This window comes from Rhinolophus sinicus, chromosome 17 (assembly GCF_057876585.1).
Source record: "Rhinolophus sinicus isolate RSI-liver-muscle chromosome 17, RSI-T2T, whole genome shotgun sequence".
Taxonomy (NCBI): domain Eukaryota; kingdom Metazoa; phylum Chordata; class Mammalia; order Chiroptera; family Rhinolophidae; genus Rhinolophus; species Rhinolophus sinicus.
Window position 1 is genome coordinate 23,486,791 of NC_142517.1, and position 243,793 is coordinate 23,730,583.

General features: G+C 35.9%; 3 protein-coding genes and 1 non-coding gene across 30 annotated transcripts; 2 read left to right on the plus strand and 2 right to left on the minus strand.

The window, feature by feature from the left end:
* Positions 1 to 4,282: 4,282 nt before the first annotated feature.
* On the minus strand, positions 4,283 to 4,390 carry LOC141568052 (U6 spliceosomal RNA). The gene has a single exon (XR_012491069.2). It is a non-coding gene; the product is annotated as a U6 spliceosomal RNA (small nuclear RNA).
* Positions 4,391 to 42,051: 37,661 nt separating this feature from the next.
* On the plus strand, positions 42,052 to 42,521 carry LOC148754744 (protein S100-P). Its single transcript, XM_088793999.1, has one exon. It carries the CDS (start codon positions 42,113 to 42,115, stop codon positions 42,389 to 42,391), a length of 279 nt encoding a protein of 92 aa, XP_088650125.1. The 5' UTR covers positions 42,052 to 42,112; the 3' UTR covers positions 42,392 to 42,521.
* A 5,027-nt stretch (positions 42,522 to 47,548) lies between these two features.
* MBNL1 (muscleblind like splicing regulator 1) lies at positions 47,549 to 242,437 on the plus strand. 27 transcript variants are annotated; one of them, XM_019732015.3, is made up of 13 exons: positions 47,616 to 47,693; positions 132,908 to 133,027; positions 135,870 to 136,428; positions 201,486 to 201,656; positions 202,707 to 202,817; positions 211,652 to 211,852; positions 221,887 to 222,144; positions 223,317 to 223,370; positions 224,286 to 224,439; positions 232,300 to 232,335; positions 233,024 to 233,118; positions 236,134 to 236,208; positions 239,009 to 242,437. In XM_019732015.3, exons 4-12 carry the CDS (start codon positions 201,588 to 201,590, stop codon positions 236,188 to 236,190), a joined length of 1,035 nt encoding a protein of 344 aa, XP_019587574.1. In that variant the 5' UTR covers positions 47,616 to 47,693; positions 132,908 to 133,027; positions 135,870 to 136,428; positions 201,486 to 201,587; the 3' UTR covers positions 236,191 to 236,208; positions 239,009 to 242,437. The 27 variants fall into 27 exon arrangements, 25 of the variants coding, with proteins under 25 accessions (XP_019587557.1, XP_074182823.1, XP_019587577.1 ...); XR_012494390.2 differs by lacking the exons at positions 47,616 to 47,693; positions 132,908 to 133,027; positions 135,870 to 136,428 and adding exons at positions 69,307 to 69,446; positions 99,303 to 100,295; positions 234,973 to 235,036; XM_019732013.3 differs by lacking the exon at positions 47,616 to 47,693 and adding an exon at positions 69,307 to 69,446.
* On the minus strand, positions 69,070 to 69,960 carry LOC148754745 (uncharacterized). The gene is made up of 2 exons (XM_088794187.1): positions 69,819 to 69,960; positions 69,070 to 69,726 (listed from the first exon to the last, which is right to left on the minus strand). Exon 2 carries the CDS (start codon positions 69,493 to 69,495, stop codon positions 69,070 to 69,072), a length of 426 nt encoding a protein of 141 aa, XP_088650313.1. The 5' UTR covers positions 69,496 to 69,726; positions 69,819 to 69,960.
* Positions 242,438 to 243,793: the final 1,356 nt, after the last annotated feature.

A 243,793-nucleotide genomic window follows, 5' to 3' on the forward strand; every position in this document is an offset into this window, starting at 1 on the left:
TGAAACTGCACTGACAGATCTTCTGTGTTTTTAATAAAAGCCACAAGTCTTAATTTTTATGTGAATGCTCCCAAATTGTAAATGCTTATTTAAATGATTCAGTTTAAATAATATACTGCAGTTCAGCCCAATGGCCACCATTTTTCAACTTCTGTCTTGGACTTAATTCCGTAAAAGCACTTGCGATCACATGCTTCCACTTTCTGCCCTGCCTGAAGGCTAGGGGTCAGCCTGGCTGCCTATTTCTTAATGTTTCATGACCAAGGGGTTCAGTGGAAATGTTTGCTTGTATAGCCTCTGATTTACCATTTGGTGATTATAACTTACTACACAATACTTTGTGCTTCTGGATTTTTCGGGTACTAAAGCATATGCACAACAATAACAAATCAATTATATCAAATAGTAGGCTTGCATGAGTTCTTAATTTTAAAAAGTATAAATGAAACAAAGTAAAACTATACTTTATAATGATGACATTAGTTTTATTATCAAAGTTATAAAAATGGAGCACTGCCCCAGAGCTATTTCTAAATGATTCCAGTGGTTCAGCAGTTAGTCACAAATTTCAGTGGCTTCTAGGTCAGATTGGATACCACGTACCAACATTTTGAAGGCGCTAACTCAGTGGTTTTTATGGGGTAGTAGGGATCCTATTTCCTCTGAGATGGTACCAGAGATGAGTGAGTTCTCTGGTTATCCAGATGACTTGGAGTAAGGCGTTAACGTATCCAGTGTGTTTAGGGACAAAATTACCAAATTAAAGTTGAGACCTGGGATTCAGGAGAGGGAGATGCTGACAGAGTTCACATATACAGCTAAGAAAGACATAGTATAGTGTTAACAGGGAATTGTTTTCTTAGGTGCTGTAGACTGGCAAAAATAGCTCTCCAGAAAATCCACCAAAAGAATGGTTTATTCAGGAAAAGAGAAAAAAAAACAACAACAAAAAAAATGAGGTCACCCCAGTAGTGTGCAGATGCACACTTCTGACTGGCACTCCAACCGGCCGCCCACATGAAGAAGAAAAACCCAAATCCAAAATGGCTATTCTATTTATTAGCATCCCAGCCCCAGCAGTTACCACAAAGTTTAACAGGAAGTCAGGACTGCAGAATTAACAAAGGGCGCAGCTCCACCCATTGTCCTCCCAGCTCTACAGTTAACTATCTTAAGATGCCAGCTTACTTTTATCAGTGAAAATATAAAATAAGACAACAAAATGCAGTATATTGCCTTTAAGACAGTAGGTGCTCAACAAATGTTTACTAACAGGAAAGAAAAGCCTTCTGATATCAGGTGGAACTGGAGAACATGTTTGGCATGCTGGTTTATTCCTTGTAGAGATGCTATAACTCCAACACTGTGGGGAATATGTTAATAAAAGGAGAGACTCTAGAGGCTGAGATACCAATGCATGATGTGCATCAAAAGTCCTGGCAAGAGCACATAGGTGAAGTTGGAATCTGGATCTGGAGGATGGGAGGCATGGAAAACCAAGTTGCAAGAGATGATGGAGAGTGAAACGGACAGGATTTGGTACCAAAGATATAAACAGTGATTTGGGAAGGGCAAACTAGACATGGCTGTCTAAATTTCAAAGACTGAATGGTTAGGGGCATGAAGTTACCCTTCAACAAAACTTTGGTAAATGAAGAGCTAGTTTCAGGAGATCTATACTGTGCTTTATTTTGGACAAATCCCATTAAGAAGCTCTACATCTTACTAGCCTCCATTGCCTCCCTAGTACCAATGGGACAGGTTTTAACCTCTTCTACTTGGTCTAAAAAGTCCTTTGACAAATGACCTCAAACTACCTCTCTAGTCCCCATATAGCACACTAAATGCTTGATATTCTACATCTACTCAAACACCCTGTTTCTTTCTCTCTTTTTTTTTTTTTGCTATTTCCAAAACATGCTAGGCAAGTGCCCCCGGCATGTTGACTCTGTCTGCCATGCCCACCTTCCTCTTCTCTACCTAGCAGGCAAGCCCTAGTATCGAAGATGCCACATTGATGAAGGTGTTCCCAGCTCTTCCTGTCTCTGCTGGAATAACTCTCATTCATAACTTCATGGGCTTCGTAAGGAGCATGTATTAGTTATCTTTGTATTGCATGTGCTGTATATCGTAGCAGTTTAAATGTTTGTTAATAAGATGATTTAAATATTTGAGAAGGAGAGTGGTCTATGGCGTTAGATTTAAAGTTAAGAGTAGTTTAGGGAAAGACACTGGATATGGGGATTTGTGTGGTTATCTGGGAGAAAACTGTTCCAGTGGACCAGTGAAGGGAAGTCTGGACTCTGAGTTGCTGAAAGGAGAGAATGCCAGGGAAGAAAGATGGAGCAGAAAGATCAGACGACCTTTTAAAGAAGTCTGGTTATGAAGTAAAAGAAAAAGAGGATGGCTTTTTAAGTTGAAAGCAATAATAAGAAAAGCCTTTTTAGCTTGGTGACAATTTGGGCCTTCTTTTAGGAAGGAGAAAAGAGGGATTAACTGAAAAAAAAAGTGAGGGGGGGAAATTAAAGGAACTGGAAGACAGTGGGTTCCTGAGATGGGAAGACTTGGGCTCAAAAACTAGGTAGTAAGATTTAGAAGGAAAAATGGAGAGATCTCTTTCCTTTTAAAACAAGAGAAGGAAAGAAAAGGGTAATTTGGGTGAGACTATTTGATGTAATAGGAGAGAAGTAGAGAATTCATATTAGATGGCCTAAATCTTCTCAATGAAAGGAATGTAAAAGTCACCCACTGAAAATGAAACAGTCAGAAGTAAGTTTCAGGCAGATCACAAGCAATAGTGAAGTCAATAAGAAATAGGACAGCATTACTGAGCAACACTGAAAACCCAGCTGAGCTCGGAGAGCATACATCAATAGTCCCTGCAATACACAGCACTATGTGACATCCTTGAGCAATGTGTACCCATTGAATAGGAGTGGAGGAAATAGACTGTGTCCAGGATTGTGGACTAACGTGAGGGTCTAGTGAAAGGAGAGTTTAAGTGGTTGACCATGGGATTTTTAACTGGGTAATGAGGCCAACGAGGCAGTGGGGTTTCTCATACCTCAGGATAGGACAAAGGGGTTAGAAATCAACAGTCATGACAGGGACAAAGCAACAGATTCCATAGGAGTCTGGGAGCTCATGATGTAAGGAGGACATTGAAGACTAGGAGGCCAGTTTCAGAATTTGATATCTTGAAGGACCAGTTCTGGGTAATGACCAGGGTGTCCCAGCTAGAGGTGAACCATTGGGCTGAAAGTGTTGGAAGGATGCCAAGAGAAGAGATAACGTTCAATCCAAGGGTTGAAGTTGTAGAGACTGCGTCTCCTGGAGGTCAGTAAAAGGAAGCTGTAAGGAAAGCAGTAATGACATAAGGGTTTCAGAGGACAAGTGTTTCTTGATGATATGGTTGTGGAACCATGAGCCTAAATGAGAGGGGGCAGCAAGAATGACACCTTGCCCCGGTTCTGCTTTGGGGGAGCAGGACAAGTAGAGATGTCCTTTTGAGAAGGCAGAAGGGAAGAGGTATTGTGAAGGGAGACCAGTAAACGAAATAAAAAAGAAGGAGTGTCCTAGGCAAAGTTTATGTATGTGAATGAATTTGTTCACAATTGACAGATGTTAACTATGCACTAAGGTAAATATAACACACACACACAAAATTCCCATTAAGAGTTACCAGTTTAAGTCACAAAATGTTTAGCAAAAAACAGGATTATAGCTAAATGTACTGCTGCTATTCATGGGATACTTTGAAAATAAGCTCACATCTCCACGTGTCCTGTAGCCATAGGCCCTAGCTTAGAATTAATTTGATTATTGGTTTATGCTTTATTTTAGATTATAATTTTTGGATGTTTAAAATTTCCTAGATTTTGTCCAACACAAAGTATAAAATTTTGACAGATAATTCATAGTGGTTCACTAATTTAGTAGTTTACTAAATTTTACTGAGTATAAAATATATACAAGCTACTATGCTGTGGACTGAAAATGCTGAGAAGGGTCATGAGGGAATATTTCCTCTTTTAGGAATGCTGAGGTTTCAAACTGTTTTTAATTCAGTGTAAATATGCAAATAATATTTTAATATAATCAGAAAATTTGATAGTATTAAAAAATAGATTATTTTGAACTTTAACCTTATTTTAATAGATCAATGTAAATGCTTCAAACATAAAAAAAAAGTATTAAAAGATTATAGCAATATAATATTAAAATATAGTAAAACTAGGTTGTTTTTGAATTCTCACACATGAAAGTCTTGAATTCAAAGAATTGAATCTTTGAACGCTTCATGAATTTATGTGTCATCTTTGTGGAGGGGCCATACTAATCTTCTCTGTATTCCAATGTTTTTTAGTGTATTTGGGGCCAAAGTGAGCACCAAAGAACTGCATCTTGAATGTAAGTATTTATGCTCTGAGAAGATTTGGAAAATGTAGGTTTGTTTTGTCATATTTGTAATTATTACTGTTCTATAAACTAAATAAATATTCAGAAATTAGATTCTTCAGGTAGAAAATAGAGCAAACCTCTAATGTCTCATGTGAAACTTCTAAAACTTTTGTGGTTTTCATATTATCTGTAGATTTAATATATTTTCAGTTTCCAGGATAGTGTAAGTTAAAAGACAAAGCCATTGAACCATCAAAGGAAAACAGTTTTAAAATGTACTCCTTTATTGTGGTGAATATGGAAAGCAATCTTTTCTTATCATATAATTGTAAAAGCAGGGAAACTGTTTCGTGATTAAATAGTGACCAAACAGCTCATTTACCCTTTTCTGCCTTTTGGGAAAGTCAAAGGTATACGGTTGCCAAATCACAGAGAGCCAAAAAAAAAGTTACAGGACCAGTGGTGAAGAAGTGCGAACACTGTTAAGGAAGCTGTTTTCCTGATTATGCTGGTCGCTGGCTCCCTTAACTGGGTCACTATAAATTAAATCCACCATTATTACAAATTCTGTTGTATAAAGCAATATTTCTGCATATATTTAGAAAATTGCTAAACTAGAATGCTAGTTTTTCATTTTCAATGATGATTTTAGCACCAAAGCTCCTCTGGTTCCAGATATTCATTATTAAATTGACATAATGAGTCTATTCATCTCGGTTTCCATGTGCCTAAAACACTGTCAGTTTTAGCTCTCGCCTATGCTTCCCCCATCCAGGCCCTTTGATGACAACTTGAGGTAATGAACAGAATTATTGTCATTTAATAAGATGTCTTTTTTTTAAGCTGATAATGTAATTCAGGGAAAATGAAAACTCTCTACCATTTTTACTAGTTGAGTGGCCTTGAACAAGTGGCTAAACCGCTCTTAAAAAAAAAAAGAAGATTGGGATTGTTATTGCAAGCATTAAATGAGAACATGTTTGCACAGTAGATACCCAACAAATATTAGATTCTAATTAACTAATTGACTATTTGGCCAAAAGGAAATAAAGGCCGCAAAAGTGCAGGGACTGGGAAAGGTAATTGAAGCGCAGAAGAAAAATAAGAAAAAGGCATGTTGGTGCTTGTCTCTGCCTTTTGCTCAGAGAGTTAAATAGGCTCTTCCCAGAATATTTAAATTATATATTTGTTAATTTAGCAAGTGCTAAGTTTATATTAATTTAATAAAATCCTACTTCAATGGGATAATTTGGAAAGCCCTCTGGATGCGTTATAAAAGATTTGAGTCTTATATTCAATTGTCTTTGAAATCTTTAAAATAAGTACCTTTCCTTGTCAAAAATCACACCTAATGCTGTATTTTTGCATAAAGTAATCATCTTATTTCTGACAACAGAGAGGTGGGAAAGGTGGTGGGGTTTGGGGTACAATAAACATGATTGAAGAAATGCCTTATGTTTCCATGTTTCCCAAAAGATTTCTCAAGGTGAACTATGAATGAGAACCATTGTTTTTCCCCATAGCAATGAGCTGGGTTTTGAGAGAACAGGAAGGAATCAGCTTGACCAGGAAAATGAGCCCTATATTTCTGATGCCCTGGAAGGAAGGAAAGGAGGAAAGGAAGGAAGGAAGGAGGGAGGGAGGAAAGAGACAGGTTATATCTCCCTTTGTCAGCATTTTCAGCCATAATTCCTGCCCACCTGTTTTTTCTTTCTTTCTTTCTTTCTTTCTTTCTTTCTTTCTTTCTTTCTTTCTTTCTTTCTTTCTTTCTTTCTTTCTTTCTTTCTTTCTCTCTTTCTCTCTTTCTCTCTTTCTCTCTTTCTCTCTTTCTCTCTTTCTCTCTCTCTCTCTCTCTCTCTCTCTCTCTCTCTCTCTCTCTCTCTCTCTCTCTCTCTCTCTCTCTCTCTCCCTTCCTTCCTTCCTTCCTTCCTTCCTTCCTTCCTTCCTTTCTTTTTCTTCCTTCCTTCCTTCCTTCCTTCCTTCCTTCCTTCCTTCCTTCCTTCCTTCCTTCCTTCTTTCCTTCCTCCCTTCCTTCCTTTCTTTCCTTTATTTAAATTAAAGTTTATTGTGGTGACAGTTGTTAGTAAAGTTACATAGGTTTCAAGTATACAATTCTGTAATACATCATCTATATGTCACATTGTGTGTTCACCACCCAGAGTCACTTCTCTTTCTATCACCATATATTTGATCCCCTTTACCCTCATCTCCCACCCCCCTACCCACTTACCCTCTGGTAACCACTAAACTATTGTCTGTGTCTATGAATTTTTGTTTCTTCATTTGTTTGTCTTATTCTTTCGTTGTTTTCAGTTTTATATACCACATATCAGTGAAATCATATGGTTCTCAACTTTTTCTGTCTGACTTATTTCACTCAGCATAATAATCTCAAGATCCATCCATGTTGTCGCATAACTACGTGTTTCTTGTCCTCCAGCTTAGTTCTCTAGCTGACCTGACTCTTTATTGCTAGATGCATCTTGGTTCTCACTATACCTCCGGCTTTAAAGTTGGCTAAATCCTGTCCTATTCTATTCTTTTTTCCCCTGAAGATATTACGTGCTCACTTCCAGCCAATGTCTGTCTTGTGTCCAAGGTCATCCACTATCTTTTCAAGCTTCCCCAGGTCAACTCTGTCTGGAGAATCTATTCACAAATTATCCCACATATTCCTTTATCATTACCGTGCAACCCTTTATTCTTTCCACAAAACTGGATACTCAAAAGTGTATCTTTAGGAAAGATTGTTGATGGCTATGGAAAGTTCGGAGATATATATCCCTCTACCTCAAGGCAGGAGTTAATTTAAATAATCTCACACCGACTACCTCTCTTTCCCTTTCTAGCTTTCTCCCCGCCCTACACTCCTAAAAAAATAATGTCTAAAATTGATTTGTGATTCAGCTCTTGCAGTAAGGTGGGCGCTTGTCACAAGATAGAGGGTTTAATCAGTTAAGTCTTTGTGGAAAAAAACCTTGGGATGAGGATGTGCTTATTTACCCTGACAAACAAGTTAAGGCAAAGTTCTTCACAGGATCTGTCAGGAGGAGGCATATTACAGTGGAAGTTGCTAATGAAGGCAGTTAATTTGTTCCTGCCCTTCTCTTGTCTTTTCATATCTCAGAAAGGTTCAGAGAAAAAAAGGCACACAGGTGGGTCACTGTAATTCATTCCAGAGACTCTCCTATCTCATGGCTAGGAAGCTTAGTTCTTTTAAACGTTCACATCTCCTTTCTTTCTATAGCCATTTATGCCCTCTTACCTTCTTGCTGAATTCATGGCAACTGTTCAGTCTCCCAGAGTTCCTGTCTAATGGCCCCATACAGTGTGGGGAGTGTTCGTGATGTCCAGCTAATATCAACACTGTCCCTTCTGCCTGCCTTCATTAGGCGCAGTCTCAAAATGGTCATCATTGTTCAGTTTTCAAGACCTTCATCGTGATCATCTTGTCTGTACCTGTGTCTGTATCAATGAAGGCTTTAGCCTGCATATATTAACACAAGCTTTCAAAAAAGATATGGATATATTTCTCATATAATAAGAAATCTGGTGATAGTTGCATCAACTCAAAAATGTTAGGACTTAGATCTCTTTGATCCTCTTGACATTTGTGACCACAAGCTTTATGCTTTAGCTTCAGTCACCAGGACCAAATTCCAGGCAAGACATAAAAGGACAAGGAAAAGGCCAGGAGGCCACATCTCAGCGGAATCAGCTAGCTCATGCCTTTAAAGAGCTTTCCCAAAACTGCACCCAAAAACCTCTACATAGATTTCACTGGCCAAAAATAACTCTTGGGAAAACCAGAAAGTTTAATGTTTTAGGTAGGCTCATTGGCCTGCACACAAAAATGTATGCTTTGTTGGGGAGGGAAACAGCAGAATGGGTATTAGGTAAGCCATAAGCAAATACTACACAGCCTTTTCTGCTCTAGTGGATCCTAGACGCTTATTCATAACAGAAAGAGAATAGGATTTTGGGTTAAGAACACTGAATGTTAGGGTAAATTTATTTTGTCAACTTGGCTAGGCCACAATACCCAGAGATGTGCTCAAACACCCATCTGGATGTCATTGTGAAGGTACTTTTGAGATGTAATTGACATTTAAATCAGTAGTACACTTTGAGTAAAGCAGATTACTCTCTATAATGTGGGTAGGTCTCAACCAATCAGTTGAAGGCCTTAATAGGAAAGGACTGATGTCCCTCAAGGAAGAGGGGACTCTGCCTCCAGGCTGCCTTTAGACTTCAGCCACAAAATCAATCCTACCCTAGTTCTCTAACCTACCATCGTGCCTTGCAGATTTCAGACTCACCAGTCCCTCCAATCATGTGAGTCAATTCCTTTAAGTAAATTGTCCTCTCTCTCTCTCTCTCTCTCTCTCTCTCTCTCTCTCTATATATATATATATATATATATATATATATATATATATATATATACACACATCCTGTTGATTTTGTTTCTCTGGAGAACTCTTACTAATCTACTGGATTTGAGTTTTGTGTCTCAGGCTCACTAGTTGGGTGACTCTGGATCAGTTACCTGCGACTCAGGATTAGTTGGAATAAATCAGGAATGTTAAGACTGTGCTCTGAAGACCTTGTATACATGTGTTTATGATGGATGTGGATTGATGGGGAGGAATCTTGGAACTTCTCATTTCTGTACTTTTGTTTTAACCTCAACTTCATTTCTATTTAGTTCTTTAAAATTGAGCTTCCCCCATTAAATTCCACTTGAAGAAGTATATCTACTGATTAAAATATCACATGAAGTGATATTTAAGTTTCACTCCAGTTCTAACAAAAAAGTGTCGTAATTAAATGTTCAGCTCAGGGATCTCCAACTGGTGGGACCAGTTGAGACTGTGGCTAAGAACTCATCCCGAAAGTAGATGAGTTCCCCCAAAATATCCAGTGACCCAAATGACAAGGTCCTAAAAGGAGTTGCTAACCAAAATTAGGTTAGTGTAAATACACAGGGGGTTCAGCCTAATGTATAGAGAACAGCAGTAAGAGTTCCAGACAGTGGTGATAGTTGAAATCAGGTGGGTTATGGTGTCGTGGGTTAAAGCCATTGTTTATTTTGGTCTGAGGTTGCACAAGGAATTCTCTACCTCTGCACCTGAGGTGGGAATGATGCTCCTGATATACTGATCAAATTGCTTCAGAAACAGAGGGGTTTAATCTTGTCATGCAAGTCTCTTTTATCACGTGAGTCAGGCTAAGGCAGTAAGGTCTGAAACTAGACCACATAACCTTCTTATTGTCAGAAACCCTTTGTCTATAGGAGATACTCAATAAAAATATGATCAATAAATCCTCTGTACCACTATAGCTCCAAATATGAGCCCAAAGTGCAGCACAGAACTGAATGTAAAAATGTCATCTCCATGTTTTTAAGAAGATGTTCTCATTAAAGTTTAGAAGATTATCACCCACCCACCCATCCCCACCCCCAAGCAAATCCTTGTTTTTCCAGTTGTAAGAACATTTCTGCAGAACGATTTTAACAGGAAAATTGGTATATGGTGTTTTAGACCATCTTGCCATGCTACATTAAAAGATTTCTACAAGGGGAAAAAAAAACATTTTCATCATAATATGGTGAAATGTAATACAAGTAGAGTTTATTATTGGAACTGACTCTGTTACCTTGTTTCCCCGAAAATAAGACCCAGCCAGACAATCAACTCTAATGCATCTTTTGGAGCAAAAATTAATATTATGTTATATCATATCATATCATATCATATCACATCACATCACATCTCATCTCATCTCATCTCATCTCATCTCATCTCATCTCATCTCATCTCATCATATCATATCATATCATATCATATCATATTATATTATATTATATTATATTATAGACCTGCTCTTATATTATAGTAAAATAAGACTGGGTCTTATATTAATTTTTGCTCCAAAAGTCGCATTAGAGCTGATGGTCCGGCTAGGTCTTATTTTCGGGAAAACACAGTATTGATCTAAACTAATTCTCTGTGAAATTTGACCAGTCTGCTTTGTGCATTTCATTCAACTTATTCTATAATAACTTTAGAAGAACTGGTTTTGGCCAAAAGTGTTTTAGATATAGCTTAAAATTAATAATTTAAAATCTACAGCAGTATAAATGATTGAGAGTTCTTTTTTTCTCTTTTTTGTTAGTAACATCTAGTTTTGAAGTCCTGAGTCTGAATACTTACTAGCTGTGTGAACTTGGGCAAAATGCTTAACCTCTATAAGTCTCAATTCCCTCACTTGTTAAGCAAGAGTAATAATAATAGTGTTTATTTCCTGATAAGTACTAATTTTGGACATTATATGAGGAAGTTCATACTAAGGTCTGACATTCAGTTCACAAACTCATCTTAGAAAAAGTACTACATACTTCAATCTTGAATATCACTATGGTCACCTTCGAAGTACTATCCTTGGGAAGCTATGCAATGATGCCAGTGCCTAGTCCACCCTTCAAAGTAATTTTGGAACTCTCTTTCTGGAATGGCCATCAGAGCTGTCGTTATATTACCCTTGATGTCCTGAATGTCATCAAAATATATTTCTTTCAATATTTCCTTTATCTTTGGGTAAAGAAAGAAGTCGTTGGGGGTCAGATCTGGTGAATAGGGAGGGTGTTCCAATACAGTTATTTGTTTGCTGGCTAAAAACTCCCTCACAGACAGTGCCACGTGAGCTGGTGCATTGTTGTGATGCAAGATCCATGAATTGTTGGAGAAAAGTTCAGGTTGTCTAACGTTTTCACGCAGCCTTTTCAGCCCTTCCAAGTGGTAAACTTGGTTAATTGTCCAGTTGGTAGAAATTCATAATGAATAATCCCTTTGATATCAAAAAAGGTTAGCAACATTGTTGCAACAAGTTCGTGAACTTAATTGTCAGACCTTGTATAAAATACTTAGCTAAGTACCTGGCATATAATGAAAATTTGATGTGTTAGTTATAATTTTTCCATTTTGAAAGAAAATGATGGCTACATTTAATAGATATAAATCACCTTTATTTTCTAAATAGAAGTGAAATCTTATTAGTGGGTAGGATTACAATGCTCTTTTTACAAGATTTCTTATTGGTACATTAAAAACATAATCTTGATAGAATCATGGTCTAAAATGGCTCTGCTCATTCTTATTTTGGAAAAAATACTTTCATGAAATGAAAAGTCATACTTCAGATCAATAAATACAGGAGCAGAGAGGAGATGAGGTCAGGAAGATCAGTATGAAGGATGAGGAGAGGGGAGGGAGGGACGGGTGGGCGAAAGAGGGAGGTAAGGAGGTAGAAATGAAGGAGGGGAGGGAGAGGGAGAGGAAAAAGGAAAGAGAAAGGGAAGAGGAAACTTTGTGAACAGTTTAGGACTACTGGTTTCTGGGTTATTGGAACTGAGCCCTCAGCACTGGGGCTGGTTAACAATTGTACCTCTGCTCCCCTCTCCCCAGGGACCACCTCCTCTAGGCAATACTGTTATTCAGGCTCTTTTCTTCCTGGTGGTACCCTCAGGGTTGTCTCAAGGTGATATACACGTGACCTACTTTCAAAATACCTGGAGGTTAATAAATTGCAGCTATTGTTATTTTGCTACTTATATTTAGGAATCAATCCCTGCAGGATCACAATTAAGGAAGAAATGGGAGGAGTGAAAGTTCTGGAAGATATTAAGCTTACTTGAGACACACCCACCAAAGTGAAAATTTAGCTCAATGGCCTAAGGATAAGTTTTGAATTGCTAAGTACTGTGCGATGGCAACCAGTTTTGCACAGTAAGTACTGAGGCAACTAGTTTTCAACCAGAATCACAGTTTTGCACAGTAAGTACTGAGGCAACTAGTTTTCAACCAGAGTCAAAGGGCTTAAATCTAGGACTGAAATGAGAAAGACTGCCAACCTGGCAGAGTAGGGAAAAACAGGCCTGACCAAAGGTACTTGGTTTTATTAGTAAAGACGCAGTAGGTCTCTCAAGGAGAGTCACATTGCTGGCGTTCATCCAAGCCATGAGGCAAGCTGGGGCACAAGCTGGAAATACGAACCTTTCACGTACTTCAAGAGCAGCTTGATCAATACCTCAAATCCATTCTGCTGTGATAGGAGCTCCATTTCTGTCTGGTTATTTAGCTTTAATCACTACTCAGCAACACCGGAGTTGCTCACAGATCTATATTTAACATTTGCTGTGTATTTTTTCTCCTTATTCTACTATCAGAAACAGCACAAGTTGTAAGTTCCACTCTGTAACTAAGGCTGCAACATTTCTGTTATTCAGTTTTTGCCTTTTGTTTTCACTTTTTCTGGTGTAAGGTCTTCATCTCAGCCAGGAAGAGTGAAATGCTTAGTAATTGAGGAAAGCGGTTTTCAGTCTAAAGTCAGTGTGTGTGTTTTTCTTGGGAAATCCTAAAGCAAGGATGTTTATAATGGACATGAAAAGTCTCAAACATTAAAAGCTTCTTGTGTGAAGAATTCATACCTATGCTATTGTTACTGTTATTTTCCTTGTTTCCACTCTGAGTGATAATATGATGACCCGGAAAGAACTTTAACTCTTGAACCACACAGACCAGGTTTGAATCCTGACTCTCCCACTTACTCTACCTATAACCTTGAGCAAATGACCTCACCTCTTAGAATATTAATTTTCTCTTCTATAAAAGTGAGATGCTGAAACTAATAAAAAAAAAAAAAAAAGTGAGATGCTACCCATTCTGGAGAACTATTAGAATGAGATGAGAAAATATATGGAAAGATCTAGCACATGATAAGCAGTCAATAAATTATTGTTGTTTTGTTATTCTAGTTATCACTAATCAGATTTTCCCACATTGTCAAGTCACTCTAAAACATTAGTGATTTTGCATATGCCTTATGTAATTATCATAATTTATATACTTTACTAATTAGCGAACACTTGTCATTGGACAAAGCGCTTGAAAAGATAGTACTTTTAAAGCGTAGACTTTATAAAATGTATGGGATGGTGATGGTACTGGTGGTGGTTATTGTAACTTTCAGGAATCTTGGTACTGAATCCTTTCTTTAAAAATGTGGTCATTTAATAAATGCAAAGTAAGACAATTCCTACTTTCAAGAAAAATAAACCTAGTGTATAATATGGACAAAACACAGGGAAGAAAAATCCAATAGGTGCTATAAACATGATACAAAGTAGAGAGAAATTTGGGTAGATGGATCAGAAAGATTTTGATGGACCTGGAAAGATTTAACAAGAGACATGGGAGACAGGATGAAGACGAGGGAATTTCCGGTAGAGGAACAAGCATTACAGTAGACACAGAAATCTGTGGCATGTTTCGTGATAAAACTGTAGACATGTTGTAGAGCAACTTTCCCCAAACTCGTTTAGTAAATTGAAATTTTTTCCAAATAAAATTTTATGTGGAACCTTAGTATGTAAACTATTTCAAAATAAGAATTATTCTATAAGTTTAATTTTAGCCTAGTTACTCCTGTCACTGCAGGGTAATAGGCAATAGTTGCAGTCTTGGCATTCATTGCACTTGGACTAAAACTTCATGGGACTCCTGAAGCCCCTCTTTGGGTCATTAATGTTCCAGAGAACTCATTTGAAAAACCACTGGGATACAAGAATTTGAAGTACAGCCTAACAGGTTTGTCTTCACTCAATTAAAAAGGGGAGCCTTTGAAGGTTTCTTAGTATGGGGATGATATAGAATAGCATTGCTAAAGGGAGATTAATCTTATAAAAGGAAGATTTATCTTATAAATCTTATAAAGGGAGATTAATCTTATAAACTGGAAGATATAAAGGTTAGGGACAAGGAAATCTTTTAATTAGCAGGCTGTTGAAATAGTGCAAAAGGGGCTGAACAAAGGTTCAAAATCAGGGTGGAGTGGGAATGAGTTATTCATTAACATCCTAGTTTAAATTGGAGCTCTATTTTCCAGTAAGAGAACCCTGTTTTAATTTCACAGTCTTAATGGTACTATTGCTATTATGACTTCTACATTATAGGCACACATACTTTTTGTTGGTTTTTAATTTTCACTTCTTTGAAAATTAACTGTTACATAAGAACTGGAATCTTTTGTAATTATTTCAGAGGGTAGACTTTTAGAATTGTGTTTGATTGGAAATACTGATCTGAAGATTTCCTTTATCTTTTTTCTTTAAGGTTTTAGTTCTTTAACTCTTGGTCCATAAAAACTCTTAGATCTCTCTTTCCAGCACAAGAGAAATTAGATGTAAATCACATTTCATTCTTTAAATAATCACTTAGTTTAAATGAGTCCAGAGCATTCTACTTCTATGTTTTGTTATGTGAACTTAACATAAGACAGGATTTTAATTTTCCTTAAAATCTTCCCTAAAGAGTAGGCTTTTTATCTGACATACAAACCAGAGTTTAGAGAGAAAAGATTATAATAGCTTGGTTGCACGTTTTTACAAATCAGAAGCAAATATTTTGAAGACCTAAATACTTGTGTCTAAAGATTTTTTAATAACATCTCATTTATTAATCACCACCGATAAAAGTAATAATGCATAGAAGTGAAAATTCCAAATAGTGTAAACGTATCACTTTAGATGTCTCTTTTTCCATTTTAATGACTTTGAAGGAAGTCTTAAAATGCATTCTGTCACCTTGGTATTGGAACAACAGTATCATCAACAAAATCTTCTTTGTACTGTTTTTCAAAATTCAGATTCCTTCCTGGCTGTTAACTGGCCACTACTATTTTCAAAGTGCCTGATTTCTTCTGATTTCTCACTTGCTACCACAAGTCAGTCTTAAAGGAATATCAAAACAAACAAACAAACAAAAGTTATTACAGTTGCATATAAAGTAAAAAGCAAGTGATGATCTCATTTTGTGATAGCCATGTAACAAAGAGAAGTATTTTATTGGTATCTTCATAACAAAAGGGTAAGATTATCGAACAATGATTACTGATTAAGTGGAATGTTACTGTCATTTTCTGGGACAGTCATAGCTTGAATACTTAAATTTGATTCTAGGTGATTTATGTTAAAAGATATAATAGGAAGGACATAGGGAAACTATTCCAATACATTAAATAAATTAACCATGGTTCTGAGAGGCATAGCTGCATGGAAAAACATCAGCTCAGTGCTGGAGGTTTTACTAGCAATTACAGGGGAGGTCTATTTTTCTGAGCCGCTACCTCTGTGCTCCCATTGCACCCTACGCTGCCCTATATTGTGGCTCATGTCATGTTTCATTTTTGTAAAATTTTTGTTTAAAATCTTTCTGACCCTCTAACCTACAATAAATAAATAAATAAATAAATAAATAAATAAATAAATAAATAAATAAATAGAATTTAAAAATCCTAGAGGGAAGAAAATGATTGTTTTATAACACAAATTGGTAACCAATATACACTTATTTTCTGGTTGTCATTGAAAAGCATAATTAAGGTCAGTATAAAACCAGACAGATGCCAGAAATTGAGACAATGAGGAATTATCATTCTTTCTGATTCCAGTCCTTGAAGGAATCTGCTAGATTAAAAAAAAAAAACAAAAACAAATAAAGCAGCTTCTGCCAAGTCCTACATGTTATCTCTATTGTAACTTTCCAATCTACTTTTCCAACACTTCTGGATAATGATTTAATGATTCTCTGCTCCAGGCAAGCCAGTTCTTGGTGGTCATTACATGGTGGAAATTCTCTTCTAGACTTTCTTTGAAGTCTTCAGGAGTCAGTACTGTCCCACTTATTCTCAAATACTTTAAGCAGAGAGAAAAGAATATAGTCATCATTTTTATTTTGAAGCCAAAGGTTTATAAACCTTAACAGTGACCAAGTGACAGTGAGTAATCCCAAAAGTAACTCCGTTTTATCACTCCCAACACGTGCTTCCTACAGAAGGAGACTTTGTGTATACATCCTTTATTGTGCTGATAAGTTACTTTCAGGTCCATTTTAAGGGCAGAAAATCGAAGTTCACACAGGTTAAGTGATATGCCCAAGGGCACAGAGAGAAAGTTATAGTTCCAGGATCAAAGCCAGGTATATTTTATCCCCTAGTGCTACAAAAAGCATCCTCGTATTTCCCGGTCTCACCTTTAGTTGCAAGGAAGTCTCCATTTTCAGAAGCAACCTGGCATTTTCATGAAAGCTCCCCTTGACAAACTCTGTCCTCCCTAGTTGCAAAAGCCCTTTTCCTTCCAGGTTCTGTAAGCCTAGGAGGATAAACCTGTTAGGTTACAAATAGCTACATATGGAAAAAAGATTCATACACTGCAGCCAGGAATTTGCATTTTAGTAACAAACTTTGGGGGAAAAAATATTTTTCAAAAACATGCTGGGATTTCAGGAACTGTGACCAGATCCATGGAAGATATTTTAGGGCAAGAATGTTTACCGGAGATCCATCAAAGGCAGAAAGCTTTTTCCTGAAGTTTGTATGATCCAATCTTTTCTCGTCACAGAACGACAATTTATAGCCAATATTAATGGTAGTAGAAGAGTTGTTTTATTTGGCAGGTACAAGGGTATGGATGGAAATGGTTGATGTCTTGTGTTTAACATGCAGATTGAACAGGAAGTAATGAACCATTAGAAGTATAAGGCAGACAGGAAGATATGACAATTGAAAGAAATGTCAGTAGGCAACAAATGCACTAGATGTTCTTTTCAGAATAACAATTTCCCTACCATGACAAGGGACAGAAGGAAAGTAAGATTTCATGCCTATAGATGACAAGTAATTTCCTTCAATTTACAGTATTTCTCTAGTGCAGTGATATCCAATATAATTTCTGTAACGATGGATATTTTTTATATTTCAGCTATCAAATAGAGTACCCACTAGTCATATGGGGCTATTGAGCACTTAAAATGTACCTAACCATTCTGAAGAACTGATGTAAAAAAAAGCTTTGTTTTAAATTTAAATAGCGTCTTGTGGCCAGTGGCTACCATATTGAACAGTGCAAGAGGCAAAATAGATGTTGAAACCATTTCTCCATCTTTAGTCAAATTAGATGAGTTTATTTTGTCTAAATATCATGAAAGACTTGAGGTTATATTGCTGGTGATATAACTTAGCTTTTACCAGTGAGAAATCTACAGCAAGTAAGATAGATCAGATTTCCAAGCGTAGATACATAATTTAAGCTATCACAAACAGTGTTATTAAAATAAAAATAATTCCACAAATACACAATAATAATGTCTGTCTACAGACAGAGCATGAAAGTCATTTACATAAAGTAGCACAGAATATTAATGAGTTAAAGTAAAAACTATTTAAGGTGATGGTTCCCTTTGTGCCATGGAAGAATGGGCGGTCTAAAAACAAAAAAATCAGCTAGTGACACAAACCTCCTTTCTTGGTGGTTGTACACTGAGAAGAAAAGAGGAACCAGCAAAAAGAAAGGTGAAGATATAATGCAGGCTTTGCTAACTCAAGTGTCTACAAGTCCTGGGCAAATAGTGTAAAATCATGTTCAGTGTGAAGCAGAGAGTACTGCCTACCTTCCCCTCCCCCACCATCCTCACCATCAAGGGTATTTTACTGCTGGGATATTATGTGTGTGGGGTGGGGAAGGGAGACCTGCTCAGCCAATCTGTCCCCACCACTGCCACCACTCCCCCAATCCACCTGAGGCTACCACCTAGCCTCCTTCAAGCAAGTTTGAACACCACTGTGCTAAATGATTTCTAAGGTTCCCTTTAGTTCTTGCATCTTTTATTTCTAGGATTATCAGTCTAATATCTTTGGTGAGGAAAAACGTGAGTCTTGTTTTAATCAAAATACTATATCTTGGAGTTTTTATTTACTACATAAATATTACAAGTATTTATGGGGTGGGAATTTGAAGTTTATTATATGCAAAACTTTTTCCTATGTATAGTACTATTCACTGCTTATTTGCACACCAGCTCAGTGCTTCTAAATGAGGGAGCTGCCATGAGTATAACCTAACCAGCAGTATGTGTGCTTATATATTTTGCGTAATACCACCATATATCCACTCACCACCAACAAGAAACATAACAGGTGCTCAGTGAAAGTTTAGTAAATAAATGGGGCAGAAATACCTATAAATAAATATAATCAAACTTTTGCACAGTAGGAATAATTATCTGTTTCCGTGCTAAAAAACTTCTAAATCCTTTGCTGTGACAATGTCTAACATCGAAACACTCATTTCATTTTGTGATTTTCCATATAGTTTATGGTTCCTTAGTCAATGGCTTGATGGCCTCTTTTACAATAAGTTACTTGGGTTCCTATTTGAATGCTTTAAAATAAAAGTTAAAAAAAAAAGTGATATCTTTAAAGTTTAAAACTTAAAAATCTTCATGAACCAGGAAAACATGTTCAGTAATTTAAAGAAATGTCTCTTTAGTGGTCCACAATTAACAAATTTCACCAGGGACTGTTTGTTGTGTATGAAGGAGTGGTAGGGAGTGGACATCTTTTTAAAAATAAATATTCCTGGTGAATCATACTATTCATAATTAGTCTAATACCGTAGAATGACTGAGTTTATTGGATGCTTTTCTCTAAAAGGAGAGAGAAATGGACAAAATGGGTTATTTTATAAATGTAAATTCACGGAAGAAACTGAAAATAAATTGCAAGTGGGGTGGGAGTTAGGGAGAAGCCACTGACAATTTTCTCAACTTCTAGTTTTCCCAGGGCTCATGCCACTTGTACGCCAAGAAGAAATCGGGATAAAAAAGAAATTAGAGGTGTGTGAATAATAAAATGGGACAAACTAGGGCCAGATTCTGTATGTTTCTCATACAATCTTCACAAATACCTTACCATTAGTATTTATGAAAATACATCCAGAAGAGTGAGTGGTTGATTTACTTCTAAATTCCAGGTAATTTCTGCTGATGGTTGCGTGTTACCTTAAATACAAGTACATTTGGTCATTGATGTTTCATTTTAATACAGTGACAAGAATTCTGAGGCAGTGGAGAAGGGCATAGGATTTTAGATAAAGAGTCCAAAAAAGTAAGTGATAAGTAAACAACTCTAATTTCGTTCATTCTTAAATAGTATCTTTTGAAAGTTTTGAAACGACCTTGGAAATATGATTTTCTACATTTGTGAAATTAGTTGACATTTTATAAACATTTGAAAAATAATAGAGCTGACACAGATCTTAGATATAATTAGTCCCTACGTTTCATAAGTGGAAGAACTAAGCCTCTGTGGTTTGAAGTTGACATGGCTCTTTCCACTCCATCTGACTCCTCAGCCACAATTAATACTCCAGTGGGTCTCATCAGAGTCTGAAATGAAAAGGCTCAATATACTCATGTGGATGAGACCAGATACTGGACACCTGGGAGCATGTGAATTCCTGAGCTCTTTTCCTTCACATCACATGATCTTTCCAAGTTCCTATACAGAAGTATTTCCTCTTCTAAATGCACTGTCAGTTCCCACCTGTCTGTCTCGTTAGAAAATATGCCTTACCCCCTACCAAGAAGTAAAAATCTCATCTCCTGCCAAGTTTGAACCAGCTGAAAATACTATATAAAAATAGCAGAAATTTTACATATATATATGTGTGTATAAATATATATATGTATCAGTAGTATATATTCTAAAATGAGTATTTAAAACTTTTTCTGTATTTCTCTCCTTTCTTTAAATCAAGTTACACAAAATATTTTAGATAAAATAGTTTTCCATAACTAGTTCAAATGTATGGTTAATTTTAATTATCTCAAAATGATATTTTATCAAAGATGTGTTGATCCACATAAAACTTGTAGAACATGAGTCATTTCAAACATTATTTTACTTATCCAATTAAAATGTTTTGAGGGCCAACTATGTAGAAACAGTCAACTTCCTCTTTTTCTTTGAATACACCTCGTTCCTGGGGTGCTGCTGCTAAGTCCCGCTAAGTCCGTGGATAGGGAACTGCTAGTCTTTTCTGGTGATGTTGCTGGGTCTTCTGGCTCTCTCTTGTTGCCATAAGCTCCTCTTCCCCATTCCTTAATGCAGTAGACCCTCTAATTCTCTGCCACCTCCACATTCATCCCTAGCCTATCTGTTCACTGTGACAGTGCATTCCTACCTCAGCTTTCACTGATGTCCTCATGGCCAGTATCCAATTACCCCAAAGAGAATGAAAGAACCTGGGTATTCATGCCTGACACTTGTCACTGAGGGAAGCTTGACAACTGCACTCAAGGTGTCTCTGCTCAGCTGCACCACAGTCCCACAAAATGCCAGCACCTAAGTAGACCAAGATATCCTTTGGATGGCCTGTAGCCTCTCTGAAAAGCTCTGGGGGATTACGCCACAGGCCCTTATTCCATGAGATCTTTCCAACTATGCATACATTTTAGGGGCCCAGCAAATGTCTGGACCCTTAGGTTCTCCTCTTCGTTTCTCTCTCTGACTCTTTTATGCCCCCTAGAAGATCTGTTAGTTGTCCTTCCTGTTGGGTGGAATTTCATATCTTCCCTTTCTTTTTTTCCAACATCATTCCATTTCCTTAATAAAAAAGAGATAAAGGGAGAGAAAGTGGAGGATAGAATTTAACAAGATAGCTAAGTGAGAAGCCCTGAATACGAATGTAATTCTAAAACAAAAAAACAAACAAACAAAAAAAACCCCACATAGCATTATTCTCCATATTCAAGAAAGACTTTCCTGACAAGGGAGCTAAAATTACAGTAAGTGACAAAGAATCCATAGCTCTCCTCCATCTCATTCTTTGTCCTCATCCACCCACACCCATATATCTTCAATAAATATCTTTGGCTATGTATATTGTATAGATTTTTTCTCAACTGTAGGTTAAGTATCCTCAATCTTGTTCATTTTTAATGTGAGACTAAAAAAATATTTCAATAATTAAAGTCAAGTTTAAGAATTGATACCTGATTTAAAAAGGTAATTATGTGAGGTGATAATGTGTTCACTTGGCTTATTGTGGTAGTCACTTTGCACTATATACATGTATCAAATCGTCATACTGTACATCTTAAACTTACAAAATGTTATATGTCAATCATATCTCAACAAAGCTGGAGAAAAAGAATGTATATCCACTTCTGTGAATTCTGAGAGTGGCCAATGGAATGCTTCAGTTATCTGGGGCTTATCTCAGTCATAACTTTAACTCCATCTCCTTCTCTATCTCTGTAATCCTCTCCATTCTCAAAACAACAATTTTCAACAATATATTTATGTTATGTGCTGGGCTAGTTTTTTCTGTGTTTATTTTGATTAGGGATCATGAGCTTCAAGGATCTGAAGTTTACAGAATTCAACTAATGTGGGAACTTCACTCATTATTTCTGTCCCCTGCTTTCCCTGCTTTCATTCGGGGTCTCTAACTACCTCTAAACAAGACTCTTCAGTGTTTTCCCTCATATCACTGAACTTTTGTTTATGTTTTTCTAATTTGTTTTTCTTATTTCATTTCAGAAAGCTTATTTTGCTATGTCTTCACATATACTGGCATTTTTTTCTGAAATGAATATCATGTTGTTAATTTTATCCAGCAAATTTCTCATTTCAGATATTTAAATTTTCACTTCTAGGAGTTCCATTTGTTTCTCTTCTATATCCTCTATTTGTGTCCTCATTATATTCATGTTTTCCTTTATATCCTTGAAGATATGAACCATACTTACAATACATATTCTGAAGTCCTTGTCACTAATTTTATCATCTCTTTCATTTCTGGGGTTGTTTTTCTGGATTATGGGTCAAACTTTTATCCTTCTTTATATTTTTAGTAATTTTTTTCTTAGGTGCCAAACATCATGAATTTTAGGTTGTTGAGTGCTAGATTTGGTTGTATTCCTTTAAAGACTGTTAGACTTGATCCACATTTTAGAACTTTGATCTTTTGAGGCTACTTTTTAAGTCATTTTAGGGAAAGTCTAGAATAAAACTTACTCTGGGCTACTGGAGGTCCTCATTTAGACTCTTCTGAATGTTTTATGTATTCAACAAGGCTTCTCCACTCTAGCTGATGGAAATTCAAATAACTCCCAACTGTGTGGGAGTTTTGGGAATTGTTCATCTTACAGCTGCAACATAATTTTTCTTTCCCTGGAATATGTTCCTTGTCTGGATTCACAGGCTTCACATTCCTCATGTGTATTTGCTATTAAGCCAACAAATAGGGATCCCCAGTCAGATTGTTGTATCCCTTTCTCTATACAGTTTCCTAATCTCAGATACTTTGTCCTGCAAATTCTAACTGCTACTGCCTTCTCATATTGGTATATCTATCTCCCCAACTCAGTGAGATCACTAGGCTTGTTTTGGTTTCCCCATTCCTGTACTGCAGCCCAGAAATTACCTCTAAGCAAGAAGCTCTATTCATTCATTTGTTTCCTTGGGGACCATTAATGGCACTGGTTATGGTCCAGTTCTGAAAATAGATGTTTTCTATATTTTGCCCAATTTTCTAGTTGTTTATGGATGAAGGCTAATTCTAGACTCCTTTATTCCCTCATGGTTAAAAGCAGAAATATCCTGCTTTTCAAGCATCACTTGTTTTTGTACTTGTGATTTTACTTTTTTTTTTTTTTTTTAACGCATAAGATCCTCTCTCACCACTGTGTTTATTACATATGTTTAAAATAAAGCATCTCTGAATGATTATTTTTTCTCTTCAGTTGTTGCTTTTTTCTCTTCTCAGGAGATTCTATATTTTTTGATATAGATTTTTGACTGGGTATATGAAACCACTTTTGGCACAAGAGGCATTTGTGCTCTAGTTGGAGAATCAGGTGGAGATGGATGGGAATGCAGAACTGGATTCTGTTCACTCTGAGTTCTGGTCACCAGTGCTGGTACTTGAACTTGCAGGCTGCCACAAGAATAAATTTTTAACATCAGTGAAAATACAAGAATGACATTATCTAGATTTTTATTATAATTAATTAATTATAAGATAACTGAAAGAGTAAATTTTCCCTTGGTGGTTGAATTTTGTTTCCTGTTCTAGATGTATATGCATCTTTAGGTTCTCAGTGAAACTTAAGGTGATGTGATAGAAAGTTTTTGTATGAAAAATTGTTGAAACCTAGTTTTAAATGTAACTATGAAGTCAGGCAATTACTATTCATTAAAAACCAGGAAACCAGGAAGAGGAAGTAGGTACAGATCTAGTTAGGTAGACATTATCACATTTTTTTACCCTAGAAGATGAGAAATATAGAATTATTGTCAAAATGTATCTTAATATAATCATCATAAAGCATTAATAAACATATAATTTAATAACTTAGTTCCATTGAATTAAAAAGTTTGCAGGTTTATGGGCTGCAAATGTTGCAAAAATTATATTCTTATTTTTATATTGTTATTCATCTCTCTATAATACAATTCAATTGGGAAGAAAATGAGTTTTAGGTACAGAATTAAGATATGCTATGGGCCTTAGACAGAGAAGAATATTCAAATAATTTTTGGTATTGACATAAACCTTTATAATGTTGTATAGTTTAAATCTTGTAAATACATTGAATTACATTTTTTAACAAATGCTCATCTATACATAAAAGTTATCCTAAGAAAAATTACTTTTAGATAAACAGCGAAGACCTTTTTCTTAAACATATGTCAGAGTACATTAACACTGTTATATTTTAAACTTCAAACATTCAGTAGCACAAACAGTGATAAGTTTGCCTTAGATAATTTGGAAAGTTGCCTGGAAAGAGTCAGGGTATACAAATTATTTTATCCAACATGAGATCTGTGAGTTGGAAAGCTGGAAAGCCTGAGCACATAGGTACCACCACATTCCCGCTCCCTTAGAATAAGTTATAGGAGTTCCTTGTAACAATATTCATTTCAAAAATAACTATTGTAATGGATGGTAGTTCATTAATTCAGTCACATTTCTGGTCTTTTGTAGTACAGTTCAAGATTTTATTGTTTTCTTGACCAAGCTAAAATAAAACAGATGCAAGTAAATCAGACAAAGATGTGAATTTGGCCTACAAGTAGACAGAGGGTAGAATTAATGTTTCTTTCTTGTTTAGTTAAGCGATGTTAAACATATTCTGTTATGGTGAACAAGGAGTAATGTGTTAGAAGTAAAAACTGTTTAGTTTTGCCAATTCTGAAATTTGTAATAAGTTAAACATTAGGAAAAACTAAGAGATAAAGAAGCAGAAACATGATATCGAAATGTGGGAAATCTAAACATTAGGAAGACCTACTGGTCTCAACTTAAAGTGCTACTACTCATATTAATTTTTAAAAGAATGATTTATTATGTGGGAGCCTTATTTCTCAGCCTGGAGCACTGACTAAGCTACCAGGATACTTTGTTCATTGAATCACTCTTTCAAATATCTATTGAATTTGTGTGTGGTGTAAATATATACATAATTATAAATAATGTGCTGAGTGATGTGGGGAACGCAAAATTACATTTGATCAAAATGCAGCCATCTTAATATTCACTGGGATGTGAGAGGAAGACATTTTCAGTATATGACAAAGCAAAACTTATTTTTAACTCTCAAAGACTTACATTTGTGTCTTACAAGAAAAAAAGAATAATTTTTAAATGTACCAATATGACCAACATTTACAAAATTAAGACATCCATAAATTTAGGTATTTTCAAGGAAAACAAAGCACAGTTTTACTTACACAAAGACAAAACAACATTCATGCTTCAGTCCATGAACTGTGATATTCTTGCTTGGCAAGAAAATCTAAATATAGTATGAAGTATGCTGGAAAGATGCTCTTAGTTATCAAGAATCTGTAAGAATTTAAATGGAAAGCAAATACCATTTTCATTCTAAAAATGGTCTTTCTCTGTTTTTTAAATACGTTTTGTCAAATCTTTCAATACGGATAATTTATCCAAACTTTACCAGGATATAGCATATACTATTATATCAATACTGCTTATAGTTTTAACTAGACATTACTTTCTATGGAATAAATTAGAATATAAAAAAATCTGATCTATAATTTTCTCATTTTTTTTCCTTTCAGCACAATTTTAAGTAGAAAATTATAGATTTGGATGCATGATAATTTTTAATAAAATACTCCAATAAAAATTAACCAATAAGGAAAGACAGGATCTCAAAAATTATTCATATAAATTGATTAATATTTACAATATAGGCAGGGAATCATTTAAGAAATATTTCTTTATCTGTTCAAAGTTTTCTTTCTAACTGAAGGAAGAAGTTCTTTCTTGTTATCTTTCCAAATAATATTTTATGTCACCATGAAGAAAGAATATGATTCATCAACATTAAGTAAGTTTTATTCAGGCTCTTTGTGTAACATTTTTTGGAATTTTCAATTAAAACAGCTAAAATTCTTGCAATTAGAGGATACTTTAAATATTTGTATCCTTCAATCTTGTTAACTATAGTAAACATAAATTTACAAAGTATAAATTTTGAAGGGGATGGAAAAGATACTCCTTTATTTTCAAGTAACACTAAATGGAATCTAACAATTGTTTTTCAATTATGAGCACGAGCCACATGTCATGGTGGAATTAGCAATACTGTGACTTTGCCACTAATCTATTTCCTTTTTTTTATTGAGGGGGTGTGTTTAATTAAATTTATTGGGGTGACAATGGTTAGTAAAATTATATAGGTTTCAGGTGTACAATTCTGTAATACATAATCTATATATCACATTGTGTGTTCACTACCCAGACTCAGTTCTCCTTCCATCATCATTTGTTTGACCTCCTTTACCCTCTTCTACCATCTTCCCTGTACCCTTACCCGCTGGTAACCACTAAACTGTTGTCTATGTCTATGAGTTTTTGTTTCTTTATTTGTTTGTCTGTTCCTTTGTTGCTTTCAGTTTTATATCCCACATATAAGTTAAGTCATATAGTTCTTTACTTTTTCTGTCTGAATTATTTTGCTTAGCATAACATAATTTTTAATTAATGCCTACCAAATGAGAAGTGTTAATTTTTCCAATTTACTGTATGCTAAAGAACCCAGGAATTTAGTCTGTTGAATTAAAGATTAAAATTTTTCCTTAAGAACTAATAGGAGACAATAACCTGTATATTACTTGAATAATATATATGTACAAGTTTTCTATAGTTTTTGAAAATTGTCCACAATATTTGACAGGGAGTCACTGATGAATTTTTTTCTCAAAAAATATTCTATGGATAGCAAATAAATATATATCTTTATATATATCAACCATGTAACTATTATTCTCAAGTGGAAATAAATGGGCTTTCTATTATATCTAAAATTTTGAAAAAATCAAAGTGTTTTAGTGTAATTCCATCAACAACCCCAAAAGCAAAACTAATTACATGCAAAGCAGTAGACTACATGTTATGTACAATTTAAAAAAAAAAAAATTAACTGCTCATGTCATCAGCATGACATGTCTTATCCTTCTAATCTGTTTAATTAAATTCTTGAATAATTCGGCTCTTGCCTTGTACTCTGTTCCAGTTTACATATAATCAAAGAACAGTCAAAAATTTAGACAATTTATTCTAAACCTCTTCATTCTACAGATGCAGAAACTAAAGTCAAGAAAGGTTGTGTCATTTTTTTCCTTTATATTTGAAAGTTTAAATCTATAGAAAAGTTGAAAAGCATAGTACAAAAACCACATACGAGGTCTGACAATTAAGATCGTGAACTTGTTGCAATGATGTTGCTAAACTTTTGTGATATCAGAGGGATTATTCATTATGAATTTGTACCAACTGGACAAACAGTTAATCAAGTTTACTATTTGAAAGTGCTGAAAAGGCTGTGTAAAAATGTTAGCTGACCTGAACTTTTTGCCAATGATTCATGGCTCTTGCATCATGACAATGCACCAGCTCCTATGGCACTGTCTGTGAGGGAGTTGTTAGCCAGTAAACAAATAACTATATTGGAACACCCTCCCTACTCACCTGATCTGGCCCCCAATGACTTCTTTCTTTACCTGAAGATAAAAGAAGTATTGAAAGGGAGACATTTTGATGACATTCAGGACATCAAGGATAATATGACAACAGCTCTGACGGCCATTCCAGAAAAGAATTCCAAAATTTCTTTGAAGGGTTGACTAGGCGCTGGTGTTGGTGCATAGCTTCCCAAGGGGAGTACTTCGAAGGTGACCATAGTGATATTAATAGTACTTTTTCTAGGTTGAGTTTGCAAACTCACTTTTCAGACCTCATATATAATCACCAATTGTTAACAGTTGACAAATGTGTTTATTCTCTCTTTACACACACAGATGTGTGTGTGTGTATACACACACATATATTTTATATATATATATATATATATATATATATATATATATATATATATGTTGGACATCATGATATTTCATCTCTAACTATTGAGAACACATCTCATGATTTGAACATTTGCCTACGAAAGCACAATACTGTTAATAACCTCTGGATTATGTACAGTAACTCACTTATAGCATCTAATGTAGCATCTATATTCAAATTTTTGTCTCCAACAGGTCTGTTATAACTTTTTTTTTCTTCAAACCTGTATCCAATCAAAGTTCATTTATTAAATTTGGTTAAGTCTCATTGGAGTCTTTTAATCTAAAATAATCCTTATGCTTTTTATTTTTTGTTTTTAATGACATTGAATTGTATGAGTGTCCAGGTCAGTTGTCTAGTAAAATGCCCCACGTTTTAGATTTGGGTAATTATTTTTTATGATCATATTCAACTTAAATATTTCGGGCAAAAGTATTACATACATGATAGTACATAACTCTCGTTGCGTTAATCAGAAGTCCCATAAAGTTACACCATCTTGCTATTGCTGACCTCACATTAGATCACTCAGTTAAGGTGGTAATCAGAAGTTCTTTCCATTATAAACGTCCATTTTCCCTTTGTGATTTAAAAAAGCTATCTGTAGGATGATATTTTAAAACTCTGAATATTCTGTTCTCCAATAAACTTTTACTAAGTTTGTCTCTGATACCCTTGCCTAAAATTCACATTACATGGGGAATTACATAATGATGATTTGCTAATTCTATCATTCCCTCTATATTTATTGCTAATATTCTTCTGAATGAAAGACGATTCCTTTTTTTCAAACCTCCTATTTCCTTACCCTTTCTAACCATTGTAAGGGATCACTTGATCACAAATGTCCCTTTGACCAGAGAGCTCTGTCTCACACATATTCCTCACCTTCAGCATGGCAAATGCTCTAGTCCTCTTCCATGCACAAACACCTACCATCTGGGCCATCCCAGATATGCCTTGGATCCACTCAGTCCCAGTTTCCTTCATGGCTCTAAAGTACTGAAGAATGACTGGACAAGGGATCCCAAAGAAAGGAAGGATCCAGGCTATGAGTTTACACTCAACAAAATTACAGTTCAATGACACCAAACTTTGGGTCTTAGGATTAAGGCTGAGGGATATGTTTGTTTAAAGTTTTAGTGGGTATTTCCAAACACAATAGAAGCAGAAAGAATGGTAAAATAAACGCCTAGCTATCCTCATTGCATTTCAACGACTCTTACTATCTTGCCAATTTTATTGCATCTATTCCTCACTCTATTTTTTTGTTCAGTTATTTCAATTATTTGTTCGATTATGTCATTTCATCCTTATGAATGTCAACATGTATCACTATCTGATAGGGTTTGTGGTAGATAGAATTCTAAGGTGTCCCTCCTAGGTTTTTGGACCCTGATGTATGCACATCTTCTCTCAGTTATTTAATAAAACACTAACCTAGGCCCTGCTCTGAAAGTTTTTGTGAAAGTAATTAAGATCCTAAATAGTCGACCTTGAAATGGGAACATTTTTCTGGGTGGGCCTGGCCTAATCAGATGAGCCCTTTAAATCTAGGTCTAGAGGTTGGAATCAGAGGAGGTCAGAGATTCGCCACATGAAAGGGATTTGACACTCAAGATATTCTCCATTACAAGCTTAGAAATAACGTGGGGCAGGTGACAAAGAATATGGTCTCTAACAGCAGAGAGCTGCCCTGGTCAACAGCAAGTAAGAAAATGAGGACCTGAGTCCTCTAACAACAGGAAACTAGACTCTGTCCACAATCTGTATGAGCTTGGACCCTAGTCCTCAAATGAGAATAGCAACACTGAATGTTACCTTGATTTCAGCAGTTTGAGACCCTGATCAGTGCATGATTCCTGATCCAAGGAAACTGAGATAATAAAGATTATTGTTTTAAGCTGCTAACTTTGTGGTAACTCATTACTCAGGCATATAAATTAAATTTTTTTCTAAATATGACCACTATACTATTATCACATGTAGCAATCACTGTTTACTATATATGATGTATGAGGGCTCGTAAAGGAACTGGTTTCTGGGCGACCATATTATGTATTACGTAGACTTTATGAACCAATCAAGAATGTTAACAACAAAATATAACATTATAACTATGGGTGAGCAAATTCAAACAACTAAGATATAAATAAACGTTTGGATCACATCCCAATAAAACTTGGAGTCTGTCCATATTTCTGAAATTAACCAGTTAAAGAGTTGTAATCAAATGACTGTGGAGACCAAATTACTTAGAGCATGTTAAATCATATCAAATCAGTTAACCTCCCCTCTGTGATGAGTCTCTGCAATTTTAAATAATCCCAATGAGTCATTTTTCTAAGAGTTTTCTGAGTGTGTGTCTCATTTCCATTACATGTGAGTTATTTCTCCCTAAAGTGCTTTTCCCTTTCTTGTCTTTTTCATAATTTCCAAACACTTTACTCAACCACTCCTTATACTTCAAGGTTTGGTTTTTAAATGAGCTACATAAAGAAGAAAATACCTAACAAAGAAATACCCAGACATTAATACTTTTTTTCATTCTGATACTGGGTACACAGGTGTTCATATTTTCTGAACTTACTGTTATTTAGAATTTTGTTTCCGAATTAAAAAGAAATTGGTCACTTTCTAAATGCCACTTCTGCTGCTTCTGACATAAATTGCTTTGTGAATTTTGATCTCTCGATCATCCTCAGTACAATACTCACTGGATAGTTCTTTTTGTTTTTGACTATATATCTCCATAAAACCTTAATTTACCCAACTAACTTCCTTAAATATGATGTTGGACAATTAAGCTCACGAACTCATCCTAGACAAAGTGCTACATACCTCATTGCTGAATATCACTATGGTCACCTTCGAAGTACTCCCCTTGGGAAGCTATGCACCGACACCAGCGCCTAGTCCATCCTTCAAAACAATTTTGGAACTCTTTTCCTGGAGTGGCCATCAGAACTGTCATCATATTACCCTTGATGTCCTGAATGTCATCAAAATGTCTTCCTTTCAACATTTCTTTTATCTTCAGGTAAAGGAAGAAGTCATTGGGGGCCTGATCAGGTGAATAGGGAGGGTGTTCCGATACAGTTATTTGTTTACTGGCTAAAAACTCCCTCACAGACAGTGCTGTGTGAGCTGGTGCATTGTCGTAATGTAAGAGCCATGAATTGTTGGTGAAAAGTTCAGGTTGTCTAACTTTTTCATGCAGCCTTCTCATTACTTCCAAACAGTAAATTTGATTAACTGTTTGTCGAGTTGGTACAAATTCATAATAAATAATCCCTTTGATAGCAAAAAGATTAGCAACATCGTTGCAACAAGTTCGTGAACTTAATTGTCAGACCTCGTATTATAGTTCCTTCTTTAAAAACCTCCTCCAGATCTTGCCTTGTCTCTTTTTAGAGGTCTTCCCAGGTTTTGTGGAAAGATATTATTGATACATCTTAATCACCTTTAACACAAGAATCACTAATACTTAATTCCTGAAGTCACATAATTACGTTATCAGGCATGCTGATTCCTAAGCCTGTCTCTGGCAAGTTGAGGCTTATCTTGCATTGTGGCAAATAGTCCATGCATGTTTGTTGATAACAGCCGAAGCTATTTCATTTGAAATTGCTTTGAATGTAGAGCAATCAACATAGTCACACAAGCTTGGTTTGTTTTAAAAGGTTTCAATCAGTGGTTTTAAATGTGCGGGACATATTTTTTACAAAAGTTCTGTAAATCATACATCTGCAGGTATTTCGTAGCCTTGATATATATGTTCTGTAAGGATATATGCTACTATTGTTCAAGTGTATGTAGGTAATGTTGTGAATTAGAATTATTAAATTAATAGTAGCTTTGTCATTCTGTATTTTCCCAATCTGTGAATAAAAAAAATAGAAAAACAGTTGTATAGGATTCTGCTATGTATGAATATGAATCTGGAAGGCTGTATATGAAAATTCAATAGTAATAATCCTCAGCTGATTGAAACAAAGAGTAATCTTTATTGTCTTCCTTATAGTTTTATGATGAAGCCATATTGCTTCTATAACTCCCATATAACAAAAAATATTTACATGCAGAGTGTGTATACACAAGTACACACAGATATATATATATATATATATATATATATATATATATATATATATATTTTTTTTTTTTTTTCTTTTTTTTTTCTTTTTTCAGTAAGCAAAAGTGCATCATGTCCTGACACTCAGAAAATCTTCAAACCAGTGATTTAGTTGAGAACACAGAATAAGGGCTTAGTTTCCCCAGTGTGTGCCAAGGATTTGAGCTTTGATAGTTTTGTTAATTTTTAAGCACTTGAACATGTTCAAATGAAACATAAGTGACTTCATTTGAAACCTTCTAAAAGCTGTGTAACTGTTGGTAATTGGCTTTTGGAAAGAACAGAATGCATTAAGGCTCATGTAAATGTTATAACAAAATAGCACATTGTAAAGCTTTTCAATATGACCATCAAGAGCTCAGTCTGTAGTAGCCAAATGATATTCATACTTCCCATCAATTGTCAGAAGTGGTCTTCAAAAGTCAAAAATAGTTAACTATTGACAAAGACAGCTGCTTCCAAAAAGCAGACATTAAATCCCCCTTAAGAAATACCAGTTCTTTTTTTGATGTTCACAGTCCCATAAATTGAACCCCAGCTTTCTCAAATATTTTTCTCATCATTGCTCCAAACAAACAAAAAGCAAATAAATGAAACCAATGTATCATTTTATGAGCGCCTCCCATATTACACAACACTTTTTTTCTCTGGAAATCTCATTATAAATTCATTCACAGCTCTCTCACGGGGCTGTGATCTGCTGTGGCCATCACCAATGGTCATTGCATTGTCTGCTATAGGTTTAGGTGTGGCCAGTTCCCAGCAGTTTTCCTTTGGGGACTTTTTTCCTGATCTGTCCCCCATTTTGAAACAGGTTCTTCTGCTATAGTAGTTGTGTGCTGTTAAAGGAGAACATATCCTTTCTTTGTTTCACCATAGAAATAACAAATATAGCCCTCTCCTAGTTGGCAGAAGCAAAGTGTTTCATTAACCACCAAACATGTCTCTGCTCAGAAATTTGAAATATTCTTACAGAAAAAGGGTGTTACTTACAAAAAAAATTTTCTGTCAATGTAATTCATTTGCTAGGACTTAAAGATTCTTAGAATTTATATACTCATTTGATTAAATTGTAATGAATGGGGGGAATCCAAGATTACAGAGTAGATAAATGCTATGCTTGCTTCCTCCTGTGACTATATTGAAATTACAACTAAATTATAAAACAATCAACCTGGAGAACCATCGAAAGTCCAGCTAAACATAAGTCCTGTAACTAAGCATATAAAGAAGAAGCCACATTGAGACTGGTAAGAGAAGCAGAGATGTGGAATGGACCAGCCCCATACCTGCGTGTAGTAGTTGAAAATTGGAAGGGACATCTTTTGTGTGGAGGGCCTCCCCTGGAGAAAAAAGGGACCCTAGCTCCACACCAGCTCTCCAGCCTGGAGTACCAGTACCAGGAAGACGAGCCCCCAGAATATCTGGTTGTAAAAAACGGTGGAGATTCTAATGGTCTGGGTGAAAGCAAGGCTGTGGGAAACCTAGACATCTTCTAAAAGGGCCATGCACAGACTCACTCATTCACAGGCATTCACCCTGGGCTTTGGTGGAGGGACAGTGTCTCAGGGCATGTCAGAGACTCAGCTGTGTGGCATCAGAGTGAGAAATGGAAGGACAGACATTGTTTTCCCTCTGTCGAATCTTTCTCCTGTGTGGCCAGGAGGTGGGCTCCACCTTTCCTATGTAGAGTCCTCCCCCACACAGCCAAATCTAATTCTGCATTGGCCTGGTGAACTCCGCTTACTCCACCGTGGTGACTCCCTGGGACCCTGCCACACCCAAGTTGTGAAATGCCAGAGACACTTTCTAGACCAGCAGCCAGTCCCACCCATGTTTCACCCTTTCCTGGACAACTCTCAGGGATCTGTGGGCCCCAGGTGGGTGGCAGCTGACCTTGGTGTTCTTTGAGACTTGTGCTGAGTAGCTCTAGGCTCAGCACTGGCACCAAACCAAAATCTAAATTAATCTGGTAAATAGCACTTGTCCCACCTTGGTGATTTCCTGAGGCCCTGCCTCACCCAATTTGAATACCTCATGGGGCTCTATCAGCAGCTGAGCCTTATGGGAACTGGCAGGTGGCAACAGGACTCTGGGTGCCCCAGGCTTTTTGTGAGCCTACCCTAAGCCCAGTACTTGTGGCAGCCATCCTCTGTTTGCAGCGCAGACTCTCCCACATGCTTCCATGTTGAGCACAGGCAGTGAACAACCACGGATTGCTTGGTAGCTCATACCAGGTAGTCACAGGCTTGTCACAGGTAGTGGCTGACTTGAGCCTGCACCAGAGGCCCTCCCAAGAGGCCCGAGAACCAAAATGCCTCGAGGTCAGCTTCAGACCACAGCAGAGCACCACACAATTAGCCCCACAAGTGACGTACCCAGAGGGTGGTCTCAGCAGTCACCACAGCCCACTGGGGTGAATCCTGCTCTGTGTGTTAAGCCCCCAGCACAGCAGCCCAAAAGCTTCAACATGTCAAAACCCCACAGCCAGTGATCCTGAGGGTTGATCCGATCCACTGACATTCTAGCAGCAATCAATGCTCAACTATAAGAGGAGGACACATACAACCCACATAAGGGACAGTCCTGGAGCATCCAGCACAGGTGACAAGGGAGACTGTGCCATGGGACTCCACAGACACCTACTACATCAAGCCACCTGGCCAAGACTAGGCAACAAAGGAGATCTACCTAATACATAGAAACAAGCACAGACAGGCAGGTAAAATGAGGAAACAAAGAAATATGTCCCAAATGAAAGAACAGGAGGACACTCAAGAAAAAAACTAAATGAAATGGAGGCAAGCAACCTACCAGATGCAGAATTCAAAACACTGGTTATAAGGATGCTCAAGGAACTTAGTGAGAACTTCAATAAAGAGATCACAAGCATAAAAAAGAACTAGTCGGAAATGAAGAATACAATAACTGAATTGAAGAACGCACTATGAGCAATCATTAGCAGACTAGCTGAAGCACAGGATCGAATCTGCAATTTGGAAGACAAGGTGCAGGAAACACCCAATCAGAACAAGAGAAAAAAAAAAGGACAGTTTAAGGATCCTCTGGAAAAACATCAAGCATAACAACATCTGCAACATAGGGATACTGGAAGTAGAAGAAATAAAGCAAGAGATTGAGAACCTCTTTGAAGAAATAATGACTGAAAACTTTGCTAATCTGGCAAAGGAAATAGACATACAAGTCCAGGATGAGCAGAGAGTTCCAAACAAGATGAACCCAAAGAGGCCCACACCAGGACACATTATAATTAAAATGGCAAAGATTAAAGGCAAAGAGAGATTTCTAAAAGCAGTAAGAGGAAGGCAACTAATAACTTACAAGGGAGCTTCCATAAGATTAACGGGAACTTTGCAGGTCACAAGGGATTGGCACAAAATATTTAATGTGGTGAAAAGCAAGGATCTACAATTGAGACTACTCTACACAGCAAGGGTATCATTTAAAATCAAAAGACAGATAAAGAGTTTCCCAGATAAGAAAAAGCTAAAGGAGTTCATCACCACCAAACTAGTATTACAAGAAATGTTAAAGGGACTACTTTAATAAGAAAAAAGGGGAAAGAATGTAAAGATGAATAATAAAATGGCAATAACTACGTATCTATCAATAATCTCATTAAATTTAAATAGATAAAATGCTCCAGTCAAAAGACTTAGAGTAGTTGAATGGATAAGAAAACAAGACCTATACATTTGTTGTCTATTAGAGACCCATTTCAAATTGAAAAATACATACAGACTAAAAGTAAAGGATTGAAAAGGTATTTTATGAGGATAGAAAAAAATAAATCCTGGGGTAGAAATATTTATATCAGACAAAAAAGAATTCTAAAAAAATGTTGTAATAAGAGACAAGAAAGGGCATTTTATAATGACTAATGGACCAATCAAATAATCAAATATAATTTGTGAGCATCTACACACCCAACAGAGAAACACCTAAATATATAAAGCAAATGTTGACCAGCATACTTAAAGGGAGAGATCTACAGAAACGCAATCATAATAGGGGACTTTAACACCTCACTGACACCAATGGACAGATCTTCCAGACAGAAAATCAAAAAGGAAATAGCAGCCTTAAATGACACACTAGACCAGATCTATTTAATTGATATTTGTATAGCATTTTGCCCCGAAGCAGCAGAATATGAATTATTTTCAAGTGCACATGGAACAGTTTCCAAGATACTCCACATGTCAGGCCACAAAAAAATTGTCAAATTTATGAAGGTTGAAATCATATCTGTTGTGTTATGAAACTAGGAATAAATTACAAAAAAACAACTGAAAAACACACAAAAACATGGAGACTAAATAACATGCTACTAAATAATGAATGGGTCAACAACGAGAGCAAAGAAGAAATCAAAAGATAACTTGAGACAAATCAAAATGAAAGCACAATAAGTCAAAATATATGTGACACAGTAAAAGCAGTCCTAATAGGGAAATTCATAGCAATACGGGACTACATCAAGACACAAGAAAAATCTCAAATAATCTAACCTTGCACTTGAAGGAACTAGAAAAAGAACAGCAAACAAAGCCCAAAGTGAGTAGAAGAAAGCAAATAAGAAAGATCAGAGCCAAAATAAATGAAATAGACTCAAAAACAAAAAACAATACAATATAATAGATCAATGAAACCAAGTGCTGGTTCTTTGAAAAGATAAAGAAAACTGATAACACTTTAGCAGAGGACCCAAATAAATAAAATAGGAAATGAAAGAGACATGACAACTGACACCACAGAAATACAGAGGATTATAAGAAATATTATGAATGGTTATATGCCAACAAATTGAACAATCTGGAAGAAATCAATAAATTTCTAGAAACATACAATCTTCCAAGATTGAATAAAAAAGAAACAAAATATGAACTAACCAATTACTACTAATGAAATTGAATCTGTAATAAAAAACAATTTAAAAAACTCCCAGCAACGAAAGTCTAGACCAATAGCTTCACAGGTGAGTTTTACCAAACATTTAAAAAAGAATTAACACCTATTCTTCTCAAACTATTCCAAAATGTTCAACAGGAGGGAGAGCTCCCAAGCTCATTTTACAAGATCACCATTACCCTAAATCCAAAACCAGACAGATATTACAAAAAGAAACAGAAATTTATAGGCCAATATCCCTGATGAACTTAGATGCACAAGTCCTCAATAAAATATTAGCAAATCGAATTCAGCAATATATGAAAAAGGTCATACCCCACAATCAAGTGGGATTCATTCCTGGTATTCAAGTTTGGTTTAATATCTGCCAATCAATTAATTGTGATACACCACATAAACAAAACAAAAGATAAAATCTTTTAGATGCAGAAAAAGCATTTGACAAAATCCAGCATCCATTTATGATAAAAACTCTCAGCAAAGTGGGAATAGAGGAAATATAACTCAATGTAATAAAGGCCATATATAATAAGCCCACTGCTAACATCATACTCAACAGGGAAAAAGCTAAAAGCGTTCACCTTAAGATCGGGAATAAAACAAGGATGCCCCCTTTCATCACTTTTATTTAAAATAGTATATGAAGTCCTAGCCACAGCAATCAGAGAAGAAAAAGAAATAAAAGTCATCTAAATTGGAAAGGAAGAAGTGCAACTGTCATTATTTGCAGATGACATCATACTATATATAGAGAACCCTAAAGATTCCATCAAAAACTGATGAATATAGATAAATTAATTCAGTAAAGTAGCAGTTTGCAAAATTAATATTCAGAAATCGGTTGCATTTTTATACATCAATAATGAACAGTCAGTGAGAAATTTTAAAAAAATCTCATTTACAATTGCATCAAAATAAAATACAATAAAATACCTTGAGATAAATTAACCAAGGAGGTAATAGACCTGTACTTATACGACACTGAAGAAAGAAACTGAAGAAGATACAAATAAATGGAAGCATATAACATGCTCATGGATATTGGAAAGATTAACATTGTTAAAATGTCCATACTACCCAAAGCAATCTATAGATTCAATACAATCCCTACCAAAACACCGACGGCATTTTTCATAGAACTAGAACAAATAATCTCAAAATTTATATGGAACCACAAAAGATCCAAATAGCCACAGCAATCTTGAGAAAGGAGAACAAAATTGGAAGTATCATGCTACCTGATATCAAACTATACTACAAGGATGTAGTAATCAAAACAGCATGGTACTGGCATAAAAACAGACACATAGGTCAAAGGAGCAGAATAGAGAGCCCAGAGATAAACCCACACCTATATGGTCATTTAATTTATGATGAAGGAGGCAAGAATATACAGTGGGGTAAAGACAGTCTATTCAATAAATGGTGTTGGGAAAACTGGACCATCATCTTACAGCATATACAAGGAGAAACTCAAAATGGATTGAAGACTTAAATTTAAGACTCAAAACCATAAAACTCCTAGAAGAAAACATAGGCAGTAAATTCTCTGACATTGCTCTTACTAATATTTTTTCTGATCTATCCCCTTGGGCAAGGGAAACAAAAGAAAAACAAAGGCACTACATCAAACTAAAAAGTTTTACACAGCAAAGGAAACCACTGAGAAAACAAAACAAGACAACTTACTGAATAGAAGCTATTCACCAATGAATACATCTGATAAGGGGTTAATAGCCAAAATTTATTTAAAAAACTCTTATAGCTCAACACCAAAAAAACAGGTAATCCAGTTTAAAAATGGGTAGAGGGCCTATAAAAATGAATAGACATTTCTCCAAAGAGGACATACAGACGGCCAATAGACATATAAAAAATGATCAACATCACTAAGCATTAGAGAAATGCAAATTAAACCATAATGAGCTATCACCTCACACCTATCAGAATGGCCATCATCCATAAATCAACAAGCAATAAATATTGGCAAGGATGTGGAGAAAGGGAACCCTAGTGGATTGGTGGGATCGCAAATTGGTGCAGCCACTATGGAAAATGGTTTGCGGGTTCCTCAAAAAATTAAAAATAGAGCTAGCTTATAACCCAGCAATTTCACTTCTGGATATTTATCAGAAGAAATCCAAAACACTAATTCAAAAAGATATATGCACCCCTATGTTCACTGCAGCACTATTTACAATAGCCAAGATATGGAAGCAACCCAAGTGCCCATCAATAGATGATTGGACAAAGAAATCTTATCATTTGTGACAACATGGATGAACCTGGTGGGTAATACGCTAAGTGAAATAAGTCAGACTAAAAAAGACAAATACCATATGATCTCACTTATAGGTGGAATCTAAAGAACATAATAAACAAACAAAACAGACACAGACTCATAGATCCAGAGAACAAACTGATCGTTGCCAGAGGAGTAGGGGGTTGGCTGAAGAAGGGTGAAGAGGTGAAGAAATACAAACTGGTAGTTACAAAGTAGTCACGGAATGTAAAGCACAGCATAGAGCATATAGTGAATAACGTTGCAACTACTACATATAATGCCAGGTGGGTACTAGAAAAACTGGTGGGAATCACTGAATAAATTACATAAATGTCTAACCACTATGCTGTTCACCTGAAACTAATATAAAATAATATTGAATGCCACTTGTAACTGAAAAAAAAAAAAAGTTTTTTAAATTGTAATGAATGTTTCAGGCATGAAAAGTATTATATCTTTAAATTATTTTATATTTATGACAAATAGAATGAAAAAAGAATATTGGTTAGAAAAATTTAATCAATAAGTTATTCAAATACGTTAAATAGATTAAAAATTGAAAAATGTTTTTAAAATGCTCTGGTTTTTTTGATATTAGTTGTCCATGAAAAATAGAACGAATTATTTGTAGTTTATAATTCACTGGTTCCATTAAATGAATACAGTTTTTTTTGAAAACCTACTATGGGCAAGAAACTGTGATGGGACAAGAACAAAGTAAAGCATATTTCCCCACCTTTGGAGCTGACAGTATACTGTATATTTTCTTGACTCTAAGAGTCTTATTGTTTCCCTATAGTTAATACATACATTAGGGGGGAAAAAAGTTTTAAGCCATTTCTGCATCTAACATTTGATTCCATCATTCCATTGCACTTGATAGTCTAGAAGCAGGAATAAGATTTTGGCACACTAATTAATGCCATAGAAATGTTCCACATCTCATTAGTGACAAAAGAATTTATAGACAAAAAGTCAGCAAAATATTTGTAAATTATTTTACAATAAACTTATAATAAGAAAAAAAGAATGCACAGACAAGGTCTTAAGAGAATCCTGCTCAACAGCAGATTATTTTTTGGACTGCCTTATTCTAAATGGGTAAGTGTTTCTGCCCCCAGAGACTCTGGCATGTGTCCTTATGACTCCATGCAAGAGGATTACAGAGAAAGGCATCATTAATTTTACTGGGAAATAAGGAAAGCTTTAAGGATGCTGTAGCTGCCAGATTATTTTTGTTGAGGCATTGTTTCACTTGTGTCATTTCCCTGCTCAAAAATATTAAGTAGCTTCTGATTCTAAGGCCTTAATGTTTGACAACAGGCTCTGCTTCAACTGGACTTCTGTTGACTCTTCCTAGACTCTCAGGTCTAGTCTAGGGCTGTGCTGTCTAATGCTATTAAGTACTTGCAATGTGACTAGTGTGACGGAGGATTCAATTTTTAATTGTATTTAACATTAGTTAATTTATGTTTAAATTTAAAAAAGAAACAGGATGCAATTTTCTATGTTGATTATACATTGAAGTGGCAATATTTCTATACATCAATTTAAATAAAATACTTTATTAAAATTTATTTCACCTGCTTCTCTTTAATATTCTATTAGAAATTTTTCAGTGATATATGTGGCTTGTATTTTATTTCTTTTGGAGAGTGCTGGTGTAGGGATAACGAAAGAGCTTGCTTTTCTGGGTCGCATGCTTACACCAACATTAGAGTATGAGGAAAATCAATACTGTTTAACTGATATGAGCTGATACCAAGGATGGGCCTGGCCTGTTCCTCAAAGAAAAATTATGAAACTTGGTACCAGAAGAAGGAGAATCAGTAATGGGTAAGAAAAAGCACAGATACCCAACAGACCTGGTTGCCCATTATAAATGCTTTGTTTTTTTTTGTTTTTTTTGGCTTCTTTTGTGGTCATATTTCAAGACACCATTCCTTACTATCTGTTGCCTCCTCTCTGGCTTCATCTGCTCCTACACCACCCCTTTCACAACCCTCCCAGCTTATGCCTCCCAAACAGAATACCACATGCAGCGCCGCGAATTGATGTCCTTTCTCTGACACTCATGCCTGTTCCAATCCCCTCTCCTTCTAAATAACCATGAAGTCCTACTCATCCTTCAAGTCTCAGCTCAATTCTCTCTCCCTCTGAGCTGTGATTCTTGATTCTCCCAGCCTAGGACACCTATAACTTTCCACTTTGTGTTTCCTCTTTAACTGTATATCTTATCGTATGTCACTTTCAAAGTAACATGCATAATTTGATTGCATAACAGGACTAATGTGGATGTTGAGAGTAAGGTATGCCTGAGATGGTGCATTTAAAAGGTCCATTTCAGGTAATTTCAACGAAGGATTATTGAGAAGTGTTGAAAAGACTAGGAGTCAATCAGTTACGGTAAAGAATTCAAAGGTTAACAACGATAGAGAGCTGTTACCACCTCTAGGCCTGAAAAGCAGGGAGGAGCCATGTTAATGGCACATGGTCAGAGCTATAGATGAGGAAAAGGAGCAGCCAGAGAAGAGGTGGCTGTTAGGACAGGAATGCAGCCCCTTCCCAAACCATGCCCTGAGAGGATGAAGGGATAGACAAATACTCTACTTCTCTCTTCTCTGTCTCATGTTGATGCACCCATTGGCTGATGTTAACTAGAGGAGGAGAATGTGTAGAGACCAGCTTCTAGGCAAAAGAGAAGAGCAGGGAGGGGTGAGACAAACAGAGAATATTACTCCCTGTTCCTGGAAAAACTCTTTACATGTAGCGGATAATAAATATTGAATGGATGGATGAATGAATGACTCTCTGTGAATCTCTGTATTCCTGATGTTTTAAATTCATTTTTCTTAACAAACACAATGAATGTAATATAAACATAGAATTAGATGTGATTTAATTTACAAACCTTTCATAATATTTTCAAATAAATAAATAAATTCACAAATTAGAAGAAAGTTTTGTCTGATTTTGTGTCCTCAAGTTAGATTTAAAAATTACCAGCATCGAGCGCAGCCTGCAGGAGGAACGTGCAGAGAAGAGACCTGACGTGACGTGGGTCCGACACGGCACCATGACAGAACTGGAGACCGCTATGGGCATGATCATTGATGTCTTCGCCCGGTACTCGGGGGCCGAGGGGAACAAGCAGAGCCTGACTAAGGGGGAGCTGAAGGTGCTCATGGAGAAGGAGCTCCCGGGCTTCCTGCAGAGTGGAAGGGACAAAAATACCGTGGACAAACTGCTCAAGGACCTGGACGCCAATGGAGACGCCGAGGTGGACTTCAACGAGTTTATAGTGTTTGTGGCTGCACTCACGTCTGCCTGTCACAAGTACTTCCAGCAGCCATGACCTGACTGATACTCTGCAGCCCCGGATTCCCGAAGGGGGCACAGGGAGAGGGCCCCTGGCTTCCAGAAAGCCCTGGGAGGCAGTTATTTCTCTGGGCTGAGCCAGCGGATGGCCCTCTAATAAATAAAATGCTCCTGAAATGAAAAAAAAAAAAAAAAAAAAAAATTACCAGCATCGTACTTATCAGGAAACGTATTCTGCTTGGCTTTTTACCTATAATATACAATTAATCCTCAAAGAACCCCTGTGAAGTTAGCATTCTCATTCCCTTTTACACATGAGGAACTGAGGGTCAAAGGTATTTGAAAATGATCAGACTATGCTTTCCTCTTCAATTCTCCAACTGCACAAATACAAAACAAAACAAAAAAAAAGATATGAATGCTTAATATTAAAGCCAATTCTTTAATAAGTTGAAAAATAATATCAATGAACAAGGAATATGTCTCTCACCACTGAACTATGCAGATAATAATTGAAATATTGCTACTACAGGAGCTTTAAAGTAGTTATGAAATGTGTCTTGGGAACAAATGATGTCTTGGGAAAAAATATGAATACTTGTTTTATTTTAATTGAAATCTGTTTCCAGGGTCATATGCACAGATGCTTTCTTACTTTTAAGAGACAAGTGCATAATAGCAAAAAAAAAAATGAAGGAAATAGACTGAGAATCATGATATATATGGATGAAAATAGTGAAAAATATGAAAACTGTTGTAATATTTTTTCAATCTAATGATTCTTTAAAATTCTTTGGAGGGATATTTTGAAATTTCTAAATGCAAGATATAACAATTACTATGTTACTGCTTTTCTTTGTCAAAATACACTCTCACAAGAAAATAGTGTCCAATTTTTATTCAAAAGAAGATATTTTCTCATATCAGAAAATTACTGTTAAGTTATTTTAATGCAAAATATGATATAATATTAATGCATATTATAAGCTCCTAATACATGTTTCAATACACATTGCGGGTATTGCTTGGCGTATAGGAAGAGCTAAAATTTTATTGGCTAACTGCTAATGCTTGTAATAACCCGGTTTGTTCCTAATGTTAGTGGTAACCCGACAGCAATAAGCACCACTGAAGTCTAAATTGTGGTCTCAAAAAGTTCTGTCCCACTGACAGGAATCCAGGGCCTTTACAGAAATGGCTAGATTTAGGTCTTGGACAGAAAATACACAAAATGAGCATGAGCCATCTTGTTGTACCAAAAAGCAAAGACATTATCAAAGAATTGGGGGATTATATAAAGAAGTGAGAGTAGCCAGTGACAGGAACAAGTAAGAAAAAGAATAGATGCCAAAAGACCTGATTGCCCACACCGAAAGTATTTTTTTGTATCTTCAGGGGTCGTATTTCAAGACATTATTTCTTACTTGTCCCTCACCATCTTCTGATGTCTCCTCACTGAAGCACCTGTTATGTTCCTTCACCACACCCTTTCCTTTAAACAAGAGGAATGATGACAATACATTGAAACAGAAAGCAAATTTAACCCTACAAATGAATAAGAAGTTGACAATTATCCAATAAACACTTGTCTGGAATAAATGAACAGGCAATTTAAAAACAAGTCATTTAAAGTGGGATATAAACATTAAAATATGTTCAATATCCATAGTAATTAAGGAAATACAAATTTAAAAAGTACTAAGACACCATTTTCTTGCCCATCAGATTGGCAAATCTTTAAAAGTTTGATTATATCAAATACTGGCAATGGAGCATTAAAACAGGAAATGTTGGAAGTTCAAACTGTTAAAGGTTTTTTAGATCGGCAATTAGACAGTAAAAATTAACATTTTAAAAGTATATACCCTCTTGCTCAACAATTCTACTTTCCTGTATTTTTCTTAAAGAAATACTTGCACGTAACTTTTAAAGAGGCATTTATAATGAAGTGGACTGGCTACACTGTTTATAAGTGTGAAGATGAAGTAACACAAATTTCATCAATGGGAGATTTAGATATATATATGAATCAGCTCAAAAGAATAACTTGGGGGTATCTTCAATCAATATTGTTAAGGTTTTAAAAAGTCACAGTGAAAAACATACAGTGCGACATTATGTACATTTAAAAACCCACAAAATTATTTAATTTCATATGTGTCATATGTGTATATAGGAAATAGGTCTGCAAAGGTACATAAACTGATAGCATTGGTTACTTCTGGAGAGGAGACTCAGAAGGAAATAGAATAAACTTAGCTTTATCTGCATTTTTATACTGTAAATACAATAGAGTATTTCAGTAGCCTTTATTTTACATTTTTTGAATGTTAAGAAAATAATCTTCCAATAACCCCTATGATAGTCGTCTAAGGCCCCATTTCATACATCAGGAAACAGGGCTCAGAAATAAAGACTGACCTCCCCAAGGCTAAATAATAATAAAGGTGAAAATTTATTCAGGATGATTTTAGGACCTCTACACAGACTCTTTTTCTCTAGGTCACAAATAAAAACGATCTCGTATTTTGCACCGGTCAAAACTTCTCTAAGGCAATATCTGGGTTGAAGACAGAGATTTGGGAATAAAAAGTATTTGCCAATAGAAATCATGGAAGCATATTGAGGAGACTGCGGTTAAGAAGAGGAGCTGGGCCAGAACAGAATCCTGAGAAGTGGTAATCTTTAATGAATGAACACAATTGAGGAACCTGATAAGAAAGTTAAAGAAGAAATTTCTACATAATCAAGAGGGGATGAAATGAAGAACCCAAGCACAGAAAGTGCTTCCAGAGGGAGGAAGTGGTCACCAGTGGCATATCCTGCAAACAGGCCAAGTAAGAGAGCTTGGAGGATTCATTTGGATTTGGTAACAGGGTCACTTGGTGACTTTGGCAAGAGAATCTTGGTGAATAGGACAGACAGAAACCAGAATGCTGAGGGATGAAGCATGAAGGGGACAGGAGGATTTAGCAGTATGGCGGGTCCCAAAATATTTAAACATAGAATTGCCATATGATCTAGCAATTTCACTTCTGGGTATATATCCAAAAGAACTGAAAGTACACACTTGAAAAGATATTTATACACTCATGTTCTTAACAGCTTTATCCCCATAGCCAAAATGTGGAAGCAACCCAAGTGTCCATCGAAGGATGAATGGATAAATAAGACATGGTACTTACATATAATGGAAAATTATTCATCCTCAAAAAGGAAGAAAATTCTTGCACATGCTACAATCTGCATGAACCTAACTGAAATAAGCCAGCCACAAAAGGACAAATATTTTATGATTTCACTTACATGAGGTACCTAGAGTAGTCAAATTCATAGAGACAAAAAATAGAATGGTAGTTGTCAGGAATAGGGAGACTGGGAAGGAGAAATGCGGAGTTATTATTTAATAGGGACAGAGCTTCAGTTTGGAAGGATGAAAAATATCTGGAGATAGATGATGGTGATTGTTGTAAAACAATGTGTATATACTTAATACCTCTAAACTATACACTTAAAAAATGGTAGAAAAAATGGTCAGTTTTGTTTTACATATATTCTGATATGTGTGTGCATGCACACACACACACACACACACACACACACACACACACACACACACAGAGCTATGAGGACTTGAAGGAAATCAATGTTGGCAACTTTCTCAGAAAGGAAAGTAATAGTGCAGGTCAGTCAGGGAACATTTTTTTAAGATGGAGGAACCTTGCGCATATTCACCAGCCTGGAAGGGATCATTTAGAGAAACAGAGATTTACATCCACCATCCAAGTATCGGCCACAAACATTGAGGCAGCATATTAAAATCTTAGATACTGAACACTGTGCACCCAAAAGTGAGCCTGGGTCTTCTGGGGGACGCAGATGTGCCGAGAGTTTTATAATAGATATAATACTAAAATTTCTCAAAATACATAAAATCTAATCATTAACTTTTTCTTCAAGGATTTTTCTACAAGTATCTCCTAAAAAATTCAAATCAAATTTTATAATGATGACGTGCTGGTGAGTTTTTTGTTTGTTTGGAGTTTTTGTTTGTTTGTTTTTATTTTCATCGTGTGTCGGGGGCAGTTTTCTTAGTATTACTTTTTCATTTATTTTTACTTCCTGCAAATTCATACTAAGTATGAGTTTAAGAGAAATGGAAAAACGTTTCTATTTTTAATCATCCCTAATTACATTTTATTGCCCCTCTGAAAATGGGGTTAAGTAAAAAGTAGAGAGTGATACCCTGAGAGCATGAGTTTCTGAAGTCCAGAAGGTGGTTCTTGCAATGTGTGGAGGTTTGCATAATCATTAAGTTATTCTTGTAATCCACCTCCTTCCTCTTCCCCAATGAGCAAGGGAGAGTGGGAGGCCCTGCCACATACAAATTGCAGCTAACCATTTGCTTCTATTATGCAGTAACCAGGGAGAAATACACTTCTTTTTATTTGAGGTTAGCAATAGTATTGCTTTGATTGACTGTTTTTATGTCCTAAGTCGATCATTGTCCCTACTATCCCATAAATATTTTCATTGAATGCTCCCATCTATTAGAAACTTAGCCAGTTAAAAGTTGAGCATTGCAGGATCTGCACCTGTTTTTCATTCTTGTAGCTGAAGTTGAGAGAGACCATAGCACATGGATAAGCAACAGTTTCAGTTTTGCAATGCTTTATCTATATGTAACAGGCAAGTATATTCATGAGACAGGAAGTTTAAGAATTGTAGGTTAAAAAAACCGCTACTCAGATTCCAGGAAAATACCCCTTTACTGGAGTAATGTTTTTTTCTTTTCTTTTTACAAGATGTCTGTAGTCAGATTAACATTTAGGTCATACTCCAAAAACTTTAATTAGTTAGCCTTATAAAGCAAGCTTATTCTTCGTGTATCAGCTTGACAGTTTTCTTCTGAACTTAACAGTATTTTCTGTTTTTCTATAACCGTTCAGCCACACAGATGTTTCCTTATGTAAATGAGCATTACTTAATCAACTATAGATTTCGATAACTTTTCTAAAATTTGCTTATATATATATATATATATATATATATATATATATATGTATACATTAGTTGTTTATGCACACACATACATTTTATAACCTGTTGCCATGATTCCAAGTGTAAGTTTTGTGAATAATTTTCCCTTTGCCTCACATTTATAACGCATAATGACTCTGGTGTTTCACAACTTCCTCTTTTGGTAGACTGTCCTTTTGCAGAGAGAAAAGAAGTGTGACTTAAGAAGAGAGCTGAGTAGAGAGCAGAGCTCTCTGAGGTGCTGGAAGCTTCACTTAACTATTTAAGCAGCTTCACAAGCAACTCTAAATAAGACAGAGGTAAGAAGAGTTACTTGCTATTTTTCATCTTATTATTTGGATTACTATTTATAGAGCAACAATTTAAATGCTGTTTGGATTACAAAATAGATTAGATCCATCTGATATCTGTCTCAAGAAAGTAGTTAATATTTTAAATGAAAAAGTTAGAAAATTTACAAAGTTTCAACTTTACATGCAACCTTTTAAAAACCTGGAGATTTTTAAAGTTCTTATTGATATCAAATTATTTTAACTGCGAAGTAAAACATTCTCTTTATTTCATAATTTTGCACATGATTTAATGCTGAAAGAACTTTTGGATTAATAATAAACTTTGAGAACATTTTTCTTCCCCTAGCTCAAGTTAATTCCTAGCATTTGTAAATTCTCCTACATATACCATTTTGTTAATTTTGCATGTTACTAGTAGGACGTTTTCCAGGAAAAAGACTTTCTTACATTTGTTTTTATGCACCGTGAAAATGTATTATTTAAAATGTGACATTTCAGTTTTATTTTTCATGTCATTACATTATGATATTTAAGCACAATAGAAAAAGCAATTTTGTAATATAATATGGTTTTAAAATCTAAATAAGTAAACCTAATTTTAGAAATTTGTGGTTTTTTAATAAGATTAATCTACAATTATAATGCTTAAGATTGGAGCAAGAACTAAAACAAAGTAAGACCATTTGGATTCATAATTGGAGATCCAATTAAGCAGAAACTGCTCTCATTAATGAAACACTAAAATAATCTAAATCTGCCAGAATTTTTTTCCTTGATTTTGCCAATCTAGAGAAATGCTTATACATATTAAGTATTTAATACAATTGTATTCATTATATAGCAATTTTAAATCCTCCTTTTAACAACAATTCATTTCTTTATTCTTTGGTATAAACATTACAGTGTTTATACATCTGTAAAAAGACAAACGCAGTAAGCGAACTATGCTGTTGATATATGGAATTGTGCATAGTTTGCCACTAGCAACTTGTTTTAAGAAAGTGACACACATCACACATTTGCTGTGTGAGATTTGGTAAGGTAAATACCCCAATTAATATATTTGAATGATTACTTAATCTGCTTTGTTTTTGTTAATTAGAATAATCTCATGGTTTCCAAAAAAGAAAGTTTGCATTGTTCCATCAAATGATGGATTTAATTTTTATTACTTTTGGTAAACAGTGTTATTATACTGGTTCTAATACATTAACTGGAAAATTGTTTTTTAAAAAAACTATTTTAATGCAAGGTGCTATAACAGGAGATTATAGGAAATGGAAAAGCAGATTGTTGGTGTTATAAATTCAGGAAATGAACTGTTGGCTCAAGTTTGACATTGCTAACTAGATCAACATTTTCAAGTTGATAGTTGTAAAAACCCTGTTAAAATTGTGCACCCTCATCTTTATATATCGCAACTACACACAACTACTTCCGTCAGAACTTGATTATGTTATTTACAACAATGCCGTTTTTTTAATGCCTTCTCTAAAAAAAAAAAAAAAAAAAAAAAGAAAGAAAAAAAGATGGCTGTAATTTTAAATGTTCAGAATTTTAAGTATGAGGTATTTTGATGTCATGAACAGTAAGCGCTGTGGGTGTGTTATAAGTAGTGTGGTATTACACTGAATAACTGATAACAACCAAGCAAAAACAAAGCCAAAGGAAATTACAGTCTCAATTGATCACCAGCGTAATTCAGAGCAGCAAATACGGGCCAGAGCAGTAGAGAAAACGCCATCTTACTGGCAAGACAGATGTGTTGATGTTGTTGTTGTTGTTGAGAGTTACTAAAGCTTCTGAAGACATAACCTAGTTCTAGATTATGGAAAATAAGTTTAGAATTTGTTCTGTCTTTGAGAAAATTGCATTTACAGAAAAAAAAAACCACATAGTGACGATTTGGATGCGTTTCTATGAGACATACAGATTGTTGAAGGTAACACCCTTGTCATTATTAGAACAGCAGGACACATTGCATATGCTTTTTATTGCACATATTGTCGTAAGAAAAAGCCTTTAGAGCCTGTCCCCAAATCCAAATTTTTAAAGTGAAAATTAGATATAAGGTTGTAAATAATTTATTGCTGGAAAACAAAAATTTTGACTTTTGCCCTATAGACATATATTTTACTGTTTTTCATTAAGATCACATTCCTTAACGAGACACGGTTGACTGTGACACATGGGTGACTTTGCTGGGAATCTGCCTAACTATTGCTATCCAGGACTGATACATCTAAGCTCACAGTGTAGTGATGTCTCCCTCCATTACAATACAAGCTGCCCAAAGCTGCTCATCTGTTAAAGAGAACCACCTACTTATAGAGAGGGCTCTCCTCTATTCCATCCCAGCAAACATACTATCTTTCAAATAATAATTTTACTTTGAAACAATGATGCTAATTGTTTTTGACTTAAATGATTGGGCTTCCAAAAGAACTTTTGAAACATTTGTTGGTTTGTTTGGTTGGTTTTCCCGTCTTTTGGCCATATTCTTATTAACAAAAATAAAGACAGGAAAGTTTGTTGCCTAAAAGAAAAACTATGGTTTGGGTGCAGACTAAGAGGGATGGAATTCAGAAACCAAAATCCTCCAAATCTAGATAATACAGATCTTTTTGCCTTTTAAAAGTAAATTTGTGGCCACCTACATTCATTGAGCTATTGTTTTAATAGGTGTGACTTCCAAATAAGTGTCACATACAGTATACTCATTTTTATTATATTAATAAAAATATGAGTTAAATAAATGGGGAAATTGTTTTCACAAAAGTATGCACTGTGGCAGTACATGTGCTCTGTAAGATAAAATACGTATTTCATTTCCATATAACAAATAATTTCTGCCAATATAAAGGGTAAATATAAGTACTTTACTTTCTGTGTATTTACAATTAAAAGATACATTAAATGCAGTCTAATGTATACATCTGTGCTTAGAATATAAAAGCACTGTTTTGTTAAATCTTAAAGATGTAAATTATTTGTTGTTTTAGCATTATTATTATATTTTTTATTATTTTACATGAACTTTACAGGCACTTAGAATTGATGTTTTCCAAATTCTTTCCAGCTTTATTTTTCCATCATTCTATGCATGTATAGGAAATAGGTTTTAAAAATTCAGGACTATTAAGGAAAATACTACATTTATATTTTTAAATCCAAATTTAAAGTAAAATGGCATTAAAACCATTCATTAATATTGGAACCACGGGGAAGTAGATCAGAAATTAAGTTAGCCTGCTGGCAGTGCTCCATGAACTAGTATAAAATGTCACACCTAATTATTATTCTACTTTATAGCTATTTCATCATTAACTTTTAGTTTTTTATATATGTACTTGTTATCATATTCTCAAAATTCTTATTTGGCAACAATAGAAATATGACCTTGAAAATTATCACCAGTTTATTCTCATTCTGAAAAAGAAATTAGTAGAATTTTTCTTTAAGTGTACCTTAGTTCAATTTATTTTAATTTTCATAAGAAAAGAAATTTAACCTGATGCTTTTATTATTTTTCTGTGTTAGTGAACAGATCTGAATTAGAGAGGAGGCAAAAAACGTCTTCACGCAATTAGGCTGTTTTCTGAGTAAAATTAAGTCATATATCTGATGGCAATGGAGTTTTTTAAGTGCTTACTAGAAGCACTTGTTATACTTCATTTGCTTTTTAAGTTTTTTTACTTAGAAATAATTTCAAGCTGACAAAGCTTGTAAAATAAAAACAGTGTAATGAATTCCCATGTACCCTTACCAAGATTTCCCTAACCTTAATTTTTCTAATTCTTTCTTTACCAATATTTTTCTATCTCCATAATTGTTTTTCTGAACCATTTGAGGGTAAGTTATAAATAACATGGCCCTTTACTTTAGTGTGTTATTACTAAAAATAGAGATACTCCCTTACATAGTGGTTACAGACCATTATCTACTTCATAAATTTACATGTGTGTGTGATACTTTTATCTAATATTTGTCCATGTTCTAATTTTGCTATGCATCTAATAATACCCTTGATAATATTTTCTCCTCCAGAAAGGGATCCAGTCTAGATTCAAGTATCACGTTAAGTTGCAATGTCTCTTTAGACTCCCTTAATCTGGACCATCTCCACATAATTTCTTTGTCTTTTATGAAACTGAAGATTTTAAAGAGTACAGTCTATTCAGCAACTCCTTCTTTTGTTCTTTTTAACAGAACGTTCCTCATTTTGTACTTGTCTGACATTTCCTTGTGATTACGTTGTGGTTATGCATTTTCAGCCAGAATAATGCTAGGTGATGTTGTTTCCTCTCATGCTATCATGTCTAGAGCTATACACGATGCTCATCTATCCCACACTGGTGATACTCATTTTGGTTGCCTCGTCAAGGTGTTGCCTGATTTCTTCATTTTATAGTAACGGCGCCTCACAAGACATTTTCCTTAGGGTTTAGTTTTAATTGATGTTCTCATCCGATATAATCGTTACTATAATGGTCACAAAATGATGATCTTCTAACTCCATCACTCCCTGCACATTTGCATTCCACTATAAGCAAAAGAACTCCCTGCTCTCCCATCTTTTTAATTATTAATGTATGTATCTATCTGTTACTGGTAACTCATGAATTTCTGTCTTTTCAGTGGTTTATAATTTATTACTTCCTTAATTATTTTACTGTTCAAAGTGCCCTTTCGTTTGGCTTGTCTGTCATTGTGGCCTGCCCCCATCACGTTAGTGAGCATTTTGTTACCTTCTGGCATAAAAAGATGTTCTAGGCTGATGTGGTACCCTACCCTGTTCCACCCCCAGAATCATTCATTTCTTGTTTTTTTTATTGTGGGGAATGATGTTAGGGGCTAAGATCTGGGTGTCAGGTATACTCACCGCCCCTGGAGCATTTTTGCTTCTTGAGGTTTTTTGTTTTGTTTTAAGTTAAATGAGCATATATCATCACCTGTGCAGAAAAAAATAATTAAGGGAAGGAGGATATAACCATGAATTTCTGTAGTCCATAAGCACTGGAAAAAATTCTCACTCTTTTATTTAAGTGATTCTAGAATGTTCCTGCTCCCAGCACTAACCCACATTCTACTCCAGTACTCATAATTCTGAATGCATGTAAATCTTTGTGGTAGCAAGAGAAAGTGGCTTTATGTTAAAAGATTCATTTTCAATTTCCATTCTGTCACTTATGGACTGTGGATCTTGGGTAATTTACTTCTCTTTTTTCTCTAGATATCTAGTCTCATAATTTTAAATTTAAAAAAATCCATACCTCTTTCACTTTATGCCGACTTCTGGACTCATACCTCAGAAGGATTAGTAAACATCTTCACTCAGATATTAATAGACATGTCAAAGTCAACATGTCCACAATAAAACTCCTCATTGCCTACCCCTCTCTCTGCTGCATCCCTACTGGTTTTTGTTCAATCATTGGCACCATCTTATACCCAGTTATCTAGGTCAAAAATATCATTGACTTCTTTTTTCTTCTCTGACTACCTCTTACCTATCAGTATGTTTGTCAACATACTTTTTCAAAATATATTGCAAGACTGACCAGGGTCACCCCTTCTGTCATCTTGGGCACTGTGTGAGACACTGTCACCTCTGTTCTAGACCTCTCGGGTCTGCTAGTAGCCTTCTCAGAATTTTATCTTTTTCTACTCTTGCATCCCTGCCAGCATGACCTTTTAAAATGCAAATCAAATCATGTAATTCCCTTCTCAACATTTTTCAGGGGCTTCCTATTTTAATTGGGATAAGATCCAAATTCCTCATTACAGCTCACATAGCTTGGCCTCCGCCTACATCTCCTCCCTCATCTCCTTTCTCTCATCCCTTCATTCAGTGTGCTGTGGCTCCACTCCTATTTTCGCTCCTAGGGCATCCTAACCTCATTCTTGACTCAGGGAGTTTGCATACTCTCTTCCCTCTCCCTTCCTGACGTGCTCATCCCACACATATTACTGTGACACAATCCTGCTTTGTTCAGATCTCTGCTGAAATGTTCCTCAGAAGGGGTGTCTTCCATGACCAGCCACATAGTTTATTTCAGTGTCCCTCACCCAGTCACTCTCTAATCCTTTTACCCCGTTTTAATTTTATTATAGCACTTAAGACTACACAACATTTTCATCTTTATTTCTTTATGCAATAATTTATTGTCTGTTTCTCTCACTAGAATGTAAGTTCCATGAGGGCAAGGATTTGGTCTGTTTAGTTCACGCTATATCCTCAGTATCTAGAACAATGCATGGAACATAGTAGATCCTAAAATAAATGATGATTAAGGAAAAGGCCTCAACATTTCTGAGCCTCATGTACACTCCAATAGGCATAATAATAAAAAAATAGCGGCTATCTCCCAAGTTTGTCTGCAGGAGGCCATGGTAATGGCAGGACACTGAACTATTAGGTTGGTGCAAAAGTAGTTGCGGTTTTTGCAATTATTTTTTAACCTTTTAAACCGCAATTACTTTTGCACCAACCTTTTATGGCATGCACTTGTCAGTTGGGGATTCTTCTGGTAACACTGAGTGAAAGGAACTGAAACAAAAAAATGGTCCCTGAAGACAACAAATAGACCAAGAAGTTCTCTTTTTTTCTGTGTTGGCTCTTTTGTACTGAGATAAAAAGAGTGGCTGCCGCTCATGTCTTAGAATCCTGAGGGGCGATCGCTCTGCACTGCTGCTCCACTGCTTTTGCACCGGTTCTGTCCCTGCCTTCATCACCCAGAAAACATGTGCCCACCCTTCGTTGCCAGTTAGGGTCCATTGCTTTTCTCAATCCAGATGGAAGAGCAATCTCCTTTCAGAATCCTTTCCTGATTCACCATCTATCTGCCTGTGCTGGCCTCATGGCTATGCATATAGTTCACATATTGTTTTGCAATTATTTACTGATTCTATTTTTGGTCTTGAAGTGGATTATAAAGCTACTCTATGGAAACTGTTTCTTTTGTGCCAATATATCAAGTTTAAGGTTATAAATACATGACTTGGTTCTTGAGGTCATTAGGCCCTAAATAATAAAGATGATCATGATGATGATAATAGGAACCATGTTAATAATAGATTTACTATCACATTTCTTATTATCAGTGTTTAGTACCGTTATATTTCATTTTTTTAAAATTAAAGTTTATTGGGGTGACAATTGTTAGTAAAATTACATAGGTTTCAGGTGTATAATTCTGTATTACATCATCTATATATCATATTGTGTGTTCACCATTCAGAGTCAGTTCTCCTTCCATCACCATATATTTGGCATTTCATTTTTTAGTACCGTGTTTCCCCGAAAATAAGACCTAGCTGGACAATGAGTTCTAATGCATCTTTTGGAGCAAAACTTAATATAAGACCCAGTATTATTTTACTATCATGTAAGACCGGGTCTTGTATAATATAATATAATATAATATAATATAATATAATATAATATAATATAATATAATATAATACCAAGTCTTATATTATTTTTTGCTCTAAAAGACGCGTTAGAGCTGATTTTCTGGCTGTCTTATTTTTGGAAAAACACGGTACTAGCATTTAGTACCATTTTTAAATATTGTATGTCAAGTGTTTCACATGCTTAACTAATTTAATGTCTACACCAACCCTGTGAAACAAGTACTATCACTCCTATTTTACAGATTTAAGAAGAAAAAAAAGAGGCTCAGAGAGGGAAGGAGAGCTTGATGATGGTCGCAAAACTGATCCTGGTGTGCCCTTCTCTAAGCTGGGTCTTGAACACGTTATTATACTGTATCTACTACTTATTTATTGGGAAGCAAGGAGGCAAAGCTATGGTTTAGATCCAGTTAAGACTCTTGATTACATAGTACAGCCCCTGCCTTAGAAATCTTATACTCCAAGAGGGAAAATATTAAAAGAAGTGGATTTTCAGCCACAACATAAAAAAAAAAATAAGATGTCACCTGAAACATCAAAACAATTGAAGGTTATACTTCCAGGTGCAGTAATAGTACAAGGCTCCCTGCGAGAGGCAGCTTTAAAGTTGAACTATCAACTTTTTCACCGGGGGGAAGAGAGTTGGGATAATAAATTTTCAGAAAAATTTCAAAGAACTGAAAAAACATTTTAATATTACATGAGTTTAATATTGAGACTTTTTTTTTCTATTCTATGGTCCTACCATAGGAGGTATTTGGTGACTCTCACTTTGTGGTTCTTCTCAGGAAGTAGGTTGTTGTGAGAGGAGAGGATTTGAATTCTTGTGAGAAGTGTCTGTTTTCATTTTGAAGTGCGTTTGCTCATTATTTATATATCAGGCCTCGTGTTTTTATATATCAAGCCTTATGGGCTGAGCACTGAGCTAGATGCTGAGGAAACAATGATGGACAAGGGCAAGTTTCTGCCCTCAAGGACTTGAACTTCAGTCTAGTGGGGAGAGAGCATGAGTAAACCAGTAAACAAGTACAGTTTTAAAAAGGAAATTTCAGATGATGATAGCATCATGAAGAAAATTCAGCAAAGTTGAAGGATGGAGAGACAAATGAGGGAAGGTATGGAGGGGTACGGATGACTTATGTGCTATTTAAGTGATGCATTTTATCCTATCATGTAAATACGAGTATGTGGGTATGATGACTCACCATATCCTCAGATAATAATCTGATAATTAAAGTGTGAGATGGTGTGTGGGTTCCAAGTGCATGTGCGTGAGAGAATAAATGCATAAACATCTCAAATGTGTGAATATTAGAGAACACTCCTGAAACATGAAGCCACTCCCTGACCTGCTGCTTACCCTGGGTGGGCAGATTAACCAAATAGCATACCTATTGAAAGTATGCAGGTAGCAGGCTTTCTGCCATAATAGTATCATTTGTTGAGAGAACTGGATTCAGGAGGGGAGCATAGAAAGAGCAGATGGCCTTGGGACTTGACTCTATGCAGTTAAATTGGGGCTGATGACCGCCCTCCAGAATTGAATGCTGAGGATGCTTCTCCAGAGCCAGCTGGCCTCTCCTCCAGCCTTATTTGGCTTTGTTCCTCTAGTTGGTGACCCTCTGGTTGAAAAAGAATCTCTTTCAAAAGTGTAAATGTTCCTTTTTCTGTGGGTGATGTCACCATTCCTGTGGCCCAAACATTTGTTACTAAATAGTACTTAGCAACACATAATTATTCTTTTCTCTCTGAAGAGTTCTGAGCATATTTCTTCTGATGAAGTTGAGAGATACATTTTTCAGGGAGGTGAAAGTTAAAGCTATAAAAAAGGAAGCTATGCCTGGAAGAATCTCTTGACTTGTGTTACTTCAAAGAAGCAAGTAAGCAACAGTTCTGACTGGGTTCTTGTTTGTGTTTTTTTTTGTTTGTTTGTTTGTTTTTTGTTTTTCTTTAATGCACATATGGCTCCAAAGGAAGAGGTTCCCATGCAACCATATACTATATACTCTTCTTTAAAGTAGTAGATGTCTTTGGCTTGGCTTGGCCTTCTCATGTGTTTCCTTGTCAAGTAGGTGAGGAAAGCTGGACAAACGAAAGCTGTGCACTGGCCAATTAAGAGTGATATTTCTAGAGTGCCTGTTTATCATTCCAGGGCACATTGTGGGTTCCCTTTTAATGACATCCTACCTGTGTATTCAAATAACTGTAAGAGGATCAGCTTCTTGTCTTGTAAAGAACAGCTGTAAATTTCTTAAGTAGCTGTAATTTAATTTTAATCCTCATATTTTGAAAACCCCGGAAGTTTAACATGAGTTTATTTTTTAAATATTCTAGATTGTTAAATTCCCAATTACTGTTTTAAAGACTAAAACTAGCTATCATTTCTCAAAGGCCTGACCTATGTTAAGTTTATTTCCAGGATGTCACTCATCATCGAAGTTTTATGAGGTAGACATTTTAAGTTCACAGGAAACGGAGACTTGGAGAGATTGTCCAGAATCTGGCGCCTAATAACAGACTCCAAAGGCTGTCTTTCTCTCATAGGAGCCAAGGCCGTGGGCAAAACAGGAGCCTTTGAAATAGGGGTACCCTTGTTTTGTAACCTGACTCATCAACAGTGTGGTGCCTACACAGGCCATTGTACCAAGTTGGTGGGGGGAGGTGGCTATGCCCTTCTGCCAAGAGCAGCCAACAGCATAGGCAGAAGGGCAAGTTTGCAGCAGCCATGAGTCTCACCAATGAAGACTGCCCATGTGTCATATTTAGCATGTGTATACTCGTACTAATACACATGTCCATAACTCCAAAGTAGAGAGTGTTTTCCCTTTAGTCATCTGGTAATTTAATCGTACATAAAATAGATTTATTACAGTTGGCTTCTCCTTTCATTATGGTAAGGAAAATATCCAAAGTTGTGCCCAGTATCATCCATGTGTTCCCTTTTCCTAACACTTAATGTGGCTGCCTCATATAAATTGGATATTTCGTGTCTTTTCCATAAATTCAGATCTAATGTAACAAGGTTGACACCTCTCAGGACCCATGTAGAGTTCTCGGTATTTAGGAACCCTGACAAATTATTTACAGCTTCTTCCAAGAAAGTCCTACCAGGGCTGTGTAAGAATAAACAGACCTCCAAGTCGTCACAAGGTGGAAAAACTATTCTGGCTAAGTCTGTAATTTAGACTATCTTAAGAGAGGAATGACTTCATGAAAAGAGAGGCCCAAAGTGACCAGCCTTATGCAGTTAGCTTTTTCTTGACTTAATTGTGGAGACTAAATGACAGGTAGCAAAGTGCATTTGCAGAAACGTGGGTGTCTCGAAGCTGTGGAAGGAAATTACAATGTGCATGGGAGTGAGCTTGTGGGCAAGAGTTAGGACTACCACTCCATTGCTACCATAACCTGGAGCAATCAGGCATAAACATCTTTACAATGGCACCTGAACACAATTAATAAACTCCTATGAAAGGCACTCGATACATTACTTAACATAAGCACGTACTACCTTTAATACCCAGGAACAGAAAAACTAATGATTTTACATCCAGGAACAAAAAAATTTAAAACAGGGCCTTTAACTTTGACAAAACAAATGATAATGCAATTGGATTTTTATATGTTAATTCAAAAGCTGACATGCTATATTCTCTGAAAGTATGAGAAGCTGGCTTTGTCTGTTGCTGTCATAGCCTTAAAAGATTAAACCAGGAAATAAACAAAAGAAAACACCAACCAAAAAAAAAAACAAACACAAAAACCAGCAAGGGCCATGTAGGAGTAATGATCAGTCACAGATTTCTTCAAGCCTTGTCCTCAAAGGCTGTGTGGTGGATATCCTGCATCTTAACAGAAATTATGTCACTATTTCACACCAGCAGTGATAGAATTCTGTCTTCCAAATGAAGAGATGAGGTAGTGTAAACGTGTGGTGTAAGTACTGTGATGAATTTCACAGACTGTAATTCTGGATATTTCAAGTCAATGAGAAAAAGAGATCATAATAATAATGGTGATTGTCCTTTGAGTTTAGATTCATCTGTTGACACTCTCATTCTTCTCTTTTGCTACATTTTGCACATATATATTATTTAATTGATTATAATTAATTACTGTTTCTTATCTATTGTCCCTGCTGGATTCTATGCTTCAGGAGGCTTGAGGTCTAGCTTTGTTCACCCTATAGCCTCAGATTCTAGGAAAAGCCAGAATTATGCCAGGTGCTCGGTGAACTGGATAGGAAAGTTGATAGCAAAAAGACTTAGTGAAAATGCAATCGTTACTGGTGATCTAGGACCGGAAAAGTTTGAAAAGGGAAAAGAATGTTCAACATTGTCTAAAAATATATTGATTACTGAGAAAGCCTAGTTGGGATCAGGTCTTGTCAGCAGTTACTCATTGCTATGGCAGAAGAACGGGCATTCAGATCCATCCAGGTGTGGCTAGGAAGGTCATTTGGACTGATAGCATATTAAGAAAGACCATAAATGAATGCTTCTAACATTATCTGCAAATGAGATATAAATGAGAAATGCTCTACTAATTTATTTGTATTGATAATATAACTATATTAATTTATTGAATGAATTTATAAAGTATATTAAAATTTGCAAAAATTTTTATCTCCAAAGAGTCTTATATTACATACATATATATGTGTATATATATATATATATATACACACACACATATATATATATATATATGTATGTATATATATATATTCTACAACAAACATATATTCTGTAGTCTGACATGAATAAATCCGAAAGAAAGTGGCCCAGGACCCTCTTGACTCTCAGGGGCCGTGATATCATTCTTAAGGGGTGCTCTTGATCTCAATTTCTTTGAAAGAGAGAAGGTAAAGAATTTTAAGCAAACAGCAACCTAAACATTATAGAGTACGTAGGATTATTCTTTGTCTGGGTTTAAGATTATCCTCTGTTTGTCTAGTTTGTTGTTAAGCCCCTGGGACCACTGATGATTATCTGGTAAAAAGTGAAACATATTTTGGTTGCCTAAGAAGCACCATGTCCAACCAGGTGCATGACAAAGGTCTACCACCATCTTAGCTCCCAAACCTAACTCTGTGTGAGACAGTTTGCTGCAGAGCGCACTGTTTCTATTGAGCCAAATAAACTTTATTTGCCAAAGAGAAAATGGAGCAGATCAATGGATTGCCATTCACTCTGGGTAGTTTCGTTTCCTAAACTCTAGTTCAGTGGTAGGAAATCTTGGCTGCACATTGAAATCATCTGATTGACACACACACACACACACATACACACACACACACACACACACACGGTGCCAAAAAATGTATACACATTTTAAGAAAGGAAAAAACTGTATTAAAATTGTAATACTGAATATATATTGATAACAAAAGATGATTACAAGTCATGTTTGACTTCTGCAATTACAAGAGGTGCTCAAAGTGGTTATCATTAGTGTAATTTTAATACAGTATTTTTCCTTTCTAAAAATGTGTATACATTTTTTGGCACCCTGTGTATGTGTGTGTGATATATATATACTCATGTATATATATATATATATATATACACATATATATATATATACACGTATATACACACACACACACACACACATATATATATATATATATATATATATATATATATACACGTGTATATATATATATATATATATATATCAGAATTTCTGGGAGTGAGATATATATATATATATATATACACATGTATATATACACACACACATAAATATACATATATACATATATATGTGTGTGTATATACATGTATATATATATATATATATATATATATATATATATATATATATATATACACACACACATATATATATCTCACTCCCAGAAATTCTTTTTTTTTTTTTTTTTCAGAAATTCTGATTTAATTGATACAAATGCAGCCAAAATGAAGATCTCCTGTCCTAGTTTCACTCTCATTTCTAGGATGGGTTCATAAATACCAACTCATAGACCTCTTATGAAGTTTCAAAGAGATAAGATGTGTCGAGTCCCTAACATTTCTGAACTCACTCTTCTTACTTTCTTTCAGGAGAGGGAATAGAAAGGAAAGGAAGTGGAAGGGGCAAATCAGGGAAGGTGAGGAGGAAGGATCCTTCCACAGAGCCCTCCACGTTGTGCCAATTAGTGATTCATTAGGTTTAACAAGCTATCGTTTGTCAAAGCAAACACTTTTGAAGGATTAAGCCTCATTCCTGCCTTAGTGTGAATGACTTTAATCAGATAATCTCCTATCACCTCGTTGAGGATTTGTTATTGAAGGTCTGGGGAAGCCTGGAGAAAGTTGCAAGCCCAGCCTGGGACTCATTGAGGGCAGGGTCAGGAAGCCTGCCCTCTGGGAGCCCCTTAGGGTCTGGGAACTGGACTTGACACTTAGGAGCCTAATGGCAGCATGAAAACTAAGAAAAACAAACTTTCTCCTCAGGTTGTTAGGGCAACAATTTGTTTAAAGTGTTTGTATGATCTAAGTTGCTTGTCGGTCTAATGGCCCTTCATTACTTTTCTGTGTCTTTCTGCCACGAAGCACTTGATATGTGCCAGGTAGTTGGACTGTTTGCCAGCTGCTTGGGGATCTGTGAGGAGCAAGACCTGGCCCAGCCCTATGCCCCATCTGCTTGGCACCTGTGAGCACTTGGAGTTTGTTGAATTTAATGGAACTGTTTCATTTGCTACACTCTTTTCCAAATGTGTGGGGTTTCTTACCTCCACGTCTTTCCCCATCAACCAGACTAGACTGTGAGCACCTGGAAGAAGTCTGAGTAATATCTGCATCCCCAGTGCCAAACATAACTCTTGGCATCTAGTCAGTGCTCAATAAATATTTGTTAAATGAACCAAGGAGCGATAGCCAGATACTGATGCCTGTGCTAAGATATTTAGAATTAATTTCTGACTGTACTGCTCAGTTGCCCCTCTGTGAGTGGGCAAAGAGGGGAAAAAGAGAAAAAATTGTGTCTGTGAAGCTCCCACCATTTACTAACGTGACACAAGTTGTTCTTATTCAAAATTCCCTTTAGAACGTCTCCTGAGACATGGTCTGAAGGTAATTTTGGGAAACAGAGAGGTAAGAAAGCATATGAAGAGCCAACAAAAGATTCAGAGAAAGAGAGAGACCCCAGACAACGGAATGAAAAGAGACAGGGATGTGGAATATTGCAGAAGCCAAAAGAAAGGAACTTCAAAAATAAAATGAGTAGGTAGACATAGTAGGCAGGAAAATTAACCTTGCTATGGGTATTTGCAAAACTTGTTTACATTTAGGAATAAATAAGGCAACACCCATATTTTTCAGTTGCTTTTATTCTACATAGAATAGAGTTAATATGTAGAAATGTTTGGATTATTGTACGTAAAATAGTTACAGTGTCACATTTATACTTTAAGACCTGTAGATACTATTTTTAAAAGACGAAAAGGGGATTTTGGGTTAAGACACAACACACAATTTTATGAGATGGTAGGAAGTGTTTCACAATATTACATGTAATTATATATTATAAGCATGCACAGGTAATATGTCTCCCTTGACCATCTGGTTACCTGTTTCATGTTCATTTTCATAACTGTTTTATTTATTAAAATACCCTTATTGTATATTTCTTTTCCTTAATGACAGTCCATATTAAAAGGCATGTCCCAGGTGGAGTGTTTAGAAATATATTACACATTAGACACATTAATTCAGGATCTGGGATTGTCGGCTGTGACACACTGCACTATGGGGCAAGAGGCTTGACCCCTTATTAACTGTGAGATTTTGGTCAAGGGTCAATTTTCCAGTCTCCATTACCTCATGTGATAAGGGAAGATTAGATTATAATGAATGACATGAGGGATATCATTTGTTTTATAAAGTTATATTATGGGAGTAAATAGGAAACAATTACAGAACACAAAATTGTATGTATAGTATAATATCAGCTATATAACAAATATGTTGAGAAATGCCTGGAAGGAAATAAACTGTAATATTACCAGTAACTATCTCTGGGAATTGGAATCACTGCTGATTTTTATAATTGTATTCTATCTATCTTCAGTAATTTTGAATTTTCTATACTGTGTTGCCTTTCAGGAAAAAGAAAATTTCACACATATATGCTACATACTTCATGTCATCCAAGGCATGGAGGTAATCATGTTTTGAACTCTTTTCAGCTTTCAGATGTCAGATTCTGATGTTCACTGTATCTCACGGCTAAGGGTCTCCAACCAAATCGCTTTCTTTTGCCAGCCCTTCAGCCATTTTCTGCCTCTTGCCCTCTGACCAGGGTCCACGCTTTTGGGGCAGTTCCTATAACCAGCTCTGTGATTAGACCATTAGCCTCCACACAGCAATGATCTAGATATATCTGTAATATAACTAAAGTACACAAGAGTAATCTAATTATATTTGTGAAAAGCAAGTGTGGATCCTGTGCCCTCCCCCTCTCCACCCCCCACCTCTAATACAACCAAACACTTCAATGGTCCACACGGACCAAAAGTATCATGATTGTAGCTTTACATTTTGAATGTGATTGATTTGATTAAGATTCTTTTTTTTTTTTTCCGTCACTTGACTATAAGTTCCTTGAAGTTAGGTACCCTGTTAGTTTTTGTTCCCCATTGGAGTTCCAGCTCTAACTTGAGCTCAGGATTCAATGCTGCAGTTCCCATGCTTTGAGTGACTGGTCCTTCCCCACCCAGGTAGTCCTCACGTCCTTGAAGGCTGTCCCCATCTCTGACTACCTCAATTCTTAACCATCCTGTTTAACCACAGCCTCCCGTCCTCGTCCCCCATGCGCCTTTCTTTTACTTCATAGCACTTATCTCCATGTGAAATTGCCTCCTCTGTTTATCTTTATCTTTATATTTATTCTTTATGTGTTTAGTGTCTGTCTCCCGCTAGCAGACTGTAAACTCTTTGAGAGAAATGACTAGGTTGTGTTCATTTCTGTAACCACAGTACCTGAGACAGGCCTTATCATAGTGGATGCTCGACAAACATTTGTGAAATGAGTAGAGGCATTGTGTGAACAGTGTTTTCTGTAAGGAAAGAAGGTAGACAGGACGTAAAAATGGAAAGCATAAAATAAGAAAAGAAAAAAGGAAAGATGTAAGAAACAGAGGAAGAAACAACTATACTAGAAATCTAACGTGGCTCTTTTTCACATTAAACGTGGGGAACTATCATGCCTATATTAGAGTTTTTCTTGCCCCAGTATCTTTAAGAAAAACAATGAAAATAAATGGCTTGAGAGAGTCAGAAGACATCAATGCCAGTCCTGCTCTGTCACGGTGCCAATTTACTTTCACAGTGAATGTCCTCTGATCTAACAAGGGAATAGGGTTAGATGGTCTCTAATGTTCCATTCCATATTAAAATTCTGTGGTTCTAAACTTTTAATTCTGAAATGTATTTGCTTTCTATTTCTATATTGTCAGATACCAGAATAATTACATTGAAGATTTAGGTTCAACTTTTAGGTAAAATAACTTAATTGAGAAATATATAGTCAAATTAAACTCATATGTTAACTCAGTTTTAATTTTTATAAGCATTTTAAGACAAATTCATTGATTTTTATACATTTTCACATTCATGTGATTTATACATTAAGTGGCATATATATGTGTGTATATGAGTGTGTGTGTGTGTGTGTGTTGTGTTACATAATATATAGATGCTCCTTGACTTACGATAAACTCATTGCTAAGTTGAAAATACATTAAGATGAAAATGCATTTAATACACCTAACCTACCAAACATCATAGCTCACCCTAGCCCACCTTAAACATGCTCAGAACGCTTACATTAGCCTACAGGTGGGAAAAATCATCTCACTGCAGCTGCCCAGCATCACAAGAGAGTATTGTACTGCACGTCACTAGCCTGGGAAAAGATCCAAATTCAAAACTCAAAGTATGGTTTCTACTGAATACGTATCGCTTTCTCACCATGGTAAAGTTGAAAAATCCGAAGTCAAACCATTGTAATTCAGGGACTGTCCAGACTACAATTACACACAATATATAATAGGATATATATCTTATGTATTTAAATACTGGGTATAATTTTTAAAAGTTACTTTGGTATGTGAAATACACAAAGGTCCTTGAAGGCAAACTAAATTCGTGTAATTCTATCAAGTATATTTATTCAGATACCTGAACGAGTTTGAATCCAGGCTAAGAAGAGTGCCCCTCCTCTCCTGCTGTGAAATTTAATGGAGATACATTTATTACATTTACTTAAAATGGATTCGCCATACAAGAGTATGTTTCTAGCATTGTCTTCCAGCAGCTTCTTCTCTTAACTATCTGTATTTAAACATGGACTAGAAAGCAAGGGCCCTGAATTTGGGTCTCAGTTTTGACACTCTCTTGTAATGGATTCTTTTTATCCTGGTATAATAAAAACAGCACTCTTAGGTCAGTGATTCGAGAACATTTCATTTCACTTCTTGGGATATTTTCATTTAGATGATTTTTTTTGGCTGGAAATGATAGATTATATTTGTGAGAGCTTATTGAGCTATAAACGTGGCATGTAAGACAAGAAAGATACTCACAATTCACACCCATACTCACATACTTACACAGGAGCCTTAGTGACTCCCATTTGAGTGAAGAAGATAAACACTACCATCTCCTTTATCTGTATTGTTGGTAAACCAGGTAGTTGATATTATCTCTAAAAACCATATTCCTTAACTGTATTTCTACTGATATTAATTGGTATAATTAAGGCTTGAATCGTCTAAAATATTTCAGGAACCCACAGTGAACATTCTTTCCTTTATCTGAAAATGTAGTTTTATTTCATCTGAAATTGTTTTCTATAATTTTCCTCTCTACCCACAAAAGACCTTCTTTTATACGAATGGAGATACTCACTCATGAACCTGTAGACTATAACTACACTTCATAGAAATGAAAGAAACCATAATTCTCTCCTGGCACTGAGAGAATATCAATGGGTATCCTGAATGTGAAACTATTTACTTTTTATTACTATAATGATTTTTAAATAATTTCCATAATTTGAAATGTGGTTAGAATGCCACTGGTATTTGAAAGCTGGCAGCATGACTTAATATTTTTTAACATAGGATCTCATGTTTGCTACAGTGCTTCGTAATTTAAAATGTCACTATTCATGCTATAATATTATAAACGCTAATAAAGCTAAACCAGTGGCAATGAAGTTTTATATCATTATTCTAACTCATTTTTGAGTCCCAGGTTTACATAAGTTTATATAAGTTTTTTATATAAGTTTTCTTAGCCACCCCTATTTCCTTTATCTAATGTAAAATAACATTTTTTCCCTCTTCTTTGTTATTTACTGGGATGTTTATTCTAGTGTTTCTAACATTCAAGGGTCTTTTTTGTATTTCTTTGTAGTCTGTTCAGTGGAGCAGAAAATTTGTCTCAGTTTCAATTTCTCTTTTGTTCTCAGAGCATCCCCCCTCCTCCAGTGCTGAAGTGGAAAAATAATTTTCCCTCTTGCACCATACACAGGTTCAAAGTCCTGTTTTTGTTCTTTTTTTACCACGTTGCTCCAAATAGCAAATTTTCTAACCCACAAGAAATAAAACAAAACAAAACAGCAAAGCTCTAACTTGGAAGTCTACAAGGGTCTGAAAATAATTGAAATAATTTCCTGCAACTGGGATTAGCCCTTAGCAGTTAGTTCATTGGACATTCTGAGGAGAGACACATGGAAACCAGCTAGTGCACCAACCTGCTACCAGATGCAGAAGTCAGGGGTTGTCATGGAGAATGGGAGGCAAACTGAAGAAATTAAAAGGCAAGTAGCAAACAATTCAGTAGGCTAAACCAGGGATTTGGGAGTCTCCCAAGGCTCCTCCCTTCCTCATTCCCTGCATGAGTCACTTTTCCAGTCTGTCCACACCCATTCACCCTTCTTCCATCAGCGCCACCCCACATTCCCATTCACCCTCAAACTGCTGCCAAAGGATCTTTCTGAAATAGAAAAATACAAGTCCAACCAAACTCCACAAATCCCCTTGCTGTGTACACTCTTCTAGTTTATCCCAGTTTTCAGAGTAAGGTTAACACAGACCTACTTTTAGCTCATTTCCTGTCACTCCCCTGCACTTATCCTCCCCTCACTTCCAACAGACAGAGGGGCAGGTCTGTTGTATTTGCCATGCTCTTTTCTCCACTTGACCTAGACATAACTCCCTTTTCCTTTTGCTAATTTCTACACACCTTTCAAGGTATCGTGTTTCCCCGAAAGTAAGACCGGGTCTTATATTAATTTTTGCTCCAAAAGACATATTAGGGTGTCTTTTCAGGGGATGTCTTTTTTCATGTACAACAATCTACATTTATTCAAATACAGTCATGTCATCTTCTTCTGGAACATCGTCATAACGTACTAAATGCGTCCGTCTGGCTGACGATCTTAATTGGGGCTTATTTTCGGGGTAAGTCTTATTTTGGGGGAAACACAGTACCAGTTAAAATAACTCCTCCCAACATCCTTCCCTGACTCTCCTCAGGGCCCCTTTTGGGCTTGCTTTCACCATTTTTAGCATTTACCCCTCAGGGAGAATTATTTGTTTTGTCTCTTCCCTAGCAGAGGCGTTATCCTTGAGGGTAGGGAGCCTGTCTTGTTCATTCTTGCATCTCTGGCATAGCAGGCGCTTCATGTAGTTGCTGAAATGGATGCTGAATTAGGAGGACAGCCTCTCAGGTATCAATTGGCAGATAGAGCATGTCCACCCTGTTCTCTGAGAAAGTGTCAGTGTCTTTTTAATTTGCTTCAATTGTGTGTTCACTTGGATAATTTTTAATGATCAACACCGAGAGGTGGCACCATTTAATTAATTAATTAACTAGTTCTGGAAGGGAGCAGTACGCAATATTAACTCAGTGTCTTATGGATCTAGACAAAGGTCAAGAACTCAAGTTTGTTATTAATGCCTCTGGAAGTATTTCTGTACATTAGCATGTTTCATGATGTTTTTCCTTCTCCTTCTTAAGCTGGACCCACTCTCTTTAATGCAACATAAAGTTGTAGGAAGAACATCAACATAACACCATATCTAGCACCTTGTCCCAAATTGTGTCCAAATACGGAAATGTTTTTTTAACTAGAGTCATTGAATGCATTATCGAAAGTCCTTAAATCCAAAGGAAATTCTGCCCCCCAAATCTACAAAACTGTATCATATCACGTTAGTCCAGGATTCTTTGCATTCAAAGTGGAGCCAAGTTACATCTTATAACACCCAGTGAATTACGATTTGGGGCTGTGGTTTCTTTTGCTCCAACAATAATATGACTTGTTTGCCTTGGAATATTCCAGTATTTCAGAAAATATTTTATTTTTAAAGGGGGGGGGGACGGCTCGACTTCTATAAACCATCCAATGCACAGTTGGAAAGAAAGGGGATTTTACATTTCAAATATTATTTACAAACTAGATGGGAAGCTGGTATGTGAGTGTTTGTGCTTGTGTGACAGTTTTACTAAGGAATTCCAAAACTGCGAACACCCTTGTGACTTGAGAAAGCTACACACTGGCGGCGGTCTTGCAGACGTTTTTCCCGCCTGTGAGCCATCCAGGTTCAAAAACTGTGGTGCATTTTTTAAGGCGGCAGCCCCATCAGCTCCTACAGTTTGATCCCGATCCAGTTTCACCTTCAGTCTAACCTTGCGGGCCTCCTTACAAAGCCCCATCCACCGGCCTCTTTAGGAAACGACCGCGTTTGTCTGTCCAGTTACTGGGAAGGAGCAGAAAAGTAGTAGGAGCGCGTGCGTCCCGTTTGCACCACGGCTCGGAGGCTATAATGGGGAACGTATAAGATGGAAGATACCACCGGTTGGCTGCGGGGATGCACCGCGCCGGCGCCCGCTCGGGTTCCCTTTTGCTCTCCTCGCCGACCCGCGAGTGGCAACGACCACCCCTTGCGGACTTAGCTCGGCCGAGGGGCGACCGGGTGGCCCGGGGAAGGGCGGGCGGCCGGGCGGCGGGAAGTTGAAGCGCGTCCCTTCGCCGCCGCGTGCGTTCCGGAGCTCGACGAGTCCGCCCCGGGCTTCCTGGTGGGGCTGGGCTGGCGGGGGAGGGGCCGCGCAGCAGCAGCGGAAACCAGACCTCGGCGATAAGAGGCTGCACAGCGACATGCAACAGTCTTTTCACTGCAGCTGAATGAGTTGTGGCGCTCACAATGCTCCCGTGACTGGGAACTGACAAGTTCAATTTTGCATCGCGGGCCTCTCGGAATCAGGACTCCCACAATGCCTTGGGCACTCGGTCGGCAGTCGGGCTGCCTCTGAAAAAAAAATGTGAGAGGTAAGTTTCCATTTTCACAGTTTCCCTGCGCTGCTCTCCCGCTCGGCATTGTCTGGACGCTTTCGGGGCTGTGTGTGGCCGAAGGAGGAAGTGAGCGGAGGCTCGGGCCGGCTGCGGGTCGCAGCAGCGAGGGGCTGGCTCGCCGCGGTGGCTGGTTTCCTAGCACACACCGCCTCGGGCTCGAGGGAAAGCGGGAGGCTGCAGCTGCAGCCCAGCTCCGGCAGCCCTTCCCTGGGCTCTGCGGACACTGTCACAGCACAGCCAGCTTCCAACTTGCCACCTAGAAAAACAGAAAGAAAGAGAAAAGAAAGAGAAAGAAAGAAAAGGTGGTGGTGGTGGGGGGAATAAACAGGTGCGTGGAAGTGTACTTACAACTTAATGACCTTTGTCGGGGGCAGTTGCGAGCTCATCAGTTGGGAGCCACGGTTTCTCCCAGAGTGATCCCGCATCCCTGTCCCCGGGGCTGCCATCCAGCCCGGTTTTCAACTGGGCCAAATATGTGCACGCAAAGGTTAATTCTCTGCCTGCTACCCATAAATTACGCATGACATGTTTAGCTGGGCTTCCTTATATGGAGAGTGCTGTCTTTCAGTCCAGTTTGCCTTTTGCCAAGTTTACAGGGCGGAAGACGCCCTGCATGAGAGGGCTCCCTTTTTTTTTTTTTTTTCCATCGTTTTGTAGTGCGTCATTCAAAAACTGTAAGAAAAGTAAGTATAGACGCTCTCTGGGTGGAGCCGCAGTTGGTTGATTGAATTGCTTTCATGAAAGGTTGAAAAGAATGAAAAATAGTTAGTACTTGGGTTCTGGTTTTTAGACAAAAGCAGGACAAATATGTAGCGCGCCCCCCCCCCCCCTTTTTTTTTAAACGGAGCCGGAATCTGTTATTGGTAGTAATGTGTCATGTGAGAATACTTTGATTCCAGAGCCTGTAACACGAGCAGGTATATGGTGGAGCTTATGCTTGGCCCTTTGCACAGCACTTTACAACTACAGAGGTGTTGCTGGAAGAGCGATTGTGTTCTTAAGTCTCTCCCGGGCCGGGCGAGTATGCGGCTGCTGGGATTCTGTCGTGTATATCTGTGCAGTGTGTTTCCCCAGGATTAAGGTTGACTAAGGAGCTGCCCAAAGGTTCTTGCCACTGTCTTTACTGTGTGTGCCCACCAGCTCAGGCACAAGCGATAGCAAACGGAAGGTAAACTTGGCCGTACTCTGAGGAATTTCTTAAATTAATACACCCAGAGAGAAGTCATAATGCCTTTGGATTTGCAGGCCCTCTGCAACGTGCTTTGAAACACTACACCAGTGGACACGGTGTTCCTCCTTCCTGGGTTTGAACACAGCGTCTGTTTATGCACAGGGTATTTAGCGCATAACTATTCTATAGCACCATAAGTGACCCATCCACTCCATGTTATCTCTCTGTAGGTTCCGGAGAGTGTTAGTGTGTCTTCTTGTCTTGCTGTTGAGATAAAATATTATCCTGAGACAAGTTAAAATGAAAGTTGAACGAGTGTAAAATTCATTTTAGGAATATTTAGTTGAAAACTTAGAATGTCTCAGCTGTAGAGGTATCGCCAGAGACACTGAATACATTTATTTTGTGGCCTGAGAAAGCACATTGTAGCTTTGCTTTCTTAAAGTTGGTGACAAATACAGCTCAAAACTGTTTTTAGGAATCCTACAGTGTTCTGATTTTCATTTGTGTTGTGTATTTGCATGGGGTTGACATTTTTTTGGGATTATTGTGTTGTTAGACTTCGGCACAAAATGTAGACACAGTGTTTAGTTTTATTTGTTTAATGGGGGCCCTGGGTGTCCTCATTGAAGGCTACAAAAGTTGCCTTTTGTGTTCTAGGGAACAGGTTGGGTCAGCAGCAGAAAACCTGTTCATCCATCCCTCTATAATTACAGTGTCACTTAAGACATAATAATCAGGTCTTATTATTAGTAAGAGACTCAGAAAACCTCACATGTACCTTAATTTAATTTTTTGCTCATGTAACGAAGAACAAGTTTGTGTGCAGATACACCTCAAGTGTGATACTTTGTGCAGCCATGCCAACAGAGAATCCAAAATGTTTTATGGTTTGAGATATTATTGCCTGTGTTTACATTTCCACATTTGAGGCAAACTTAGGTTCCAAGATGAATTCATTAAATTTTGATTCCAGCATTCTCTTTTTTCCTCTGGGCATAGAATTCCGATGAAATGAAACACTGGATTCTGTTCCAGAACAAGAACAGAATATCCCAAGGTTTCTCCTGGGAGTAAGGGGGCAAAGAGTAAAATTGTATTTCTCATTGAGGAAGGCTGTGTCACTTTATTATATAAAATTTCTTACCTTCATTTGTAAGCAAAAAATTGCCCTTGCATTTATCATTGTCACCATGCATTAGGCCTGTATTAGATATATCTATTTATGGAAACATAGGGAATAGCTTTTCTGCACCTTCTGGCTTTCTGCTTGGTTATGAAAGATGCGCAGATTAGAGAACATCTCAGGTCTTGCTTGGAAGAAGCTGAAAAGAATAGGGGATTGGGGTTTCTTATACTCTAAGATAAAGCCTTTAGGGTGGGCAGTAGACATGCGGGCCAGGGGAGTGGAGGAAGGAAGTGAATTGTATTCATTTTAAATGTTTGACTCAGTATAAAATCCTAACAGCAATATGATCATAGAGGATGTTACACAGGAAGATTTTAAAGTGTGTAGCTTGTTAGGCCAAAAAGCCCCATATTTTTGGAAATCTAGAATGTGCTGTCCAGTACAGTAGCCACTACCAGCCGCATGCAGCTACAGACTGGATTTTGAAAACTTTGTATGAAGGAAAGAGTGTAAAAATCCAATTAATGTTTTTTTATGTTGATTGTAAATATGTAGGAACGATAATATTTTGGATGTATTTGTTTCATTAGACTATATTATTAGATTAATTTTACTTTTTTCTTCTTCACTGTTTTAATGTGACTCTTGGAAAAGTTAAAATAACAAACGTGGCTTACATTACATTTCAATTGGAAAGTGGTCTAGAATAAAGCTGCAAAGCAGTATTCTGGGAGAAAGCCTAAAGAGTTTACTAGTCAAAACACAGTAAAACAAACTTTTATTTTTACAAGCTAACGAAGTTTACATCATTCTTACCCATTGTAATCAAAATTTGAGAAAACACACCACCTAACATCTATTTTTATTTCCTCAAAACTACTATTTAGTTTAGAGCTTTAATGGTGAGGTAGTAATAACACAGAAAAGGCTTATAATTAGGGGATGAGTCTTAACACCTCTCCGAGGCCAGAATAGAGTATGATTGCTACTTAGGAACATTTTAGAGACACTATAGTTATCATTGTCCCAAAGTTACCAAACATAAACGAGTCACTAAAATTTATTTTAGAATAGAGCTTTCGGTAAATAGCAATTATCTTCAAATGCTTAATATTTATTTTTCTTTGCTATGACTTTCCTTTCTTATAAAATAAAAACACCAAATGACTCCAGAAAAACTCCTGACCATAAATGTTAATCAAAGATTAATGGATTCGCAACGATGGAAGATTTTCATCTGTAGGGAATAGGGCATTGTTTTGAATGTTAGGAAAGGTAAAAATACATTTCTGCGGTAATGTTATAGGCACTGAAGAATTCCTGTACATGGAGACTTTGTCTTTATAATTTGAACACATTCTTGAAAAAGCATCTGACTGGTAAACAAAGCACAATGGCATAGGTCCTGGAAACATTCCTTTTAGATATTTTCATAACTGAAGTACATTTTGCCATGCGCAGTGAGTGTTAAGCTGAAAAAATGCAGTTCTTTTCTATCTATATAAAGTATGCTTACTTTTTTTGCCTTGAAGGATGCCAAAAATATAAGACAGAAGGGATACAGTGGGTTCTTTTTTTGAGGGGGTGGGTGGCAGATTTTATAGAGAACCTCAAAAGGGTTGTGCAGCTTGGTGTCATCTTGACTCTGTCTCCCACTATATGAGGCATAACTGCCATAGTGTCAATACATGTTTGGAGTGTGAGGAAACCATGATCCCCATTAACTTTGTGTATCGTTTCTGATGAGTCATGGAGCGTATTCACTAATGATTGGAGAATTATTGATTGCAAAGCTGAGGATTCCAGAAGAGCTGTTGACATGTGACAATGTATGTCTCTAGACTTATTTTGTATGCTTAGAATTGAGGTAGGGAGGTTGCTTTTATGCAGTATTTTTCCTATTATAAAAAATATACATTGCTGTAAGCATTTCAGCTATATCCTTGAAAAAACACTTAGCAAATGCATATTACTAGTTTTTTAATAATTCTGAAAGTACATCTCTTTCAGATAACTATTCATCTTTTCTCCAGAGGCATCTTAACACATGTGCCTATGATGGCCATAAAAAGGAAGAGTCTTTGAAGGATTTTTGTTACAGTATTAGGCATTGTGAATTTGGTACTTTTCCCACTGTTTTTGAGATTTAAGTTTCTGTGATTATCCTTTATTAAAACAGTCCAGAATTATACTAATCTCAAGGTGAAATGTAGCCATGCTGGATAGAGTGGAGAATTCCTTTTCCACTGAGATCAAATATTTTAAAAAGGTGAAGATGTTTTTGAAATAAGTATTATGCTTCAAGTAGTGTATAAGCTCCAAAAGGAAAACCATCATCTTTTTTGACATTGTTTTAAGAAATTTGGAGATGTATCATTTATATACCCAAAAAGGTTAATAATAGTTGGTAATACTCATGGGCATTCCTTATACTCCCATGAAGTGTGGACACAAGTTTTATGTGAGTGTATATATGGAGATATAAGTTTTCCCAAGATAATGCCAATATATTCAAATCACCTGGACGTTAAATGATATCATGTTATTAAAAAGAATTGTGGTAAATACTGTATAATCCAAAGGCTGATGTCCATACAGATATCAACTCCATTTAAATTCAGAAAATGAAGATATTTCTTCCTCCAAAGAGTTTAAAAAATATATATGTATATTTGACACTGGATTTTCTCTATGTGTAATAATGATACATTCACATATCATTTGTTTCTGTCTGATCTGATTATAAGAAAAGCCTTACCTTTACAATGACCTTTCAGCACTCCATGTGGTTAGATAGCTCTTATCCTAGTAGAAAGATAGTTTAGGGTGGGGTGGTGGTAGTCAACTTAGGTGACAGATAGAAAGAATAGGAGGGCATAAGGCCTGCTGTGGCGGGGGTGGGGGTGGGGGTGGGGAGTTGGTGGGAAAAGCTCGGTATTCTCCAACCAAAGACTTCCTCATTGACATTTCTGTTTACTAATTTTTAGTTTCAGAAAGGCAAGGTATGAAAAGATACATCAGTTCCTCTAAACACTACAGGTATCTGAATTTATTTTGCAAGTCCAGCCTTTGTTGCAGTGCCGGTAGAACAAAAATAGGCCACATGGGGGATAATATGTTTTGAAAGGTAGAGCACTTTATAAATGTAAGAGGTGGTATCAATCTTACTATTGTTATTTTAAAATTGTGGTATGTGTATATGTTTATTGCATTTTGTCTATAACCTGAACGGAGTAATAGACTTTGGTGGGGGTAGGGCATAGATGACCTCATGATGTATAGATTTTATTTTGCTAGGCCAGATCTGATTACATATGTAGCCTGAAAAAAACATTTACTCTTTCCGTTCCTTAATTTCTACATCTGTGAAATTATAAACATATAAATAAGAATTAATAATAGAAGCTACCACTTGCTATATAGGTGTGTGTGTGTGTGTGTGTGTGTGTGTGTGTGTGTGTGTATTTACAAAATATCTCATTTAATCGCTTTTTTACAGCTGGAAAATAGGCCTTATGACCTTTATCTTAAAGATCAAGTAGCATGACTAGAAAACACTTGTTGTCCTTTGTAGAGCTAGGATGCTTGTTTTTTTCTTTATTCCATGTTTTTAACCATTTTTTGGCCTTGTATCCAATGATATATAAAGAATAGCGATGAGGATAATAGCTGTAACAATGGTTACTAACATTTTGAACTACTTTCTACGTGCCAGCGTAAAGTTTATGAATTAATTCATGCATTCCTCGGAACAGCCCTATGAGATGGGTACTGTTAATGTCTTGCTCTCACAGATGGGGAAACTGAGACACAGGCAAGTTACTGCCCAGGGTCACTTAACTGGAATTAACACAACACAGCGTTGAACCAAGGTTGTCCAGTTTTAGAATCCAGGATTGTATGTAAAAGAATAAAAACAGATTAAAAAAAATACTTGTATCGGGTGCTGATACGAGATTTAGACCATAAACATCTTGAATACTCCAGTCACATTTTTTTACAGCATTTGAGGAGACTAGAAGAATGGGTGGAAGGTAGAGAAGGGCATGGGGATGGGGCAGGCAGTTAATAGTGTGGGAGGAAAGGGGGATGCAGGTGGGAAAGGGGGATTGGTGCTCCGTGTAGGAGGTCGTTGAGGAGGACGTAGTCAGTATGATTCCCAACAGGGAACATCAGGAGACAATTTGTTAGGCAAGTAACCTTGCAGGAGTTGTGTTCTAGTGACATTTTATACAGGAAGAATAGAGAGCATATAAGATGCAGTAGAGGTTGTAGACCAGAGATGAGGGACTATGGGTAACGATGAGAATGGAAAAGAGGACGGATGTGTACGCTCAGAGACAGTGACAGGCTTAGGGTCCACAGGGTGTAGCAACTGATCAGATGTAGACATTAAAGGGCATGGGAGGTATTAAAAATCATTTTTTTAAATGCAGTAAGAATTTTTTCCTTATTTAAAACTTTAAGGTTATTCTTGTTCATCATACTGGTACTTGTGAGCTCTTTTCCTATAAAGAACTGTATTTAAAAATATCACGAAGAGAAAAACACACAAAAGTATGTTTTATCATGGACTATAACTTGATTAATTAGAAGGTACATGTTAAATTCTTGGAACATTTCATTTGTGTGTCAGGCTCTTTTAAAGCTCAGGATCTGGTGGCCAAATTCTTTATCCCAGATAGGTAAGTCTAAAGTAAGCATAATTCCATCTTGAGGGGTATGTTATTTGCTAGGGAATGTCTCATTGTTGGCTAAGCCGTGCTGGGCTCATATTAAAGTTCATGCACAACAGCAGTGTAAGCTATCCTCAGTGATAAACCAGGTGGCAGATGGGTACATGATAAAACTAGTTTGCAATGTGCTCAATGTGGCTGGCATTTCTACTTCTCAGACCTTGCTATTTTAGGAAAGGTATCAGTATAACTTTGATATTCTTTTTCCTGGAGGTAAAAATCCTTAATAATCAGATACTATTATAAACAGAATGATTTACATATGGGAAGAAAGAAGCTGTTGCACTGTGTTCCCAGTTGCCTGGCGTTGTGAAAATAGTCCTGTTTCAAACAGAATAGAAAGCTTTATAGGAGCACTCATAGGCCTTTTTACTTAAAGTTCTTACTTGCTTTTTACAAGTAATTGGCTTAACACAGTTTAAGCAGAAAATATCAGAGCAATGATAGAATATACATAGAGAAATTCCCATGAAATCAGGATAGTTTTCAAGCATAAGATCCTATTTATAAATATTTACTACTTACTGATTATTTAAGTGGTCTACAGTCACAAAAAATAGTTTAAAAATTGCACTGTTTATATGTCTTTAAATATAGTATGTTTACATAGAGCCAGAGAAAATAATGTTAACAGTGCTTTATTTCACCTTTTGTTTATCTCCCTGTTAGTGTTAAGTGAAAGCCACACTTACTTTTCGTGTTTTCAGGAAAATAAGACCTAGCCAGACAATCAGCTCTCATGGGTCTTTTGGAGCAAAAAGTGATATAAGACCCGGAAAGACCCATTAGAGCTGATTGTCCGGCTAGGTCTTATTTTCGGGGAAACATGGTAGTACAAGACTTTTTCTATTATCAGACTTCTTTCCGCCTTATTAGGGTTTTGCCTTGTACTATAAAGACTTGGTAAAGATCTGTGTTGTTACATTGTTAAGATAATACTTAGAAAATGTTCATTTTTAAGTAACTAAGATTAAGTAGTATTAAAATTAGAAATTCTTCTTTGGCTTCTATGTTCATTGGGCTAATTTTTAACTAAACAGATTTACTTCAAATTGTTTTGAGCCATTCGAATTTCCTTGCTCGAACATTTTAATGAAAGCTGCATTGTCAATTTAGTGGCATTCAGAGGAGGCAATTGGTATTAAATAGCCTATCCAGAAGACTTTGAGAGATTTGATGGGCATAGCAAAAGTAAACAGCAGAGAATACAAGCAAATCCAGGTGTAGAGTCTCTCTCTGAGGTATTGTATGACCTTTCCAAAAAAATATCTTGAAATCTCCAGAACAATACTTGAAACTATTGAAAATATATATATAGAAATAGAATTCTGCATAATGCTTTCGGGGGACGACATTGTCTGAAAATTGCATGTGGGAAATGACTTTCTCAGAGAAATACAGTTTGAGGGTTGGATTTTAAAAGTAAATCTGGTTTGGGGAACAAAACAGGAAGAAATGGTGTCTGTTCCTCCATAATGAATTATAAAGTTTTCTATGTGCTGAGAGGTCTTTTCACTTACAAAGCTATTTCACTATGTTAACAATAGGTGATATAGGGAAATCGCTTCATCCTTTGTGTTCTGCTAAATAATCGATTAACAAACATATTTGGAGTACCTGTTAGAGTTAAGGGATTGTAGGTCAGCAGAGGGAATATCCAAGGGAGAATTACATTGGTTATATTCTTCTTTGACATGTAATTAGTGTATGGTTGGGGAGAAAGACATGAAAAGTTAACAGACCAAGTAAGTATTGGAGCTATATAATTGAGTACTGAAAGCGGAAATTCAAAGAAGGAAGGAAATTCAAAGAAGGAAGTCCTTGTGGACCTAAATGGTCAGGGCGTGCTGTGTGGAGGAGGCACATGTGACATAAGCCTGAAGATTATGGAGACTCTTCAGAATATGGAGGGCAATATAGTATGAACAGGTGGAGGTAATGAGGCCAGCTACCATACTTATTGGAGCACCTTTTCTTCCTGAAACATTGTTGGCTTACATACTTTTCTGAAAACCAATTTCGCGATGGTGCTAAACAATTAGGGAGCAGGCCTATGTGGCAGGAACTACTGTCCTGTGAGAGATGAGGAAACTGAGACTCAGAGAAGTTAACCTATTTGCCTAAATTCACGCAGCTGCTGAGCAGCCAAACTGAATTGAAGCCAGGTCGTGTCTCACTTCAAAACCAGCATTCTCTGTTTCGCCTTTATGATTTTGCTAGGAATGAATGTGGTATCGTTAGGATGTAGCAGTTTTAAAACTTCACCCATACAACAACGGGCATAAATCAAGTAGGTATAAATTTAATAGGCTGGCAAAAAGAAATTTGTTGTCTTGCTTTGACGTTGGATTACAAATAGCATATATAGTTTGACAAATGCTTATGTTCATTGTTTCTTAGATTTATAAAAACAAAACAAAACAGAACACACTAGACCTTCTGTCTTCAGCAGATATGGGAAGGACTTGCAGTAGTGTAACATTGTATCTGGCCATTTGGGATCCTTTTCAGAGAAAGTCTTTCCAAGTTTCAGAAGATAACGTACTTTCACACCAATAATACAATGCCATAAAATTTTCACCAAGAAATGATAGTGGTAACTCCAGAGCTCCTTCTCAATTCATTTGTCATCCTCATGTGGTTGTTTTGTGCTTTCATTTGCATCCTTTTCTCATATGCCTCTGTGCTCTCTGCCACTATGTGGCATAGTTTATGACTTAAAAAGATAATCTATTAATTGAAGACTTGTTTTGTTGGGTACATGTCACTTTGCTAAAAAGTTCCTCTCTTAATAGAGTTATTTAGCACACAAACCAAATAGAATGATGTATTGTTTAGAGAAGGAAAATGGAAGAATCTTATGCCATTACCTTTGGCCTCAAAGGAAAGCACTCTTATTTAGCAAATATTTATTGAGTGCATTTGTCCATGTGCCACCTCTCATGCTGTGCTTCAGAGGATAAAGAGGTGAGACAGATATGCCCTGTGCTCAAAGTAGTTTCCAGTGTAGTGATAGAAATATTCACAAGTAATATATGGGCAAAACAAAGTGGGCACAGAGGAGCCGAGAATAGGCTCCTTGTGGGCAGAGTGTGGAATTTTCCTAAAACCATCCAGTACACACATTAACTCTTTATATACTTTGTATGTTGGAGAAAAGACAAATCAACTCATAATTTATTAAAAGTATCTGATTCAGTTTTTAAGACACTTATTATTCTGTTGAAGTATTTGATAAGTAAGCATGACCCAAACATAATGTCATCTTAGACTAGACCAAAGAGATTAATTTATTTCTGATGTAGGTGCTTTGGAGAAAGGTGGGGACATACAATCCATCGGAAGCTGCTTCATGCTAACTCCCTGATTAGGAGACAGGGACACTCAGTACTGACAGTCACGTTTCAGAGCCTGCAACTTTTATGCTAACAGAAAAGTTCTTATGAGAGAGGTGAGCTGTATTTAACTTTAATGACAAAAGGCTTTAGATATGCACACGATGCTCTTTTTTTGTCCAGCTTCTGTTTGTGTGCGGGAAATAAAGCTGTATTTTGTAGGCTAGCTTCCAAACTTTCAAATGGTGAAACTGCAACTGTGCGTGTTCTGAGACCCCATTCAGCTGGGAAGTGTTTGTTCCTTGTTTCCAGGATTTAATCTGCATTCTAGGTTGGAAAACTCAGAAATTTTCTTTTATTGCTTGCCATTTTTCAGTTTTACTCATAAACATTTATTTAAAGCCCACTGCATAAAAAAGCTTCACGATAATATTTTGACTGAAATTTTCAAGAGAAATTAAGCTTATAGTTCTGCTTTTCTGAAGTTTATCTCCTAAAGAAAAAGGTCCATTCATAGTGAAATAATGAAAACAAAGCAAGAACCACAATACACCAGACCGTTAGCAATTATAATACTTACAAAAATAGCTACTTTGTAGGAACTTATTCTTTTACATATGTGACTGTATAGTTCTTACATAGCGCTGCTATCCCTCTATCTAGTTCACAGGTAAGAAAATGGAGGCTCGGCAAGGTTAAGGTCAAGTAATTTGTTCAAGGTTCACATAGCAAAGTACTGTGAGTGCTGAGATTTCAACTCAGCAGTTTTGCTGTTTGCCTATTTGTTTCCATCAGTGTGGTATGAATTAAGTGCACAAATACTCATAGTCATATAGATTTAAGACCTAATCCAGGTTAGTTCTAGAAAGACTTAATGAAGGAGGTAAGATGTGAAAGACAGGTTTTGAAGCATTGTGGTTACAAAAGAGCAGAGAGGATGGAGCGAGCTTTGAAGTTTCACTGGCTTGGAAAGGAGGTCCATATCAAATGGCCTACTCTGCCTCTGTGGTTTGCACAGTATTAGTTCTACTCACACCTAATACCCTCTGCCCCAGCACTCGCCGAGATCAGCAAAATCTACTTTTAGACTCAAAATCATTACCACCTGTGAAGTTTCTGATGTCACTTGTGAATGACATAGCACTCTGCCAATTGCTCAATTGGATGGCTTGAAGTTGCACATTTTAAGAACTATCTTGAGCTCCAAAAGAGTGTTGCAAATGCTCTTATAATTTACTCAGCTACATTATTGAAGGCATTAGGGTAATTCAATTTATTTCGCTCATCAAAAATTAGAAATCTTTTGCTAACATCAAAATAATCAAACATGTCATTGAGAACTGACATTCTCTTGGAGATTTCTGATTGCTTTTGCTCTCTTTCCCCTGAAAACCTAGCAGAAAAATTAGAGCATGTCCGTGTGTGTCATGTGTGCATATATGTGCCTTATATCCATATATGCATGTATATTCCATAAAGGATTGTGAAGTAGTGCATAAATTACAGCTAAAAATGGAGCAGAATAAATGTATGTAAAAGCTATGGGGTACATTCACCAACTAATGTGAGTTCATGAATTTGCTTTGAAGTATTTAATCTCATTTTGTGGTTCTCTGAACTGATTACAAGTAGCACTTGTGAAAATATAGTATGCTATAGACCTAAGTGAAAACAAAAGATATTCTGAGATACATGTGTAAATTTAAATATATTATTACTCTCTAATAGTCATTAACACTTGAGATTAAACAGTTGATAGATACTATTATTAAGAGTTTTAATCTGTATATTAATGAGTTGATTTTCATTGCTCTTTGATTTTACTGTTACTAAACTTTAACCTGTTCACACAGTGACAGTTTTTTTTATGGTTAATGACCTGACTTGAATGGGTTTAAAAAACATTTTCCCTTCATGTACCATGAATCCTAGGGGATATTTTTTAAAGAGAAATATTCCAAGCTAACGTACTAATTTTTTGGCAAGAAAATTAAGCACCTATAGTTCAGTTCAATAGTTCTGTGATAAATGAAGTATAATTAAACATGCAGATTCTGCAACATTTGCTTAAATATTAATTTGGGTTCTTTTATATTCTAGGCACTGTGCTTTGAATACATAATAGTTAGCATAAACAGATGCAGTTATAAAAGTGCAATTATATAATTTTGACATCTCTCAAATTTCAAATTGGCCATTGCAGAAATAATGCCATATTATTATTATAGTTCTTATTGCCACAAAATTTAAATAATCTTTTCAGTAATTAAAAAAACATTGTTTATAGATGTAGTAAACGTTTATTTCTATGCCTCTATCAATGTTAGGCTTACTGTGTATAAGTGAAGTATTTTCATTTAAAGAAAAGTGCCATTGCTTAGAATTACTGCTTTATCATTAAGCAAGAGAAGTAGTATCACAAAGTAATGCAGAAAGAGAAAACTCAATTTTGAGTGGCAGCACAATGTTGTGAGTTTAAAAGGTCAGGCTAGTACAGGAAGCTCCAGTATTACCGCTGAGTATCATGCAGAAAGCTGTGACAGCCAGGGCTGATACAGCTGAAAATATCTGCAGCCTTGGAAGCCTTGTAAGTTTCAGAAGGTCATTCTGGTATTATAGTGCAAGCACTGATTCACAGGGAAGGTCAAACTGGACAGCCGCGCAAGAAGAGAGGTTGCTGAGCCCAACAGTTGTCGATTTTAGAGCAATTGTCAACTGCAGTCGCTGGGTGTCCTAATTTGACGTGGCCGTCTTTCATGGAAATAGTGATGAAGGAATGAGCTTTACTTGATGGGTGAATGCGAACTTCTTTTTTCTCTTCTGAAACTTTTAAGTGTTGCATCTGCAACCTTACCTGGTACCAGGACAAACGTTGCTGTAATTTTATTTGTGTATGATGGATATGCTACATCACAAAAGGATATGGAGCAGCTTACAACAGTAAAGTGCACATAAAATAGGACTGTAAAGAAGAGACATAACAAATCAATTAGAAGGAAAAGAGATGAAACAAGTACTTGAAATGAAATTGAGCACTAAATTTCTCTCAGCTTTCTGGCAACTTAAACAAAAGCTTTAGGAAGTATAAGAATCCCACATTTATTTAATAAGATCTCTTCATATCACATATGTACACTCTTATTCTTAGCCCTTAGGGTAGTTAAATATTCTGACTCTGCCTTTGGGTGAAATCTTGGAATGGATGAATTCCAATTAATTAAGTGAAGGTAGAATTTTTACTGATTTGATTCTAGCTCCAAATTCCAGTTTTATCTCCTGCCATCCCCATTGCACATGGGGTCTCCGTACAGACCAGTTCCCCAATGTTCACATTCTGTGCTTTCCCATATCCCTGCCTTTGCTCTCTCTATTCCTATAGCCTGGGTTGCCATTCCCGTTTGTCTGTAACTAAATGAAACTCATCGTTCCAGGCCTATCTTAGATGTCTTTTCCATCATGAAACTACCCCCTACCTCTCTCTCCTTTAACTCACCAAGCTTTATTGTTATCTTTGCTGTGTATGTCTCTCTCTCTCTCTTTTTTTTTTTTTTTTTTAAGATTTCATTGGGGAAGGGGAACAGGACTTTATTGGGGGAACAGTGTGTACTTCCAGGACTTTTTTCCATTTCAAGTTGTTGTCCTTTCAGTCTTAGTTGTGGAGGGTGCCATTCAGCTTCAAGTTGTTGTCCTTTCAGTCTTAGTTTTGGAGGGCGCAGCTCAGCTCCAGGTCCAGTTGCTAGTTGCAGGGGGCACAGCCCACCATCCCTTGCAGGAGTCAAAGAATTGAACTGGCAACCTTGTGGTTGGGAGCCCACTGGCCCTTGTGGGAATCGAACCAGCAACCTTGGGAGTTAGGAGCATGGAACTCTAACCCACTGAGCCACTGGACCGGCCCCTGTCTCTCTTTTTTAAGTACAGTTATTCGTGTGTTAGTTTTACGTCCCCGATGAAGCAGTAAATTCTTCAAAGCTGGATCCATTTTTGTCTCCTGTGTCTAGGCTACATATAGCGGGTCATCAGTAAACTTAATATAATCAATAAATATATATTACTTTTAATGAATATGTTTATCCACAAGGTTTTTGTCTGTTTTGCATGTATTTGGATTTATTTAAAGAACACATTTATTATTCTAGGACAGGAGGAAAGAAAGAGAACTAAAAACAAAAAGGAAAAACAAGGAGCACACAATTAGAGGACTAACACCTGCAGTTTTTTTCAAAGGAAATATTTTGGGGCAGTGGAACTGGGATTGCATTTTTTTTTTATTGTTTTGGCTTTGGGCTTTCGTATTAGAAAGCAAATTAATATTTACCATTTCTCTGTGTCATAAGGTAACTAATATAACAGAGAACAGGTTTGATACAAGTAAAAGAAAGATAGCATTTATGTCATTTCAAACCCTCGGTGCCTTCTCCCGCATATACTTTTCTATGGTTTTAACAGTTGTCAAACAGTCTGATTCTGCACGGCTTAGAAGTGTTTCAAACAGTTATTCCATCTCCACTGCTTTTCAAACACTGTTTTAGAGGGTGATATAGGTCAACCTTACTATATGCATACTCGCTTAACATATATTCAGTTTTATACTTTTAGAGCACCGCTCCATTTTACTTGTGTGGGAGGTTTCTGCTGATATAATTTATGCTCCTCTAATGAAAGCTCTGAAGAAAATATAGTCTCTTCTTGTTCAGAAGGCAGACAAATAAAAATAAAGTCATGCTCAATGACCTCGTCCTCAACAATTGTCTTTCAATCAGCTACTGGGTATGCAGAACCCTGTAATGTATTAATTACTAGATTAAGACTGATTAACAGTCTTAACTAAGAAGAAACTGATAGATGTAGTGTATAATTTTCACGTCTCTAAGTGCACATTATTGGTGTCCCATGGATGTGTAAGGACAACAGCATCCATCTCTCAGCTCTCTAAAGGGACCATCTTATCCTCTTCAGAATCGATATGCGAGGCTTTCTCCCTCACGTACATCTCAGAGCAAGCCACAAGGGACGCAGTTGTGGCTGCTTTATCATATCCCAGTCCACCCCAATCTCTTTCTGGCTTTTGGCTTCCATTATTTTTATAGTCATTGTCATTTTCACAAAGATTGGTATTAACTTGCCAGCATGTGTTGTGAATGAAATTTTGAATTCATATCAAAAGACCTGATTTTGGGTCCTGATTCTTCCATTTAATTAGCTTAGGGGACTTGGGTGAGTCAGTTAATCATGCAAGCCTGAATTTATTTGTTTACAAATGGACAAGAGAAAATAACCATCTCTTAGAGTTGTGAGGAACAAATGGCAAAATTCAATTGACACAAATTGTATACCAATATATAAAACATTACTTGCTAGAGTTGAACAATAATAGAATATATGAGTTCTGGGGCAAAAGTAAAATTTTCTACTTCTCTCCTCCAGTAGAAACTTTTTATTTAAGAACCAGATGAACACCTTGCAGATTTTATATGTAAATCAAAAGGAAATGTAGCACAAGCCAACTTCTGAAAAGTTAATCTCTGCAAGGGTTATTACTTAATGAAGGAGCATATTTTGTAGTTTTATCTAAAATAAAGTGGTTCTTATTATAAGAAGATTAAAGCATTATTTAAGTCTCTCCCCCTCATAAGTTTAACACAAAGGTTTTATTTGAATTTAAATAAAGAGCTAGGTTTTAGTTATATATGAAGAACATGATTTGACTAATTCCTATGTAAAAGTTTTTCCTTATTCTTTTGATGCACACGTGCATACATAGGTATCTACACATCTGTACATACTTAATCCTTATTTCACATTATATCTATACTATTAACATTTGATTTGATCATATTGTAATGATTGTATAGGTGCTTAGTGTTTTTTCATGGTTTTACAAAATTTACTATTACACATTCTTATAAATGAGAAACAAATTTCTAATTATAAATAAGAAATACCACTGTCTCTAAAGTGTTTATTTTATGTGTGTATTTATGTGTAATAGTGCATTTCATATCATAGTAATGTGTAGAAAGTTTTAAGATTGCTGCATATTTGCTCTTTGAATTTATCCAATGTATTCCTTCAGTTTTACTGGGGGGATTTTTTTTTTATTTTGTGCAAACTAAGTAGATTTTGCATGCTAACTTGGAATGAATTGTTGAGCAGGACTAAAACATAAATGGTTTGATAGTATAAATAGTATATGTTGAGTAGTATCTTAGAGTGATGTGGAAGGGCGTGATTTTAAATAGTTTTAAAAATGAATATAACAGAACTTTACGTAACACTTTGCAGGTATGTCCCTCTTCTAACGTAGTCCATAGAGTAGAATCAAAAAGCTTTCACCAAATCTCAAACAAGCCATCTTTTCAGGACAGCTATTCTGATTTGTTAGGAAATTATTGGGTAGAAATGCGATAAATTATCACTTGTGGGAGTAATATTTTAGCTTTAGCTGGTTATGATTGCCCAAACCTTAATGGGATTAAGAGTAACCGGGGGAGTTTGGTTAAAATATAGGTTCCTGGTCTTTATCCTCAGCAGGTCTAGTGTAGGTCCCAGGACTACGTATTTTTACCAGTTGACCCCCCGTGACGAATTCAGATGGTCTCAGATTCTTTCTTGGGCATTAATATCCCAGAACAAAAAGTGGTGCTGTTAATAAGCTGTTGATAGTTATTTGAGTTTTTTAGCCAGCTACCAATACATTGTGGTTTACCCTGGAAAGCTGGTCATTGCGTTTTAAGTGCATGTGATGCTGATAGAAACACGTAGAATTTTAATCACTGTCTCATTAGAATGGTATAGTGGGCTCTTCAGATTTCCTCACGTGTTAGGGCTTTTCTAGAATGCACGGAACATTATTGGCAATTAAAATAATTAGGAAAGGGGTGTTCCTTTTCTATTCAGCAAAGGAACTAAACCTCAAGCTGTCATATTACCATGTTTCCCCGACAATTAGACCTAGCTGAACAATTAGCTCTAAGGCATCTTTTGGAGCAAACATTAATATAAGACCGGGTATTATATTATTATATTATATTATATTATATTATATTGATTATATTATACCCGGTCTTATAGTAAAGTAAGACCGGGTCTTATGTCTATTTTTGCTCCAAAAGATGCATTAGAACTGATTGTCCGGCTAGGTCTTATTTTTGGGGAAACAGGGTAGTTTGTTCATAGTGTATTCAGTACTTTACTCTTTTGGAAAGTACAAAATCCTAAGAATAAAATCTTTGCTCTCATCTCCTCAGAAGTGTGATTTTATTTATACTCTGACAGCATGGTAAAATCACATTGACACAAAGATAATAATAGAAGCATTGGAAATGCCCACATTTTGCCAACCAACCATCTTGTCTTTAGAAAATCTGGTTTCAGGTACTTCGTTGTTCTATGAACTGTTTTAATAACTGAGAAAGTTTGAGGAGGGCAAAGTGAGGGGAGAATGCTTTCTTTTGTAACAGGACATATGTGCATTGGCAAAATCCCACAAGAGTATATACCTACTGTGGTTATTTTAATTGAAGTACATGCCACTTCAGTAGAATACTTCATTCCAGAATCAAAAATGACTGCAAGAGGGGAAATTGCCACAAGGGAAAATGTGTTTGGGCCTACATGAGTTCACCAGAGTCCTGGTGTGCCTTAGCTAGTTTGATAACGCCTTACATTATTGATAGCAGTTGTCAGAAACCATTTCCTTTAGTCAATTAGTGTATAAGAAAAACAAAAAAAAGAGGGGGAGCAGGATATTTGCTGACATTCTTCAAAATAAGGTGTATAAAAAGCATTCCCTTAATCATATGACATTGTACTGTCAGAGATTTTCCAAATACAACATTTTGTTTTTATTAATAAGAAAGGAATAGTAATCTCTATATTGTTTGTTTTGATAGTCTGTCAACTCAAACATTCAAATTGTCAGCCCCTGTTCTTTGGCAAATAATTACAAAATATAAGTATTGTAATTGTTTTAACAATGAAATGATTTATTTTGAAATACCAGGAGTTGGAAAACTGATTTTCCAAATGTTACCATTGATTAGCTGCCATGTAAGGGCTAACAGTTGAAAATATTTTGCAAATTACAATGATAAGAATTTAGTTCTATTTGTAGGAAAAAAAGACATATACCTTTTGCCCATTCCCACAATAGAAATTTACAATCTGGATTTAGGGATGGTATCTTTTTAAGTTCTAGCATAGATTTAACAGATACAGAAAAGCATGTTATTCATTGTTTGTAGAGGTACATATTGGTAAACATTATCTGGGAAGAAGTTTTTTGTTCAAGTTCAAAGTTAATATACACGTAGACTGTACGGTCTCTAGTATTTATATTATTAAAACCACTCAAATGTAAGCATAGTTTGGTACATACAATTGCAGCATTGTTTAAAGCAATGATGAAAACTTGGTATTAATTCACCTGACCACTAGTAAAGAAATAGACATATAGTGAAGTAATAGAGTTAAGAAGTATTTATGTTGTCTATTTCTATTGACAAAGAAAAGTCATTAACATATACTGTAGAAAGCAAGTCTCAGAACAATATGTTCAGTAGTTTCTATCATTGCTATAAAAGTGATAAACTGTATGTATATGTGTATACGAAGAAATAAAGGACTAGATACATCACACTAATGATAGTTGTTACTCTTGGGATGAGAGGGGTCTGATTTGGCAGTGGAGGGAGGGGAAATTCAGTTGGACTCTTAATAAAATCCTTCTGTATGGTTTAAATTTATTACAGTGAAAACACATTCATTTAGCAATGTCTAAAACCAAAAAAAAGGGGGGAGGGGAAGGAAGGAAGGGAGAAAGGAAGAAAAGAAGGAATAAAGAAAAATATGTTATTAATGTACACGATTCATATAAATTACTTGCTAGAGATTTCTGTTCATCATTTGAACTTACATTTTACTGTTTTTTCCATTATTATTTAGTAGTATGTATCTCTGTATAGGTAATAGCCTTACAATTTATACCCATACTCCTCAATACATAAAAAAGAAGCAGAACCGTAGTTAAGAGTGTATATTGTTAATTCGTTGACTTTGAAATAATTCAGATTATTGTGGTCACTGCTAATGTGAAAGTCTAGACATGAAGGAAGAAAAAAGGCTCAAATTTTAAGTAAACAATATTTGGTTCAAATTTTAGTTTGCTCTTGAGCCTTTACATTTCTAATATGAAATCCTTTATTTTCATTCTCTAATCACAACAGATGATAGGTTTTTATTTTATTTTATTTCACATTTTCTGAATGTGAGCCTCACGAGGACATGGCATTTACAAGCATGTTTGCAAACGTTCCTGCAAATGAATGACTTAGAGTCCAGCTCTGCATTATTGTTTGACGCGTATGTAATGTTTCAGTTCTTAAGTCTGTTAGTTATTTAAGGAAGTAGGGTTGTAACACAAAGTGTGGTAAACGATTTATGTATATATATAAATTTAGTTATCATGGAAACAAATGACCTTTTTATCCTGTTAATCTTATGTTTTCAGACTTGTAGAATCTCTCAATGTGTTTTTCTTTTTTATAAGTTAAGTCTTACCTAAAATATTGAGGTAGGCACAAACAAAATATGCCTCCTTGTAACCACCCTTTTAAAGAACTGGGAGTTTTGAAATTTCACGCTCTTGCAAACTACAATCTGAAGTTCTGGGTTATTATATAGCAGTTGCAGTAATATTAATATAATTTGTTGTTTTTGAACATCTCAGACCTAGTTAAGAGTGTGAGATATATATGGAAACTTCCCCAAAGTATTTTTTAAGGTAGTACATTAAAGTAAAAGTAAGAGTTGTCAATGCATTTCTTTGTTTATAACATATCTTCCTCCTTTGAACTGGGGAAAAACAATTGGGTCTTCACACACTATTGGTCAGGGATAACATAAGTCTTATTTATATATGAGCATATGTGAATTTGTGACTTTTTTTTTTAAAGCTCAAGTTAAACTGAGATTCTGGTATTTTATTGTTATTAAGAATTGATTCAGTTGACGTTGGTATATTATTAAGAGTATGTTTGAGATTATTTGTATCTTTCAGATCAAATATATGCATCAGTAGCAATATCCATAGGATTATAAATTGTGTAACACCTTTGTGGCTTGGGTAGTTGGAAACTTTGCAACAAGGCCTACATTTGTGAAACTGTAGGGACTTTTACTGATTAAATGGAAAGGTGGAAATGTTTATGTATGGTGTTGTACCGTGGGAAATCCAAAAACTCATTTAATTAGGATGCATTCAAGTAATACCGTACTATATTCATAACTGGTTTTATTCATTGTTTCCTGAAGAATAATTATTTTAGGTCTCTTTATAAACATAGATTTTACATACTTTCCTCATAATGATTAATAACTAAGCAACATACTTGGGAAATCTTTATTAGAAATAAGCCAGTAAAATTTCCTAGGTTAAGGTTACTATGTGAAGTTTTTAAGTCAGACATCTGGAAATTCAAGATTTATCTATTAAGATCAAGGTTTTGTGCTCAGATATAGTTGAGGGCTATTGCCACATTAAAATTTTAGAAATTCTGGAAAGTGTGGCAACTAGGATTGTCAGGTTCTAATAAAGATATGCTGTGTATATAGACCAGAGTTTTAAAATTTCTTCACATGTTGATTTTATACTTAGTTGAATTATTTGAGCATGCTCAAATGGAAAACAGGCATAGATCAATTATAGAGAAGATCATAATGGCCACTGGTTGTGAGAATGATTTCTGCCATGGAAGGAAAGTTGGAACAGTGGGGCAGAGAGGTATATATGCAGCAGATTTCACTGATGGATAGGAATCCGTGGGAATATTTCCTTAGTTCTCTCATTAATCAACTTCACACTTATTTTTCAGTTGTGTAGTAATGTTATCAGGGAAGCATAGATGAATTTGTCACCATTCCTCAAGCAATGAAGGTCATATTTTAAAATGTATTTAGGCAGTGGTACCACCAATCTCACTGAGAAGCTAGGTGATATTGTTCAAAAGATATAAAGGTTGAAAATTAAAACTGAGATTTTGGCCCTTAGTTACTATGTGAAATAAAATATAACTCCTTTAAGTAAACTTTAGAATCAAATCCATAGTTACGGCATTGCGTTGGGAACAGCAGTATCACAGTGTATTGCCTTCCATTGTTCAGTTTTGTCATGCTAATTTCAAATTGATAAATTCCATTGGGTCAATGTATTGATCTTCCTGAAAATCGCCAAGATGGTAAGATTTGGTTTTTCTACTATATAGCTCTTGAGCACATACCAGCATTATTAATTTGGTTGTATTCTGTATTCGGATTTCCTAACTTTATTATTTTGAAATATTAAATGATCAGATCAGAAATGATTCCCTAAGACTATCAGTGTAACTTCTTATATAATAAATAATTATAACATGAAATAGGATTAGTTTTCTCTAAAAATAAAATGATAAAATAGCATTCGTAGTGTTGTTTCATTATACTTTCTTGTAGAAGAGGGAAATGATAAAAGGCTGCCTGTTTGAATAGCCTCACAAAAAATGCAAATTTTCCCTTCTTTAGCCAGAATTGAAGACTGATTCTGTCAAAAACTCCCAAATAATTATTTAAATGTTTTAAATTTGCAAAGTCACATGTAACTGTTTCCAATTATTCTGTGGATAAAAAAAATATATATCTTCCATCAACTTCACAATTAAGGAGATATATAAATATGGTCCCATGTTAACTTCATTACTTCCTGTTCTCTTTCCAATGAGTGGGGTTTGATGCTGGTTTCATTCAGTTATAGAAGTGACATCACCAGTGTATTAAACTGTGTGTCGATAGCCCAGACCTTGTAACTTACAGAAGATACTTAGAAACTAGTATTCAGATATACAGGTACTAAGAAAAAATTCAGCCATGCCACTAATATTTATTCTTGGCTTACTCTGGACCAGGCACTGTTTTGATGCTGGCTATTTCATGGAGAACTAGCCTGAGAACTGCCTGCTGTCATGGAGCTTACATTTTTATGGTAAAGGTAGAGATGATAATCAGAGCGTGAGATAGGTACATGACGTTACACCAAACACTAACAAGTGCTATGAAGAAAAATAAAGCCAGGGAGGGGTCTGGCAAGTCTGGGCTAGTATTGAGAGGAACAGAAGGTTGGATACTTTTTTAAAAATTAAATTTATTGGGATGACATTGGTTAATAACATGTAAACTTAAGGTGTACAATTCTGTAATACATCATCTGTATATTGTGTTGTGTGTTCACTACCCAACGTCTACTCTCCTTCGGTCACCATATATTAGACCCCCCCTTACCCTCTTTTTCTATCCCCCGTCCCCCCTTCTCCTCTGGTAACCACTATACTGTTGTCTGTATTTATGAGTTCGTTTGCTTGTTTTGCTAGTTCATTTGTTGCTTTTTGTTTTATATCCCACATATACGTGAAATCGTATGGTTTTTGTCCTTTTCTGTCTGACTTAATGTATTCCACTTAGCATGATACTCTCAAGATTCACCCATGCTGTTGCTATGGTACAATATTTTATTTTATTTTATTTTTTATGACTTGAGTAGCATTTCACTGTATATATGTACCACATCCTGATCCAGTGGTCGAAGGACACTTAGGTTGTTTCCGTGTCTTGGCTATGGTGAATAACGCTGCAGTGAACATAATGTTACATATATCTTTACAAATAAGTGTTTTCAAATTTTTCTGGTAAATACCCAGAAGAGGGATTGCTAGGTTATATGGTAGTTCTGTGCTCAATTTTTTTGGGAACCATCATACTGTGTTCTATAGAGGCTGCACCAATGTACATTCCCACCAGCAGTGTATGAGGGTTCCCTTTCCTCCACAACCTCTTCAACACTTACCTCGTCTTACTGATAACAGCCATTCTGACAGGTGTGAGGTGCATTTCCCCAATAGCTCCTGAAGTTGAGCATCTTTTCACGTGTCTGTTGGCCATCTATCTGTATGTGTTTATGGAAAAAGTGTCTGTTTAGGTCCTCTGGTTGGATACTATTGATAATGGGCTGGGAAAGTTTCTAGGAAGGTAACTTTGCAGTAGAGGCTGTATGAAGGCCTATTTTGTCACAAAGTGAGTGACCTAGCATACAAAGTGCAGTGAGCCATTGTGATCTATTTATCTTCTAATGATCTTAAGCTTTTTAAATATTTAATTTTGCCGGATACAGGAATCAATTCAAAATTCACTTTTTAATCCTTGTGGAGAGGCTTCATGATTTGTCTTAAATATAATGTCTTAAGGGACAACAATCATTTTCTCATTTGAGTGCAGATGGGTTAGTTGCTTTTGGAATTCTCATCTTTGGCAGTGGTACATCACCTAAACAACACTCCTTGTTATCCTTCCAACAAGAGACCACTTGGTGATTGGGGAATCAAACTTATCAGAATTTTAAAGGAATGCGTTGACATGCCTTAGATTACTTACATGAGTTGGTAAACACAACCTTTCTTTTCTTGGCAGCAGCTTGTCACCCATAACCAAGTGCAGTGTCAAGACCTGGACAGTCAAGCTGCCAACCCCGAGGATGTGCAGTTGAAAGATCTCTTCTTTCTCAGTAGTATTTCTAATACCAGTTGTTCGCGTATCTTCTTCATTATTTTTGCCAATACAGTTCCTTAATCTTATTCTTTAAATTGTGTTTTGTTTAACTTGAGCCTCTTCCTGGTCCATAATAGCCATGCAGTCAGAGGCTCGATGAGCTAGTTTTCGCCTTCTGATGCACCTGTTAAAAGTATGCTGTTTCTGTATCACTTAAAATTGCCATGGTGCTACGACCAGGAGTGCGCTTCCCCCTCTTGGAGACCCACTGATCTCAGCTGTTTGTTATATGGAGTTGAATGCTGCTGCAGCCTGCCTTAACCCACTCAGGCCAGAGTTCTTTACATCTAATAAATAACAACTTTGATCCTCTAGTAGCTTCCTGAGTAGAGAAATGGTCATCCAGACTCCAGAAATGCTTAGTTGGTTGATTATATACTGAAATCTCTATTGATATTTGAGATTGACCCTGGACAAAATTGTTCTGTGAGCTAACTTAGTGATCAATAGTTTTCCAAATAATTTCACTGTTTTATTATCATCCATCTATCCATCCATCTGTCCATTACCTATCAATCATCTGTCTAGTTATTTACTAATTTTATTTAGTAATTTACCAAATAAATTACTAAAGTAATGCACTGCTAATTATGGATGTGTTGACACCAGTGAAGGGAGAGAGTATAGTTATGGTTTTGGGCAAGGGGCCCCTTTTTGTCTGTTCCAAATATACACAGTGACATCAGACATCTCTTCTACTTAGATTAAAACTGTCTTAGGAAAAAAAACAAACCAAAAAACACACCCTGGAATAATTACTCAATTACTCAGTTAACTTCCTCAATATGTAATCTATTTAAAATCAAAAGCTTGTTTAAAAAAAATCCGCAAAATTCCCAGCTAACTTCTCTGGGCTGTATTAGGACCGATCTGCCTATAGTTTGAGAAGATCTGAAATGATTAGTAAACATATGTGACCAAGAACTTTAACCTTGCTCATAACGGCCCTTCAGTTCTCCAAAATGGAATTTTAGTTTCATACCTTGTAAGCGTCTATGTATCCTCTACTGAAGTGTATCCTTATATAGACAGTTCTACAAAGCAATTCACTGTCCGTTTAATGGTAATATATCAATTACTCCAAGAGTAATTATTAGTTCCCATGCTTTCTTTTTCTTCACTTTATCCTTGAACCTTTTCTTGATTTTCTTTCCTCTGTTGCTACATTTTCTTCTTTCCCTTTTTGTTTCCCTTCTTATATCTTAAAGTAATATATATATATATATATATATATATATATATATATATGCGCCATATATCTGATACCACTCATGGAGAAACTGGTTCTTGGTTCTTATGGCAGAATATGCTTGTATGCTTGTATGTAGAACATGTCACATAATGTGAGGAACTCTGTAGTTGAGTGTTTGGAATTTGATCAGTTGGTTAAGAGAAGGCTTGTTGTTATGCAGGTTTTAAACAATTTTGATTCTCTCCTCAAAACTGTTAAATTCCCCAATCTTTTCTGTTGCTGTTGTTGTTCTTACTGCTCAGGGAAGTTTATTATAATATGTTGAAATATAGGCCAGACATTTATCTCAGAACAATTTACCTATTAGTAAATATCTTTACAGTAGCAGTACTTTCTTCAATAATTATTTACAAACAACACACATTTCTAGGGCAGATATGTTGGCAAGAATACTCACAATCTGGACATTACTCACACACATTTCAACATTGTCTCTATCTGTAGAACAAAAATGCATTACTAGTTGAAGTAATGGTTTGGGAATTTAGTATTGATCCAAATCCTATAAAATCTTAATTTACCAAGACATTTAGTGATGAAGATTTTCAGTCTTCCCTGAAATTCTTCTATTGGAATAAAAAGAAAGATTGCAAGATAATAATCTGATATCAGCAATTTAGTCAAGTCAATTTATAGAATGTAATCTAAATGTGTTACCCCCAGTATCCTACATTAGGGGCTGCAGCACACATTACCAGGTACAGCTAGACTATTAATGCATAAAGGTTGCTATCCATTCTTATTACTTAGTGACCATGCCTGGCTAATTATAAATATTTTCATTATCATCCTTGCCTATATATTTTATAATTAAATAGTATTTTCAGCTTATAAATATATATCTATGATTCAGTAATACTTTTTGAAGTAAATAGAATTTCTCTGCTACATAAGTTAAAAATAACTGAAACACCCATTTTGTAAGCATTTTAGTAATTAAAGTCATTTGGTACTTGAGTGCGACTAAGCCTGTATAACATGGCAGAAAGGAGAAATAACCAACTCTAGAAATGGATTTTATAGTTGTAATTAGATAACCACCAAGCAATAACGATATTTCTAATAGTACCATTTTCCTTCCTCACGGTTTGAATCGCATAGAACATGATCAAATATTTTCTTGGGGTTGAGGATATATCCTTATATACTCATGCACGTTTATTCCTATCAGTTTGAATAAAATTTATTTATCAATCATTTAAGAAAACATCTATTACGTTTCAGAAGAAAAAAAAAAAAGGTTTTACATCCTGTTGTCAGGGTGTTTATTACCTCAGGCACAAAAGTACCAAGAGATACAAAGTACTGAGAATATTCTGAGATGGAAAATTCTGTAGCATAGTTGGCCCAGCCTTATAGAGAAAGTGATACTTGAATAGCAATTTAAACAAGAAGGGATTTGCTAAATTGAAGGGGTGAGGAAGTATGTGTCAAAGCAAACAAAGGGTTAGCATGTAACAAGTCCCAGGAGCTCACAGCAGCATGGCGGATGCCAGGGCCCCCCTCCCCCCCTTTGCAGCTCCTCTCTAAGAGGAAGGATACTGGAGTACAGCTCTGGGAGAAACCAAAAGGATAAAATGTGTCAAAGGGGAATAGTTCAAGAAAGAGGGAGTTGTAAATGCTGTTAGAGGTGAAGTCATGACAGACTATGGATACCCGTAGTCTTTGGAGTTGGTTTTTACGGGAGCATTGACGACTGCTGCTGAGCCCTAAAGTAATAGGTGTGGGGGTCACACTGACACAGATTCAAGAGTGAACGGGACAAGAAGAAGCAGAGCTAGGGCGGGTTTAGATGACACTTGAGACATTTGTCTGGGAATGACAGATTAAGAGCATTCGGAAGAGGAGGATGGGTAGCCAGGTACCCTCCCCTTCCTTCTGCCATGCCACCCATTCCATTTGGGAGGTACTTCGTCACTCTGAGGGCTAAGTAATAGCTGAGGGAAAGGCAGGGCATTCGTGGACAGAGGGAATAGGAAGGGAAGGAAGTCTTGAGAAGGAAGCTTGCCCGTGGGGAGGAGAAGGGCAAACTCCAGCAAGATACAGAAAGTAGTTTAAAGATGGGTAGCAGGAAGGTGAGAGACAGTCCATGTCCAAGGGCCACTATTTGGATTATGAAATATTTGTGACATACAAGATCATGTGCTGTTGAGAGTGAAAGGAACATGGAGGAGGAGGGACTTGATAGTGACAAAGGTTTAGGAAAACTGCTGTGTGGAATGTGAGAGGGAGCTCTCCAGGGCCAGGGGGATTCCTGGGCAGTGGGAGGGCCTATGTGACCCTGGAATATAGTCATTCATAGGGGCAGTGGTGGATGTGTGTGTGTGTGTGTGTGTGTGTGTATGTATGTGAGTATGCTCATGTGTTATGTTCATATACGTATTTGTATGGGAGTGTTCATATGGGTGTTTGTGTATTTTTATGCCCTAGAGATAATTCCAGTCCAGGTAATGGTAAGCGATCATTTGATTTACCAGAGTTTATGGAGATCCAGCTGTGTTTTTCATCACTATACTAGGGTGACAGAGAAGGTTGTTTCTGTTTGGGAACATGGAGTCTAGTGGGTCAGATACGTAAGGAAATAGAACACTGTTGGGGAGCAGAGGAAAATAAAAGGAGGCAGTGTTAATATATAAGTGGGTAGAGATGGAGGAAGTGATACCTTGGAAGCTTCTTGGAGGAAGTGACCTCTCTTAGATGGCTTCCAAAGGAAGTGAATGGTTGCAGGTGAGGCACTTTAAGATTCTCGAGAGAAGGACAGAAAAGATTGTTGACCGCAGATGTGTTACATGCTCAAGGCATGAAGTAGTTGAGAAATTCTGAATCGGGGCAAAGATTCAGGATGGTGGATGGATCTTAGAGTTTATGACTGACTTGACTTTGTTTTTATAGAACTAGGAGTTAGGACCAGAAACAATTTTGAAACCTGAAATATTTTTTGAGCATTGGTATGAGTTGGTTCTTTTTACTCTTTTTCAAAACTTGTAGTCTTCGTCAATATTTTCCAAGCCAAGTATCTAGTAGTTTTTAAAATTTTTAATGTTCAGCATGACGGTATTAATCCTAAAATCAATTGTAAAACATTTTGCTAGAGTAGCCATGTTTATATGTATATAATAGATATTCATATATCCTAATTCAATTATATATTCTATATTACATCCATATTCTGATTTCCAGATTATAAATGTACCATCTGCTCGTTGACCATTTTCAGCCCTTGAAGAAGTGCAATGAAACACTATTTATTACACTCTGTCGTTGCCTCTTTGGATTGTGAAACTTTTAGTTACTAAAGCCCTGTTTCCTTTGTTGGTAACATTCATAAGGGAAATATATATATATATATATATATATATATATATATATATATATATATATATATATATACTTTTGTTTCTGTAACGACTGAGCGTTTTCTGAGAGTTTTTCCATCTGATTGAAAGAGAAAGTAAGTTGTTAAAAGCAAAAATACTTTGCTTATAAGGAAAAGACTTCCATGCCGAGGTAATAGATCATTAGGTAATAGGGGATCCCCCACCCCTAACCTCCGGCTCCATTTCTACCTCTGAAGGGCATCATACTGCACAAATCAGATTGCTCACTTAATATTTAATGTTTTTGCGATGGAATCACTTTCTCCCCTGAGGTTGACTTCAGATTTGCCAGACACTCTGACAACACTGCACTCCTTATTTTCCCCACATGACCTCAGCTTCTGCTTAAAAAATGTTCGAATAAAGGATGCTTTTGTTCATATCTCGCCTGCCTGTGATATATTGACAAAGTGTCTGCCGGCTGAATGGAATAGTTTTACAGTATGAGTGCTGCTTTCAGTGGAGGGGCAGGACTTGGGCTTTAGAAGGAAGTGAATTGGATAGGTCAGGAGAATGTACCATTTGTAAACACCCCTTTCCTTTTTTATTCACGTGTCAGGACAGCAGGAGCAGGCTGTTCAGTGCCCGTCCCTGCGCAGAGCCTGAGGGAAAGCAGCTTGGAAGTCAGCTGCAATTTTTAAACCTTGCTTTCCCCCAACCCCCCCACCCCGGCAATGATCTTCACGTACTTCGACTTGTCTTAGAAGCTGTTTTGAAACTAACATGGTTTAGTCCACTAACTGCATGTTGGGTAAATTCAAAACCCACATGCTCGTCCTCTTGCAGTGGAATAAGTCACATCTGATGGACATTTTCTGTGCTTAGAGCATAGTAATGAACATCTGACAGGCGCGACCTTTCATAAGACAACCCACACTATTGGCTTTCTGCCCAGAATATTGCTGCAACACTATCTGTGATTGGTTATCTCTCTATCATGCATTGCTTCACAAGGGGAAACGGCCCCCTTTTTTAATAAATCTACGATGGCTGGCTGCAATATGCCTCACTGTAAGTATTCTGTGTGTGTGTGTGTGTGTGTGAGAGAGAGAGAGAGAGAGAGAGAGAGAGAGAGAGAGAGAGAGAGAGAGGTAGGCTGACTGGACTATGACTTAGTCTGGTAGCACATGGCAAGGTTGTGGTACTATAGGACATCAGTGAAGTGCTACTTAGTAAATCGTAACCTATCTCTTTTTTCTACAGGTTGGTACTAAGAAGTGCCTTTCCTGACGTCTCTGCTGCTTGGAACCGCTTCTAGAGCAGTGTCTGCTTTTGCCTTGCTTGCTGCCAGCTAGACTGTGACGACAGCACATCCACCCTCCACCTCCTAGCCCAGACACCCCCATTTCTACTTATAATCAAGAGAAAAGCTCTAAGTATCTGGCATTGCCCTAGGCTGCTTTAGTTTTAAAAGAAAAGTTTGCTGAAAAAGTAAGATATCTTCTGCCAGGAAATCAAGGAGGAAAAAAAAAATCATTTTCTCGATTTTGCTCTAAACTGCTGCATCTGTCTATGCCAAACTAATCAATACCGATTGCACCACCAAACTCCATTGCAAATTCAGCTGCGAGGAGATTCCCTTTCAGACAACTTTGCTGAAAGCAGCTTGGAAAATCGGTGTCCAAGGGTCTGCCACGTTTTCATGCTTGCATTTTGGGCTCAAAATTGGCATTGGGAAGGGGTTACTGAGAGCACAAGGCTGATTCGAGGCCCTACTTTTAAACGGTCATCTACTTAAGATCCTAGTATTTCTCTAAAAACCAAAACCTCTTTGAATTAACAGTTTCATGCTGTGAATTTCTAGTGGGAGATCTTTTCCTTGATATTGACAACACAATTTTCCATGTACTTTTAAAGCAGGGAGTGGGGGAAAAGTATTTTGAAGGGGACGTTTTCAGCATCATTTTACAGTTTTATCAGTTCAGCTTTTTTTTGTTTTTGGTTGTTGCATTTTTTTTTTTTTGTGGGGGGGTTGGGTTTGTTGGTTTCACTGAAAATTTTAACTACCTGTAAAATCTAAACATGGCTGTTAGTGTCACACCAATTCGGGACACAAAATGGCTAACACTGGAAGTATGTAGAGAGTTCCAAAGGGGGACTTGCTCACGGCCAGACACGGAATGTAAATTTGCACATCCTTCGAAAAGCTGCCAAGTTGAAAATGGACGCGTAATCGCCTGCTTTGATTCATTGAAAGTGAGTAAATATTATATTATATTAAGGATATGCAATAACTGAATAAAGGGGTTATGGACATAGAGTTCACTGAGTTTGGAATTATGGGTTGCTTTGTTATTAGTTTAGTTATACGGTGTGTTCTTATTGCTGATGTTGGGGTGGGGGGTCTTTATTGAGAAGCAGTAGAACCAAGTCTGGCCAAACTTGTTTGTTATGAATAACTTTATCAGTCCTTTAATGCTATGATTTTTTTCTAGAGCAGAAAAGTGTCAGAATACGTTTTACTTAGTAATAGCAAAGTCAGTGTCTGCCTGTAGGATAGTAAATGGAGATAACATGTCTGTTAACATATGCATGAATTCTATACGAGGCCATGGCAATAACTCAATGAAGATGAGTTGATTTTGCTTGTTTCTAACGGTGCTGCACTGTGGTAAAAGAATAGCAGATTTTAAGTCATCTAAACTTGGATCGATGTTTTATATTAACATTTTGACATGGATTTCATTTTGATTGTATGAGCATATTATTTTAAGGCTAGAAGTGCAATGCATTTTGTGGAAAATATAAGTAGAAGTAAGGTTCTGAACTGCTGCTACAGTACCCTGTCTGAGGCGTAAACTTTGTTGAATGTGAGATTTATAAATAAGTAGAAGCTGTTAAGTACTATTATTAATTGGATTTTTTTTTTAGCTTCTAAAATTCTAATGTGAAGGAACTTAGTTTATGTTCTGTTAGATACTGATTATTTTCTTTTTATTTGTAATTGTCTCAGCTAGACGTATTAAGATAGCTTTTGTGGGCACCATGATACTAAAAGATTCACTTTAGCATATACTGACATACAAAAATGTCATTGGGTTTTTATTTCAGGTATCAAGTTTGAAAAGTGGGTCTTTTATACGATAGCATACATGTCTTTATTTTGACATGATGCAAGGTCAAGTCTAGAAATGTAAGATTGCTAGGTACACTACTTACTTGGTTTAATTCAATTGCATTTGAATACTAACATACCAGTATAATCACTCTGAACCTTTGAGACTGGGATCGCTGTCCTTTCTGCATATATAGAGAAATAGATCCATCTTGTGTTTTGCAAAACAAAAAGTAGTATAATAATAAATACAATAATAGTATAATAATAGTATAAAAGCTATAATAATAATACTTTTTTAAAATAACATAGGTGTGAGTTAACTGAAATAGTTAACTCCTAAGTGAACTCATAACTCACTCTGCAGATGTTATGAGTTAATTTGGGAGTTAACTATTGCAGTTAATTGCTTCTTGGTCCAGACTGAGGTGCTCACTTTGCTAAAGTTTTCTCCAAACACTGAAGGATAATGTCTTCACAGTAGGAGTTTAAAAAAAGGAGGTATCAACAACAACAAAGATACCTTATCATGTTAGATTATTCTTGATGTCATAGTCCTAAAGATCAGTAACCAAAAGGAATGCATGATAACTGGACCTTTTTCTTTCTTTTCTCTGAAGGCATCAACGAAGAGCACAGTGATTGTGCCTTTGTGAATGTGTATGCCTACATTCATGCTGACTGAATTTAGGTGTAATTAGAGACTGGGGCCCATAAAATGAGGGGCAAAGGGCTAATTACACTTGTCGGTAAACAGCTGGGTCCATAAGTAACCCCGTTTTGACCCAATTACTAAGTAAATCCAATTTTTAATCCTACAGACAGTTGATGGGGCACCCGTAGCTGCAAAATGAAGGACATTTAATTCGGCTGTGACATTGAGTGGTTTCACAGAAGTCTTGCCTCCACAGCAATTGGAAACATTGTAAAACATTAAAATTCAGTTGCTGTTTTTCCATCTCAAAATATTTTTTTAGTCGCTGCTCACTTGTGGCCACAGAAACAGTCCCTCTTTGAGTAAAGCAGCAGCATTGCTTAGTGACATGCTGTGCGGTTAACAAGATTCAACTGCCACATCAAGGACTTTTTTTTAATAACATAATTTGAAGATTTTTAAATTTACTTATGAAATGAACTCATTATTGCAGCTAATCAGTGCAAACTTCGTCCTTATTCTTTGTCTAAGAAAACTGCAATTCAATTTATAATCTTAAAACTTGGTAAAATTTGAGTTGAATAAGAGGAAAAACACAACAGTATTTATGGTGAAGCTTCATTCCCAGAACAATAGCTCCTTAAATGTGAGAGAAATAACTATGTTAAGAACTAATTAAATTTTTTTGAATATGTAGTTAAGTATATGTTTCAAAAAACATGTTTTTTTTAATAGATATATTTCTAACTAACACATGTGATTCTTAATATAGTCTTTAGAATCCTACCTTTTATAATATATAGTAGTCTTCCTGTGTTCCGTTTTGTGGCTAAAAGAGATCAAAAACATATTTTGAAACAGTTAAAGTAACTCTGTGACTCATGCTTGAAGTTCTGAAATTTGGGAGCATTATGAGCTTTCCATGCCAGTAACTGCTAGATCATTTGTATTGTCTCAGAGAGTAAACGGAAGAATTTAGAAAACTTGTAATATCCTGACTTCTTTAATAAAATGTGTTCTGTGTGTTGCTACAATCCATAGTCCAGCCTTTTCTGAGTTCTTTAGCCATGAGATGGAGGTAGCCCGTGTAATCTACTATTTTTAGCAAGTTAGGAAAGCAAACCAAATACTCTCTGAGAGGACCCTGTGAAATGGCTGTACCCTTCAGCTGTGCTGTTTCAGACTTTGGCCAGGCTCCCAGGTGACTTACGTTTATAGCAGACTTCTACTTAGAAGAGAATTCATTTCATTAAAAACAGAAGTCGCACAGTTCAGGAAAGCGTTTATGTAAAAGAAATCAATTGGCATATTACTAAAAGTAATAGGAAGAAAATTAGCTGATAGTATTTTAGTTGCATTTCGGTGATTTTGAAGTTTAAATAATGAATTCAGATTAAATTTACTACATGAAAACAGAATTCTGTATTACAGTAAATGTGTTGCTAAGTAAAATATAAGAATACATGACAATGAGGAATATATATATATATTAAGTATACTGAAAATAGAGTAACAATAAGAAAAAGCAAAAGTGGTAATAATGTGTACTAGTTTATAAATTAATATTTTAAGCACTTAATTTTTCTCAATTTTGCTTTTACACTTGTAGTCTTCATTTACAAATCTACGAGTATATTCGAATTGAGAATTAAATTGATTACAAACTATAGACTGTAGTATTTTAGCTACGTCAGAAATCCTGAACATTTGAAGAGGTACATTATTTTATGCTGGAGAGGATTTTTTTCTTATGGCTTGTGAAGGGAATAACAAAACACACACACACACAAATTACAAGAAAAATATCAACATTGCAAGCTGCTATCAGAATATTATATATGAGAAATGATTATTAATAGTTAATGGCAAATTACCTATTTTTTTCAGTAATAATCTCAACTAAAATTTAGGTAGTCGATGGAAAGTAACGTCCAGAATGTATTCAATGTGATGCCAAATTATTTATTTAAAAAAAAAGCTTTCACCATGTGATCAACAGAAATAGACTATTGCTTTTTGATTCTTCTGTTTCAAATACCCATTCATTTTTCAGGTACTGGTGGTGGGAGGCTATAACCGTTATGTTTATTATCTATTTTCCAAAAATCTAGCAACACTCTTTTATCTTTGAAAACCGTAGTCTCTTGTTCTCTTATCAAATTAGGCAACTTTAAGATAATTAAGCGTTCCTTTCACTATGATACACGTTTGTGTATATAGATAGCACAGCTGGTCAGATTTATTATAGACACATCAGAGATCAGATTCCACTGCAAAGGGGTATAGAATCAAGGGCACTGAGTGAACACCTTTAAAATGTACCTGAAGACCTCGCAGAATATATGAAGTATAGACAGCAGCTATTAGAAGACCCAAATAAGTTAACATCCAGGTAAATGAACAACTAGAAGTCTCCAAGTCAGAAAGCCAAATCACGTCTCTGGATGGTCCCAGAGGAACAGGCTAGCATAACTGGACGTTAGAAAGTGGTCCTGAAGGTCTTGACTGTTCAATTTTAGAGGATCCTCCATTGTTAGCACAGTAAATCTTCAACGTAGCAGTTGCCTTTTGTGCTGCGCTTTTTATATCCCCAGTGTAGTCTTTTCATCCTGTCTTTTAAACTGATGTAACTGAGAATCTTGACAAAGTACCTTCATATTTCATACTAAACGTCCAATTTTCAATTACAACTTTCACCTAGTAGGCTCGTAATTGGAATAACTTTACCAAGAGTTTTCTTCTTCTTATTATTTTTTTTTAAATTAAAAAAATTTTTTTTACTAATGGCATCTCCTATGTGATATTAAAACTTTGACAGATTATTATATAGAGGTACACATTGTGTCCTTCAGTGACAGGCTGACACAGGACTTCCTTGTTTCCTCCTAATGACTTACGACATGAACTCATTGTAAGGACTAATTTATCTAGCAGTGTGGATCGTGTGAAAGTTCCAATGGTAATTCCCTAAGCAGAAACTTCACAACTTTGTAAAGAATTCCCTGTGAGTGTGCTGTGATGTCATCACCTGTGACATGAGCTTTCCTTTCATGAAATTCTTAGTAGCTGTGGCTTTCGTCATGTACCGCTTTATAGTCTTCTAGTCAGCAGTCTTTTAGAAAAATATCTTTTAAATGAGTACAGATTTTTAAACTTCTGGACACATTTCAAGCCATGTTTTGAATCATGCTACCTAAGGCACTAATTCTAGCACTAGTTAATTTGTTTCCTTCTATAAGATTTTGGTACACTGCGTCTCTTTTTATTTTTCCCATTCAGCCTTGCTTCCACTTGTGCGTGTGACTGACTAAAAACCATTCAAACCTAAAGCAATGTGGCACATAGAATTGAGTTCAAACTTGAATTGTAACTCAGACTTCTAAACGTACGCAAAAATCTGATTCCACGAATAGCCTCCAAACAATTCCATGTGCAAAGCTGTTACTCACTCGAAAGTGTCCATGCGGCATGGGGTCAGTTTTCTCTTCAGGGAGTGTGTAACATACGCCCAGTTCACGCGAAAGGTGAGAAATTGAATGTTTCCTAAACCCAACACAGACACCTAGGGACCTCGTTTGGGAAGCTTGTCCTGTCATTTTCCTTGCCAAGGATAAGTAGAGGCTTTTAGCTACCAACGTCGCTAATCCATTAACCTTTCATGCTGAGCAGTGTCTCGGCCTTCCCACAGACTTAGAATTTTCTTACAAAGAGATCCTACTGAGGAAACTTTCAGGGTTTCTTTTTCTTTCTTTTTCTTTTTTAAACTTTAGCAGGAACATAGTCCATGCTTTAGATAGGGGAGTGATTTTCTATGTTACCAGGCCAAAAATTATGACAGTCAGTGGAAGTGGATAACGAAACAGCACCGGTGATAGTTGTGAATATGCAGAAACTTCAGTCAAAGCAACTGGCAAGGCTTGTTAGAAATATGTAGTTGTTTGAAGTATAATAGATTATTAGAATAGTGATTTCTCTGTGAATTTCACTGTGAACAATGGTAATTCTAGTGAGGGCTTTATTCTAATATTGATTTATAGTAAACAACTGCAGAGTTTTTATCTAATACTATATTTCTTATAGAAATAACATCAAATGCGCATCACCTACAGTATTATTCATACTCTCTTGGCACATTTTTGAAAGATGTTCACTTTGAGATAAAGTTTGATTTGTTAGAGATAAAAATTTCTATATTATGTCTTGAAAACTACTGGTAGTTATAACCCTTTATATATTATAATTTGATTGAAAGGCTGTCATCTCCTGCATACCTTTTGGCCTTCGCCATCTCTGACCTCTTCTTCTTGTGTTTTATCTCTGAGTTCTTTCCAGCTTCCTAATTGTCCAGCTTCCTAACTGTTGCTTATTTTACTCTGGAGTCATGTAGAAATGATTGGGACATTTTGTATTTAAGGAATTACATTCATCATTGAGTAACAAAGACAGCTTCCCTTCCTAGCATGCGGCATAAAAAAATTAAGGGTTTATATTTCAGTCACTTGTCCAGGCCTATGTGATTCCACAGCCGTTAGAATACCCCTATTTCCTGAGGATCGCATGGCTTTCAACTTTAGGATTATTTCAAAATTATTTCAAAATTATTGCAAGACGGCCAGACATCATATCTACAATTCCAGGGGACGGGAAGGGGTAGGGGCAAAAGAGACCACAGCCCAGCCCACTTCGGCTCCTTTTAATAAAAGTCCTTTAAGCTTCACCCAGTGATTATCCATAGTCTCTCATTGGCTGCTTTTGGCAGCAAGGAAAGCTGGGAACTGTAGTCTTTAAACTGTTGCTTGGATTAAAATCAGGCCCCTGATCGGTAAAGTAGAAGACGACAGTGAATTTTCAGGAGGGTAGTCCGCCCCCCCAGAAAACTTCCAGAATGAAGTAACTTTCCCTGAAAAACACCTGGGTATGGGAGTAGTTGAGGGGAGACCACTGTTGAAGAGAAACTTATATCTTCTTATCTTGGCAAACCTGACATCACTTCTGATCTTGTTAACTAGAGTTGTCTTTTTTTTCTTTCAAATTATGATATGTTTAGTCAATAAAATCTGGCATATCACAAATGGATTGATTTTTACTTTTATAGAAAAAGAAAATTGCTTCATTTTTATATTTTTCTTATTGCCAGTGCATATTTATATACAGTTACATATTTATAACTGGAATATAACAGGAATGCATGTCGTAAAAACAGGTCTCAAATGATTTCATTTGATACAAGAATCTATAGTTACTCTGATAGGTATGTCTGCTTCTTCCACAAATGTACTTATTTTTTATTTATTCTGTATGAAGTAAAATGAAATGAGTTAATATTTATTGAAAATTACTGTATGCTTGTCAGTATTTTCAGTATTTTCTTATTACTATTTTTTGATAGTATTTAGTCCTAAAAAAAAACCTCTTTGAGAGCGTTACCTATATTTCACAGATGGTACAGAGAAGTTAGGTGAAAAGCACAGGGTCACTCAGCCAGTAACATGTGAACTCCAAACCTGGTAAGCTGATTTCACAGCCTGCACTTCTAACTACTTTCCTATAAAACATTGCTTCTTAATTTACACATCCACATCCTAAAGATTCAACAGTGCTTACGAATAAAAATGAATACGGCAAATTTGCGGCACAGGACCTACAACAGTAAATACTCAAAAGTAATTATATTTTTATTCAATATACGAATCAGCAAGTGAACACAAAATAGCAGCAAGTACACTGCCATCAATCATCAAAGATTATATATCTGGTCTAAATATACAGCCAAATAGTAAAAAGGTTATAAATTAATCATCTTAAGTAATCACTTTATAAGCTATATAAATGCCTCCCAATGTGTATATATAAAAAGGCATATTCCAAAGTTTTAATTGTTTAGAAAGCATTTTCCTGCAGAAGCAATGTGGTTAAGTCATCAGGCCAACCCTGGGAAGCCAAAGTAACGCATAGGATGCTTGAGTTATAGTCCCGTACAAATAGTACCCTGGAAACTCTGGTGATTAATTAATCCCAGGAGGCTCCACAGACGCATTATGAGGAACATCTTATCATAAATCTTAAGTACCACTAACGTCACAGATCCCAACTGCTGTTGTCCAACTGTTTCTATGGAAAAGTTCAAGTTTCAGTTTGGGGCTCCAGAAATTCACCTTGTCCTAGTGCAAAGGAAATGGTCCTCCCCAAACTCTTGGGACACTTTCTGCAAGCCAGTGTAAGAGCTTTCCCCAGCTCCAAGTATGGGCTGCTTCTGTTCCTGTTGCCTTTCAACAGGGCAGTGGCTCAGAATTAATAGGGACTAAACACAGGGTAGGGGGTGAGCGGGTGCAGTTCAAAGCTTTCCCAGAGTGGGAAGACTTCTTTGTCAATATGCCTGCCAAGCAACCTTTCTTTTCTTGCTGAGGACGCAACCTGCTTCCTTTTTGAGTGTGTAGCTTGTTGGTCCTAAGTCTGGCCCACTGTGGAACTTAATATAAGTGAACAGTCTTTCCGCATTCTCTTTCCTTTCTGAAATTTTCAAGTGTAGCTGTTGTTTTGATACTGTTGCTTTCTAATTAATAGTAGCAATGGGGAAATAGGTGGATAGTGAAAATAATGAACTAAAAAAAAAAAATTGCTTTTTCTGGCCATTTTATCACAGGATGTATGTAATCAAGGGATCAGCAATAAAGAACCAGATGTGAGAAGAAGGATGTTTAAGAGGTGATAGGAGATGGGAATTCCACAATTCAGAGTATAACTTAAACACTTCCTATGTCTAACTTGGAGAAGTCAGATATTAAAATGCAGTCCTCAGGGGCTAATTACTAATAGGGAGAGCCGTGTGTTAGGTGATGGGGTAGAGTTCGGAGAGGGAACTTCTTAGCAGCAGTTGGAGGGTCAGTGGAAGAGGAGCTTAAGGATGAGAGAGAAATGTCTCTGGTGGTTTATCTTTCCTTTTCCCCCTCCCTTCCCTCTCACAACTACTAATTCTGAGATCACAAGTGGGAAGAGAAGAACTAAAGGGAATCCCCAATAAGAGAGTTCCCATAGTCACAAGCCACCAGATTGGGGCAGCTGTCATTGGATCATCATTAGTTTGTTGGAAACCACCTATATTTTAACTGTAGGTCCTAGTTTCAGGTTCCGGGACATACTTTTGAAGCTGTTTTGACTTAACAATATTTATGCATATTTTAATTTTTGTTAATGTTAGGTTGAGACTCACCAACTATTGAGATCCAACACCCTGTGTTCTCAAGACGTCATATAGCACCAGGTATCTAAAGTTAGAATTTATCTCTTTGCATAAAATTCAGACTCAGTGTATAAACTTCTAGATTTCAGAATCACTTACATTAATACTGAAGTCCAGGCTCTTCTCAAATAAGGCAGGAAGCATCTGTGTTAATAGTTGACAATAAATTACACAAAGCAAAACAAGGAAAATTAAGGTTAGAAAAGTTGGGACGCTTTTCTCCCATTTTCAATTTTCTGCACAAGCATGGACATAATCAGTGTTTAGGATCTGCTTGTGAGGGATAAATTACATCTGTAATTCATTCTTTCCCATGGTACTGCATTCAGACGATAATTTGCTTTCAGATATCTTTGCTCATCTCATATTCTAAAATCGTTCATAGACTGAAAATAAGTCTAGTAACATCTCCCAACCCCAGGAAGCCTTTATCACTAAACAGTGTTAGTTTACCAAATGAGCCAAATTAAAAAATAAAAGGTTTTAGGGAAAAACAGAGCCAAATTTATCATGCCCGAAATAAGATTCCTCTTTGGTAGATGACATTGCTGCTCATAAAATAATTCTCCTTTAAGGGAAGCAACCATAAAATGAACCATGAATGAAGAAATAAGTAAAGAATTCATTATTTATATAAAAAGGCCTGTTAAGAAAGATCTGTATTCTGAATGACCTGTACTTCTTCACATTATCTCACATCTTTTCATGGCTAAGTGGAAACTAATGAAATCTAAATCTAGCCATGAGAAAAGATTATCATCATGATTTTATTTATTGAACTTTTTTTTCACTATTATGAACTTTTTACTCCCAGACACTGTATTCCATGAATCATAGTGGAGTTATAAATTGAAAACAAATGTCCACATAAGAAAACCCAATACATTAAAACAAAAACAAAAATGAAACTCAAACGCAGATGAACTGAAGAATCATTATTCACACCAAAGAAGAGTCATTTACGTTGTAGGTTTTTACATGTTGGAATCAATTTAAGTGATTGCCCCAAAGCCTTTAAATTATGATTAACGTACAGTAGCTTGACGTGTAACATATATATAATGGGTGAAGTATGCATAGTGAGAAATGTAAAATTATTTGGTTGTTTTTTTTTAGAGTCTTTATTAGCTACTTTTGTCTTCTGTATTTCCCGTTAAGGATAAATAATACTAGAGGAGAGCTTTTCACCAGAAACAGGTACTTTTATACTGAAGGTTTAAGAATGTGAAGAAATTACCAACCAAAATATACAGAGGGTTCCAAAAAAATGTATACACATTTTAAGAAAGTTAAACTGTATTAAAAATTGTAATACTCAATATATACTGATAACAAAAGATGAATACAAGTTATGTTTGACTTCTGCAATTACAAGAGGTGTTCAAAGTGGTTACCATCAGCGTCCAAAAACTTCTGATTACGGTGAACTACTGCTTGAGCAGTGTTGACCAAAGCGTCCATTTGTGAACATTTTTTTGTCACCCCCGGTGTGCCACTTCACATCTCAGTTAAAGGAAAATACTCCATTCTTCCTCCCCTTGTCATCACTTATTACCTGCTGTTTACCAGATACTGTGATAGGCAGTCCTGCTGCAGGGTGAATAACACACAGAACCCCTGCCCTTTGGGTATTGATGGACTAGTGGTTACTATAAGCTGTCAAGCTTCTGAGAAGTATAATTAAGATTATAATGATCATAGAATAATACAACATAGTTTTAACCCTTCTGTTCTTTAATTTTATAATATCTCAGTAGAGCACAAATTCGCCCATGTAAAACCCAGATAGGCTTTAAATGTCCTCATATATGTCTGAGAGGTTTGTTTTGAAAAACATTGGAATCAATCATGTAGTCAGTACAGGAGGAGCAGATGAATTTGAGCTCTCGTTATGTGTGCGGTAAGAGAAACTGGGTGGTTGTGTTAGTCAGAATAGGCTAACCACTAATTTTGACATGGTAAGAGATTTATACCAGACCCATTATCATGTTCCATAATTTAGCAAGTCTGAATCAGATTGATTTGTTAGGTAACACCTGTAGAAGTGGTTAATTTTCCTCCGCTGATTGGATCAGCATCTATTGATTATGTAAAATGAAGAGGCTCAGAATGATTAACTAGTGTGTACAAGGTCACACAGCCAGGAAGTAGTTGAACTGGGATTCATTACAGGCAGCCTATCTTCAGAGCCTATGATTTCACTCTTCACTCTCAGTTTAACTTGTGGAAGGTAGCAGTATTATGAAGCACTATGCAGTGATCTTAGGCACACAGAAACACAGTGTTAATAATTATTAGTGAGTCTACCTAGGAGAGCACTGGACATACTTTGGCAAGTATTTGTTGAGTCACTGTAAATGCCTGAGTTTAAGATGGCTGTCATTTTAAAAACATGCCAATTTAAACTTTTTTCTTAATTCAGAAAACCATCCCTGAATAATAATTATTTTTTTTGACATTTAATATGGGAAATATACACTGCATTTTTAACTAGAATTCTGATGTAGAGGTTCTAAACCTTAGGTCAAGAAGGATTTTAAAAGTCATGCAAACAAAAACTCATAGGCACATACTCGCAGACAGCAGTTGAGTGGTTACTAGAGGGTAAGAGGGGATGAGGGTGAAAGGGGTCAAACATATGGTGATAGAAGGAAATTTCAGTTTGGGTGATGAACACACAATGCAATATATGGATGGTTTATTATAGAATTGTACACTTGAAACCTATGTAATTGTACTAACTTAACCAATGTCACTCTAATTTAATAAAAATTTAATTAAAAAAAAAAAAAAGACTACATCCTTTAAAAAAAGAAAAAAAAGTCACACCACACTGGAAACTGTAAATCTGAATAGGCTATTCTCGGAAAAAAAACAAATGAGAGTTTCAGGATTCCAGGACAAAGCTTGGAAGTGAAGTAAAGGGCACCAGATAAGGAGGTTTTCATTTCTTAAATATCCTTTTTTTTGTACAAAATAGAATATCCTTTCTTATTCAAGGAAGTAGTATAATTGATGTTTTTCTAATGCATAGAGCCATGAGACATTATTTTTAAGAGCTTGAGATTTTGTTCTTTTTATTTCGTGAATTTTACTGGGTATTTATAATAATATTGGAAGCAAACAGAAATATGCCTAAAAATCTTTGTAAATTATACTACATGAAATTAAATCTCGATGAAACTATTCACCTCCCTCTTTGACAGTCATTCATATTATGTCTTCCTATCAGATGTCACACTTATGTGTTTATGACAACTATTAATACTATATTTTAACATTTAGCTAGGAATAAATCTTTAGAAGTTAATTTTAATTCTTTGTATATTTGTTTAGTGTTCACTATATTAATAATGTTGAAATATTTAGGTCCAGTAAAAGGACATTTTTTCACATGAATAATTTTAGTGATGTATTTTCAAGTATCTCACATCATTCTTTTTAAGACTTTTACATTACGTATAATTGAAATAAATATGACTGTAAATATAAGAATCACTGATTACATTTTGGTCATGATATGGCAAAAAGTGCATGTCTGCTCTCAGAAAAAACATGAATTTAGAATTGTAAATTCCTGGGCTTACTGGGTATTTAGTAAATATTAGTTTAAATTGTAATCCTGGACTATTAAGAGATGTTTTTCAAATATTAGGGTTCATTGTATGATTTAAAATGCTTCTCACAGAGCAATTCATTTGGATGAATAATAGCTTGGACAAAAGGAAAAGAAAACCTTTAACATCAATAGCTAGTGTTACAAAGATCCTTTCCTTAAGTGGTTAGAAACTCAAGGCCTTTCGAAAGGCATTTTCTTGAAGTAGGAGTATATCAGTTTAGTCAAGTAGCCAGTTAGAAATATTTTTTAACAAAATTGATTGCCTTTGGTATATAAATTCAGACTCTGTTTATAAGTCAAACTTACATTATGTGCAGAACCAAATTGATTACAGGGAAAACGAAGCAGTCTTCCTTGTCCTTTGATTTAACTTCTTTGGACATTTTCTTCATTAGTTTGCTTTAGTTTTAGTTTTTTTGGAAGGGGTATTATTCTCTGAGTGTCTCGGTTGGCCTCTGCACTCTTCTCCGTGGGAAGACATTTGCAGTAAATATTACATTTTAGCAAATAAAAGTGTCAGGAATAATGAGAATGTGGCCCTTGGCGGTTTTCACTTTGTCCCAATACTGCCCTGACATTTTTAGTCAAAGTAGGATCTTCAGAATAATTGCAAAAAGCCATATGCAAAAATGTGTAAGTAAACCACTTCTTTATGGCAAAGAATTAAGACCTGGTTAAGTGCCCACATCATGAATTCAGCTGGATCTGTGTTTGATTCTATCAGTCACTTGCTGGTAATTTTGTGCCAGTTACTATACCTCCCCGAGTCTCAGTCTCCTCCTCTCTAGTGTGAGAGGAATAATACTGCTTTGCAGGTTTGTGAGGGTTCAGTGAGATCAGTTATATAATAGCGGTCCCTTCATGCAGTGTCTCACTCTGTGTCAACACTGCGGGAACGGTAGCAGCTAGTGTTCTTGCCTGAATGCTGGAATTCAGTCTGAGTTATCTCTCCCCTTACAAGAAGAACTTTACCTTATGCCAGAATAAATGTCATGTGCATTTGAAGACTGTGCTGCAGGTATCTATGTGTGACTTCATTAAAAACAATTAAAGATGACTTTTACCTGGAATGTGTATAAATGTGCATTATCACCTACCAGCTTATTTGCTTACCTGTTACCAAGGGAAAATACCCCTTAACCTCTTAATGTGTGTACCACTTGACTTGAAGCTCATTGGGGGTAGTACTAATACAAGAATTCTGGATTTATGCCATTGTCTGTACCTTATAAATACAGTTATCCACGAATGAAAAAGTGATTGTTACCACCTGTTCCAACTTGAATTTCATTTAAAACGCATGCCTCTTTATAGCTCTATGCTGGTCTAAAATAATTCACATGTGATGTGTCAACTACTGTATTATTACATAACACTAAATATAAATATATTATTTATATAAATGTCTTGCGAAAAGACTCACCTAACACTTTTTTTCAAAAATACAATTGACATTTATTCAGTAAAGTGCCTGCACAGGGTAGAAGGTTTGTCATGCAGGGAGGCCCTCGGGGTCTCTGCTCCCGCTCCCCATACAAGAACGCAGGATATGGTGAGGCCAAAAAGGAACACCCACGGAGCCATAGGTAGGGGAGCCATACCACTATATTCTCTCTGGCGGCACTATACTCTCACTGGAGGCTGGATCCACACTGTCCGCAAACCACCATCCACGCTTGCCAGCCCAGCCGCCATCTTCTTGCTAGCCCCCATTCTTTCTCTCTTTCCTCTCTCTCCTAGCGTAGCCACAGCAGTTATATTAGTGGCCAATGGCTCACTGGTTACAGCTGACGGCCAACTAGCCACAGCTGATGGCCATGCAATCACAGTTGATGGCCATTTACTACCTGAGCCAGCACCTGTCTACGTGAGGCCGAGAGCCTGGAAACTACTTTCTGGGGCTCTGCCCCCACAAGGTTATATGTTAAAGCTCGTTTTTTCATGGCTGGCCCTATTCCGACTTTGTTCTTTTTATACCTATGCAAACTTACTTGGTAAAATATCTACCACTTCCTCCAAGTTGTGATGAAGCATCCAAGTCCATGATATTCTATGTATCACTCCCTCCCCCACCCTCCGTCACTGTTACTCAGAATTGATAGGGATCCAATTCGAGCCCAATAAAGAGATCTCTTTTGCTCTAAGGTATTTACAGGTGTGGGCCTCATTCACAAGTGTTAGACCTTAGACTTTGGTTGGACATCAGAGAGAATATACTTTTTTCAACACATGGGGGAAAATACCCGATCCCTGATTTTATTGGTCCTTCAGGAATAAGGTAGCCTAGTGATTTCTGTGGCCTGCAGTTGTCTGTCTGTGGGGACAGAGCCCCAGAAAGCAGTTTCCAGGCTCTCAGCTTCACATAGAAAGGTGCTGGCTCAGGTAGTAAATGGCCATCAACTGTGATTGGATGGCCATCAGCTGTGGCTAGTTGGCCATCAGCTGTAACCAGTGAGCCCTTGGCCACTAATATAACTGCCGTGGCTATGCTAGCAAAAAAAATGGTGCTAGCAAGAAGATGGTGGCTGAGCTAACAAGAGTGGATTGTAGAGAGGCGGATGCCGCCAGAGAGAATATAGTGGTATGACTCCCCTACTTATGGCTCCGTGGGTGTTCCTTTTTGGCCTCACCATATCCTGTGTTCTCTTGTGGGGAGCGGGAGCTGAGACCCCGCAGGCCGCCCCGCACGACAGTGTCAATGTGGTTATGTTCTAATTTCGAATATGAGTTGTGCATTTCCTGTTTGATTTACTGAGCCTTGCCACTGCCTTCTTGTGAGGACTATTGATTATTACCCTTTCCATTCTGCTGTGCATTGATTTAGTATGTGACAATGAGTTAATTGTATTACTTGATGTTGAAGGAGGATCAAATATGTGTTCTAAGGAGGTGCTTATAGCCTGTTTAATTGAGTTGGCTCTTTAGGCTTTCAACATGTTGAGAAACAATTAGGAGAGCATACATGAGGAGCTCTGAGGGTAGGGAACATAATATTTGTTTTCAGAATTTTGGAAGATGCCAAAAATTGTGTGCCCTAATGCCTTCCTGGATTTAAATGGTCGATTGACATTTAGTTAGCAGATGTGTAAAACTTGGGATTTCTGCCCCCATATTTTTTCTTTTAAAAATCAAAGTAGGTAGCGCCTTTAAATACTTTTTTTTTTTTTTGAGAAAAATTCACTTATCTTTAAGAATATTTTCCTAAAGAAACTACCTGTTTTTGGATGTACGTAGAAATAACAAGTAGGTGTATATGTGTCTGTGGGTGCTCAGGTATTGGCATTGCAGACGTAGAAAATTAAACTGAATGATTCACTTAGGAATCAAGTGAGTTCTTTTCTATCTACTACTGTTTTGTTTCCTGTTTCAGAGTTAAAATTGTTTTTCATGTAAATTATAACATTTGCGGTAAGACTGATAGTTGCTTATTCTCTTTGACATTGTTTGAATTTTCTAAACTTTAGACAATTCATACTTAATGTAAAAAAATTGACCTTCAGGATGAGATCATGGTACCATGTTCCTCTAATGAATGTTACCTTTTGTTTTAGCAGTTCAGTTGGCTCTAAGCCATGGAAAAGTTTTTATTTCCCATCAGCTCCAAGGTGGGAGCCAAACCAAAGTTAAAGAAATATTTTCCAGCAGACAAGTTTCTACAGATAATATCAACAGTCAAAGAGCATGCACTCGTGTTTTCTCTCTCTCTCTCTCTCTCTCTCTCTCTCTCTCTCTCTCTCTCTCACACACACACACACACACACACTTATGGAAATACTAGAGCAGGAAAAAATATTGAAATACTGGTAATGAAAGTAGCTTTCATGTTAATAAATGTGCTCCTATGAATCCTTCCTAGTCACATTATGGCCTCAAAGTTTGCTTACTTTTTCAAAACATATTTGCTTCAGGATGATTGAAGGAAGACCACTCCTTCCCTATGTTAATACCATCCAGGGCTTGGCCACCTCTGGTTTATTTGGCTAGCATTTGATTTTTGAAGAATGAGGGAACATAAATAATTATGACGGGCTTTTTTGAAATGCCTGTTAAAACCCTGGCCTCAAAAGACCTGCGAGTTCAGAAATATAACAGTAGAAATGTGAAGGCTCAGCATTGAAAGGAGAGCGTATAAGAGGTGGTGCTGGTTGAACCACTTTGCCACAAATACTTACCCCAACCCTTTCCCTTGCTGAGTGATCATCCAGCCTAACAGCAGGATCCGCTTGATGACATGTGAGTCAGCAGCTTACGTGGCATGCCCACTGTGTGCCAAACGGCATTTCAGGTACTTTTCCAGGCTTCCTGCACAAAGCAAGAGAGACTGAGATGTGTGCTTTCCCCTGTTACTTGCCCCACTACCTAAACCTGACGGTTGGAATCTCTAAACCAAGAGACATGGCCAGATATATTTTTAAAAAGCTATATGCTCCTGGGTGGCAACCACTCTTTTATTATTGCTGAGAAATTCAAGGGAACATAGGATTTTTGCCATTACTTCTCAATATATAGGAGATGTATTTTTCTCCTAAGCATAAAACCATCTGGAAATCTTCACATCCTCCAGACTCTCCTATGAGCTGGCTTTGCTTTCTGAATTGCACTGTGGATACATTTTGAAACATGATGTAAAAAAACGAAGTAACCTTCTCACCTACTTAGTAATTTCTTATTCATAGTTAGAAGATAGAGTCATTCTGTTTCATTAACGGCCCCATTAGTTTTCAGATTCAAAAATAATTGTTTCTCTCTAAATAACATTCCCCATGACTTCTGTCCTTTAAAAAAATGCTACTTGATGTGTATTGATTGTAATTAGCAACTTTCCCTTTACTGTGTATCTTCCATTTTGCTATATCTGCTTTCTTAATTATAATAAAATGGCCAGTTGGTAAAAGAATAAGTGTGCTAGTTTTAAAAGATTCTTACAATGTGTACCAACAAATGGGGAGTTGCAATGACGACCTAGTTAAACTCACAACTGTTTTATTTTTGTAAGGAATTTCAAATTTTTTACATAATTTATTTTTATTTTATTATCTCCAGATAACTCCAAATGGAGTACTCTCCAAATAACTCAAGAGCTTTTTGAATTTCTAATTGATCCTTATTTGTAGCACTGAAGTTAAGAAAGATGATAGAGTCTATTATAATTAAGGGCCTTACTTTGTTTATTTGATCTTTTTTTTAAGTGCAATGAATTTAAATGTATAAAACTTCATGTAAAAGGGGTGGTCCTCAGGTGTAGCAAATGAATAGACTAGCCTGTGTAGATATAGTTTTATAAACTATCAACACAATAAAGTGGTCCTAAAACTCCCAATGCTGTTACTTTAGAACTTGATGCATAAATTGTATGTGTTGTTCTAGGAAACAGGGAAAATTGATGGTCAGCCTTAGCCTGTAGTGTATTTTGACAGCATGAATGAGTCAAACAAGCAATTTTCCAGACTGTTTAATAGTACAAAGGAAAGGGCTTCTAAGGAAGTCGTTCTTATGACTAGCTGAAAAATATTTTTCTTAGTAACTGTTCTAGAGAAAAACAAGTCACCATTGGAAGAAAAAATGAAATCTCAAGTATACATGCATCCTATGAGTGATTTGATCACTAAAATGTTTGTGACAAAACTCCTTAAAAGGAGACTGCTTTACTATGTTTACAATTATTTAATGAATGCTGTCTTCAACCTCACCAAGAAATTATGTAACACCATTACACTTCAACCGCCATGGTAGAACTTTGGCCATCCTATTTCTTGAACTGTGTTTTGTTTTTTTCCCCCCTCCAGTAGCACAAATAAAATAGATCATCATAAACTTAAAGATAACATGCTTTAGGTTTATAAAATTACCGCAGATTTATTTCACTGTGCAGTTCTAAACAGCATTTGAATGAAAATAGGACTTGATCAATGGAAAATCATTTGTTTATGAGTTTACAGATCCTATTCTAGGTGGCTTGAAAAAGATTCATTGCAACTCTTCTTCACCCAGTGACATAATACTCAGTGTGAGCTTGATGGATTCCAACCTCTGGGTTCATCATTACTGCATAGATCTTTGTAAGGACAGGCTGCAAATCTTGTTTCTAAGCTATGACTAGCTATTATGTCAATTGGAAGAACAGAAATAAAAGTTAAAAAAAAAATTCAAAAAAGGACACTTTCCAGTCATTCAGATTGCAGCTCGCTTTCAAATTGTAATTTCCTGGCTATTTAAGTACCCTTAATTATTATGATTTTTCAATACCAGGTTAATATTTAAACTTTGGATTATAACCTGCTAACCTTATTTTTATTTGCACTATTGGAATTATCTCTAACATTTTTGAAGTGATATAAAAGAAAATCGCCATTCAGCTGTGATTCCACTTAGGTTACGTTTTTACCAGAGTAGCTGTTATAGCCGCAAACCACTGAGTGGCCAAGCCTCCACTACAGTTAAAGCTTTATAAAAAAATTTAAGAATGAAAACTTCAGGTGCTAGGTTTTTCCATGAAAAACCTGATTTTGTTCTTGCCTAAATCTAAGATTTATTTATTCTTTGCATTTTAAGGATTGTTCATGTACTGCTCATGGGTTTTGCCTGATATTTGGAGACAATTCATTTTCTTTATCACTTTCAACAAGGAACTCCAGTGATCCATAGAATCTGGAGATTGCAGTTAGAGGAGTCTTCAGAAATAATGTCATGAAATCCATTCGTTTTACAGATTAGGGAGCCAAGGAATCACCTAGTTAAGGTTCGGGTTGATACTTATAAAGATCCTGAGATCACCAGGCTCTCTTAAATATGACTAGTCTGTTGGTCGTAGCAAAAACTGGAATTTATTGTCTTCAAATTCATGAAAATGGCATCACTGACGTACCTGGTTGATGAAAACTGCTATTAAGGTCTAGTCACTCCTGTTTTTTGCTAATGAGCTGAATAACAAATTTCTTGACTATTTTGATTCATTGATTACTGGCAGCATTAAAGGTTTACAGTGTTTTGCTATTTAAAAGCAGACGCTCAAAAAAGTATGCATGTATATACCTAAATTTATTACAAAATTTACTAATACAAAGGATGTACAGGACACAATTTAAAATTATAATAAAATATACAATATTCTGTATTTTAAATTCTATATAGCCAATTGATTCTTACATTATAAATATATATATATATTTGGTTAAACTTTTGCATCCATAGCCAAGCTTATGTTGCTAGTGACAGATGAGTTTCGTTCTGTCTCTGTTCTTACTTGAGTCTAAGGCCCTCATTTTACAATGTTTATCAAATAAGACATACTTCATGAAATGAGTAACTTTTCTTCTTTACATTTTTCTGCCATTTTACATATCACAGAATAAATCACATTAAGCCTAGTTTTTCTTTTTTCCCACTAGTTTATAAGCTTCAGAATGGGAGCTTATATTAATCACCTCTGTATGTATGGTGTTTTGAATATAGTTGGAATTCATTAAATGTCCACTGAATTGAAAGCAATGTTTCTTCCTGACCATGACCAATAATTGTAAGCAGATTTTATGTGCTTTTAAATTCACCTCTACAGATTTTTTTTCCGCTCCATGTAATGGGACATTTGTTGGGTAGCAACATACAACTATTCATAAACTATTGCTCTAAGAAATCCAGCACTCTTCATTTATGGTAGGATTCATCCAGTTAAACTGATGTGGCATTATAATGGACTCTTTATGTTCTACTGATGTAAATTTCTGGAACAGGCCTTTATTTGGACTCATGCCATGTATTGTGTGTTTCCTTGTGCAGGCAGCACGTAGGGACCTGGTCAGGCTTCCTGGTGTGATGGCTGGATATACAGCCCATGTCTCAGAGGGGAAGAAGAAATTTCCTTGGTGTAATAGCACGATACAGTTATTTTGATAACAATATGAACTCACTGTTAATAAGAGTGCCTCCTTGGCAAAGTATCACCCTTACATAGAATAAGATTTACCTTTCAAAGGTTGCAGAGGGAGAAATGATTCTACCAAAATAGCAACATTATCAGTGTATTGTGAGAGGCACATTCTGGGAACCAGAGGCAACTATAATCACTATTATTATTATTATTATTATTATTATTGGACTAATAACAGTAACAAAGACATGATATTTGTAGGGAGATCCATGTATCTCTGTTACACTTAAATTTCTACACACCCTAATTTTGGAAAAAAAATTGGTTTTGTTTTCCCAGTGTGAAAACTTTACGGTGTTGCAAATCACCAGCCTGAAGCAGAAAAGAGAGTCTAAGCTTCCGAAAAGTATAAATGCTTGGGCCCTGCCTTTTGTTAACTTGCTCATTATTTTTTTCTCTCCAACAATTATTTTAGGAGTTGTACGCTATCAACTACTTTAAAAAGAACTGAAAAATTATGGAATCAAAAATGATCCAGCTTATGTGTTGATTCCAGAAGTCCTAGCAATTAAGACATTTACATTTATCCACTTTCATGAGATCATCAGAAGGGATTAAAATTTTAGTACTTCAGGCTCATTAAGGGTTAGAGTAGAGTAATTAGGTAGCTGGCAACAAATGCTACAATCACTACTTGAACATTAAGATTTGCTACTCATTGAGACTTACTGGCTCAAGGAGCTTCACGATTTGTAAATGTCATCTACTTAGAGGATAAGTTCTGCTGATCTTTTGTTTTAGATTTGACATGTGTTTTTCCCAACAGCTTGTGCTTTCAGAGAATGTAAGTCCTTGATAATAATCTTAAAAAGATATGGACGCTATAGAGTATCTCCCTTGGCATGAAGCAGTGCTTATTGTTGAACAGTGAGCTGCTTCTTCATTCAGTGCCCAGAAGAGATGACTGTACAGCTGACCTTTGTACTGTATTTTGTTTGTTGATAATTATGAGGCTAGTCTAATTTTCTAAACTTGCAAGTGGGAAAACAACCAAAATCCTCAAGAGACATCAGATTGAGGCTGAGTTGTTAATTCTCCATCATCAAAATTTTAAGGAGTTTTATATCAGTAACTCCGTATTTCTGTATTTCAAGTCTTGCTTCCTACTTGTACAGCACACAGTGACATGTTAATTTGAAAACAACATGTAGTTACAGCAACTTTCAAACTAACTGGAAGAGAGTGATATTTGCATTAGCTTGAAATTTTGTTGTTATTTTAATCCGGACCTATCAGTTAGCACCTAAGACTAGCTCTTAATCTTTAATCCAAAGCCTATTCATTGCTGTTTTAGATATGATTCTAATAAACCTGGTAATATTACCATAGTACAGAAATACGAAAACACATACATTACTTCCTCGGTTATTTTGCCACATAAAATGCAGCTACAGGGGAGACACATTAAAACTCTGCCACACTCCTAGTATAGAACATTGTAGTTAGGTTTTTACTTTCATGTCCTGTTTTGAAGCTTTTTGAAAGCATAGACTGGGCCTTAGTCATCCTTGAATCTCTAATGCCTTCCCATAGGCCTGACACATGATAAGCTTCCAATAAATAGTAATTTACCTCTATTGAATTTAAAATGGGATGAAATGTGGAATAGCAGCTGAAATAGTAGCTCATGATCCATGCGCCACAACCTTCCTTGCCCCCACACTCAAGATTTAAAAAGAAAAAAAGCTATTGAATTGATTATAGTCATTACAGTTCAAAATTAAACCATACATTTCATTAAACATTGACATGGATACCTCTTTGAAAGGCCTCTTGCATTCAAGGAACTGAAAATAGCATTGTATAGAGAAGGCTAAAATTATTTGACTAGCATTTCTACTTCTCAACTAATTAGGATGTCACAAAGATAAAAACATACACCTGTCGTCTCAGTCTGATGACTGGGCTGAAAAAATGTCAATTTAGTTAAGTAACAAAATTGTTGTTTCAGTTGTTTTATATACTGGCAACAGTACTGTTGATTGCGTTTTTAAAAAAGTTTTAATCACGTAGTCTGTGAAATTTTCTCCCCTAAGGCAGTGGACTGAAAAAGAGACATGTTTGTTTCTCTGCCATTTATAAACATTATGAGTAGAAATCAATAGTTAAATTGACTCAACAAAAGATGCCTGGCACCTACTATTGAGACAAGAAGATAGGAAAGCAACATATATGGACTCTAACAAGGCTCACCGCATCTTTTGCCTTTGTTTTGCATATGCATTGAATAGTTGAAGACAGTGCTAATGAATTGCATTTGTTCTACGGAGTCCATTTCAGCCACGATTCCCTTGACTAATACGTAGGCTATTCGTTAGAGCCAGGTTCATTTTTAGGTCAGCCACAGACTTGTCACAAACCGAAAACCGGGACATACTGGTTTCAGGTTCCTAGACCTCTAAACAGATTTGTGTAGAATTTATCGATTTTTTGTTTGTTTGTTTTTGCTTTGCAAATCATCAGTTGCTTCTCTGTAACTTTATTTTTGCATTCTATGTGAAAAATAGATTTTATAGTTTATTTATAATTTAGATATATTTATTCATTGGATGTTATTGTTAAAAGGTAAAGGAACTTTATAAAGAGACAGGATCAATATATTAAGAATTTCAACTCCCTTTTATACACATAAAATTCATCCAGTTACGCAGCTTCATTCCACACTTTTTAAATGAATAACCTAAAGGAATGTTTTTAAAGCAATAATGTAAATATGCTAATTTTAATAATTTATTCCCTTTTATGTACATATAGCTGTATATTCTTTACATGTAAATAAGACATATATAACTAGTTCTATGATTGGCTTTTCCCCCTCTTTCCTTCTGATCAATATCATTTAACACCTTTTATGTGACAGGTAGTTTGTACAGCACAGGGTGTGCAAAAACATTCCCCCTACTTTTTTTATTGTAATGTTTGTTGCTGACCCAAATCAAATAGTTTCCTTCAACTGTGCTTTCATTTTCAACTTCTCTAGATAGAAATAAATCCTCTTGTGTGCCCCCTAAGGGAGGGATAATTTAACAGGAAATCACTTACTAATCACAGTTCATTAATAACATTGAAAGAATACTTTTTTAAATGTCAACTCTGTGATTCATAGAAAATGTATGTTTCCTTGAGGAATCTATGAATTACTTGTTTATCCTCATTGCCTTTCATACATGACATTCTACTCCTTAGGAGTTCATTAATTTCAAATATAAATGAACTGTTACTTGCATACAGAATCTTATAAAGAACAAAAATAACAGTTGCACCGTTGTTTTGGTTTACTTATTATCCTCCTGGTCATTTAATTAGCCTGTTAATTTCACTCTCTACTGTACAGCTTGTTGAAAGCTGCTGGCAGTTATGCACTGGAGCGGACTGCCGTAAGATCTCTTCTCAACTCCATGTTTAGTGATGTCATGTTGGCAACTTGAAATGAGCCATGGTGGGAGTGCTAACACCCTGGAAATTGGCAAATGCTACAACTTAGGGGCCTCCCCTCCCCAGACGGCCTCTTATGAAACACTTAGCAGCGTTGTTTACAGAGTTATCTCTTCTTCTTCTTTTTTAAAATCATCCAATCATGTTGAATAGCCATGTAGAATTTTATTTCCAAATATTTTCTTTCCACGTTGTTTGAAACTCTCAGAACATCACTCAATAAACCGTTTGCCACCTGAGGGACTAGGCAAGTTACTTAGCCCTGTGTCTCCCAGCATTCTTATCCGTAAGAAAGAGATAGTAATAGTACCTATCCAAGGATTGATGTGAGGTTGAGTAACAAATAGGTTTATGTCAGTGTATTACCAAAATGCCTGGTGCAGTGAGTACTCAAATAATGCTATGCTACCACTTATCTCTTTGTATCTAAATTAATAGATATTGAGTGATCCCTTACTAAGTGCTTATCATTCTGCTGAGTCCAATGGGTCATTGATTGAGATCTAATGCCTGTAACATTGAGCATTAGTCTCAGTGCCCTGTGGCAAAAGACTACCTCTTTTGCTGTTCCAAACATCCTTTGTTCTTTCTGTCTCTCTGCTTAGAACATTTTTTTTCCCCTGAGTTTTGCAAACTTTTTTCATATCTAGATTTAATTGAGACATTGCCTCTTGTAGGAAGCTTCTCTTCACTCTAGGCCTGGCCATGCTCTCGTCCTTCCTCTTGTCTTATAACCAGTTCATGTCTCTATAACTGCCTCAGAACGTGAATCATAATTATGCATCTCCCTCCCTCTCTGGATTTGAGTGCATGGCGTGTGACTTACTACCTTTGAATTCTTACCAGGTAGTGAAGTACTTGACAAATAGTAGACCCACTAGAAATATATGTTGAATGGTTGTTGGCTGAAGGAATAAGACATCAGCTTTTTTCATAGAGACCTATTACTTAGCTGAAGAGATAATACATACACATGTGATATGAAGGTGAACAAGAAAACATTTTAATAATGTTATCTATAGTTTTAGATTTTTTTAAAGTTTGTAATTCATTTTCACATATGTGTGATTTGGGGAAGTCAGTAAGTCAGTTCCCTGTTACAGGAGTAGACATTTATGTTCATAGGTGTAAATGAATTGAGTTAGATCAGTCAGCCCAAATTTAAGCAGCAAAGCTCAGTTTGTCAACCAGGTTTTGTAATTCTGGGTCAGAAATATAAGAGCAAGTTCTTCTAGATAGTCGCCTTTTCTTTTTTCTTTTTTTAAATAGCTTTTAAAAATTATTGTGGCAATTTTCAAACACAAAAAATTAGGAAAACATTTTAACAACCTCTGTGTATGTATCTATCAGCATGTTGTGTGCATGTATCCTGTACATCAGTCAGTTTGCCTATCTTGTTTCACTTACTACCATCCACATGTGTTTTAAAACAAATCCCGAATGCTTTTTAAAACAAATCTCAAACACCTTATTTTAACTGTAAATTTTGCAGTATGTATCTCCAACAGATAAAAACGTGTTTTAAATGTAACTCTAATTCCAAATCTATTAAAATTGACAATATCTTTATATCACTTAAAACCCACTTTCTATTCAGTTTTTCCCAGTTGTCACAGCAATATCTTTTTTACATGTGGATTACTCAGATGAGTGTCTAAACAAGATTTACACATTTTATTTGGATGTTATGTCTTTCAAGATTCTTTTAATCTATGATAATTCCTGCTCCCTCCCCCACACCATGCCTTTATTTATTGACTAATTCAGGTCATTGTTCTAGACAAGGTCTGAGATTCTGAATTTAGCTAATTACTTACCTATCCTGTCATTTAACTCTTTCTTCTTTCACTCTTATTTTCAGTAGACTAGAAATTAAAGGTCGAATTTAGTTCATTTAATGTTACTTATTATTATTTGGTAATAATACTTGCTCCACGGTGCTGTGTACTTCTGATTACATCACACCAGGGGGGAATGGCTTCATTTGTCCCCACGTTAGTGATGCTGAAATCTGTTCAGCGAAGCCTGAGCCAACCCCAGTAAAGTTCTCCATCTGCACTGGACCCAATGCTTTCACTCCATTGTTGATCATTTCGTAGCTCCATGATTTGCTTTAAGGGATTCTAAATATATCTTTCATTCCTGCTGCATTAAATACCTGGAATTTTTCTATACAGAACTTTTCCTTAGTAATGGATTAGCAATTCCACAATACAGTTTATATCAGAAAGGTGGAGAAAATGCATGATTTTATACATTTTCAGAATCACACATTGACTTCTAATATAAGACAGAAATATAATAATAGCTATATTCAAAGTATTCTAACAAATTTTTACAAAGTTTCCCTTGGGGAAATTCTTTGACGTATTTCTCCAAATCTTTCTTTTTTTTGATTAGTGCATTTTGATAACATTGCTTCCCATGATTCCAAGAAATCCCCTTTCCTTCCTTTATTTTTTACCAGAAACTTACCTCTGTATGATGTAATTTATTCACTCAGGAGATATTTATTGAACATCTTTTTCTTTGGCAAGCACGATGTAGCTGCTGGGATCTAGACATGTGCTCTGCTTTTTTATAGAATACATTGTTTGGTTTGTTTTCTACTCGTAATGTGATACGATTAAAAAATAAACCTGTATATGAATCTGTTTTGGGTTACTATAATATGTGGGGTCATATAATAAACATTTTAACTAATAACATTTTTAGCTTATTTTAGAATCTGTAGCCCTAGTGTCTAAAATAGGGACAATAAGGGGATTTGAAAATTAAATTGTTCCTGCTGACCCAAAGAAAAATGAATTGTCTTTATATAGAGCACTGTATGTGACAAACAAGGAAGTTCTTATTTGAAGAAATAAGAAGATGGAATAATGGGGCTCCCCCAGGACTAAAAGTAAATGATAAGATCCTGTGCTATTTTAACATAAGCAAATATTTGAATTTAATTGGACTTGTTTTCAGGAAGTGAGGGTGACGTTTTATGGATGTCTGTATCTCCTGTAATTAAAGTGTGTTTTGTTGGGACTTTTAAAGGTGTTTTTGAGTTTTAGAACGTGTACAATTCCTAAAACCTTGGGAACATCGTCTTGTATGAATAGCCAGTATAAATGGGACTAACAAAACACCCCTTTCTTTAAAGGATTCTGTGGGAGTAGTGAACATGACATAATATTGAATTTACCAAAGAAAAGTCCTTTTTAAATCTGAGGTTATAATTTATATTGTTTTATTAGGCATGTGGTATTATGTTATACATTTTAAATTATATTATTTAAATAATCCTTGTAATTCTAAAACTCTTCTCAGATGTTTTTTCTAGAATAGAAACTCTGCACTTTTACTCATGTTCAACTAGTAAGATAGAGATGTTATGATTATTTGAGATTATGGTAGAAGGCAGATTCTTCACATATAAATAAAATGTGTTTTTTTTTGCAATTGAAAATTAGAAAGATGGAAAAACTTTACATTCTGCTTATAAGTGTATGCTCACGTGTTTTATGATGCTATGGAGTCATGCTGGGAAGCAAGAGATTTTTAGCAATGGTGTTATGTTTGCTTTGCTAGTAGTGGCTTATTAGTAAATTTGAAAAGAGACAAAAAGCCAAGCCCTTTAATTATGGTATCTGGTAACGGAGGATTCGACTGAATTTAACTTTGAAGATAACAAATGGATATTTATGTTCTGCCAATTGAAATAATGGTTGCGTTTTTGACTTGAGGAAAAAGCTTAATCTGAACAGCACAAAAATTGATGAAAAAGGTTGCTAATACATAAATATTGACTATTTTAACCTGTTGAGAATGGAAGGCTAGCATTAACGACACAGCAGTAAAATTCTAAAAGGAGTTGGTGAAAAGTAAATGTTATGCAACATGAAAAGAATACCAGGGGAAAAACTGACAGAGTAGAATAACAGGAAGATTAGTCATTTCTGGAGGGAATAAAAAAAAAGGTGGGGAGCGGGGGAAGAAATATTTTAAACAGGAAGGTAGACCTGGAAGTACCAGTGCTAAAAGACCGATATGAGCTCATTTAGGAGTGAAACTGGGCTTTAAAAAAGGACTCATGCTGATCACATTTAATTATAAAATACAAAATTTGTAGTGACAACAAACAAAAACAAAAATGGGGATTTTTTTTTTTTTTCTGTTCGGGATGAAGAGAATGCTGTAAAAATAAAAGAAAGATGTTTATTCCTTAGCTGAACTGAGTTGGCTTATCAGCCAGTAGTGTCAGACGTGCATGAAGAAAATGTATTTCTTTTAAAATAGGCTAGTGTTCTACTATGTTCAAGTGTTGGATAAAATAAGTGTTTTGGACATCTTAAAATATGTATGCTATTTGGTTTGAAATAATTTTCACTTATGCATTTACTTATCTGACAACTGAAGGAGTAGTAGTCTCCAAATATCTTGAATTACTTCTATAAATTCCTGAAAATATAAATTGTAACTCTTTATATATCATACGAAAGTATGCAGCAGTCTCTAACAAAAAACGAAGTAAACGTGTGTGTGTGTGTGTGTGTAATCCCATCAACCCCTACTTTCTACCTGAAGTATTAGGGGCATTTATGGAACAGATTTTGCTGGACACATTTTCCAACCTCTCTGAGTGTTCTCTTTGTCACATGGAGATAATGAAATACCTGCCTCAAAGTTGTATAATGAGAATTTAATGAACTGGTAGATATAAGCGTATACCAGACACGGCAGTGGCATTTTGTCCTTTTAAGTTACAATCCTGCATCCAGATATGAAAGGCAGGCTTATAAGATGTATTTCCAACCAACACATGAGAAGATGGACAATTGGAGTAGAAGCTCTTACTAGAAGCCTTGATGTCTTAAAATGTCATTTGATAGGTTACGTATGTATCCATACTTGACAAATATCAAACTGTTACTTCTCTTGGCCATCCTTTCATAACTCCAGTAAACAATAAATCACATTAAATGTAGTTTAAATAAAGTAGGTATCTCTAGGGTTATATAAGCACGACATCAAGACAAAATCTACTCATTCAAAGATAATCAGGAAAAATATGCTGTTATTTAAATGCAGAAAATATGCATATTGAAATAAAGGTATCAAATTTATCTAATTTAAAGACCCAAGACTTCTATTATTTTATGTATCTATATGGAATACATCATTCTATGTCATTGAATTAATAGAAATGCTATAAACAGTCAGGTAAGTGCTTCCTGTTGATTATATGATAAATTGCAAAACTTTCATGGCTCATGTGCAGATAACTAGCTAAGATAAATTCTAACTGCAGCACAAAATAAGCAGTTTACATGAACACCAAATACTGCTAAAAAACAATCTCTCTCTCTCTCTCTCTTTCTATCTCTCTCTCTCTCTCTTTTGTCTTCTCTCCCTCCCTCCCCCCTCCACCCTTACCCACAAAAATATAGACACCCTTTCCCTACACACACACACACACACACACACACACACACACACACACACACACACACACACACACACACACACACACACACACTGTCCCCCTGGAAATAACTACATAGGAAATGTTTCTTTTCCAAACTACAGAAAACAAATGTTATCTTAAACACTGAAAGTTCTTCCCTTTCCTGATTTGGAAGCACTGAAGTTATATTGAGTTGCTTGTAGGTTTTCTTTAGCTAGCATTTAGGTTTATTTAAAGCATTAAGGTTTTAGTACCAGATGAGTCAGGAATTTGTAATGCATTTAGAGCTTTTCACTTTTAGGTCACCCGTTTATATTTGGTTGACTTAGTAAAGTTAAGAATTGGTTATTAATGTATTGTTTGGTTTCCAGGAGAAGCTGGGGAGCTCACTGCATCCTCACCTATTTTGACCTAAGTACGGCCTTATTAATGTATTTTTTTCCAGATAAAGACAAGTTCAAGGAATTAAATAAAAGAGAGTAGACCCAGTAAGAGTTGAGTAAAAAGCTGTTAACTTATTCATCTACATATACAACTTCTGTTCATTGATCTCTTTCTAAAAGTAAAGTTAGAATGATCAGAAACTTATATTTCTGTTTTTAATTGTCCTGTCATTAAAATCAGCAAGAAATGAGAATCGTAACTGCAGTAGATAAGTTGAGCAGTCAGAGAGAAAACTATGTACATAGATTTGTACGACTGCATAAATGAGTCATGATCTTCCTAGTATATCCTTCAATACTGCTAAGGTCATAAAAATCATTTGTTATGATCTGCCTTACGTAAAAGACAATGGGCCACTTTGTTTTGCTCACCCAGAAGGTGTCAAAATATATTTAGAATTTTTGGATAACTTTTGTGTTAATTCAGTGCTAATGTTGAAAACAGATAAGTTTAAATGTCATCGTCAGCCAAAGAGCAACTCAAGCTTATGTGGGTACAGTGTATAATACCACTACTCAAGAATTCTGCGGAGAGAAAGATAGTTGTTTAGAAATAGGTAAAGAGTTGACATCTTCCTTCTATGGAAACGTTTGGTAGTAAAAATAATTGAGAATAAATAGACTAATGTATCACCTCAAGCTACGCCACACGGGCATCTAAATTTATTCTTCTTGTGAAATGCCACGAAATGGCTGCATTTCTTATAGTTTGTGGCTAAATTCTAACAGAGGATAGACACCTTTACCGTAACTTTTTTTCCCCCCTGAAGTTTTCATGGTTTCTTGTGTTCCTTTCTGGTTGGTTAAAGCCAAAAAAGATGAAGCTAGCCCAAATTAATGTAGACTGGTAGGTTTGCTGCCAAGTTAAAGCGATAGATTGGTTTCAGTGCTCTTCAGTGGTTTCTCAGCCTTACATTCGAGGCCCTATGAGCTTTATTTGAGCTGCTGGAGATTGCCCAGATGGCTGTGTGTCCTCAAGAGTGAATTCAAGGAAGGTCATTTCAGCTGCTGAATATTCAAGGATGTCTCTTGGTCCAGGGTTGGGTCAGCCCCTATCTCACGAGATGATCCTTGAATTTCTGAAAATTCCTTGAAGCTCACAATTATTATCTTGACCCTCCACATCATTAAATGTACTTGCCAATAATAGATATAAAATATGACTGCCAGCAATGGTAATCCCCCGAAACAGAATGACCTACAGACACTGTGATGATAGTAATGTTACTGTTAGTGCCTCTGAATATGTGGTACACTTGGGGGAAAAAAAATGTGAAAAGTGAATTTGTCCTTGACTTTTTCCAAATCGGAGAATCACATAAAACATTTGTTAATTCCTTAAATGAGTAAGCATCCTTAAGAGAAACGGGTACTAAGTTTTTTAAAAGAGGCAAGGTGAACAGATCTTCCTCCCACCAGGGGTCTGGTCCTCCCTGACGTTCCTTATTCCCTTTCTTTAAGAGTCTTAACTGGCCTTTCAGGAGGCATTAGGAGTGGCCTGAAAACCACAGCCTCAGGAGCTGCATTCCCCAATCCAAAGCTTACATTTGCTACTTACTAGTTATTTGACCTTTGGCAATTTACTTAGCACTGTATGCCTCTTATTCCTCAGGCATACCTACCTGATTTGGTTTTTATGAATCTGAAATAAATTGATGCACGTAAAGGACGTATGGAATTTCAGGGCACACAATAAGTACCATATATTAGCTATTGTTGAATCTTAATTTTTATGTCAACATTTTCTGATGTGCACCTTGTTAAAGGTAAACTTGCAACACGCAAATAAAGGAAAACCAAAACTAATGTTACAGTTTTAGCGAAATGTTTAAGAGCTCCAGTTCTACAACTGCACAATCTGGGTTCAGATCACTGTTGAGCTCTGTGGCTTGAAACGTGGTGTAATCTGACTGAGTCTCAGTTTCCTTATTTGCAGAATAGGGCAGTCATAATATCTGATCCGTAGTTGCTGTGAAGATTAAATGGGATAACACATGTAAAGCACTGACAACAGTTCCTGGAACTTCATGAGTATTCAGTGTATCAGCTATTGCTCTTATGTCTTTGATGATGAAGTGAACATTGATACACGAGAATCATATACTAATCATATACTGTGTATTTATTTATTTATTAAGAAAATTTTTTTTCACTTATTCTATTGAAATTAAAAAAAAAATCTCTCGATCCTTTTTAGATCTATAAGATTTTAGCTCTGGATAAATTATTTACATACAGTAAATGCTTTGTTAATGATGTTACCTGCTTAACTCTGTTGTCCAGCCATATTCTGTCACTCAGTAAGCTGACACCACTGGAAAAAAAAGCAAACTCATCAACAACATCAAAATGGGAATAGAACATAGAAGCAAAGAAGTCATTGCGCCTTCTGTAAAATAAAGATCATAAGACCTGATATTTCCCCATCTGCTGGCAGTGTTATAAAGATTATGAAAACATTAGCGTTTGCAAAAAGTGCTTCAATGCCAGGAAGGCAGATAGAATATTAGGAAAGAAATGACCACAATTGCATGATGGTATTTATTTTATATGGTGACATCCTTTCCTTCATTAACAGGAAATTTTAGGGCAATCTACTTGCCTATGAGGAGTGGGAAGGGTGAATGAAAATTTAAAAAAGATTCATCAAGGCTTCCTTATAATAAAGTAAACCTTTGAGAACACGTTTCCCATGGAAGTAGAACCTTAGAATTCTCATAGTAACTGTATATTTATCACCTTATTTGGGAGCAGGTTTTCAGCATGATCACAGGAAAACACCAGTTTTGACACTTTGTGAGAAAGGTGCAAACATACGGGTAAACTCTGTGTAGGTGTAGAGCAAACAGAATGCTTGGCTAGCATCCTGCAAGGAGCTGGGTCTAAATGGTCTGCTCCAGCTTCTGCTGCTGCTGCTGCTGCTAATATTACTGGGAAGGAAAAGTGGCTGACCTGGCATATCCTTTACTCTTGGTGCTGCAGCAGTCACTCAGGAAATGTTGTTTAAGGGGAACCTTCTGGATCCTTTTCATGGCACCATGGCAAGAAGAAACCGTATCTTATCTATTGAAGATAAAGCGTGGAGTTGGCTAATGGAAGCTGGTGAGTGAATAAGGCACATGGGGAGCCAGTTTACTGCTATCTCTCGGGTAGGCCTGCTCTCTCAAGCACTGAGGTGGCATCTGTGGGAAAATGGCCCCTGATAACCTGAACGTCAGATATTGTTTTAGAGCGGAATCATAATTTGAACATGGGTGACCTGATCTATGATCCTGTATATACGTTTCATAAATAAAATTTATATTTGTTCCCAGCTTTCCTCCTTGAAGATTCTAATCTTGAAATTTCTTAGTTACCTCAGTGTATGGAGCACAGTTTCCCATGTAATTTCAATCACTGTTTCATCTTTACTCTTGTTTTTCACTTGACCCACGGTGATTTTAAAAAAATGACTTTCTACTATTTGAAAGAAATTATTCCTCCTTTCAATTCTAAGTGAGCACCTCCTTTTTTTCCACAACAGTATAGCCTTTTAAATTAAGAAATTATTTAATATGCATAATTTAATTCTTGCCAGAATATTCTTTTCAATTCAAGATAATTGTGTAAGCAAATTCCTAAGCTATTGGTTATATTGGTCAGATAGTTGCAACAGGATGGGTCTTGCAAATTGCCATAAAGAATTTCATTGCTAATGTATTTATGTACCAATACAAGGTATTTCCTTGAGCAAGTTTCTGATTGATAAACTGAATAATTTGAATGAGCCATCTCAATTTTTCTCACTCTAAAATATTCTTTCCCCAAAGCAGAGGCCATGTTTGACAAAGTCTACTATGTGATTTGAAATACATATATATTCCTTCCACCTTACAATTTTCAACAGACATGAATATGCGCCAGTCAGTAGTTTACACGTGTCTTTTGTTAAAAGATTGGAAGAGATAGGAAGGAATATTAAGTTTGCCACAGAAGTGTGGGCCAAATTTTCCTAGCATAATTAAGCTATGATTAATAGGTATTTCATTAAAAAAAAAAAAAAAAAAGGTAGACAGTTAAGTTTAGGAACGTGTAGTAGCATAATAAAGGCTCTGACAAGTCATGCAGGAATTCACCTTTTAACTTTAACTTTTAGGAAATTTGACCACCACCCTGTTCCGCACCCCCAACACACACACACACACACACACACACACACACACACACACACACACACTTTTTGAGGAGTGCCTTTTCACATGTGGCACCACCATTCAGCCAGTTAATACTTACTGAGCACCTACTATGTTGCTAGGCTAACTAGGTGCAGGGATGTAATTGAATATATTTCTCAAAAATGTCTCCATTTGTGATGCTTAGTAACAGGGAAGCATTGGTTTAGATTATCTGGTTTTATTAGTTTAGTAAGATAATTTAGTAGCAATATAATGTTTCTTTTTAAAAAGCCAGTACCAATTACTCTGTTTCCACTGAAAATAATCCTGACACACCAAATAAGAGCTTTATAAATCATTGGACTCTACCGTTTCACATTGGAGCTATTTATTCACTTTCTTGTCTCCACATTGTTTTGTTTCAGTTTTTGTTGTTTAGATTGTTAAAACTAATTTTCATGAGTGAGGTTGAGAACATAGGTAAAAAAAACAAATTGATTTTTTAAATATTTTATTTGAAGTCAGACTATTACACTGAAAAAATCCACTTCAATTTGGTTTCACCATAGGGTCTCACTCAATATTATTCTATTGACAAGGTTATATTTCTAAAAATTGGTTCAAAACAGTGTTTAAACTTAGGCACTGTTTGTATAATGAAAGTATTTTTAAAGGGAAATTCAGATTCCTCATCTTCTTCCCTTATAAAATCTCAGTTCTCTCAAATTTGAAATACCAGCTGGCTAGGCAGTACTATGTATGCATATATATATGAGGTGAGGGATGGAAATCAACCTTTTCCAACACAAGATTATTTGAGCTATCCGACACCTAGTAAAATAGGTTATTTATTACTGTTTTAGTTAACTTGGATTTTAAAAGTACGTAAGTAAATACCTGAAATCAAGAATTACGTACACATAACTGCTGTGAGGCATTAGAGTTTCTTATGTAACTCTAAAACAAATATAAAATACTGGTTAATTTGTTTCTATCTTGAAAAAGTGACAGTTCCTAAATAAGTCTGATTGTTTTTATTTTGATACGTATTAGGGATTATTGCAGTTCTGTCAGAGTTTATATTTAGTCTCTGACTTGATTGTATCTGGTTCATTAAAATTGTCTTAGGGTCTGTCTCCTGTAGCTGTTTAATATTTAGTATTCAGTAGACCCCTGAAGATGAGTTTCTGGGGGCTTTTGAGCAGTTATGAATAGTGGTTAACAAGCTATAAGTGTTTCCATGGAAAATATAACATTATGAAGCCCAGTCAGGAGAATCTTAGTGAGTAGTTTATAGTAGCATTATAAAGATTAAAAACCTACTAATTTAATCACATTTCCCTTCCTCTTCTCTTCTTTTTCCCTTTTCTTCTATCACTCCCTCTTCTCATCTCTGAATACTCTTTGTCTACTTGCTTCTCTTTCTTCATATTCTTCTCTTATCTCATTGAATCCCTTCAGTCTCCCTCATTTAATCATAATAGAAAGTGATGTATTTGATAACACATGTATTGTACATATTTAAAAAGCAGTTTTAATTCTTTCTCAATTTAATAATCAGCCGAGTTTAACCTTCTCTCTTTACATTTTCTCCTCCAATAACTGACAACTTTGCCTTTTAATCTCTGTTGCCTGGTGGATCAGTACCCTGTGACTTTTTATATTTGTAAGTTTCCTTAATATAAATGTTATAATGGCAGGATTTAGGAATTTTATGAAATGTGTTAGATTTGTTTAACCTCCAGTACAGTAGGCATACTATAATATGTCTTCCTTACTTTTCTTTCTAGAACTAGAGCTCCATATCCCCCCCCCTCAACTGTGTTTTTGGCTGTCTCATGGGATGCTAGAATGGCCTATCTCCATGTATTTTGTTGCATTTTGCCATTGCTTCTTGTGTTCTGTCGGGGGATTTTGGCGATTCTTTTCAAGCGCTACCTGAGCTCTGTGCTAGTTGTTCCCCTTTCCCCAGGGTCTCCTGCTGTGTGGCCCTGTGTCCACTCCCTTGGCCCTGCCCATTGCCAGAGCCTTGGGTTCCCTGATGGCTGCCTCTGAACCCTTGTGAGGGCCGGGACATTCCTCCCCCTGCTGCTACAATTGAGCCCAGCGCTGGGTACCACGTTGCCTTCTACACTTGCTTTCAGTCGTTAAGGCTTCCCGAGCTTTGGCTGTGGCTCAGTGACCCTGCTGTCAAAACCCTGGAGCTTCCTGGCCTCGACACTCAGTGGTAGCAGCAGGTGTTGGGATTTCTCCAAGCCCCTAAGACCTTGGGAGCAAGAGAATGGCCGTTTGACATAGACCTCAGAAATTTCCAAAGCACCAAGAAACCTCTCCAGAAGATATGTAAAGGTAAGATTCTGATTTCTCTAGGAAGCTGTTTTAGACGCTAAAAATCCCTGTAGGCATGGAGTTAATGTAGACCAAGTTGTGTTGGAATCTGTGAAGCACTTTTTCTCTCCTTCACAATCCACATTGTGTCTCGAGTAAGAGAAATCTTGTGGAGAATTAAAAACAGTGAAAAACAAAATAGAAATGATGTGTTTCTCCAGATGCCTGTGTTTTATTTACCTCTACGTTAATGTTTAAAACCAGAAACATTAAATGAGTATATCTTCAAATTCTTAAATTCCTAAACCCGTAATTAATTCAAAAGGAGTTGGGAGAGCAGCTCAGATCTTGGTAGTGCTAGGATACGTTATTGTCCTTTGTCAAACATTACTGCTTAGTATTCTAAGTGTAGCAGTCTCTTTTCTTTGGGGGCTTTATTTTCAGTTTTTTTTTTGTTTTTTTTTTTTTTTTAAGTGGATTATTCCCTTGTCCTATTTTTTTTGGGGAAAAAAAAAAATCACTCCATATGGGTGTAAGTAAAGTGGATGAAGGATATATGTGGGGGAGGGGCGAGGGGTAGGAGAGATCAGCTGTGACTGGGAATGAACAGCACAAATCATCTCTTCAGCATGTTAGCTTTTGTGAACAGTTGTATATTTATAACCCTTTATTCTTTCCCCTGCCTCCATTCGTAGGCATTAATCTGTGAAGTGATACTAAGACACCTCTTCTGATATGAGATCTTTGGCAGCCCTACTGTACATTCGTGTCTTCTTTCTTCCTCTTTGTTTTCCTTTCAATGGACTTAATCTTGTAATTGATTCCCTATAGTTGAAATCAAGGCTATTAGCTTGTTGTCACACTGAAACACTTGCATTTCAGTAACAATTGAAAAAGTAACAGCTTTTAAGGATGAAAAAGAAGAACGTTTACTAATAGCTGTACGAAATGAAAAGTAAGATTTGTCTTTGATACTGCTTATTTAAGATGCTTATTTTAAAAACTAAAACATGTTCAGCAAAGTGTTTTATTTACACTTGAAAATATCTAAGTTTTATTTCCTCTAAATGTCAAAGTATAAGTAAATGGGATATTTTGACGTCATTCTAGTGCATTAAATTGGATAATAGATTTCATACCTAAAAATGGAAAACAGAAATTTTAATGCTTTGATTTTTAACATTCATAATGAGTTTATAGTTTTCGAAAATGTATGGCACAGTCTCAAGTGAGGAGTTTGTGTTATTCTCAAGTTGGGCTGTGCAGTGCATTTTCCCTTTTTCATTTATCTGGAATTCTTACCTTTCCAGGGACAAAAGATTAAACAGTACACACACACACACACACACACACACACACACACAATTTTAAATGATTTAATTAAATATTAAGATAGAGTGATAGATTGAACTTACGGACATTTATAAAATTACTTTAAAACTTTAAAATAACTTAAAATATTTTTAAACAGAACAGTGAATTAGTGGTATTTCTTGTACTTAATATTTGATGGACAAAGTGACTTCACAAGAGAAGGATACAATACAGTAATATTTAGAGTTTAGTGATTGCTTTTTAGGGCGTACAGAAAAGGTACATGATATAAAAAAAATAGTGGTGCCATAGAGATCTTAGCAACTAGTTGAACAGAAAATCTATTGAATAAATAATAGTATGACCCTTTTACAGGTAAGGAAACAGAGGACTAATGATTTACAATTTCTGAAGCCTAGAGCCAAGACCAGAATTTCACTGAATTCTGATCCACTGCCCTTGCCTCTGTGCAGTGCTGTTTATTGAAATTGCAATATGTTTGAGGGGCCATCTTGCCAATATCTGCAGAGCAATGAATGGATTCTAGGCGTTGAAGAGATTTTCTTCAGTATCGAGTATATCTAAGCATGGCTGATAAACATGGGCTCACTTGTGCAATGTAGCCTCACAGAGGCCTTTAGAATTTTTTTTATTCCTGCCTTGTTTAGTGTGGCTTTCATTATACTAGAATTTTGAAAAGTATTGTGGAACAACCATTAAAATATTTGTGTTCGAAGAGGGCATAGAACTCCTGACTTGCCATTTATTTCAGTTTTTGATCCTGTAAATTAGGCAATTATCTGAAAGAGTAAATTCTTCAAATTGAAAAATTAGACTTATGTGCGAATATAGGACATTTATTTTCTGTTTCTAAGCAAACTTATAAAATTTTCTTCCACTGTTTCAAACTTGAAAAATTCCTTAGCTTGCATCTTTAAAAATATCTGTTTGTGATATCATGAAAGTGGAAAGAATGCTTATTATATTTGCGTGAAATAATTTGATGTGTTTATTAATTCAGTGCTTTCTGATTACCTGCCTTAGAAATATTACTTCAAACTCCAAATTCTCCCTCACTTTATGGGATACCTACCATAATTAAATAGGACCATACGCATGATTTTTTAATGCGATTCCTTGGGAGATATAATTGAAATCCAGTCCTTTTGCATGATGTCCAAGATTAACTCAAGACCCAAGGGGGACCTAGAAGAAAACTGTGTGCAAAAATGAAGAATGTAACCTATGAATTCTCTTTTTAGGAAGTTTAATTTGAAAAATAGTTGGAGAATTTACAACACTTATTTCAGAAAAAATGTGAAGTACCTATTCATGGAAAATCTTAAAAGTCTTATGCGAGCTCTCATTTTCAAAATAAGGTCTTAACCCCAGTCATTATGATCCCTGAGCATTTCTGCCATCACTCAACTCATAAGACTCATAGCTCTCCATTCCCATTTATCCCTTGTCCCTTGTTGGAGAGTGTGAGGGCTGTCCAGGCTGGTGGGGTACGGGCAGAATATTTACCGTAGATGTTGAGAAATGTCAAATGTAATCCTCTGATGATCTATTTCCTTTGTTGTAACAAGTAAATCAAAGTTGCTAGCCTTATTAGACATGTCCATGTAGGAAAGAAATAAAAGAACAGATCTGCACGTGGTACGAACAACTAAGAGAGGACACATCTGGGGAAGAGCCCAGATACCGACATTTTTGATACTTTAGAGGCATTTTACACTTGAAAAATAAAATATTCCTGTTTATTCATTTTGATTTATGGAAATAAAAGCTTGCTGAATCAGAATTATTCAAAATTAAAATTATCTAGTTAATTATGATTTATTTGTTACCCATTGTCTCCAGTCCCATTATAATAATTATCTCATTTGTTCTTCACAAAAACACCTTGAGATGTGTAGTGGTATTATTTTACCTTTAACAAATGAAGAAACTGAGGCCGAGAGAGTTGAATAACCTGCCCAAGGTATGACAGCTGGACATACAGATTCAAACCCAGGATGTATGGCTCCAGTGTACATCCTGGAAGGTCTTTATTAGTTGTAACCACTGGCAGTGAGTGCTAGTCCCCAAATTCAGTCCTAACCCTTCTATTGTGCTGGTGCCATCAAGATGCTTCTGTCTAACCACCTCCCACCTCAGTCTGGGCTACTGCTGTTTACTCATTGGCTATTTGACCTTGGAAAGGTTATTACTTACTATCCTCACTCAATCATGGTCCCACCTGCTCTAAAATATTAATACTATTATCTCTTGTTAGGGTTTTTATGAAGACTTCATTTAACTTAATGAAGCAGCGTATGCCAAGCACTCAGCAGAGTGGCTAGCATCTAGAAAATAGCCAATAGATTGTTGATGTTGTTATGTAATTTTCTCAAGGTCACACAACTGGAAAGTGGTTGAGTTAGAATTCAGACCCAAGTCTGTGTGACAGGAACACAAAACGAAACAAGAACACGTATACACATATACACTTTCCAAAGGCAACAGGAGCCACAAAGCAAAACTCATGCTCTTTGACGCTGCCTTTCATCCCTGCCCATACCTTTTATGGTGAATAAGTCACAATGTCACGTGTGCTGACGAAAAATGTAGCATAGGTTAGTGTTTTAGGAAAACTAGAAGTAAGGCTTCCAAGAATTGGAATTTCAGCCCCATTCCTTACAAACTGTGATATTAGACAAGTTACATAACCCCTCTAGGGTTCTTTATGTATGAAGCTAATAAAAGTACCAATTGTCTTGGATTATTGTGGGCAGTAAATGATATAAATTAAAGAGCTACTCCAGTAAATGACTTTTATTAATATTAATAGGAAGGTGTATGTTTTTTAAAAATAATGCATTGTTTTCAGAGTGAACTTCATGATTCGTGAAAATCAGCAGCCCGTAGACTTTTAGAGTTGGTGATTTCATGATCTTCCATTCTCCAAGAATCTATATGCTTTCCCTGTCAAAACCATTTCCCCTCAGGGGCAGGCCAGTGGAGAAAGGGGGAGGAGGCATCAAAGATCGGAACTAACCTAAATATGAGGTGGTTGCACCATCAGGAAGGTGGGTCAGCTTCTCGCAGTCTAGGCTGTTGTCAGGGATTGGCACCACTGTCACCAGATGCTGGTTAAGCAGATGGCAGGATTAGCACTCTTGTGTTCTTTCTCTTTTGAAGCAGAATCCAAACCAGCAGCTGAGACTCAAGTCCTGGAGAGAGAGACTAAACCTGGACTGCACTGAGTGTCAGCGGTTAGCCTTGAACGCTGGTCAAAGCAGGGACTTCTCAAATTCTTGCTGTTTAAATGTTGGGCTTCTACTAGATTCTCTACTCCTTGAGGCCAGCGATATTTAGTTTATTTATTCACAATGCCTCGCACAGGGGAAATTGGGCACTCAGTGTATGTTTGATAATTAAATAAAAGAATATAAGTTGCAGAAAAGGGACACAAGAACTCACTTAAGTATATCATTTCCACCAAAGGGATTGGAAACAAGGCTGTATTGCAGGCCCAGGGCTCCCTTAGGGACAGAGGGTTAAGGCAGATCCCAGGGTTGGGCCAGGAAGCTGGACGTGAAAAACCTTAATAATGACTGTTTTTAGGACCTGGCAGAATTGAAACTCAGTGTCACCTGGTTAATGAATGTAGGAATAAAGTTATTTCAAATCATTTATAAAATGTTTTCATCAGAGGACATATTTAAAGAATCAAAAGCTATTGGAAGCCATTTACATTTGTTTTTATTTGTTTATTTGGTTTTTTTGAAAGATTTTATTGGGGAAGGGGAAGAGTGTGTACTTCCAGGACTTTTTTCCAAGTCTAGTTGTTGTCCTTTCAATCTTAGTTGTGTGTGTGTGTGGGGGGCGTTCAGCTTCAAGTGTTGTCCTTTCAGTCTTAATTGTGGAGGGTGCAGCTCAGCTCCAGGTCCAGTTGCCATTGCTAGTTGCAGGGGGCACAGCCCACCATCCCTTGCGGGACTCGAGGAATTGAACTGGCAACCTTGTGGTTGAGAGCCCACTTGCCCATGTGGGAATTGAACCAGCAGCCTTCGGAGTTAGGAGCATGGAGCTCTAACCACCTGAGCCACCAGGCCGGTCCATACATTTGTTTTTTTCATACAGTTATAAATGGTATGCTGGCATCATAAACTCAATTTTGGTGCCAGAGACCTGATGAAAATGTACCTGTAAATATGTAATTGATCTACATACTCTTATATAAAGAAGTTATCAAAATATGGTTTTAAATATGTAATAGTGTAAAATCCCAATTTGTAATACATGAACATAAAACAAAGAATTTCTGTGAGTGATGTGGGAAGTCAGAGTATAATTCTTAAAGCCAAACTATTAATAAGCTTTAAGAATTAATATTCTTAAATATTTAAATGATTAAATATAAGGTATGATGGGTAAAGTGTTGAGTTGTTTTTCATTATAAATTTTACTACTCTTTTGATGTGTATTCCCCGAATAGTAAGATGAAAACATCTTTTAATCAAAGTATATTAAAAACATAAACCATACTAAAAAGAACCAAGGAAATTAACTATGCTTCATATTCTACTTAACAATTAATATTGATACTTGAGTTGCCACAGAAGTGTTTTTGGATGATTCAAATGGGTATCCCAGTGACTTGGTATAACGTACTCAGGCCAGGCACTTCAGCTTCTTGTATTCAAACCCATGCTTTTGTGTGCTGGCACCTGAAGGCAGGTTGTTTAGAAAACTTCAACTGAAAGTTAAAATCAAACCAAATGTTTCCATGAACATTTGTGTCTCCTTAATTTGAGAAGGACCATATGTTGCAGCAGAGCTTCTATAATATTAAGATTGTGTGGAACTTTCCAGCGTATCTCAAGAACAAACTCGTAAATCAAGTGCTAAGTTATTACACATTTAAAAATATTTGCTTTGAAGAACACACATTGATGTGACAATAAACAAAAAATTGAGTCCCAAAATGGAAATATCATTAGTAACACGTGTACCTTATTTTCTAGAAAGTTAGGATCCTTCTATGCTTTTATTTTCAAATGTGCCTGTACACCCGGCTTCTCACACTTTCTTTCTCTCTCCTCATTCTCTGTATACACAAACATGCCTAGAGATGGAACTACACACAGACACACACACACACACACACACACACACACACACACACACGCACTTTTGCTTTTATCTTAGAAGATTCACACTAGAACAGCAATTGCATGATGTTAATTCTCTATAATTCTCTTTTGTCATTTACTTTCATGGCTCTGCATCCCTGAATTACGTGTGGGTCTAGTATGCTATTTGTGGTTTCTGTGTGGAAACACACTGGCAGTTTTTTGTTTTTTCCCTGTGTCTTATTTCCTAGTGCCTGCTTTTAGTTTATTTTGGCAACCCATCATGTGCGTTTTAATTAGTTACTAAGTTTGAGATGTTATTGAAGCAGTATGTACTAACTTACAAAAGTTAAACTCATGGTAAAATCCTTTACACATAAAATAACTTAGATAAAAATGAGTACTGGATTTTTTCCTCCCAACCCTTGTCCTGGACGTGTTCTTCGCAGTTTAATCTGTTCTGTTTTACCCTTTTAAAAATGTAAGAGGCAGAGGTACAAATAAAACCAGTGCGATCGTTCCCTGAGGAGAATTTTGTCATTGAAAATAAGTGTCAGCACTAAGAGAAAAAAATGTTATAAATAAAGTGAGTGGTGTTTGGTAATCGTCACCACTCTTGATTTCCTACCTGGTAATCAGCATTTGATTTATGAGTTTTTTAAAGAATCTTGCAATTAAAAATAAAGATGAAATTTGCCACATGGAGCAAGCCAAACAAATATTTAAGAATACTGTTTTTATTTAAATGGGCAGCTGTATAGTTAAGCCACTGTGTGTGTGTGTTTATTAACACTTTAGACGTAATTTGCAGCAACTACGTACTAACTCACACCATTTCTAAGTAGAATTGCAAATATACTAGTATAGCTTTTCAGTTAAGAACATTATTGGTTCTGGAGCCAAATAACATGGGCTCACACCCCAGTTAGTTACCGTTTATGTTTTCTTGGATATGTTATTAGACCTCTCTCAGCTTGAGATATCTACTCTTTATAATGGGTATAAAATAATGGAACTATAGGATTGTTTTGAGGACTAAATGAATTATAAGCTTAAATCATGTAGAACAGTATGTCATTATTATTATTGTTACCATCATTATTATTTGCTATTCTTTTTGTTTAATGCCTTGTTTCTAACAGAAATGGTTATTTGGCCTCCTGTCTTATGAGGTAGGGCTGATGGGGACTGGTCTTAAAAAAAAAAAGTAAAACTGCAAGTCAGTGAGTGTTTTCTAGTCTAAAGGTCAAACGCCAGAGGCCAAATTCGTGTGGTAGGACAGAGGTCCAAAATTTACAAAAGCTTATGGATGATTAAGGGGAGGGAACTAAGCTTAAAACAAAAATAATCTGAAGTTATGTTATTGAGCAGTAGTGCCCCTTTGGAAAATTTAGGGAGTCAGCTGACTGCATCCACTTCAGTTCTGCATTTCAGTGCATTATAGTCAGAAATTTCTACTGATAGCTATTTAAACCATTGCTTTGTTATTTACAAAAATCATACTTTCACATAAATAAGCTAGATTCATTATTTTTAAAAACTTTCACTATTTTCCTTTCTTGTTTATTTTCTCCGTATTGTCCCATAACTTTCCTACAAGACTTTATTTTACAGGGATTAAGGCAAGAGTTATTTATTTATTTATTTTTTTTGTGGTGTAAACCTGATGACCACGAGACTGACAATATACAGGATAACCATATTTTTGAGGGGATAATTCTAAATTTAGTTTTTCTATTAGACCTTCTGTTACTATTTTGAAGTTAGGAAAATATGGTCCTGCAATTATGTTTTAGAGATTGCCTAGGCCATTTAAAGCCACCATTGTCTTCTACATAAAAAGTAAAGGTTGCCCAAGAGGAAAATGCACAGAGAACTGCCAATTAAAAACACTAAAATAACGAAGGTTTCAGGAGCTGTTTTAGAGATTCCTGACCCTGAGTTGAAAAGCTCTCACATTCCAAATGTTACAGTGGTTGTGGTGGCATTCTGTCCTAGGCTCCATATCAATTCCCTAAACAAAATCACTTTAATAAAATAAGTAATCTGTATTATATTTTCAAAGTTCAGGATTGAGGGATCAAACTTATACTTTCTTTAATTTATTTTTGGAACTGTGTTGACATATTTACAAACAAACATTTAATAAAATCTTATGTAACAGAGTGGGACCTGACTATATTAAGATTGCTGCATAGAAATGGAAGGACATCTCAACTCAGAGCAAAATTTGATTTTAAATTCATTATGGCAAAAAAATTAATTTCAAATACCTTTATTGGGACGAAAAGTAACAGATTGAAAAATAAAGTTAATTATTTAAAAAGTACTAATTGAATTGATACTTTAAAAAATAACAGAATTTAATTCACATTGAATTAAAACTATCATTTAATTATTTTTTAAATACTTTCCTATTTCAAAGATATTTTAAATTTATGTATATCTTCAAATATCATGTTTAATGCTTCAAATTTCATGCTTAAGTCTTCAAATGGCCATTTTCTACCCATAACTCAAATATACCAGTTCTTTTGGAATCAGGTCAGCTTCTACTTAGGGTTTGTAATGGTCTTGGCATTTTTGATAGAAGTCAGGATCTTTGCAATAAAGAAGACTGAAAATCATGTAAGAAGACAGTGGACATAGTGCTAGACTTTGACTTGGTTATTTCGTTTCTTGTGACAGGCCCCCATTTTAATCACCATGTTACTTTCTGTGTATCATGTGTCCTTGGAAGCACACCCACCATTTTGCCTCTTTGGACTGAATAAAATCCAATAGAGATAATAATGCACAGCACAACCCCTTCAGTGAACTCTACTCCATCTTGTTTGTGAAGTAATTTGTCTGAAAGGCAATCAAAATGCAAGTTTAAAAGTATGCTGTGAAAGCAAATCTTTTCCTAATTCTTGTTCACTAAGACACTAAGACACTTGTTGCACTCATAAGCACTAAAATTGAAGTATAAATATTGTTTTTATAGTATAATTGGTAGTATAAATTTAGTCATTTGGAAGAATAGTGGGGTGGGAGAAAAAAGAGTCCAAAGTTGTCTTTCCTTTAAGATAAGTCATAAATCGTAAAAGTCAAGGTCATATTTAAAATTTATTCTACAATTTTGAGACTGATTTCTGTTGCCCCAAAGAGTTTCACACATACTTGACAAAAGAGAAACTGAATGTAATGGCAAAAGAGGGTACAGAAAACAAAGCATCATCTGCCCTGAAGGAGAAAATGTATTTTTAACAAACACTAGAGAATATAGAGTTTGCTATGCGAACAAAGTATATTATTTCCTTAGACAGCTTGATAAGTCAGTGTATGTTTATTGAATAAATGAGTGTGTGTTGTTGAAAATCAGTGAGTAAGAGGATGAATGAATAAATTAGTGGTAACATATTCTTCCTGTTTATTATGTTTAAGAAACAATACTTATTTTAAAGTACTACAAAGAATTTATTGAAAGAAATTGGGTGGAGTTCCTCATTTTCTCTTGTGGAAACAGTCAGTTGTTACAGTAGGATGATAACTTTTTAGGTTATAAGATATTGTTTATGTAGGTTGAATTACCCTACGTTTATACAGCTTTGGGGAATCAGTAGATGAGAAAACACAAATTATAAGCAAAAGGGCAGTTAGTACTAGTCTAAAAATAAACATTGGTCCATGTAATTACATCCTAAATAAAATAAATAGAAATGGATTAAGAAAATTACAGTGGTTTAGAAGAATTTAGTGTGTTTTCTATCCCTGTTTTCATTGGGTTTTGATGGTAATTGTTATTAAAGGAACACCATGCCCTACATATTTTTAAACATTTAGCCAGCAGCAGCAACACCCAAAAGTATATTGGATGTGTTTGCTGAAGACAGCACTGGGCTTGACCCTCTCCTGGCAGGCTTTTAACTACTAGAGGAAAAGGTCGAGGAAACAGGTTAAATATGGATATGAAATTAGGGCTTGTTGGAAGTCTTGGGACATTATGGAGAGCATAATAAACCTTACTACATCCCGGGAACAGAAAGAGAAATAAATTGAGGGGGGAATTTGAAGAGAAAGGAAGAGCCTTTGCAAGCAGAGAAGGAAGCTTACATCGGCATGAGTATTGGCTATCACGCCATCTCATGGGGCTCATTCCCCAGGAATGCATCCCGTGGGCTAAATAGAGTACTTGTGTAAACACACTCTGTAGACTTTTGAAAATTCTCGAATAACAGTTCTTCAGGGGTTACTATGTAATTATTTCTAGCTGTTGCATTTATTTACCTTGGTACGAATTTATAGAGCTAGTTTTTGACTTGTGTTACCTACAATGTCTTGTTTCATAGTTTCCAAAAGTACATAAACAACATTTAAGAAAAATGCAAACATCAGGGGCTTTATTCAGTGACTAGAACAACTGGAAACTTATTTCATATTATTTTGTAAATGAATAGCTGAATGTAACATTATATCCATGGCATGTTAAAAAAATGAAAAATAAAAAGAATGGAAACTTGGACTTCTGAATGAACAGCTTATCAAAACACTAGCTTTCGATTTTATCTGAAATTTACTGTAGAAACGTTTTACTATTTCTGCAAAGCCTGGAGGAAACTACTGAACTAGAAAAGCTGAATGTCATTTCTGACTAATCTATTAGTCATCCTAATAATAGGAAATTATTTAGCTCTTATTTTTCATAGTGGTCCGTCTTGAACAATAAAATCACGTAGCCCACTCAAAGATATTTCAGGAAAATTGATGTGATGCTTTGAAAAAAAATAGTACTTAAAAAGTCAGCACATAAATGATTTTGCATTAATAATGCTACTGTTTTATCACTCTTTTCTCATCGTGTAATTAGGAAAGTTAGCTGAAAATGACCTGGAAGTTTATAATTTGGATGCTTAGGGATGGGGCATTACCAACGAAATATAGGTGTGTTCTCTTTCTTTTTATATTTATAAAATATATTAAATATATAAATATAAAATATATAATATTGATAAAATATATGTTATTGGCACATGCTCTTTCGTTTTATGGAGAATAAACAGGGAGCAGATAACTGATTTGTTGGGGATAAATGAATTTACAGAAAAAGCATCTGAAAATCATTTACACAGAACTGATGCCACAGGGCAAAGCTGTGTTATATTCAGAGAAAATGTACAGTCAGAAGAAGGGATATAAAGACAAATCTTAGTGATTTCTCTATAATCAGCAGTCAGAAAGGAGAAAAAGCAAAGACAGTGACAGAGAATAAGCAGATTCATAAATAGTAGGAAGGGAAGATGGTACATTATCATGAAAGGCAAGAGAAAAGCAGGAAGTAGTTAAAGCTGCCGGATGCTACCAAGAGAAGCAATGAGAAAAGTCCGTTGACTCCGGCAGTTAAAAGGACACTAGTAACCTTGGAGAAAGCAGTTTGAGTAGAACTGGAAGGGAGGAGGTAGAATCCCCATGGCAAACCAGATTCCAGGATGAGTCACTTGTAAGTTGGAAGATAGGTATGACTCAACAAGTTTAGACAACTCAAAAGAAATTCAGGAATGAAAAGAAGAAAGGTGGTGGCAGCTGGAGAATTCATCAGAGAAAAGGTGGCTGTAGAAGCGTGGAGGTTGTTCCTTCTACAGAAGCATGCATTTCCTCTATTGGAAGGTATAGGAGTCAGTGGAGCAGAAAAGAATGAAGATGCCTGAAAGTGAGCACATACATGTTTGACATTACCCGAAAGTAGGGCTAGTGGAGGGTACTATGTATCAGAGAATTTGAGAAGGGGTCTAGAAAGTGGTTAAAGAGATTGACCTTAGCAAGGAAGATGAACCAGACACTTCCTGGGAGTCAGACTGAAGGAGAAAATGCTCAGCAGGGAGATTACTCACCCTAATATCCCCTCCTCTGTACCTTCAGTTTCATCTTGTTTGTCTAGGTGACTTACTGCCTGTATTCACAACCTTTGTGTATTGCTTTTTAAATCCTTTAGTTTAACTTGGCTTGCCTTATAGTCCCATCTTGACTGTAAATTTTATTTTTTGGGGGGTGACATGTTTTACCCGTGTATACATTAATTAATAAGCTCCCCTTTCATGTGATCCCCTAATGTATTTCAGTAACCTCCAAGCCAGTGCTGGGGGTGGAGGCAAAGGTGGGCGGGGAGAAGGTTTTGCTGCGCCATCTGTCCATTATCCTACAGAGCTGAAGGCTCATTAGCTACCTGTGTGAACCTCAAAAGCTGTTTCTACAACAAATCCTCAATTTCAGATGAATGGGACTGGTTATTATGTCAGACCTTTTTGTTTCCCCTTAGTTAAAAAAGTTACAACATAACAAAATGTAACTTAAAGTTCAGAAGTGGATACTTCCAAAGCCAGGTAAAATCATTTTTAGCCATAATTCATTGTTGAAAGTGGAAACATTTGATGGAAAAAGAAAATTATGAAAAGACAAAAATCTGCAAAACAAATGGTTGCTAAATGGTGTGGTTTACACCACTGCTTCTATCAACCAAATAAGATTAGGTTATATACTTAACTTTGGTCTGATTTACATTCTAGGTACAAATCCCTAGGTTAGAATAGTTAAATTGTTTTCTGATTCTTTCTTAGCAAAAATAATTGTAAGCAAAAGTAAAAAACGAAAGGTTGTCTTTGCCTCCCATTTAGAAAACATATAGTACATATGTTTCTATTCTTTTATAGTAAGTTTGTTACTATCTTATGGTTGCTGCTAATTCACTTTCTTTACTTCTTAGGTAAATGATCAGTGGTCCATTTTTTTTTTTTTTTTTTTTTTTTAAGTAGCTCCATAAACACAAGAAAGATTATGAACTGGCTACTGTTTTCATGGTTTTAGAGTCAATATTATACTGAAAGTAAAACATACCTATTTAAATTTCTGAATTATGGAAAGCTATAAAGTTTGTAATGTAAGACTCTTGATTTTATTCCTACTGAAAAGAATTGGTTTTATTTATCTTCAAAACAAGCAGAGAAGGAAAAATTGAAGGATGAGACCCTATATCTAAATGAGTAAGATGTGGCCCATGACAACTCTCGTATTTTTATTATTATCCAAAAATCACTTAAAACACTGATTGACGGCAACTCTTGGGCAGTTGCACAACATCTCGTTTTCTTCTGGAAATGGCCCAGACAGCATGAGAAGGTCCTTAAATTACCTTGGAATGCTGTATGGAAGCACAGTTTTGCCCTGGCCCACCTCTCTAGGGCCACCTGAACCTACTCTTCCGGCTGCACTCTCTAGAGTTATTTTCTACACATGTCCCACTGTCTCAGATTTGTGAGACACCATTAGATCCTCTCATCATTCTATCTCCTCATAACCTCCACCCCACCTTGTTTTCTTAATTAACAGCTACCTGTCCTTCTGGACTCAGTCCCAGTGACAGTTCCCCTGGGGAGCGTCCCAATCTTTCCGTTCCCCAGGCAATGGGAGATGTCCCCATAGCAGCCTGCACTAGTTCCTGCTGTAATTGTTTCCTTACGGATTTGAGTCCTCTGGGATGCAGCGCTGTGACCCTTCGTTCTGGACGTACCGCGCTAACACTATTGTGAAAATGCTCCTTTCATGTTGCTTGAATGACTGCATGCACAGATAGCTGTTTTGTTTTGGACACTAAGCTGGGTTTTATCCTTAATTATTAGGGAGATACATGGACATAAACTTTTTGGGTTATGTCATATGTGGTTAAATAAGCCAGTTTCAGTCTAGTTTATAATGAATGGTTTACAAAAATATAAAAAGACCATTTGCAGTAACCCCCACCCTTTTTTAAATTAATACATAGACACACTTACACTATTTCTGATATATTTTTTATCTTTAATTTGAGGATGTCAGAATAGACTATGGTTATTAACAAACAAACAAACAAACACCTACATATCAGTGGCTTATCCCAGCAAAGATTTATTTCTTGCTCTTGTAAAGTCAGTGGTGATTCCTTCATCCAGCAACTCAGGAATCCAAGTTTGTTCCATTTTCCTGCAGCATGTGACTTCCAAAGGAGCTGAGGCTATGACAGAGAGTTGGGGGAAGAACACTGGCTTCTAATCATGTCTTCTCAGAAGTTCAACCAGTGTTTATGTTCAAGGTCCCTGGGCTAGCAATTGGTTATACGGCACCAACTTAATTGCAACAGAGGCTGGAAAACAGCCTTTTGGGGTACTTAGAGAAAACAGTGCAGAGAAATTAGCCAAACGACTATGTGTTTTGCTTTGTCTTTTATGTTCCTATTTTTGGGGGCCAGGAGGGACTGGGTAGATGCCACTGGATGAATTTAAGTGGAAACCATTAATTCCACAGCCAGTTATTGAGTCTTTGTATGTCTCACATGTATTAATTCCTGAAGAAGAGTCTAGCCCAATAAATCCTAATCTTTTTGGCTTATGGTCCAGTTTGAGATTCTGATAGAAATTGTGAAACACAGTGCACATCAGGACTTAACGCTGAAATCTGGCAGGAAAATCCAGGGGTTCATGAAACGTCTGCGGCCCCTCACCTCCAGCCCCCCATGATGGCCCTTTCAGTGTTAAAAGCAGCTGGCCGCTATTGCATAGCTAGGTGAAGTATTGGAGAAGATGAGAAATCAGTATGAACATAAATTTTACATGCTTTAGAGTGAAGACTAGGAACCTTTAAAAATTAAAACTCAGTCCCTCAGTTGAAATGGAAGAGGTAATTTGATTGCCACCTAGATATAGATTCATTCAAGCAGAGAGATGTAGACAATAGACACCATTGTTTGTAAAAGCATAATCCAGAGCAAGGCAGCTGTTGAGGAAAGCACGATAACTTTTATTCATGATCTCTCTTGCCAGTCTGTACTATATGGATTAAAGTTTTCAGGTTTCTAATGGTTGCATTGCAGAGCAGTCAGTGCTTTGCTATTGAAACATATACTTATGTAGGTTTGAGGATCACACAGATTAATGAAAGAGCTTTAAGAGGTTTCTATAGCTTCTATACTCACGGATCTTCATTCATTTGAATTATAAAGCAGATGTCTTAAATGGGGTTTTATATTCTCAATTACTTCATTCTAATTTTATGTTCTTTTTACCATATGAAAATAAATACCGCAAAGCTTTTCATTTATAGAATGAAACAGGGCATATGTATATGTATTGGGTAAGAGAAGTCGATATCAAGTTGGTTTGTATTTAATCGTGGTGTTAGACATTTTTTTCTGGATAAATACTTGTTATTTATGTCCATTTTATAGAAGAAGACATTGAAACTCAGGGTGGCTGTCCACAAATTTTTGCTCCTATAGAAATTTTTATCTGTCTTTCTTCAGTTTTATCAGTAGATTTTAATTGTTTTATCAAAAGTCTGCTCTCTTCACCAGACATGGGACATACTGAAAGGCATAAATTCTATATGTATCATTCCTCTAGAGCCTGGCACTTATTTGGGTGCTCAAGACATGTTTACTGAGTGAAAGAATGAGTCAATAACTAAATGAACTATTAAAAAAGCAACAACAAAAAACCCCACTCAATTCCTGCCCAAATGTCTGAGAGGCAAAATAGCATCATGATTTGGTGCCAGGACATAAGAGTTGAGCTTCTTCTCTTCATATACCAGCTCGATTTCATAATTCATCAGGGAACTTGGCAATAACATTACCTATCTCATACTGTGTTTCCCCAAAAATAAGACCTAGCCGGACCATCAGCTCTAATGCATCTTTTAGAGCAAAAATTAATATAAGATCTGGTATTGTATTATATTATATAAGACCCAGTCTTATATTATAGTAACATAAGACTGGGTCTTAGGTTAATTTTTGCTCCAAAAGATGCATTAGAGCTGATGGTCTGGCTAGGTCTTATTTTCGGGAAACATGGTAGTGTTGATAAGAGGGTTAAATGGGTTTGTGTGTCCAAATGCCTGGAGCAGTGTCTATGTCCAGTTAAATTTTGCCCTACAAATTTAAATGCCAAGGAGTATGCAATTAGGATATAAATATTTAAATATTTGACTAAAGAATGAATTAGACAGTAAATATAAGTTGACATTGATTGAAAAAAAGGAAACAAAATGTTTTAAACTTTGGCTTATTACTATGCATTTGACAATCTTGGAAACTGAGACTAAATTCACATTTTTGTTCTAGCATGCAATATTTAAGTACACATTACTTAAGATAGCATGGCATTTAAAAACACTTACTTTGCTTTATGAGATTATAGAATTGACCTTTGCTTCTAGATTTTATATTCTTTCATTGTTAAATGAGCATTCAGTTAGAAAAATGCAGTCATTAATTAGTGAGCAGATGATGTGATACCACCGTATAAGTCCACAATTTAGACTGACATACTGAATATAAGTACTCACTTATTGCTCCATTAAAGAACATTTATTTCAAAACCAATTTAATATGAAAAGCATCCACTAAATGTGACTTTGTTTCCAGGAATTATTCAATCTGCTTCCAGCTGATTTCAGCATGCAAATAGATTTAAGCACAGAGTGGAGAAGCAGCATACGATGTCGTGTGTTTTTGCCATGTGTTGGCTTGATTGCTTCCAGAACAGGAGGGAGTCGCCATGGAGCTCATTCTTTAGGGTAGTACCTGTTGCCCAAGTGAACTGATAAACAGCAGTGACAGGAGTCGCCTTTATGGCCCTGCGGCTTACCAAAGCACAAAGGACAGCCTGCTTTTTTTGTTTTTTTAAGAATACACAAAATTGCTTCTGACTTCATTTCATGACACGTTGTTTCTCATGAGAAGAAGCAAGAATTCCAGAATGTTGTGAAGTGGAAGGACTGTGTGCTTTCACTTGAACTATGCACTTTGTAATCTAGTACAGTAGCACAGCATGGATTGGTAATCATCGTGAGGCAAACATCAGTTTTCATGGTTTCCTGCAACCGTTTCTGATTCATTAAAATGGGTGCTAAGAAAGGCAGCAGTTGCCCTGACTTATGTTTTATTATGTTCAGATGCAATTTTTTATAATTTCAAACTAAAACAGATACGTGAGGACACCTTTTTCGTATGAAGACTGCCCAAAGAATTTGTTACTGTGTTCTTTTCTGAGATTAATTAGAAACTTAGTGTCCATCTCAGTTTTTATGTGCCACCAACTGCATGAAACTGTTGTGAGTTAAGCTTGTTATCCCTTTATAAAATATCTTGACCAGTATCTGCTCCTTGAAAGAAACAACTGAATGCTAGAATGTGCATAGAGGTAAGAATGCTACTTAGTAATCCAGGTTTGCCTGACAAAGGACCCCCTTAAAAGAGATAAGGACCCCCTTATCTCTTGTTTCCAATTAATTATATAGAGTAAAATAATGTTACTACAGTCTTCAGAACATTAACTTTATTATAGAAATTGTTTTCTTTTTAGTTTTTAAAATGATGTCAATATAGTTATTTTTGTTCTCTATACCAAAGGAAGCGTGTAGTGTGTGTGTGTGTGTGTGTGTGTGTGTGTGTGTGTGTATGGTGTGTGTATGCATGTATATGCTCTTACAGTTCTCTAAATATATTTTAATTCAAAGGCATACATTTCTCCTGTGACATTACCATGCTTATAATCTCCAATGTAGTGAATCCTATGGTAGGAAGATAGCCAAGCAATGCGAAGACCTGATTCTATCCCTATATTCACCATTTACTGTTGATGTGACTTGTAGGTTTCACTTTCTACATTTTCTGAGCAGAGATCACACGGTCCTGAAATAGAAAGCGTGCCTGTCTACCTGTCCCAGCTACTGGGAGAATGTGATCGTAGGGAGCCCAGTGCAGTGTTGTGCTCAGGATGGTTGCTGTGGTTAGTAATATTATCTGCCATCCTTGAAGGTGACACAAGGCAGGAGGCGGGCCATTTTCAGGAGCTCTGATTGTAGTCAAGACTACTGCTGCTCATTAATTACATGATCCTCCGCCAGACATGGTGCATCACAAAGGTGCTTTCCTTACCTCTCAAATAAGGTAGTAGCATTTGCCTTGATGACTTCAAATGACTATTGTGAGAATTATAGAACATAGTATTGTGTCATGTAAGCATAAGCACTAGTAGTTGTCACATCCCTGAGAGGCAGTGTTGGGGAAGCAAGACGGTCACCCAGAGAATGCCTATGGGAGGAATGCTTAAAGATTACTTTTGTTTCAGTAACGTGATAATTAGGGTTCTGAGAGTATCTGTGTGTTTTTTTTTGTGTGTGTGGTTTTTTTTTTGGCGGGGGGGGGGGACCAGGGTGTGGAACAGGAGAAAGGATATTTAGAAAACACTGTCAGAGAAATTAAATCTCAAATGGTAGTTTTCATTTTCCCACTTTATTCTTGCTTCTTGATGTTACTATTCCCATAGGATCCTGATTAGAGACTGACGTATGAATGAGCGATGTAACTGATCAGGGAAATTTAAACTTCAGTAAGAAAATATGAAATGATCAAAGCACTGAGATGCAGCGTTAGAAATAAGGTTGGTTCATGCCATGCATTATCAGCATGTCAGGATATGGATGGTGGAGGAGAAAGGAGGAAAACTCATATTAAAATTTAGAAATATGTGGCTCCACAGGGTCCATAGAGCAGAAAACACTTGAGAAGTTAGAAATGAAGATAGAGGGTGTGCATGTGTGTGGTGTAAACTAAGGAATGAATATTTTTGTAGGTGATATTTAAGAAAAAGGGGATTTGTTAACTTTAGAATATTAAATTTCATATGCCACATCAGTGAGGATAACTTCTGGTGTCCCTTCAAGAGTCAAAATGTGTATAAAGGAAGAATTATTAAACTTGTAAAACAAATTGTTATTCAAGGAACTTTAAAGTCATAATACAAGTTTTTATATGACTTTACAAGTATTTGCTGCTCATAAATGCCATTATCTTTGATTATTTATATATTTTATTAAAGCTACTTTTCATTTATTCATATTTATACATAGATTTATTGGTAAAGATAGTAAATGAAATGTTTAATCACTGACTTCTTAAGAATTACATAAAACTGATTTATGAAAAAATAAAAGACAAATAAAGAGGAGAAAAGTAGAGTTGTAAATTGCCTTTTGGGATTTATGTGACTTGTTAAAAAGTATCTTATTCACTTTTAAATATCTGAGTTCAGTTAGTTTTCTTCTTAAATAGGTATCTTTCCTTTGCTCTTATGAATGTAGAGAATGAATTGAAATATCTAAGTGAAGGCATTAATTTTTCTTTTATTCATGCTGATAGAACAAATTTTGCTGCTTCTCTGATTATGGATTACATAAGAAAGCACTGATTCTGCTGTTCTTTCCATCAGAGGAATTGAGCGATCCACATGGGTTAATTTCTAAATTATAAAAGGTATCATATGGTTTTTAAACTAATGCATACATATGCTATAGAAAGATATCAGTTGCTTAAAAGTGCATTAACACATATTTTGTATTAGTTGATCTCTTCTGAAGGGTAAAGAGTTTGACTCTTTCAAAAACCACATTCAATATTTATGAACAAAGACTGATTATTCCCCTGGACAGTAAGTATATCCCCAGAATAACACAAAGTAAACTGTTCTAGCATTTGAAATCAACGGCATATATAAACAAGAAGTGGTTTTTGCTTCCTTCTTGGTTGATATTATTAGGAACTATATATATTTTGACCTAGTCACTGGGGCAGGACAAAAGATATCACAAGTTTCAAATATTCAGTTTGCAAGAGGAATTCAAACTGATTTGCTTGCTAACAGATTGCTGAACTATATTTCAAAAGTTTTCACCATGTGTTGCGTAACTTTTATTTAAAATATTATCCAGTCAAAAATTTCAGGTATTATTTATCATGAGATGTTTCATTTGTTTCTGACTGTCTTAGCTGGTAAATGTTTTACCAACCTTCTCTTTAAGGGGGGAAAAAAGGAATCGCCTTGATGTATCATGCTTGCTGATTTCTATGGTAGAAATACTAACAGCATGATTGATTTCAAGCACCCAATATGAGGTCATTGAATGTGGAGCTGAGAAAAGATACACACCATCAGCTAATGCAAGCCAGTATAAGCAGGCCTCATCCTACTGGAGGCGTCTGCTTTACAGAATCCCACATCTTCCATTCTAGGACGTGAAGGAGGCAAGAAGTGGAAGATGAGGGATGGCTCTAGGTATCTCTACCTTTGTAAGTGAGTGTGATTGCTACAGGTGAGCATAGCGTTGTACTCCAGGCCCCTTCTTCTATTCAGACAGCAGTTCCCCAGTGACTCATGGTGAAGTTAAAAGCTAGAAGAGGGTGCAGACATTAAGCATATCATCCGTGTTTTACAGTACCCACCTTTGCTTCATTTGCAGTCAAGCCAGACTCATGTTATAAAACTTAAAAGCAGAATAATACTCAGAGCATATTGCCAAGAGAGATTTAGAAAATTATAATCCGATTGCCTCTTGAAAACATTGGCCTTTTCCATCTTTGTTCAGCTTCTCCCAGGATACCTGCTTGTCAAGTTTTCCGCAGATTCTCTGGGCTTTGTCATGGCAACCAAGTACCCTGGCCAGGGTCCTGATGACTTCCAAATGTTTAATTGTCTCTTGTTTTCAGTATGCTTATTCTGTCACTCTTTTAGTACGTTCACCCTAGTACATTTTGAATAGTTCCTTTCCTGCGCTTGTAATCAGATTAGTATTCCATTATTTCTCCCCTCCCCCGACACTTTTCACATTTAGTTGCAGCAAAGGCAGCTCCTGTGTTATACTATAATATAACAAAACCATACCAAAAGCCTTACACCCATATTCCAAACCCTGGTGGTTAAGATTAGTGATCGCTGCAAAATCATACACCCATCCAATAATAATCAAATTTTAACCTTTTAAAATTGATAGAATCCAATATAAACAAATCCTTCTCAGCTGATGTCAGTTAGGTCATTCACTCATCCTGGGGTCTCCTTCGTTTCTCCCTTTCCTCATCTCTGTCTATTCCTCAAGGCTCATCTCAGGAATCAGCCATTCTGTGAAGTCTTCTTTAATTAGCCTCCTCTGCTCCCAAGCCTAGTTAAGGGGTCCCCTCTTGTTCTGCTTGGGGCTCCCATAGCATTCTTTTGACCCTTCTGTAAGTAATTGTACATTTATTATAGTTGCTGGTATTTTTCTCCCAAAGCTTTATCTTGAGAAATCTGAAACCCAACAAAAATGGCAGGACCACTGTCGTAAATACCCATATGCCATTTGAGTGGATTTGCCAAGAAAATTTATGTATTGTATACATTTTTTTTTCTGAATCCAGAAGGAAATTAAGTTGCACATATCCACTCCTTTTGTTAGTCAGTCTTTCTTGACTAACAAAAAATCTTCCTGTCTTTGTATTAATTGTACTTAATAATTTTTGAAGATGTGTTTCTTGATTTGTTCATTCATCAAATATTTATTATACTAGCTACCATGTAACAGACACTGAAGCTGAACCTTGAAGGTTTCAATGAGTAGATAGCTTAACTATGGAATATATATATATAAAATTGAGGATGGTTAGATCATAAAGAGAGGATAAAATGTTACCATTGTTAAGTGGAGAAAGGAACCCATGAAAATACTGCCATTCATCCATTCACTGATTCAGTCATTTAGTCACCGGCATTTATTGTCTATTCTATACCAGGCACTGCCAGGAGCTCTTAGTATTCACAGATGAGGCTTCTTACCTTTAAGATTCCAGTCTCATACAGGAGACAGAGAAGATCAGAGAATGTCGTGGGATATGCTCATTGATGGAGGTCCCCAGGGTACTATGGAAACAGAGGAGAGGGGGTCAGGACAGGCTTCTTGAGTAGTTCCAGCGATGTTTGGGGAGTAATCTGAAGGATAAGGGTTAGGAATAAAGCAGTTAGATAAAAAGAGAGAAAGAACTTTTTAGACTGAAGCATCAGTATATTTCAAGTCAAAGAAGCATGAAAAAAATATGGGATGTCCCAGGAACTGCTAGCACTTTGGTGTAATGGAGTGGCGATTTGCCAAGGGGCAGTCGTGAGAAAAGAGAACACATAGGTTATGAGGTATTTTGTGAGTTCAACTGAAGAGTTGAATCTTTACTTAAAAGCTATGGGAAACCATTGCATGAGTTAGGTGGCATAGTGATAACCAGATTTGTGTTTTAGCAAACATATCCTGAAAAAGATTGTGGAAAGCATAGATCTTAATATTTTTAATTTGGGGAGACTAAATATTGCTGTAGTGGGAGCTAACTCAAAGAGGAAGTGATTCAATGGCAAGGTTCGGTAATGATTGTGCACTTAATAATTTAGCCAAATTATTGATACATCAACCAAGGTCTGTTACCCAAGAACCCATCTTCTTTTCCTTCAGACATTTTCTCCTAAGATAACCGACATCTAAAAAAATGTATTGCTCATAGCAAGGCGTTTAGGAGTCCCTGCAGCTAATATTGCTGTCAAAGGAAAAGAAAAACAGGGGGAGGGTGGAGAGAGCCAGAGAGAGAAGGAGGGGTTGCTATAATTAGACACCTGGTTTTGCAGGGCACTGGGTGTCATTTAAAGTATTTTATTTCTTGCTGCAAAACTATTTCTGTTGAGTAAGTGAGTAGGAATTAATCAATGAAAACATGACAGTGATTCTGGAGATTTTTATAATTGCTGTAATGTTTTTGTTGATTGGACCAATTAAGCCTGATTGACTTGCAGATTGCAGTAGCTCTGACAAAGCACCCATGCTCACATTTCAATTCCGTGCTCACTGCAGTGGGGATCATGGGCAGGATCAAGGAACCGGCTGCAAGACTATCAGAAACAGCGCTCACAGAGACCCCGGGTGCAGATGGTAGAGGTTCAGAAAACGTACCTAGCTGTGTTAGCTCAAACTTTCACACTGCATTTGTTTTAAACTCCTACAAACAATCAGATAGCATAGGTCTTACTTTAAGGCTAATGCCACAAATGAGTGTATCAGCTTAATTTCTGATGGGCACGCTATTCAATTGGCTATCGGGTAGACCAGGGTTTCTCAGCCTCGGCATCACTGAAATTTTGGACCTGATACCTATCTGTTGTAGGGGACTGTTCTGTGCGTTGTAGGATGCGTAGCAGCATCCCTGGCCTCTACCCACTAGATGCCAGTAGCAGTTTCTCCTCAAGCTTTAGTTCTGACAACCAAACATGTCTCCATATATACCACATGTCCTGTGGTGAGCAAAATTGCCCTGCTTTAGAACCATAAATTAAAGGGTTAAAATAAACAAACACAAAAAAGTAGTTCAGTTAACCTTCCCCTGGGCTAATTGCATTTATTCATTTCTTGAATAAATATAGGTAGATATAGATAAAGATGCAGCTATAGTGGGTTGGTAATTTGCTGAGTGCTCAAATTCACAGACTAGTTCATAGACTGAATAAATTGCAAATATATGTGGAATTGTCTAATATATATGCAAGGTTTTCATATTTATAAAATCAATGTACAAAGAAAGGAAACCGAATCTCAGAAATGTGTGTCGAATAAAATTGATGAAGTTCCATAACAAATTCTATATTTTTACATAATAATAGCAGAATTAGGATTAAATCTGTAAGAACATAACTGAAAGAGTCCTTTTCAGTCATGGTTTACAATATCGGAATTGTACACATTGTTTTAGAATTTCATTTTTATCTACAAATTTAATATTTTTTCACCTTTGAAATGTGTTATTACTAGTATCTGAAAATAGCATTGAGAGATGGAAATTTACATTGTTGCGGGAATTTATCCGTACCTTACACACCAACAGCCTAATCTTTATTTTGAAATGTTAACTCAGTGTTAAGTTTATAGACTGAGCCACAAAATACCGTGGTCAAGGGTGTTGAAGTAAGCATTTCATGGGGATGCTGCAATCAGTAATTTGAATAGAGGTTTTAGAAATCTTCGAGCTAAATTCATAGAAGATCAGTAAGTTTCAAAGAGGAGGAGGATGAAGGTGGTAGATAAGAAGTAACTCAATGACATTAATTTATGTCTTAGCTCAGTATTAAACTATTTCTAGCATTTGTTTTTTTCCAATAAGCGTGTACCATGTGCTGACTCTATGCCAGGCATGGTGTGCCAAGCTAGGTGCTTACACTTACCTGATTTCATTTATTTTGTAAAACAGACCACTGAGACCAGTGTGGATTGTTCTGTTTTAGAGATGAGAAATTTAAGAATCAAATGCTTAAATACACACCATAAAGTTGGTTAATATCAGAACCAGAGATTGAGCCCAGATGCTACAGTCCTTCTTTATTGGATATATTCAACAAGTACCTACTCTGTATCAGGAACTTTGTAGTGAAGAAAACATGGTATGTCGGTTCCTGCCCTATTGTAGATAATAGCCTATCAGATCACCCTCATATCTCATTCTTTTTCATACTTTTTCTCAATCATAATGAAGAATGAGATTTATCATCACATAGCTGATGGCCCGAGGGAACATACATAACCTGTGTGTTGATACAGTAGCTATCGTCCATCAAAACCTTTTCCATAAAGAGAATATCTGTCAGGTGAATTTTTTGCTCCTACAATATAAGTTCAAGATGCCCTTATTCTTCACGCACAATTTCTGGAATAGCGTTCCTTCTTTCTCTTATTTGATCACTTGTTACGTAATTGATGGGGACTATAATGTCATCTTTGTTTAGCAGTGCCTGCATCTATTATATTTAAAATTCCTTAAGACAGGCGGCATCTGTGTATACAATGTAGCTATAGTGTAACTTACAATAACTTTGTGTTTTTGTTATCTCAGCAAGAGATCACTTGCGAGGAGACAATGCACCCTTTGTAATTTCTAGTAAAACACTGCATGCTTTTACATGTCCAGCATATGTGCAGCATGGCAGAGGTCAGGAGGGATAAATTCATTACATGCCCACTGTCACTCCCGAAATCCACCGTCAGTCAGAATTGATGTGGAAGGGGAAACCTAAATGACATTCCAAATGATATATATTAATTAGATATGTTCTCTAAGTTTAAAACAAAAGCTTTAACTGCACTATATACTTTTGGCCCAAATTGACTCATTAGCGAACACGTTTTATTTGGAAGTAAAAATCTAAATGTCTTCAAAACATTTTATTTGGAACATATTTGTAGCTTTAGACTATTTTCAAAGCCCAGTCCTGCCAGTATAACTCAGCCTCTTATAAAATATTTTAAACTAGTAACTTCAAGTTTTGAGAAAAGTCTCCAACCTGGATAAAAAGTCAGTCAGACATGATGAGATTTCAACAGAGTAGAGAATAGATCTATTATTACAATGGTGAAAAGGATTCCAATTTATTTTGTGACTTGTCCTGCCGTTTTCTTGGCATAACCACTTTTGAAGTTGTAAGTGAGGATCAGGGTGGTGCACGTTACAACGTTGGTGACAAATGTGCCTGCAGTCCTGTGGAAATGGGCTGCTTTGCCTAAATGCTGACCTGCCTTCCATCACAATGAGTTCAACCTTTTAGAACTGACCTCTCTTTTGGGAAGCTCTTCCGATGATACCAGTCATTAAATCTGAGTATCACCAAACTTAGGATGGTCACAGGTGGCTTATTTATAAAGCATTTAACTATTGCAGGATTTGAAATATACACGTGTCATATCTTTAGTACATTTAACACCTGTAAATATATATTGAGATAAATTTCCTGAAGGATAATCCAAAACTATCTTGTTTAGCAGTTTGTAAATTTTAAAAGTAAAATGGATATGCAGCCGAAACCATTTTTCTGATATTGTTATAATTTTGAGTCTCTTTTGTTATTTGGTTAACTGTCACACTACATAACTTTTTAAGGTCCCAGCAAACAAAGAGATAAAAACGGTTGAATGTTTGCAGTTTCCGTATTGCTTCACTACAAGGCAGAACAACTCACATGTTAATATTGCCATCATTCGTTCTCTGTCTGAAGTCTTGAGGCCTTTCATTTTCAAATTTTGATATCACAGATTGGATGAATGTAATTGATCCTTTAAGCTCGGTTTATCTTCCCTAATGTAGAGATTACTAAAAAGAAGCACTGGAGGTTAAATTGGTGATGTTAAGCAATTCATTATTATTTTTCAAAAAAGAATCCAGCCTCTGAAAGTAGAATTAAGGACCATTTGCTTGATTTTACTTTGTCTTAAGAACACTTTGGGAACAACTGGTATAGCCTTGAGGTTGGTACAACAGAACTACATTATTGTAAGTACACAATTTTGTTAAACATCTTTTAAAAGGCTGAAACTTTATGCAGTTGTTTATTTTTTTCAGGAATTCCAAGATAGTTTAAAAAGAACCTTTTCCTTCTGAAATATACTATTAGCTTAAAAGGGAAAGCTATCTCTAATATATATATATATATGTATATGTGTATATATGTATATGTATATATGTATATATATGTATATGTATATATATGTATATAATATATACATTATCTGTATGTGTGTGTGTCTGTGTGTGTGTGTGTGTGTCGGGGGAAGGAGGAAAGGAGATGAATTTTTGTACTCAAAGATATTTTTGTACTCAAAGGAATCTTTCAAAAGCATAAACAAAGCAGCCTATGTCAAGACAAACATGTACAAGGATGCTAAATTTGTATAACCTAGGTGGAAGGCAAGACTCTGACATTCCATGAACCTTCATTTCTTTATCTACAAAATTGTAGATAAAGACTTAATGCTATTTCTAAATTCTATTTCAGCTCTTAAGATTCCACAGTTTATTAACTGCAAAATTACAGTTGGGCAAAAAAAAAAAGAAGAGTAGTCTCAGTGATCACAGTGGAGCTAAAAAGCTGCTAACTAGGTTTGTAATCCAAGCTGGAGGGTTTTGTCGTTATCTGAATATTGAGTAACAACTTTCCAACCTTGAATTCAATTACCACCAGAAATGTCTTATTTTGGTCTAAAGACTAAGATATATCTGATTTCAAGACAGAATTTTTAGAGAAATAAAACATCTTTTATCACATGTAATTTTTACCAGTTGATTTTTATAGCACTTAGTTTTATTCCATTTCAATCCATTTTTCTTTTTATTTTGCTGTGTGAGTCATCTTGCTGCGCTCTGCGGAGTATAATGTAATATCCTCAGCACCGAATAAGCTGGCAGATACATTTCCATTTGAATGGAGATGCTATGGAAAATTTAACTGAATTAAGCTATAATGCTTCACTTACTTTTAAGTGGCCCACATTGGAAGATTAATGAAGGAATCTTTCAGTTTATTTTTATATTTTGGAAACGTGGCAATCTGATGCTTTGGGAGGACAGATTATGACAGGTGCAAGAGTGAAGTTTAAATAGATAGGCATAATGAAGACACAAATACCACAGCCAATTAGGAAGGTGAGCAAGTTTTTGAATGTTATAGTCATCCTGTGTTGTTTTACTATTCGTTATCAAAATGAGGGACATAAAAATAATCACTTGCTTACATCAGTTATTTTGGATGGTGAATTAAGACAGATTTTCTTTAGATGCCATCTCATTTGCCCTTAATTAACAGTCAAATAATAGTTTGCAGAATATGAGACATTAATAATTCAATGTGGCAAAGAGAATAAAATGATAGTGTTTATATTTTTATTAGTGATATTGAGGATATGTTATGTATTGATTTAAAGTAATTAAAGTTTTAATTCTAAAGGGAAAATACTTTAGACATAGTTTATGTTTTGACTTTCTTAAGTGATTTGGTTGATTAGGGAAAGTAGTGATTTAATGTAAAATTCCATGTTTATATATTTCTAAATAGCTTTTTTTAGATGAAGATTTTCAAACATATACAGAAGTGAAGAGAATAGTATAATATTCATAATCCAATGTTGACAGTTTTCAGTATTTGTGAATCATGTTGCTTCTAATTTCCCACTTTTTTTGGGTGGACAGTGGGCTAGTATTTTTAAAAAGACTACTAAATAGCATGTACTTTCTTGTGTAAATGCTCTGATGTGTACCGTTTACATATAAAACCTTTCTTAAAAATCGGGATTTCCTTTATCTTTTCTTCTTTAGAAACATTTAAGTTTTAAAATACCTATAATTAGAAGAAATTAGCCCAGCTATAAGAAGAACACTTACAAAGTCACTTCCTATATTTAAATTTACTATGTACAGTGATTTGTTATTTGAATATTTTCCAATTTTTGAAAGTCCAACAAAAGACACAGTTTATATTTTATTTATTTTGCAAGAGGAGGGGTTGAATAGAGAAGGGACATTTTCCTTTTTTGGATAGTGGGCATGTGCAGTGCCCTGATGAAAACAAAATACTCTGTGGCATCTTCGGCTGCAAATCATGTGCACACTTTCTGTAATCTATGCCAGCCACCAGAGTCTCCCAGCAGGCACTGCAAGTGGTCATTTCCCAGCTTACTATAAATCATTAAGTAGCTACACTACAGTGGCTTAAACCCACAGAGCTGACAGATATGCCCTGGCATTCCCCTTCCATGCCATGACCATTCAAACCAGGGTGTCAACTGGGAGTCAAAGGAAGCTGGCTGAAAATGGGCAGGATGTGATTGCCGGAAAAGTGAAATTGATGTACTACTTGTGGAATAATCTAGATAAAATTTACCCAATAAGAATAAAGTGTTCTGTGTGTATCAGAACATGGAAAAATTATTGGAAAAGTAGAGGAGGGCTTCAGGGATGTTGGAACTGTGAACGAGGCAGATTGCCACCCCAGTATGCCCAACTACCCACATACATACATACATTCTTTGTGTTCTTAGAGGTCAAAAGAGGACTTGTGAAGTGGGAGGAATTATTTTTCACACGGACAAAGAAGAATTGACTTCATCATGTTATTTCTTGGAATGTGTCTGTTTTTCTTATTCCTTATTTATATGGCAAAGAATATATCTTTTACACGTGTACATTGTAAGGAGATGAGGTTATTAGCTCCTTTGAAGGACAGTCGTCTTCCGCAGTGAGGGAAAATGAGTTTGCTGCAAGGGAATTTTTTCTTCCTCAAGTAAAGAGAGATGCTAAACGGCTCCTCTTGGCAACCTGTTTATAGCCCTTCACACAACGAAGTATAGAGAATTGAAGATTAATTCCACTGAAATCATAAATGCACTGCAATCTGTAGATTTTCAGTCAAGATAAACACCACTGATTACTGTTGAATTATGCATACAAATATTTACAACATCCCTGGTAATGGATGCTTAAAAATAAGTAATAATTATAGTAATAGGGACCTATTACTTAAATCTGCATGCGTTTCTCAAATCCTGAAAGGAATATTTTCCAACTGGTTAATACTATTGTATAATTTAAGAAGTATTTGCAATGCAATGTCAGCCACATTTATTTCCCTTTAGACGTCAGAAAATCCAAGTTTAGATATCAATCTTTTTGTTTCCAGGAGAATTTCTACACATTTTCATATTCTTGCTGTAGGGACATATCAGTATATTCACAAATTAACAGTTTAAGTACAATATAGAATTACATTTTTTAAAGTTTTTAAAATTTCAGAAATATTTAAAATTAAAAATGTGGATTTTTTTCACCCTTAAGACTAGATTCTGTAAAATTGTTCAGATACAGATATTGGACTCAAATGTCTTAGGAAATGTTTTTACATGTTGTCATGGAGGAATGTACATTGAACTGCACTTCAATTGTTTATCTCTACTGTTTTAGTCTTTGTTTAGCACAGGGAAATACTTCTGCCTTCATGGTTGGAATCTCTTAAATTAGAGATTCTTTGCCATTGTTATTCGTGGTTCATACCTGAAATAGGAAGCTGTTTCAGAAACAGAATGAAATGCTTATGGTGGATAAAACCTGCTGACTAATGGTTGTTGGAAATGTTCCATGTGTCAAATTGTTATGTAGATGATCATATATTAGATCTAGCTGAGAGGAGAGCCAAAGCCCAAGGAATCTAAAGTAACACTGTTGTTGGCAAATAGTGTGTTTTTAGGAATAAGAGCTTATTGAGAAAGACCCAGAAGCATGGTATCATCTGTCCCAACCCAGCTCTTAGCAGATGGTCTGAGGGCGACAGCTCTCACTGTCTTCTTGGGGAACCATTTCCCGGTCTGTGCCCGTTCGGTTCTCCTGGTTGTTTCCCTTGCCTGTACTTCTTCATTCCCCTTGTCTTCCCTTTTCCTCTCTTTTCCTAGACTCAAAATATGATACGGAGTAGGGGTTGTGGTTGGAGATTCCCATGCCAACTTCCTGTTACTTTTATGACAAAATCCCCAAACCTTGGCAGTGAGGAAAACACAGCAGCAACAGTGAGGCTCTTCCAAGTAGTTGAAAGATGTTCATTGTAAGCAAGAAGCTGTTAATAATGGTGATCGTTGTTCCTTTCTTCAAAGGTGCCTTCCTTTTTGATAAGATGACATTTTACTATTTTTAATAGAGTTATGCTCAGATATGATGCTTTTTTTCATCAGATAGGCCATGTCCTTGTTCTGTGTGGGCCTTTGAATCTGGGTTGATTTGAAGCTGCCTTCCTACTTCTCTCCTACTACACATCTGCAGAGATCTGAACCTCTGGATGGTAGAGAAAAGGCACTGTCACTAGGGCTGGTAGAGGGGTTAGAGAGCCCAAGAAGTTCAAACCTGACACCTCCACTTATCAGCCATATGACTGTTAGCTGATTACTTAACCTGTTTGTGTTTCAGTTACATCATCCTTTATATGGGGGGTAATAATAGTGCCTACTGAATAGGATTTTAAGGGTTTAAATGAGCAAATATATATGAAGCACTTAGAACAGTGCTTAGCACACCTTACATGGCAATAAATGTTACTTATCATTATGTGTCCAATGACAAATTATTGATGGAATAAACCTATGTTGTGACACACTTCAGTATTTTTGGAGTTCACATTCATGATTCAGAATCTTGGGCAGTTACTTGTTTAGAATTCTTTAACATTGTGTAAATCAACTATCTTCTACAGTGCTTCTTCTAAATTTCTTTTATAATCGGAACTAGTACAATAGTTAATTTATTGTTTGATAAAATGTACAACTGTCAAATTCTGGGCACAAGAACAGAATACTAAGAATATTTCATTTATTCTTGCCATGCAGATGAGATGTAGAGATATACTTACTCCTATCATATTTATCGGTTTTAATTGTTTTGTTTTATGATAGCTAAACTTACATTTTAGTGCTATGATACCGGTATCATAGAATGCAAACAACGTTTTAGTGCTGTTACCTCTATTTATTTAAATGTTTAATAGTGTATTCCTTTCTGATATTTATATCATAAGTAGACAGCTTTTTGCAAAACTGTTTTTATATGCACCTGTGTATTGATTTTACCTATGAAAGATTTTTCTCTTAGAAAATTTTGAAAGTGTTTTACAATTCCAATAATATCAAATGTCATCTTATTGATGATGTTTGTAGTAGACTTAATTCTGTATCAACCGTGTTTTGATTTATTATATGATTATTCTGCATGTTTAGTATATACTGAGTAACTTAAAACTAGTTTGGAAACAATGGCAATTAAATATAAAGACGTGTTAAGAGGTTACCACTGACATTTCTGATAATTAACCTTGAGTTTTTCTATTGAAGACTGTATAGCAAATTGACAGAATGTACATTAAAGCAGGAATTCCTATACATATAACTCTCTGCTAACTGTGAATAGGGTTATTTCTGAAAATTTCCATCAAAATATGTGATCTTTTGCCAACCAGTTATCATTAATATTGTGTAATTACAGCATTTTCCCATGAAATGGAAACCACTGTGGATGCATAGTAGCTTTTCTTGGAGGCTTAAATATTATAATTATTTCAGCTTTTCTTTCAAACTATTGTTTTGATTGTATGCTGTATTTTTTTGGCAAGATGTAGTTTCCTTTCCTGGGACTGTTCCAAATTGCTCAGAATAGGCTTCATTAAATTTATTGGAACACAGATTTTTAAAATTGCATTTTAATAATTGGTACAAATAAGCAGCAAAGAAACAGTAGGTTGTAGGGTTGTTGTGCTTTCTGGTTTATTTTTTCATTGTTTTGGGGTTTTATTTTGGCTCCCCCCCCACCCAAAGGTTCAGATGAAGATGGTTAAGGGTTAAAGTCCCCTACCTCTGCTTCATCTGAATCGGTGACTGACTCTAATTTCCATGAGATAGGCTGAGGGTAATGACTGCTTACTACCCTATAAGGCAATTAAAGACCTTCTAAATAGGTATAATTTTAAAAAGTAAAACAGAGCTTAAAACCACCGATTGCTATTCCCAGACTGATGAGTTAATATTAATTCTAAACCACAAAGATCTCTTTTTAAAGATTTCTAGATATGAAGATTTTTATAACCATTGTTCAGTAGTACATTTCATGGTGTATAACCTTGAGGTCGAGAAAATTTCCTCACTGTTCATCACTTACTATGTTCTCTGTGTTTGAGAAATCTCTTTTGTTACAGATGTGAAGTTTAAAAGATGCGTCATGAAGTATAAAAATAGAAAGTGCCCACAAAATCCAGCATTAACAGTTATAGAACACATTGGTCCTTGAATGCCTAAAATACAATGCCTGACATGATTAGAGGAAGAAAGAAAGTGGGATAATTTGAGAATTTGACACTGTCTGTATCTTCCGGATTGCTCAAATTGGATTCTTTCCTTGCATCTAAACCCCAAGTTTATCTTCAGATCTAACTGGCACTGAGCCTCAGATAGAAAGGAGAAAAAAAAGAAGATAAAGGGAATGTACAGAAAAACAGGAACATAGGTGGAAGAACTTGCAGATGATTCATTGATTACTAGGTATAAGCCCCTAAAGAGGTTTCGAAACAGGTTTATATCTTTCGCCTCATCATCCTTGCCCCCCCCACAAGGCTTGGCTAAATATATCCAGGCCAATGTGAGCTTGAATAAGTAATAGTTGTAATACCTTAATACGTTATACTAAGCACTTCATATGGGAGTTAATACATTTCTATGCTATATTTTAATATGGCTTTTACACATTTTCATGTTCTGGATTTATTTTTAAATCACTTGTGAGTGTTTATGTACTTCAAATGTGTATATATTCCACTGCACTTTTCTGTTAAGATTGAATTACTACATTTTCCCCCTCAGAATATTGATATATATTTTTTTTATCATTACACAGGAAGACACTTTGAATAATCAAAATATTCAAAACTGATTCCAAGTTTCTTTTTTTTGTTTTTTTAAATAATAGCTATTTCTATTCATAGCATTTGTGAAGGTCACAGTAAATAAAACAAGGGTGGGGGTGAGATAGAATTAACCAGCTATTTGTCAGAAAGTGCATTTGGGATTTTTAGATAAATCCCAAATGCAAAAATCATACATGTTTTCCCAAACTAAGATTTTATAATAGATGTTTTCATTATAGCAAGTTTTATATTTACATTACATTTACATGAAAGGTGACTAAACTCTGCCCATATTCAAACTTACTTGTAACAGAGCCTGAATTTTGAAATAATACATCTGGATTTGGGGAAATGTGTGCAAATATGGGAAAATGGGAAGGTAGCAGAAGTTTATAGGTTTCCTTGATAGAACTGTATCGATATGCTTTAGGCAAGGTGTAGAAAAAGCCCAGAGCATATTGAATTAGTATATATTCTTACATACTAGGAAAAAAACAAAACAGAACTCTACTCATAAATGCTCACCATTTTCTTTTAAACATCCTGTTTACAGTTTGAATGTTTTAAATTTTAATACATTAAAAAGGATGAATGCATTTTGATTGGTTGGTTATTGAATTATTATAACAGAATAGGGAAATATGTTCTGTGTTATTTACTGGAAAACTTATCAGAAAATTCATTTTGGTGATGATTAAGTATATTCAGTAGTGAGCAAAATTTAATTTTATTTTGCTTTTCCGCATTCATACGTCTGTGAAAATTGGTCTTGATTTAATATGTAAATAATTGTTCTTTTCATTCACATATGTTAATTTTCACATGTATTTCCAGAAAAGGTATGTTTTTATGTCTCTGATGAAAAAATGCTAGTTAGTTTAGCTTTGTAACCTTGTGGGGTGGGAAAAGACTAAAATTTGTGTTTCCTTACAATGCTTAACTTTGTTTCAAAATAATCAACCCAGTCAAAGAGTTTGAAGATTTTAGTTATTTTATGACAAATAATTGTTTGATTGACTTATTTGTGTTTTCAACTGTTCTTTTGATACCCTAACCGGCTTCAGTACAGGGGTCATATTTTTTGAGGCTAGGGACATATTGTTTGGTGTATTTCTCAATTGATTTAGGAACAACCTTAGTGTAACTAAGTAATCATAACACACTCCTTAGTTACCTCAAGGAAGGTATATTTAGACTTGTTTAGTAAGCAGCAGTGGTAATGTTTAATCAAGTAAGCAAATATAAGTATGAAATAGTTTGCCTTTAAACCCACTTGGCAGTAGAAAGAGCCAAATGGAAAACTAGCTGACCACTCTTACCCTGTTTGTCTTACGCAGTAGTTAAGCTGAATGACGCTCAATGATTTATCAAAGGAAAGAAATCCTTTTTTTCCCTAAAATTATAATGTAAAGCTATAAGTATAAGAGTACATTATGTATTCTTGGTATCTATGCTACCTTGTCCCGTGTTCGGCCACATAACATTTTTAAGAAGGGACAAAAGCTGGAGAAGTCATACATTGTGCTAGTAAGAACTAGAGAGAACATGGAAGTAGGACTTTCCTGCCCCTTCCCTAAAGCGTCAAGTAATTGAAGTATGAAAGAGAAAATAAAACATTGAAAATCAAAAAAATCAAAAAAGGGAAAAATCTGTGTTTTTCTACAAATTCTGTTTCGTTTTCATAGTACTTCTTTTACAGTACTTCTGTTCATGGGTGCCACTGGCTAGGTATCCCAGGCAATTTTGTAGAGTGCCTTACGTCTTTAATATTTTTCATTTTGAAAATATTTGTCCTGAATGGCAGGATATAGGTAGGTTGGATAGGTGTCCTTCTGTTGTTTGTTCGTATGACATCAGACAGGGGCTGGCTCATAGTTTTTTTTGCCTTTTAAAATCAGTTTTTGTTATTCTGACATTTTCTGTCACTTCATCTTGTTTTTTTGTTTCGCGTTCTGCATTCTGTAAAGCTACTTTGCTTTATATAGCATTCCACACTTATCAGGGTGTTTCCACATATTACTGAGTCTCCTGGTCACATCACTTTCAAGGAGTAGGTTCTCACCTGAGAGGTAGTGGGACCACCTTGCAGCCTTACAACCAGGAGAAGGCAGGACCTGTTTGATCCCATGTCTGGACTCAAGGGGCCCATGAGACGTGGCTCTCCAACAAGCGAGTATCAAATCAGCGTTTTGTTTTGATACAAGTTTCTATCAAAATTTCTCTAAAATTTATTTCTGTTACCCACTGAAAGCCTCTATCAGACTGCTTGCGGAAAATGGTTCTGTGCACACTTTTTGTTGTCTGTAATGAGTGCTGTCACGGATGGAGGTAGGAATTTCATCTTAAACCAGGGATTCTTACGGAGTTCACAGACCTCTTAAAGGAGTTCACAGTTTCACTGGGGGTTTTCAAAGGCCCCGATATTTTATGTTAATTCCAGATGGGCAGTTTTCTGGAGAGTAAGTCCGTAGCACACAGAGGTGTGTATGACCCCCGCAGCTTAATAGCAGTTTGTAATGTTCAGAGCCAGAAAGTATTCTGAAAAGAGCAAAGATCTGAAAACTTTGGTTATAGAGAAATACTGTTTCATGAATAGGGAATACATTAGATTAGATTAGATGAGCTGGTGTAAAGGATCCATTGTAATGAGATCAACAAAAGTCTATTATCCCTGTGGAATAGCTGCCATGGAGCTGATTCCCAAGGGACAGCTCTTGCATTGTTTTTGGAGGAATCCTCTGGGTAGTTCTGTGTGGTATTGATGCCGAGGCCGAGAGGTGAACACTCTCCAGGATGTAGATGTGTTGTGATATGTTTCAGCGTCCTTTTGCCTTGAAAACCATGTCTGTCATGTTGGAAAAGTAACACCTAACAGAAATGATGAATTTGGAGCGTGTACCCTTAATCCGTGTCTGAGAGAATTAGTGATTTCACCTGCACTCACCTGAGTTCCCCTTTGTATGTAATGGGTGTTGAGCAGATCTATAGCACCTAAGTAAATCCATACCATGAAAGGGAGTTTCAGATTTACTATTTATTAGATTTATTATTTATTTAGATTAAATGACAGTTTGACTTTGCAACCTGTGTTAGTTATTTGGGTAACGAAGTGACAAACATTTTCATGTTAGTGCTCAAAATGTAGAGTTTAAATAATTTGTATTTGAATTATTACCGACCCCTTATGCTTAGTGTACAACCGAAGTTTATCATGTTTTATTTTAAGAAAAGTTACACTTGGGAGGGGGTGGTAAGTGGAGATTCGCTATGGCAAACGCTGCCTATAGGAAATGCTTCTTAATGGAGTAGCTACCAGTTAGACATTTTATCCGTGTGGCAGGGTATATTTGAGACTTTTTAAAAGTCTTTTTCATCTATAAAATGACCTTTATCCCCAACGAATACTATTGCTTCTGGTTTTTTGTCTGGCTAGAGAGTTATGGAAACATAATTGAAAATGAAATGTATACAGTTTAAAAAGAATCCAAACTAAACTCAGATTGATTTTTAGAAGTTACATTTGTTTTAAAAAAATCATACTTTATTGTCGATTTTAAAACCATGCGACTCACTCATATGTGGGTTATAAAACTGAAGGCAACAAAGGAACAAGACAAACGAAGAAACAAAAACTCATAGACACAGACAACAGTTTAGTGGTTACCGGAGGGGAGGGCAGGGGAGAGGAGGGTGGTAGCAGAGGGAAAGGGGGGTCAACTATATGGTGATGGAAGGAGAACTGAGTCTGGATAGTGAACACACAATGCGATATATAGATGATGTATTAGAGAATTGTACACTTGAAACCTATGTCGTTTTGTTGACCATTGTTGCCCCAATAAATTTTAATAATAACCCATGAAAAGTCATGACACTATTCTTATGAACAACATAGCGCAGAAAACGAAACTAAACAACAAATAGATTAGAGTCACGGTGTTTAACACCCTTTCAGGCAGCCTGACACAGTGCTCATTGGTGAACCAAATCAGACCGGCACCAAAGCAGGTTATTTTCAATGTTCACTGGCAGGTGTGGAGTTTATATGATGTTTGCTTTTCAACCTTTGCTTTTAAAACCTAAAATCTAAAACTACAGAAGGTTTTGTTGCTTGATAAAAGAGACATTCTGTTGTGTTGCTTTGGAAGTGTCTAGTTTTCTAAACCAGTGTTGCGAGGAGTTTATTGTTCCAAATTTTGTATCATTAGGTAGGTTGTGGTCCTGAGTTGGCCAGTTGCCTATCTGAGTATTGCTTGCGTATTTGATTCCTTAGGGGCCATGTTCTCATAGAACTTACTTAGGTAATTATTCTTCACTCTTTAGGCCTGAAAAGAAGATTAAGTAATGATGATATACTTTTCAGAATTATTTGTACTTCTTGTGTAATACAAGAGAGGTTGCACGTCTCTAGTAGAAATCTTGGAACGAGAACGCTATGTGGTAGCAGTACTTAGTTTTGAAGTATGATTTGCATCTTTGTTTCAGTTTGAAAGACAATGGCTTAAGGTTTTTTTAAAAAAATGAATGTGGAAGATATTTTTAAATACACACTTTTTTTTCAAGAAAATTTCTTCTTCTTGTATGAAGTCTTTCATAGGTTAAATCTTTCAAGTACCATTGTAACCTTAAATAAATAAGGTACTCTCTAGTCCTCTTTGAGGGCAGAGAGACTGTTGACAGGGAAAAAGGGGGGAATTTACAGGAGTGGTATTCATATACTTTTTAATATTTTATTTCAGGTCATCTCCTATGATTAAAAAAAACAACAAAAACAACAAACCTCTTTTCCAACAAGTACTTTTTTTTCATCTAACATATAGTCAATTAAAATCTTAATGGATTTCAATTACATCAAATTATACTATTTCTCGATAATCAGTAATATGCCTATTAATATATTAATTAAATATTTTATCCAGCACCTTTTCCACATGACAGATAATTGTATCCTCAACTGATAAAGGAATAAATAATTTTAAATTTTCATCAGGATGAAAATTTCATAGGATGATTTTGTTATATATGTAATGAATCAAGTCATAACAGATGATCGATGATCCTTTCAAAAAACAAATTTTAAATGCGTCACTTGCTTTTTGGAGTGATAGTGAAATGAGTAGAATCTGGAAACTGCATGATAGAATTTCTACAAAACATTAATATTTATCTTGTGGGTCACCACCTGAAGACTAATAGCACTATGCCCAGGATTCTTGTCATGGACTATGTTAGTAAAACAGTAATAAAAGTGATAAAGTAGTTCACTATTTTATGTCCCATGGCTGGTTATGGTCATCTGGCTCGAGTCTAACGCATATTAATCCCTTGAGTCAACAGTCAGGAACATTCAATGATGTACTTAAAATACTTTTTAACATGTGGTATTTAGAGTGTTTAGAATGTCAAAGGATCCTTTGTAATGATCTTCCCCTTGAGTAGTTCATAAGATATTTTTAAAGTTATTTTTCAAAGAGCACAGTGTTTGAAGACTTTCAGAAAATATAAATCTCGCAGAGTACTTGGGAACAAAAACAAAAAGCTCAGTTCTAGAGAAAAAAAATCACACCATACACTGAAGTGATATATTAGTCAAATAATCTATGAAAAATTCAAGAAAACAGAGTATGTGTTCATTTTTGGTTGAAAACGGAACTTTTATTTTTTTTTATGAACAAGAGAATGCGTTTGATGCTCCCTTAGGGAGCTACACCCTTCTCTGTAATTGTGTTTTTCACATTTTATGTTCAAATGTAAATGACTGAAGAGAAAGCATAATGTGTTCATATTTTTCATAGAACATATTAAAGCCTGTTTCTATGGCAACAACTTTTAATTGGCAAATCCCATTCTGTCAGTACTCTCAAGCTTATTTTTCTTCGGTACATTGAACTGTTAGAAATGCTTCACAAAGTAAAAGTTAGATTTGGCATTGTTCTTTGGCATGAAAGATGTTCACGGTCAAGGATTTATTTTATTGAGTAATTTAGCTATAATGTGTTTATGTAGTAGGTTGCTATAGAGAGATGCATCTATCCCAACACTCTGTGATGTGTCAGGAATCTGAGTGAGGATTAGTACAGACACTCAGACTTGCAAATGGAGAATAGCAACTTGTGTTATTTCATACAGGTATGGTAGACAACTGTGTTACCTGGCAGAACAGATAGAGTTTGAAAAAAAAATTTAAAACCCTATGTTTCAATATATCTGGGCCTACTTATGGCCTAGACTTTAATAGTATAGAGGAGATTGATTTATAAACAATTTGCAGCTTTCTTCTCGTAAATTTTATCTCTTGAATCAATGTGGTGCAGAATGTTGAAGCAGGTATTTGGTAAGTTGGATTTGGCTACTGCAGTGTTATAAAAATAGATTAAGTAAACAGACACAGCAGGCCAATGCAGCTTGGATTTTGAAATCTTCAGAGACCTAGTATAACTTTAGTAGTTTATAGGTCTAGGGAGAAAGAACTATGAATCCCTGAGATAATTTTAATATTATATAAGGAAGGAAGAACTATTTTACAGCCAAGAATCAGGTGTTGTAGTTATTATAATTACTTCAGAGAGCTTTATCCAAAAGCTTCAGTTTTTAAGCTATTCTAGTCTGCTGTGAATTTTTTTTTTTTCCTTTGCTATTTTTATATCACTGCAGTAGCATAACCCTGCAACCAAGCGCAAGACAACACTGCAGTTGGTGTTGAATGTAAAACTGTTATTAAACGAAAGCTAACAAAGTAAAAAGTAAATCCTTGGGAAGAAATTGTCTATATTGAAGACTGGCAGTATTAAGTTATCTAAAATTATCTAAAATTATCTAAACATTAAAATGTGAAATGAGTAAATGACACTGTTTATTTCTTCCTTTTAAAAAGCCATGATTTCATAGAGACAAGAACTAAAATGTGTTTAGTCACTACTTTTAATTATTCTCCACCGTTGCAGATTTTCTGAAGAAGTGTTCCTTTCTCATGTATCGTCTTTGTTTCTTGAAACTGTTCTTACTGCATTCTTGGTTCACAAATGACTTTGTTCTCTTCATCAGAAGTCACAGAAAGCATTTATATCTGACTAGTTTAACCTTATCTTGATAAAGTGCCACTGTGCTCTTCACATCCATTTGTGTTTCCTGAGCAATTATGAGTCTCATAATTTTACAATTACATGTGTAGAGAAACAAATATATATGTATGTATGTGTATGATACATATATATTTGCTATCTATATGGTGTATATATATGTACACACACACATACACACACTTTGTGAGTACATTTGTCTGTGTCTTATATATCTCCAGTAGCCTAAGAAAAGTGATAAAAATGGTATTATTAACTTATATAAAGAGTGGTAAATCACCTTACCACGGCCATTTCGTAAATGAACGAGAAAAGTAAAAATCGTGATTAGGTGGCCGAAGCTCCCAGTACGTACATGAGTGCTCCATCCCCTGAGCCACGGCTGTGGACACTGCTCTGTGGGCCAACAGGACTTCACTAGACCTTATACATTCGTGTAGTTTTTGAATGTTCAGGAGCAATGCCAAAGATTCATGACATGTAATCAACTGTGTCGGTGCTTGGGAGGACATTGAAACCATGTGCTCTGAGGGGCTTGATGACTCAGCTAGAGAGGGTACCTTGTTGGCCACCTACCTGAGTATATGCTTGTTCACTGTCACAGAACCAGCTACTCTGACGAAGTGGAGCGTTTCGTTGTTTGGGGATTTACAAAGATCTGGGTAACATAAAGCTTTAAAATATCAAGGCTCTTTTCAAAGCAGTGCTGTACAAACAGGGTGTGGAAAACAAAAAACATCTAACAAAGATTAGTTAGTGATAGTTCTTAGATCTTTAGCTTTACGAATCCTAAAAGTCCCAGTATCATCACTGAGTGGAACAATGTTCTTCTTCTATTTCTTCTCTCCCCTCAGTTCCTATACTAAAGGCATCCATCTTGGTCCTGAGTACTTCAGATTTCTGGTTCAGTTCTTACATCTGCCTACCAAACATCCAGTCGTGGGTTTATGACTTTGAAGATGTATGACTAAATACACCATGGGCAAGTGGTAGGACGCAAGGGGACACAGAATTTTCTGGGAAATAGCCAATGATTCTGGTTCAGAGACCTAGCAGTTTATAGTTAGAGCTGGAAATCTGGAAACTTCATTGACGGCATTCAGTAGGTGATAGTCTGCTTATACATTATTTATATAGGTAAACAAGTAAATGAACTGATTAACCAAAAGAAATATCTTTATTAAGTGAATCATGCTCTAAAATAAGGGCAAAGAAGGAAAGTGAGGTGTTGGTAGAGTAGTTTCTGAGTTCCTAAAGATTATGAATGTGGATATTTTAAATAAAGATTAATAATAAACCTTTTCCAGTTTAGAACCTAATTCATTCATTCTTGCCACGATCACATGAAGTATTTCATAGACCTTGAATGGGGATTAGTCATCATATGTGCCCTTTATATAAGTATGCATAGTGATCTCTCTGTATATGTATACATACACACGCATAACTGTTTTCATCTCTCTTATCTGCTTACTCACCTCCCTCTCCCTCCCCCCAGCCCTTCTTCTCACACTCCCCTCCCTTCTCCTTCCTCTTTCCTCCTTCCTCACCTCCCCCCACCCCCAGCTCTTTCCACAGACACACACAAATGGGTGACAGTCCTCTGGTGACTTAGTCTAAGATCAAGCTTTTGGCAATAAGACACCCTGCCTCCTTTCTCACAGTGGAGAAGTGCACCCACGTCGCGGTGACACTGATGTTGGGGAGAGTTGGTTCAGGGAGAGGGTCACAGGACGCAGGCACGGAGGTCCTTGCCCCACAGTCTGTGGAGGGGCACAGCAGGAACTGGTCCTTTGTGTAAAGGTCCGTATTATCAGAGCAATGAACCAAGGCCTTCAAAATGTCCTCAGATGACAGAGACTGGAAAACCTTCACTTAACAAATCCAGACAAATTTGCAATAAAGACAATAATTACATGGTACTGGTGTTTACTAGGTGCTAGGTACAGGCTTGACACAGATTTCCACCCTGTGAATCACATGGTTATTCCCATTTTATGGATGAGGGAACTGAGGTCCAGCAGATAACGTGCTGGGCACACGTGCTGGTCACAGGGTTAGTAAGTGGCAGAGCCGGGATTTGAACCTGAATTTATCTTGTTGCTTTCTAGCTTCCACTAGTAAGTCCTGTCTCCTTTATCCGTTTCAAAGGAACTTTGCAGCAGAATATTACAGAAAAACCATCTTTTTCGGAGAAATTAAAATCTTTCCTAGAATGGATAATGATAGTCTTCAATTTGAAATATGAAGTCTTCACAGCTAGGAGCAGATGTGTTATATGACTGCTTCAGCTTCTGTTCACAGATGTCTGACATTACCCTTCAAATTCTTGACCTTCTTCCCACATTTCCATTTCTTCTTCCAGCTCCTCATACCTCCGAAGCTTCTTCTTTTTGACCTTGTCATTTGCGTTTGAAAACTTGGTTCGTACAACTTGCCTGAAAATCATATGGGGAACAATAATGCTTCTTACAGCTCTAGAAGACTTTGGGGAAGAAGGCTGACAGTATTGGGGGGGTTCAGTTTTGCATGCTTCCTTATTCTCTGTGCATTCAGCTCCTGCCTGGCGTAGTTTTAGTTGTGTATCATTCTGCTAAACATTTGCCAGGCATTACTGCAGTGATATTTTCTATACAAAACACCTTGTCATAATTCGAGATGAAAAACAGAGTATGCGTGAGAGATGAAAAATCAGATTTGATCAGCGAAGTGCTGACATCCTAATTGGAAGCAGTGAGAAGTAGCATACCATTGCCTCAGGCATGCTGAATCTGTTTGTCTATCCCCTTCCCGCCCCCAACTCACTGGGAAGCACATTTTAAGAATTCCGATGAATGCTTTCCAATTCTATTTTGGTGGGAAAGGCTGAGTTTGCAGGGAATTGGTAATAAAATATTGGCACTCTCTTAGTTCCTATCAGCTGAATGAATTGCAAACTGCTTTTAAGAGTTTATTTTACTGAGCATGGGTTACAAATATAGGGAGCGTCATTAAGTTCTGTCATTTGAAAAAAACGTGTTTACATTATGGGGAGGCAGTTGAGATTTATAAATAGCAAGTCGTTGCATAAAGACTTCTTTTCTCTTTGCATAATGCAGTATAAACAGAGATATCAATGAGAGGTCCCTAAAGATGGGCCCTATTTTTTAAAAATACAACCCTTCCTTAGGTAATATTATAGCCATATTCATGAGATTCACTCCTTACTGCTACATAATGCTTCTGTGAAAAATTTCAGAGCCTCTTTCTGAGACTAAAATTGATATGAGAGACCCATTGCAGTGGTGTTAATGGGGGCAGAGTTCAACAAATTGAGCCTTTTGTACATATTTGCATTTCATGGGCTATTTCAAAACTCAAAAAAAAAAAAAAAAAAAAGAGACTGGAATGCTTTTGAAAATAGGCATACTTAGCCTACTTCGGCCTCTTTAAATAAACAACTGCCCCAGACTGTGTGCTTTTGTTAAGCAACAAACAAGAAGTACAAAGCTTTCAAAGTGTTAATTTTTGAATAATCTCTGTCTCCTTTAACATTTCTTCTTAACTAACCCTTTTGTATTTTTGGCAAAATTATGTAATAGCTTTAATTGGGTGAGCCCTCATCTCAGGGTGGGAAAGATACACACGAAGAAGGCACGTGTATTTCAAAAGCCTCTTTTCAGACTGTTTCAGCGCTCTGCCAATGCTATCACGTTGTTCTGAAAGGTAGTTACTCCCACTTTTGGCAGTAATGGAAGGGGAATTTCACATAGGATGCAAAATTTTCCTGAGAATTCATCTGAGTAGAAAACCAGAGCCTCTTGTCTGTTTTTAACATGCAGATGGTCTGTTGGAATTTTCCAGCATTTTAGGGCAGTGTCCAATTTGTTGCCTTAGATACAAAGTTTCTAGAGTGGTGTCATATCTCTTCGAGGTACCTACTAAAAGGAGTCCAGAATCTCTTGCCTAGATGCCACAGGAAGGTAACAGAGCTCCTGTACGTAAACATCTCTGTCCCTCCCACCCCACCCTTTCTGGTCTGTCTCCCTGTCTTACGTCCTCCCTCCTCAGCTCCCTTCTGCACACTTGCCTGTTCAGCTCTGAGATCCTAGACAACAACATTGTATTCCCCATAGAGTTTGTATAGAAGGGGCCCGCGGCCATTGGATGGTTTTTAAGTCTGTAATGTGTTTTAAAACCATACTTTATCTTGCAGCCAGAATCTATCCTAGAGGATTTTTTGATATCTAAGACTGATATCAGGTTCCAGAGTACTTTTAATGGGCATGATAATTCCAGCCCTTTTCACTTTCTGAGATTTGAATCACCACAAACTGGCAGCAAAGAGCTAAAAGTATCTGGAACCATGCTGAGCTAGTCGGTAAGAAAGCCACCGACTTACCTTCTCCAGAGAATGAATGATAATGTAGAATATGAATCTTCTCAGGTCTGAGAGAATATCTGCAGACCATTTTAGCCCAACTTCATTCGTCCCTCTTATTGAGGATGTTTCTCATGAGGTCAACTCTCCCATGGATGTCTCCCACATCTGACTCTCTTTCCCAATAGGAATTGAATTTTGTATTTATTTTTCTACCCTGTATCACCCAGCATGATATCCAGTTTATATTTAATAGTAGATTGGTGTAAAAAACAGGATATTAGCAAAACTGTAGGTGTAGGGTCCTCTTTCCTATGTATATGCAATAGTTGGCACAACAAATTTGCGTATTATGTGTAATTCACTAGTTTTCTGTAGAAATTATTTTCAAGAGTCATTTCTTTCTCAGAGTCCTCATAGATATTATCACTTGTAGTAGGAGGTATGAAGTTATTTTAAATAATTTTTTCTAAAGACCTCACTGAAGAATGTTGTCTAATTTTTACAGCTTTTCTAACAGTTATTGCGAGTCACCAATTTAATATGAATCTATTTTTATCCCTGACACTCAGTTCATCCTACATGGTTTTCCAAGATGAACCTATAGCTTTCAAAACCAAGTTTATCAGGTAGATTTTCTTCAAAATTTCATCCAAAGTGAGAAGCACTGAGACCTGCTATTATCTTTGTAGTACCAACATTAATACTTTAGGGCAAAATTGAGTTTTCCCAAAGGGTAGGATAGACCACTTTGTTTATGATTTGCAAAATGTCATAGTCAATTTGTGTGATATCCATAGTATAACCAATGTGTATGTAGTGTGGTGATAACTATAAGTCTGTCTGATTGTATGTATGTACAATGAAAGAGTCCTCTAGAGAGTGTTTTCTTAATTGCTGCATTTTAAACACCACTAGCTGTTTAAATTTCAACTTGATACTGTTTTTCTTCTAAATATAGCCTGCCAAATTTGTTTAAACAGTGCATAAGAATCAGGCAGGTGGGTCTCCATTGCATGAATTGTTCTGTGACTCTGTACAAATTATTTAATTCCACAGGATCTCTGAATCCTTGTCAGCAAAGCGGAGGTGGGGTGGGGAAAATGGTACTCCCCTCATAGAGTTGTGGGGAGTACTATGTGAGATCTGTTTCCTTCCCTCAACACCGAGGCTCACTCTGAGCTAGAGAAACACGGCTCATGGCTGTGCCCTCATGGATCGTACATCTCCAGTGGAGTCAGTCAGTCAGTCAGTAGGTTAAACATAAATCAGCAACATAACTGCACATATGACCAGTGCTATGAAGAAAATAAACAGGGGCAAGGGTAGGTGAAACTGGCTCTGGAAGGACTTGAGTGGGTTATGTCCGCTGCTCTGTCTGGAAGAGCATAGACAATAAATGGTCATGTTTCTTTTCCCCTCATCATTCAGAGTTAATTTTCCTAACTTGTATTTAATATATTCATAATTTGTAAAACAAAAATATGGGTACATAGTTTTTATTTTGTGAGAAATATTTTCGTTTTTAGAAATTGAAGATTTCAAAGCACATATTTATTGCTTCAGAGTTAATAGAGTGAGTAGGTTCATTCTCATTTCTTCACACAATCAAACGATAGTCCTGATTATTGTTTGAATATTTTTCTTCTCTGCCATTTTGGTATTTAATAACTTTCATGGAGGACATTTGTGTGCTACCTTACCTTGCTAACCCACTTGAATAGTTTAGTGCAACTGTTTTGTCTTAGATTGGTAGGTACCATACAACCAGATGAACAATCATTACTCTTGAGTTTGTTTAATGAGTGCCATCTTTTTATAGTCTTATGATTTCGGCCATCTGCACTATGGAGTATCTTCCTGAAATTCAAAGAGACCTCAGCAAAAATGTTCGATGAATGGAATATCCTTGCTTATGTTGTAGATTTCTTGAGCAGGCATTTAAGTTACGTCCACTTACTTTGCCTTAACTCTCTGAACTTACCTTCCCTGAGCAAAGCCTTCATCCCAATCAGGTTGGTCTAGCCAGCGTTTGTTGAATTGCCTAAATATGTGCCCCTATGGTATGGTTTTACTCACTGCCATTTTACCTATTAGAACCACCCGGCCTGGGGGATCCCTGGAAAGCCAGCTGTGTTATAGACGGCATAAGCCTCAGACATGGAATCAGATCTGTATTTGAGACTTAAACTTTATTCGCTACTTGTGTGACCCTGGACAAGTTGTCGAACCTTTGTGAGCCTTAACTTCCCCACTGGCCTCATGTAGTTAAGACCAGTTACTCATATGGTCAAAGTGAGGTTGACTGAAAATGCATGTGACAGTGCTTCACTCCCAGGCAGTTTTCCTCAACACATTGTCAACCTTGGCGTCACAGGACACTTCATGGTGTCATTTATCTATTTTCTGAAATATACTCTGTGTTATGCCTTATGGTCTGCCCACTCTACATTTTGTTTTGTTTTGGTAGGTCATGAGATAAGAGAGGTAGAGTACAATTTTCGGAAAGAAAGTTTGGGGATTACCTGTTTGTTTTAAAGAACCATCTGTTCATTTGTGTGAGCAGAATGCTTTATTTATGAAAACGGAGATATAAGAAATGGTCTGGGATGAGTTAACAAAGGTTTTTACGTAGTGGACCAATAGAAATATGCTAAAGGAAAACACATGGGGGTATAGTATGTTTTTAAATATATCATTGGGAGGAGAAATGACAAAAAGTATATCCCCAGTAAGTAGTGACCTGGCAAAATTATACAAAGAGAAAATATGCCCATGTAATATTATGTGATGTACTCTTAAAAATGGATGATCTAATCTGAAAGTTTACCCAATTTAGAAAATCTAGGAGATAAGAACATGGGCATTCTGAGAGCTGCTTATTCTCAAATGATTGATAATATGTTTCATACGTAAATAGTTTGTAAATTTTACTTGAATTTATTAAAAATATTTCTTGGTCCTTTCATGGCACTCTGTTTAATTTTTTCCTGAAATAACTGCCTTGACTAATACGTTGTAAATCTTTTCCTTCTATGTGTTACAGTCTTCAATAATTTCACCAATTCAACTCATGTACGGAGGGGGACCTGCGCTTTTGCCCCCTATAAGCCAGTATATATTGTAGCAAAACCTTGGTAGTTTGTAATATAGAATACTGGTTTTAGAAGGAATTATTTTTTGTTTGTATAATCAGTCCACGTGATTATTAGCCAATTTTCTTCTCTTCCAGATGAATATGGAAAACAAACTCCCTTACTAAATGGTTCTTTTTATACCACTGTTTATTTAAAAAAATCAAAAAGCAGTTATCATCATTATAGTACAAGAGAAATTTATTGTAAATCAGGAACCACACCTTTATAAATGAAATTTGAAATTATTTTTAGTTATAGGTAAGTGCTAACCATGAAACAAAAGCATAATTTCAGAAATAGTTGCACATGGAGACATAAACCTATTTTGGATAATTTGAAACTTAATCACATAATTATGATTCACCATAATAGTTTTGGAAAAATTGTTGAGAAGGTAAGCAGATATACTGATTTTTTTTATGTTAGTGCATTTTCTACACCAATATAGCACAATTCCTTTTAATGAAAATTTCATGATATTGTAGGATCTCTTAGGTGGGTAATTGTTATTTTCAAATATTGTAGAGGAATATGTCACATTCAAAAAACATATTAAAATTATCAGTATCAACTACTAGTAGAATATAGTGAGGCAGACATGAACTTTGTTTTTTATTGTATTTTTTTGTGTGTGAAATCAGGAAACGTAAAGTTATTCTAACAAGAAATACTGCAACAGGGAAAAAAACATTTTTAGTTTCATTTTATTGGTACATCCCTTGATCCATGCTTCAGAATTTTTGCTAAGCTATCTATCATTTTGACACTTCTAATTAACATTTTCCAATCTGAGTATTCCGGATTACAGTTACCATTTATTCTTTTCTCATGTGAATATAGTGTGGATTCCAGGTTTTATTTTGATATGAAGGAAAGAATGAAACATAGAATAACACATTGATGATTGAATCAGAAATTTGCTAGTAAGTTGCAAGAAATTGGAAAACACTAAAGCTTAATTTGGCAGTTAATTAGTACATTTTCAAAACATAACTAGGTTTTGAAAAAGCACGGTTCTGAGGTCTGTTTGGAATTTAGCTATAAAGTTAATGTACATTATATGTATATATATATATTATATGTCTATTAAATGTGTATTATGTAATGTATATTCTGCTTTATTAGACTCCTTTATTTATTTACCCAGTCAGTGAGTTAACACCTGTTATGAGCCTAACACCATTATAGGTGTTCTCGTTTTGGGAATGCAACTAGAAAATAAACATCATAGTTCTTACCTTTGTTGAACCTGGTCAAATGAAGGAAACAGGCAACTGATAAACCATGGTGATCAAGTGTAGTGAATGCTCTGGAACCAGCTAGAAAAGCATTAAACAAAGACTTGAAATTTAAAGAAAACTTCCTGGGGTAGGTCATGTTTACTTGAAAACTCTGACTAGAAGTTAGCCAGCACCCCCCACCCCCCAAAAAAGAGGGTGGGGTATCTTAATAGGTGGATCTACAAGGACAAAGTGATGTCTTGTGCAAAGGATTGAATGTACTTCAGTCTCTTATGGTTGGAGGGGGGGAGGGAGGGAGAGGGAGAGGGAGAATATATGCATGTGTGCCTGTGTGTATCAGAATAAGAGTTGGGTAAGGGATTGTGAAAAAGATGGGTCGGGGATGATTATCTGGAGAGCGGTCAGGTCTGTGTTAGCTCTTGCCTGGACTATTAAAATAATCACCTAACTGGCCTCCCCCCTCAGGCTCTCTGCCACTGAAACCTCTTGTGCTTCTCCTATCTGATGACTTCAGGAAGTACAGCTTTGCTATTGTTGTCCCAGGCTCTCCCAGGGCTACCAAAGGGAGTAGACAATCTTCAACTCAGTTTTTAAAACTAGAGACTAAGTTAGACTCAGCCTGCTTTTCAAATGTATTTCCCACTGCTCTTACTACAGATCTATTACTTGTCACTGATTTCTCAAATTAGGCTGTTTCCCCTACCTGGATATCTTTTCTAATTCCTCATATATAATAAATACCATGTCTTCTTCAAAGCTATTATTATTTGATTCTTCCAAATGTAAACATTCTTTTTCCTTCAAAGTATAAGAATTCTTTATCTGAATGCCCCTTGTGACACGTTTGCCTTCTAGCCTTATGTTTTAGTCATGTGCATACTTTATTTCCCGTCGTAGAATATGTGTCTGATTCATTTTGGGTCTCCACTGCCCCATAGCGCTGAGCACATGACAGGTCTCACCAAGTAGTTGGTGAATAAATGTATAAATGAATTATTCTAGACAAAAATGAGATTTAGTGTAAAGCATATTCAAGGCAAGAACACTTCTACCTTTATTTTATTTTACTTTACTTTTTTGCCTCATCCATTCATTTCCTATCTTCTAGCTTACTTTTTAGGTTAGATTAGGGGACAGTGAATCAGTTGTTCTCTTCTGCTTTCTCTTTCACCTGTGTGTACATGCGCACACACGCTGTATTTCTGACCTACATATAAATCTAGCTCTTCTAGAACACATTCATACTCATTTCAAGAAACACAAGAGAAATTTCCTATTTTATTTTTGATGAGTTCTTATGGGAGTACCATGTATCATTAATTTTCAATTTCTATCCCTGGGTTGTATGAAATCATTGGTTATATCTGAAAATAAACAGCAACAACCAGTTAAATTGCCCTCAGTCCCTAGATTGTTTAGCCCACCGTTAGCCTGCCCACCCATTGGTGGGATGCAAGCTGACCCTGACATGTCTACTACTTCCCACCATCACCACTTAACATTGGTGGGGCCTTACATGGGATAGTAAACCTCTGGAAGCCCGTGTTTCCTCATTTCTAATAGGAGATTAATAAGAATCACTTTTTGGGATTTCTCTGAGGATAAATGATAGCTATTGTTGTGAGTGTTAATGGTAGACATTGTAACTACATCTGAATAGGACACTGAGGAGGTCACCATTAGAGAAAGGATTCTGCCCATTGTTATGGTCCTCTGAAGAAAATGACAAGAATCCTGTGGAGAACTCTTATCTTTTTACTAAAAAATTTATAATATACCGTTTTACCTTTCTGCAGCTATGAAAGTTTTAACTTGAGCATAAGCAAGTTATAATGGAGTTGAAAAAGCAATACTGCCAAGTTAGCATAGGAACCTCCTAAGACCTAACCCTCAAGGATGAAAGTGAAGCTAAATTGTATAAGATCTGTTATTACGGATCTAAAATGCTGTCAATGGCATTGGCACACTCTTCCTTTAGTGTACCACCTATGATGAGTGTGGAAAAGAAAGGCTACATAAGGGGTATCGGGTACATTGGTGACATGGATCTCTGGACCCTCTTTTTCCCATAAGATCTTGTGTTTCTAGTGAACAAGGTGTTTACAAACAAGTTTTTGGCCAGAGGAGTTGCTGGTCTCAAGGCTTCATTCTGGGATAATGTGCCTATGGGAACAAAAGGCAGTAGCTCTTTTTGTGTAACCTCTTGCCCGTGAGTGCACTTTCTCCCATGGTTTAAGAAAGGAGCTGTGAAGAAAATGGACGGTTTAGAAATAGAAATAGCAGTTAACTGACATATGACATTAGCAGTTGCCTTGAAGTCATTGGCAAACACACTGGGTTTAAAAGAACTGTAGAGAATTTACTGTGATTGATGTGTGATTGTGATTGATGTGTAAATGAGAATATGTATTGGTATATGAGTATGTAGACTAACCAATGGTCCTCAGAGCGGCAGTCATTAGAATTGCCTGAGAGCTTGCCTGGGACCCAGCCAAGATCAATTAAATCAGAATTTCTGGGGTTGGAGGCTGGGTATAGGAATTATTTATTTATAATGTACAGCCGTGATTGAGGACCAATGGCTTAGACATTACAGTGTTGTCTCAGTGATGTGATAGCTGGGACACCGGAAGTGTCCTCCTGTCTCCTAAATTGCTTATTCATTGTACAAACATTTAGTAAAAATACTTAGGTTGCTAAATTAGATTTAGTCCTGTCTTTAACAAGTTCTTAATCTAGAGGGGTAGACAGACTTGTAGAAATTACCTGTAATACAATTTGACAGGTGCTAAACTCACTACTGTGAGTTTATTCCTCCTGACGAGAAAGACAAGAGGAGGAAGGAAAGTGAAGGAGAAAATGTCCACAGAAAGTGACATTTGAAAAGGAACCTCTTGTAATCCAATTTAACCTCTGAAAATGATTCCCTTTTATTATCAACCCCCTTTTAAAATACAGATGCTCAGTTTTCTAATTCTTCCTTTGGGCACTAGAAAAGCTTTCTCACAGCCCCCAGGAGTTGTGTTGCTTGGATACGGTATCACAAAGGAGGGCACTGTTTGGGGTAGGACGTTGAGTAGCTGTGTGAGGTCACAGAGCTGGTAAATGAGAGAAGTACAGTGAATCCAGGTCTCCCTGGCTCCTGGACAGGTTGTTTTTTTTGTTTTTGTTTTTTTTTCCCCATTGTACTGTACATTCGCCAGCTTCAGCCACTAGAGAGGCTTAGCATGGGTTAGTGCATTGAAAGCGATTCTAACTTGATGGTGAGCTGAAGAACTCTGACACAGGGAGGTTGAAGAAAGAGGAGCAAGGAAGCTTTCGAGCACATCTGGAGAAGTGGGCCAGAGTGACCGGAAGCAGGGCTTGCAAGGTTCCAGGGGTGGGAGAAACGTGCTAAGAAGATGAGTGGGGCGCAGTAATTTCCATTTACTGAGTACCAGACCATAATCGAGGCCCTGAGTTCATGCCTTCATTTAATACTCACATCATCCCTAGGGTGGTTTGCTTCCATTTTATAGAAGAGGAAGGTGGAGTTCAGTGAGGTTGATTGATTAACCTAAAGTCTCACTGCAAATAAATATCAGAGTTGGCATTTGAACAACTTTCTGATTCCAGTTCATGTGACCGTTCAGCTGGGGCTATAATGTTTTTTCATGTCAAATCCTGGGCGGTTCTCGTCTGTCGATCTCTGTGGCTTGTGTATATGAGAAGCTTACAAGCTACAGACACATGTAAATCCAACAAGTGACGATAGTTCTTATTTGGGTGGAAGCAGCGTACTAAGTTGTGGTTGGATAACAGTAGTAAGAAGTTACCTGGAGATGGAGCAAATGAGGGGAGACAGACTAGGGGAGAAGGAAAATATAATTGAATGAAGACAATATGGGATGCAGTGTAGGTACGTCCTGAGAAGGTTCTGGAGAAGATGCAGAAGGAATGTTTGAGAAGTACTTTCTTAGATAGAATATCGTATACTCTGAAATATAGTCAGGGCTCATTCACTGGGCAGGCAGTTAGTTAGTGGGCATTTAGGCCCGGCCTAGGCTGTGGTCCTGGATTGAGGCTTGAGCCCCTTCTGGGAGCCATCACCAGGGAAGAAGATATGTACACAGTGCACAGTAAAGCCGAGTGACCCTGTTAGGAGAGAGGCATGGACAAAGTCCCAAGGAAGGGAAAACAGCCATTTCTCCTAACAGCCACCTGCTTGAGCCAGGGGTAGAGAGTGTAAATTTCATAGATATGTTGCTTTACGCAGTGCACCCAAACTGGGTGTTTAGCAGATCTGGGCTTTCAGCCTAAATATTGTTGATATGATAGCAAGAGAAAAACATCATGTGACAGCCGTCTGTGCTTTTTCCCTCTTACGTTCCCGTTCTGGCTTATTAAGAAACAGTGTTGCCATGGCTGACGTCCCTGAGAGGCCCAACATCGCCATATTTTTCATCTTAAATAAGCACCAAGAATGCTTTCTGCAGCTCTGACTGCTGTTTAGAACAAACAAAACACCTTGTGATGATTAAGCTTTTTCAAGTGCCCAGGCTTCAGGGATGACTTCAATACCTTTCTGCCTTAGAAACTCATCTTATAGATGTTTTATAAGAGTTCCATAACTTATAGGCATCTGTTTCTTTGTTTGTTTATTGTTAATATGGATCCTTTCCCACAAAGCTATTCAAGCTATTAGAAACATGAATTCTTGCTAAAAATGCTGAGACTTCCCTCAGTTATTCCCAGGGACAATTTTTAAGTAACTTTTGTTGAATATTCTTTCGATATTTAGGGACCAGCCTTAGAAAGCCAGTGGAAGTCTCTGGGGGGTGGGAGTGGGGTGCAGAGGAGGAGACAGGCTCAGATAACCTGTATTATGATACTGTGTTTTTACTTCAGGAGATTTTTTTTTCACCCTTAGTGTCTATGCTGCTGCAGTCAGCATCCAATAGAGACGTGTTCTGGACTCATGAGCCAATTGTCTTTCTTCTCACTGCAGCCTGAAGTCTGAGAGAGAGCTGATGGCTATGCACAATTTTAGCAAATTGTCATGGGGCTGATGGGGGGCGGGGCGCGGGCGGCAGTGGAGGGGAGTGCTTTCCCCACAGGAACAGAGCCAATGTCATTGAGCACATTTTGTTCAAGTACAAAGTTGATCTGTCTGAAGGAGACAGTGGTCAGCAGTGGTGAGAGCCGTTGTCACCTCACCTTTTCTTCGTGCTCTGTCATTGTTGTTTGTGTGAAGCAGTAGCACTTTAGCACTTAATGGCTGGACGAGAGGCAGAATTTGTGAGGTTAGAAAGTGACAACCTTTGTTTACAGTTAGGGAAGCCGAGGTTTACAAAGGAATCCGAAGGAAAAATTAGGGAACAGAATTGATATTTGGCAAAGGCAGTGATGTTTCTAAAAGATTGGCGAGCAGTATACCGCATAATGCAATACTTTCTGCATATAACTGACAGAAAAAATTTTAGATATCTCTTACATTTTAAGAGACTGTTAAATTATTAAAACACTAATCATATGCACAGTATAGACGGTCCCATCTAGTAGAATTTGATGGAAGATTTACAATGGAAATACTGATTATGGGACTTTGAGAACATTGTATAATATAATACTTTAAAGTTCATCACAACTAATAATGTGTTAATTATTTTAGATATGTAAAAACGGGTTTGTTTTCCTATATTTGTAGGCAGATATAGGATCTAGCAGGTACAAATATATCAAATGCTTCTTATAAATACAAGGTAATGATGTTTTTATTCCCCAGCTGACTTCAACAAAATGTTTCACCCCTTTGATTTTCTTTAGTTTCTTTTATATTGCTGAATAAAATACTTGCCCCTTACAACCTACCTTCCACTCGATATTACTGTCTAACTTTGTATTTTTCATTTTATACATTTTTCTATATAAAATCACTATATATATATATATATATATATATATATATATATATATATATTATATACACTATATACAGAGGGTGCCAAAAAATGTATACACATTTTAAGAAAGGAAAACTATTAAAAATGTAATACTCAATATATACTGATAACAAAAGATGAATACAAGTAACGTTTGACTTCTGCAATTACAAGAGGGGCTCAAAGTGGTGACCATCAGCATCCAGACACTTCTGATTTTGGTGAACTACTGCTTGAGCAACAATGACCAAAGTGTCCACTTGAATACATTTTTTTGGCACCCCTGGTATATACTAGATATACTACATGTGTGTGTGTATGTGTGTGTGTGTATGTGTATATAGATTATATACATATATACAATACATATTTTTGTGATATATCCAAATCACAGAGTCCAGGTCATTAGTATCCACAGATAAATCCAAGAAACCTCTTACCTCACCGAGTCGCTTGTTGAAATGGATCATGTCAAAGCAAACTTTTAACTTGTTTGATGTTCAAATTATTTTCTTGTCAGAAAAGATCAGTTGATCCTATAATACTGATCCTACTGAGGGCAAAATAAAAGAATGAAAGATAAACTGAAATTCATAAGTGAATCTAATTTTTTCCCATTATACTTTGAAAATGCTATAGTGTGGATTAGTCGTCTCCAAAATCAGTTGCTTATATTGTGAAACGTCTTTGAAGAACTCAAAGGGGTTTGAAGCATCCATTTCATTCGGACCCACCCTAGTTTTAGTGTGAGAAATGATTAGGAAAACGCACCCTTAAAGAAGATCAAGTGGTCATCAGTGGGAATGCATACCTCTAGTTTATGGTGAACTCTGCAGTTAACCCGACTTGGTGCAGTTATGTGTCCTTGGGCAAGGAACCCTCCCGCACACTTTGGAGGGGTTTTCAAAGGTGGAGAGCTTTTCCTTTGTCAATGCATTAAGAGCTGGAATAGATTTGTAAAGAACTGCTTACACAAGTCTTCCAAGAGATTGTGAAGGAAAACATTGTATGCATTTGACTTAAGTTTACCTCTTTTTTTACCCTCAGGAAAGTCCTAGAAATAAAATAGACAGTCATGCGGTACCACACCTAATAATGGTACGATGATGAACTGGGTACGATTTGTAAAACATTTTGTGTTTCTCAATTGAAAGGCATGCGCCACAAATAGAGCACTACGTTTTATTATGTAAATGTTAGGGTGTTTAATTATTAGCCAAGATTGAAAAGCATTTGATTTTGGGTGCCATAAAACTTCAGAAATGTTTCTGCTGCAAACAGTTTAGAGGTCTGACAGTTGCTGTACCAAAAAAATAATGAAGCAATTGAAAAAATAATAGAAACATAGTAGTGATCTGGCATTTCCAATTTTATGATGCTATAAAAACACAGCCAACAAATGTTGGACTGTTTAATGATGCTGGCATCTACCAAATGTCACTGGGCTTTCACAAGGTCATGGAGACTCTGGCTTGGCTCAGGGATGCAGGCCAGACCCGTCTTCGGAGCTTAGAAGACTATGGAATGCGGGCAGAAATAGGTGCCAGTTAAACCCTTCATAGCACTTCACAGGTGGCTACACCTTTGTGGAATTCTTTGGGATAGAGAAGGCCACGGGCATAAGGAAAAAGGGAGACTGTCTCTTCTTACAGCATCTCAGCACCAGCAGCTCTAAATATAAGATTCTTGTGGGCCCTCTCTGGGGAGGCTAAGATTTCTTCAGATGACTATCAGCTAAAATCGTGTGCTGATATAACGCTTACTGTCACAGTTGTATGTATATCTGATTTGTCACAGACAAAAGCTGCTGGAGTGGGATTTTTGTAACCAGCATGTGTATGTGATTTGTTGCCTTTTTCTCTTTTTCCAACCTCCTGAGCAGCGGCTAACCCGACTCTCATGCCTTACATAATACTTATCTAGATGTGTAGAGTTTCAGTTATGCCATTTTCAAGATGATTAATGGGAGTTGTGTAATGAAAGTTCCTAAATTCTCTGGGGGAAAAGTCATAGGATCCTTATGTTTGAGTTGGAGTGCGTTGATCTTGCATCAGTATTGAGTTTATTTGGGGGCATTGTAAATGTCATGATTGGTTTTAAGGTCCAAGTATCTTCATCATCAAACTTACCCATGGGATACTGAAGAGGGCTTTTTAAATAGCTAGAAAAGTCTAACGTAAGTAGGCTTTCTAGAGATTAGATTAGATTTTGATGACAAAACATTTAATGCCTATGAAACAATCCGTTGCGTTCTTTTAACATTCTTTCAGGCCATGGTAAAAATCACAAATTTAAACGCAGTAGGTTGTGTGTGTGTATGTATATGTGTGTTTGTAGTTTTCTTGCTTTCTTTTTTTATTGGCACAAAGTAATAGTTATGCCACAGTGTATATGTGAATACGAACATTTTCTGAGATCAGGAAAGGAAAAAAAAATCTAAATTTCCCTTATATTCTGTTTTATTTGAAAACATTTTGTATCTTTGGTAAAGTAATTGAAAGAAATTGGGACTGTTTTAATGAAAACACATTCATAAATTTCTGCTGCTTTTTTCTCTCAGGGGTAGTAGAAAATTCTCCCAGATCTTGTGTTGAACTGAGTGAGGCGCAGGTATTTGATGTTATGTTGACTGAACAAATAGCGTTTACACCTTGAAAGTTAAGCTTTAAATATTGATTCATGTTGCTATATTTACTTCATGTTAAGTTTAGAAGAATAGAGATTATTTGCTGGCAAGATAAAAGGAAGACTGACTCTTTTCTTGTTCTGTGGGGATGCTAAACATTTGTTCCTGGTGTCACCTAAAAAGGTGACAGCTCGACTTTTCTACTACTGAAAAGTCCAATGAGGAAATTAGAACAGAAGTTGTGTTTGGTTTAAAGAAGATTTAAATATTAATTTAAAGATGACTTTCTTGTCCTTTGAAAAGATATAACTCTAAAATAAGGGTGCCATGATATTAAAAATAGGAAATTATTCAAGGAAAATAATCCCATTTACTTATTTGGGTTAAAAGGTCATTTTTTTTTGAGAATGAAAAATGAATAGAAAAATTAATATGTCAATACTATATAGTATACCATACTATTTAAATATAGTAAATATATAGTATTGACTTGTAAACAGTATATATACTATGTTTATTTGTGATACTGTATAGCATACTATGTGTAAAACAATGAAACAAACAAACAGTAATATCAAATCAGTGAAATCTCCATGGAGACTTCCTAAGCAGGGGTCAGGTGGGGTGAATGAAATACCTGTTTTGACTACTTTAGGAATTTCTACCAAATGATAGTTCAGTGTCCCTTTAGGTTTTATTCTATAGCTTTCTAAAAGTTCTTATGTGTTTTTCCAAGTAAAAACTGAAATGTAAATTTTAGGTCATATCTTCTAGTTTTCTTAAAATTGCAACTAAAACAATCTAAGTTTGCAGTACACATACCGCTCTTAGAAATAGGTACATAATTGAGTTGAATATATATGTGTTCATATGTATAGTTACACACATACACATGTATATATTTGCAAATGACTGAAAACAACATTATTCAGTGGATCCACCAGAATTCTAGTTGGTGGTCATAAATCCTTAATTATTTTTCTGAGTTCTCTGGCTGCTTAATTTATCTTTACCAGTAACTTCTTTTTCAAAGGAAGGGGTATATTTCTAACTTTGTTATCCTGAAAAGACTTCCTATAGGGAAGTAAAGCCAAGGAAGAGTTGCTTTCCCTTAAAAAAAAAAAAAAAAAAAAAAAAAAGTCAGCATCTCTAGTATTCTAGCTTCCAGAACAATGAGAAAATTAATTTCTGTTGTTTAAACCACCCAGTCTATGATATTTTGTTATGGCAGCCCAAACAGACTAATACAGCCCCCATTAAATTCTGTTAGGTATAAAGCAGTGGTTGCCTCTTCACTGAAGATGATTTTACCTCACTGTCACCCCCAGGGATATTTGGCAACATCTAGAAACAATTTGAATTGTCTTAACTGCAGGAGTGCTGCAAGCATCTAGTAGGCCAGGCTTTGCTTGCTGCCAAACATCATACAAGGCAAGGAACAGCCCATGACAAAGGCTTAATCTGTTCCAAAATGTCAATGAGAAACCTTGAACTTCTTTTTAGGACGTGTGTGTTCTTGTAAACTAACATGAGTCCTTTATGGGAACAAGTGGATTGTTAGAAAATATACGTTTAAAATCTGCAATAGTCTATTAGGTGCAGTTAATTTATTTTCGATATTTGCAAAGCCAATAAACTATAATTCCTAGAGTTAATCAAATTCTATTTACCTAAATGAAAACAAGAGTATGTATGTGTGCATGTTTGTGTATGTATAAAGTATTTTTGTTCTTAAAAAGTTAATCACATTTAAAACTGCCATCAATTTCCTACCACTAAATACTTGTAATTCTAAAATAAATATTATATATGTAAATTTATTCACCCGTGCATTAGAATTAATGCAAGAATTGATTAAAACGCATGGCGGAACCATAGAAACATTTTTGGAAATGCCTGAGACAATATTTCTTGACTGCCAATGTTTTTTGCTTTTTTTTTTTTTTCTTATTGGCAAAATTTTTCTGAGATATTTGTATCATCTTAGCTGGGGAAAAAAAATAAAAAAGAAGAAAAAGCAGTAATAATTTTTAGTAGGAAGATACCAAATTCCTTTGCCAGAATCTCTGGCCAATATCTGAGCAATAAATATCTCCAGAAAGTGCTTCTAAAACACTTGCATATCTGAGCTGTCCCCAAGAAAATACTGGTTTTGTTTTAACAATTGAAATAAATGGTTGCAGTTTGAACACTCTTACCAGAAAACCACTGTTTCCAGTGAAAGTTGAAAAAGACTTGTGAGTATAAGATGGTACCCCTGTAATACTTTCATTGCCCTTTTATTTCCAGAATCTACCCAAATATGACTCAGTAATCATAAACCTGTCACATAGTTACCATTTGGCAGCCTAATAAGTTGTCTTTTTACATTTCGACCTCATAAATCACAATATTTCTTTTATTTTAGGTGGAGAAAGTATAATTAAGAATGAAACTTATTTTTCCAGTTTTAAAATGGAATTTTAATTTTTTTGTTTTATTAAGTTTGGCCAACTTCTAAGTAAGATGTTTTATTTTTGATTGTTAACTAGTTCTTAAATAAATGTTAAAAATAGTTAAGAAATTGTTCTTTTCATATCTCTAAATTGGCGTTGCTAGTTTCACTCAGTTTTATGTTTATTCTACAATTTGTATCTCACTTTATAGATCACATACACATAATTTTTAGATATGTACTATGTATACTCGTATGCTCATCCATAATTATTTAAAAGTGTACTTTATCAAAGTACACAAAGAATTAACAAGGCACTTATTTTGAAGCTCAAACAATTAATCTAAACATATTTCTTCCTTTGTTATAATCACAAGCTTTGCATCAATTTCAAAGGGTAATGAAAAAATCCTTAAATTCACCATTGGACCGTTTGTAACTTCAGATGTGCGGGACTTGATAAATTGATCCCTCGAATGACCATTATTGGTCATATACAGGCTTTTAAGACTACAAGGAGAAATTTTTGACTTTTTTCGACAGGTTACTTTTAATTTATAAATGTAGAAAATTAATACAGAAAAATGGACTCCGTCTTGAACAATAATACTAAACTTCCTCCATGCCCTTAAAATACACAATATATGCATACAATGATGTCTTTGAACTCTGTGTTGAGTTAACCTATGAAAAGCCGCCTTGGATAGAGTCTAATGTATTTATGGTATAGGCTCTGTCGAGTGGCCTGCTAGTCAGCTGGACAGCTCACTGAAAATAAGATTCAGTGCAGTCAACGACAGCAAACTGCAGAAACCTAACATTGCAAGTAATGTATTAGAGTGGCATTAGTCCTTAGTACCTAGATGTGGCAAGTACAGGATGATGGTTAAGGGCCACGCTTATATTACTGATTATTGATATGCATTGTTTCTGTGTTTTGCTGTTTGTATTATTTTTAGCACTTTTCACAGATATGATGCTCAATTAAGCAACAGCTGCTTGTTGTTAGCTTGAGAACTTAAGGAAAGAGAGAAAAACATCATTTATTGATAGCCTTTTATACCAGGAGTCACGTATGAGGTTGGCCCACTGTCTTGCTCAATCCTCAAACATCACCAATGAGATCAGTGGTATTGTGACAATTCCACAGAAAAGGTTTGGCCACTCAGAGAATTTAACTAACTTCTACAGGGTCACTCAGCAAGTAAGTTAACAAAGCTGCTATTTGAATCAAGCTGTGTTTGATAAAATCTACAATTATGTGGCATTAGCAGGAACTACAGGTAGGAATCAAAACTAAATAAAAACTTCTTTATATTTATATTTTTGCACTGATCCTAGCAGTGCATTTTAATGTATTTAGGGTGAAATTTCTGGATGATTTAGAGGAGTAGCTCCTGTACAAAAATCTGCATGTGTGACCACTAGATACTGATTGAATTTATACTTTTAGATTTTTAGAATGGATTATCACTATATAGATTTTTGGGTTGCCAGTCTCTACACAGATCTTTCCTCCCTAGTAAAACTTGCCACCCTGTTACCTTTTCTCCTTTTTATCATGCTAAGCTTTAGCCTGTGTTCAAATTACTGGTCTCTGAATAAACACACCGTTAGGTTAGCATAACTCAGAATCAAAAGTTTGGTATTAGATTTAGTTTTGATTTTCTATTATCTTTATTTTCTCCAGAATAGAGGTAGAGTAGAATTCATCTTTAATCATTCAGTAAGAAGTGTTCACTCATTCATTCTGCAAATGCTTATTGAAGTATGGTGCTGGGAGCTCAGAGACAGAGGAACCTGGAGAGGGAACAGTGTCATATTTACCTTAGCTCGCAACGGAAGGTATGCTGCTTGTGGTTTTCTCTGGGGCTTTAGGCAGTCCTCTAGAAGAGGATGTTTAGTCTAACTTATTCTTGACCTTTTATTTGTCAAACCACAATTATTCGGCAACACAGTCAGCATTAAATAAGTTTTGAACTTCCTACAATGCTGTTTATCTAATATCAGTTACAGAGACTATTATTTTTTCCACATGTGTCAATGAAAAATTCACGTGGCTTTACAGAATTGTATTCTGCTATATCAGAATAACCTGGGCCCCCAAAACCGTTGCCATAGATTCTCTGTGGAAGAGGCTTTTTATTGTAGGCTGCATACTTTTTCAAACACATCCGCAGTTGATTCTTAGAAGCATAGCCCTTTGAATGTGAGGCTCCAGTGCAATCCAATCAAGCGGGCATCGAAGGGTTGCATATGTAGGAAATGTAGTAGAATGGCATTGTTCCTGAGTAGATGTAGCAAATACAAAATGAAAACCAAAGATCTGAGCTGTTAAAAGTTTTGAGATGCGCTGACATAGGCTGAATGGTGGGCGCATAGGATTTCTCTCCTTCATTATTTCATTCTGGACTGTGTTCGTAGGTAGGTCGGAAAGGGGCTTTGTGTTAACAGAGGCACGAGAATGAAGTCCTGAGGGAGACAGATTTTTTTGTTGGCAAGGCCTGGTTCAAGGCCCAGGGCTACCTCTGTGCTATTTATGGAACTACAGAAACTGAGCTGAGAACTGACAGTAACTGGATCCTCAGGGTGGATATAACTCTGCTTAGCTGCACTTAAATTAGTCCAATCTTAGTAAGAAATACGATGTGAAGATATTAAGCAGCAGATTTTCTCTTGGAGCCAAGTTGTTCTTTGTATGGAAAAAGGAGGTTTTTCTTTAGGTTATGTCAAGTGAATGTCCCTGATATCAGAGACAATCAGCTCATGGGTCATCCGTGAGCTTATTTATGTTGGCCAGTTGTTCTGTGTGGTTTATCTTATGACGCTATATGTTGTTTTTTGTAAGAGTTGTTTCACTTCCAGATGCTTGTAAGCATGGTGATTTCGTATGGAATAAGTTGTAGATACGTAAATCTTTATTTGTGAGCATATCAATAGCCGTAACTAACAGATAGTATAAAAACTACCTTCATTCCAATATTTTGTTTTTCTTTTGTTGGATATACATTTTTTTGGGGGGAAGGGGTTGGGTAATAGCAGCAGCTCCTGACTTGATCTCACTCAGAGAATGTCATGCAGTGCCAAGGACATGACATATAAATTATCTTCTTTAATCTTTATAATAAATCTATGGTATAGGTTATGTAGCAATTTAAAAACAGATAAAAAGCCTGAGGCTTACAGAGGTTAGTGTTTAGATGCAATTCATGCAGTTGATGAGTGAGCGAGCGAGGCCTCTGTTCCAGGTTTTGAGCCCTGTAAGATCCTTGTGAGCAACTACTGTCCTCTATTGTCTCTTGATTTAAAGTATTATTAGTAATGCTTTATTACCTAACGCTTGTTAAAGTAACAGGTAGTATCTTAGAATATTAGCCCTGTGTAGAAACTTGCTCCTGAAAACCTTAACCAAAACAAGGTAGAAGTTGATCATACAATTCAGAACCGTGCCAGCTTTTAGCACAAACATAAGCATCAGTTTTCTGTGTCAGTGTACAGTATAACATCAAATCATGGCAAATAGATTTTTCTTAGGAAAAAATCAAAGAAAGCACGAGGTGGTTGATGCCGTCAAGTAAATCTTTTACCCTCCAAACAGTTTTAATTAGATTTATTGGGGAAAGAAGTTATGAAGGCAGTAATTGAGAAGATCTGTTACTATCAATATGACTTGACAATATATTGAAGTAATATGGGTACAATCCCTCAACACAATATTGCATATTCCAGACTTTAATATATACAGAGGGTGCCCAAAAAATGTATACACATTTTAAAAAAGGAAAAAAACTGTATTAAAATTGTAATATTCGATATATACCAATAACAAAAGATGAATACAAGTCACGTTTGACTTCTGCAATGACAAGAGGTGCTCACAGTGGTTACCATCAGCGTAATTTTAATGCAGTTTTTTCCCTTCTTAAAATGTGTATACATTTTTTTTTGGCACCCTCTGTAGTTTTGAACAGAATCATCCTAAAAGAATGATTTTTATTTTATTGTCATTTATTTTATTTCTCCATTTTACATTGTAAATTATTTATGGGTACATATGTCTATTTCTTACTGTTTTATAGTACTTGGGCAATGGAGAGTACATGTATCTTTGAAAGGTTAAAAGTTACGTTTTTCACCACTGCTTTCTTATACTTACTAATCTCTATACAGTGAGAACATGTGGGAATTTTCTTCTTTTCATCTGTAAATTTCTTAATACTTGGGCTTTGAAAGCTTAATAGTAATTTTAATTTTGTTTGTTATGAGACACTTGTTAAAGGTGTTTGAAGATACAGTGTGCCTTGAGTTCTCTAATCCACTTCCTTAGAACTCAGTACAAGTAAAAATAGATGGTAAAATTTCATGATCCTTTTGGGTTCATTCCAGTTAACCAGAAGATGCTACAGAAAAATAATATTCTTTATTTAGTAGTCTGTGTTTTAATATTACCCTGGCAGTTTGTAGATTTTTAAACTTGGATATTGTTATAATATTGCTAATATTAGAATAAAGTAAATTCTTTACGCTTTAACACCTTTTCACCTATTGTAATACCTTAATTTTTCAATGCATGTGGGTGAATTCATTACCTATTCTAAATGTATTATAAAACCATATGGACGAGATACACTGTGAAAAACCCATGGTAGATTCAAGTGGAGGTTTTGCATTATCGTTATTATTTTTATTAATAAAATTTGCTGATTTTATTCTTTTTTAAGATGATGTTTTCTGCTTTTGTTTTTAAGGGTCGTTGCTCCAGGGAGAATTGCAAATATCTTCATCCGCCCCCACACTTAAAAACACAGTTGGAGATAAATGGGCGCAATAACTTGATTCAGCAGAAGAACATGGCCATGTTGGCCCAGCAAATGCAACTAGCCAATGCCATGATGCCCGGTGCCCCATTACAACCCGTGGTAAGCATGTTTTCAGTCCTCGTCCCTTAAGATTGTAACTCCAAGGGCTCAATGTCAGTGTTAAAGTCGTGATTGCACTAGATCCAGTGAACATAGGTAACAGTACCAGTTGCCTAGCACTTTGTACCAAAATTGTCAGTCAAACCCTGAAACAGTTTTCACACTGTAAAGTTACTCATCTTCTGGGTAAATCATGTGAAAATGTACGTTATAGCATGTTTTCCCCTAGAATTTTCTGCAAATCAAATCCTATGACTTTCAAGTGTTAATTTTTTTTTAATGGTCATCAAACTCATCAATATAGTCCATGTGTGTTTTCAGGCTACTTTAATGGTAATAGTAATCATAAAAATTGGCACATGTCAGCTTTAGTTTTGAGAAAATTATTTCTATTCCTCCATCCTTGAAGAGCATCTCTATAGTTCTCTTTCTTGGAAAGGAGCCTTTGTTATTCTTTTAAACATAAATTGAAATTATTTCGTGGTTACAAATGCTAGGAGAATTTGACAGTGGTGAATCAATACCATAGACTCGGAAGCTTCATCGAAAGAGAAGTAATCAGAGAGGCAGAAACTCCAAGGGATGCTAAGAAAAGAGCTAAATTTTATAAACTGTAGATGGTCGTGGAGATTTAATGTTTACTGAGTAGTGTATGTGGATAACTTTTGAGTCTGAACATATTTATTCATTTATTTATGTATGTATGTATTTATTTGGATTGGGGGGCGGGTATGTGATAAATGACTTTAAATAATCTTTACTCACATTTATTCATAAAAATGTAAGAGATTAATGTCATAATTTTAGGTTGTAAAAGGTGTCGATATTAATTGTGATATGGTAATTTTGTCCTTAAATGCATGTTGAAATATGCAATAAGAATATATCGGTCAGTAATTTATGTCACTAACTTTTATGCAATATTGTGGTATCGTGGAAATGTAAAGACCCACATTTTTCTGATATGCTAACTATAGCATGTGTTCTAACTAATTTTTTTCCTAATACATTTTAACACCTGAACTCAATGTAATTATTATTCTCTCTTAGAACTTAATGCACCAATCATTCCAAAAAAGAGGGGGGGATTGCATTTCGAGGTGGGAGGGATCTCCATATCACATCGGCAGTGATACCAATTATCAATACTATACAGTTGAGGTGAGAGAATATTGTAATTCTGTGTTTGTTTTAACCTGATATATATATATATTTTTTTTCTTTTTCCATTATGGGGGCTCAGTTTAAAATATGATATCTTAAATTTATCTTTGTGGTATCTGCTAATTTCACATGTCTATATTGGGATAGCATAAAGACTTTCATTTGGTTTAAAAAAAGTTAAGTCATAATCCTCCTCTCTAGCATAAAAAATATGGGACAAGAATTCTTTTTTGACACTTGGCCCTCACATACAGTTTCAAAGATCCGATAAAGCCTTGGGGTGGCTACTACTTTAGTTGATAGAAGGTCTCTCCTTGATGTGAGATCCTTTGTTCCACTTAAACATTTAAAGCACGTTCTGCCCTCTCAGTAACCAGGAGCACCTCTGAAATCAGCACGTGTCATTCCCAGACTGCAGAGCGCAGTACTGGTCTTGGCAGAGAGTTCCTCTGAATTGGTCCTTGAGTTTTACTTTCAAGGCCATTTCCAGGGTCATCACATGCATAATTCTGGGACAAACTATAAACAACATTTATGTTCATGGCTTTGAAAAACTAGTAACAAATATGTGTTGTTTATGAAATGACTAAATCACAGATTTTTGAAACCGTTAGAAAAATCACCATATTTTCTGGGTCTTGTTGGAAAATTCTCAGCTTAGTCAAAGCATTAATTTTCATCAGCACATTCAGGCTCTATGTTAATTTTCCTTGATATGACTAGATTTGAATGTGGAATTACCCTTTTAGAGACATCATGAGATCATCATCTAAAAATATGCTCTGTGCAGAGTGACGTTTTTGTAATAAGTATAGAAGTCATTTTTATTATTCAATTTTAAAGCATTTGTGGTTTTAATGGGGTAGAGGCTTTAATATGGGAATTTTGCCTTCAAAACCCCACCAGAGACTTTTTGATCCCTTTTGTAGTCAGCCCTGTTTTGAGGAGGATAATGATACGGAGATTCAGAAATAAAAGAGATGGTCATAACCAGCTGCCTACTGGAACTTTAATGCTGGGCTTACAAATAGGGACTATAACAGGGCTAGAAGCAGCCAGGTGACTAATATGGAAAAGGCTTGTCACTCAAAAAGAGTGGCCACTGGTACAGATGATAGTGTTTAAGACATGGCGTGAACTTGGATACAAACCAGGTAGTGAGGACATCAAAGGAGATAGCAGTGTGAGCAGATCCAAAATACCAGGAGTATCAGCAGTTTCCAAACAGTGATAGGGCTTGTAGCCACACAGGTGAAGCATCTTAGTTCTCTAAGGGCAACCAGTTTGGCCCCCAAACAATAGCTGGGGAACACGAAGGGGTCAAGGGGCTAGCAAGGTCTGATCAGATTCGGAAGCATTTAATATTGTGTCTGGCATGTAGCAGAAATCAAAATTGCTTGATAAGTGAAAGAATGAATGAAGGAAGGAGTTTCCAAAACATGAGAATAACAGGCAGTGGTTTATGGTAGTTACATTCCCCAGTATCCAAAGGAACCAGGAACTGGAGCACAAGACCAAGTATAGAGACTGCAGCATAGAATGGGCACTGAGGTGGATGTGTTTTAGCAGACTTTGATCTAAGGCAGGCAGGGGCTTCGTGAGGGTGCTGTTGGGACCAGGAAACATCTATTATGCCACTCAGTTTGGGTTCTCATTTCCTTATAGATTTTAAGAGTCCTATAAATTTAAGATTTTTGGAACAAGACATGAGGCTGACTTGGGGAATGCTGGGATTTATAGGAGCGTTTCCTGTTTTTATGGACTTTATTAGGTTGTAATGAAATGCACCAAGCCAAGAATCAGAAAGAGGACTTAATATTTTGGGGACAAATACAATACTCTAGGGGTATTTATTGAACTCAGTACTTTTTGTATCATAAATCCTTGTAGCCATCCTATAAAGTAGGTAATGTTATCCCAAATTTAAAGACGAAGACTCAGAGGTTCAGAGAGGTTAATTAATATGACTGGCCCTGCTACTGACTAGCTATATAACTTGAAGATAAATGAAGACCTGTAATATTTAATTATCCAAATCTGAAAAAATAAACCTTTTGGGCTTTTTCCCTAAGTGCAATTAAAAAAGAATTATCTTTACTTTGCCATGTGCTATTTGATGCAATGGTCATCTAGCGATAATTTATCAAACAACCTAACCAACAGTAGATTACACCTTGTGGCTCATGACTTGGAGGCATCTGGTATGTTTCTTTGGTCCATCCTGAAAGTTGTTTTTCAGAAATACTGTTGATTTCAGGCGGTTGTCATTGCCCTCGAGAAGCTCCGCATAACCAGTGTTTGTGCAGAGCTGCATGTGAGCTCTGGATTTCCAATAGAAGTGGCCTCGCTTGCCTCTCCCTGTGCTCCCAAAGGTTAGCCTCAGCCATCCATAATTTCTGATGGCAGCTGCCTTTAAGATAAACACACCTAGCTGCCTTGAGGTCTATAACTCATGTTGAATTTCCTGTGTGTTTCATGCATTTAAAGTAGCCTAGGGATAGAGAAATTCCAAGTTATTGGATTTAGCTAAAGTTTTGGGAGCTGCTTTGCTGCGCCTGTCACTTGTCTTCCTTTGCTGCTGCCTCCTGTTCCAAGTATTTGTTGGCAGTTGGATGCTGAAAGCTTTGAAGTCACCATTTGTCACCCTTCCAGGAACACCTAGAATTCTTAAATTGTTTTTTAGTGCTTTACTTTCCAGTTTATCCAACTAGTGGTTGAGATAAGGCCATTTCATCCCAAAGTGTTTCTGGTAAAATATTTCCAAGTCAGTCACCCTGAATCGTATTTCATACATTTCATCCATCCTGCCCTTCTTGCCTGTTTCAGTCAGGGAGCCTGCACTTCCTCAAGCAGCTTGAGAATGGGCCTTGAATCTTAGGGACTGTCTCATTTGTTGATACTTTTCTGTTTGGAGGGCTAGGAGTGAGTCTATCGTTTTTCCTTTTTCTTTATTTTTTAAGATTTTTATTAAAATATAGCTAACATGCAATATAATATTAATTTCAAGTGTACAGCACAGTTATGCAACATATATGTACCTAAAGAGGTGATCACCATAATAGGTCCAGCAACCATCTGACACTGTACCACACTATCACAATATTATTGCCTGTATTCCCTATACTGTGTAATACATTACATCCCCATGAATTATTTGTTTACTATGTCTTCTTTATTTAAATGTTTATTATTTCAGGAAAACTGTATCCAAGGATAAATTAAGAATAAAGCAAATGTTCATTCAATTTGCCTAGTCAGCAAATCAGTCTAGAAACAGAGTTGAAAACAGTATTTCTTTCATTGTAGTCATATGCTACCTTTCTAGAAAAAAATACATTGAAATGTGAATTTGTTGACAACTCCCATTAGCTTTGAACTCTATGTTTATATTCAATAATTGTTTACAGAGACTGTAGCTCAAGTATGGGGTTGTGCCTTCCAGAAATCTGGTTTCATACATCTTGATTGTGCTGTTATTTAAAACAAAAAGCTTTATTTTTCACTATTTGCAAGTTTGACCTTCACAGACAGACAGACACACATACACACACACACACACACACACACACACACACACACACAGAAAATCTAGACAAATCGGACTTTAAGTTTATGTTCTGTAAATCCCAGCAGATACCAATTATATATTATTTATTGTATGTACTCCCTTTATTTTATTAAAAATTGCCAACATTGTTTGCAAAATAAACACTGTTTCACATAGGGTTTTAAAATAAATTAGGGCCCCTATGATATTTGCAACATTACAGCATGGTAACATGGTAACTCAGAAATTTCAGTATCAAAAATTGCAAAACAAAAATAAAAGAAATTAAAGTTTTTAAATAAGCCTACTAGAGAAATTAATAATTAAATTTTGAGGTAAAGAGAGGAAATAACATTAAATTTCTTTTTAAATGTTCAACTATATTTCTAGAAAACATTTAATGCATTTGCTAGTTTCTGTGGCAGAGAAAAACAGTGAGCAAGCAAATCCATTAATCTATTTGTTAAGCACATGTTTGTAGAGGACCTGTATAGATGCCAATTATAGGATATATGCAAAATTAATAAACGAGATCACAAGACTGCCCTGCAGTCTAGTTCCAGTAGAAGAGATGATCAAGAAAACACACGTAATGGTCAACGTAGAATTTGCGTGATGAGGAGATCTAGGAGAACAGAGGGCCTGTTTATAGTGGGGATGTGTGGGTAGATTGGGGGAAACTTCAGCCGAAGAGTCCTGATTCTTAAAGCATGATTAGGCTTTCAGTGGATGAACTGGGCAGCAGCAGCCTTCAATGTGGAGGGAAACCGTGTTCGAAAGAGAGTTATAAGAGAACATGTCTTCTTAGAGACCTCATGTAGAATCAGAAAACTGAACCTATTCCTGTTTTAAAATAGTAGAAGGCCATGTATGGTGTGAACTTGGAATCAACCAGGAACTTTCATAAGATACTTCTTGCCTACTTTCCCCAGAGATTTTGGTGAGAGGGGAGTGGCAAGGCATTCGGGGTTTAAAGTTCTCTAATGGACAGCCAGCACTGAGAACCACTGGTTTCAGAACCACCTGGAATCAGACACAGCTATGTCTACATCCTAGGTCTTCCATGCTTTTGTGACTATGGACACATAATCTCTCTGAGCCCTTTTCCTTAGCTGCAGAATGGGACTTATAATACGCACCTGCCAAGGCTGTGATTCATTTACAATTCATTCATTCATTCCCTCACTCAAGCATTTATTCACTGTATACTGGGGGTGCCAAAACAATGTATACACACGACTTGTATTCATCTTTTGTTATATCAGTATATATTGAGTATTCTAATTTTAATACAGTTTTTTTTTCCTTTCTTAAATATGTATACATTTTTTGGGGGGCACCCTCTGTATTTATTGAGTACCCACCATATGCCAGGCATCATTCTGAGTGCTGGAGATTTAGCAGTATACTGAACAGATATTCTGCCACCCCTCTTAAAACAAAAGCAGTGGAGTTTTTGCTTGTGATGGCCCCCTGGAGTTTATACTCTACTGTTACAAGGATTAAATGTAGTAACGTAGGTAAAGCACTTAGCACAATGCTTGGCACACAATAAATAGAAGGAATTATGCTAATAATCATGGTTGCACACATTTAACTAGTATCGTAATATGAAATTGAATAACATTTTCATTTATAATAAGCCTCATTACCTTAATGGAATCAAAATGTCTTATTTAAAAACAAACAAATGATGGGCTCATAAAAGCACCAGCATTAGTTAGCTTGCAATTTGTTTTTCTCTGCTGAGGATGTTCACTGGCAAAAGACAATAAGAAGCTCACCTTCCTTTTGCCTTCCGGGAACCAAGAGGTCTGTAAATCATTATTACAAGGAAGCAGTCAGTATCAAATGTACCGATTATGTAGTTATACATTACCCTGTCTATACTTCAGACTAAATAGGGTACCACTTGCTAATACCATTCATAGCCGTCCTTGCGATTCTGCTGAATCCTCTGCAGGATGGCCTTTGGAATGGAGTATCAGCAGTGCACCAGTTCAAGTGCTTACTAATCCGATTAGGGCACTCTGATGGGGCCAGCAGGGACCTGCCTCCCACAAGGTGCTCTTCAAAAAAGCGTTGTAACTAAGTCACAGAAACTCAAAAGAAATGAAAGAATGTTGTACTTTTTCTTTTGGCAGCTTTTGGAATCAAGTTTCAAAGCATAGAGCTATTATTATTGATTGCCTGCCTGTTTAGCAAATAGCTCTACTTATCTGGAGAAGGAACAATTTGAGATAATGCTTGTTGAATAGTTGATGTTTCAGATTTTTAAAAGCTGCTACAGAATGTACAGTGGGACAATGCCCTAAAATTCTTCAAATTTGAATATTCTCAGCTAAATTGATTGGCTCCGACAATCGATTCACAGGACAACTCTATAGAAACAATCCAGTGGGGAAATTGTTGCCAGTTAGTAAAATCCATATTTTTATCTAATGGGAGTATTATTTTTTATGTAATATGCAATTGCTGTTTCAGATGCATTATAGATTATGCATGTGTTTTACTCAATGAGATTTAACAAAACCGAATTTTATTGACCACTGATCTAATTTTTCTTAAAATACAAACACTTTTCTTGCCTCCAAATAAGCTGGTAAATTTGACCTGTGCTTCTTAATGATTATAGTAGATTGTGTACAGTGATACAAACATCTCAATAACTTTCTGAAGTATACATTAGAAATGCACTATCTGGAAATACTTGTTAATTTATAGCAATAGAATACAAACAGGAATGACATTACCTGGCTTCTCTGTATTCTAAACTAGTATTTTAGTCTTCTATGCTAAATTTTCTATAATTCTTACATATCTAATAAAAAAATAGATGGCTGGTCTGGCTGAAATTTCACATAGTGGATCTGAGACAATATAACAGTATCAGTGTTACCTGAATATTTCTGAGTAGAAATCCAAGTTCCGCATACATTCACTGTGCAGGTCAGTCACCCCTGTTATGCTGCAGCCTTGGCAGCCAGGAGGCAGTGGAGCAGCATAAAATCAGCTACTATTCAAGTAACTGATGGGCAGAGATTGCCCTGGGCCCCAGTTTCTGTCAGGTTATGAGTTGTTAATATCTGGAAAGCTTGGATAGGTTCCTGTTGTCAGAAGGTCTGCTTTGTCCAGGGAGGGTCCTGGGGCTGGGAAGTATTTCTTCAGGCCACTTCATCAGGCAAGAGCCATCAACCTGGCTGGCCAACTAACCATGGCATTTACTTAAAACAATACTCGGGAGGCATAATTATTTTAACTTGAAAGTATCAGTGGCATCTATCTATGATATATTGTTTCTTCTCCCAAGTGCATCAAATTATGTATTAAATATTCTACTTTCCACAGTCTTCTTAGTAAGACTGTGTATGCTAGCTGCAAAGATTTTGTCCTAAAATGATTTGTGAGGTCAAGAGAAGAGTGCATCCCTAGGACAGAGATTTTTAACCTTAGCTCTATGGACATTTGGGGCTGGATCAATCTTTGTTGAGAGGGGATGTCCCGTGTGTTGTAGGACGCTTACCAGAATCCTTGGACTCTTACCCATTAGATGCTGCCGTACTTTCCAGCTGTGACAACCAAAAATGTCTTTACACATTACCAAATGTCCCCTGTGAGGCAAAATCACAGTTGAGAACCACTGCCCTAAGAAAAAGGTAGTACTTGAATTCCATTTTCCTCTTACAAATACAGGATAAGTCAGGGCCAAACTAGATAAAAGAAATATCTTGTAGGTTTTTTTTAAACATACTTCTTTTGAGCTATAAGAATTACTTTTGTAATATACATCTTAATTGCATAAAACTTTACTCCAAAGTTCTTGTGAATACTATATATTCTTGGGATCATTTAACTTCTCAGTCCTCTCAGAGGGAAGAATTAGCTACATTCTAATGTCCCTTCTCTTAGGTTGGTTAACCTTTTAATTGTGGTTTAAAAGGTTAAAAAAAAAAAAATTGCAAAAACCGCAATTACTTTTACACCAACCAATATTCTAAAACAGATTTCTGTGATTCTATTCCTTACCACTGGGTAAAGAAAATAAATTGTTAAAATTACCTTAAAGAATGGGATCCATTTTGTCCATTAGTAGTTGTTGTGTGTGTGTGTATGTGTGTGTGTGTGTAATTAAAGTTTATTGGGGTGTTGTTCAGTTTTGTGTCTGTGTTTTAGAAACAAATATTCTTACACAAAGCATTAAACTTCAAGAATTGAAACTCCGTTGAATTAGGAAGTTTAAAATATATCACCGATGTGATGAAAAAGTGTTGTGTTGGGTTATGCTTTTAAAACCAGAAAAGCAAATTGTCAGAGTAGATTTCAGGTAAATTATTTAATTCTATCAACAACAGATCTATTTCCTGGTAAGCAAATTTTCGTATCAACAAATAGAAACCATTTTCGTATATCCATGAAAGCATTTCTGGCAGAAATTCTATCTGGGAGCATTTTCTTCGGTGCTTCCATATGTATCCCCTTAAACAATCACAAACATGTCCTTCGAAGTGTTGTTTCAGACTTCATATTTCAGAATGGTGTCTCCCTAGTAAGGTGCATTTGTTGTTAAATACTTCACGAGGGTGTGATAGGCTGGTGGAACCTTTATAATTGCCCCCAGAAAACCCTGCAACCAGTGAATATTCCAAACACTTTATCTTCTGTGCTCAAAAGGAGTGGTGTCATCATCACCTTTCACATTATCCCAGGAGGTTTATTCACAGTTTGCATTGACTGTGAAACTCAGTTACACATTGAGAGTTCTGCTTTATTTATTCCAGATAATAGGACACTTGCAACCTATTAACAGTTGTAAACGGATTTTTCAAGTACATATGACACAGCAATTATGTAATGTATTTCTTAGACAAGTTTCTAGGATTACATCAAAGATGAAGATTAGGTAGCCACAAAAAGTTTCTGTATTGAAGACTTGATCTAATGTTCATGAAAAAATTGCAAGTATTATAGACCCCAAGCTTCAAACTTCCAGTAGAAAATGTAATGATATGTTACCTATTATATTATAGAAAAACATTGATTTGACAATGCTTTTTAAAAAAACATCCTTATCCTGAATTGAGAATAAATAAACACATAATTAACTGGAGGAAGGGAGGGAGGAGGGAAGGAAGAGTAGATTGTGGATGGATGGAATAATATATATATATATATATATATATATATATATATATATATATATATATATATATATATATATATATATATATATCAACTTTGAATCAAAACCTGCATATTAAATTTTGCTTTTTACTTTATTTTTCAGCCAATGTTTTCAGTTGCTCCAAGCTTAGCCACCAATGCATCAGCAGCCTTTAATCCCTACCTGGGACCTGTTTCCCCAAGCCTGGTTCCAGCAGAAATCTTGCCGACCGCACCCATGTTGGTTACAGGGAACCCCGGGGTCCCTGTACCTGCAGCTGCTGCAGCTGCTGCACAGAAATTAATGCGGACAGACAGACTTGAGGTAGGAATGATTAGCTGGTTTCTTTATGTACTGTATTTAATTTGCAAAATGTGCTGTTTCTTTATTTTCTCCATGCCCATAGAAGTTAAAAAATAAAAATAAATAAAAAATTCAAAGCAGAGATTTTGGTTTGGTGTTTGGAGCATTTTACTAGAATATAGGTGTGCTGTTCTTGATGACTGTAACATTTATAAAAAAACCACAACATCCCTGTGTAGGATACTGGATAAGATCTTGAACTTTGGGATCAGGTTGCCTGTGCCTCAGTTTCCGCATCTGTAAGCTGGAGAGAGAAAAGGCACTTACCTCAGAGTGTTAGAAGCCTGTCTGGCTTCTAACAGACATGCTTAGAATGTTCGTTGCTGTTAAGAATGTTCCTGAATGTTCGTTGCTGTTAAGAGCAACAAATTGCCTCAATCCACTGATATTTGTTCTCATAAAGATGTTGTTTAGTTACTACTATCAATAACACATTTTAAAATGTTTTACTGCAGATTGCCTCATAAGCCTCATCATATTTTGGTTGGAATAGCAAGGCTGCTTTGTTCCTGAAATGTTCTCTTCTAAACGTTTTTTAACTGGAAATTGTGTGATGCTCCAAGTCCTAGAGTCAAGGATGGTCAGATGTATGTGCTTTGCTGTTGCTACACGAAAAGGAAATTAAAGATATAAATCTTATGTTGAAGTTATTGTCCAGAGTTTCAGCATGGCTGTAAATTAATGGATTTGGTAAAGCATAGATGGAGGGGGAAATGGCAACATTACCGTACATTGAAACTCTAAAACCTAGCATTGGAGTCCAACTAAAGAACAAAACGACCTTTTCCTCTTTTCCTTGGTTAGGATGAGGTGATACTTAGTGCTGAGAAGTTTTGCGTGTGTTAATTGCTAAGAAAGTGGCAAGATAAGGCTGTTGTGTGAGCATTATTGACACTAATAATTTATCAACTTAGCAGAAATTTATTTAATAAGCACCAGTTTCCTGTTTATTAAGTTTCATTGCATACATTACAGAGGATCTCAGATTTCAGCAAAGTTATAAATTGCTATCACCTTTTTTATGGTAATAGCAATAGATGATATTTATTGGATATTTACTATCTACCAAACAGAGACTCAACCCTTCACATGCATCACACCTTTAATCCTCAAAACAATCTTACGAGGACGATACTGTCATTAACTCCATTATACAGGGCAATAAATTGAGGGAAGAGACATGACATAATTTACTCAAGGTCGCAAAGGTAGGACATTCCCAAGGGGTATGAACTCAGAAATCCATGTTTAAACATTGCATTATTCTCCCATTCCCATACAGGTGATAGTACAAAGGGAGGCAGCAAATATTGGCTCCTGTATAGTCTTAAAAGTTTTCGTTTTGTTGTTTTAGGCTTATTTCTTACCTTCCATTGAACATTTTGGAAAAAGCTACTAATTAAGAGATTACCATAAGTAGAACTCAGGAGAGACATTGAGGCCTAGTTTCATGCCTGTTATGGACCAAGGACTCTGCTGTAACCTTGACTTGTGGGTGGTTTGTCATTGTACAGTTGTACTTGTTCAAGAAACTAATGCTGTTTGCAGATAAATGAAATTTAAGAAATTTTGAATATTTAAAAAACAATCAGATGCTCAATATGTGAGTTACACACTCCACCCTCAACCTTTCTGAAGCAAACCCTGGGTTCATAATGCATAATTGTTGATTGATTAATGGGAACCAAATAGGCATTCTGAGATGAATGTCAGTGAATTAATTATTAATAGGACAAGATATTCAAAAAGCTGAGAAAATCTCTATTTAAATCTCTTTAAAGCAATCTTTTTAAAAGGCTGAGCTGTGTGGTCAGAACTCTTCTAAATGAATGCTCCCACAATTTTAGGCCGTCTGGAATTGATTATATTTTTGTATAGTGTTTAATTCAAGTGAAGGCTTTTGTCATTTGGTTCTATTTTTCTTTTGTGAGGAACTCCTTTGTGTATTTTGTCTGTTTTATTTGCTGCAGTCACAACAAATGGCTACTGCTGCATTGACTGTTGTTTCCATTTAGCCTGGATTCCACTTGTCTAGATGCCTCATGGTAGGACAGCTTCCTACCTTATTCTTGTTAACTGGATCTGATCCAATGTCACAGTTACAACCGGTTTGGATGTTGCAATGTGAAGCTAAGGGGCATGTTTTCCTGCTCCATACTTGTGTCTTCAGGTTATATCCTCGCATGCAAATTGCACTGCAGACTGGAGTCTAAAAGAAATGGCAAAAAGTGCACACGCTTATTTACTAATTGTCCACATGTTTAGTGATTTGGGGTTTAAATGTGCACTCTATTTTTTCCTTATGGAACGCTGAAGTACATTTTTGAAATTTGAGTTCCTTTGGAAGTGAAAAAAAGTTTAAATCAGTTAAAATATTAGCCAATTCTCATTGCCACTTCTTTCTGTCTTTTTGCTACAAATTGTTAGACAATAAAGAAATTAAAAATACCATAGATTATCAACCTTGTAGTTCTTACATAATTGCTTAGAAGAACTGACATGTATTTATAATACCCAATGTGATACTACAAAAAATGTTAAATTGGAAAATGGAAATCCACAGATTAGTGCTACTGAGATTGCTAATTAGGTGAGTAAGCTTGGATCAAGTTTCGCATGTTATCTGAAGTTCATATTCCACAATATAAAGTTAGGGGATTGTACCAGATAATCTCTAAAATCACTTCCAGTTAGAATATTCTAGTGACGTTTAGGTCATTTTCTTGCTTTTAATGCTAGCCACAAGCTACTGAAAAGTTTATTAAATATGTATATATATTATATATGTATAATATATATAATACATATGTATTATATCTATATGTTTAATATATAGGTAAAACATTCATATTTTTGTTGGATATTTTTTAAAAGACTTTGTAGCCACATACTCTCTATACTGTAAAATTCAGTTTTCATAGTTTTCTCTAACAAGGAGGAAATATCTTAAATATGGGTCACAGTGGCCTTTAAAATTCCATTCTGTGACCTCAAGATGCCTTTCTGTAATTTCCAAGTAGCAGTTTATTTTCAGTGGTTATTTCAAGAAATTGTTAAAATCTGTAGGTACTAGAAAGGACTGAGGTTTTTGATCATGTCCCTGCTCCATTATGAAGAGTTGGTAATTAAAGAAACCATTGTTTGATTTACTGTCAAGAAACAGTAATTTTTCATTGTGCAAAAAGGATCCGTGAATGCATTCATTCTCTCATTTATTCAACAATATCCAATGGAGAACTATTCAACATCTTTCAAGTAAAAAGTGTTCGGAGGGATATCTTTGAAATCTCTTAATTGCTATATTTATTGATAACAAGAAAAAGTCCACATCAGAATAGTGCCAATCTCATGAATGATGCCCAGCAATTTGTCCAATGAATAAATGAGGCAATCAATCAGTCAGTTAGTCAGTTAATCACAAAAATACATGCTCTTCCTCCGAGTGTAGGGTAATCCAACAGAGGAGCTAAAACATGACAAATTTTTAGCTTTTATTAACATTCTCCTTGGGAACATGTTTTTATTTTGAGCATTCCAACTGCAAAATAGGATATCTTTTTCGCGTCCCTAGTCCTAGAGCAATGGTTTTCAAGCTTTAATGTGATTAGAAGCACTTGGGATGATTATTTAAAATGTAGGGCCTCGTCTGCGAAAACTGATTCACAAGGTCTTCAGTGGCACTCAGGAGTCTCTGTCACAGATCTGCCAGGCAATTCTAAATGCCAAGCCTATAACACACGTTCTCCAGAGGATGCCAGCATCTCCACTGTAAGTCTCAGCTTTTCATCAGTTACCTCGTGTACAGTTATTTGTGTACTGCCTCCCCCTGTTCACTTATCCTATATTTTAAGTTGCTGAGAACACAATGAATAACATAATCAAATGCTTAGGTAAATGATGATTATGAACGATAATTTATACCACATAACAGCATTAATCAAACAAAAGACAAACCAATGGCCACCTATTTCAGATGCTGATGAAAGTAAAAGATTGCCATTTGGTTAACAGAATCATTTGTATATCAACAGTCTATATGAGAAAAACATACAGAGTAATTCCAGGAAAGGTGGGCAAACCACTTGACTTCTGATATCATCAGTTAGAGATTGTTTTAAAATAAATTATTCTTGTGCTGAAAAGTTTTATTCCGCTGAGGCAATCATGACACAGGTTTCTAATTCAGGCCACTGGATACTGGATGCTTATACTACATATTGCAACAGAAGATTCTAGTGACTATCATGATTTTTATATGATTAGAAGTATGACACCTATTGACTAAACAAGAAAGAACATATAAAACTATTTGAGGATTAAAGGAACAGTGTAAGGCATGCCTAGGTTGGGATTTTTATAGGAGTTTAATGGATTTGGCACAATCAATTGAATATAAAAGACATTAAAGATTAGAAAAGCAGATGCTTTTAATAACATAAGAAAGGCTTATTGATAGGATTATTTTAATTTTGTATATATGCAGGGGACGTCTGAGTACTACTTGTATGCTACTTTAATTTCCTCTGGAAAATTACCAAGGAGTTTTGTATGCACAAGTTTATATAGCTTAAAAATATTTTTTAAAATCTGGAATAAGGCTTTAAAATGGTTCTTTAAAATGTAACCACATCCCCATTTAAAACATCTAATGTACTATGTCTGTATCACTTCTTACTCTTGTGATTAGATTGAGTTTTGTTTTGGAAATAGATGACAGAATTGCAAATTGTTTAAAATAAGGTAATTACTGATCTTGGTTTGGTCACTCATTTTTGCTGTTCTTCCACTTATTTCTTCACACAAATTAAACCTAAAATTCCCCTATCTTTGCCATTATTGAGACAGAGTAATGATAGTAACCATAGATTTGAGCATTTTAGCATATGGATGAAATTATTTCATAGTTGTTTATATCTTCCTGTCCTGTTGGTTTGCACATTTGTTCATAGGAATGAATAAATGAAAACCTAGCAGTAGATCTAATGGGAAATTTTCTTTAGTTGGTCATTCCTATATATTCAGAATTGGTTTTTTTTTTTAAATCACAGGAGGTCAAGGGACAAATTCTTAGCTGTATCATCTATAGAAATATGCTTGTGTTCTTTGACCTGATGGTAATGATGACTTCTGCCTTTTAGAGTTCAAAGAAAAATTCCATTTGATCTTAACAGAAATCCTCTGAGATAGCTTAAAGAGGTGTCTTTTTCTTCTTTTCTTCAAAGAAGAAAAAGAAGGTGCAATTATTAGATAACAGACTGAAACTAGGTATCACATCCTGAGATATTTATCTGGGAAATTTAATTGTACAATCAATTAACTAAGATCATTTCCCCAAATCACCAAAATTTTAAAATGTGGATATTTAAATCCTTTGAATTGAAAGTACAGATACTTTCTTCCTTTTAAATTACATATACCCATGTATAGCCATGACCAGGAATGCTGTGGATACTTTGATAGAATCATCTATTATCCAGTATTCCTTTTTTAAAGTGTTATGTTAGCTCAGGCATAATTCAAACTAAAGTCTACAATACTTATTGTTGAACAGCAAGTATGTATATGTCTTTGAATACGCTCCTTATTATTGGTCATTAGGTTTAAATTGACTTCCCAAAATATTTAAATGGACTGACCCCTGTTATAACTAGCTTTCTGTTCCTGCTTTTGGATGGTATTCTTTAAAGATAACAGAGTTAGATGTGGTGAGCACATTAAAGGAATCTTTCTTTAAAGAACATGAAAATGACTGACCAGTCTTGAATAAGTTCAAACATTGACATTAATTTCCTTAGAATTTCAGTGCCTTAACTTGCAGAACACTGCTACTTATAAAACCTATTATTATTTTGACCAGTTTGAAATAAGGGGGTGCCAAAAAAATGTATATACATGACTTGTATTCATCTTTTGTTATCGGTATATATTGAGTGTTACAAGTTTAGCACAGTTTTTTCTTTTCTTAAAATACGTATACATTTTTTGGCACCCTCTGTATGTTTGTCATGTTTATAAAAAATTAGAGATCCAATAACACAACTCTAGATTAAGCAGATGTGTATGGTATGTTTTAAGCTATCTGTATGTTTTCTTACTCAGTATTCTTGATTCCATAGCTATTAAGTGTAGGAACTAGAACCCACAATTGCTGAATCTGAACTCTGCTTCCTTCTGCTGTACCAGTGCTATTTAATTAACAAAAGAAGCTTCATGTAGAATTAATTCACATTTCTTTGGGAAGTTTTTCTGATTACTTTTTTCTTTTGATTATTTTTTTATTCCATAGATGTTTTTCTGGAAATGGAGTACTTAAGTGTTTTCAGTGCATATCTTCATTGAAATGATGGTTTTTACTGTAAAAGCAACTCCTTACCCATTCTGTATGAAAGCATACAAAACTTACCTAATTTACATAATAAGTCCTGCTTTATAATATTTACAGAGTAAAAGACTCAACACACATTCTTCTTGGTTGAAACATATTGTATGTTAAGGTGAATGGATGGAATTATTTTAATACAGGTTTGAAAACTACCTATCAAACTATAAAAAGTAGTTATGTTTGTTGATCCTCTAATGCCATTTCTTTACATTTATTCTTATAAAATGATCCAAAAATGCCAATAGTTATGAGTATATTCTTTGCAATGTTTTTTGTATTTGGGAATATTGGATATGATCAATATTATACTCATCTACTTGATGGAATTTGATGCAGCCATCAAAAATGATCACTCTGGACATACTTAGTAAAATGAAAAGTACTTGTGCTACATTGTTGAATTAAAACAGGTCACCAAATGGAAGCTATACTATAATTACAACGATTTGAAAAATGTGTGCATGCAGGAGACTAGATGAGACTAGGAAAAAGCCATACTGTTATTAGGAGTTTCAAATTTAATTTTACCTTCTGTGTTCCAAATTGTCTGTATAAGAAATCATGCAATTTCTGATCCTGATTTGAGTTATGAGATCAAATTGGTTGAAATTATATCTATCAGTTATCATTTGCTAATATATATCCAGAAGATTTTTTGGGGGGACCAGCATAGTCTATATAAAATTTTCTTGAGTTTATCAGAGAAACCAGGCCAATCCCATATTCACTAGTCATTGGATAGATCTTGAAGCATTAGATCCTGTTTTACTGATGGTGCTTATTAAAGAAAAATGTGTTCTAAAAGCTTTGGAAAGTTTTTTCTGTTTCAGTAGGTACCGACAGCCCAGATGCACATTTAATGCTTTTCCAGCCCCTGTGGCCTATAGCTCTCACCAGTGCAAGTTTTCGGAAGAGATTTTCTACTTCGTCTTTATTTTTTCAGAGACAAGGATAATGGGAGATCAGCGATTTCAGTATATTTCTTTTTCATTCCCCATGTCAGGAGAAACCTTGCACTGGTTGGGAGGCAGCAGTCAAAAAATGCATATCATGCAAAAGAAGTTAACAAAATTCTTTGAACCTCAGAAAAGGCTTGCTTCAGAACAAATTCTAAGCTAATTGCCAGTTATCAGCTCTGCTTAAATGTTTTTAGAATACATCTCTGAATACATCCTGGAAGAGAGTAAAGAGTCCAAGATAATAAACCATTACCATAAACCTATACAATAAATGAAGTTATACCAACAGCACACACATGCATAAAGCAAATGGAGAGGGAGGAGAAGGTATCTTAGCATGACTGTTTTCGTGTAATTCTAATTTAAGTTCACATCACTGAAAACAAAAAGAATGTTGAAATAGAGAAGAAAGAAGTCAAAATCAGCCCAACACTCAGATTATATTTTGGGAGAGCGATGCTCAAATCTCTGACACCAGCACTGGCATAATGGTTTTTGGAAAATAGCAAATCTTTGATTTCCATAGCTATTAGAGGTCCTACAACTAGATTACCTTTAGCTAGATCATCTTTCTCGTCAGTGTGGCAAAGAGTAAGGTAAACTGAAAAATAGAGTGTTAGTTCACCTGCTGCCCGTTTCTCTGTGAACACTTTCGAAAAACACAAACGACTGACAAGCTATCGGCAGTCGTGTGAGATCACAGTTTCCTGTTGGATGAGGCTGCATTGACCGATTTGCTTAAACAGAAAAGTAGCCTTTTTATTTATTGCAGTATAAACTTACCATCAATTTCATATATATATACATGAAAAGTTTTTATTTTCATGGAAGTGTGTCTGTCTTCCCGTCTATGTTGATGAGCCTAATTTAGTAAGTGTTGGTTAGGGACTGGGGATTTGAGGTTTAGAAAGCGCCCCAATTGGTTCTTATGTTCAGCCAGAGTAAAGGACAATTGTTCTGGATAGCAGCATAATGATTTTTGCTTTTCAAATTACAACCTCCTGGTTATCCTTGTTTTCTTTTGTTCAAGAAGATGCCTGCAATGGAAAAAATATATAGGGTCGTCTGTAACTTCCTAAGTCATTTTTGTATTCTTAATGTCTCTCAGACTATCTGGCACACAGTAGTTATTCAATAAATTTTTAAAATTAAATAAATTGAATGAGGTGATAAATACAGTTGGCCCATTAGTATGCATGGAGAATACAAAGCTTTATCTAATAAGTTCGAGGTTTCCAAATAGCGCAAGATGTCTTTTATAATATTCTAGTTAAGATATCGCATGATATAAATTATACAGTACTTTTTAAAGGAAGCACTTTCCTCAATAATGGGATATGACTATAATGAAGAAAGCACCTAGAATTAAATGTGATCATTTTATGCATTTACAAATCCAAGAAAACCGTTGCTTTTTAAATAGTAAGAGGGTTCCCGTTTCTCTTTCTTGCTGAACTCCAAAATAAAGTGCTCGGGGTCTGTACTCATTTACTCAGTTTGTGAAAAGATACGTGAAAAATAAAAACTCTCTTCTTGAAGCCTGAAGTAGAAACATGAAAATATTAAAAGGATATTCCATGTTTTAGATGGCCCTCTTGTGGTAAAAAGGTCAAACTATCCCAAATGAAGACAGTCAAAATTGAGCAGATGAATGCAAAATAATCCATTTCACCATACCCCCATGGCCCCCATGGCAAAATTAACAGATATAAAACAAATAGACTATAACAAAAACTAATCTTTCTATCTGCTTTATGTAGCTACCAAGTAAATGTCTAATGATCAAAAGAAAAAAAAAGACTCCTGAAAACATTTTACTAAAAAGCCATCAAATTTTACTTTTTACACCTTCACTTAGAAATAATTTCCAGTTAGCACAAAAGTTGCAAAAATAGAACCAAGAGTTCCTGCCTGTTCTTCACCCAATTTACCTAAATATTAACATCTTAACATAACCGTAGGATCACTTACAAAACCAGAAAATTAGCATTGATATACTTCTATCAGCCAATCTACAAAGCTTGATCAAATTTCACCATTTGCCTTATCGGCATCCTTTGTCTGACTCCAGAGTTGTCAGGTCTGTGACAATGCCTCAGTTTGTCTTTCGTGAACTTGACACTTTGGAGCAGTACTGATCAGTTCTTGTAACACATTCTTCCATTTGTTTGTTTGATGCTGCCTCATGGTTAAATTCCGGTGATACATTCTCAGCAATAATACAACTAAAGGGATGTTATGCCCTTTTTTCAGAGCATCCTAAAAATAAGTACATGATGTCATTGTGTCTTGGTACTGGTGTTGTTAACTTTGATCACTACATTAAAGGGGTGTTTGCCAGATTTCCTCGCTCTGAAGTTACTATTTTTCTCTGGGTAATTAATAAATATATCAACACACTTTTCGAGATTCGATATTTTACCAAATTAGTATCAAAAGGCATTTTCTGGCTCATAAACATTTTACTGAAATGGGGTTATAATTTGTATACCCCAAGTAGGAATTTTTAAGATATTTTGTGTTTTGTTTGCAAATCATCTTTTCCCTTTTCATCTGTAGCCGTCTTTCCCCAGTCTTGTACTTTAAGTAAAACGCTTCTGAAAGATTCTACTTGTTTCTGTTGACTGACCCCCATGCACTTAATGACTTTGTAGGTATGTCGAGAGTACCAGCGTGGCAATTGCAACAGAGGAGAAAACGATTGTCGGTTTGCTCATCCTGCTGACAGCACAATGATTGACACCAATGACAACACGGTCACCGTGTGTATGGATTACATCAAAGGGAGATGCTCTCGGGAAAAGTGCAAATACTTTCATCCTCCCGCACATCTGCAAGCCAAGATCAAGGCTGCCCAATACCAGGTCAACCAGGCTGCAGCAGCACAGGCTGCAGCCACCGCAGCTGCCATGGTGAGTAGGCATCAGCTCCTTCCTTGCTAGCCATCCAAAAAGCAAAGTGAACAAGTATCTCTGACTACAAGCTCTTCATTTATTAACTTTTTTTTTTTTTTTTTTTTTTTTTTTTTGCTGAAGATATGTTTGTTCAGGTATCCCAGACAATACATAATGAAGTTACCATTCACAGAAGTGAGGGTAACTCCTCAAATGGTTCAGATTGCTTCTATCTTTGGCCTAATTCTTAATATTCTGTCTTATTCTAGACGTAGGGTTTCTGAAATTTCTGCTTTGTAAAGAACACCTGTCTCCTTTTCAATTTAACGATATTGCCATTTTCGGTCCTCTTATTTCTGTGTGCCATTTAATCAGCCATTGTTCTCCTCTGGTGTGTTCTTTTGCACATCAAGGCTCTTCTTTACATACATCTTGCTTTTAACAGTAACATAATCTGAAACTATTTAGAGGAACTGCTTCGACAAAATTGTTTTGAGAATTAGCTGCAAGATTTTGAACAGTATGCTATCTACATTGTCTTAAATAATATTGTGGCATAAACGTAATTGTAAAACAAGAGGAGCTTGACATGCCATTATCTAGAAAGAGAAAGATAGCAGTACTCAGGAGCTAGAAATTGGATAGTTTAGAATAGATACTAAACTATAGTCTTAAGGTAAATTTTAATGTGATCTAATAGCTGATTTTAATGAGTCCATTCTTTGTTCTTTGCTTAGCTGTTTTAATATCCTTTTCTTACATAAATATGACTTAATCATTAAAAATATTCATAAAAAATCACTGTGGTATTTCGTAGCACAGTAAAATAATCACGAGAGAGGTCTTTTCTGTGTTTGTTTATGGATACTTGAGCAAAAATACAGAAGGCTGACTCTCTCCTCCTCTCTTCCTTTCACTCTTTTTTTTTTCTGTTAGAGTATCTTGTTTGTAATTAACTACAAAGAGGAGTTATCCTCCCAATAACAACTCAGTAGTGCCTTTATTGTGCATGCTTAGTCTTGTTATTCGTTGTATATGGCATTCCGATGATTTGTTTTTTTATTTGTTTTTTCTCACCTACCCAAAAATGCACTGCTGCCCCCATGATGCACCTCTGCTTGCTGTTTATGTTAATGCGCTTGAACCCCACTGGCCCATTGCCATCATGTGCTCGCTGCCTGCTAATTAAGACTCAGTCGGCTGTCAAATCACTGAAGCGACCCCTCGAGGCAACCTTTGACCTGGTACTATGACCTTTCACCTTTTAGCTTGGCATGTAGCTTTGTTGTAGATACAAGTTTGTTGTTTTTTGTTTTTGTTTTTTGTTTTTTTTTTAATCAATTTAAAAATATATATTCCTTTTTTGGTTATAAAGTTGTAAAGTACAATGCAAAACTGAGTGTGGTTTCCTGACAAAATTAGTGGAAAGACTTATGATATAAGTACCTGGATAAATGTCATACAATGAAAGATTCTGAAAACCCAGCAGCCCACATTCAGTTTAACTACATTGTAGAACCGTCTAATGAAATACTTTGAAGATATTAAAAATGTATTTTTGACTATATTTTTATGTACCTAATTGATTAGCATGGCTTTAGTGATAGAATTATTTACTTTTTTTATATTTATAGTTCAGTGTTTAAGGAAAAAAAATTTGCATGCTCTGGGACATTTGCATGTCTAGGTAGATCTAGGGGGAGGAGTAGAGTGGGATTCATTTTTATTTTACCTGTTTCAGTCACTCTGTACAATTAACTATTAACATTGCTTATACTTGTCAATCCTCATGGAGCTCACAGTGCAGCTTTTCTTCTTTTCCCAAACAGTGGCTTCTCAGAGAAAGCCTGAAGCATTATGGGACTTAAAACACTTTAACACATTATAACATGTGCTCTTGTACTAGTGTTTTGTGTTGTTTTTTTTTTCCTTTTTTTTTTTTTTTTGACAAAATATAATGCTTCTTTTAAAGCTTTTATCTTGCCTTTGTTTTAAATTTTTTTTCTTTATTAGAGCCCCGCCCCTCCCCCCCGTGGGTAGTTAAATGCTCTGCTGCTTGCTTGCTCATGCTTCCTAACAATTTTTGCCTTCAACTGATTTTTCTTTTTTCTTTTTCTCTTTTTACTGGTATTTGTTTTTTATACTCATTCACTAAACAGGGAATTCCTCAAGCTGTACTTCCCCCATTACCAAAGAGGCCTGCTCTTGAAAAAACCAACGGTGCCACCGCAGTCTTTAACACTGGTATTTTCCAATACCAACAGGCTCTAGCCAACATGCAGTTACAACAGCATACAGCGTTTCTCCCACCAGGTAAGGGATTTGAGTTTGTTCATAAATGAATCTGACAATTCACATAGAGTCCTACTGGTAGAGCATATGAACCAACCATGCCCCCAATTTGTCGTTAGTTCATAACTAAGGTGGAAGGTAAGGTGATTAACAGTGGAAACTTATCTGAGGTATCTCATGTGGTTTTCCTTAAAAAACTAAGAATTTTAGCTTCAAGAAACACGGATTAGAGATCAGTGGTGTTTTATATATTTATTTTTGTTTGTGTAGTTTGGAATTGAAATATAGTTCTCTTCTTTTTCTTTTCTTTCTTCAACACTTATATGTCTGTCAAGCTACTGTATGACACTTTTGTGCTGTAAGACCCCTTTGCCTTCACGATTCCATAGAGTTCATTTCAATTATATGAAATGACACCTTCAGTTTTGATGTTTATTTTTCAGCCTTTTTGTTTTCAAGGTGGAGAATAAAAACACTGACTCTGTTCTAGAGCTCTTAAAAAGTGCTCTTACCAGTGCCAAAAAGGACATTGCTCAAAATCATTATTGCTCCTAAGCTAATATTGAAACAGCCCTAAATGCCCAGTGAACTTTATATTTATTATTGACTTATACATTTATGGTTTCACTTGATTTCAACTTAGTCATATAAACATACTCTAGAACTATCCACAAGGGTATAAACATTTTAAAACACAAACTAATCAGCCCCTGGATAACCTGGAAATTTATTTCAGTTCACTCTTCATTTACTTCACAAAAATACATATTAAACTCTTTGTAATCTGAAATTCAATTAACCAGAGACCAATCCCATTTTCCTCTTTATCTCTTAACCTTTTCTAAAAGAAATCCCATGGGTTCTGAGATTTATTTAATAAAACAATTTTATTAGTTAAATTAATAAATTTTTGACTAGGTGTGTATGTCAAAGATCCAGACGCATTAGTATATTGACAGTATTAACAGAGCATTAGGTTCATAATGCCAGGAGAGAATGTGATCATTTATTTTTGAATAAATGAAAAAAGAATAAATTATATTCACATTAGTTTTTATTGCTAAGCACAACTTTTTATACAGTGCATCTTTGAAAACCGGTCATTCATGTTTAGAATATGTAGTAGCATTCAATGAGCTATAAAATTCCGCTAATTTAAATAGCCAGTGTCCTAAGGCACATCGGCTATGTGTACCCATGAAATAGTATCTATCAAATTGCAGTTTGTCCATTTTCAAATTAAAATTAAATCGTTTTGATCTGATATTTTTGCATTCTGAGTTTTAAAAAATCATATTTCTGTTATGTTTTATAATAGTAAAACTTCTTTCTCAACATTTGTAGTTTTCCAAAGATTTCCAACATATATAGTTTTCAAGGAATTAATCTTTTTGCTCTTGTATAAATTTCCATGCCCCTAAATTTATGTTGTCTCCAACAAATAATCCATCAGTTTTCCCATAGTCAGGTCACTAGACAAAGTTTCAAGGAATTACAGGTAGCTACTGTCATCTCTTTGATGAAATTAAAATTATTTTGTCAGTTTATTTCATTGAATAAAAGATTACCATTAGAAATGACAGTTTCCCTATTTAAAATCTAAAAATAAAAACAAATCTGACTTCCATATATTTAAAGAAAACTTAAATAATCTGTATTCAAATAATCAAAAGGTTTTTGCATTAGTTTCTCCAACAATATTCAAATGACTAAAGACTTTTCTAAATAAGCATCACCATTTATTGTATGATACATATGACGCTTATTCATGACATCAATCTTGCTCTAAAATGGCTTTTCTTCTGCGGATAGAACACAGCAAAGAGGATCAAGTCAGAGAAAAAGAATAAACACGTTCATAAGTCAGAATCATGCTTATCCCTCTGTTCTAGAAACTAAGTAGTGTTAACTTAAATAAAATCTGCCATAATATATTGAAATACGCTGAAAATTTTAAGATATGTTTGCATTTTTATGATGATTATGTATCAGAGATACTCTGTTCTTGATATTTGTAATGAATATGATATGAAATTATTATAATAGTGATATAAAATAACTTTTATTTGTAAACCAGTTTTAAAGGGCTTAAGCTGCCGGTTAACCTTGATTAACCACATAATCAGAAATAGGTACTGCCTCCATCACGCTTTAAATATATTTTTATTTGTAATATGTGCATGAGTGCACAAAAATTGACCCTATGACATGAAAAGGTTAAAATGGACAGCCCATCTCTACTTCTGCTACACCCCTTCGTCAGACAGCCAGAAAGGAAAGAAATCTAAAGCAGAGAATGTAAACTGAAATACCTCCGGGACCAGGCAGGAAACATAAACAAGTGAAGCAAGAAATAAATTGGGAGCTGTGGGGTGTGGGAGGCACTGGGGAGCTCAGGCTAAATCTAAAGAGGACGGTCAGCGTTCAGTCTTAGCCTTTTGCTGCCCCAGAGAAATACCTGCCTGGCAACTTGTGCCTGGTGTGCCCTGCACCATTTTATGGCTCTATTTACTTCATAGTCTATGTGAACCTGGGGTGATTGTGCAAACACTGATGTCCTGTGTTGCCACATCTTATGATTTGTTTCCAGATATTCTGGACATTTGGATGTTCATATCTGACATCTCTCAATTTTTAAATTTTATCAATTTTAATTCAACTTTTAAAAATACCCTTTGAGAAATACAGGAAAACTAGCCTACCAGAACTTCATATGTAATCTCATATATAATATTATTACTGGGATAAAAGGAAGTTCATTTTCCAAAGTCTAGGATATTCTGGAGACATACAGCAGAATGCTATGATCAGAGCATCCCATCTGACCACCATATCATAATTTGGAAGATATATTCTGAAGTCTTTATTGGAACTGAGAGGAAATGGAACTCATTTATTTTTGGCAGTTTTAGAGCCCTATAGTCTGCTTCAATAATAACTTCAGGGATATGTAGGTCTGTTACATTGAAGTTACAGTGAAGCACAGTTGGCTAAATCCTTAGAGCAGGTGACTATGTATACAGACTAGGTTGCTGGCAAAAGATCAGGATTCAGTGGCAGGCCAGCCAGCTAATTTAAGAAAATCTATGTACCATAGCTTTTAAGAACAAAATTGGAGTTATATAGCATCTCACCTACCCATCTATCCATCATCCATTCATGCATCCGTCCATCCATTTATACATCCATCCTTACGACCACCTATATCTCTCTCTCTCTCTCTCTCTCTCTCTCTCTCTCTCTCTCTCTCTCTCTCTCTCTCTCTCTCTCTCCTTCACTCCCTCCCTCCCACCTTCTTTCCTCTCTCCCTCCCTCCATTCTTTCCTGTTTTCCATCCACCCACCCACAAACCTATCCATCATCCACCCATCCACCCATCCGTCTTTCCATTCATTCAGTCAACAAACATTTATGCCACATGTTATACCAGTATTTACACTAGAGATTGCAACCTTAAGATGCAAGGGCTAAATCTAGAATCCAGAAATATTTGTCAAAGAATGTATAAATAAGAACATAATGTAAATCTTATAGAAAGTGTACATACTCTCTAGTTCCAAGTCCCAGAACTCCATTTTGCCTAGGCCAAGTTCCACACAGTTTGTTTAAAAGAGCCACCTTTTACTAGTGTTTGCTCTGTGCCATGCTGCACTGGGTGCTTTATATACAAATCTCATTTTTTCTCACAACAACCCCAAAAGTTTGGCATTAGTATTCCCATTTTACTAATAGTAATTTTGGGCCTAGAGAGGTCCAGTGATTTGCGCCAAGTTACACAGCTTATAAGGTTCAGACAAAATATGAACTTGGGTCAGTTGGGCATGGGTCAGTCTCGCAATATCTGTGAGCTCTTTACATGACAACTTAAAAAAGGATTTGGGAAAATGGGACAAATGGAACTAGCCCTTACTGATCACCTAATTCTATGACTGGTGTTTCACACCCTATATCTCAGTTAAAGATAAATACAAATATTAAATTATGTTCACATTGAAGTTTTTTTTTTTTTTAATTTTAGACATATACTTCTGTTTTTTACTTTTATCCTTCAAGACCAAATTGATTATTTGTACAGATTATGCATAATCTAGGGTCTACTTCCGTCATAAGTATGAATTTCACCCCAAAAGTAGGATGTGTAAGAAATTTCACTTTTACACCCACATCAGTTTATATTCCTGATTTATAGTAAGTCCCACTCTAAACTCTAACCTCACTACTGGTTGGACAGAAATATTAAGTATTACTGGGATTCCAGGACCCTATCCTCACATTTCTCCTCCTCAAAGGTCCTGTGCAGTCCGGTAGTCTCAGGCTACTCATTCTTTCACCTTCCGTCTGCACTGGTCTCTGCTAATGTCATCACTGTCCATGCTTACAAGGTTGCTTGAACGCCGGTACTCCAGGGCTTCTATGCCTCCCTGGGGTCCAAGCATCCTTGCCTGAGCCTCCCATCCTCCCACGGAGCCCATTCCCTTGAAAACCTGCTGCCTACCGGGCTGTTGGGAAAGGACAGGCTACCTGCCTGACTATCATGGACCCTGCAGACATCCCTCTTCCTGAGTCTTGAATCTTTTTTTTTTTTTTAAGATTTAATAACCCTTTTCAGATTCTTTATTTTTTAAGTAGTTTCAGGTGTACTAAACAAGGTAATAGTTAGACATTTACACCTCTCACAAAGTGATAACCCCCCTCCCCCAATCTGCTACCCCTCTGACATCGTATATAGCTGTTACAATACCATTGACACTATTCCTCATGCTGTACTGTCACAGGATGTGGAGTTCAATCTTGAATTTTTCTCTCTGCTTTCCCTCACCATTTTTGCCTCCCTGCCAGCCTCAGAAGCACACCTCTGTTTCCTTCTCTAAGCATATTGCCCTCAATCAGGGGAGGCTTATGATTTAAAAAGATCTAAAAATAAGTTTGCTTCAAGCAACTTCAGCTTTGGCTTGTGCATGGCAACTCTACCCGATAACAGGAAACAAAAGACGAGGAAACTTTCTTACAGGGGTAGAGGAGAAGGGAATATTCAAGGGTTTAGGGTTGTTTTTACAGAAAGAAAAAATAAAGATTGTTCAGCTTTTCACTTTTATTGTAAGTAACGAGATTAATGCAAGAGGTTTACTTGAAACTTAGCATAGTAAGTATAAATCAGGCTTGGAAGTTGAAATCCAGTCCTACCACAAATTATAATCTCTCTATACATTCGTATTTTTCCATCTGTAAAATGGAGATAATAATGGATTTTATAGGGTTATGTTTGAGTGAGTTTTAAACATAATATGATAGCACATTCTCTCAACACACTTTTCCAAGCAGGTCTAAGAGTTTAGAGTAATGCCTGCAACATAGTAAGCTCTAAGTTCTATTTGATATTTCTTGAATTTAATAATGCAATAAAACAGAATTCAATAGATTGAATAGAAACAGGAACAAATTATATGAAGCTGCAGCTCTTTGAATATCCATTTTGAGAATAATTCAATTGTGAACTTTTAGTCCTAAATGATGTAAGTTATTTTTAGAAGACCTTAAGTCAGCTTTATACTTCTGATCATAATATACCTAAATAGGCTTGAATTATCACATCTAAATTTGAAACTCCAACCAAATCTCCATTGTAATTTTTCTCTTCGCCTTGAAGTAATTTTAACTATGCCTACATCTCATTTGTAAATTTTCTTCCTACATCTTCATACAGAACGATTAAAAAATTTAATTTAAAAAGTCATGTAATTAAAGTAATGCATTTCTCAGAAACACACCATTCTGCTATGCAAATATCTCCATAGGGAAAATTTAACATTAACAAATACATTCACTTAAATTGGCTGAAAATTGAGGAAAAAAATTTAATTGGCTACTCATGAATCATTATTAATAAATCGGCTCATTTGATGTAAAGATCGATATTATGTTCATTTCAAAAGTGATTTTTGTTTTTGGTAAGTGGGTCCTACAGCATTATGTCTTCATATTTGTGAGTTATTGCACCCTGGCTAGTATTTTCATTGCTGCCTTATGTTTATTTGCTGCGAATCCCTCTCAAAACTGTGTGCATTGGTTATAATGGTAATGAGAAAGATAACTCAAACTAAAATTTAAATTACAAAAGCTTTGGGGTTTTAGAAAGATAGGGTTAAGTTTAACTCATTTTCAGCATGTGCAGGCTTAATTATGCATGGGATGGAATAGAATAGGCAAATTGCAGCATAATAATAATAAATTGAAAACAGATAACCTGTACAATACTTAAACTGGCTTTAATATTCCTAAAATACCACGTTTTTCCTTTTCATTTGTCTCTTCATCCTCTCTTTTCAAGTCCTCCCCTCTACCATTAGCGGATAATGATTTCTCAGGATCTAGACCCAGTATTACTCTATTAAATTTTGCTTGCTCTATTGTCTCGGATTAACGTCTTTGTTATTTCTGGTTTGTTTTTGTTGTCTTTCACAAGTCTCTGACTTGGTAGTGGTAGCGAAGGACAGAGATCTCCCAGTGTCTTAGATAATGCCTCTTGCTGTAATAGTACCCCACCTGAGAGGAAGCCTCTGGGAGCTCCATTACCAAGTGTAATCACTGATCATTGTGTCCACGGTTTCATTGTGATAACAGACTAATTGCAGCTGTTACAGGGATGCCCGTTAAGTAATCCGTGGTTCTCAAAGGCAGCTTTGTTTTGTAGGACCATCTTTGACAAGACTCAATTGGCAGATATTTTTCTAGCGAATGTTCGTCCCAGATGCTGCTAGTATTTAAATAGGAGGTGCCAAGCTTTAGATAGAAGTATAAAATCATTTGATATTTTAAAATCTGGGAGTCTAAAATAAACTCATAGAAAGAACAGTGGTTTTGTATGTGGAAAAGTGCCCTGTACTTGGTAAAATAGATTTTTCAATGTTTATATGTTAAAGACAGCAGGGACATTATATGTAATATTAATGTAACACCATGGTTGAGCAATTGTGAACATCAGTGATAACACCCCATATGCAGCATGTGTATCTTCATTATCTCCTATTCAGGATTGTGTTTTCTTTTTTTGAAGTCTAATTACCAATTTGTGAAATTTTGGAGACTATTTACCATTCCAAGAAATCCTGAGGGTGTAAACCAACAATGAAAACTAGTCTGTTTTTCCCAGATACCTATTGAGTAAACCAGTTTGAAACATAAGAAAGTATATCCCCTCTAAATGTTCTTCTACAGTTAAATTCCAAACTAACGCAGTGCAGAAGTTTCATTTTCTCTTTATACATAATTTATGTCTTGGTATCCCTTCAAATAAAATTCCTGTATGAATGATCACAGCCTCTCCCATGTCTGTGTGATGCTGACACAATGAACAGGAAAATAAAACCAAGGGAATGAAAATGAATGTGTTGGTTTCATTACATTGTTAAGTCAGTTTTGTGCATTGAGTGATTTAGCATTTTAATAATAAATAATATTTCCAGTTATTTAACATGTGCTCAATATAAAGAAGACGTTAAGGCATTCCTATGTTAAAGTCAGAAAGAGCAAAGCTGCCAGATGGCTAGTAACCAGATTAAAACAAAATTACAATGTTATTTTAAAAGGATTAAGCAGGTTTAATTTTTTTTCCAAAATACTTTTATTTATAGGCAGCAATTAGGAGAAACAAAGTGTACCAGCACACAGTTAAACTGGCTTTTATTCTTCACTTGAGACTAGTTCTAATTGATCACTGTGCTATTGTATGATTTGATTGTGCTGACAGTTACATGCCACTGTTCCCATAATAACAATTTTTCTTCTTTGTTCAAATGAATTTCCTAATTACACGTGTGATGGGATGTTTTAATTCTTTTCCCTTTTCAAATCCACCTTCCTGTTGCAATGCATGATGGGCAGGCTCAATATTGTGCATGACACCCGCTACAAGTGTTGGTAGGTGCCAGCTTTGTTTCTTGATTATCTTAAACCTATGGTGCACCTCAAAGCCCCTCAAAATCCACTGCTAAGTTTAACTTATATCTATTGGGCAAGTCCATTTCCCTTTTACTAACACCTGTCAATTAAATGTCATTTTCTATTTAATTGACATGGACTCACATAAATGTTTTCTTTACACACAAGTTTCCTTTAGTCACCTTTGGTGGATTTTGATTGGACTATGAGTTCCAGTGTGTAAAAAAAAAAAATCTATCTCATAAAAGTAATATATTGTATATTTTTCTAATAGTAAATAAGAAAAATTACTTTCATTCAAACAGATAACTGTATATATGAAGTAAATATCTGTATGTTGACTTAGATTTTGAATGTCTATGAACACTATATAAAATTCTTGTTTTTGACTTAGCAAATTAAGCCTGTTTGTGTCAATTTTCTTGATTTGATGGTAACAAGCTTTTTTTCCCCTTTTTTTTTTTCTCTTTCATCCCCCTGCCCTTTCTCTCCTTGGAATGTTGTCCTGCTTTGCGCTGTGATTGCATGTCACTCGCTGGTGATGATGTCCCGTCACATGGCTTACTGCTGTGATAAATACCATGCCCAATTACCCCTCCATGTTGCCATGGTTTCCATGTTGCCACACTCTTCTGTATGTTTGCTTATATGATTTTCCCTCCGAAAGTTCCCATGGTGCACGGTGCTACGCCAGCCACTGTGTCCGCAGCAACAACATCTGCCACAAGTGTTCCCTTCGCTGCAACAGCCACAGCCAACCAGGTTTGCTAATTTACAGCTTTGTTTCTTACAAACCAACTCTAATAGGGCTCAATCCAACAGCCCTTATGCACGTGGATTTCCCATTGAGGTCAGTGGGAATCGTGTGTATGTGAGGGCTGTAGTGGGTGCTTTAATAGCATGGGGTTTCAAAGATACCTCTTGTTGGCCTACACATTCTCTCTATGACGAGCCGCAGAATGCTTTTTTGCCATTTGTTAAGTGCTCCCGAGTTGTCGCAGCTCCATTTCTAAAGCTACTAAAATGATATTTACACAAGCAATTCTCATTTGGCCTCCAACCAACTGTGCAGGTATTTCGACCAATCAAAACTGTAGCTAATTTTTAAAAAAAAGTATTTGTTTTTTTCAGTTACAGTTGACATTCAAAAAAATGTGGCTAATTGTAAGGTTTTTATTATAAGTATTTGGTATATACAATTTCTCAATTCTTGCCTAAATTCTTAATAAAAAGCAAAATATTCAAATGTATGACATATGCCACAAATGACTAACTACTCTTGTAAATAGAGTTTGTTGTAAATGTTTTATAGTTTTATTTGTTTGATAAGCAGATTGCGTATTCCAAGTAAGTAGGAAAAAAGAAAAACAACCTTAGTGTTTTTATTTCTGTAATTACTCAGCATAAATGTTGGGGAGTTGTGAAGGAAGAAAAAACACATTAAATATGGTAAATTGAGTCATTCTGTGTTCCATACAAGTTTATAGAGTAACAATTACACAGGTTACTTTTAAGTAAAAGGGAACTGTTTCAGAAACTTAAATTTTATGATATACAAGAATGACTAAAAGAAAATGATTATTAAAATATTTAAAAGTTAAAAATTGACATTGATTCAATGAGCATTTTTCTGATGCTATTTAAAATTATGTTCTAAAAATACTGGTTGACTCATAATCAAATTTATGTAAAGTAGCTTTTGGCTTGAATATACAGATATGTTTGTTACGAAAGCAAAGTTCAATGGGGTTAAGAGCATATGAAAAAATTTAGAGCCAAATCAAATTTCAGGTAACCCCCAGACTGAGGTTAAATGTAGCCCAGTGAATGTCAAAAGAACCAGTATCAGATGGGAATCAACATGTTGTCCCTTGGGAAGAGAAGACCAATCAAGTGCCATCTGAATTGGTAGTTATGGCTACGAGGAGTGGCCACCCTGGTCTCTACAATACACTCTGTACTGTTGAAGAAGACCTGTAAGCTATTAGTACAGCTATTAAAAACATTCAAGAGCAGTATGCCAAGTGGATGTATATTAAAGTTTCAGACAGGCTTTAAACATTTCTTGGCAAAGATCCTTAGTTTTTCTGAAGCTTGTCAAAATAGCCCTAGATCTATGCTAACACATCAGACTCATTTACAAGAATGCTAGATTGTGCATATGTGGCATGTTCATAATCTATGGCAGAAATTTCTTAATGGATTCGATACAATCCATTTATGGTGTAGATCAATGATGCTCAACTCTCTTGTGTGTACCATGTATGACCATAGAATTGCTGGTGTAAGCGGAACTATAGCAAAGCAAATTTCAACATGCCCTTGGCCACCTGGATTGTAGGGGACACTTTACTTTTTGCATTGTGCTGTGACCATTTCATGCATAATCTTGGGTCTTCATACTGTTTTACAACCAAAACAAAGACAAGGGAATGGATATATATATACACACATATATTATATCTACATATACATACATATGTATATGCCTACAGTACATTAGCGATGCTGGAAATAGCTGATGCCACAAAATGCAGCCTGCATGCATGCAGAAGTTTATAGCTGGCCCTTCATCTGCATCGATTGGTGTTGAAGGTCCTTGGTATGTTTCGACAGCCCCATCCTTGATGCTTCTACACTGTTGGGTGCAACATCCTGTCCTGCAGCAGCAGGAAAAATGGTATGAGAAGCTTCATTATGCTTGGAGCACATTTTCGTGCCATTTGCCAACGCTGTAAAGTTGTGTAAAGATGTTAGTTGAGAAATGGAAATAAAAGAGAGACATATTAATTTACACTCCAGACTGTGGATTGTAATATGTTGAATTAGTCTAGAACATCTAAATCGAAACAACAAAAACATGCCTTCATGTATGTGATCTCACTATTCTCACATCAACCTTGCTGAAATGGGGTTAGTGCCATTTTATAGATGAAGAAATTTAAGCATGGAGTGCTGGAGTGCTTTGCTCAAGGTTACACAACCAGGCAATAGACCACTAGTGTTAGAGCCCGTGCTTTCAGTCCTCTGATAGTCTTAGTCTGTTGCGCTGCCTCCCCCAGGTTAGCAGCTGTAATTCTGGGTTGGAGGAGAATCAGGCCACAAATTGGCTTTGGGAACTATTGAAATAAGTCACCTCTCTATTGGTTTCTTACTGTATTTTCTCTCAAGTTTTTAAGTTCTCTTGCCCATTTAAAATACAATAAAATGTGCAATCAGGATTCAGAAATATGTTGTGACATAAACTTGTGCCCTAATCCAGTTCTTTTGAAATACTCTTCTATAAGTCCACACCTGGTATTTTAAATTGGAAAAGAAAGTTACACACCATAAGTTGAACAAAACTGTGAGAAATTGGTTGCACAAAAATAGGCAAGACATTTCCTATTTTGATTTCTGAATTACTGAATAACTGAAACCACAGGTGTGTGTGTGTGTGTGTGTGTGTATGTGTGCGCGCACATGCGCGCGTGTGTAGGCCAACAAAAAGGACTTCTTTCAATTATTGCTCTGCATGAAATTTTGATAGTTTTACTTCCCTTACTTCCTAAAAACCAATAACATTTATAGAATGGTATTTAACACAAAGATTAAAAAAATGAGTTGCTACTTTGGCATTAAGTTTACATTAACTTACTGTTATGTTGACCAGATAAGGACTATCACCTCACAGCTGAATTTCACTTTCTTTAAAAAACTTAATATTAAAATGTTTTCATGTCTTGGTTGTTGGCTTGCTCGCATGGATCATTCATTAAATAATCTTTTATTTGCTAGATACCCATAATATCTGCCGAACATCTGACTAGCCACAAGTATGTTACCCAGATGTAGAATTTTCATCACTAAACAGTAAGTTTATTATGTAATATATAGTATATATTCGTGGTGGTTTCTTAAGATAACAATTGTTTAATGCGCTTAAGAAAATTTTTGCACCTTTCTGAGAAAATACTTATATAGAGCTCACATTTTTTATCTTAGATGGGTTATGAAGGATTCCATCATGAAATTTTGTAATAAATATGTTAATATCACTTAAATATACATAATACTTAGGGAAAATAAATTTTGTGTTTATTTCATATTAGAAATAAACACAAGCATGAAAGAAAAATACGATTTAAAACTAAATAGAAGGAGTAGATGAGGGACTGACAAACTGTTTCTTAAAAGACCAGATAGTAAATATTTTTGGTTATGTGGGCCATATGATTTCTGTTGCCACACTTCTCTGTTACAGCTACTCAACTCTGCCATTGTAGCATGAAAGCAGCCAGAAACCATATGTAAATGAAAGGGTGTGGCTGTGTTCCAATAAAACTTTATTTGCAAAAAATAGGCAGCAGGCCAGATTTGGCTCACAGGTAGTAGTTTTCTAATCCCTATTGTAGATCGTCATTTATTTTATTTTTTAATATTTTTGTAAAATCCTAAATGAGAACATATACCCACAACACCTCATGCTTCACCACCCACAGGGTCATTAGAATGTAGATTCTAAGTTTAAATAAGTATATACACACACTCACATACAGAGGGTGCCAAAAAAATGTATACAGTACATGCATACACATACATCTACATATCCAAATAAACTTTAGGTACTTTGAAAGTGTCATCTCGGACAATCATATAATTCTGAAAATGTTGCTATTGTTCAAAAATAGTTTAAAGGTCTAATAGTTTACCTTCAGACACATTGACTTACATACTTGCCAAGGTGGCCATTTTTCATCCTTAGAGCATATATTTTATTCAATACGCATGCATCCACATTATCGTATGTGCTCAGAAGTATATTAGGTCATTGTTTTTATATGTTAAAAGAGCCACAACACTTAAAACTGAGTCTGGTACATAAGATGAGTGATCATTCTTTGTTGCTTCCTTTCATTCATTTATCTCTTCATTAACACATTTACGACTGACGTTTTGGTGCTACTGTGTATTAGCTACCATGTCAGTGAGGGAAAGGTGAACACGCAATGAGATAAAAATGTAAATTTCAGCACGCTATATTAAAATAAGAGAGGTTTGAACAAATTTCTCTTGGCGCAAAGGTGAAGGTGTCCCAACAGAGTCAGAAAATCAGTGAATTTGGACAATGAAGGTTGTTATAGAGAGAAGGGAGGAGTATGGGCCTTATAGAAGGAGAGCATGTCGAGTCAGGAGATGGTGGCAGAGAACCAGTTCAGGGGCCCTTGTGATGATAACCTATAACAAGAGCTGGACAAAGGTCGAGGCCATGCAGAAGAGGATAAACAAAATTTGATAGCCATTTAGGAAAGAAATGATAAACTCTGTCTACCAAAGACATATTACCATCATGAATTAAATGACTGAAAATTGTTTTTGTTTATTTCATAAGCGTTCTCTATGCAGTTCTAATAATAACATTCATTATTCTGAACAATAGCTACATTTTTTAATAAGCACATTGCTTTGTAGTATGTAGGTTTGGAAGAAGAGTTCTGTTGACATATTAAAAAAAATCTGTTCCAAGCTTTAATAATCAATTGAGTATGTTTGGTATTATATATACATAACTGGGTTCTATTTCTTAGCAATGATCCACGTTGAAAAAAATGATACCAAGTGGCTGTAAGTCCAGCAATTAGCGAACCAGTGGATTTGTTTGTGTCAAAACTTAGGCTTATAATGTTGCGTTTTTATAACAAATGATTGGTCATTTTCATGAGGAGTTGCAATATTTAAACTGGTTAGTGAGTGCAGCAAAATGGTGGGTTTTTTAATAATCAAGGTGGTATTCTAAAGTATACGTTTCATATGTAAAGTTTCTCTGAGGAGAACAAATTTCATATAAAAACTGGAACTACTTACAAGTACAATATAATATCTATTCAATCTTAATTCATCAGGAGCATAAGGAATGATGTTTATTTTTCTTGGTTTTAGAGAAAAAAAATCACCCCAAAATTTAAATTCTCCAAAACAGTCATTTTTTTTTTTTCAAACACATGCTGTGCTAATCAAACACCCAAATACATTAATGCTCCTCGACATATGATGGGGTTATGTCCTGATAACCCATTATAAATTCAAAATACTGTAAGTTGAAAATGCATTTAATACACCTAACCTACCGAACATCACAGCTCAGCCTAGCTGGTTTCTACTGAGTGATTATTGTTTCCGCACCATTGTAAAGTCAAAAAATCTTAATTATAACTATTGTAAAGTCTGTGTAGTGAATCATGTTTAATAGGACTTGTTGCATGGATTTTAATTCTGTAGGCCAGATCATTCCTCTTGAAACCTATGAGACTTTAGAGGGGAAGTAAAGTGAGTTTAAGTTCTGCCCCACAATGATAGTGCTAAAAAAGAGCTCTACTGTGTTATGCCCCTTGTTTCTGCACATTTATTTTACACTTTTAGCTTAGTGTTGGGTGGTACTTGAGCAGAATGTACAGTTTCATTAAGCTCTGCATGTCATTGTATTCTGTTAGAGTTGATAAACAAATTTAGATCGATTTGTACTTGTAAAGTGTTTTCTGTTTTTATCTGAAGGCATAATGTCATACATTTCACACTTGAAATCAAGAAATACAATTTTCATATTAAATATATATTGGAAACTGCTTTTAGATATTGTCTGTTTTAACAAATATTATCTCTTTTTCCCTTATAGATCATACTAAAGAGGAAAGGACAGTGTGCTTGGTTAGCGTAAAGGACGAGGTCATTAGCCATATTGTATATACCGTCAAGCAACACACACAAAAACCCCTCAGCCACAAGACATCCACACATTGCATGTTAATCAGAAGAAAAGACAACATGGAAATCCACTGCACACTGTTGCCTATACACTTTGTACATTTAATTGATATTCGTGCTGAGGTGATACTCCTGTCTCAAAGAACGACATCGTCTTTCTTTTCTAGCACAGAGTTATGCATTAAAATATGCATACCTAATTAGTTTCCTGTATATTCATGTCATCTTGAAAAGACAGACTATGGTGTAACCATGATTCTATTATGTATTGGTACGTCTGTAGACCAAGATATAATTTTTTAAAAATAAGTTTATTTCTTTCAAGGTTTACAAATAACAAAGGTGCACCTTGTATTTAAAATTGCCATTATAGATGAGAGTGTGCATGCACAGTCATTTTTGTTTAAGAGTAATATTTTTAATGTAATAGATTGTAAGATGTGGTGAGGGAGGGATCTGACAGAGATGAATGTGCCAAGCAAAACCACAACTGTGTATCTTTTAAAGCACATCATGGCTTTAAGTACCATGTTGTTAAGGATTCTCATGAAGTGCCATAGACTGTACATCAAATTAGAGTATTATTTCTTCAGTGTTATTGTTTTCAGAGCCACATTTTTTTGTTGCTTATTTGCTAGTACTAATCAGTCAAAGGGCACCATTCTTTTTTTTTTTTTTTGAAACCAAAGCTGTCTCAGAAATGGCCAATTTAACTTTACAGTAACAATAGACAGCACAACACAAATTCTCTCAATACAGATAAACTCACACATACTGGAGATATATGTAATAGATATATATATATAAAAATTATTTTAATGCATTGTAGTGTAATATTTATGCATACTATACTGTATAACATGTTATTCAAAAGGGATATGCCATTTCTGAGACACGATAACAAAAAGAAATGTTTGAGGAAATTATTTTGCTTCTATTTATAGCTCTGTCAAAAGTCAAAAGACTATAAATGCTTTGCAAAAATGGTTTCACGTTTGCTTAAACGCTTCATCACAGTCACATTTAAAATAGTGACTCTAAACAAAGAAGAAAGCAGCACTGTCATCAGATGCATGATAAACCAAAATATGAAAATGGGAAATGTCTAATTAACCTAGCAATTGGGTGGGTTAAGTACATGGGTGAATTTTATATGTGATTTGTTTTGTTTTGTTCAGATTAACTGCTTATAGCCTTAGAAAGCCTTTTACAAAATTAAAAAAAAATAGATGTGCATTCAGTTTTTAAGAATGGATTCATCCAAAGGAATTCCTTTTTTGTGGTTTGGATTTTGCAGCTAGTAAAGGATATTTTTGCTCTGTTCAGCGGTTCTAAAAATTGCTGAAGTAGGGGCCAGGTCACTGGTAGTTAGAGTATGGAATGGGAGAAGTGAAAGTTCTGTTATAGAACTTTCCATACTTCCAAGTTTACTGCAAGTTTTTATGCTTGAGAGAGATGCTTTCTAATATAAGACTGATGTGTTGATTTTACTGATTGTACTGTACATCTATTAAAGCCTTAGATTATTACATTACGGGTTGGAACCCATACCAATGTAATTTCAATCGTGTTAAGAGAGTAATGGTGACTTTCACATGTTATTGTAGTTAGTTACATTATAGAATATTACTTATTTTTCTTGTTAAAAATGTAGTTTTTCATTTCCTACATTTATTAAATTTCATTTTCTATTAACAATTGAATACCATTTCAGTTTATAGACTATTGTTTTATTAGATTTTACCGATGAATTTTTCAAAATACAAAAAAAAATTAAAGTAGTTTTTCCTTCATAACATACTCAGTTTTGAATTACATGTAGTGTCATATGAATATTCGTATTATTGTTAACTAAATGATTTATATTTTACTGATTTAATATTAAAGTGTAAGAATGTCAGTCATTGTTAGTTCTTGTCTAGTTTTCATTAAAAGAACAAAGATCTTTTATATGGATATCTTATAAATATATAATCATTGCTAAGTAAGAAGTTAAGTTGTTGCTATGGCAACAATCCTGGCAGACAATTGAGTAATATTTTGATGATTTATTTTGTTTGTAATTAGTTATTATAAGAAGATCTAGATCCTAGATATTAGAATAAAATTTATTTTCTACTGTATCCATTTCAAATGTTAAAGTATTGTTTAATATTTTTGAAATATCCCTGAATATCAGGCCTTGTTATAAATAAGCTGCATAATCAATAAATAGAACAAGGGACTTTTTGTTGATAATCCAAATACTCAAAGTTTACGTAATGAGAATTATAGCGTGTGTGCAAACTCTTGAGGGTTGATTATGCTGCAGTTTAGCATGTTGGAACGTCTAGAGAGAAGGTTGACTTTTTGCACTTCTGTATATAGTCAAAAGAGAGAAACCTGTATAATAGTAAGATCTTATTTTGAATAAAAACGTCTATAATTACAAGGAGTTTTGTTAAGGCTAATAAAATGACAGACTGAGCAAAATTGCTTTTGCAAAAGTGGCACAGAGTTAGCACTCCATACCCCTTGAAACATGTTGCTTTGCTTTTTGTGAACAGCTTGTAGTTTGCCAGGATTTTTTCAGCTGGAAAGATATACCATCCTTCCGAGATCTCATGACTGACAAAAACTCCATTGGGCCAAATCTGCCTGAAGATCATTACCAAAAATAGCAGGTACTTCAACCATTAAGGTGAAATCATGGATCAAATATTCCTTACATTTTTCAAAACTACTGCATGTTTAAAACTTCAACAAAAAAAAAAAAAAAAAGGAGAGAGAGAACTATACTAAGGACATATATTATTCAAATCAGTTGCTGCCAATTTCAGTGGTTTATTGTTCACACACACACAAAAGTCTTCAAAACAAGTATTGACTTTCACAAAATTTAAACCATAAACAGGCAAACCAAACAGCACACCGTAGCTATAGTTGTTATGTGATTGTTTTTTAATTGCTGTAGGATCCTGTTCTTTCAGCAGGTGAAAAAAAATAAAACAGTTAAAAATTTTCATGGTTTTAATTTTCAACTCAGAAGCACTCAAAAAAGCAAATGTGATATTAGGGCACTTGTTTAATGAAATCATGTAGCCAGCCTTCACTCTAGCTGGTTATAAAGTTGCACTTATCAGCAACCCTACCACTTTCATCTGCTGAAAGGACAGATGTGCTTGGTTTTACTATTATGTAATCACAACTTACTTTCTGCTTGTAGTTGCTTAAAATTATGTATTTTGTCTTGGGCTGCAATTTGTTTTATGCTTATTTTATTATTACTGCAGTAGTTGACTTTGCTGTATGGAAAAATAAAGTGAAATTGCCCTAATAAAACTTCTCTTTCTTAAGTATATTTGTGTATCTGAGATTGAAGAGTAAATTATTTTTGCGCCTTTCGAATATTCATGCATGCCTGCCATTGCAAACATATTGATACGAAAATTCATCTTCTGGTTTTAGCTGATTGCAAGTAAGGTATTCACTGTTTTCCTCACTAAGTATCCTTTGATACAAAGAATGAGAATGTGAATCTGATATACTGTGACAATCCTATGCCCATTGTTTTCTGAAAAATCTTGCCCTACTCTCCCCTTACAGTTTAAGTGCTGTTTGATATGATTTTAGGTGTAGGGGGAAAACTGTAAGGAAAACAAAAGACATTCTCTTATCAGTTCTAGATCACTGTCTTTCTTTTAAAGAATGTTATTTGTCTGACTGCCCCAGGAGACTAAAAATCAGGCAATATAAGAGAATATTTCCATAAAGAAATAAAGATGACACTTGATTCAGAGGGGTAAAAGAGTTTACTTACACATACACAGCTGAGCCAGGCTGTGACATAACTCACGCCAGAGGGTGTGTGTGCGTGTGTGAATTGTGTGAATTTTTAAATGGTGAATTAAATACGTGGTTGAAGTGAGGCCTGGTTTCCCAGATAGCTTTGCATTTTGCAGTTTCCACAGATAGCCAGTGAAGGCCAAAGTTCCATTGTGAAGAAGTTTGCTCCTTTAATCGCTTAGTGCTGCTACTTGATGTGACTGTGCCACTGGGTCTCTCCTCAAAAGCTGCAAATTCTCCTTTGCGGGTCAATTTTTTTCCCTAAACTTCTTGCAATAAATATAAGTGCATTATTTATACTTAATATGATTCTTTTACAGGTTGCATGCTATAGAACATTTCTGTTATTCTCAGTAGATCTAACTATTCAAGATGCTGCCTATCAAAAAACGAGTAGCTGGGGCCGGCCCGGTGGCTCAGGCGGTTAGAGCTCCATGCTCCTAACTCTGAAGGCTGCCGGTTCGATTCCCACATGGGCCAGTGGGCTCTCAACCACGAGGTTGCCAGTTCAACTCCTCAAGTCCTTCAAGGGATGGTGGGCAGCGCCCCCTGCAACTAAGATTGAACAGGGCACCTTGAGCTAGCTGCCGCTGAGCTCCCAGATGGTTCAGTTGGTTGGAGCGTGTCCTCTCAACCACAAGGTTGCTGGTTGGACTCCCGCAAGGGATGGTGGGCTGTGCCCCCTGCAACTATAAATGGCAACTGGACCTGGAGCTGAGCTGCACCCTCCACAACTAAGACTGAAAGGACAACAACTTGAAGCTGAACGGCACCCTCCACAACTAAGATTGAAAGGACAACAACTTCACTTGGAAAAAAGTCCTGGAAGTACACACTGTTCCCCAACAAAGTCCTGTTCCCCTTCCCCAAT

Bases quoted from the DNA above. Each gene is read 5' to 3' on its own strand.
- LOC148754744 (XM_088793999.1), top strand. From the start codon at position 42,113: ATGACAGAACTGGAGACCGCTATGGGCATGATCATTGATGTCTTCGCC.
- LOC148754745 (XM_088794187.1), bottom strand. From the start codon at position 69,495: ATGCCGAGCGGGAGAGCAGCGCAGGGAAACTGTGAAAATGGAAACTTA.
- MBNL1 (XM_019731998.3), top strand. From the start codon at position 100,122: ATGGCTGTTAGTGTCACACCAATTCGGGACACAAAATGGCTAACACTG. The intron at 223,371-224,285 runs GTACTATGACCT...TTCACTAAACAG, and splicing joins TCGAGGCAACCTTTGACCTG to GGAATTCCTCAAGCTGTACT. The intron at 224,440-232,299 runs GTAAGGGATTTG...CATGATGGGCAG, and splicing joins TACAGCGTTTCTCCCACCAG to GCTCAATATTGTGCATGACA.